This window comes from Ambystoma mexicanum, chromosome 3q (genome assembly GCF_040938575.1).
Source record: "Ambystoma mexicanum isolate Mex_15411 chromosome 3q, UKY_AmexF1_1, whole genome shotgun sequence".
In the NCBI taxonomy this organism is placed as follows: Eukaryota; Metazoa; Chordata; class Amphibia; order Caudata; family Ambystomatidae; genus Ambystoma; species Ambystoma mexicanum.
The window spans coordinates 716,391,753-716,680,110 of record NC_090926.1 but is presented as its reverse complement, the minus strand read 5'-3'; the positions used below and the strand labels follow the sequence as shown (position 1 = coordinate 716,680,110).

Below are 288,358 nucleotides of genomic sequence, written 5' to 3'. Positions count from 1 at the left end.
CTCTACAAAGCATGATTGATGCTGCCTGAGCATGTCCAGTGTGCCCAATACATATGCCAGTTTATCTCTGTAATGCACATTCTTTACTTCTGTGGTAATGAAAGAAGCATAATCCAATTCCAGGGGGCACCTGAGGCAGTAAAAGTCCTCCGCCACGGCCTGGTTTATTGGTGGGACCCAGAATAAACAACATGTACACAATACTAAAAATGTTTTAATAAAGATTATGAATAAATAAAATATTCATAAAAATGTTCTAAATGAACATGACCCAACATTCAACACATGGTGAACACAAAATAAACAACAATTAACCACACAAAAATGTAACCATAATGAACAGATTTGTACAACGTAAAATGACATAATACACTTAATACAAAATTTGAGTATGTAACTCAAATAGCATAAAATCCCGACATGTTTCAGTTCTTCAAAGCTGTCATTGCATGAACTTTCTTCAGGGGAGAAAAGCACACAATTTCTTGATTATCACCATGTAATCCAGGGCCACATGTATGTTTCCATTTTCCAATCACGGATCACTCCTAAAACAACAAACGAAGGGGGCTGTCACTAAAACACCACTAATCAATTACTCGTATAGTCAGTACATGCTCCAGAAGTAGCTTTGCAATACTATCCCGTAACCCATATTAGTGGAGTACAAGAAACAGGGTCCAGGGGTTGAGATACAACCCTGCCCAATCCAAAAATCAAACAAAATACCTCTTATTGGTTGTGTGTGTAGCTGATGTCTTCAATACATCCGTAACTAGCTTCAAACTTCCTCAGTAAAGTTTGTGCTTATTCCATGTAAGCTTTTAATTAGCTCAGAGACTCACATAGATCTGCAAACAAACACAGAAGAGCACAACAGGTTGACTGTGGGGATGTGTAACCGAAAAGACGGTAAAAAGACCATCACCAACACCACTAATAGTGCTCAGCTGCGCTCTAACAACACCACTAGCCGATAGTACCACAAAGGGGGGGCTAAATTAGTTACTCCTATAGTCCACCCACAGTGTAGGGAGTGTGGCTGACAACAGAAAATGATACATAAACCACTCACCAAACACTTGTGATTAATTGTAACTCTGCCATCACCAATATTTACCCATAAATGCCAATGGGGTACCTCATTCGATACTCCTAGCGTGAAACCATGTCCGTCACGGTACGGTATACGTAACACGTTCCAACTTCCGCGGTGTTGGAAGGACTGGAAATGAAACACATGTCCGTTTTAGAGTCTCATATATCAGGGTCGGCTGCAACTCCAGGCGTGTCACCACCTCGCGTGATGAATAAAAATACTCTGCTTCAACAGCACAAAATCTCCTCTTCACTTACCTATACACTGCTGATCAGTCACACTATCAACGCGTGCGAGGCCGTAGCACGTCTAACACCCACATCGCATATCAACTCTGCGTCTCGCGTTTAAACTGAAAATGAAGGAGGACGGCTGTGGGCTAATAAGCATAGAAAGAGGACTGCGAGCAAACGCACAGGGATGGATATCCCCTTGAAAAACCACAGAGTTTTTAATAAAATGCCTACGAATCCAAGGCATCTAAATACACCAAATGCACAATTCCAGCAACTAAATTACTCAAATTCAATAAACTCGAGTAAGGCAAGTAACAAGATAGACATAGAAGGCAGACCAACCCTATTACAAGCTCCCTTCAGATGTGGAAGGAATGAAAGCCGCACCCAAAAAGGGTTTACAAACAATTGAGGCAGGTCCTGGATTGTATGTAGGCAGACATGTAAAGGAATATATATTTAATAGGTGACATCTAGAGTAGTAATGAACCACTAGTGTCCACAGATGCTGTTGATTTTTGCCATATAGATACCTATTGTTTATAACAATATACACCTTTTCAACAATATGAATCCCAATTCCCATGGATCATAACATCAACATACTACAGAAGGAAAACTTTGAAGGCGTGGATCTGCTCCCACTGTGCTTCACATGTCCATTCTCAAAACAGCCACAGAGAACCTTTTATTCTTTTAGAATGGTGAACATCAATATCCCAATGTACAAATTTAAACGTGTGTATATTGCCACTCTTTTTCTTCATTTAAACCAAGGATGTGGCTCTGACATTTAAAGATCATTCTTTGCTCAAATAGCACAAGTTTACGATCAGTATCTATCTTGGCATTACCCCGCACCTTTTTAAGAATGACCCATCTAAAATATTCATGGGAATGTTTCAAACCGCAAGGGCATGTGATTAAGTAAACCACATTTTCGGTGTTACAATTTGTCATATAATTTAAAACCCATGTGGTAGTCGTGTTAAGTATGATTTGTTTAATCTCCTTGGTGGAGGCACACATCACAATTGTCCACAGGGAAAATGACCCTTGGCAGCTGGAAGGCCCCATAGAGTGGTTTGTCTGGATTCTGCTGTACGTTTGATGGATATATCATTTCTGATTAGCATCTCTCTGATGTTTTGACTTTCTTTTTAAAGCAACAAAAGGCGGTGGAACGAATTTGTCATTATACACTTTTTTCCATGTCTTGCCAATGATGTCCTTGATTTTATAGGACAGATTTGAGAAGGTGTTTACAAATACAATCCGATTTTCCTTGTCATCTCTTCTCTTTTTTCCCCATTAGAGCATCACGATTATTATTGAAAGTTCTTTTGGCATAGTGTTTGACAAGTTTAGTTGGATAACCTTTGCTATGCAGTTTTTTAGACAGAATATTAGCGCTGTCACTGTAGTCTTGTTGTAGACTACTATTTCTCCTAAGTCTAAGAAACTGCCCAAAAGGCAAATTGGTTTTTAAGTGGTTGGCGTGATGACTTGAAAAATATAGGAGAGAGTTCTTATCTGTTTTCTTATGATAAGGTTTCACTTTCAGAGTACCCAAATGATGAAAAATAGTAATATCTAAGAAATTGATCTCCTGTGAATTGATCTCCTTAGTGAATTTGAGAAACAAATTCGGAACATTCAACCACTCCACAAACAAATCCGCCTCTTCTGCAGAGCCTTCCCACCGTATAAAAATATCATCTATATATCTTAGCCACTGTAATAGATGTTTCTTGAATGGGTTGGTGTCTAAATAGATGACAGACTTCTCAAATACTCTACATACAAGTTGGCAAGATTAGGGGCCATGGCAGCACCCATAGTGGTACGTTCTATTTGTTCGAAAAAAGCCCCCTGAAATTGAAAAAAGTTTTTGGTCAAGGCAAATTCAGCACACCATAAAATGAAGGCACTACTAACTGGATGTCCATCTTCTCTGTCCCTTAGGATATCCTCAATTACTGCAAGGGTAGCTCTTTGGGGAATAACCGTGTACAATGATTGTATGTCCAGGCAGATCAATAACGACTTGCCTTGAGTGAATGGTAAATTCTCGATTTTGTTGATGGCGTCGGTTGTATCCCTCAAATAACTCTTCATTTTGAGGACAAATGGTCTCAAATAAAAATCCACAAACTATATGTGTTATATGGACTATAAGTATAGGGAGGTCTAAAACCATTTGTCTGCTTTGTGTATAGATCAGCTAATTTGAAAAACCTGGAAATGAGTTGATGTACTCTTTCTCCTTTGTATATAAATATATTAGGTCCACCTCTGACCATGTGAGAGAGGAAGTATTTTTAGAGGTCATTAGCCTTTAGTAAGTTTACTATTACTTACTTATTGGTCGGACCCAACATTGCAGAAATAAATAAATTAATCGTGTCCACGGACCCGACAAACATTGAACAAATAAATAAGTCGGGCAGGGGAGCTGATTTATGAATTTCCCGGGGGGTGCCCAAATATAGGAAGTGACATCACTGCATTTGCACGTAGTCGCCGACTTGGTGCGAGGGGGGACGGAGGTGCAGAACAGTGGAAACATTGGCTAGCATGTACTGCATATACTAAAGTCAAGTAAGAAGGAGGTTTAAGCCTTCCAGTTGCATTCCAGTAGGCCAATACTGCCCCTACTGCCCCCCTCTATAATCATCCAGTTTGTAGTAGCCCTCAAAAGGCAGAGCAACACAACTAGGATGGGAGAACGAAATGCCATCCCATCCTGTGAGTGTGTCAAACCTCAGAGCAAAGACTGTGTGTGTGCCTCCTACCTTGGAGCACAATCTGACTAATTTGGTGCAAATCTCGCAAGTGGGTGCATGGGAATCCCATGTGGGCTGCATACCCCGGATCACTTACTCACTTCTTCAGTGTGAAACTCTGGCCAAGGCAGTACTGTCCCAATGGTGAGAAGTGTCACATTTTCACATTAACTATGCTTAAGCACTTTGGGATATTGAATAGTGCTGCTACATTCTGAGTAATTCCATCCCTTTAAATATATTAGCTCTTGTATAACCACAACAGTGTTGATTTATTCTGATGATGATGAAGATGTTAGACTTGCTCAATAGTTCTGGTTCTGTAACATTAAATGTACTTCAGATCTTCAGAGTCTCGGGAGGATAGCTCAGGGGCAAAGTGCTCACCTTGTAAGCAAGACAACATGGAGCAACACAGGTTCGATCCCTCTGGGTATATTATGCGCATTATAAAAAACAATAAAAATAAATAAATCTGCGGAGAAGTGCTAGGGCCTTGTCAATAAGAGTGTAGCAGCTCACCTGAGAAGTGCGGATGTTGTCCCATCAAAAGTATAGCAGCCCCACCAAGAAGAACTAGCATTGCCTCAACAAAAGCATAGTATTACAATTATTGAAGCCCTGTTTAGCAAGCTAACTGAGGAGTTGTCAGCAATGCCCCATTTAAAATATGGCAGCTCTAGTAGAAAATAGATTACACAGCCCTGCTGAGAAGTGCTGTTACTGTCTCTTTAAAAATACAGAAGCTCATTAGCTCTGCACCATTAGGCCCTGCAAGTAATGTCCCATTGAATGCTATTACACTGTTCAAGGTCAACAGTATGGCAAGGTCCATACTGGGTTCTATGTGATAATTCTGCATTTTGAAGAACAAATACAAAAAAGACAGATTTATTTCGGCCGATTTGTGTGGTCAAAAGGCCGAATTATCACATTCTACTGCCCACCCACCCCGCTAAACCCCCCAAGAAGGTGATCCCACCTCCTCCCACACTCCCACCCACTCCCACGCTGTTACCTTCCTTAGAATTCAGGGGAGTTACCTCCCTCAACGCCTCTGTTCCCCGCCCATAGCATAGCATTCACCCTCACCATGTACACACTCAGAAACATGCAAACAGTCTCATTTGCCCTCTCCCTGCCACCTCCCCCCGCAGATGCAATGCAAGAGGGGTACACAGATGTACAAATACATCCAACACAAAAAGATTTTTAGAAATTGAGGGACAGACTTGCTTTGCATCTGTGCCTCAATTTCTAAAAATCGTTTTGGGGTGGGTGTACCTCTACATCTGTGCACCCCTCTTGCAAAGAGGGGTGCACAGATGTACAAATACACCCATCCCAAAACGATTTTTAGAAATTGAGGGACAGACTTGCTTTGCATCTGTGCCTCCATTTCTTAAAATCGTTTTGGGTTGGGTGTACCTCTACATCTGTGCAACCCTCTTGCCAAGAGGGGTGCACAGATGTACAAATACATCCAACCCAAAACGATTTTTAGAAATTGAGGGACAGACTTGGTTTGCATCTGTGTCTCCATTTCTAAAAATCGTTTTGGGTTGGGTGTACTTATACATCCGTGCACCCCTCTTGCTAAGAGGGGTGCACAGATGTACAGATACACCCAACCCAAAACGATTTTTAGAAATTGGGGGACAGATGCATACCCAAACCAAAACGATTTTTAGAAATTGAGGGTCAGATGGAAAACAAGAGCATCTTGCTTTGCATCCATCCCTCAATTTTTAAACATCGTTTTTTTACCCGACTTTAACCCGGGCCGCCAGAGAGAGACACCGTATGGATGGAACAAAGGGCCATCCATACTGCGTCTCTTCTCTCCGGCCTGGTGAGTTCGGGGTGGGGGAGCTCCGGCGTACACGGCGCCACTGAAACCGGGCCGTGGCCTGTAACTGCCTCTGGTGCCGAGGGCACCAGAGCCAGTTACAGGCCACGGCCCCGTTTATTGTTTTCTGTACAGCCTCGCGGCCACATGAAATGGCTTGGAGGGCCGCATTGCGGCACGCGGGCTCTATGTTGGACAACCTTGATGTAAAGGATGAGGGAAACCACCCCACTAACCCCAAACCCATTATACCATTTAAGGTGAGCGGAGGACACCCCTGCAACCCCCCTCCCCTTAAATGGTATAATGGGGTACACCTTATATTCACAGGCGATATATTTGCCACAATTTTATCACAGCATGCCACAGGATCCAGTGTTCCAGACCCCCAATAAAACGCACATTGTGGTGTTGGGAAAGCCTGCTGGTGTGTGACAACTAGATTACTATCCCCCTGGGCTTGGGGGATAACTTCGATCTCCACAAATAGTAAAGAAGCTGTGCCAACCGACTGATAAAAATCGGACAATTGGGGTACGCTGAATCGTAGATTTAAGTATTGGTCTGAGTACCGAATAGTTGGACAAGTATTCGTCCGCAGCCGAATAGTTGCCTGTTAAAGAAATAAAGTTATATAGAAAAGAAAAACACTTTGTTATTTAAAGACACTTTAAAATATGTATAACCATTCTTTATTGCATTTTGTTTCTTTTTTGTCTACAGAAGATGTTTGTGTACACCATAAAGGAATAGATTATCAGAAAATAAACTAATAATTTGTATTTTTGTGCATATGTGTCGATTGTTGGGCAGGGCCCAAATAAGTAAGACTATCCCAGAAATATAGTATGCATGCATGCAATCACAGTGAGGGGAGACTGAGATGTCTCTACTTGTACTGTCAAATGTTCCTCTTAGTCCTCTCCATCTGTAGCTTTCTGAATCCACCAATGCACTGAAACACAAAAGGAGTGATTGCATCTATTAGCCCCCTGCTAACTGCTGAAGTGATAGTGAATACGAACCTTTGAGATGCTAAAGCCCTGATTTCTACCTGTGGTACTGAGTGGTGATGAGGCATTTAAAAAGAAAAAGAAATTATTTTTCTTTATGTTTCACGAGGGGTATGTGTGCGTTGTTTTGGGGTATGGTTAAAGATGCCAGATAAAAATATATAGTGAATGCTGAATCATCCATGGTTCTAGGCTGACCCGCTAAGCAAGTGACAGTACTGAGTTTCAGTTCTATAATTGGCTTGTTCATGTTTATTTTACTTCTTTGTTTCACTTGTTCATCACTTTGGTTCAAGGTTCCTAAACTGTAAACTTCTATCTCCTTGTCTTCATACACAAATATTCCTTTTTTTTAACTCTCTAGTTTTGGAAGAAATATTTTTGCCTTCACAGACTGGGGCATTTTGGTTACAATAATATAGCCACGTTCTTTAGTAACATTTGTAACTTTTACACAATTCAAAGGGGTTCATTTTGGCAATATGAGAAAGCTGGAGGGCAGGAATTGTAACCTATGTTTCAATATTACCAGAACTCTTCCAACTGAGCCATCTTTCCTGCTTTATCACCTTGGCCTTCAGGCTGAATATGGTTCTTTGTTGCAGGCACACTACCTCCTGAGCTATTTCACTCGGGCGTTGGAACTTACTGTGATCTCTGTAACAGCACTTAATTATATTATTTGGATTGGTGGGAATTGGTGGGATTGCAATCTGTAACCTTCAGATTTCTCACACAGTTCATCAGCAAATCAATGAGCGACTAAAGAGAATGATATTTTCCAATAGGGACTTCATAAACTATTGTTATAGTTCAATGGTTTTCAACTGCAAAACGAATTGGAGACCAGAGATGAATTTAAATATTGAGAGTGCTTACTTCTCTCCAGAAAACAATCAGAGAAAAGGCAGTCTGCCCAGCACTTGAGGGGTAGGGACTTTGTAATTTCACTCTCCTGCTCTGCCTGTACTCAATGAAAAAAGTGGCAGCAGCATGTGTTTAATGATACATTTAAAGGATAAATATGACACACCTTAATGATTCGAGGCATGCATTCCTTAATGTATTTTGTAGGAGAAACTATTCGGCGTCCAGCCGGACTATGGAATCCTCTTTGGGTCTAATGCGGGAAGTGGAAGATGATTTCCAGCTTAGAAAGCACCTTGAACGTTACCTCTTTTCTTACTAACCTTTTTTTCAAATTACCTTAATTGACAGTTCAATATGTTGGCTTTCTTAGCAACAGGAAGATTGCCTCAGTGGCATTGGATACTGTTCACAAATCGTGGTAAAATAACAGTTGTAGACCCAGAGAAATGTAAGTGAATGACCCGTGCCAGAGCCCATGATGGCATTACACTATGTTAGCCTTGGTGAAACCTTCAAGGAAATGTCTCACCGGCTCCCCATCACCACTATGGAACCAAGGTGACAATCGGACCTTTGCTTTTGGATACCCAACTTCAGTCATACCACAAAGGATGCCAACCTACCTCTACCCCAATTCACAAGTTGGATTCACCCAAAATTTCCCACTGTATATTGCGCTAAGTCACTACTGGGGCCCTATGAAATAGAGTTGAAGAATCTATAAATGGTCTCTTACGTCTTACTTCAGGGTTTGCCTACCCTATCCACTAACCACTCAAATTCCACCCTCATACTCGACACATGCAAACCAACTATGCCACTCACATGCACATGAACCTGCACTGGTTACCTGGCCACCCTCTTTTCTCGGGCCCAGGTCCCCTCCACCGCCAGTCGGACACCTGCACTGCCTTCCTGGCAACCACCTGCACTCGTGACTGTCTCTGTATCCCCGGAGTCCCACTACCAGCACTTGACACCAGATGTCTGCACTTCCCCTTGCACTTGCCACCAGCTGGTCGTACTTTACTTATTGTTATTATTCTTTATCTCATGTACTGCACTTCCCCCACCACCTCTCCCTCGCACTTTCCCCCTTCCCCGTTCACATGCACTTGCGCGATCTGAATGACACCTGGCCTAGTAGGATCGCTATCTGTCTTCCCTCTGTTCCCCCTCCCTTGCCTTGAAAAACTTGTGTATAGGCAAGTTATAAATGCCATATCATATCATAACAAATCATACAGATTCTGAATACCATTCTCACAGGACAGCAAACAGAATACTTCAGCCCTACAACCAACTTACATACCACAGGCATGGACCAATCTATCCTACCACTTCAGGCACACAAGCTTTCCTCGCTGGACCCATATGCCTCGATGCTCTTGACATAAAACACCTAGAAAACCACACGCATGCAGAGCTCGGGGTACTTCCACTCAGAGTACTACTGGTCCGCACTTCCCCTCTCTTCCAGACTGACCACACCCACCCACTTTCTTACAGAGCCGCCGGAGCACCCAGAGGAGACTATGCAAATGGCAGCAGTGCACAGTAACAGCAAAATATATTATGGCAATGTAGAACTTCGGAGCATGGCTGCTGGTACGATGCCAAGTCGGGTCTCTGTGCGAGTAACCTCCAATGAACCTGACGTGTCAGAGACATTCTCAGTCCCCGGTTCTGCTACATAGCATTCTGTGATTTATCATTGCCTACACTGTTTGGGGAAGACATTTCTAAAGCACGATTGGTTGAGCAGAATAATGGAGTACTTTGTATTTGAATTAAACAAGGGTTTAGGATACTTTGTATTTTAAGTCTCTTTTATGGCTATTATTTTAGTAACTGCTGAACCCATATGCATGCATAATTATTTGCCGACCCCATACCCTCACCCGGAATAATTTGGCTTCACACATTGTTGTCAAGTGTTGGCAATAAAAGGCCGTAGGTTTTTATTGTACAGATATTGTTATGGAGATAACAATAATCACATATCATCTTAGTAACATACTTTTGGGCACTGGGTCTTGGGGTTACCCCCTCTGGCCCGTGCCCGCCTTCTCATGTCCCACAACTTGTTGTGGGCACCGTACAGTGCCTTGTACTTCTTTTCCTTCGTTTTTCTCCCTTATTTGTAGGGTGGGAGGGTTTTGTAGTAAAGAAGCAAATGTTTGGAAGGCACTGAGTAAACAGTGCACCTCATGTGTGTTTGGGTCCCCGTTCAGGGTCCACAAAGAGTTTGTGTTTTCTCAGAGCATGCCGCTCTGTATTTATAAGACCCAGGGGAGCCCTGGGTCTTTGATATGTATAGTAGTGGGGGCTGTTGTGTTCCAGCCCCCCGTCCGGATAGCCGACTGTCTGGCCCCCTGGGGGGGACATGTCTTTGAACCTGATCCCTGCCTGACTGTTGGTTTCCTTAGGTGCTTAGCACCTTGCTGTATGGAGGAAGGGTGAGCTGATTGTTCACACCTCACCCTTCCTCAGTTTTGTGTTGCACAGACTCAGACTGCATGTCTCTATGGCTTGGGGGAAGGAGAGGAGCAGAGAGGGGAGAGGTTGGGCTGCCCCTCTCCAGGCGTGCTTATGGTAACAGCAGTTACACTGCCTCGCTTTGGGCAGCCCTGCAGCATTGCTCAGTACGATTAGTTATTCTATAGTTTTGCTGTTGCATGATTGTGCTATTTTCTGAATGACTAAAGTGTATATTTTAATAATAACCTTCTAGGGCCCTATGCAGCTATTGAGACAGCCCCTATGTGCTATGCTCTAATCTGAACCTGCAAAAACACCCGCCACGGCCTGAATCTTCAGCCTTGCTACCAAAGGTCAACCAGGTGTTTGTTCAAATACCTTGCTTCACATTAGGGACATCAGAGAGATTAAGTAGGCCCACCTTTGTGGTTCTTCAGGTCCCTGTACTTAGAGACCAATGTTCTGGGAGGGCTTAAGCCCTCCGAAATAGAGGAAGGGGAAGGCAAAGGGCAGCACTCTACTGTGGTACTCCACCAATGGCATTGATGAGCAAGGGGGTACAAGAAGAGCCTGTTTAATTTAGCAGTGTTTAAGTTTAAACATTCAAGTTAAGCTAAAGATTCAATGTAAGCAGGCAACAGCAGTAAACATATCATGGCAGATGAGAGACGCCTACCATGCTAATATCGATGTACTCCCCCATGATGACGCCAACGGCTTAACTGTTCTGCTCAGCTTTTAGTGGCTCATGGAGTTGCTCTTTGTAAAGTGTAATGTCCTCTGAATTGGGGTGAAAGGTGTATCTAATGGGGAAAAGGAAAGCGTGATAGATGTTCAGTCTCCTGCCCTCAGAGGAAGTGGAGGTCAAAAGTGCAGTCGGTTAATACACCGACTGCAGATATCTATGTGTAACATGTAGGCAACAGGCCCAGTTCCTGGTGTTAAACTGATACAGGTTGGCCTGATAAGCGGTGACCGGTAGTAGCCTCACATCAACTCAAGATTGTGCCCTGTTTGATTCGGAGCATAAGTCTCTTATGAACATTGACCCTTGGGTAGGCTTCAGATTTTTACCAACATTTTTCACAACAGTAGGGAGTAGAGAGACAGCTTATGAATGCGGAGCGGAGTGTAACCAAGCCCAAAGGGAACAAGCAAAGGCAAAATTGATGGGAGGCACGCAGGCCCTTGTAGAGGCATTGTATTTTGTTTCAATCATGGACCCAATCGTGAATTGTTTTCAAAACTGTCTTCCAGCCCCCAAAAATGTTGAGGCTGGTGCCACCCCTGCAGATTATCCTTTCCTCCATGCACATAGTCCCTGCTAATAAATACCCACAAACATCAGGGTTACAGGAGCTTTCACTTCTGTATCATTATTTAACATCTTACCCAGGCTGGAAGTAATACAAATGTGTTAGAATCTGTCTCTTGGTTTGACACCTTATATAGAACGAGTTGGTGGTCTGAGTCCGGTTCCGAAAGTATGGGGACCTGATTATACAACAAGCACCATCCAAGCCCAACTGGCACACACTGACACACTTGTCCTAGCTGAGATGCTCACATTCATGGTCTATAGTTACCTACTTGCTGCTTGGCACTGACCTGAGGAAGAACGGCAACTTGCAGGACTCTGAACTAGGGCTGGGTGAGCCCCGGTGGACTCTGGCCTGAACCCTCCTCTTGGGGCCAGAAACGAACCCCATCAGGTGCCCGCCCAATCCCCTTCTAAAAAAATAAAATACGCCCCCCTGGTCTGCTGACAGCACTTACAGGAGCTTGTCTGCCTAATGTCCGGTCGTGGCTGCCTGATTTACGGCACCTCCCCAGCTACTCATTGATTCATACATGCCACCCCTCCCTTCTAAAATAACCGTAGCCCCAATGCATTCCTATGGGAAAATGCATGTCTCCCGATTTCCCTGGGGAAATCTCCCTCCCAGGTGCATCGCAATGTTGGCATGCATGTTGATTGGCTGGGGCAGGACAGGAAGTCAGGCGGCCGGGACCGTAAGTCAGGCAGACTCGTTCCTTTTAATTGCTGTTGGTACACCAGGGTCAAATCTTTTTTAGTTTGGGCTATTAGGTGGCATTTATGTAACGGAATCACCTCATGTCACTGATCATTAATACAGAGAAAAGAACAACTGAAGAACGAACCGGAATGCAGGATTTAACAAGAGTTTCCTAAGAAGCGCCCTCACATGGAAAAAGTTAAATTCTTGCCTAATACATTCTGGAAAGGCATGCAACTGCTTCGGGACCCGCGACAGAAAAGCTACCTTGTCTGCGACGAACACAGCGTGTTTTAGGAATACTACGAAGGTTTCTGGTGGCAGATATTCATGTTGGTGGGGGGATATGATGGTGAATAAGCCAAAGGTTACCTGCATTTAGTAACCAGAGGCATTTGTGCATAAGACACATTTCTCTAAACAGAACTCGATTTTTACACAGCGCCAATGGGGAGATGTTCTGCCTTCTGAAATTAAGTCCCATTCACTGAGGAACAGTTTCAGTCTGATAGTAGCGTTTGTTGATAGAAGCAGCAGGAAGACCCATGAGAACAAGCCCCAGGGAGCCTGGTTTGTGTGGCTTGCTATGCAGTGTTTCATCCAGCAAATGACTGTTCCAGTTGCCACATATTTTGACAGTCTTATTGGGGCATGTCCCCAGCAATCTTGGACACTGGTTAAGGCTGATCCTTCTCTTCCTCACATATGTACTGGCTTGTGCTGCTTATGATAAGGTACACAGAGGTGCCGGCTGAAGCTTCTTCTTTTCCCTGGGTGTCCGGGCATGCACTATCTGTGCTGGAGGCACAAAGAGGTGCTGGAAAGGGGCCATAGGGGTATGGAGGCAAATAGATTAGCTTCTATTTTTTGTATTAGTACCCGGCGAGAGTCAAGCAGAATGCAACACGCATTCTGATTGGCTCTCGCCGGGTCCTTACCCAGCCGAGAATCCTTCGATTCTCGGCCGGGATTCCAGCGGCCTTGCCCTCGGCAGCCCCTTAGCCAATGAGGAGGCTCGAAGCAGGGCCATCCCCGCTCCGAGCCTCCCAACAGCTGAGAGGCTACCTTCGTCCCCTGCCGGGGACTCAGGTAAGCTTTTTTATTTCTTTTTCTTCCTAGCCTCCCTTCCTCCTCCCCGCCCTCCCCACCCCACTTACCTGCTTGCTCCTGCGTCCCTCGTGGGGGACGATAGCAGCCTCCAGCAGTGGGGAGAATCCGTGCCTCCACACGGCTGGAAACTTCCATCGTCCCCCGCCAGCGACGAAGGTACGTTTTTTTCCCCTCCCTCCCAAAACCCACTTACCTTCTGCTTCTTTTTCTTTTTCGGGAGCGAACGCGCAGGGAACACTTTTGTTACAAGCGCATCCGCTCCCGATGGCCGCAATGGAAAGGGAAAACGGACTCCTTTTTCCCTTTGCATGGTGGCCATTTTCTTTGTCGTTTCGGGACAGAAAAAAATGCTTTTAGTGTCTCGGTCACGCACATAATGCGGGCCAGGGTACTAATAGCAATATGACCCTCACGGCGGGGGAATTGCCCTGCCGCTCGGGTCATATTGCTTAAATATTTTATGAAGATCCATTGAATGGTGCCATTATTATGAGCATCTGAAAACATTATTTTTCTATTGGGTGTCCAGCTTACCCATAACTACACTATAATAAGCCAAATGGCAACTTAGAGATCATTCCTTAAAGGTAAATTGGATTATTGATATAGTTTGAGTTTAATACAAAAGGGGAAGTATCATTCTTTTATGTTACATTTACAACTACAATCCCACTGTACCTGTTAACAACGATCCATAAATCATTCATAGTTCCCCTTGTAGGCTGTATTATGCATACAGCAGCCTCCATTATAGAGCCATCATGCAGGATTTTTGATTCTTTACACTCACTCCATTTAAAACGTGTATAATTCAAAAAGTGAAGCTAAAACATGTAACTCAACATTTCACAATTTGACAGGCAGAATTAAAAATGTACAGACCCCAATGACTGTATACTGCAAAGGCATTGATTCCAGAGAATGAAGCCAGAACATCATGAAGACAGCTGGTGTCAGTAGTCCTTGGAGCTGAAGTTTCAGAGCCAAGATCAAGGAAATCAAGGAAAGGGGAAAGCAAAGAGAATAGTAAACCGGTACGAGTAGGGTCTAAAGTAATATATTCCATAGTCCATGTCAGGACTATGGAACTCATCTGAGGGTCACAGCATCCTGTGTTTCCCAGAAGCGGCAATAAATGCGTAGAGAAGGAACGTCAATCCGTCATACCTCAAGTCAGGGGTTGCATGCCTACTCCATTGATGTCATCCCCATCCAACCAAGGCCACATTGCCCTGCATTGGGCCAATGCCAGTTACATGGAGAGTGACCAATCACAAGGAATACTATGATGGATCTAATTTGACGTACTCTAGAGTCTGTCAAATGTATATCATATAACAACCAACAGGGACATACCAATCTACACAAAATTCAGTAGTTACACAGACTTAGTACACTCATAACTCATATGCTGGACGAGAACAAACGATACCAAAGCGAGACATTGAATAGAAAAGGGACAGAACACACCTCCATCTGTCCCTACACCCCCACCCATAATCCTAGGAGACGGTGGTGCTCTGCTTATCTATGACAGGATAGAATAAGGAGGGAGATGGTCTTTGTTGTCAATGAGGTCACAGAGAGTTGTTAACATGCCCTGGTCCACACAGCAAGAGGTCACACATTGCTAAAATTCAGGGTGTCGTAATCTATAACCACCTTGGACTTAGAGAGGGGCCATAGGACAAACAGAAACATTTTTAAAAAGTGGAAACCCCACGTGTGTGAATGTCTCAGGGCTGGTATTCAACAATTCTATCCGCCCAGGATCATACAACACTATTTATTAAAAGTCATGTGACACCCAACGTGTATTAGACCGAAGGCACAATCTCTCATGACGACATAAAAGGAGGAGAGATCCCTTTCTCTCCAACAAAGACAGTCTCATTTATATTGCTTAAGCACTGGTTCCCCAGACTGTTTGCGTCGACTGCTTTCAATGGCACTATCAACATAATGGCCATCTTCATCAGGACAATCTTCTAGACTGCTAGTGTTATTGTATCAATAGGGGCAAGTCCAATCATATTAACTCAATAACAGGGTACCTGCGTGCTGCCATCTTCGTTACAATGAACATGGCTTAGTGCTTTAGCTGCACAGTGGGCAACTGTTGCCAGGACCTGTGTGCACGTGGGGTACCAAATTTCGTTGCAGAGTCCGATTGGAAACAGCCTGCTACAGCAGCATTCTGAGTGCTGAATATTGTGTAGATTGGTCTGTCCCTGTTAGTTGTTATATGAGTGACCAATCACAGTCAGTCTCTATGAAAGTATAAACACTGCCAAAAACAGAAAGGGATCCCTCTGAATATGAAATATAGTGCAAAATAACTGTGTCCACGTTGGGTCAACTTATTCTATGTTCCTACGCTTTTATACTATCAAAGGTGTCCGCAGGAACAAAGAGTGTTAACTTGAATGCAGCATTAATAAAGATAAATATGGCAACAAAATGTTTGCAAAACGATTTTACCATCATCAACATTTTGCTTTATTTTGACTGTTATTCATAAAAGCACATACAACACACATCAGTAATTCATAAAAAGAACATTCACCAATATTTACACATAAGCATGAGTTGCACATAAGAAGATACAACAAACCCATTTAATTAAGTCAAACAATTATTACAAGGAATCTGTAAAATATATGATTCTTTTACACCAGGTGTAACAGACAAATTGAATATGCCCATTTTCACCGGGCAGGGTTTTAGATATCTTTTCTGATTGTCAAGATAGGCAGGGCATTGGAATAGAACATGTTGGGTGGTTTCCACGCTGTTCCCATATGTGTAACAATGGTCAGAATTCTCTGAGTGCCATTCTTTCAGTAGACTTTCAGTGGGTAAAATACCTAGTCTTAATTTCTTTAAAAAGGATCTGGTAAAGTGGCTCTGTGCAAGGTCCAAATATTCCTCATAACAAGGAGTTTTTTTATTGTTAAGTAACTTAGAATAAGATAACTGTTTGGGCAGTTATTAAGTAATTTTTCTTGATACCAAGCAACACATGTCTCCTTCACTAATCTGCTTGTGCCCTTGTTGATGGCGACTGGGTTATCTCATAACATTGGCTCTCCAAACAATATTATTAGATAAAGTGAACCAGACTTCATTGGTTCTATGTCATTTCATCAACACCCATTTTTATGACGGGTGTTTTTACGATGAACTTTTGCCGTAAAGAACAAATCGACATTTGTTTAAAATTATTTTTTGGGGGTTCTGTCCTGTACCTAATTTATATTATTCCCGAACCTCCAACCCTTTATATGCCCGTTCTCACCCCCAAACACATTTCGAAAAAGTTTTATCGTCAAAAACACGTCGTAAAAACATCTGTCGTAAAAACTGGTGTCGATGAAAGGATGTTGTACCAGTCAATTGCCCGAGAATGTCCTTAGACCAGAAACCAACATATTTCTTTTACACTCTCTTCAAAATGACCTTCAACCAAAATCAATCAAATGATGTCGAAAAAGACAACAAAAGAGAGCCAGTGGTTCCCAGACATCTGACATCTGTTATTTCGTGAGATGCTAGTCATGTTATCCAGTACAGTGTATGTCACCAAATATATCAGAAATAGTGTAGTCTAGTGGAATCATCAAGCCCTAGGCATAAAAAATGCCACCCTGAAGTAATCAGGCTATTGTGGCCTTTGCAATACTTGTGCCATAATACAAGCAATTGCTCTAGTGTTCATGTCGTGCCAGATTTTGGAAACAGTGATGTTATCTGGCTCTAGTCTTGTCACAGTTGCTATCTGCATTGTTAGTGGATTTCTAACAGCAACACCTCTATTGTTTGATGCTAGATTCTGTGCACTGCTAGCCCTTTGCATCTGTATTTGTATTTGCTTCTAGCTTTTGTTCCTGATATTCCTTGTTTTTTTTCTTATGTCAGATTTGTTGTTGTTCATATTTGTATTCATGATTGTTTTATATTTGAAAGGTTGATTAATTTCAACCAACCAAATAAAAAAAAATAAAAAATGGATGGCACCATTGGTAAGTAAGATTACCAGGTCATTTCTCTATTGATAACTGTGTACTTATAATGTCTAAACACCTTTGAGTTTAGTTAAGTCATCATGTCTTTGGCACTAGTGATGCTGACACCATCCATATTATCAATCGGGTTGCAGCTAATTTGTTCTATGAAAACATTGTTATCACTGAAAAGATGTTCTATTTTGGTTCTTTCTGAATTAATTGTTGGTCATTGTTAACCTCTACAGAAAAGTATATGTGACTCATGTAATCTGAAATACCTGATACATACTGTTATTTCAAAGCCAGCATAAAGAATGTTATCCAATATCTTGCATACATTATGGAATAATACATCCAGAATCAGTGATGTGGTCTGACACTGCACTCAGTGATGGCATGGTTTTGGGTGATTTGATCGAATATATTTGGTTGAAGGAGAATTCATTTAAATGTTGTTTTGTTGAAAGGTTGATTTTGTCACATATATATGCGGGCGGGGGGAGTCCTCCTAGCCCCCCAACCATCCTACAATAATTATTTACCTAAACCCACCCCCCACAAATATATGCAGCAAAATTTGTCAAAGAAAGAAGCTGCCGATTCCTAATGCCATATGAGACAACATTGTGCTCAGAATGATAGAGACAAGATCTATGTCATATGTATAGACAAACCATTTTATGAGCCAGGTGACAGTTAAATTGAACCTATACAAAAATGATTAGGAAACTATGTATAGTGACTTTATTTGTACAAGTCCTAGAATGTGTTAGCCTCACAACTAATTCCAAGAAATATAAATTCTTGAGACTCGATGTGAGTCGTTCATATTTCATAATAGAGACTGTATGTCAAAGTCTTAATTCTGAGAAACAATTACAGGGTCAACAACTAATTCTGATCTACTCCAAAAACCACTCTGGGATTGAATGCACACCGTACGCAGCTTTGATGATTGCGATAATCTTGAATGACAGATATATTATTGAACTACAGAAGAGTGTACTAACATACACATGATAATGTCACGTGATACCCTACGCTTCGTGCTCATGCACGCAGGGGTCATGTGAACACAATAACTTCAGGTAATCGTGGGACGGAAGGCTGCTTGTTGTTGCCTCGACCGCCCAAGTTTTGCTGCTTGAATCTTCCTTTTAACTGACGATTTATTCCACTGCAGAGTAAGCGATCCGGTAAACGCACATAATTAGTCTAACTTTTATTAAGAATAACAACTAAATACGTTTCAGACAGATGGAGTGACCCACAATATCCTAAAATTATAGGTTAGAAATTTGGCTTTTTTCATATGAGTGCCCTTGATCAGCACCTGGCAGCATTGTGAAATCATTGTAAGTGCAAAAAAATTCTTTAAAAAAAAATCTACCATTACCTATTCTAACGTTCACGCTATGAGCAATTAGGAGGATTTTAAAATCCATGCATTATATTTTATGTCCTCAGAGAAATGACTGGTGAGTCATGACCACTGATGCTTGATCAAACATAGAAGTCTGCCCAATTATTAGAATCAACATATCAAGGAAGTTAAAGTTGGTGTCTTTACTCCAGTTAACCTATCAATGCTAAGACTACCCCCACATGATTATGTGGTCTTTTGACAACATGAATTAAAACCAACCAACATAAGAATTGTATTCTATACATTTTCAGAATATTACAGAGTCTACCGACCCTGAAGAAGAGTTTATAACTTGAAACGTGTAGTGCCAGCCTCCCCTCAACAACACCCTTCACCAGATTTACATTAGGGTTGACTAGAGACAAGAGCAGTAGAATGGACTCGTATGAATTGAATTAACTCCCTGTGCAAATGTTTCATTGATAGACATGATGAAATGTCAATATTTGTTTACTCTCTACGACCAATATATTTTGAATTACTGCTGAAACTGGTCCTTTGTACAAAAATTGTGTTTAAAGTTTTAATTAAGTGGTTATCTAAATTAATGTACAATTTGGATGTCAATACGAATGCCATTTGTTTATAAAAAAGTAAATCGAGAGTATTTAAGATTTAAGAAATATGCTTTTGAAAATATTGTTCAATGTGTCTTGAACTATTAATTGAGAGATTGTTTCTCCTTTATGAGTGCACTGTTATTCGTCTGATTGACTTCACACGACACCACATTTGTTCTTGCCTTATGAGACCCCGCCATTGGTTATGTGATATGATATTCAACATGAGTGAGGTTATCTTAATCCAAACATCAGTGATACTATGACTACATGTTTCTGTGAGGCCAGTTTCACCAACGTCATCAGACACTTATAGTGGTGCCTTCTGATGCTAAGCATCTCTTCTTAACCCAGTGCTGTCACCCGATACCCAGCATCATTAACACAATTCGACACCCTGCGCTGGTGATGTCGTCTGATATTAGTGAAATAATATGACGAGGGTTGTGAGATTGGCAGTTGGACTATATGCCATGGGGAGGTTTGTGGAGGTCCAAACAGGGTCCTCTTAAGCACTCGGATGCTCCAGCATATGCAACTCTTAATCTAATATCAAACAAGGTGTTTACAAAAACACCTACTCACCACTTGAATGGTAGTGAAGGTGAATGAACAGGCTTTTCTCTGTAGAAGATGGATGTTCTAGCTCAGGTTACAGCAAAGCACACATGTTGAATGTGATTAGATGTATAGTCTTAGCAGTTTACTATACAAATTGTATAAATTGCTATAATAATTTATTCATAGCAAAATATCACACACTATACCTTTGAAAAACTATAGCTAAACAAAAGGGATACAAATAGAAAATACTGTGGTATAAAAATACAAATATATGCAAAAGAATGCCTAAAATAACAGTGATGGTAAATGTAATTGTAAGTGAATTTAAATGTAAGTGGAAGGAGTATAGTGATTTAGGAAGACTATGACACTATATCCTGTACTAGACCTATGTTACTTAGAGAGACTCAATTTTGAAGTATATACTTGCAGTTAAAATGGAACGATCAAACCTGGCAGCTGAAGCTGTGTATGTTCATACCTTTGCATTCTGCTGACTTAGGAAAGGTATTTAGACATATGCTTAAACTGCCAAAAATATAAGCATGTCTCACAAACAGAAGATGCCCCAAACAAATGCAGAAGAGTGTGAGTCTCAATTGTACTAAGGGTACACATCTATCTTGGTTAACGTGTCAATACTGGAGAAGTGACTTTGAGTGTCTTGGCTTGATTGATCCCTCATAGAGGACCAATGCACTATTTGGAAAGAATAAAAATCTCCTTAGTGAGGTCGTAGAATCTTCATATTTTTGCATGAATTCAATGCATTGAGAATGTTATAAATTCTGCTGAAAAGGGGGTAGGATAAAATGGTTTTTGATTATTGGGTGATTGTGTGTGGTTCGTACCTGTGTTCACTCTGCAGTGTTGCAATAAAGATTTACCAAGGCAACTTCCCATGAGCCCAGTGTCTGTCTTCCTCTACACTCCTGCATCCTACGCTTGTGAACAGCTTCTGCTGAACACTCTGGACAGGTATACAATTTTAATAGGTTTGTAGCAAAGCTGAAGGCTATGGACCTGATGCATGTAACGTTTTCTAATGCAACTGCACCATTATAAAATGCTTCTGTGAATCAGGCGTTAAGTTCTTTATGGCAATCCAGGTTCATGTGTAAATATGTCCATTGGTCTCATACCAATCTGTTGTCCTCACAGACCAGGGTCTAAAGGTTTGGCAGCAACAGTCGGTGGAAAAGCCAAGCATTCTCCTTTACCTTTTAGGGCCCTTGACATACTTTAGGTGATTCAGCAATGTCTCACTCAAAGGACCAGAGAACATGCCACCAAAACAATTACCTCTCAAGGCCGGTCTGCAAGTTTGTAAGAGTCACCTAAGGGCACAAACACATCTCGGTTGAAATTACTTGTGTGGCAGCTTCTCAGTCAGTGGTACAGCGGTGGTGCACAAGATCGTCTTCTAGGCACCAGAATATGACCTGCTGGATGGTGGCCCTATAACAGGGCTTTCTACACCACACACACCGCGCACCAAATGTGGATGTATCATTCCCTGAACAACAGCTTTCTTTGTTAAAACAGGTATTTTTCATTATGTTAATAACCAAATATAATGCAAACACAACACAGTGTTCTGCTTTTTATTCAAGGTTGCGGGAACAATAAAGTGCAACTGCAAATATGCCAATATTGCTTTCATATGCCATGTATAGTCACCATGCCACATTGGGGATCATTCCGAGTATGGAGGTAGCCATGCCGCTCTTAGCGGCAATGCTACCCCCATACCGGGTACCGGGTCCAATGGGGAAATACCGGGCCATTCCGACCTTGGAGGGCCCAGTATTTCCCCATTCAGGTAACCCAGACCCTGTGCATCCCCATTCCCATTCGAGCCCCCATAGGGCTCAATGGAAATGGGGAGCATGCTAAACACGGGCCCGTTAGTGACAGGCCCATTGTTAGCATGCTGGACCGCTCGTGGGACCCGCTAAGGACGCCTGGTTTTACCAGGCCTCCTTAGCGGTTCCTGCGAGCGGACCTCGTAATGAAGTGGTAGGGGTTTACAGGGCCAGCAGCTCTACCGGCCCCGTTAACCCCCTACCGCCAGGGTTGTAATGACCTCCATTGTCTCTACTTCATCTTAATCATATACATATATTTGCAGGCTGTTATATCTGTGTGTTTTGTTTTAAAAGCAACATGAATTCTGCTCAAAAGCAACGTTCTAGGGCAATATCTTTCTCTGCAAGCTGGTTGAAATTGTGTCTTCTCTACACAGGTACACTGTAGGATTCTGATTACCGTGGCCAAAGCTGCTTACTACTCCACCACCATTGAGGATGCCTCTAACAGGAACAAAGCCCTCTTTGAAGTAGTAAAGCATTGTACCAAACCCTCACCGGAGCCCAAGGGAATAGCAACTCAGAAAAATAAAATCTGACAGACCATCGCATCAACATCCCACAGCATTAGCACCCCCTACATCCCAGCACGCACACTGCCCTCTGGACCAAATTCTTTCCTCTTTTTTCCTTGTATCTCCTAAAAACGATTGCATCCCTCAAACCTACTGACGATATAATTTTAGCCTCCATCATTAAATAATTGACGGACCTGGCGCTCAATGGGCTCCTCGGCATCATCAATGCCTCCCTCACAGAACGATCATTCCTAGGCACCTTCAAGGCTGGTCTCATACAACCTCTTTTGAAAAAACTAACCATAGATCCAGACGACCTGGCCAACTACAGGCCCATTAAAAGCCCCCCATTTATTGGCAGAATCTTGGAAAAAGTAGTTGCCACACAACTACTTGCCAGAATCGTACAACTCCAACCCTCAGTCAGGGTACTGCCCAAAGTGTAGCATCTAGACAGCCACCATCCAGCGGGTGGATTATGCTCTCCAAATCATAAATGAGGGTGACTCATGCCTCCTCATCCGCCTTGACCTCTCGGGTGCATTCAACACTGTTGAACACTGCATGCTTCTCTCCCTCCTTGCTGACAGGATGGGATTCTCTGGCACTAAATTGGTTAGCCCCCTACTTCTTAGGAAGACAGCAGGCTGTCCAGAGGAATTAATTGCATTCTAACTGACTCCAGGTTTCCTGCAGAGTCCCCCATGGCTCCATCCTCTCATCAATCATTTTGAACTGTAACATAGAGCCTCTGGGTACTCTCCTCAAAGTTCCCAATATAGCCATCGACCAGTATGCAGACGATACTCAGTTGTACATGAGACTAAATAGCGCACTGGACACCATTCGTCTCTGGGATTACCTAGTCATCATCCAGTCCTGGATGTTGACTGCCTATTTCAAACTAAACCCATCCAAGGCTAAATGAGTCCCAATCGGCCTGCCCACATAGAAAAACATATCCAACGATGGCTCAATGATATGCGCCTCAAAGGATTTGATCCACAATTCCCAGACTCACCAAAATCCTTAAGCTTCACCATTGACAACATACTGTCCTTCCACAAACACATTGCCAAGAAGGCCCAAATAGACTGGCTCAGAATCTCTACCCTTTGAAAAATCAAACCCTTCATCCTGCTGCAGGGCTTCCAGACCATAGTTCAGGCCCTTGTGGTGTTGCACATTGATGGGGGAAATGCTCTCCTGACAGGGCTCCCAGCTGCTCTCTTGGCTCCCCTAAAAGCTAAAAGGAGCCCACCACTCTGAAGCACATCTTACTATGAAAGAACAGACATTTCACTGAATTACCCCCATCCTACGCAAACTACATTGGCTTCCACTCCAAGCCAGGATACTGTTCAAGGTTGCTTGTATCATCTACAAAGCAGTCATGAGTAGCACACCACCGTACCTGGCGGCTAAGCTCCACATTTCTGGAGGCACACACTCCTCACCACAACAAATCGACCAACCGCCTTGAATCACAATTCATCCGCAAAAAGAAGAGGACCTGCAAACAATCCTTATCTTGTGATGCACTCACCCTCTGGAACTGGTATCAGCTCGAAATGCCCCCACAATTCTCCACTTTTGCAAATCTCTCAAAACATGGTTCTTTCAACAGCACCTGACCAAGGACTAATTCCAATGTACATACATACCAACGCAAATACCTCATGCTACTGCTCTACTGTTAAAAGATGCCAGCAACATTTTCAGCTTCCCACACTCTGCACAGTGCTCTGCTGCTTTTGAGCTAGGTCTGTGCTTGCCCCGCTGGCCAGGGAGGGCCAGTTTGATTTATTGCACTGTGCCAATGCCATGTGTAGATCAAAATGTACCATTTGCAAACATGGCACTAATGTGCTACTTTGGACGAATGTCATAAAAATTCACACATTTCCATACGCAAATGTGAAGAACAGTTATTTTTTAACACGTTTTGCTGGCTGCATGAAACCTTTGACTTTACGTCCAATCCGAACATTGAGCTGTTTTGAGTTTTTATTTAGGATTTGTTTACACAACTCAGCAGCTGGCACAAGCTATGTGTGTTTTACCATGGTTTAAAAAGTACTGCACAAGTGGTCTTGAGCTGCGCGACAGATTGTGCCCTGATGAAGGACTACTGTAGTCTGAAATGCATTGACCTTTTCATTGGCATCTGTCTAAGCACAACTGAATTAAATGCACCACTTTTTCATCCTTGAAGCATATGAGTTTAATCTATTAAATGTATTGTAGCCTCCTTGTGCATATAATCAGCAGCAACTGTTCACCAGAATAAGTAGTTAGGGTGTGGAGCCCTCCCCGCATGCTACCCACACTCTCGGCAGCGCCCTGCTGCTCTCAAGCTAGGTCCGTGCTTTAAACAATAAAAGAAAAATTAAAAAATACAGGTAAAAACAAACATTGACTAGGTGAACTCCAGGTCGCTGACAGATGAGTTCATATAACACTTGAATATTTAGTAGAAGATAATTTAATGGGCAACCTTCAGAAGGAGGTCACCTGAACGCATAGAAAACAATGATAAATCTCACCTAGCTAAGCATTGCCATTCCCAATGAAAACATGACAAGAGAAAGGAAATCAGCTGGCCCTCGTAGCGTAAGATTTAAACTATGGCCAGTCCATATTAAAAGCACAACATGACAGGAAATGACAAGCAGGAGATTCTAATTCATCAGCCTCCCCGGAATGTGGAAGAGGATGTTTTTTAGCCGAAGCACTATATTCATCTGCCAATTCCAATTTCTCCTATCTACACTCCATACAATAGGTTTTAGATCTGCCATGTGGCACTTTTATGTCCCTCTGAGCCAAAGCTTTGTTCCAGCTTCATAATTACATCAGTGATTGAATTTAATACCAAGCATTAGGGATGCAGCCTGACTTCAAGGTTAGGGGAGGTCATCTGCTACTCCGCATCAGTTTTGTGATCTGATGTTCAGAATCAGTGAGGTTGGATGAAACCCTCTATCAGTGATATCCTCTGACACCCAGCATCAGTGGTGGTATATGACGACAGTGACAATATCTGATATCCAGCATCAGTGATGCCATCTGAAATCATCGTTCAGTGATGTTATTGACATCATTGATGTCCAATTATTCCCTGATTAACACCTCTTGCACCAGTATGATTATTATTAATATAAGGGTATTTATTGAGTGCAGACCTAGCATCTGGAAGCAACAGAAAACTTTACAATCATAGGGGGAGGATCACAGTGAGGGTAGCAGAGAAAAAAAGGGCAGGGAGCTAACATGGAAGGGTGGACAATGGGCTGAATGCTGGTTAGACAGTGGAAGACAGTGGGGAACAGATCACTGAGTTTCAGGTAGGGTGGGTAGTGCAGGGTGTGTGGATATAGGTTTTAAGGAGGAGCCATTACTTGAAGATGTTGATGGGGAGGAGATGCCAGGGTCTTGTAGAGTAGACAGAGAAGGCCTGTCTTCTGGTTCTTTTCTTCCTGCACTGTTGTAATTCAAGTCTGCACGTTTCCTTTCTTCTGCTGGATCGCAAGCCTCCAGAGATGCTGAGTGTCTGAGTGATGTAGCATGGGGACTTCAGGATGACAGCATTGTCGTTGATGTAACAGGATTTGAAGATGACACAGGCTAGCAGTTGAAGCCAGTGCAGTTCAATGAGGGTTGGGTGATGTGGTCAAATTTCCAGAGTCCTTTAATAAGTCTTGCTGCAGCATGCAGGACACATTTCAGGGGTGCCAAGGTAGTCGCAAGAAGGTATTCCAAAAGGGCATTGCCACCATCCAGGTTGTAGAGGACCATGGCTTGGACAGTGGATCTGAAGTTGTTTTCTGGGATGAAGGTCTTGATTTTCCTCAGGATAGAAAAGTGGTACCAGGCTGTTTGTGTCTTCCTTGCTATGTGCTATTTAAACGTGAGCTGTCTGTCAATGTTGAACCCAAGGGACTTGTCACTGCGGGCCATCTGGGGTGAAAATCCGTCAAGGTTCATAGCAGTGAGCCAGATCTGGTGACAAGGTGTTCAGTGTTGTTGGTCAGCAGCAGGAATTCAGTCTTGGTGGGGTTGAGCTTCAGGTAAGCACTGGACATCCAGGACTGGATTAATGTGAGGCTGGCCTTGAGCCTGTGGATGTCTTTGATGGAGGATTTATTGAGATAGATCTGCATAACATCTGCATAACATCTGCATATTGGTGAGTGTGGATGTTGTGTGGAGAGAGGAGGGTTCCGAGCGGTTCCATGTAAACACACGCAACGAATGAGAGTGAAATCTTTGGAGCGCTGGTCTTATTGACATCAGGCACCCAAAAGAAATGAGGCCAGCAGGTTAGTGGTTTTAGCTATGACTTACTGGTGTTTCTCTGCTACTTCTTTATGCGTTGGGGCCGCAAACCTGATATCCCCTTTCGGACCACAATGTTACACTAGGAAGAGCACCATAGCTAGTTTTTGAAAGTTAGAAATTAAATACCACTTGACCACAAAAGGGATGGTTATCAAACACTGACTGCTTACTTAATACACTCAGTAAATTTTGCGACCAAACAGACTAATTTGCTTGGAGCCTGGGTAGGAAAATATGGCTTAAGAAATTGACATACTTCCATTGCTGATGACAATTTGAATGTCTTTATGACAGACATTCACTATTGCCTGCCTATAGAGACTACACTTCTTCCATCAATTCCATCAAATAACCTGTTTGGTTTCACCTGGAGAGCCTGATCTTATTGTATAATCGATGAATGGATTAAGTAATCTGGTGACATGACATTTATTTTTGTGGCTAGCTACTAAAATCGGCCCTCATCTATGAATATTTACCATAAGGACATTCTGTACAGTCAGGCTCATTTAAAAGGTCCTCCCACACCGTCTGATTCATGTGGGTGAAAGACCCATCATATATCACAGTTTATGTTTCCTGTGCTGCAAGGAAGGAAGCTCCTGCTGTAAGGCGTGGTATTTATAAATGGGCAGAGGAAGCTGTTGAGCGGTGGTGCAAGGCTGGGACTGGGCTAAGCCCAAATGCACAGCATTGTGTGCTATTTTTGCACAAGGAATTAATGGTATTGCTTTTGCTTGTAGGAGGATTGTTATTTGATTTTTGAAAAATGAAGAAGATAAAAACATTCTGATGAAAATTCTGTGAATGTTGATTATATATGAAGCTAATAAAAGGGAAGATAATGTCACACAATGTTTTGCTCTATGTCCTGTAAAACAATGGTGTTTAGACAGAAGAATACTATGAATATTTGTCATGTATGAAGTTAATGCATTCGTTTCAGGAAGTGCATACATAACCGAAATGCCATAAGGTGCTCAATACGGCATGTAATAGTTATCAAGTTTGATGGTTTTATAGCCCCTTAGGAAGGTCAGAAATTGGTAGTTTTGGGACCGAAACGTGTAGGGCGTATTACAAAGTTGTGATCAGGGGATTTTAGAAATAGACACTAAAGTGAATGTCTAGGAACAATTTATAGTGACAGCACATATTGTTTATTAGCACCTGGGGCAGAGAGCAAACAAATCAGGTTGCTCGGATCACGGCTGAATCCCACATCTCAGAACATGTTCCGGCAAACCTGGCGGCTACTTCTGCACCCCGCCATTTTCCACCTCACCGTCCCCTCCCTTCAGGTCTCGGGTCCCTTCCCACCTCCCAGCCCCACTTCCCTGATTCCTTCAGTGGCAGCGGCGTCACTGCTGCTGCTCCATGACCCTGCCGGCTGCCATGGAAATGGAAGAGTTGGAAATGGAAGAGGGGCTCTGCATGGATCCCAACCTTCCAGCTCAACAGCAGCCATCTTAAGTAAGTATTTTGTTTGAATATGAGGCGTCCCATTCATTCAAACAAAATACATTGCTGTTATCACCTCACGTTTTCAGATTTAAAACCCTGGGTGATAATAGCAATAACACCCAAACCGGTAGTCTGGGTTGGGTGGTAACGATGCTGGGGCCCACCAGATCAGATTTTATTGTCATAATATAGGTTGGTCATATGAAACACAAAGCAATTTGAAATTTTACACATATAATAAAGCTACAATGTTGGCGGTGTGGTAAAAATGTTACGGTAATTCTGCCATTTTTCCTGCACGGCTAAACTATAATTTTGGTGTATTTACCGCTGATGGTATTACCGGGCAATGAATCTGCTGAATTCTGGAGGCTAAGTGCAGGATTTACCACCAGATTATTGCTGGAGGTAAATCTTCCACTTTTCCTCAAGAAATCAGTGAATTTACACCACAGTAATTCCACCACGCTAAATCCACCAAAAACCTGCATGGACTCCAGAAATAGGGAATTGCCATCACTTGCAATCCACGGGGCTACTTCAAAGCCCTCGCTTCACTTGGACTTCTAACTATGACACCAGGGGCATTACCCGACTGGCAATGTAGCCCCCTCCTCGGGTTATATTGCCCAAGAAAAACAAGTTAATGTCTGACGTTTGGGAAGGCCCAGCGTTCTCTTTGCACACCCTCTCCCATAGGAGCCTCTCCTGCTGGCCACTGCGGCTGGCATATAAAGACAGGTTTATGGGAGCTGCACTAAGAGAATCCTGTTAACGAGATTACTGACCACAGACTAATTCTGCGTGTGCTGAGGGACAGTATCCACGGTGAGTAATCCAGGTGACCTCGGAGACCAGGTCAGGCTCGGATTAGTAGGAAGAGGAATTCTGCCAGTGACAAATTCAAACAAAGGCCAATGGAAGTGTTTTGTTGTGTTTTGCTTGCAATGGAAGACATCAGCAGCGATTAGAAATGTATGAATACTGTGGTCCCCTGTTGTGAAATCACTGCAGTGTTTCCGAACACAGTGACATCACTGCATTTGTCTGCCGCCCACTGGCCTCCTCAGGACTGAGGGAAGTAGAGCAGGCCACTAACTGATTAAAAAGCCTGCACCCGTGCTCGGCAGCAGGAATCTGAAGTGATAGACAACTGCTAATATTAAGTCTGCAATTAGTTTTATTTACTACATTCCTAACATCAGGTGTGCGAATGACATCCATTAGCCACTTTAAAGGTGGACTATGGGCCTCATTACAGGTGGGGCATTAATCCGGCGCAATTTCCGCCGAGCGGAAATAGAGTTACCACCATGTCATGCAGCGGCATTAGTGCTGCATCACAACCTGGCATGAACATGCCCCCACTCTGCCAGTAACGCTATTACCACCTGGCAGAAACAGCACTGAAATAAGAGTTACCGCCCAAGTAACCGTGCAAATTGTGCTCCCACCGGTGATAGTGAGGCTAATAGCGCCACTGGAAATTGCGTTACCGCCGTAAAGGGAAGCATTGCGGTGGGCATTTTGAAAAATACAATCTATCCAAAATATCCACTTCCTGCAGTCATTTAGACCTGGAAACTAGCCAGAATGTTACAGTAGAGGACCAGAGGCAGCGTGCCAGAAAATAATTTGAGAAATCCCACGTTCAGGTAGGTAGGAGGGGGGCTGGTGGCCCCATATGGCAGTAGGCATCTTAAGACCACAGGACAGCGCAGTACAGCCATCTGGCATGCCGCCAGCCAGAAGGTGACTGCTGTGGAGAGTAAACCCTGTGATGGAGAGGACTGCCGGAAGTGGTGGAATGACCTGACGGTCAGGGTGCGTGGACTGCTGTACCAACACCGCTTGGATTCCTTGGTGACGGGAGGAGGCACCGTGGTACCACTGGTCCTCACCGCCTGGGAGGAAAAGTGCAGCACGGTCCTGGATATGGATGGAATAGAGGGAATAGGAAGTGTGGAAGCAGGTTCCAGCAGGCAGGAGTTGAGTCAACCTTACCCCCGCCAGCACAAGTGCATGCACAAATGACAGCCTAGCATAAGATACCCCAGTGGACAAGGACACATGTCAACATACCAAGAATCTGGGCATGCCAACAGGGGGAAGTGACGGGGTGGCACATCAGCCACCCTCCACAGTATCCATGGGGCAGGGCACCAAGGGAACCCTGAGTGTTACAGCAGTGGGAATGGGTGGTAAGTGACCTATCCAAGCAGTCACACCAGCATGTTGCGGGCCCAGTTGGCCTGCCCCATGTTGGCATGGCAGACAAGCCACATGGAAGTACACGTCCCCCTACACCAACATTGGCTCAGATAGCCAATCACTGTACACTACAGAGCAACCCTGCTGGCTGCATAGTGGTGCCCCGTAGAGCAATGCCAGTGCCATAGAGTTAGCCATCACACCCACTCCCACAAGGTGAGTGGCACCCAGAGAGGGGATGTGGGGGCATGAAGCACCACAGTCATGCAAGCCATGCATAAGCCGCCCCAGCACGGATACCCTGCCCTCTCCACACACAGGCCATATACCAACTGGCCATGTGTCACACACTCCTTGCTGCAGCCATCCCCTCAATGCTGTGCCCACATGCAATGTCCCTTGACCAACCATGCCTATCAGCCTGAATAAGTGGGGTCCCACTCTGTACCATAGCAAATGTGTCTTGCATGCCAGCACACATGGTAGAACCATACCTGACAATATTTCCTGTGTCCCCTACAACACCCACACATTGCCAGAGGCATCAGAGGAGCATGAGGGGGCATGCCCATCTGGGAGTAGCGGATCCAGGCCCTCAAGGTCAGCCACCATCACCACCACCCCACAAAGGCACAGACCGGCTATGCTGAGGCGGATGTCCTGCTGTGAGACACCACAACCCAGCAGTGCCAGGCCCATGTAAACACCACAGCCCACCAGAACCGCCTCTCGCAGCTGACACTGAGGCCACACCTCCAGGCAGGTCGACTGTGGAGACAGAGGGGGACATCAGTCCAGTGTCACCACCCATAGAAGGGCCACAAAAACGTGCAAGTCCAGACACCTGAGGCAGACATTGACACGCCATTCCATGGCAGCCTTGCCCAGAGTGTACAGATCCACTTCCATCCGTCTCACGCCACCAAGCAACACTGTGGTGCAGAGGCTGGAGGAGATGGAGAGGCGACAGAGGGAGATGGAGGCAATTGGGTACACTGATTCAGAACACCTGCAGGTGATTCGTGAATGCCTGCAAGGGGCTAGCCGCAGGATTGCGCGAGCCATCTCAAGGAAGCTTACCGGCACCCTTGTTACCAGACCGCCAAACTACGAGCTTGCTTGCCGGGGCCATCACGCCCGGCAGGTCTGATGTGCCGGGTGCAGCTGCCCCAGTAGGCAGACTTTTCACAGAAGCACCTGTACCGTTAACAACAGTGCCAGTGCTGCCATCTCCCCACTCCCATAGAGTCCTATGGAGTCTATGGGAATGGGGAGTTACAAAATCCAGCACTTGACTTCCCGCGCCGTCGGGTCTTGTAACGTCCCGGTGGCACCGGGAAGTCAGGTGCGGGATTTGGTGTTACAGGGTTGGTGGCACCCTGTCTGAAGCACCAGCGGGTTACCATCAACCTCATAATGAGGCCTTATATATTTTTGATGATTCTTCTCTGCGTACCGATCACATTGCAAAAATTCCCTAAAGTACCTGCAACTTAAATGACAAAACAAATAACTCTTCCTTACCACAATGCATCCCTCCTGGGACCTCATCCAGTGCCCTCGTCTTATTTAGCTAGACATGTTTCTAACTATAAAAAAACAGATGCATAATAAAAGTTCTGTGCATTTTCACATCAGTTGCTTAACATGTGCTAATACTTGAGATTTATCACACTAAGGTTTTATACACATATCTTTCAACCAATCGTTGCGGAGCCCCGTTCTGGGCCCAGCTCTGTGTTTGTACCAGTGGAAACATCTGAGGAGTTCTCATCTCTAAGTTTTCAACTCAAATAAACATTTTTAGAAAAATATTACAAATTGTCACAACCTACTCTCCCCCCACATATATTGCAAACTAACTTAAAACGCCCTGCCACATAAAATATACAGTACGTATGGGAAATTTGAAATTAACCCATAATATGTATGCAGGATGCAGAACAATATTGAGAAGACAAAGCACAAGCAAGGGGTGGCAAAAAAATAAACATGGTCATCTCCAAAACATTGCTGTAATATGAGTAATATCCCAAAAATGAATAGCATGAAATTAACCCAAGAATGTTTTAAAGGTATTCAGAAAAGGGGTCAGTATACACGTGTGCATAACTTTTTCTAAAGAGGCTAGTCTACTCGAGTCTTCTTACAAGTTATCAAGGGCTTCCTATGTGATTTGCTGACATAACCAGTCTTTTCCTTAGCAACTACCCAGGAATTATGTGTGAATTTTTGCATCTCAAGTGGGACACAAAGCAAAGATTCATTATAGTGTAAAATAACGTGACCATAGGCAAGTCCTTCACTTGGTGCATAGAATTCCAACTTAACTCAGCGAAGACGTCCTTCCAAAAATCACAAACCCTATCCTGTTCCCCAATCTCACTTCCTTTCCACACATCCAACAGAGATCTTGAATTATTAAGGCCCCATTTCTTCAAATGGAGAGAGCTTTAAAATTTTGATTTATTTGAAGAATGAGGATGTCAATTTTGAACATAAATTACTTACAATAACACATTTGCAGATAGCAGAGGCATTCCCATGAAGGGTGCCTGTACAAAATCAAAGGTAGCGTAGCATGGGTTTTATAAAAGTGTGGCATATACCAGGGACAAACAAACAGAACAAATATATATAATAAAACAGGTGACTTACAAGGGTAACATAAACCTAAGGGGACAAGTACTTGAAACTAAAAAAGAAGTACTATTTAATGATTCATAATTATCCAAAATGACATTTTTAAGCATCGCTGGAGGCAGCGGTGGGGTCAGATAAGAAGGATGGGGGAGGCCGCAGAGGAGCTCCCTCTTTAGCAACTAAGTGAAGATTAAGCCGAGGCTTTGAAGACATCCACAGTTGTGCTGGCTTTGATTGTTATGGGCAGTGGGGTCCAGTGGAATGGCATAGTAGGGAGAAAGAGTGACAGTGAGAGGAGGCACATGGTGCGGGTATGGGAAGGTGTGGTTGCATGCAGAGGAGGATTGGAGGGAATAAGATGGTGAGTAAACTGAGGTACAATCAGACAGGTACTGAGGAGCAAGGCCATTGATGACCTTGTAGACTAGGAGCAGAATCTTGAAAAGAGAGCGGTTGTGCATGGAGCGCCAACCAGCATGTTGTCAGTAGATAGAAGTGGGGGATGATCTGAGAAGTTTGTAGAGAGTGTGGGTAGAAAAGTTAGGGACATTATTTAGAGGTAGAAAGGAGTAGAGTGGAAGGCCAAGGAGAAGTCTTGGGTAGTAGTCAAGTTTTTGCATAGGGCAGTGGAGAACCATCCAGTGACGAATTGCAGTGAAACAGTTCATAATCCATTCTGAGATGACTCTGTTGAAGGAGGGAAATGAGAAAAATACTTGAATATCATCAGTAAAAAGGTGATAGTGACAGGTAAAGGATGAGACAAGTCTTCTTAGGGCAGACGTATGGAGGATTTAGAGTAGAGGTCCAAGGACTGCATATTGGGGGACGCTGACAGAGAGAGTGTTGAGGTCAGAGGGTTGCTAGTTCGATGACATTTTAAAGGATTGATCCTGGTAGACGGTGATCCAGAGAAAAGCAGATTTGAGAAGCCCAAGGTTCTGGAGAGTGAGAAGGCAGGAGTGATCGACAGTGTCAAAAGTGGCAGAAAGGTCTAAAAGTATCAGTATAGAAGAGAGTGTTGAGCATTAGAGAGAAAGTTGGAGACGTGCATGAGTGCAGTCTCAGAAGGAGTGTTTACTACGGAAGACAGATTTAAGTGCATTTCCACAGACATTATCCTCAATACTTAAGGGCCTCATTATAAGTATGGTGGAGTGGGAAACAAATTGGTGGTACTCTGAGTATGGCCCTGCAGTGGAGGATTTACCTCCAATATCATCCTCCAACTTTGCCACAAAATCGCTGGAATTACTGCTACTGTAATTCTAACAAAAAAGCCCAATGGACTCTATAAAAAGGGGATCTACACCACCACCACCACTTGCAATCCGGCAGTAATTCAGCCGGACCAAGCAGCAGTAACGGTAATTCAGTTGGGAAGTATTCCAGCAGATTATGCGAGTGCTTCTTCGATAGGAGCAAGACAGTAGCAGATTTTAATGAGGGAGGGAAGGGTCCAGCGGGAGAGAGAGCTGTAAGAGTTCAGAGTGATAAAGGAAAGTGATTGAGGCTAGGTCTTTGACCATTTGAGGCATTTGATGAGCAAAAGGTTCAATAGGAGCACATTATGGGTTTGCACTGTGAATGATGGGAGGTAATTAAATAGTAGAGGTAGGAGGGTAAGTAGTCGAGAATAGAAGAGGTAGGGGGAGAGGTGGTGGACTGAAGGAGAATTATGGAGGGAGAGAGGGAGGGGCTGTGAGTGTGTCACACATTGTAGAGATTGTAGGGGAAAAGAACTGAGCAAAGCATTAGCAGAAAGGCAGGAGGTTATGCATATTGGCTTAGCTTGGGAGGTGTGAGTGAGGATTGGAGGGTAGATAGACATTTTCAGGCTGGTTGTGAAGGGAAGAGATTAGGATAGGATTTGGCAGTGTCCAGCACAGAAGTTAGTGCAGCAAGGGAATTTTTGTAGGCTAGGAGTAAGGTAGTTGTCTGTAATTTGCACCAGTGTCAAAGGTGCCAGTGCATGCATATTTTGAAAGTCTAAAGTTCAGAGGTTAACAAAGATTGAGGACGGATATGGGAAGGTGTAAATGGGTGAGCAGGATAATGCTGGTCAAATGGTGTCATGAGTACAAAGTGAAAGAGAAAGCAGAGTAAATGGTAGAGCATGAATAGAGGACAGAGAAAGGAGAGATGTCCTCACATCATCCTGGTAAGGGGCAAGAAAGTCATGTGATGTGATTCCTATCACCCCTATATTCAGATCCCTTCCTGCACCCCCATGGGAATGTCATAGACCCCACCCCCAGCAGGAGCTGTGGTAGGAGTTGAGACTGGGATGATCATATAGCTGTCACTGTGCATCAATAAAGAGACAAGACACTAACCCCGGCAGTATGTGTCTAACTTATTTCATCTGCCGAGGAGAGGTTTACTAATGTCACATTATTTCGTATCCATTCAAGCATGGATGGCAGCAAATGGGCACTGCCTCAATGGGGAAAAAACTGAGATTCTCCTAGTCAGGTAAGCTCAATTTCCTCCGCCTCTGCATTCACAACCGAACTAATAAATGCCATTAAACCGTATCTGTCTAAACAGAACTGCCTATCAATAGCTAGAGCCACTATTGGGGCTACACTAGACTATTGTAATGTCCTACTAGCTGGCACCTCACTCAAAAATTTGAATTGACTCCCAAGTCATTCTACACAATGCTCTCAGAGCAGCATTAAACCTCCCCAAAAGAGACCACATTTCACATGCCAGGCGCACAGCGTACTGGCTCCCGGTCAAAGAACGGATTACATTTAAGACGCTTACCCTGACCCACAAATACCTGGCGCTTACAGCCCCTCCCTACATATCAGAGAAAATTGTCAGAGCCACCTCCTTGCGTCCCAACAGAGCTTGTCACGCCAACCATTTGCTTATCCCCTCATTAAGAGCGTCAAAGCGGGTGGCATTGGCTTCCCCCACATCACCCCAAATCTATGGAATGACTTATCTAACTCACTCAGGGTAGAGTCCTCTCACTTGTCATTTCGGGAAATGCTAAAAACCATGCTATTCAATAAAACTACCCCCATCCCCACACTGACATGTTCCCAGTACTCACCCTTCAGACCCTCCCATCTCTTCCTCCTCTTAACAGCAGCACTCATAGTGTACACTGCCAACAGGACACCACTTCTCTGACTATCCTACTCCCTCTTCACCTTACTAACCTACCCCGCCTTCTCATTTGCAGATCCGCCTGAGCGCCTGGGGACCAATTCCGTTGGTGACAGTGCGCAGTACAAATACCTTTAACATTTAACATATAATAACAACTACCTGTTACCCTACTTGTCACACCATCTATTCTATTCTTAAGGGACCCTTCATGGTTTTAGTTTGTTTAGTCTTTTACCCGAGACTCTTAGGGTGGTAGGGCTGTCTCAGCTGGCATTGTTTCTCACATGGAGGGTACTGGTAAGGGGCGGGGACAGGAAGCAGTACTTGCATACACATCTGAGTAGGGGTAGTAGTTGTTACTTGCATATTCAGCAGCCCCATTAACCTCCCCTCTCTGGTCCAATCATGGACCACTCCTCACTTCACTGCTACTTATCTCATTATAGCTATCCTTTGGGAGCCATATTTCTTGACCACTCCTCAGGCTGCCTCCTTGTGCTGTGTATTCTTCTGGATAAAACAGCAGTCTCCATATCCTTCAGAGTATACCCTTTATTCTGAGTAGTTTAGGCGGTTAACAGGACATTTGAAACTTGTCCCAGGGGGTCCAATAAGATTTGCTATTGGGTACATATAGGGGTATTCATCTGTTTCTAAGTATCTACCATTTTGATCACGCACATTTACTATTATTGTCATTTCCAGTGCTTTTTGCTGGCCATTTTACATTGGCTGCATGCTAACCTCAGGACACAGAAAGCTGTTGGAACAAATAACCATGTGGGCACCCATTAAAACATGTAGTCAAAGCAGTCTTTGTTTGCAGTAACCTCTACCTCTGTCACCATTTTGTTGTGCAGCTCCTGTACAGTCATTATGGCCTCTGTAAGGGACCCATTCTGTTCATCCTTTGCAGGTGGGCATGTGCAGCAGGATGAGCCAATCTTGGCACAAACACCAGCCTCCATGGCTGTGATACGATCAAGGCAGAAACAAGGACACAGGCTATCCCTCCCTTTTCCATGCTTTTAATGATCTTAAACTATGCTCTTTTCTATGGTTGAAAAGATCCACTGCACCTCCACCAGAAATCTGTTAAAAAACGATTTAATAAGTCATTATTTTTTATTAAAAAAACTGTTCATATCCCAACAGACAAAACGGGTGCCGTTCCTTTGCCATTTTACATGGGCACCCCAGAAGATGTTTAAAACATATCACACTGTGGGGTTAGTATATAAAAGTTATATTGTTTTCTTATTTTATACCACAACAAAACAGTATGTTTCTGGTGAACTCACAACTTGAAAAACCGACCAGAGGTTTCACCTTTCATATACTATAGAAGGTTATTCAGATCACAGTATCTGGATGGTAAAACTCGCTCTAGTTGTTAGTCGATTTTACATCTTGTACATGGAGCTCTAGTGGTCAATTAATAAACAATGGGGGCTTTGTACCGAGTATATAATAAAGATAAGGGATGCCTGGCGCTATGGCTATGGTCCTCCAGGTGGGTATATAGTGAAAAAAGGGGGGTGGACCAACTAAACCAAAGATGAGAAGGTACTGTTTATCGGCTCATAGTAAAACATCATATTTATTTTACAAATGCGAGAAACAGTTTCACAGATAATTTCATTAATAAACTCGGCTCAATACACAAAAATCATCCCTCCGAATTCTATTCAATCATAACTCACACATACATATCTCATACTCGCATACGTTTTGACAATAAGGTAAAATGATGTTACCATCTCAAATTATAATCAAATAAATGTCACTTTAACAATCTAACATTAAACGGTGTGACCCTCTGTACATCTCCAGGGTAGGAAAACTATCATTGACACATGTTTCGGTTGGCTTCAAGGGTAGGGTCTCCTTGCCCAGTTATTTTGATCAACCTTCCTCAGGACGGACGCGGATCTCAGAGGCGGGCCACAGCCGCAAGTTACAAAAAAAAGCCACAAAAAACTCTTAGAGACACCCGCACTGCTCAGTAGAAATCAGATAGCCGAATCAACAGTGGGTGAACAAGACAACAGTGAACAAATATTACAGAAAAAGAAAAAGATCACCCGCACTGAACAACATGGAAAGTTCATGCTGGAGTATCTTAAGGCCGGCATTATCCCGGAAGGTTTCCAGGTCAGGAATATAACTTGTATTTTCACTGATAACCCAAAATTCCAGAAAAAATCTCAGCAGTGTTGGTAATCGCTGCTCTCGTGATTGGATTATATTAATAATTGAGACTGCTGAGGAAGAAACAAAAAAACCAGGGGAAGAACTTGCCACCCTTGAAAAAGAGTTTCTGGACAATAGAAATATACACAATGCCAAAAAAATACTTGCGAATCTAGAAACAGAAATCAAGGCCCCAGGGACGACCACGGCAACGGGCGTCCCAACAACAAGGGGTCGGAACCAGGAAATGGTACTCTAACCAATGAATTCTGACACCCTACCGATATTCAATTTATCCACCTATATCTTAAGCTCTGTTGAGATAGATCTCCTCTCCAAAGGACTGTACTATGTCCCCGTCACCAAAGCAGACCCTTTCAACATAGAGCTAGAACTTCATTGGTTCTTCAGAAATATCAGGTTGAAACATTTCTTTGAAATATACCTGCCAAGTCAAAACCAGGCCAACAAGGGAGGCAGCATATGAAACCTGGGAGAGATCAACATCACAGGTTTAAAGATGAAATCAAATTTCAACCCCTCACCACATGTATGCCCCCCAGAAATTATCACTTTCGAGAACATAGAAACAAAACGAGGACTCACGAGCATGAAAAAGAAGAACTATCATATGGATAACCTTAACAGAGGGGAAAGGGTCTGCCTTAAAAATCTCAGCGGGATGGATGCCCTGACCATCAAACTGGCTGATAAAGGTGGCAGTATTGTCGTGATGGATACACCGAAATATGACACGGAAAGTCTCAGACTCCCGAGCGATATTAAATCATACAAGAAGTTAGAACGCGTCCCAACTGAAAGATTACAAGACGAAATCAAAAGCCTCATGCTCATGCATTACAAGAAGAATGGATATGTCCAGATGAAGCACGATTCCTCAACAAACAACACCCCAAAAAGGCAGCATTTTACATACTACCTAAAGTGCACAAGAGTCTCGAAAATCCACCTGGCAGACCCATTGTGTCCGCAATAGATTCCTTATTGGAGCCCCTATCTATCTATAGTGAGTCTTCCTCAAACCGTTTGTTCTAGCCATGCCATCCTACATTAAAGACACAACAGACATGATCAAGATCCTACAGGGTCTCAATGTAGAAGAGGGAGACCTGCTAGTAACCATGGATGCTGAGTCTCTATTCACGTCAATTCCTCAAATGCAATGTCTGGAAGCCTTAGCAGCAGTGCTGGATACGCGCAGGAGACCCAACAAACCACCAACAGGATTCATGTTGGAATGTTCCAGGATTGTCATGACGGAGAACTTTTTCCTTTTCAAAAACCAAATCTACAAACAACAAAAAGGTGTGAGCATGGGGGCGACTTTCGCCCCCCCAGGTAGCCAACTTATACATGGCCAACTTTGAATCTAAGCACATAGCTGAAGTCCTACAGAACCAGACACACGGACAGCTTAAAATGTGGCGACGCTACATTGATGACGTGTTTATCATTTTAAGAGGGGATAATATGTCCTTACTTACCTTTCACAAGTGGCTTAATACCTGTGATGTCAACATTACATTTACCATCGAATGGAGACGAGAAAAGATCAGCTTCCTTGACCTTATGATCAAGAAAAAAGGCTGCAACTTAGCCACCTCCCTATATCGCAAAACCACAGATAAAAACACTCTACTTCACTATTCTAGTTTCCATCCCGAGGGCCTTAAATACAATTTACTGTATGGACAATTGCTGTGGGTCCGACGGAATTGTACGGACATAGAAGACTACAACATACATGCTAACCAACTGAAAGAACGGTTAGGCAAACGGAGCTACCCGAAACAACTGATGAAGAACAACCATAAGAGAGCTGCAAACACCAATAGGGAAATAAGTCTACAAAACAAAGAAAAGAAGCCCAATGAGAGACTGGTTTGTGTCACCACATACAATCCAGTCAGCAACGAGATTAAGAAGATCATCAACCGCAACTGGGGCCTTGTGAAAAACCCGGGGTCTTTGTCCAAACAACCCATGTTTGCGTTCAAACGCAACTGCAATTTACGACAACAACTGATACACACATACCGAGAAAAACCCAAGGAACAAACTATCCTAAACCAATTGGGGCTTCCACCCATCATTGGAAATCACAAGTGCGGGAATTGTAGTGCATGTCCCCTTACTGAAACAAAATATACATTCCAATATGGGGCGAAGACATGGACAATGAAAAACTACACCAATTGCCGCACCATGAATGCCATTTACGTCATCTCGTGCCCATGCCACCTATTATATGTGGGCAAAACTACAAGAGAGGTCAAGGTGAGAATAGGAGAACACTGCTCATGTATAAGGAATCACACACCGGACAAACCTCTGGTCGACCACTTCAGTAAAAACAACAACAAAGACACTGACATGAAATGGTTTGTATACAAACCATCAAAACACAAACAAGAGGCAGTGACATGGCAACTGCTCTCCGCCGCCTAGAGAAACGGTGGATTTATTACTTGGACACAGTACTTCACTTACTAAACATTTCAGTGGAATGGAATGCACTGAACACCAAATAACTCTACCTCTGTCCGCCATCTGATTGAGATATACTTCGGCACCCACATGTATCTGCCGAAAACTACATCTCCCAGCATGCCATCATTACTTGGCAATTTCTATATGGCAGCTTTTCACTACAAGTTGCCGTCCCTGTACAAATCGGAAACTACGTTTCCCATAATTCCGTGTCCCCAATGGGACCGGATAGCAGATGGGACAAGCAGTTTGCACTATTTGCATCCTGGTATGGTACGCGCATCGGGCTATTTACAGCACACCTGACATGGATCACAGATGCAGATTTCAGTCGCATCCTTTCCTAAGCCCATGCTAACTCTGTGAAATCAAAAACTACGTTTCCCACAATTCTGTGTCCTCACGTGACACGTTTCTGGCAACCAATCCGGTCACCTCACGGGGTAAGCAGTGGTTACCGTCTTCAGCCTGGCAACGGTACACGCAGAAGATTTCTCCGAGCCCGTAGACGCAGATCTCAGATGCGGACCACAGCCGCAAGTTCACAAATGTCAAGACTCATTCCATGAGGTAAGATTGACAATCAGTTCGACCTGACCGCAACAGCCTCTAATGAGGCTCCAAGACCAGCGACCGTGGCGTTGTAGGACCGCTATTGACTCTGTCCTCCCCTGTTTTCACAGCTATACAGCCACGCAGTGCCAGAATTATAGAGACTCACGCCTGCCAAAGCCGCTACCATCCGGGCCCATGAGCAGACATAAGAAGTAAGCTATGGACTCTTGTTTTTACTCATTGCTACTTTCCCTATGATCGATGACTAGGGTGAGTGACAGGCGTATTTTATTTTTGTTTCTTCCTATGCAGGCGCTCACTTTAGCTGGACAACGGGCGTTTGCTGCCATTTAGTAACCTGGCGCCCGACACGAACAGTGCCGAGCCGGACAAATGGTCCAACATCTAGGACCCCCCACTATAGGAGTGAGTACCATTATTTGGGGCTACTCAGCCTCTTCTTCCCTCTGATTGATAATTAAGCGAAGATGACAACACTGTTTGACAAGACTAATATAGTCCATTTCATTTTTCCTACAACTGAGGCTCTCCCGATTCACCCCCCTTTTTGTTTATGAAGAGGCAACATGCAATTGACGTTCGCACTCCGTTCTGAGGAAGGTTCATCAAAATAACTGGGCAAGGGGTCCTACCCTTGTTTGAGAACCCAACCGAAACATGTGTCGACGATAGTTTTCCTACCTCTGGAGATGTACACGGTGTCACATCGTTTAATATTAGAGTGTTAAAGTGACATTTATTTGATTACAATTTGAGATGGTAACCTCATTTTACCTTATTGTCAAAACATATGTGAGTATGAGATATGTATGTGGGAGTTATGATTGAATACAATTCGGAGGGATGATTTTTGTGCATTGAGCCTAGCTTATTAATTTCTGTGAAAATGTTTCCTGCGTTTGTAAAATAAATATGATGTTTTACTATGAGCCGATAAACAGTACCTTGTCATCTTTGATCTAGTTGGTCCACCCCCCCCCCTTTTTTCGCTTTTACCTAGTGTCAGATGGTTTGATTTTTTTCCTAATGATTGCTAGGGTTTGTTCGACAGGTGCCTATACCTACTGAGGTATATTTGCAGAAATAAAACAATCATATTGTTTTTTCGACAGTGCACTGTCCTTGGTAAGAAAATAAAAAATTAAGAAAAGCAGAACAACTACTCCCTTTTCTACATATATCCACACTGGTTTGGAAAAAGAAGGTAATTATTACCTCCAACCTACGTTATGATGACACATAGGTAGGGGCTATTAGAATAATAGAATAACGTATGGTTCTGGAAACTATGTTTTCAAGGAGTGAGAAATTGGTGCTGGCAGGATTGACAAGAAAGCATAGCTCAATGTTAACCTCTTCATTATTTCCATGTGTTTAGGGTGATTTTTTTTATATGTTTTCTTTCAGTTTCAGTTTCTTTTCACTAAAAGAAACATATAAAGAAAAGCACCCTAAACACGTGCAAATAATAAAGAGGTTAACATTGAGGTATGCTTTATTGTCAATCCTGCCAGCACCAATTTCTCACTCCTGAAAAAATATAAAGAAAATCACCCTAAAGGCGTGGAAATAATAAAGTGGTTAACATTGAGCTATGCTTTATTGTTTGTACTTGGATATGAAACAAGTACCCTAGAAAGGTGATTTGGTGTTTTTTATGTCTCTCACAGTTCTCTTTGTTTTTCTGGTGGAAACTGATAGACAACCACCCCTAATACAAGAAATTGTACGTCCATATTAAAGGCCCTGTTTGCGATCTGATGATAATGTCTAGGGAAATCATATCTCATATTAGGGGCCCAAACACAATGTGTCGCCCTACAGTCTGACTAAATAGGTAAACTAGTCAGTTGCCCAATTTTGTTGATTTGGTCATTCCGTGAATGTGCCATCTCTCTGTACAAGATACAAAATCAAGTAACATCTAGAGCGAGTTTTACCATCTAGTTACTGTGATCTGAATAACCCTCTTTTGTACAAGAAAGGTGTAACATGTGGTTGTTTTTTTAGATTGTGAGTACACCAGAAACATATTGTTTTGTTGTGGTACAAAAATAAGAACACGTCACTTTTGTATACTAACCCCACAGTGTGATGAGTTTCTAATATGTTCTGATGCGTCCATGAACATTGGCAAAGGGACGGCCCCCATTTTGCATGTTGTGATATGAACTGTTTTTTATAAAAATCAATGAATTATTAAACAGTTTTTTAGCAGATTTCTGGTGGAGGTGCAGTGGATTTAGTCACCCATACCACAAAGCATAGTTTAAGGTCATTAAAAACGTAGAAAAATGAGGGGTAGCCTGTGTTCATATTTCTGTCTTAGACTATATTGTCTCTTCCCCTTATAATACAGGTCCCCAACATCAAACAAGGTGGGAAGAACCCATGGTATATTCTATGTGATCAGATCAAGGACATACCTATTTTGGAGAGTCATTAATCTAAAGGCTCTCAATTCTTCCTTAATTGCATTAAGCCCTTTCACTTTGGAATGTATTGCTTGCAACAGTTCCCATCTCGTTATTTGTAATCACCTGGCATTAGTTTGTGCTTGTAAGCCAGGGGCAAGGTATGAAGTAAAGAACATCTCAGTTTTGCTGAACAATTGTGTTCCTCTGGTATGTCATTGTAGGCCTCAAATGATTTTGATGAAAAGTAATTCTCCCTTTGGGTACGCTGTAGGGTAAGAGACCTTTTATTTCTCTTGTGTGCAATAATCAGGGGGAAATCACCAATCTGTACATCACTCTGTGGTACCACCAGAGCCAGTGCACTTATTAATACTATAGAGAATAGGCCTCGCCAATTTGGAGGGTGCTGCATGTAGGCCTTTGAACCACAAGCCCAATAGTGGTCCATTAATACAGCAGGGCCCACCTTCATTCCTCATATGTCAAACATGCATCGGCAACCTCCATTTGCACATACTTTTGTTGTACCATTGTTTGTAAAGCACAGGGTTGCACTTCTTAGTGGTATTATGGGTACCGGTCCGGCTTCATGTTTTACCCAGGTTATTGTTTGGAATCTTTAGCCCACTCTTGGATGCAAACCGTATTTGCATTCTCCACAACTTCCTTTGGTTGCACTATGAGCGCTTGTGCTTTGCAGTCCATCTTTCCATGAACCCATCCTCGGTAGGTGAATACTTCTCCCACTATATGCAACTGGGCCCTGTTCCAGCAGTCAGATATTAATTTCCCTTCGGTATCATTGCATTTCAGTAGTTTATGGTCTTCTATTCTCACTCTTTCCCTATCTGTACCTGAAAGTACATATTTAATTACCTTATGTTTTGTTGTAGCGCTGATTATCAGGAATGCTTGCTTTACGAAACTGTCCTCATGCGGTACCACCATATAGTGGCCTATCTGCCCTGAAAATGTCCCCTTGTTGTGCATACAAATAGATGTGTCAAGCAATGGGTTCTATGTGCCTGTACGTCTGTTGCTATGAACACTCCAGAGGCAGCACTCTTGGCATACGGAATGAGAGAACAAACAAAGCAGCTCTCATTGTACTTCTCCCTTCCTACCTTTCTCATTTTGTTGTACCACATATTATTAGTGATGCAGAGGGAGTCATCAAAATACTGAATCATGTGGTTTGGATCATTTTGCACAGCTCTTTTTGATCTTTTACTTTGTGTGCTTCCTTCAAGGGACATTTCTGGTATAATTTCAACTGTTGTCACTTTAAGACCTGTGCTTGTGTTATCATTGCTAAATACTCTTCTTGCCATAGCATTGTTATAAAATGCCTTGATCGCCATATACTTAAAAGAACACCAAAATCATAATAGCAAAATAATCTACCTTCTGTAGATAGCTAAGCCTATATGCCCATCTGTGCAACAAGAGAATATATTTGATATTGTTTATAAAATGCATGTTTCTTCTATTTTATATATAGGATCAAGAGGACATTCCTTTCCAGTACAATATATGTTTTCAAGTTAAGCAACAACACTGTTAAACAGATCTTCAATGGTCCCAAAAAATTATTAGTGTTCAGGAAAAATGAACAAATCAGGAAAAACTAAATGTCTATGGGGAAAATGTAATGTCCTTTTCTTCTTCTTGCTGCCTATTCGCTATGGTCGTCGCTCTCATCTGAGGTCGTTCCATGTCTGCTTCTTCTGGTGGTTCTGGGTCTTGTGACGGGGGGTCTCATTGCAGTATTTTTTATATCACTTAAATGGAGCCATTCCCGCCTCCCCCTTAATTTTACTGCTGAAGGGGTAGCTATCTCGACCATGTATGGTCCTTCAAATCTGGTAGTGTGTAATTTCTTAGTGAAGTTTCGACAAAGTACTACATCCCCAGTGTATAGTGGAAGGGGCTGTAACAAACTAACTGGTTCAACATTTTCATTTGTTCCTTAAGTGAGTCCTGACTGAGCCACCCTTCCTTGTCTGCACCTGTTTGTTGATACATTTCAAAGATGTAGTCACAGTCATCAACTAATCATGCATTTCATCATCAAGTAAGGTTTCTGGATTTTAAGAATCTGCTTGAGCACTTGTGGGAGGAGCAAGTGGGACATGCATTGTACTTCCTGTCACCAGCTCATGAGCAGTCAGGTGGCAAAAAGAACTTAAATATGGAGGAAGCCCGGTATACAGTTGACTGAAATAGGTTCGCAACGTATACTCTGTCTGAATCCGGGAGGACAAAGATCTGTATTTAGAGCGAAGACAGAGCTATAGTGTAGATGCCACATATATACAGGGCTCCCAGAGTCGGGAGATCACACAGGGACCAGTCGTTTAAAAAAAATGATAAACATCAGATTTAATAGGGTTAGGATCTAAAAAGTGATTAAATAATATGGTCCACAATACATACAATTCATAAACTGAGTAACAAAAAAACAAACAGTCGTTACGTGACAAGCTAGAATTTAGCTAATTAACAATGTATCAAACCATAGACACATTCAACATCAGTAGGTACGTTTTCCAAATAGTAAACCGTACCCTCCAGTGATTAGGTTTAGTATGACAACAAATTAGTAACTCTGGTAACAATACAGAGTATTAGCTCGACATGTTTCAGTTCCTACAGTTATTCTGGAACATTCATCAGGAGGTATATAGTTAACCACGTAACCAAGACAAAATTCAATAGACAACTAATAACATTCGCAGTATTCGTAGCATCTGTAGAGTAAAAGACAAAAAAAAACCGCAAAACATAAGCTTAAAGTTAGCCATTATTGTTGCATGTCCAAAATCCATGAACTAGGGTATCAACACAGAGGGAAATAAATACCTCCATTGATGCCTTGTGGGTGCTCTCTACTCGAAAAGTAGTAGGCGGTATGGGACCAAGGGTCGTTCCTACCTAAAGTAAAAAACATACGTATGAGCGCTAAATAGTAGCCCACTCAAACAAGCAGGATAAGTGCTTAGGCTTAGCAGCTATTGAGATTAATGTGGAATACAAACCATCTAGAAATAGAAATCTAGACCAAGAAAGCCCAGTGTTGAGAAACAAAATGACGTGTCCACAGTATGTCCCGTAGGTAGTTCCGAGCTGAAGTGCATTAGGAAAATCCAGCCAGGAAAGTTTAAAAGTAGCGTGAATATATGTCTAGTGCAAACCTAGTACCAACATACCCCAGTGTGAAGGGATTTAAAAACTCGAGTGGCAAGGATACCATGGTATGCCGCTAAACGGAACCACGCGAGTCATCCATAGACGGCGGCCACCCGACAGGGAACAGATGTACATCGAGCCATACCTTCGAATTGAAAGTAACTGCACCGGGCGTGGCTAAATCCAGCGAGTGGCTCCGGAGAAAAGTCCTGCAACCAGCGATAAATGCTGTGCGGTCCGTACAGCAAGCACTGTGTGTTAAGGAAGCAGCAATGTAACTAGACAGGACGACCGATGCTAGGAAGGTAGTAACGGAGATACAACAGTCCTACAACTATGTCAGGTCAGAAAGAAAGCGTGCAAACCAAAAAGGTTCTACACGGCCGCCATCTTGGAATAGGAAAAGCCAGTCACAGAACGGATAATGAACTACTGGGAGCGGAAAAGATAAATACTAGAATCAGCTACTGGAGACAGCACACAAGCTGTGATAATTAGTTCAGAACTGCTCAGGGAAGGTAGGGACCGTATAGAGCGTATAAAATAACTGATAAAAATAAAAATAAAACGTATGTAAATATAATCGTAAGAAAAAGAAATAAACTAGCCTGTGAAGAAATAAAAGTGGATACGGGTAGACAGTCGGCCTAACAGGTGTAGAATGCATGGTTAGGGGTGCAGCAAGTATTACAGACACCAATACCACTCTTTTAAACTATGAGGTACCTAGTATACAGAGTACAGCTAGAAGGTGACAGGTCTAGAAAATGCGGGCAGTTAGATATTGTACCATTCGACAGAGTCATTAAGACCCCTGGTATCACTCTGCAAAGTATATATCATTTTTTGCTCCATATTAAACAATTTTTTCTCACGGGTGGCATAATTAGATCCTTTGAGTGATAACAATATTGTCCATTTGAAATCTTCATAGTGGTGTTTCAGAAGATTGAAATGTTTCACCATGGGGGCATTTTCAGTTCTGTTCTTGAGGCAGCTCCGGTGTTCCATAATCCGAACTTTGGCCTTACGAGTTGTTTTCCCCACATAGTGCAGTCCACATTTACAAGTGATCAAGTAAACCACAAATTCGGTGTTACAATTAGTCAGGTTTTTCTGTGTCCAGAGTTTTGTCTAGCCCAACATCAACACCCCTAACCATGCATTCTACACCTGTTAGGCCGACTGTCTACCCGTATCCACTTTTATTTCTTCACAGGCTAGTTTATTTCTTTTTCTTACGATTATATTTACATACGTTTTATTTTTATTTTTATCAGTTATTTTATACGCTCTATACGGTCCCTACCTTACCTGAGCAGTTCTGAACTAATTATCACAGCTTGTGTGCTGTCTCCAGTAGCTGATTCTAGTATTTATCTTTTCCGCTCCCAGTAGTTCATTATCCGTTCTGTGACTGGCTTTTGCTATTCCAAGATGGCGGCCGTGTAGAACCTTTTTGGTTTGCACGCTTTCTTTCTGACCTGACATAGTTGTAGGACTGTTGTATCTCCGTTACTACCTTCCTAGCATCGGTCGTCCTGTCTAGTTACATTGCTGCTTCCTTAACACACAGTGCTTGCTGTACGGACCGCACAGCATTTATCGCTGGTTGCAGGACTTTTCTCCAGAGCCACTCGCTGGATTTAGCCACGCCCGGTGCAGTTACTTTCAATTCGAAGGTATGGCTCGATGTACATCTGTTCCCTGTCGGGTGGCCGCCGTCTATGGATGACTCGCGTGGTTCCGTTTAGCGGCATACCATGGTATCCTTGCCACTCGAGTTTTTAAATCCCTTCACACTGGGGTATGTTGGTACTAGGTTTGCACTAGACATATATTCACGCTACTTTTAAACTTTCCTGGCTGGATTTTCCTAATGCACTTCAGCTCGGAACTACCTACGGGACATACTGTGGACACGTCATTTTGTTTCTCAACACTGGGCTTTCTTGGTCTAGATTTCTATTTCTAGATGGTTTGTATTCCACATTAATCTCAATAGCTGCTAAGCCTAAGCACTTATCCTGCTTGTTTGAGTGGGCTACTATTTAGCGCTCATACGTATGTTTTTTACTTTAGGTAGGAACGACCCTTGGTCCCATACCGCCTACTACTTTTCGAGTAGAGAGCACCCACAAGGCATCAATGGAGGTATTTATTTCCCTCTGTGTTGATACCCTAGTTCATGGATTTTGGACATGCAACAATAATGGCTAACTTTAAGCTTATGTTTTGCGGGTTTTTTTTGTCTTTTACTCTACAGATGCTACGAATACTGCGAATGTTATTAGTTGTCTATTGAATTTTGTCTTGGTTACGTGGTTAACTATATACCTCCTGATGAATGTTCCAGAATAACTGTAGGAACTGAAACATGTCGAGCTAATACTCTGTATTGTTACCAGAGTTACTAATTTGTTGTCATACTAAACCTAATCACTGGAGGGTACGGTTTACTATTTGGAAAACGTACCTACTGATGTTGAATGTGTCTATGGTTTGATACATTGTTAATTAGCTAAATTCTAGCTTGTCACGTAACGACTGTTTGTTTTTTTGTTACTCAGTTTATGAATTGTATGTATTGTGGACCATATTATTTAATCACTTTTTAGATCCTAACCCTATTAAATCTGATGTTTATCATTTTTTAAAAACGACTGGTCCCTGTGTGATCTCCCGACTCTGGGAGCCCTGTATATATGTGGCATCTACACTATAGCTCTGTCTTCACTCTAAATACAGATCTTTGTCCTCCCGGATTCAGACAGAGTATACGTTGCAAACCTATTTCAGTCAACTGTATACCGGGCTTCCTCCATATTTAAGTTGTTCATAGTGGCTGATTAGTCACAGGAAACTCCCTTGAAGTGGGGTGGAGAACGTGCCCTTGCTTAGCACCTTTTTGAGAATCTTTCTTCTTACCTTTTTCTACTATTTTTACTACAAATAAGTTTCTTAATCTGATACTTTTATCTACCAACATCATGGCAGATGACAGGACACTAGCCTACAGCGATGATTATGCTGCAGCCCTTATGAAAGCTATTTCTATCCTGAACCACGAAGATACGATGGATATGTTAAAAGACAAAGATGAATGGAATGAACTTATACAGTTAAAGAAAAGACTCACGAGGACAGAACATCATGGAGCAATTATGCTTGAATACCTCAAGAATAAAGCATTACCACAAGGATTGATAGTCCAGAACGAACCTAGATTGTTTCTTGATAACGAGAAATTTAGAGTACAATGGAGCTATATAGCTAATCGCTGTGGTCGTGATTGGCTGATTTTGATCATAGATACAGCCAAAGAAACATCTACCAAAATCGAAATCGAACTTCTGAAAATTGAAGAAAATATAAAGAAACTATTACCTCTGGACAATTACAAGAAACGCCTTGAAGAAATTGAGAAAGAGATGAAGGAATTTAAAAGCATGAATACCAACGAAAGAATCCAACGCCTGAAAAAAGATCTGGCCCGATTCTCGCATGAGAGAGCTTTTCCTTATGTTAAAGAAGATCACATCAATAAATCTCTACAAACTAACGGTCCCACTAGACACAATAGACGAGTCAGGTTTCGTAACACCTCATACAGCACTAGTCATGATAGTAGTGATCCTGACGATGCAGGCGAAGGAACGTCATCTGGGAATAGAACTCCCAACCGAAGAGGAAGAGGTCAACCATCACGACGACAAAACAACGGAGGAAGAAGAGGTAATCAGGGCCGTTTTTTATACCAGGCCCCAAACAGAAGCAGCTGGGACGACCCAAAACAAACCAGAAGCGGGAATCGCTTTTGATTAATCTATCTGACTATACACTTACTGATACAGAACAACAAGTGCTTAATAAAGGTCTGGGCTACGTGATGACTAAACTACATGATCCCTTTGAATTTCTAATTGATTTCAAAAAATTAATGAGGAAAATCCATCTGAAAGAATTCTTCTCCTCAGACACCACTAGTACTTCAGAAGGACCTACGAACTATACGGGACTCCGGAAACCCTCCACCTTCTACCCTCCATCACAGAGCTTCTCTCCTGAATCGCTGGTTTTTGAAAAGAAAGTGATCGCGGAAATAAAAGCCCTGGAAAGTAAACCTTCGAAACCCTTCCACAATCTCTCTAACTTGGAACTTCAAGCACTTGACTCCCTTTAAAAAAACTCTCAAATTGTCATCAAGAAAGCGGATAAAGGTGGAGGCATTGTGGTTCTTAACCGCACTGATTATATTACGGAATGCGAAAGACAACTGAGTGATAATTACTATTATCGTCCCCTTACTCTGGACCCAACACCTGAACTCATAGCACTTGTCGCAGACAAAGTGTCCAAAGCTAAAGACCGAGAGTGGATCTCGAAACAAGAGGCCGATTTTCTCATCAATAAAAAACCTAGCATCCCCACGTTCTACACCTTACCTAAGGTGCACAAAACTTTGGTCAATCCTCCAGGACGACCTATTGTGGCAGGGATTAACTCTGTTCTCGAACCTCTCTCCACTTTTGCAGACCATTATTTGAAGGGATTTGTGCAAAATATGTTATCCTATTTAAAAGACTCTCGAGATGTTATTAATAGTCACGAAAATCTGGCCTTCGATACCAATACCCAGTTGTTGCTTGGTTTGGATATCGTATCTCTCTACACCAATATCCCCCAGCAAGCATCCTTAGATGCGATTGAAGAAATACTTCTGGGCCGTGTTGATAAGGATCCGGTTCCCACGTCTTTTATCCTTTGGTGTGTTGAACTGGCATTGAAACGCAACTACTTTGAGTTCAACGGTAGGATTTTTCAACAAATTGAAGGGACCGCCATGGGCGCCACCATGGCTCCGAGTGTCGCTAACTTGTATGCAGAGACTTTTGAGAAAAGTAACATCTATAGCAATCTCAATCCCTTTAGTAATAACATCGTGAAATGGAGTCGGTATATTGATGACATCTTGGTCATATGGAGAGGTACTTTGACTGAAGCTAGCAACTTTTTTAACTGGCTGAATAACCTAAATCCCCACCTCCAGTTTACTATGACGTCTAGCAACGAGTTCACCAATTTTCTTGACTTAACCATTTTTGCCACTAATGGAGTCCTGAAAATTAAGCCCTATCATAAACCCACCGATAAAAATTCCCTTCTGGACTACTCCAGCCATCACATTAAACACCTTCGTGACAACCTCCCCTTTGGCCAGTTTCTACGCCTGAAAAGGAATAGTTCTACTAAAGAAACATATGAGGCCGAGGCCAATACCCTTGCGAAAAAACTGAGAGAGAGAGGCTACCCTAAGAAATTGGTGGAAAAATCAGCCAAAAGGGCTTTCAACAATAATCGAGAGGCATTATTAGAACCCAAACCAGTCAAACCTAAAGATGATCGTATTGTATGTGTGAGTACCTTTTCTAACCAGAGCTTTGACATTACCAACATCATTAAGAAGAATTGGAAAATCTTTTAATCCTCCTCTCCTACTATGGATATGCCAATTTTTGCTTATAAAAGAAGCACCACGATAGGCAACAAAGTTAGCAATAGCAAACTAAAATCTATTTCAACTCAGGAACCCAGATTGACCACCCTATGGGGCCTACCCGAACCCACCGGTCATTACCCTTGTGGTTCATGTGGGGTTTGCAAATTGACCTCCATAACTAAAAATGTTGATGTTGGGCTCTCAAAACTCTGGACACAGAAAAACCTGACTAATTGTAACACCGAATTTGTGGTTTACTTGATCACTTGTAAATGTGGACTGCACTATGTGGGGAAAACAACTCGTAAGGCCAAAGTTCGGATTATGGAACACCGGAGCTGCCTCAAGAACAGAACTGAAAATGCCCCCATGGTGAAACATTTCAATCTTCTGAAACACCACTATGAAGATTTCAAATGGACAATATTGTTATCACTCAAAGGATCTAATTATGCCACCCGTGAGAATTTTTTTTTAATATGGAGCAAAAAATGATATATACTTTGCAGAGTGATACCAGGGGTCTTAATGACTCTGTCGAATGGTACAATATCTAACTGCCCGCATTTTCTAGACCTGTCACCTTCTAGCTGTGTACTCTGTATACTAGGTACCTCATAGTTTAAAAGAGTGGTATTGGTGTCTGTAATACTTGCTGCACCCCTAACCATGCATTCTACACCTGTTAGGCCGACTGTCTACCCGTATCCACTTTTATTTCTTCACAGGCTAGTTTATTTCTTTTTCTTACGATTATATTTACATACGTTTTATTTTTATTTTTATCAGTTATTTTATACGCTCTATACGGTCCCTACCTTACCTGAGCAGTTCTGAACTAATTATCACAGCTTGTGTGCTGTCTCCAGTAGCTGATTCTAGTATTTATCTTTTCCGCTCCCAGTAGTTCATTATCCGTTCTGTGACTGGCTTTTGCTATTCCAAGATGGCGGCCGTGTAGAACCTTTTTGGTTTGCACGCTTTCTTTCTGACCTGACATAGTTGTAGGACTGTTGTATCTCCGTTACTACCTTCCTAGCATCGGTCGTCCTGTCTAGTTACATTGCTGCTTCCTTAACACACAGTGCTTGCTGTACGGACCGCACAGCATTTATCGCTGGTTGCAGGACTTTTCTCCGGAGCCACTCGCTGGATTTAGCCACGCCCGGTGCAGTTACTTTCAATTCGAAGGTATGGCTCGATGTACATCTGTTCCCTGTCGGGTGGCCGCCGTCTATGGATGACTCGCGTGGTTCCGTTTAGCGGCATACCATGGTATCCTTGCCACTCGAGTTTTTAAATCCCTTCACACTGGGGTATGTTGGTACTAGGTTTGCACTAGACATATATTCACGCTACTTTTAAACTTTCCTGGCTGGATTTTCCTAATGCACTTCAGCTCGGAACTACCTACGGGACATACTGTGGACACGTCATTTTGTTTCTCAACACTGGGCTTTCTTGGTCTAGATTCCTATTTCTAGATGGTTTGTATTCCACATTAATCTCAATAGCTGCTAAGCCTAAGCACTTATCCTGCTTGTTTGAGTGGGCTACTATTTAGCGCTCATACGTATGTTTTTTACTTTAGGTAGGAACGACCCTTGGTCCCATACCGCCTACTACTTTTCGAGTAGAGAGCACCCACAAGGCATCAATGGAGGTATTTATTTCCCTCTGTGTTGATACCCTAGTTCATGGATTTTGGACATGCAACAATAATGGCTAACTTTAAGCTTATGTTTTGCGTTTTTTTTTGTCTTTTACTCTACAGATGCTACGAATACTGCGAATGTTATTAGTTGTCTATTGAATTTTGTCTTGGTTACGTGGTTAACTATATACCTCCTGATGAATGTTCCAGAATAACTGTAGGAACTGAAACATGTCGAGCTAATACTCTGTATTGTTACCAGAGTTACTAATTTGTTGTCATACTAAACCTAATCACTGGAGGGTACGGTTTACTATTTGGAAAACGTACCTACTGATGTTGAATGTGTCTATGGTTTGATACATTGTTAATTAGCTAAATTCTAGCTTGTCACGTAACGACTGTTTGTTTTTTTGTTACTCAGTTTATGAATTGTATGTATTGTGGACCATATTATTTAATCACTTTTTAGATCCTAACCCTATTAAATCTGATGTTTATCATTTTTTAAAAACGACTGGTCCCTGTGTGATCTCCCGACTCTGGGAGCCCTGTATATATGTGGCATCTACACTATAGCTCTGTCTTCGCTCTAAATAAAGGTGGCAAAAAGAGCCAGGATAAGGCATTGCAACCAATTTGTATTTAAAGTCTCTTTCAGTTTGGCAATGTTTCCTTCAAAAGGCCATTTAGGCACTTGCAAAGTCTGTTTGCTTGGTGAAAGATAGGCAGATGAGAATGTGTGTCTTATTCCCAATAGAGATGTAATGTTCATAAAGATTTTGGTTATAATGGGGTCTGTTATCAGAACGGAGCATTTTGCACACTCCCCATTTAGGGAATAGTTCTTGATCGAGGAATTTTGCAGCCGACATGGCATCTGGATGTGTGCATATGGAATGTCCAATATCTCAGGGAAATATGCTGCCCTTTTATCTTCTGCATCTGCTGCTTCACTTCCACAGAAAATCATGTCTACACCTCTTGTATGCGCTGCACACTTTACTATTGCTACTGCGAAAGAGACATACAAGCACTTCTATCAGTATTTCTAACAATGGTGCATGCTGTGCTGGCATGCCATCTGCACATTGGTAGTCCCTCCTTTTCTAACATGACAGACCTGAGTGCACAGTTGTCGTCACATAGGCAGACTCGGATTACACCATTACCGCCTCATCCAGATGAACCTCAAGCGCTAAAATTATGGAGACCAATTCTGCCACTTGTGCTGAAAAATGTGCTGGCAATCTTGCACTTTTTACCCCTTCAAACTCTCAATGTTCTTTCACTTTTACTATACTTTCCCACTATGCCTCTGTCCAGAGCTTTGATTGATTGTTGAACCATCAACAAAGAGAAGTATGCCCCTCTTAGGGTGTTTTCTTTTATTTACATGGGTCACAACATCATAATAATTAGTATAGGTAGTGCAATCAGGTACATTATATCCTTCCTGCACTGCTTCTGCTACAAATGTTGCAGGATTTACTATGCAACACCTAGAAATTTTGATTGATGGATTAGATATTACCACATCAAAGCCAGACGCTCTATGTGTTGTCAGTGTGCTTTTTTTTGTTGAGAATGGCAAAAAGGGCATGTTCGACGTATATTACTGAACAGCCCATCATTATGGTGGATGATTTCTCAATTACGCAAGCTGCTGCAGCCAATGCATACTGCCATGGAAAATGACCTCTCATTACTGGGTCTAAGAACCTGCTATAAAATGCCAATGTTTTGTCCCCCATCAAAGTTTTTGTGCGAGAACAGCCGCCATCACAACTTCTTTGAATGCAAGAAAAGGAAACATTTCTCATGATAATTTGGGATCCCTAACACAGGAGCTGTGCTTATTGCTTTTTTCACTTCATTAAAGGCATGTGTAATTTCGCCTGACCACACAAGGTCGCTTTTGTCTTTCTGTGCTTCCCTGAGTCCTTCTAAGAGAGGTCGAACATATGTGCTGTAATCCAAGACCCATACACAAAGATTATTGCAGAGTCCCAAGAACTGATGTAACTCTTTTATTGTATTTGGCTGGCCAGTTCTGGCAATAGCTTCTGCCCTTTCAGGTGTCACATTTGTTCCTTCTTTTAATATTATACTTATTCCTTGTCTATAATAAGCGTTCCTGCTAAGCCTTGGTTGTCCAGGTACAGTATTGGCAAAAACAAAAAGCGACAATTGCGAATGAATTGTTTTATATGAAGAATTCGTGTTATTCTGGTACAAAATAAAAAAACAGATGTTTTTACTAGAAATGAAAGATTCTATAGTACTGGTTTGAATATCTAGAGATAGGGAGCGTGACATAATAGCCTTGGCAATTGTCGATTTTTGTTTTTGCCAATACTTATTTCTGACAATATTGAAGTTTCTCCTTGTCCACTTTGTACTGTTTGTAAGCTAGTTCTGTCAGTAGTGTCACTGAGTCCTTTCTGAACTCATCCTCTGTGGCACTGCACACCAATAAGTCATCCACATACTGTATCACTGTGCTGCCTGTACATTTCCCATGTCCATGTGTAGCACCCTATTGAAGACACAAGGGGATTCACAGAACCCCTGTGGGAGGCGTGTATGCTGTAATCTGATTCACGATATGTCACCACGGTCAAATACTGTGAATCGTTGTGCAGGAGAATAGAGAAAGAGACTTGTTCAAGTCAATCACTATAAAACATTGGGCCTTAGGTGATATGTTACATAATATTGTGGCTGGATTTGGCACCAATGGGAATTCTGCCTCAACAATATTGTTTGAAGGGCATACATCATGTATAAATCTCTACAATTTTCCTGTCACTTTTTTACGGGGTACACTGCAATTTTGTATGGTGATTCTGAAGGCACTAATATTACCTGTTGCATCAGTGCAACAATAGTTTCATATATACTCTGGTCAGCTTCTTTGGACATGGGATACATTTTTACTATTGGCAAAATAGTAACTGTTTTCAGTTTTACCTTAACCGCTCCTACTCCTTTTAATAGGCCAACACCATATGGACTGCTTGTCCACAATGTACTTGCCACCTGTGCCAAATCTCCCTGATAAAATGATGGTACTCTTCTCACCAATAATATTGTTTGGGGAACCTATTTGTGACCGATAAGTTATAGAGATGTTAAACATCACCATGCCATATGAATAATCATCTTCAAACAGGTCATCCATCATCAGTCAGGTCAGTGAGTCTGTGTGTCGGGTCAAATACTATTACTGTGCACGAAGTTACTCCATCATCAACTCCACATAAAATCACTCTGTCCTCTCTCACTATTGCTGCTTCTAATGCATTCGCGATAATTGGCCCTTCTGCCACATCTGTGGGTACCTCTGTAAACAATTTGTGTTTTCTGGCCATAAAATGCCCTCACCACTTCTTGCGTATTCACATAGTGAATACCTGGCATTGAACATATTATTATTTAGAATCTGATTATTAGTGATATTCAGTCTATTTACACAAATCCACAAATAACATCTGAACACCACCGAAGCATGCACAGTAACGATCAGCATTAAAGGCAACAAACAAACAAAATGTAACAGTAAACAAAAAAGAAAACCAACGTAAAAGAACTAAGGCAACCCATAGTATCTTCCATCTATCTGTAAGGCAGGGGCCGGTGTACACTTCTGGTGTGCCCACTCCCCGGGAGACCCCAACACAGGTAAAAGCAACTCAATCATTTCAGACCAATGTCTCAATACAAATGTCCCTCCTTAGTCCGAGCCCAGTGGGTCAAATATCCAAAATAAATAGTACCATGCAGGGGTTAATCAGGGTTTGTCTTCAGATGAGCTAAACATTGCAAGGATGAGTGCATTCCACACCTCAATATGTACAGTAGGTTCCCGCTTACCATCTCTCAGGGATCTATACCCAACAGAAGTCTGCTGCACTCCATAACTTAAAGTCATTGCACTATAAGCAGTATCACAGTCCTCCCTTTTGCTTCCATGACATTGCAATTCGCCTTTTTGCAAAAACACACACTAGGTCCATAAATTTAAATGCAGGTCTATATTTGTCCAGCCTAGGGTAAGCACCCAGCAAACATTCTGCTGTATCCCATTGGTATCGAGTGACCACAGACTTCATGCACGCTGTCACTATCTGATGCCAAAAGTGTGGCACCTGGACGCACTGTGAGAACATTTGTACTGTCTGCGCCATCAGTGCCACACCATGGGCAAACAGAGAGCGCCTTGGGATCCGATCTAGCCACTCAGATGGGTTTTATATATGTTCTATGGAGTAAGTTGAGCTGGAGTAGGCAAAACCTTGCATTTCGGAAGGCCCTTTTGACAAAACATAGTACATTATCCCACTGTGTATCATCCAGCTTCCGACCCAGATCAGTTTCCCACTGTGCTCACAGTGTCTCGTTCCTCACACTGATTGCACTCAATAAACATCCATACAACCGGGAGACCAGCTGGCAGCCATCCTCCAACTCATACAGCATTGTCAGAAACATGGTAGGATCTGGTTCTCCCAGCCAGCCCGCCCACTTTTGCTTTGCAACCGTTACTTGCTTCAAGTACCATAAAAAACAGCCCTTGGGGAGCCCCTTTGTTCTTATCAGACCATCAAGAAACTGGAAGACCCCATCTCCGTACATCTATCCCCATGTAGTGAGCCCTGCCTCATCTCACCGATCTCCCCCACACGAGGCGTCCAAGACTGACCAGCAACGTCGATCGACTGATACAGCAGCCCGTAACTCACAAAGCCTTCTTAAGCACTGCAGAATGCAGCACATCTTCCAACAGTTTATGGTCCATCGTAGGCTCATAAGAAAGCCAGCCTGAATATTGAAGTTGCAAAGCCATGTAAGAGAGCTTCAGTCGCGGCTGTTGCACCTCTCCATCTTTATATGCCATACAAAGTGTATTCAAAGCAATCTTCGGTCTGCCATGACCCCAAAGGAATCCCCTAAGCATTGTGTCAAAGTGTTGAAGGAAACCAGTGGCAACGTAGCAGTGTACATTCGCAAAGGAATAAAGTAGTTGTGGTAGTACTATCCTTTTAACCAATGCTCTCCGGCCCAGAAGTGATAAAGGCAGTCTACCCAAAAACATCATAGAGGTTCTAATCCCATCCCCCATCTTGACTGTATTCCTAGTGTGCATGCTTTCTGGCTTGTGCATAATGTGTATGCCCAAATACGTGTGCACTTCCCATTTCAGCCCCAGATCTGGAAGGTCTAGGGTGTCTCATTGTTGCAATCCTGCCAAGGGGAAGAAGCACAACGGTCAGCCTGGCGAAGTTGTCTAGGACCTCCAGGCTAATGCGAAGATTGTGCTCTAGTTCACATAAGTACAGGAGGACATTGTCCACATACAGAGAGATAAGATGTCTAAATCCCTCCACCTCAATTCCAGCCATAGAGAATTCCTGACAAAGAAACGCTGCCAATGGTTCTAGTGCCAGTATGTAGAGCATAGATGACAGCGGGCATCCCTGTTGGGTACCTCTCTGTATGTTCCATGACCCGACACCTGCCTCCCGGTTCTTATCCTTGTCACTGGCTTTGTGTACAATAGCATACCCTCCAGATGAACCCTTCATCAATCCTGAATGCCTGCAATGCAGCACACATCCATTCCCAGTAAACTGGGTCAAATGCTTTAATTGCATCTAAGGATGCTACCACATCAGTGCATCCCAGGAATTAGTCTGGGCTAGTATGTTTTGTAGGTGGCAGACGTTCATGGAGGTGCCATCAGGGCAAAAATCCCATCTGGGCCTCATGGATTAGGGTGCTGATAACTGTCTGAAGCCGCACTGCAAGCAGGGCTGTTAGTATTTGGAAGTCCTGGTTTAACATTGCCTGGAGTCGATTTGATTTGCAAAGCTCTGCTGGCTACCCAGGTTTTAGTATAGGTACTAGCAATGATTGCGCATGCTTGGCATGAACAGACACCCCCCCGTATGCTTCCTCATACACCCTGAGCAAGACAGGGGTGAGCATGGAACCAAATGCCTTGTAGAACTCAGCAGGGAGTCCATCCCCCTGGCATCTTGCCAGTTGACAGTGACGCAATCACCCCACCTATCTCCTCCTCTGTTAAAGACAGCTCAAGAGCAGCAGCTTGCTCCGCAGTTAGCCGCAACAGACTGATCTGGAGAGCGTGGAGCACAGCCCCACTGGGTCGGACTTGCACAATCACGCAAGCAACCTCCCCGATTTGTCCCCCTCCTCGTGCATGCATGCCGTGAACACTGAGTTATCGGATCTGCAAAGCCTCTCCCACATTTCCTACCTTGAGCATTGTAGAGGCTTCTGTACATTGAGTCAGTGAACCTGTCCGATTCGGTCCTCCAGAGACCCAAAGTGATCCTGCAACTCCCTCCTGATGCATCCACACCACCGATCACCTCACCTCTAATGACCACCTTCAGGGTTTACCACACTGTCCTCCAGCTATCTATGCTGCCCACATTAGTCACCAAGAAATTTACGAGAAAGTCCTCCAAACGGCTCCTAAATATATCATCGAGCAACAGCTCCGCTATCATTCGCCACGTCAGGACCAGCGATCTGGGTCCCCACCAATCCCAGCAAACCACAAGCAGGCATTGATCGAGATGGAGTGCCCCATATATTCTGCACTGGGGAATTCTGCCATGTGTTCAGTCCCGACATGCATGTAATCAATTCCAATATAAAGTTTATGAGTACCCCTGTCTATCCATGTGCAGTTCCCTCCAAATATCCACCAGCGAGAGATCAGCCAATATAGCATTAAGGGCCACCGATGCTGGTGACGATTTGTTCTGTGCAGAGTTCGACCTATCAAGAGCAGGGTCCCTAGTACAGTCAAAGTTCCCACCCCAGAGAAACCAAGCTTCCAGCTGATGAGCCAATTTACTGCCCGAGGGGCGAAAATAAGCAGACACTGCATGGTTAAGGCAATTCGAGTTCACTATATATACCTCTTGGTGTTCCACATATCCATGTACTATAACACATCTGCCCTCTGTTTCGCCTCCACATCGAGAAGCCGAAAGGGGACAGCAACATCTTTCCACATCAATACCACTCTAGCAAACTGTGAGTATGTGGTCCCATATCCCATCCATCCCCATCTGGCCACAACTTTCTCCTGTTCTGTAGGAAGTAGGTGCGTCTCCTGGAGTAAGGCAATCGATATTTCTTTCCTACGCAATTAGGGACCGCATCCGGTTCCTGTGAAGGTAAGAGCCCATCCCCCTGACGTTCCAGGTCAATTTTCTAATTGATGCCATCCAGGTAGTATGTGACCCTACCCACAATCTGCATCAAACACTCAGGACTACGTGTCTGCCATAGCCTCCTACCAGCAGCCTTCTCCCCACTGCTAAGTCTCTCACACATAAAAGTGCCACCATCCAGTATTCTAGATGCCAACAACCAAACTCAACAGTAACAACCAAACTTTTCAAAAGGGTGACAAAAAGTTCCCATCCATGGGGCAAAAAAAGAGCTAAACAGCATCAAGCTGTTCGGGCATACCCGCTCCCACAAGATGATTCTGCCCCATCGGGGTATCGGGCAAAAAGGCACCGGGAATCAGTGGCAACTGTATCAAATCAGATACTCCGGGTAGCATGAATTCCACTCCCTGGGCAGCAGCGCCACCCCCTCACCCCCGCTAACTGCGTCTGTTCGTACAGCAGTGATGTTGCAAGTACAGTTTGCATCTTACAAACTACTTCATGATTCACAACCCCCTAAACTCAGAAGCTATTCCATCTTCTGTCCGCTCCGTCCTCTGAGGCTCTGTCTGTCATGCCATTATGATCCATCCATGTGTTGGCAGACTCAGGAGTCTCAAAGAAGAATGCATTCCTTCCCTTCTGAAGCACTTTAACTATGGCAGGGTAAACAAGCATTTACTTGAGGCCCAGCGTACAGAGTATCTCTCTTGTTGGAACAAAGATGTTTCTCCTCTTCTGGATTAGTGGTGTATAAACCGGGCATATGGTGATCATCTAGTTGCCTCGCTGTATGATGCCCCTTTCCCTGGAAAACTGCAGTATCACCTCCCATTCCCTGAAGTTAAGGACCCTGGTAATTATGGGATTTGGGTTAGCTCCCGGCTGTGGTCTTTTCTGCACTGAGCGATGCGCCCTCTTGATCGTGAAGCTCTGGGATAATCTTCCTGGAACAACCTCCTGTAGCAACATTTTCTTGATGTAGGAGGTGGGGTCTGGGCACTCAGCTCACTCGACCGGTCCAGTACGCAAATGTTATTGCTTCGCAAACTCCCTTCCACGTCCTCAGCATGTAACTCCAGGGTCGCCTGCAGGGCTCTCACTCTGGCCTCCAGATCAATTGTCGTCATCAAAATTCTCTTGCAACAGTGAGTCTGTGGCTGTAACCCTCTCTGCTAGGGACTGGATGTCCTGTCTCAGTAGGTGCACATCCACTTTGACTTCCACAATCTTACCCTGCAAGGAGGACTGTGAAGCCGCAATTGCCACCAGGATCCTATCCTCATGGGACTCTTCTGGAGCTAGTGACACGTTAGGCTGTTCTATCTCTCTTAGTGATATTGGGTCACGTGTTTACCCATTGGCCGCAAAATAATCCATTATGGTGCCTTTGTTATCCCATTTCTGTTTAGTTGCTGGCATGTCAGTAGTGTGCAGGGTGTGCACAAAGTACTTCGAAGTGCGTTGCAGAGCCGCTAGCTGAAGTTGTTGAGGCGGTACCTGTTGGCGGATGATGAGAAAGTGTGGCAGCCACAAAACACTGTAGCCACTCAGGACGTCCATTACTCTCCCAGACAAGAGAGCAGCAGAGTCAGAAGTACAGAGCAGACTTGAGGATTGCCAGGAGGGGTGACAACCCCAGCTTTCTCCCTTAAAGTCCTCTAGTTACCCCTTCAACTCCAATTGTGGGTTGCGTGGTAGGGGCAATGTCATGGACCCACTGACAAAGCAATGCAGGGCGTGAGCCAGTCTAGTCAACACTCTCGTGGGAAAGGTATAGTGTGCCGCCTGTTTCCACCAAGCCCTGCTCAATGGTATTCAGGACCTATCACATCACACAGTTCCTCTCTTCATGTAGTCCAATGAACATCCAAAGTTAGTAATAGTGGGTGCCTCCAGCAGATCCAATGCAGACCCCCAAAGCTGTGATAGCGAGCCATATAGCACCCCCACAATCAAGAGTGCTGAGCAGGGGGGGCTACTACTCTTTAACATCGAGCACTGCTCCTATTGGTGCTATGCTACTGTAGCAGGGTGCCAAGGTGGTCTCCAGCCAGCTAATGTCCGATGCACCAATGAACTAGCACTGGAAGAGGTGGACACACTATGTGTGTTACTGCGTGTTGTTGACCAGGTCAGTGGGGACCCTTTGGCCTTTGCCTCTTTGACTTAAATGCTGCCTAAGCGGCCTCGGTTGCACAGGTGTTCTTATTGCACCTTGCTGCTCCATCTCTTCATCTTACCGTGTACAGCAGCTATTCAGCCATATTCCTGAGCTGCATGTTAATACCATTCTGGACTCCTAACACCAGTCACCCTTTCCGTGTGGTAACAGGCCCCTCATTGAAAAAAACATTTTTTTTATTTTTTGGTTCCATCCCAGCCCCCTTCCCCTATTTATTTTAGACTTTTCTCTACCTCCCCCGCCCCTTATATACCATTACCCACCCCCATATATTTTTCAATACGTTTTTTTGAAATAAAATCATCAGAAAAATAACATAAAAAAGGACTGGAGATGATTGAAGGTTATACTGTTCAAGCAATAGTTCACCGCTGCACCTCCCTTCCTGCAGCACCTCCTATGTTAACCCTGCCCACCTTCTTACTTCTCCTGTGCTCCGTTCACCACACTGGGCCCCTTACCTTCTCTGGGCACCCAGTGGACACAGCATCAGCAGCTCTCTCAGCGAGGGCCAGCAAGGTCCCCCTGCCAGCACACACAGCTCGTCTCGACTCTGGTGCAGGCAGAGGCTTCTCCAGTAGCTCGTAGGTGTCTGCTCCTCCCCCGGTTCTCACATTAAGCTGCCATTTTGAATTTGGCGGATGCAGGCAGGCTCTGCTCTGCTATGCCTCCAGGGGGACTCTGGCAGCCTTCAAAGGGTGGTCAGAAGTCATGGCTTCGTTGCCGCTAACATTAAGAACAAAACCGCACAAAGTAGATGTAAATCGCTGGCTGCTGTAAGGATCAAAGCAAGGATCAGTGCAGTAGCTCACGCCAGGCATCTCCTCATGGCATGGACTCTGGCCACGCCGCCGGGGTTCAACATATCATCCCTTCTTCAGTAAATGAAATGGTCATGTTTAGTTTGCTCATCAAGCCTCTCCCCAATATGTCAGTTGATATTTTTCAAGAATACAATAATGGCATAGCCATCTCATGTTCTTCTATCATTATGGAAGGTTAATTTTTAAAGGAGCCATTGTCATGGCCCCAGAGCATCCTTGTGTGCGCATTGATATTCATGACATCAGAACTTTCTCCTCTCTAACACAATATCTAGTCACCCCAAGATGAAATACTAAGAAGGAACATTTCTTGTTGCCTATGGTCACCCTGTCCCTCCGTTCTTCTTGTGGCTTTGGGGTAATCGATAGAATTGGGCACATCAAGTCCCTCTGTGGGCTTTCCTATTATGGATGCATGTTCAGTCTTGTCCCGTGAAATGATTCCCTCTGACTACTGTCACACCCCCTACACTGGGTGTCGGCAGTGCCTGTGGCAATATGTTTGCAGCCCACTGGGCTATTCCATTCTGTGGTATTTGTGGTGATACTTGTGTTTGCTCTATCTGAGGTTGTGTCGCTTGCTGTGGTGGTTGCATTTGCGGCTGTACTGCTTGCTGTGTCTGCTGTATTTTCTAAGCCTGTGTCTGAGCTGGCAAATACTGTGCATAATCCTCAGCATTTTAGTCTTGTTGTGTAGCGCTGTATGGTGGTGGATATGCTGGCCCCCTTCTTGAGCCAAGTTGCTGCCAGTTTGGTTGCCTTCCTCCCCTACCTCTGCAAACATGTGCAATGTGTGCCACCTTTCCACATGCCCAACACTGTGCCCCAAACCCCCCAAATCATGGTTGTCCTCCATTAAACCCTTCTGGCTGCGGTGCTTGGAATCCAAACCCTGTTCCTCTTGGTGTAAACCCTATCCCCTTCAGGGGAATAATTGGATTTGCCTCTTGCCATAAAATTATTGTTCCACCCTCGCTGTGTTTGCTGTGGTTCCTGCGCACACTTGTCTTCCACAGTACTCATTAGCACTGGTCCTTCCACAGGCAATTTTGCCAATTCTTTCTGTACTAACTTCGCTTCCTCAATCTTTCTTTCCTCAACTTTCTTTCTGTCCTTCTCTTGTTTCAAACGACAATGATGAACAATTGTATTTTGGGCCATGGTTTGCCTCAATCCCCACACATTTCTTTAATTACCTAGTTACTTCTTCCGGGAGCCCCTGGCTCAATGTCATTGTCGATCTCCCTAAGGATCAAGGTTGTTCTACCATCTTGGTAGTGGTAGATTTACTTACCAAAGAAAGCCATTTTATTGCAATTAAAGGAGAAGTTACTGCACATAAATTAGCACAACATTTTTCACAAGATATAGTAAGATTGCATGGATTACCTAGTCAAGTGATTTCTGACAGGGGGGCTCAATTCATTTCAAAATTTTGGAAGTCTTTTTGTAAGAACCTAGGAGTGGAACTACATCTAACCTCTGGATATCATCCAGAGAGTAATGGTCAGGTAGAAAGAGTAAATCAAGAATTAGAAAAGTATTTGAGATGTTATCTACAGGCTGGAGACAGTTGGGTAGACCTAATTTGGGTAGCAGAATTTGCATACAATAATTCTACAAAAGATTCTACATCTATGTCACCCTTTTTCTGCAGTCGTGGTTTTCATCCCCGTTTCCTTAGAGATCAGGTTGAGAAAGATGTCAGTAGTCCAGCAGTTGAGATTAGATTACAGGCAATGAGGGAGAATTTGATCAGAGCGGTTAAAGCTCTTCAACTTAGTAAAGCTCGCTATAAGCGATTCGCAGATTCCAAGCGCAAATCTGGTCCAGAATTTAAGGTTGGGGAAAAGGTCTGGTTATCTACTAAGAATCTTAAAATCAAGAGCAGAACTAAATTTTGTCCAAGATTTGTAGGACCTTTTGAGATAGAAACGGTAATAAATCCTGTGGCAGTAAAACTAAAACTTTCTGAAAACTTAAAAGTACACCTAACATTTCACATTAGTCAGTTAAAACCATTTCTTGAGGCTACTAGATTAGGAACTCCTCCTAGTTCAATTTTAGTTGAAGATAAAACCGAAGAATTTGAGGTCAGAGCCATTTTGGATTCTAGGAACAGTCGTGGGGAAACTCCAGTATTTGATTGATTGGAAAGGATTTGGTCCTGAGGAACATTCTTGGGAGTCTGCTAATGATGTCCATGCTCCAATTTTAGTTGCCAAATTTCATAGAAAGTTTCCTCTCAAACCTGGTCCTGGAGGGAGGGCTTGGAGAGGGGGTACTGTCAGGTCTCTTAATCAATCTAGGAGGTCAGTTAGATAATTTCTACTTTACTGTATGTTTATTGTTTGAGTTGTTTACATTTTCCTTTGGAATTGGTTTGGGCCTTAACTGCTGTCTTCAGAGTAATGATGAAACCCCAATCCAAGATGGAGGTTTAGAAAAGGAGTTCTGATTGGTTAACTGAATGAGGGCAAAAACAGGAGTTCTGATTGGGTAGTGAACTGGGCTAGGTTTGATTCTCAACATTCTAAACTGCCTTTCATCAATTTAGTCTACTGAACAGGTCATGTTTTATTTCTCTCTCATCTTTTTGGTCCTTGTGAGAAATATCTGAGAAAAGTATTGAAGAAAAGAGAGGAATTTACATCTGAGTAAAGTCTCAATCAACTCCTTCTGAAAAAGTCAAGAGAAGATAAATCTAAGAGTCAAGTTTATTACAGAAACCTAAGCTAAGTATACTTCACGAAATTTCATTTTTTAATATCTAGTTTTTTGGACTATATTTTTCAGTTTAATGGAGACAAGTTTCCAGTTGCTTTAAAATAGGAAAAAAAGGTTCGTGTTTGTTTTATAACGTGTCTGTGTGCATAAACTTAGTTTCAGTTCAACTCGCGAGCACGCGCGATTTAAAGCAAATAAACTTCAAGGTAAACGACACGTTTCTATTTGAAATGGTTTCGTGTTATGTCTGTTAAATTAAAAGCACATTCGCGTGCAACTCAAAAGTAAATAAAACTATATTGTGAGCAGCTCATCCTTACAACGTTGGAATTGCGTGTCAGTTAAAACAAAAGTTACTGCAGAGTTTAAATGATGCACGCGCACGTGTTTTCAAGTTTGTGAACTATGGTTAACTGCACGGCAGAATTAAGAGTACATGTGCGCGCATGCAACTTTAAATTACAAAAGGCGTTCACTTACCTTATAGTCACATTGGGAAGCCTGAGGAGGTGAGCAACAACGTCTGCGTCGAGCACCAAATCTTTCTGGATCCCGGAAGTTCCCGCGTAGTACGTGTAATCTTCACATTGACTGAAAAAGAGGAAAGACCACTTTGAACATTTATCTGAAGGTAACGAAGACGTTTTTACTACGTTTCTTCCCGGATAAGTCAAGGTAAGAGAGTTTAAGATATTCTATTAAAATTCGAACTTTCTGATTACAATATATGGAACTCTTTCTCTACGCTATGGACTTCATCAACATGAAAAAAGGCTAAAGAGCAGAGTTTATTCAAGCGCATTTCGCATCTAATGTTTGTTTCATTTCTAAAGTGAAAACTACAATCTTTAAGGAACCATATGGTTAAAGTTTTATTTACTGAAAGAAAATAGTCTGATATAATTTTCTACATAGAATTGGCAAGAGATACAAGGAAGTGTTTTAGGAAAGAAAAAATGGAACTGAATTTATTCCACTTTGTTTTGAGTGTGCACACATAGGCCATATTCTTTGAGTCTCAATTTTATTTGTTTAAAGAAAAGAAGATAATTTTTGGTTGACTTTCAAGAGTTCTTCAGTTACTTTCAAAATAAACTGTCAAGTGTCAATACAAAGAAACTTAATATTGGGAGACTCAACTTTCTGGAATTCAGTACTTACTCATCTAAAAGAGTATTGTCAAGTTGATGTTGGTTATGAGTTACAGTGGCACTATCACTCTTTTGAGTTAAAGACTAAATATTTAAAAGGCATTTACATCCTCTTAGCACTTCGCAGAGGATTTTCAGGTGAGATATGTGATGTTCTGGAAAATGACATAAGAATGTGAAGATAATTTTTGTGAAGAGAATTAAAATTGTAATTAACCTTTTTTACACAGAGACCTGAAGAAGAAGAAAGATCCAGTGTCTCATTTATTATTTTATCCACTTTTTCCCTTTCCCCCTGAGAGGTCTAGAATTCAATTGTATGTTCTCAGTTGAGCACTGGACACCTTTGTGGGATTGGTGGGCTCAGCAGCTCCTGCGTTGGACTAAAGAAAAATTTGCTTCATGACACTCAAAATGTGATAAAAAAGTGTTGATTCCCTTGTCTCTAGGGGCCATTTCTCTTGCGTGTCTTGTATATAAGCAGCAGGATCCTCATCCGGTCCCATTTTTCATGTTATTATCACTCTCTTGTCTGATGTCTTTGGAAACGGTATTCTGAGTGCCCTCCAAACATCTGCTCATTAACTGTTAAAAGGTTCCCCATCATGCCTGGTGTTCTGTGCTGTCACCCCAGGATACCTTGCCCTCTTCCAAATGTCTTCTTATTGTTCACTCAAAATGACAACAAACAAGCTTTTCATGTCTTCTACCGCTAAAGTTACACCTGCAGTGTCTCTTTCCAATTCATTAGTCAATTTTCCTGCCCCCGCTGTGAGTGATGGTAGTTTATATATCAGGTTATTTTTACCTGTCTACAGCCAGGGTATATACTGTATTAATCTTCTCCCTTTCTGCAATAAGCGGAATCATGTCAGTCCAATTCTGTGCATTGGGGCATCCACACTCTTTGTCTTTGCAGTCTCTGCTACCATTCGAACCTTTTTTGACCTGGTAAATCTCTTAATCTATTTATGTATGTGTGCTTCTTTCTGGGTTCCTTGAGTAATTTTTTGGACCAAAGGAAACCTAATGGGCTCTAACTCTTCCTCCCTTAAATCTATCAGATTGCCTGTAGGAGGGGCTTGTGCAGCTTCTTCCTTTCCACTCTTATTGTCACCATCCCATGCTGACTGTCTATCTTCTTCCTCCTCTTCATCATCCTCCTCTGCTGTCTCAAAATCCACCCTCTGCAGGGGCTCCCACACACCATCTCTTCACATAAGCCCCTTCCCATTCCTTGAAGTGGCATCCCTGACTCTCTCTTCTGCTTGTGCTGTCTCGTCTGCTACTGCGTGTGCTGTCATTTTTCCTTATCTTAACCTCCCCCCTTTCTCTGTCTGTCAGCATATGTCTGCTGATTATGTCATCCAATTCTTGTTGGTATCTCTCCCTCTCTACTTCTTCCTCTCACTTTCTCTTTCCCTCTCTTCTTCCCATTTCCTTTTGTTTTCTCTCTCTGCTTCTTGTTTTCTTTCCCTTTCTTTTTCTTCTTCAATCCTTTCTCCTGCTCTACCTCCTGTCTGTTACTATCATCCAATCCCTTCTCGTTTTAATTATCTATACCCTTTCTATCAAGATTGAGTATTATTTTCCCTCCTTTCCACTTGTCTTACACAATTGCCGTCCCATCCCCTTCGCCCTGCATGGCTCTTGCTCCTTGACCTTCTTCCTCTGCTTCTGTTAATTTAGCTTGCAAACTATAATGCATGTCATATTCTACTTGCTGGTACAATGGTCTTTGTTCACTCCCTCCCCCCTCATGCTGTCTTCATCATTGTATGCTGGGGAAAACGATTTGGGGTTGGTATACCCTGAGGCAGCTTTTAATGGATATAGTCCCTGTATGGTCGGGGTGGGACACTGGTCAAAAGAGGAGGAGGAGGTGGAAGGCCGCGGACTGCATGCACCCTTTGTCATGCTGGTTAAGCATCCATTCTTTCTTACTTGGTTCCGCCACCTCTTTTTCAAACATTTTCCACAGTTACGCAAATACTTACTCTGCTCTGTAATTGTTTCCCCCTTATGTGTGACATGTAGATACATGCACATGTGTTGCAGCACCTCTTTCGAATGAGTAACATCTTGAGACCATGGCATAAACATTTTGCTGGCCGTATCTTTGACAAACTGAATGTGGTATGTAAGTATCTTATTTTTGTATCTGGGAAGGGACTTACACAAATGAACAATGTGAGTGTCATCCAGCATGATAACAATCTAAAACACAACTTAGCAATAGTCAATAAATCCTGCATCAACACTCGCTCACCTTTGCCTCTCTTTTTTCCTACCCCCTCGTAAATGTTCTTCTACGACATTACCACGCCCCACATCTCTCTCTGAGACAACATGGCCCAAAATTCTCCTCCAAAGCAGCACCACAAAACACTGCCCACACTTGAAACTACTTCTACTTGTTAACAACACACATTCACCTTCTAATGACACAACAAAGCACCTCTATTTCCTTCTGCTACGTCACAAAAAAACAAAATGGCACCAACAATTATTAATATTGATAAATATACAGCTGTCTTCCTATCTATATGCAGAGGATCATTCTCTTATTTCTCTGCCCCCAAAAAGAAGCTTGTCTCTTTCTGATTAAATCTTCACTACATTACTACATTGGTCACTAATTTGCTGGCATCATTCATAATGGGCGGTATGGCTTGAGAAACTCTGATTTGTTGGTACCTTGCTCACCAACTTTGGACACTTTGACAGGTGTCAAAATATAATTGAGACACATGGTAGGAAAAGAGAATTCCTTGGTCTGCACATTTTCCAATTAAAAGTAATTATTCATCATTCACAAGCCATGCACCTTATCTATTCCTTTGTATTTGGCCTTGTGTGATATCTCATGTCTGTGTGGATGTTAGCTACTTCAGCAGGTGTCTTTGCGTGGCGTATAGTGATAGCTGGTGTTCTCCATGTCTTGATCATATGTTAGGGTACCATAATGGAAAATGATTTTCGTCCTACTTATTGGTTTTTTAGCCGGTGTCCGGTCAAATGTTCGAATGCATTTGATCGAATGACAAAATGATCGAGTCAATTTGACCTTAAACAAAAAGGTCAATTTTTTTTTTTTTAAAGTATATATTTATTTTTGCTCTAGTATAGGTAAAAAAAAGGTGTTTTAACACCAAAAACAGGGGTTTGGGGGGGAGGGGCCCCAAAAAAATAAATAAATAAATTGAACCCTTTTTTCGGTCAAATTGACTCGGGCATATTGTCATTCGATCACATGCATTCGAGCATTTGACCTATAACCTTTTTAGCCCAGTCTAATGTGCTTGTTGTACTCTTTATGTCCTCTTGGAACACCTTTCACCTATTCTCGTTGGAGTCCCTTGGCATATTATTATTATTGTGCACCTGGACATCAATGTCGGTTGTTTCTTTAGTAGAAATCTGAGTTATCCTGGGATTCTACTGCTTCTCACTCTAGGAACTAATATTTAATCTCTGAGTTCTGCACATTCACTACTCCCTTTTGTGTCTCTGACCTTGGTGTTTGCAGCAAACTACTATTCTGGTCAGCTTTGGAGCTTTGGAAATAGATGTGTTTTTTGTAGATTTCGCATCTTTCCGAGGCCTTGCTTCTTTAAGGCCTGCCACAGCCTCAGTGTTCTGAAAATGACTGCACCTTGGGTCATTCTACACTATATTGTGCCATGCATATTTTGCATGTTAATGTTCTTTGGAGCGACATATATTTGTGTGCATGTTCTTCATGTCTATGTACAAGTATTGTTCATATCTGCATGCAGGTCCTTCATGTCTCCGAGCAAGTATTCTTTGTGTCTATGTGCTCTTCATGTCTAAGTGCACTTGTGTCTGCTATGTGTACTTTGTGTGTATGCGTGTAGCCATCTAGCCATTCTCTATATGTCAAAATGTATTTATTTATTATAATTTATTTAAATAAATGAATAACTAAAAGAAATAAATAATAAATAACTATAAATACATTAATTAATTGAATATGTGCACTTGTGTCTGCTACCTGTACTTTGTGTGTATGCGTGTAGCGATCTAGTCCTTCTCTATCTATGTTTATAGTAACAACTACCTGTTACTCTACTTGTCACACCATCTATTCTATTCTTAATGGCACCTTCATGATTTTAGTTTATTTCCTCTTTTACTCCGAGACTCTTGGGGCAATAGGGCTGTCTCAGCTAGTATTGTTTTTCACCTGGACGGTGCTCACGGGGGCGGGGACAGGAAGCGTTGCTTGCAAACTCATCTGAGTAGGGGCAGTAGGTGTTACCTGCATATTCAACTGCCCCATTACACATCTATATCATTCTCAATGTGATATCAATTAAGGGTAAACACCTTCGATACACACTATCTGAAATAGGCAGGTAGATGAAAGCTAGCAGAGTCTAGAGCCTGCAGTGGTTTACAGAATCCAAGAAAAAATGCCAAAAAATATCACAACCCATCAATAAAAATCATTATGGTCTTTTTTGATAAAATGCATACAAAATGAGGAAAAATGCTCAATGTCAGTTTGTAATGACCATGGTGTCAGCATGCAGCCAATTAGAATTAAGGATGTGAGCTGTCTTGCTTTGGGTGGAAAAGTAAAAAAAAATATTCCCCATACAGGTCAATCAAAAGCAAAAGTCCTGCTCAAAAGTCAATAGACAGAGTCCTCTGCGGACTCAAAAAGTCTCAGAAAAGCCAGAAATTCTATTTAGTGACTTTAAAAACCAGCGAGGGAAAAAGAGGGACTTGACCCCTACCCTGCTCTAGTGCTGCTCCCTCTCCAGACTTATGTCTGCCTCTTTGTCTTCTTGCCAGCTCCTGGTCTGTGCACAGGAATATTTCCTTCATCTTATATTCTTTGGGCACTCCCTGTTGACGCCTCCTGTTAGCATATCTATCCGTCAGCAACTTGAAGTTGGGCAGCAGCCTGAAGTTGGGAAGCAGCTTAAAGTTGGATAAAGTTCATTATCAATGTTCATCATCTTTCCTGCAAGAATTCAAAAGTGTGTTTATGCTAAGAACAAGGCCAATGCACCTTTCACTCACTTTAAAAAGCTGCTGACAGCATACGGCTCCACAGGAAGTTCTGTAGTCTTTTCGTAATGTTGTAAATTCTTTCATATTGCTATCTCAGTCTTTGTTTACTATTTATCGGAAACACTTGGAACTCATCCCAGAAAGCTTGGAGAGCAGTCAAATGGTTATTTACACTAAGCGCAGCACACTGTATATTTTAGAACACTACCAGACCTCTAGACATGGCCTTTGGCTATAGACCATGGGCAGGGCCGCTCTACATTTTAAAATACTTGAACCCATCGCTCAAAGAAGGACATCAATCACAAACTGATTTTTACCTGTTTTTACAGTGGTATTGTTATGTAGAAAAGATTTCAGGATTTCAGAACTCACAATGTTTTTAGGAAATGCGCAGTGAGATTAAATTATTTGTCAAGGATCACACACTTTGGTTAAGCAGCGTCCCATGAGCCCCTTGTTTTATGTCCGGTCTCTTGGTGACTGCTGTGATACATCACACAACCCCAACTAACCGCATTTAAGCAGCATGGAAAAGGGAAAAAAATGACCGGCTACAAGAATAACATATGCTCTGGTACATTTGCCCTCATAGCAAAAATGAAAAGCTGGCACCCATTAATATATGCACAGTAGGTGAACATATATCTTAAAGTGAAATATGCAAATGTAGTTCAATTGGCCTTCTCCTTAGAAGAAAGTGTCATGATGCCTACCCTTGGGGACCCAGACTAAGTCCAGCAACCCGGAAGCAGGCATCAAGTTATCCCAAGCAAGCCAAACAACCCCTGCTAGGGGCTATTTGGGTGCAGTCCTGGCGTCTATGGCGCCAGGCTCATATGGAGAGTCATCCTGGCGCCATAGGCTCATAGATTAAGACTTACTTGATGCAGACCATGCTTCAAATTTACCTGATGCAGACCATGCTGCAAGAGCTCCAAGCCAAAAGAGGCTTGGAAGGGACTACTTTACCTAGGGACTATTTTTTTACTCGGGTAGGGCTGGGGAGGAATACTTACCTGGGACTACTTTGGAGGCTGTTTAAACCACGCCCGAAGAGCAGCACATGCTTCGCGTTATTCTGCATCCAGCAGCGTAACGCTCATCGTGCCTGCAAGTCTGCTCCAGTCTTCTGCCACGCCCGCCTCGAGTCTGGAGCTCCTAGAAAAATGGAGAAAGAAGGAGAAAAGGTTAGAACAAGAGCAATACCTTTTATCCTTACCTGAATTCCCGATCCATCGTGCCTTTGAGCTGGAAGAAAGAAGTTATTTTATGCGCGTCGCCTCGCCTGCTGCAGCGCCGCGCTGAATTCACCGGCCTTCGCAGCATCTTCACATTCCACTGCATCCTTCAGCATGTTCCCGCCGCAATCCGGCACCTAAGGGGAAGACAAGAACAGCAAGGTGAGCCAAGGGAATACACAGAGGCAATATTAGTTACCCCCCCATAGACTTACCTGATTTTACCACCGGGGGTACTATTCCTCTTCACGGGTCGGCGAAGCTTCTACTGCATCCTCGCCGAACCCCGGCCCCTAAGGGGAAACAAAAGGACAGCAAGGTGAAACAAAGGGACAAACAAGGGGAAACCTCCTCACCACCATAGACATACCTGATTTTACCGCCGGAGGCATTATTCCCCGAAACTTCATACTTTCTCTCACCACCTGAATAAGGGAGAAAGCAACAGGTAACATATTGACATTATTTTATCGAACTGTGTTGGAAAATACAAATCCTTACCTGAATATTACCGGTTGCCACTAGGAACTCTTCGCTAGGGTCAAGCTGCAACCTGCAAGGAATCGGAGAAGAGTGAAAGTCAGACATTTGAACTGGTACAAACTACATACTTACGGCGTCTTGCCAGGAATCTCAGAGTCAATATTGTTCTGGAACTTACCAATTCCTTTGAATGTGAAGCAACTGGTTATCTACGCGCCCCTGCGCTCAATGCAGGATGGAGAGCTCATCTTTCCAAACCATCAGAAGAATAATCCTACGGGCCAAGCAAATGAAGCTAGGTGGGCCAGTCCAGTCCGTCATCTCGGCACTACGCGTCACATTGGTGGAGACCGCAGCTGTCCAGCTCAGATCGACACCCCGGTGGGAGCCAGGTGAGTGTAACAGAAAGCGAAGCCTACCCACAAATTCCCACCCGGGCATTATGGATATCTCAGAAACTGACCAATTGGCCTAATTACTAGGGGAACTGAGGGCTGAAGTGCATTCCGCCCGTCAAGAAACCAATGCTCTTAGGAGAGAACTGATTTTGTCAAAGGAGCAAACTGATGACCTTGCTAGGCAACTACTGCAAAGCCAGGCTGGACAAGCACTCCTACCAGGTCCCGGGGGAAATCCAGCTCCTGTGTCATCGAGTAACCCTGTGCAAATAAACCTACCATGAAATATTCCATGAGCTCCGCCTGAACGCTTTGTCGGAGATCCCAAAAGGTTCGCCGTGTTTATGAACCAATGCCGCTTGCACTTTTTATGCAGACCTGGAGCCTTCCCAAACAATCAAGCCAAGGTAGCCTTTGTATTGTCATATATCAGCGGCAGTTCAGCTGATTGGTCAATTCCACTAGTTACTCAGGATGACCCAATTCTTCGGGATTTTCAGGGCTTTCAAATGAGCATGGAAAGACTATTTGCCCGGCACTCCCAAGGACAGGCCCTGGATAACGAACTTTTGTCCCTACAACAGGGTAACCAGGACCTTCTATCCTACATCGCGACCTTTAATAGGTTGATAGTGGAAACTGGATGGCCTGAGGTAAAACGAATCACGTTATTTCATCGAGGGCTTCGAGGAGAACTCAAGGATGTCTTGGCTCAAGACGTGAAGCCACCTCAAGACTGCGCTGAATATATAGACTTAGTGGTCCAGTTAGATCACAGACTTCAGAACAGAAAGGCTGATCGAGCCAAGTTTGAGAATTGGGTGTTGGTCAAAACCCACGCTAACCCCAAAGGAGCAGATGTTTCAGAACCCATGCAAATCGGAGGGGCTAAAGGACCCGTAACCCAGAAGGAAAGAGAAAGAAGACGTCAAATGCAATTGTGTCTATATTGTGGAACTTCTGGGCATTTTCTATGGGATTGCCCTGTAAAACCACCCAAGAAGGTGGTAGGAGCTTCTGATAAAAGCCATATGGAGTCAGACTTGGGAAACGACCACGCACGACAAGCATAGAGGTCCGCTTGCCGAGCTTGAAGAAGGATACTCAGACCTTGCATTTCATCATACCAATGGTCCTCGTAGATCCAAGGCAGCCATCGCGTATGCACGCAGTAAGGGCATACATTGATAGCGGGGCCAAAGGAAACTATGTGGACTACGAATTGGCTTCCAGGATGAATCTACCTCTCTGCCAAAAAACCACCTCAGATGTCATCACCACAGTCGATGGAACTGAAATTGCCTCTGGGCCTCTAACTCATTCCACCGCAGAGATGACACTATTGGGTCAGAATGGGCATCGAGAGACTATTGTGTTTGATCTAATCAAAGCCCCACAGTTCCAAATAATACTGGGGATACCTTGGTTGGAAACACATAATCCTTGTATTGATTGGCGAGAGAAGAGAATAACCTTCCCGGATTGTGCACAAACCTGTTATCCAAAGAAAAATCTGAACGCAGGCCTGGCCACAGTAACCACAGCAGTCGTGCAACTACCTCCAGAATACCAAGAATTCCAGGATGTCTTCCAAAAAGAACAGGCAAACACCTTACCACCTCACAGGTCGTACGATTGTCAAATCGATCTCATACCCGGTGCACAACCCCCTTGTAGCAGGATCTATGCCCTTACGGAACCTGAGAACCTTCACCTACGACAATACTTAGACCAGGACCTTGCTAATGGCTTCATTCTCCCACAAACAAGTCCCCTGCATCTTCAGCTTTGTTCTTTGTGCCCAAAAAGGAAGGTGACCTCAGAACATGCATAGACTACCGCGCATTGAACCAGATAACTGTTAAGAACTGATACCCATTGCCTCTGATCCCTGAACTACTAGACCAAGTGAAGGACGCTTGCATATACACTAAGTTAGATCTCCGGGGGGCATACCATCTGGTACGTGTAAAAGAGGGCGATGAATGGAAGACTGCTTTTCGCATTAAGTATGGGTTATTCGAATACCAGGTGATGCCTTTCGGGTTGTGCAATGCACCAGCAGCCTTCCAATTCTTCATGAACGATGTCCTTCGTGAACTCATTGACGTTTGTGTTGTCGTATATATCGATGATATTCTAGTATACTCCTCTTCAGAATCGGACCATGTGAAGCACGTCCAAGCAGTCCTTGAGAAATTGCGCCAGCACAAAATATATGCAAAACTGGAAAAATGTGTTTTTCATGCCACAGAAGTTGAATTCCTTGGGTTTATCCTGACCCCTAGAGGAGTCCGAATGGACTCACGAAAGGTGGACGCAATCCTTAAGTGGCAATCACCAAGTTCAGTTAAAGGGGTACAAAGCATGCTCGGCTTTGCCAATTTCTACCGCAGATTCATCCCAGATTTTTCACATGTTATACATCGCATCAGAGCACAATTGCTAAAAACTAAACGCTTTATGTGGACTGAAGAAGCAGAAAATGCCTTCCAAGAGCTGAAAGCGAAATTCACGTCTGCACCTGTATTAAAGCACCCGCGCCCTGAACTTCCATACATAGTGGAAACTGATGCATCCAGTCTAGCCATGGGAGCTGTGCTTTCTCAAAAGGACCCTGAAACTGGCCACCTTCACCCAGTAGCATTTTGGTCTTTGGTCCAGAAAGTTCTCGGCACCCGAGTTAAACTATGCGGTTACCGACAAGGAGTTATTAGCCATTAAATCCGCCTTCAAGGCTTGGTGGCACTATCTTCTCGGTGCCAGGCATACCATTACTGTGATCACCGATCACCGGAACTTACAGTATTTAAAGACAGCCAAGGCCCAATCGTCATGCCAACTCCGATGGGCATTGTTCTTTGCCGAGTTCGATTTCGTGATAACCTATCGACCAGGTTGTAAGAATGGTAAAGCAGACGCCTTATCCCGAATAGGGATGGGAGAGGCAGAAGTGAACCCAGAACCAGTACCTATAATTTCCGAACAAAGGATTCTTGGCATGACTACTCTACAGACACTACAGGACATTCAGGTAAAGATCCAGCAACTCTTGATCATACAGCTCTGCAGGACTGGGTAAAGAAAGGCCCGGACTACTCTGTCACCAATGACCTGCCGTAATACCAAGGGCAGCTATTTCTGCCACACAAGGAACTACAAGAGCTAGTCATTTCCCGTTATCATGATACCCTAATGGAGGGGCACCCAGGTATTGCAAAAACTGAAGCTAAAATTAAGAGACAATTCTGGTGGCTCACCTGCCGAAAGGAAATTAAATCATTTGTGATGTCTTGTGGAATTTGCGCCCAAAACAAAAGTCAAAAGAAAAAACCAGCTGGACTCTTACAACCTTTAGACATTCCGCCTACACCATGGCACACCTTATCGTTAGACTTTATTACTGATCTACCCCCATGTAATGGATTTAGCACCATTCTAGTTATTGTGGATCTTTTTTCCAAGATGGCCCACTTTATTCCTTTAAAGGGATTACCTTCAGCTTCAATCCTGGCCAAGGAGTTCCTCGAAAACATTGTTCGCATACACGGATTTCCGACCATATTGGTCTCTGACCGGGGCAGTCAATTAATTTCACATTTTTGGAAAAAATGTTGTCAATTGGCGCAAATCGATGTTAGGCTATCGACCAGTCACCACCCCCAAACCGATGGTCAAACGGAGGGGACCAACCAGACTCTCGAACAATACCTGCGTTGTATGTTACATTAGACTGAGAGTAATTGGAAAGACATTCTTTGGATCGCTGAATATGCATACAATAATTCAGTACATTCTGGAACTGGACAAAGCCCCTTTTATACCTTATATGGGCACCATCCTCGAACCTCAGATCTTGACTCACCCCAACACTTAGAAATGCCCGCAGTGGACCATCTGCACGCTACGATTATACAAGCCTTTAAGGAAGCAACTGCACATTTAAAACAGGCGAAAGAAAAATACAAGAAAGATGCTGATCGGCATAGAAGTGATACTCCACAATACCAGATAGGGGACCAAGTAAGGTTAGCCACAAAACACATACCTCTAAAGGGAACACAGACCTTTAACCCCAGATATTTGGGACCTTACTCTATTAAGGCCATTATCAACCCGGTGGCTGTCAAGTTGGACTTACCTGCTAATATGCAAATTCACCCCGTCTTTCATGTGTCACTTTTGAAGCCAGTGCAACCAGGGACAAGACTAACCAAGCCACCAGACCCCATCCTTGTACACGGGGAACCCGAATTTGAAGTTAAGAACATCCTGGACTCCAAGCTGGTGAAGTTGAAGCTTTTTTATTTAATCGACTAGAAAGGTTACGGACCACAGGAAAGGTCATGGGAACCTAGTGACCACGTTCATGCACCCCGATTGGTGAAAAAATTCCACCGAAATTTGCCAGACAAACCAAAACCACAGGGAAGAACGACTTTAGGAGGGGCCTTGGGGGGGAGTACTGTCATGATGCCTACCTCCAGCAACCCCGGAAGCAGGCATCAAGTTATTCCAAGCAAGCCCAACAACCCCTGCTAGGGGCTATTTGGGTGCAGTCCTGGCGTCTATGGCGCCAGGCTCATATAGAGAGTCAGTCCTGGTGCCATAGGCGCCAGGCTCATAGATTAAGACTTACCTGATGCAGACCATGCTGCAAATTTACCTGATGCAGACCATGCTGCAAGAGCTCCAAGTCAAAAGAGGCTTGGAAGGGACTACTTTACCTAGGGGCTATTTTTTTACTCGGGTGGGGCTGGGGAGGAATACTTACCTGGGACTACTTTGGAGGCTATTTAAACCACGCCCGAAGAGCAGCACAAGCTTCGCGTTATTCTGCATCCAGCAGCGTAACGCTCACCGTGCCTGCAAGTCTGCATCCAGTCTTCTGCCACGCCCGGCTCGAGTCTGGAGCTCCTAGAAAAAGGGAGAAAGAAGGAGAAAAGGTTAGAACAAGATCAATACCTTTGATCCTTACCTGAATTCCCGATCCATCGCGCCTTCGAGCTGGAAGAAAGAAGTTATTTTATGCGCGTCGCCTCGCCTGCTGCAGCGCTGCGCTGAACTCACCGGCCTTCGCAGCATCTTCACATTCCACTGCATCCTTCTGCATGTTCCCGCCGCACTACGACACCTAAGGGGAAGACAAGAACAGCAAGGTGAGCCAAGGGAATACACAGAGGCAATATTAGTTACCCCCATAGACTTACCTGATTTTACCACCAGGGGTACTATTCCTCTTCACGGGTAGGCGCAGCTTCCACTGCATCCTCACCGAACCCCGGTCCCTAAGGGGAAACAAAAGGACAGCAAGGTGAAACAAAGGGACAAACAAGGGGAAACTTCCTCACCACCATAGACTTACCTGATTTTACCGCCGGAGGCATTATTCCCTGAGACTTCATACTTTCTCTCAGCGCCTGAATAAGGGAGAAAGCAACAGGTTACATATTGACAATATTTTATCGAAGTGTGTTGGATAATACAAATCCTTACCTGAATATTACCGGTTGCCACGAGGAACTCTTCGCTAGGGTCAAGCTGCAACCTGCAAGGAATCGGACAAGAGTGAAAGTCAGACATTTGAACTGTTAGGAACTTAATACTTACGGCGTCTTGCCGGGAATCTCAGAGTCAATATTGTTCTGGAACTCACCAATTCCTTCAAGCCAGTGAAGCAACTGGTTATCTACGCGCCTCTGCGCTCAATGCAGGATGGAGAGCTCATCTTTCCAAACCATCAGAAGAATATTCCTGAGGGCCAAGCAAACGAAGCTAGGTGGGCCAGTCCAGTCCGTCATCTCGGCACTATGCGTCACATTGGTGGAGACTGCAGCTGTCCAGCTCAGATCGACGCCCCTGTGGGAGCCAGGTGAGCGTAACAGAAAGTGCAAAAGACAAAATTGCACTGGACTTTAAAAAAAACTAATGAACATCTGAAAAGTAAACTGAGGGAGGAAATGTTCCAATAAATATGATGGCAAATTATAAAAGCTGCTCCCCTTTTAAGCCCAGCATTTTGTTGGGAAATATTCCCTGCTCTTGTGGGTAAGCATCTGTACTGGGAATATGACAACCTGAGTAGAATCCTGGTAGCCAAGTACTTGAGAAAGCTTGCCAACCTCAAAAAAATGTAAGGGTTGCTGTCCACCCACATGTGTCCTTTACATGTGCCCTGAAAAGCAGACACAATCAAGGGCAATGGACTGCACCCGTGTCCAGCATATCAAGCTCTCTTGTCACCTCGTGGGCAAATACTCTTGACTTACTTGCCTTCTCATCATTTCCCCTCCTCACTTCCATGTCTGGCGTTCAACAATACTCTGCTTCATAAACATAACTTGAAAAGTACATTACCTCTGGGTATTAAGCGCGTTATAAATAACCAATCATATCATATCATATCATATCATATCATACCATAGTTTCACTGAAATATATAAATCTTACAGAACTATGTTAGGCACAAAGTGTACAATTGTGGCATTGTTACCCCCAGCTTGACTGGGAGACTACAAATACTAGAATGCACCTAATCAAAAGGCAATAAAAAAATTGTCTCTTCTTCTCTGAGTCCAATACTTTCAAGGACTGACAATATTTAAAACTAAGTAAAAACACAGAATGCAGAACTGTGGACTGTCTCTTATCCATGCAGTAACCAGGACCGGCCCTGCTTAGCTTCAAAGTGAGGAAGGTGCTGGCCCCCCTCAGGTAATGTTGGTCTAAGTGGTCTTGGAACTTGGGGTCATTTTTTAAGCAACATGGCCAGAGGGGTCTGGTCCCTTTCTTGCTTCGAAGATAAGCATTGTCCATCCCGTTCACTGCATGGATGGGAGAACTGGATGGCTATTGTGCCACTGATCATGGCCAGTGATTTGTTCACCCTCAATGAGACTGTAGCTGTAAAAATGTCTATATTTTTGGTTTTAAAAGTATTTTTCTATAGCCGAGGGCATAGAACTACAGATACACTTGGCTAGCTGTAGTCATATAATAGCCATGAATATCGGCAGAATGGGTGAATAAAAAAATACTTTCATGACCCCCAGGTCCTCACCAAGTGTTCCCCTCTGCTGTGCTTGCTCACCACACAGCCATGATGGCCTCCTCACCTCCCCTGCCCTCCCGTATTCCGCCCCGACGCACGCTCTTTCTGTGATGCAGTATGCTTTCGAATGTCAGCTATTGGTGGCTATTCTGTCCATAGCCGAGGCTTTTTCCCTGTATTTCTTTTCTGATAACCTCAGCTATAGCCGCAGCGATCTATTGCATCGAGCAAAAATAAAGATGGCAGCTGATTCATTTCTAAAATCCCCCAGTTTTGGCAATTTACCCGAGATATAGCTAACTATTTTGAAGAAGGGGCATCACCTTCTCCATCAAATATTAAAAAAACATCTTCACTGTATAAACCCAAGCCACAAAAAGGCCTGAAGTCAATGTTTCATGCCCAAGTTGTTTTGGCCTTGGTCCAAATCCATTCAGCGGTTTTGGCTGTGTGGTCCGGCAAATGGTGACCTTTTTTGTCTATGGGAAAAGGAATGCGAAGTAGGCCGCAACTTTTATTTTGTTTGTTTTCTTAATAACTTTTTGAATTTTTAGCATATCTTTACTAAACTTTGCAGTCTTGAGCTTCCTATGGAGTCCGACGCACCTTAACTATAGGGCGGCGACCGCCACCTGATTATATATCTATATATCTATATTCAATGAAAAACTTTGTTAAGGGGACATTATGGTTAAGTTGCACTAATAAAAACCTTTGAAATTCACTGAAAAAACTTTGTTAAAGGGACGTTATGGTTATGTTGGACTAATAAAAACCTATGAAATTCACTGAAAAAACATTGTTAAAGGGACGTTATGGTTTCAAGTTAAATTGAAAAACCCCAGAAATTAACTCGCGCCACCACCGTGCACTGCTAAGATTAACACGCAGGACATCAAAGATAACATCAGAAATATGATTGATGACATCACTGATCATCCAGCGGTTTGGGCTGTAGGCGTGAGGAAAGTTTTATCCCCATTCAGTCTATGGGAAAATAAATAAATTTTGGGATCCCCCTATAACTTTGAACCCCCCCCCCACCTCCCCCTCTCCCCCGGACCAAACCTCACTTTTTTTGCAAAGTTTGGTGTGGATTCATCCAGGGGGAGCGAAGTTATAAGCTGCCCAAAAAGTGCTCTTCCTATGCGATTAGCAACTTAACCATAACTACACGGCCACTACTGTGGGCCGTGTAATATCTATATATTTTCGCTGTGTTGCTGTTGATGTCACCCATAATGCTATGTCTCGCCCAATAATACCATTATGTATGTCATTGTGAATCCATTCTCTTATAATATGTATGTGCACATAAGCTTGGTAACGGGCCGTGTCCCCTGTACATGTTCCCCCAATATGTTACGTTTGGACCTACAAGGTGTCCATGGCCTTCAGCTGTGGCCACTATGCATGTCTTTCAGGCCCACTAGCTAGGGCCATGCCCACTGTATATTTTAAAACACTACCGTGCCACTAGCAATGGCCTTCAGGCCTGGTCAGCGAGCATGGCCTTTGGCCATGCCCACTATATATTTTAAAACACTACCGGGCCACTAGCCATTGCCTTCAGTCATGGCCAGTGGCCATGGTCTTAGCCATATCCACTGTACATATTCCCCTAATATGTTTCTTTTGGACCCATGAGGTGGCCATGGTCTTTGGTCTTTTGACCATGCCCACTGTATACACTACCTTTCTTTCTCACTCACTAGTCATGGCCTTCGACCATGACCATTGGCCCCGGTCTTCGGCCATGACCCCTTCACATATTGACCCTGTAGCTTTCTTCCAGTCCCACTATCCATGGCCTTTGGCCATGACCTTCATGTATAGACACTTCACCTATTGCTCCAATAGTGTTCCTCCTGCCGCACAATATTTTTGGACCCCCCCCTCTAATGTTTCCCCATCTTGACAGAAACCCACCAAATTTTGCAGTTACAGATTCAGATTTAGAATACAATTCCAAAATGTCATGCAGTTTCATTGAGTGGCGCAAAAGTTATAAGCCATCCAAAAACTGCTTTTCACCAACCCTGTAATGCAGAAATAAGCATAGATGCCCCCGAGCATCTGAAGTGTTCATGAAAATCAGTGGACTGCACCCAAACATCCGGACTGTTTGCGGACTTCGCAGTGAAAAGCGCACTTTTTTTGGCTTCTTACGGCCATATCCCATCCCATCCTCATCACCCCTCTCCTCCCCAGAGATTATTTGATAAGTTTGAGAAGTGCAATGTTGTTTATTTGAATATGTTTTTACTGCGATGTTCGTGGACACCGGCGGCTGTATGCAAATCCAACATGGTGGGCGTTTCCAAAAATCTGACGCACTTCATACTTTTCACCATCCAATCAGTGGGCCCCTCTGATGAACAGGGAAGTGGTACATCCCCCCAGATACCACTAAACTGAATTAATGTTACTGCCACTTGATCCAGCGGTATTACTGCTGGGTTACAAGTGGCAGCATCAGTGCAAATCCCCATTTCTTTTGAGTCCATAGGTATAGTCATGGCTTTTACCAATGACCCACCTACTAGTGTAGTACCATACTTATACCATTGACCCACCTCCTAATGTAGTCCCATATTCTTACAGGTGTGAGCTTTTGCCTTGTTCTGACCCACCTAAATGTGTAGTCCATTGCTTTTATAATTGATCCACCTATATGTGTAGCCCCATGCTTTTACCTTTGAGCCACTTCAATGTGTAATCCTGTACTTTTACCTTTGACCCACCCAAACGTGTAGTCCCATACTTTTACCTTTGACCCACCCAAAAAGTGAAACCCCAGTCAGGCACATACCTCCGTGCACTTTCTGGCACAGCTCTACTCATAACTACGCATCCTTACATTTCTGGTACCATTCACCTGAGCCATATCATAACAAAACATCTCAACATTGGTATGCTTCCCACAGTACACCATCTCCACTAACCGAATACCCTTCCTAATCCTACATCATTGACATTACCCAAATATCCTTACGGTCACCACATATGTTCAACATTCCTTCCCACAGGATAACATTTTCCTAGAGGTCCATCCTGCATTCTGCAGCTCTAATCCTGCAAATTCTCAAGAAACATTGTAAGTGCCAAACAGTCACCTAAAGGTCCTTTTGCTGAATTGCAGAAGTGTTCCTGCAAACCCTAAGGTGTTAGCTACTAACTTCAAACACGTTAACATTCCACAACCATTGCATCCAACTCTGCCAAATCCATTTGACAACCCAAAAAAAACATACTATTATCAAATATCACATGTCCTCTCCAAATCCTATAACTCGTATAAGTCCTACAAGGGCATGCTGCACATGCAGCTCAAAACCTGAATTTCCTCCAGAAGTAAGTTACAGTACCACACTCCGTGTTTACACTTGCTCCCCAGATCAATATACTGAACCCATATTTTCCTGACGGTACTGGCATCTCCTTTCTTTAACGTAACTCACCAAGGCACTGCAGTTACCTTTAAGTAACATTGCAGTCACTGATATACCACTGCAGCCTTCCTCCGCTGCTCCACACCAACTGCATTTCCTCCAGTGACATTGGTGCTTCGACCTTCAATCCTGTGGGCCTCATTACACGGAAGGCGGTAACCATGGCGCTATTAGTGCCATGGTTGGCGCCGGTATTTTACCGAGTCCTCCATGGTGAATGGAGGAATTACCACCCTATTCCAAGGTGTGTGGGGGCGGTAATTCCCCATTCACCATGGCACTTCCCCATTCCCATTTTTGCCCCCATAGGGCTCAATGGGAATGGGGGAGGCGGTAATTACGGTACCGCAAATTGCGGTACCGTAATTATCTTCAGAGTCCCTTTGCGGGTCCCATACTTAACGGCTGGTAAAACCAGCCGTTAAGGTAGGGACCCACAAAGGGACCTCGTAGTAAGGCGGTAAGGGATTACTGCCATCCATGTAATGAGGCCCTGTGTCTCTTGTTCCCCACGGCGGAACGGTAGCTCTGATCTCTTTGATTTCCCCTGACGCTCGCTTATCACCCTGGCAGCCATTGTATGCCGGGACATGCTGACAAGTCCTTTCCTCGGTTATCGACACGTATGGTTTCATGAGCAGGGATGATTTTAATCTTATGTATTATGGTGTGAAATGTTATTGCAAATTATTTGAGATTTTAGAGGAAATGACAGAATGAAACGTGAAGTATGTGAAGCAGGGGTGTTGCTGGGTCTGGAAAAGATCCGGGGCTACACTAATGTCAGGACTGTTGAGACTCAGGGCTAGCTAGCAATTTGGTTGTAGCTCCTGAGCTTCTAACCGGGGCTACAACCAAAAGACCCGGGGCTATAGCCCCCTCAACCCCCCCACCAACGCCTCTGATGTGAAGTAACGTGTTACTAAGCGTTTGATGTGGATTTTATGATTTAATTGAAACTGTTGTGATGATTGTGATTTGATATGTGTAAAAATTGTATAAAATCATTATTTGATTATATGAACAATACAAAATAAAAAAATAAAAAGGAATCCACAACTGATGGTTAAAACCTCATCAGTCTCCGATAGTCTCATTGGAGATGTAACTCCAGGTATTCCAATGGCTTTTCGCTGGACAGCAACCCCCTCCGAGAGAATGGTGAGCCTTGCCGGGGGGCCACTCTAAATTCTCCTGCTTTCCAGACCATCATTTACAGGCTCTTCACTCCCCTCTCCCCAAGCTTTATATAGCATTTTCTACTATTATCAAAAAATTGGAGCTATTGACGTAAACAGCAGCAAATCAACAATTCAGACAACGAAAACAAAGAAAAGGAAAAGGATCACCAGTTCCAGCATTGGCAACTTAATACATCACAGTAATTACAGTAAGTTGACCTGTCGAAAAATCTGCAGCCTGTGGGGCAGATGCTTGCGGGCACTTAGGAACTGAATTATGGGGAGCCAGACCTCATAGCAGCCTTGGTATGTAAGTATGCCAGTTATTTTGTCCATGGCCACCAGAGTTCATACCCCCACCCACCACTGCGCTATTATCGGGCCTCCAGGTGACTGGTGTCAGTTTGCAATCCATCAGAAGTTGAGTGGCCACCTTTGCTTTCTGACCTCCTAGTAGATAGCCACCATCCTCATCTGAATCTCCCAATATGGTCATCCTAGGGTCCCTAGAGAGTGAGGCTCCTTTGAGGCCCCTTATATGAGAAAGAATCTCATTCTAGTAAATCTGTGAAAGATTACAAGACTGCCATAGATGCCCTAACACGCTTTTTTCCCCACACCCTCTCCAGCATGTGGCAGGAATATTGCGATTCATTTTGCCTACTCTGTACCATCGAAACAAGCACTATTTCACTCCTGTGCACCGAGATGCCCTGTGAGTTCTTTCCCATATGTGAGCCCAAGACGTATCCTAAATGTCGACCCCCAAATCTGCCTCTCATTTTCTCAAGTAAGGTAAGCTGTTGGAGACATCAACCGGGTCTAGCAGTCGGTATCAGCTGGTAGTGCGGTTATTGGCGAGTCCCTCAGCGAGTGTCAATTCAAACCCTCTAGGCTCTCTTGTCCCCCTGCTTCTGACTTCGTTATTTGTGATCCTGTGGTGATGCTGGACGTAACTAAACCTTTCCCTTTCGTCTAGGGTAAATTTGGCCTTACAGGCCTCGAAGGTGAGAGATACCCAACCTTCATATAAGTGTCCCAATCTGAGCGTCCCGTGAATGACCGGTCCGCCATTCCTGGGCAGAACTTTTTCAACACTGGTGTTTGTGGCCCCACCCCCAGAGGGATCTTCAGCATCTGTCTCCCCATATCCCAGTACGAAAAAAGAAGCGGTGCTTAAATGTTTGCCCTTGTCCTCATGATCCTTAGTAATCAGAAATGGCATACTGTATAAAGGGACGGGTGAACCTCCTGTTCCAACTCCACCCATTTTTTCCCCTTCACCACTAATATCTTTTGAGAGAGGGAGCTCCAACGCCCCCCTGACAAGTGGACCGCAGAAGCACCTTCCTGCTCACTCGGGGCCTCTTACCCCCCAAATGAAGGTCAGCCTGCAATTTAGTGACAGAGTTTTGACTGGGAGGCTGTGAAACGTATACAATACCTTGGGAATAAGGGACATGTTGACCGCTCCTATTCTCCCTAGCCAAGAGATTTGTTGATGCTCCGACCTTTTAAGATCTTCCTCACATTCTTTAAAAAGGCCTGGGAAGTTTGCTTTGTGTTATGCCTCAACAGTTGGTGTTTAGTAGACCCCCAAATATCTTAGTTTGTCTGAGAGCCACTTTAAGTGGAGGGAAGGGGGTATACCCTGCAGAGATTCCTCTGTCCTCCCAATTTTCATCCCCACCAGTGTCTCATAGTTAATGGAGAATCCAGAGTAGGTGCCAAACCTCTCAATTACCACTGTAGCTCGAGGGATGGACCTCTAGGCGTTGGTTACAAGCAGGATTACATCATCTGTCCAATCTTATGTTGTCAGCTCTTCGTGATGAAGCCTGAGATAAGGTGATCCTCCCTTATTAGTTAGGCAGGGGCTCCATTGCCAAAGCAAACAATAGGGGAGACAAGGGGCAGCCCTGTCTGGTTTGTCGCCTGATTTGGTCATCCGTTGCAGATTCGGTTTACCCTAATCCATGTGGAGGGGGCATAAAAGTTAGTGAACACCAAGTTATAGAAGTTTGGAACAAATCCATAGGCTTTTTTTTTTTAAACCAACTTTATTTTTGGATCGAAGGCATACAAGTGAATACGACATAACACTTTCAATCAGTTATTGAGTAAGTTCTGTAACTTTCTTGTGTTCGTACCATTCAGTTCCCTGAAATTTCCTTTGCCTTCAAGGGTTTTCACATTTTTACCCCTCTCCCCTTCCCCCAACCCCCCTCTGCTTTCCCCTCCCTCCCTCCCTCAGCTTTAACCACTACTTTGCGTTACAGAGTTCAATGGATATAAGTTCTTTCCCTGATGGTTGAGTCCCAGATTCTTTACGTCTGGTAGGCCTCAGATGACATGTGTGTTCCGGAGAAGGTGAGGTTTGAAGAATTGGGCTTCTCTATCCCGTACCAGTTCATGGAAAGGGTTCCAGAGAGACAGGAATTTTAGATATTTTCCAGTACTAAGTGCACATATCTTCTCCATGGCCGTTACTCCCCAAACCTTGATCCACCACCATTCTGGGGTCGGACCCGCTTCGATTTACAAGTTTTGTGCAAGGGTCATTCTTGCCACTGATAACAGGTGAGTGATGAGGGTAGCTGTCGCTACTGACATTGCGTATTTTCCTTCTATGGGGACTCCTAAGAGAATTGTTTTCGGGGACATCGGCAATTCAACTCCAGAAATGTCTTTTATGTGGCTTAATATTTCCTTCCAGTAAGCCACAGATTTAGGACCTGTCCACCACATGTGGAATAGGTCTCCCCTCTCACTGCAGTTCCTCCAGCAGTTTGGTGAGTATGACTTTGTGATTTTATGAATGTGGTTCGGGGACATATACCATCTAAGGCATAGTTGTAAGCTGATTCCTTAATCGTAGTGCATCTGGAGGTGCTGTGTGCACGTGTCCATATTTGGTTCCATTCCTCCTCCGTTAGCGACTCTTGCATGTCTCTTTCCCAGTTCACTTTGTATTGGAGTCTGTCAGTTGATTGATCGTTGAAGAGCAGTCTGTAGAGTCTGGTGACCCCCTTTGCTGTGTGGCCCTCCTGCAGGGTGAGTTCTATGCCTGACAGAGTTCTTGTGCCCGCCCTCTTGACCGTTGGGTGGGTTATCCAGTACCTTATTTGTGCGTATCTATAGCGCTTATTTTCTACTATGTTGAATTTCTGCTGACAGTCTGTGAAGAGTAATGGAGTACCGTCTTTGTACATGTCTTTCAAGTACAGGGTCTCGGCACCCAACCATCCCGCCCAATACTTTGGTTGTGAAATCTGGGTTGTGCATCAACGGCATGTATGGGCCCAATCCGTGTGGGATGCGTTTCCTTTTCCGGGCTTTGTCCCAGCTTTGGAGCGATCATTTCGTCATTTCCAAAAGCGCACCCTCGCTCTCTCGATTTTCTTCTTTCAGGCTCAGCAGGGTTATTAGGGGAGTTGACAAGGCTGATTGTTCAATTCTACACCATTCCTTGTGATTCTCAGGTGTTGCCCACCTGAACATTGGCGCTATCTGTGCTGCTAAGATATAGCTGTCCATTTCTGGAACTCCCAGGCCGCCCAAGTGCGGGGGGGGGGCGCATTAGGAATCGTTTCTGAATCCTGGGTTTCTTACCTTCCCATATATATTTAAATATTGCGTTTTGCAATTTTCGGATTTTAGCCGGCGGTATAGGCACCGGTATTGAACCTATTACATAGAGAAGACAAGGGAGGATAGTCATTTTGACAGCTGTGAATCAGGCGTACCATGACAGCTCCTGAGATTCTCATCTGAGCATGTCTTCCTTCAACTGTTTCCACAGCGCGGCAATGTTTGCCTGATATAGTTTATGTGGTTCTCTAGTAAGGTGGATCCCTAAGTATTGCAGAGTTTCCCCCACCCAGCTAATTGGGAATGTCCTCTACAGCATCTCAAACACTTCCCTCCTTGCCGTAATGTTCATAGCTTTTGATGTGGAGAAGTTTATGGAGAATTCCGAGACCTGCATGAATTCCTCCAGCTGGGCCATTGCTCTGGGCATCATATTTTCTGGGTCTCCCATGAAGAGCATGATGTCGGCAGCGTACAGCGCTAATTTGTGTGTCTCCTGACTGATCGTCACTCCCTTGATGCTAACATCTTGTCGGAACTGCATTGCGCATGGTTCCATCACCATCGTGAAGATCAGGGGGAGAGTGGACACCCCTGTTGCGTGCCTCTTCTAATCTTCACAAACTCTGTACTTTGTCCGTTGATCCTGAAACTTGTGGATGGATGTTGGTAATTGGCAAGCACCATCTTGGTGAATTCTGGGCCACAGCCGAAGTGCTCCAAGATCAGTTTCAGATAGCACCAGTCCATGCTATTAAATGCCCAGGTGGCATCCAGGGCAGCCATTGCAAACGTCTGTTATGTTTGTCAGCCCGCGTCTATGACGTCTACTGTCCTCCTTACATTATCCTGTGTGTGCTTGTCGGTGATGAACCCCGCTTGGTCATCATGTTTTATGTTCGGTAGGATTTTCATCAGACGAGTAGCTAGGATATTCGCATAGATTTTAGCGTCAGTGTTCAGCAACGCTATAGGACGATAGCTCACACAGTTGTGGGGATCTTTTCCTGGCTTCAAGGGCAGTATAGTTATAGACCTCGCTATATCGAGCGTGACCGTCCCCTCTTCTCTGATTGAATTATATAGCCGTGTCAACGGGCCGAGTAATTGAGTGCAGAACGTCTTGTAATAACCATTGCCAAGGCCATCTGGGCCTGGTGTCTTATTTGCTGGTAGTGCTGAAATGGCATTGCTGACCTCTTGTGCCGAGAACGGGCTCCTAAGACTGATTCTGTCTTGTTCCGCGATCTGGGGCAGCGGGAGCTTGCTGATGTAGGAGATTTGCCGTACCGGGTCAAGGTTCTCGCTACTTAGGAGTTCCTCATGAAAACGCTTCATTATTTCTTTTTTGTCAAGCTCCGCCGTGTGGGGTTTTCCGTGGACATCGTTCAGTTGTGCTATATAGTTCCGGGTTTTACGTTTTCTCAATTTCACCGCAAGGAACCGATTCGCCTTGCCCCATGGATATAATAGGATTGTTTTACTTGTATCAGTGACGGGGCAATCCGGTCCGCCGTATGGTTCTCCATTTGGGCTCTGATTTTCCGAAGCGCTCTCAGGGATTTTCTTGAACAGTGGGCTTTTTGTTGGGCTTCGGCAGCTTTCACCTCCTTTTCCAGCTGGTTTGTCACCAATGCTCTTTCCCTGTAGTATGCCGCTGCCTGTAAAATAAATTCTCCCCTGATCACTGCATTTGCCGCATCCCATATTACCCCCCAGCCTGTTTCCCAATTGTCATTTTCCTTAAAGTAGTTGTTGATGGTGGCCTCCATATGAGCTCTTACAAATCCATAGGCTTTTAATACCCACCTAAGTATGACCATGCCAGGCTGTCAAATGCCTTATTTGCATCTAAAGACAGTACCACCACAGCCTGGTTTGTGCGAATCCCCATGTCAATTTGGTTCAGTGCGCGCCTAACATTATAGAAAGTAGATCTGCCCGGAAAGAAACCCATTTGATCTCCATTGATAAGGTTTGGCAAGATCTCTGTGAGCCTATTAGATTGATTAGATTGATTAATTGATTGATTTGTTTAGTTATATAGCGTTTCTGCCTAAGCGCTGTACATAGAACAGATTTACAAACATCATCCCAACCAATGTTGGTACTCATTTATCAACCTCGGAAGGATGACAGTTTGAGTTGGCCTTGCCAGGAGTTTAACCTGTGACCTGCAGATCACATGTAGATCATACCAGTGAGTGCTCAACCCTCTGAGCTATCTTACTGGCTATTAGCCACCTTTGCATCACTGTTGGGCCTGTAATGGTTGCATTCAACAGGGTCTTTCTCCGGCTTTAGGATAAGTGAAGTCCTGCATTCCCCCATTGTGTCTGAGACCCACCCACTAACCCCAAATGAGTTGAACACCTTCACCAGAGGGCTATTAGTTTAGATTGGAAAGTTTTGTAAAACACATCGGGGAATAAATTCCATCCTTTCCGAGAGGGCGGCCTTCTCATGAGCCTACTCCTCCACTAACGTCTCCAGCTCCTCAGGCCTACCCACAGTGCCTGTGACTCTGGATTGAAGGTTCACGACCATGCCGGCCAGCTTGTCTATGCTCTCCTGTATCTCTCGCTTCAGTTTGAGCATTAGCTCCATCAGCATGTCCTTGATATCCACTCTTTGTCCCCGGAAAAACCATAGGACCCCCCCTCTGATGAAGAGGGGGATATTTGGGCATGGACATGGGCACTGACCTTTTATGGAGACTTCTTAGCAGACACATCTTGTGATGCCAACATCTGCTTGATGTTCTGTGAGGAGGGTACCTTAGTCTTCCGAGCACCTGATGCTGTTGCCCTCCAACAGGACCCCTAGGAAGGTGTTGTTTTTTTGTTCCCTTTGCCCTTTAACTCGTGCGAGGTGGGATGTGTTTGTTGTACAATGAAGAGCTGCAGGGTATGTGCTCCTTCGTGCAAGAAGACAATGTCGCTCTTCCGGGTGGAAAGGGGGCTCCACCTTGACCCCCCCTGCAACCTCTGCACCCAACCACTTGGGTTGGATTCAGAGGCAAATGTGATGACAAAATACAGGCCCCCAGCTTGCCCCACGACAGATCAGGTGCAGCCTTCCACAACAGAAGCCCTCAGTGCATTATGCCTCTCACTGCTCACAAGGCCGCATCCCATGCCTGTCAAACATACTTCACATCATAGTCATCTTCATATACTACTGCCCAACAGCATGCATTTAGGTCACTGTCATTGGCTTTCACATTCAGCAAATTGGGCGGTTGTAAGGATTCCTTTCAGCCAATATGATTGCCCAAAACAGTGGATTGATTTATATCTATTCGGAGATATGTTCACTTCGCACGTTGGGGGGGGGTGTTCCATCTGCACTGGGATTTCCCCAGCTGCCACGTTGTGGTGCGTGTGAGCTCACAGCCAGCTGTGAAACACTCCCTTCCACCGGGGTCTCAAGTCAGAGCCTGCCACAAGCTCAATATCCCAGCAGGGAGCAGGGGGCTGCCATCTTGGCCGTGTGGGAAGCAGAGGATTTTGGCAATGATCATGGTCTCCAGGCTGCATTCGTACTACGGGTTGGCTCACAGGGGTCAAGGAATAAATCAGGGACATGCTCTCCCCCCACTCAGAGATCCAGTGGGGAAAGAATCCTTATTTTGGGGCCTCATATAGTCTTGGCCCGCAGGAGTTTGCGGCTTAAACATCCACACCCTTGGTCGCTCGGCCATGCACCTGGCTCTTTACTTCTTATGCGCTCTGCATTTCTGTGTGCCATTTCGGCCAGATAGAAATGCCTTTCCTTCTCCGTTCATGACCTCACTGGTGTCGCTTCGTCATGACCTGCCCTGTTGTCACTGTGCTTCCAAAGCTCCCTGCATCTTATCTTAGGCTCCCTGTAGTCTATGCAACTCATACACTCTGTGAGTGCAGACCTTACGCTGAAAAAAACAGCAACCCTTTCTTCAGTGCACTCTGGCCACAGGGAGCTATTAATCCAATAGGATCTCAAAGCTATTTGCTTCTCTCCAAGCTTATCTTCCCCTGAAGCCTATTTGCTAGGCACCCACCCTAGGTGATGGGTACAATGGCTCTTCTCTGCACCCCCACAGCATCTGCTGATCCAGTTCCTACACACCAGAGTCCTTATTGAAGACCGACTCGTCACCAGTGTTACAAAGGATACTTTGGGATGCTTTTGGTAAGTTACTTCATAAATTCCTTTATGGCTTTTACATCAAGTATCCTTAAGTAGCTTAAGAGGAACCCACTAGCTCCAATCCCTCAGGCCTGCATCTTCCAACTGCCTGGGTTGAAACATCAGCATTCCAGCATTTACTCATTCATACATCAACACTCTCATCTCATAACATTCTCTCTAACCTCATGCATTCCATTTACCCACCAAAGCACTTCACAAAAATAACATAATTCCCCTTCATAGAATCTTACATCACTGCTTCAGGTAATGATTCATACAAAACGGGACATTCATTTTAACAACCAAATGTTGTATGGGCAATTTAGCTAATATTCTATTAAGTTTTATTCCGAACCAGGGAAGAGTACTTACACAAAGGGTGACGGGAAACATAAGCGACAACAAAAGTTTGCTACCTATTTTTTCCAGCCACCCTAGGCCCTTCCCCGGGTACTCTCATCTCCACTGTGGTGAGGCAACAGGGAGTATCTCCTTATTGCTATCTTCCATCTTTTGTGTCTGCCAGGAAACTAGACAAGACAATAAATCCCTTTCCTATTCACTATGCCACAGGAATTCTTGTTTATTTTTCAAACTTTTTTTGCCACAAAATGTGCATACGCCATCTCCAATGAAATACAAAATAAATAAATACAAATTTGTACACCTCAGCCAGAGCCCTGATATGCAAATAGAAATTAGTTCCTTCTCAAAGGTACATAAATGGACAATAATGGCCCCATCCCCTGCCAAGGCACTCCATTCACTAAGGCCAATCTAGGTTCAGCCTGTGGGTTATTACTGAACATGTATGTGCCCCAACATGAGGGTTATACCTAAAATATAGCTATCGCCCCCATGTCAGGGGGTATACACGCCTAGTAACTAATGACATCCTGACCCTAGACAAGCCCAAGTTAAGCAGGGTACAACTGACAGCCTTCCCTGATCTCAATTACCATGCCGACACTTTCTGCACGGTCTCACCTGCTAACCGGCTATATACATAGCCTCCAAAATAACACCTTTCTCGAAAACCCTAAGCACATTGATTCTCTCTTCAATAACTGCACAGAATGACCTAAGGGCATGCCACATTGATCATCATGCATTATCTGGCATAATTACTTCAGTGCCAACATGTTTAAACTTTGACCTATGCTATTCGAACACTGCACCCGTGTTATGGCCTGTAGCCAGGACTGGGCAGAGTAAACCTATTTGCATACATAACAAGTAACCATTATGTGAACAGCATATATGTATTTCCAATTGAACTAACAGTGAACTTTTAATGAGCACAATTTGCCACAGGAACACTTCTCATCACCCTATAAATGAAACAACAGTCAAACATAAAACATTTGAACAACTCTACTCCCTTCAATACCCATTCAGGTAACTATATGATGACTGGACACGTTTTATTTCAAACTTAATTTTATAACATTACAATGCTTACCTTTAAAATGCCAAAAATGTTACCTTTGGTGAAATCTTTCAGTGAAATCTTTGAAATGTTGATTGTAGGTGAAAAGAGAAGCAGACAATCAACATCCAAGAGTTGTAGATCTAAATTCATGATAAGATACATACAACACAATGTTAAATATCCAACACACCTGACACATTAACATACACATGCACATTTCTGTTTCTTCATACTGAATCACTCAACAAATATTTACAACTCATACCCGTACACTCTTCATACTCATCACAGTACTCCCTTACATCTCAAAATCAGAAAACAACAATCTCACACATTGTAAATAGTTGGCCTCAGACATCTAAATCACTCCACAATTTACAAAACTGACTCTGTTTATTAGACGCACATTACAAATCGAGAACCAAAGCGCAAATTCCCCACTCGAATTGAGAAGTCACATGAAATGCTACAAATTAACAATACTGAAGCGAGAGATACAGGAGAGCATAGACAAGCTGGTCGGCATGGTCGTGAACCTTCAATCCAGAGTCACAGGCACTGAGGGTAGGCCTGAGGAGCTGGAGACGTTAGTGGAGGAGTAGGCTCATGAGAAGGCCGCCCTCTCGGAAAGGATGGAATTTATTCCCCGATGTGTTTTACAAAACTTTCCAATCTAAACTAATACCCCTAATACTAATATTAAAAAAAAGTTGGATAGAGATGAATGCAACAATTCTCTAATGAACTGTTCTTGCGAGCGTATCTTGAACTACAGATATCACCAAGAAAATAAAAAAAAACATGATTACCTCACATTTACTTTATTTTGTATGAAGGAAACTGTAGGTAATTGCACTCATTTTCACAAAATCTGTAATGTACCTGAAGAAACATGCACTATTTTACTTAACATCTCAAATCAAACCGGCACTTGACACCACATTAAAATTCGAAGATTTCAAAATCATCATCATCATAAAAAAGGTACACAAAACATTTACTTAAATAAATTATTTAATTTATTCCAATTTAAATATATTATACAGATTAGACAATATTGACTATTTTCATTAGTCACTCATCTCTGCCGACAGAACTCCCTGAGAAACGGTGCAAAATAGTGTGATTTTTGGTATTCGCTCAAAGTGTACTTTTACAAACACTAACACCACACATCAATCTCTGCCATGCTTCTCACACTTTCCCTTAAACCAAATAAAAAATAACATCCTAATACAACTTTTAGCCTTGATTACACTAATACAAGATTTGAAAACCGCATGAAGGAACACGCTGAATCAAGAACCAAGCCTGCAGACCACGTAAAACACATCTAAAATAAAACACGAGTACAATATAAACATAGAGCATCTTTCATCAATATGTACTCTTTTTAATGAGTACTGTTATCTGTGCTCCCCTCTTGCTCATCTCAGTTATTTCATATTTCTCAATCTCAATAGACAAACTAGGTAAAAACTGAACAATATATAATAATCGTGCACATACCTAAAGTACCTGGATTATTCCTATTAGCACTTCAGGCTACGATCCTGCAGTGCATGTAACAATACATTACTTTGAATGAGTTGTGCAAACACACAACCCATTAATTGAACCAAATAAACACCCAAGATGACCACCATTTAAATTGAAACCAGGACACCAGACAGAGCATTTCCATGGCACCCCAGAAAGAAAAAAACAGAGCAGATGTACAACCACCCATCATTGGTAATTAGAGTCACCATTAAAATGATGAGTAGGTGCAAGCATCCATCACTTTTAATTTAAAAGCATTTTTTTGCATATTTATGAATTAACCAAATATGCTATTAGGTGTTGAAGAATGAAATATATTGTGCAACTGAAAGTCCTTTGCTAGATGACACTTGCTTGTACCTTTTCGTATGCAGTCCATGAGCCCCACACATTTCCTACAGCTTCAAGTGACTATACACCTAATAAGATAGCATCACTATTGCCTACTATACTGCTAACATGTAGCTATACTGTCACTCCAAAGTGTGAACATTCAGCCAATAGTGCTAGATAATATGTTACGAGGTTGTATAGACAAAGAACAGCCTTTGAACAGAACAGCCAAAGACCCTCTGTGGATTGAGAGATTGTATTTCAACAGCAGCTAGAGAGCTACCTGTTTTCTACATTAGCCATACTGTCGCTTGCTGCTGTTTTTTGGGCTGACAAACTGAAGGGGGGCAGCTGGTAGGCTTTACCAGGGGGTATGGACGGGTTCTCCCACTGCGAGAAATGTTTTGAACAAACCCTTTCAATATCACACATATTTCAGCACGATTTTGCCAAAATAACCAGCAAGTACATATGTTTCTTAGTGATCTAAATGGCTACCGAATACTATACTGCTAATAAACTGCCACGCAATCGGCAGGCAGGCAGGATACAAATACCCAATATAGCATAACATAACATAACATAACTAAAGAATGAAAAGCTTTTCCATAGCTTTTTAAACAATGACATTTGTGGATTATTCCATTACTGTGTGAGTTGCATTTAGTAGAAATGTAGTATAGACAGAACATACTGTTGTAAAAATGAAAGACGCATTTCCAATTGCAACATAGATAAGTCAATTGTTGTTAATACATTTAAATTCAGATACACAGTACAAAACAAATATTGTTCTTTGCAACAACTGTGAATTGTACACAGATACTGCAAAAGTTCACACACTGAGTGAAGCGATGGAGCCATACTCATCCCCCAATTTAAAACAATAATTTTTTCAGCACATGTTGCAGCAAGAATAGGAAACAAGCCGCATGGATTCCAATAAGGTATAAACATAACATCTCACAACAGTCTCCTAACCTGCTGAGTTGCCTTTGCAACATTCTGCTATAGGATACCTCGCTATTGCCACACCCGGCCAACAGTTTTGTCCTGCTCAACCCCTCCAATCAAGGCTTTGTTTTGAGGGTTACATATATAAGGTTCCCTTTTCATTTTGTACTGAGCAGCACTTGATAAACATGGTCATTATCTGCGTGGATATATTTCTTTTGTCAAGATAATCCTTATCTGTAGCTTCTGAATTAAAAGCATATTGCTAATTTGGACAATTTGACCAAATATACACACAATAAAAATAAAAACAATTGCGAAACATCTGCAAAAACAGTAGTTAGTTTCAATTTGCAAACCACAATCACCATATTTTTGCAATGCCTTCCAGTCATATAGTGTTTCCAAACCAAAGTTTCAAAAATACCTAACAATATTTCTACCAATTACATCTGGGAAGATATGTGTTAAAGATCCTGACTTCCATACGGCTCTCAAATCCCGTCTTCACCCCTTAATCAAAGTGGGTGCTCCCGGGCAAACTCCTTTGATCACACTATGCCTTATCTGCTAAAATTAGAAGGCTCTACAGGGTGTTCAGCTCACACTGCTGCTTTAAAAAGGCCTCACTCCTGATATTGCCACATAGGTACATGTCAATAGTAACAATTCATACTCAAGACTCATTCTGTGATATCGCTGATGTCACTATTTAAGCAAATTAGGGGGGCCCACACATCTTTTTCCACCCAGGGCCCGGCAAATCCTAGGGCCGGCCTGTGTAAAGTATTTCATTGTTGGCACCTGCTGCATTTGTATGCATACATTTTTCGGCAATTGAAATCGTGATAGGGTGATGTTAGTACTTTCATGTAAAGGCCAGGGAGTGATTAACAGGGCATGGGGGACAGGAGATAACAGCTCATTCTCACACAGCGAGTTAACAGCATGTAACATTTAAGCTGCACTGCATAGTATCTTTAGAATATGTAAAGAAGTTAAATTCACCCACAAGTACGTTTGTCCCACCACCCGCAGTCTCTAAAGTTAGCTCCTCCAAGCTGCGCACCTGTGCTATTGAGAAAAAGAAGTAGCACACTCCGGGGACACCAACCTAGCTGCGCTCGGAAGGTGGCTGCTGAGTATAGGGGTCGGTGGGGAGAGCGATGTTCCAGTGGGTGTGGGTGAGTAAAGTGTAAAAAACAGACTGTGGGGTAAATAAAAGAGGGGAATTAGTAAGTGGGAGAAGGGAAATTAGAAGGGAAAGGAAGGAGTGCGCAGAAAGATGGCAAAAAAAGAAATGAATAAAAACAAAAAGAATGTACCTCCTCCTCCTCGACTTCTCGGGCCGTGCTGCCACTGGGCTGGCATTGTATCTGTACCACGTGGGCCGGCAAGCTACAAGCGAGCTGCCTGCCTGCTGCCCTGCACCTCATGTGATCGCACAGTAGCAAAGGTTGCAAGGACTAGGAGCCGCTTCCAGCGGGGTCTGTCCCTTAACCCTCCCCTCTAGACCTAACCACCAATTTTGTTTTTTTAAAATTATTATTTATATATTTTTTTGCGTGTTTAGCTTACAAAAAACCTTACACAACATTTAGAAAAAACATCATATAAAATACATAACCCTTACAATCCATAATACATAATACATCACATTAGCTTGTCCCATTAAATTCATCACAGAGTACAATTATATAAATGGAATCAAGTTTACAAATTTCATTAGAAGAAAAAAAGCTCCAACATCTAGGATTAGCATTAAATGACCAGATTCATTTTTTCCAATTCTTTAATTCTACCTTGCAGGAGCACATTCAAGGCCACAATTAGGGATATATTTAGCCCCCACATACATCTTCTCCAGAAAAGAGTCACTGACAGCTCTGAATCTTTCTCAAACCTATCTTTGAAGATCAAAATATGCATAGGCTCAAAATAAGAACAAGTAAGCCTTCAGTGCTTAAGTGTCTCTTGGTAGTCGATATTGCCACAAAAATGACACCGAAGGTCAGGGGAACCAGGCCCGGTGCATCTTTATTACCCCAGTGCCTTGTCCTCTCAAGAGTCAGATTGAGCCTAAAACGCATGTAGCTAGTTCTTCCCCTATCACACGGGAGCCTCTGCAGGTATAGGGGCAAACATTCCCTAGCGTGGCCACAATTTGAATATTCTTTATAGGTGTAGAATTGTGAATGTTAGCTTGCGTCACATCTAGATAGAATTGTGAATGTTTGCTTGCGCCACACTCTGCAGAAATCTTTACCTTAGCATGCGTCAAATCTAGAAAGAATTGTGAATGTTAGCTTGCGTCACATCTAGATAGAGTTGTGAATGTTAGCATGTGCCACGCTTGATGCAATAGTGAATGTTACCAACTAACCAATCCACTAACAATTTCTTCCGTCTGCATACACCTCTCAAACTCTAACCAACCACAACCACAAGCCTTGAACGCAGTGAACCGTACAAACTTCACCACACTGCAACAATAAAACAAAGTCCTCATAGAATTGCACAACAGAACACGACGACTACCGACCGTAAAACACCCCAAGCCCAGCCAACGGACGCACCGGGCTGAGGCTGCCAACAGCACATCACTGCTTTCTTGCACTTTTCCCGCTCATTCCCACTAACTCAACCTCCGGTGGTGACAGTGCACGCTACAAATATCCTTTAACATTAACATAGGTATAGTAAGAGTTGACACAGTCGACTGTTTCCACCCAATCTGCCCTGAAGAGGAATCTCTTCACCAGTCCTGGAAGTTGTAGAAGATCTTCTGTAGTTAAACCAAGGGAAAGTAATATTAGGTTAATTCTAGCACAAAACTTTCCCATGGATATAACTGATTCTGATCTAGCAACCTCTCTTAAAGTTTTGTATAAAGTATTTATCGGAGGGTCACTTATTTTCCTAAACAGGGAAAGTTGTTTGCAAAGGTACCTTGCTTTGAGGGATATAAGGCAGAGCTCATGGCGGATAACTGCATTGGGCATTGCCATAAACAAGCCCATTCAAAATTGGTGTGCCACCAACAAACTCTGTTTAAATGCCAACAAGACTGAGATCCTCCTCATTGGTACACCATCTCCATCCTTTCCCCCTCACTTTCTGGCCGGCCTCCCTTGGCCCTCCTCCTGCCCCTACCTGTGAAGCTAAGATCCTCGGGGTCATCTTTGACTCCACACTTTCCTTCTCCCCACACATCTCTGATGTCTCTAAAAGGTCAAACTTCTTACTGCACCTCCTTAGAGGTACTCTTCCTTTCCTCAACTTCCCTCAGAAGCTCACTGTCTCCTAAGCGCTGATTCGCTCTAGGTTGGACTACTGTAACAGCCTCTTTCTAAATCTACCTGCTTCCACTCTCCGCCCTTTACAACTAATCCAGAACAGGACTACGAGACTTGTCCTTGGCCTCAAGCCCTGGGATCATATCTCTACAGCTCTGAAATCCCTTAATTGGCTCCCAGTGGATGCAAGGATTACATTTAAAAAACTTTGCATTGTCCACAAGGCTTTCAACTATCCCTCCGTAAATACCTCCCCTCTCGAGCCCTTCACTCATCTTCCTCTAACTCCCTCAGGGTCAGTCGTTTTTCAAAGAAACGTGCTGGAGGTAGATCTCTTTCTTTCAGCTGGGGCCTCCCTCTGGAACAGCCTCCCTGCCACCTCGAAACTTATCTATGGTTCTGGATGCTCCTCAAGTCCTTCCTCTTTGCTTCTGCCTTTTCCCCGCTTCTCCCCTGCTGATCTGCCTTCTCCCTCGGCACTGTGCACCTGGCCACCCTCTGTCCTTCTGGCCAAGGTACCTGCTCACCCTACGACCCTCTTGCACTGGGGCCAGTACCTGTATCCATACAGTTCCCTACCCACATTTCTTCTGCATTTATCATATACACCCTATCTGACTATACCTAGCACCTTCAGCTCTCACAGGCTGCACTACCACCGCTAACACCCTATTTAATTATTTATTTACTTAATATTTATTTTGTTCTCTCCTATGCTCTGCACTTCCCCCTTTTTCCCTTCCCCATGCACTCCCTTCGCCTGGTTGCACTCTGAAACACCTGTGCATGGACGCAATATAAATAAAATATCATATGTCATATCATCTCATTCCACAACCCAGAATGGTTTTAGGAATCAGACTCATATCTTGGGTACAAATATCAAGGCCATAAAGCAAGATGGGTTCACATTTGGCAAGATAGTATCGCCTTATCGGAATCAGAGAAAATCTGCATACTTCACTTTCAGAAATTTCATTTGGATTTAAGTTTGCATGCCTTCTCGTCAAGGCTCTGTTTGCATAGGTTCACACTAGCCCTATTTGTAAGATTATACCCCAAATATGTAATGGCCTGGACCTGGTCCATTAGTTCATCACCCATGATCCACTTGTAAGTCTGAATCTTTCCTTTTTTAGAGAAGACCAGAATCTGAGATTTGGATGTGTTAGGCAAAAGATTGTTAGCAACTGTGTAGAGATAAAAAAAGATGCATTTTCCTCCTAAAACCACATGGGGTGCGATCCAAGAGAATAAAGTAATCTGCAAAGGCCACCCACTCGACCGCCTTCCTTCCCAACCTGACCGGTGCAATGGAAGGACCCTCCACATCGCACATGTACAGTTGAAGAGAATTGGTGCCAGTGAACAGCCCTGCTTGACCCCCACATATGTTGCAATTTCCCTGGACAAAGAACCCTCCTTGGTTGATGAACCCTAATGGTTGTGTTCGTGTGAAGTAATGCAAGGAGCTGAACAATCTTACGCAGGATCTTCATAGCTAGCATCTTGGACCACAAGCTCTATCTTATTACTCCATTGAATGCATTTGAGAGGTCCAGTGATGCTATAAACACATCACTTATATTGGACTGATGTACCGAATCTCTTAAATGTGCCAGGACTGTTGCGTTTAGGTTGGTTCCCAGAGCTTACCCGAAAACAACTTTGAATTTGCTAAGATGCGAAATGTGCCTGACCACTTTTTTGAGGTCTCTTAAGAGCAGGATGGCAAAGACCTTACTAGCCGCATCAATGAGCGCTATGGGTCTATAATTACTTTGGTTTAAGACATCACCAATTTTATATGTGGGCACAATGATGGATTGAACCCAGGATTCTGGGACAGTGTGGGTCTCAAAGATGTAGTCAAATAATGGTTTCAAAAGGTTGGCCCACAACTCAGGGGCAGGCTTGATAACAAAAGGCGGAAAGTCAGCTGGGCCAGGGGCTATGGATGGCTTAAGTTTGTGTATGACTGTTACGCTCACCTGATATCCCTGGGGGCATCTGGAAGGCTCTGAGATCTGGAACCCTGGATGCGTAGTTGCCCAGTGCTGAATAATGAATCTTAGTTATTTGTAAGGTGAGCTATCCGTCCTGCGTTACTTGTGCAGGGGCGCTTGACGTTTGTTGGCGAGCTACCCAAGTTGCTTCACTTGTGCAGTACGCCTTCCTTGGGCCCAGGCCTGCTTTGACCCCGAATCTGCTGGTAGGCAGGTAGGTTTGTTAATTGTAAGTCTTTGTTCTGTTTATGGTGGGAATTAGTTAATGTCTTTATCTGCTTCTTTTCAGGTGCGAAGGTCTTGATGCTGGCGTGCTGGATGGAGAGGCATGTTTTCTAGGTAAGAGAAAGCGCGAAGCGCAGCGCCTTTATTGTCTTTTAAAGCTAACTTGTGTTTTCTTCTTCTCTTCCTCACAGGTCGCTGTGGTGCTGCGAGTGGATGAGAGCGCGATTAAAAACAGGCCCCCGGAATCCGTTAAGGTAAGTACAGCTCTGTGCGGTTGTTTAATATTAAAGCAAACCTGAATATGTCTCTTTTCCTTTGCAGATGTTGCTGTGGTGCTCTGGATGGGAGTGTGGCGTAGCGCGATGGAATTCAGGTAAGACTGATGGAATTCGTTGTTTTGGAAGCGCACTAATATTGTTTTTCCCTTTGTCATTATTGCAGGTCGCAATGTTCGAACAGCAGCTCTGGTAGCGGTTCGCCAGAAGTCCTTAAACTAGTACTCACAGGTGAGTGATGTTTCTTCTTCTTTCGGTTTTCACAGATTGCAGCCCAGTTGAGATGCTGAGTTCTGGATGGTGTTTTCTCAGGTAACACAGAATAATCTTGTTCTTGTTCTTGCAGGATTACAGGAAGATGCTGAAGACCAGGAGCTGGACACGGTGAGCGTCACGCTGCGGGTTGCAGAATAACACAAAGCATGTTCTGCAGTCAGGGTGTGGTTTACATAGCCCAGGTAAAGTAGTACTAGGGAAAGTAGTTCCAGGCCTGCCACACCTAAGACACTAGACAGCATGGCTTGGTTCTTAGAACTAGACTGTGTGGGTGCTTCCATGTTGGATTTAAAGGCCCATGTACATAAATGGGTCCTAGTTTGAACAGCCCTTCCTTCCTACATATGAGCCTGGTGCCAAAGGTGCCAGGACTGGCTCCAGAAGCCCTTTTGCAGTGGTTTTAAGGCCCTCAGGGTTCTGGTGGGAGCATGTTTTTGGCACAACTTGTGCCCCCTCACAGTGGTCATGACAATGACCCATATGATGTCCTTGTGGTCCCAAGTACAACCTCCAGAAACAGGAGATCCCAAATCCGTACCTGGTCCTGTAACACATTTCGGGGGCAGGGCAAATTTGTTCGTGTAATAGGAGATCCAAGCCAGAGCTTGGATTGGACAGTCCAAACTGCCCTTGGAAGGGACTAAAATCCTATTCACAGTGGCCCAGAATTTGCTAGACATGCCCTTACAGAAACTTTCCATCATAGACTGATGAGAATTCAGATAATGATCCATCCTAAGTGATTTAACCAAGTTTTTGTGTCTCAGTATTATCTTTTTCATTATAACCAAAAACTCCCTTAACGATAGGGACTGTTTTTTAAGAGCCACCAGATCCCTTCCTTTGTTGATTTTAGAATAATAAATTCTAGAGTCCCATCTAAGGCTCTCAGATTTATTGATGATGTTACCTCCCACTTTACTCATTTTATAGGCACAGGTGAGCATAATGTTGTTATACAAATTCCCCCGTCGTACATGAGAGCTATCCCCCAAATCAGGTTGAGCAGCTTTTATTAAGTGTTCTGTAAGGAGGGTATTAAATCTACTAATGGTGTTAGTACTCCAATTAACCAATCACCCTTGTTTTACCACTGAAAGACCCATAAATTCAGGTTTTACTTGGATACCCGAGAGGTCCAAAGTCAGAGTGAAGGATAAAGGGATATGATCTGCCAGGTGAGTGACTATATGAACCAAGTTCCCACAGGCTTGTTTCCATCCATTAGCCACGTAGAAGAAATCAATCCTTGAGCTGTAAGAGCCCCTCTTCCACGTATACTTGGGTAATTCCGAGTTGCATGGGTGGTCCAACATCCCCAGATCCCAACCCTCCAGAAAAGTAGCCCACTGCATCCCCCTGCTATGATTGGGGTGGAGAATCTTTGGGATAGCCCCCCTATCATTCCACTCAGCACCTTCGGCACATAGAGAATTAAAATCTCCTCCCATAACAATGCGTTTCCCTAGACCCTTCTCACACCATTCCCCAGAATCTCATTGAGGGTCTCATTCACTTTCTCAAATGGCACTTTCAAGGGATTCCAATAAAGATTCAACAGCAACATAGGCTCTAGCACTTTCTCTATATCCAATGCAATGCCCAAGAGCCAATCCTTACTACAGACCACTCTACCGTTGAACCTCAAATTACAGTCTATGGCTATAGTCAGACCACCACTAGGACGTCCCGCCGTTCCCTTCAAGGCAGGATGTGAGAACGTATGGAAACACCCTATGGTCAAGTAATCGACCATCATGGCTTCTTGGAATAAGTAAATACATGGAAGGCTATTGGTCGAGTACATAAGTAAGAATGTATTCAAATTAATACTCCCACACGTATTCCATGAGAAAACCTCTATGTTAGTCATATCATGCACATCCCGAACCCTGTCTTGGGGTTTCTAGTGTTTTGAGGGCCGGCTGTAGCCAAGACCAGTCTTGTCCATTGTTTAACAGACTAGAAATCAAAGACAGAACTGGTGCGGAATGTATAGGCTGATTTGAAACAGAATCTACCTTTTGCCCCACTGGTATAATCGCAGGTTCTTTGTATGCAAGGAAGATGTCAGCCTCCTTGGCACTAGAGAGTGTCAGCAGGTTAAATCCCAATGACTCAAGGTTTTTTTCTTGTGCTATAACCATATCGGCCACCATCTCTGAATGGAAATTACATACCATTCAGAGGTTATTATGAGCTGGCAGGGATATGGCATCAATATCGTCAGTGGTTATAGATCGAAGTAGGGGAATTTTCTTAAAGATATTTAACAGATTGCACTATTAAGATTGGCCACTTGGTCTGCCTTATTGTTATTTATCCAACCAATGATTTTACCTGTATTAATCTCAACGACAGGTTGTTCAGGAAAAACAGCCCCTTATTCCTGTTGAGGACTACATCCTCAGGCTTAGCTGTAGGTATCCCTAGAGTATTATCACCCAGTGTGGTCATAAGGCCTGTGGGCACTACACCCTTAGTCATGTTATTAGAGACCCGCCCACTATCGTTGTTAACCGTGGACTGTGCCCCAATTATCGGTAAGCCTGTCAGTGGTATTTCACATGCTGCTGGAACTAAGGACTGTGGACCCAACTTGGGGGAAACCCCCAATTGCTGCGAGCCAGTAGAAATTCTGGCCTGCTTTGTGCTATTTTTCCAAAGGCCGTCATCTTAGTTTGTTTTGTTTTTGGGCGGTCTTGCACTGCTCTAAGTTGGTTTTCGTCCCTATCGTCTAAAGTTTGCATCTCTATGTCGTTTACTATTTCCCTCCCAACCTGAGACCCCCCTTACACCCTTCCCCAGAGTGGGCCATGACTGCACTAGAAGCGTTATTAACAGTACTAGGCTGTTTAAATTGATCTTCTTGAGCTGGTATATTTCTAATTGCTCTAAGATTGGAATTCCTCACCTTAATTTTAGTACCTGGCATATTTTTAGTTTTCTTAAGCATCCTCTCCTCTTTTTTCCTCCTACGAATGGGCGATTGAGGAACTTCGTTGATGTCGTAGTTAGATACATTAAGGGGTCCCTCCCCTGATTGGGTGATTCGGTAATTTCTACTGATTTTATAAAGATGTTTGGATTTTTCTTTACACTAAGGGGCCGATTCATGGAACAAACGTGCGCCGAAAATCTATGCGCAAGCAGGCGCAAGGAGGCGCAAGCAGGCGCAAGCGGAAAAAAAGAGGCGCACGCGCACGCGTGCGATACATGGAAGTCCCTGCGCGTGTCTTCCTCGGGATGTGCGCCAAACCCGTGCATGGCGCACACGTCACTGCAACATCCCGAAAGACGTGCGCGACGCGCACAGTGAAAGCGCACAACCTCTGCGCATACACTAGAAAGTGGGCGGAACACGGGGCGTAACGCGCGGAATGGGGAACAACTTGCGAAAACAAGGGCGTAACTGGGGATGTACTGCAGGGAAGCAGAGGGAACGCCCACACGCACCCAAACCACACGTATTCATGGAACCGAATAGGGCAAAGCCACGCACAGCGAAAGACACGCACAAGCCGATACACGTCCGCCACACGAAGGCAGGCGGTAGCGTCCCTGCGCATTACAAAAGTGGCAACATACAGCAATTGTGCGAGCGGGGCACGTGTATTTCGGGGTTGCGCGGGAAGTTACACACGCGATTGAGCGGGATACGTGCATTTCAGGGGTTCGCGTGAACTTTCTCATGCGATCGGGCCTGGGGGAGCGGGCTACGTGTATTTCAGGGGTTCGCGTGAACTTTCTCACGCGATCGGGCCTGGGGGAGCGGGCTACGTGTATTTCAGGGGTTCGCGTGAACTTTCTCACGCGATCGGGCCTGGGGGAGCGGGCTACGTGTATTTCAGGGGTTCGCGTGAACTTTCTCACGCGATCGGGCCTGGGGGAGCGGGCTACGTGTATTTCAGGGGTTCGCGTGAACTTTCTCACGCGATCGGGCCTGGGGGAGCGGGCTACGTGTATTTCAGGGATGCGCGTGAACTTCTTCACGCGATCGGGCCTGTGGGAGCGGGCTACGTGTATTTCAGGGGTTCGCGTGAACTTTCTCACGCGATCGGGCCTGGGGGAGCGGGCTACGTGTATTTCAGGGGTGCGCGTGAACTTCTTCACGCGATCGGGCCTGGGGGAGCGGGCTACGTGTATTTCAGGGGTTCGCGTGAACTTACCCACGCGATCGGGCCTGGGGGAGCGGGCTACGTGTATTTCAGGGGTGCGCGTGAAGTTTCTCACGCGATCGGGCCTGGGGGAGCGGGCTACGCTTATTTCTGGGGAGCGCGGGAAGTGACACACGCGATTGAGCGGGGTACGTGTATTTCGGGGGTGCGCGGGAAGTTACACACGCAATTCCATCAGGGTACGTGTATTACAGGTGTGCGCATATCAACAGGGTACGTGTATTACAGGGGTGCGCGGGGAGCAGCACACTTGAATTGCACGTGTGGGTCCTCCCAGGTGTACCCTCTACACCCTCCACGGCCCCTGCAGGTGGCTCACACCACAGGGGCCTACCCAGCACATGTCATGCAGGCACCCCACCCACCATGCCCATGCCCACCAGCCAACCCACATGTCAACTTGCACTACTCCCCCCCACTGCATGTGACCCTGCACCCCCAGCCACCAGGGGCAGCCTCCACCAGGTCCTCACAATCCCCAACACACATGCACGTCAGCGTGTAATACGAGGAAAGGGCCATGCGCGTAAGCGCGCATACGAGGAAAGCCCATGCGCGTAAGCGCGCATGGAAACTGCACGTCCGCGTGTAATACGAGGAAAGAGCCTATGCGCGTAAGTGACGTGACGCGCGCGTGCGTTTCCCTCAGCACGGGTTAAAGGTGAGCGGGCCCAGCAGTTCGCTGTACGTGCCTTTCGTGGAGACCGACGTGTGTTGCTGCTTCCTGTTGTTTCGCGCGCCATCACAACTTCACAGCTCTCAAGGACGTATCTCTTCTTTTGGCGGGGGTATTGGCTACGCGTGTTTTTCTGCATCGCGCTAGTCAGACGGTGAGTCACACACGCTCTTTTTCCCACTGCGGGTGCCCCTGTGTATCGCACCCATTTTTGATGTCATAGTAGCCTGCGTGTCCCACGCGTACGCGTTATTCGTGTTACTGGGTGCCACCGCGTACTGCGGGAGGTCCAATCCACGCACGTAGGCTGCAGGGTTGCGTGCACGGTTTTACTGCAGTTTTGGGGTGCCTGAGCGTTGCGTGACCCGTCACCACATCACCAGAGTCACATACAGCCTTGCAGGTGCAGGGGGGCTGTTAACATCTTGCTTCCCACCCCCTTCACCCCAATTGCCCAGGTCAATTGTGGTGTACACCTCCCATTGGCACCACTCCATCTGTGCCAGCACTACTACATCTGTGCCATGGTTGGGAGGCCACCAAAGGTGAGGGGCGCCTCAGCTGGGCGTACTCCTCGTGGCGGGCGTGGTCGGGGACGTGGCCGTGGTGACCAGGGAGTAGGGGGACTCCAGGGTGTCCAGGGCAGCCACAGAGGGGGAAGAGGCAGGGGTGCGCCACTTGAGCACAATGTTGTGCCATGTGTCGGTGCAGCCATGCCACCACCTCCTGTGGTTCCGGGGGATGCAGCTCCTGCATCTGGCACTGGCACCCATATGACCCGGCAGTCCGTTCCATCGACTGCCACGGGCCCAAGGGTGGTGGTAGCTGCAGGTGCAGCTGTGGACACCGCCACCCAGGCTCAGGGTCTGCCAGCGCAGGCTGCGTTGGCACTTGAAGAGCCCTTGGTAGATCTCCAACAGGCCAGGGGGGAAACCATAGGGGCACGCTGGGCTGCTCAGACCAAGACACGTGTCCCTGGGGCAGTCATGTCATCTGCTGCCCCGAACAGCCGGGTGTTGGCAAGTGCAGGGGCAGATGCACCCAACAGCACCCCGGTTGTGAGCCTGCCAACCAGGACCATTGCGGCCAAGCACCCTGCCACAGCTGATGTTGCTGCGCAGGGTCCATTAGTGGGCACCCAGCTGCCACTGACACAAGTCAGGCCTCTGGTCATCCCTCCACCTGCCACTCCCTTGGCTCAATCCACCGAACCCACTGGCCATGCTGGTCAGGGCGGCATTAGCCAGCCAGGGTCTGCGCCACAGTCCAAGAGGAGGAAGGTTGCACCTGCAGCACAGGCTGCGACCCCACACACAGCCACGACCTCCTGCACGTCGAGGAAGAAGCCTTTCTGTAAGCAGGAACTGGACTTCCTCGTGGACTACGTGCGGGGCCACAGCCGTGACATGCTAGTGGGTGCCAATAGTCAGACCACGGCTGCCCAACGTGACACCCACTGGAAGCATGTTGCGGAACATGTCAGTTCATTCGGCCATGAGGTGCGCACGGCGCAGGAGTGCAAAAAGCGTTGGAATGACATCAAGCGCAGCACTAAGGCCAAGCGTGCCTCAAATTACAACTTGACTCTGGTGACTGGCGGTGGGCCTGCACCAGAGGAGGAAGAACTCACTCCGCATGAGGCTCTCGTTGCGGAGTTCATACCACCTGAATTGGTCGAAGGAGTGGGAGAGAAGCTGGACTTCGATGCCCAGTCCAGTGAGTGTTGATGCGTGTTTGTTGAGGACGTGTGTGGTTCACTTGTGGGATGTGTTGTGCATGATTGCTGCTACATGTGACGTGTACATGGTTCTGATGTGTAAGTAATGCAATGCTAACGTCATGCATGTCTCCTCTGCCTGCATGCGGGACTCCATGTAGGCATGCTCCCTTGCCCCTCCTCCGCCACTCTGCACCCCAGTTCCACCTTTGCACTGGTCTGATCCAATCTTGCCAATGTGTAGTTTCTTGTCCATGTGTCCTGTGTAGATGCTAACTTCCAGCGTAGAATCTGCCAGACATATGCCATGTCGTACAGCCTTAGTACTCGATGCAGGGTATCTCACTTGTACTGTGCATGGGTCAGATGTCCCGCAGGGACATGAGTGCCCATTCATGCTCCATGTGCATTGCACGCATGCCCCTATGTGTCCTTGACTGGATGATCACTGTAATATCAGTCCTTGGTTACATACATTGCCTGCCATCTCATCAGCCTTCCCATGTCAACTGTGCCTCAGTCCTGCGTTGCACACATGTTTAGGCTCTGACAATCTGTGTGGCTCACAGGCCTCAGCCTGTTCAATGGCCAATGACTCTGTCCAACTCTTGTTGTGTCTTCTTCACACGTGGGCGGCCTCCGGAGTTTCCATCATGTGTCCTGCCCACTGTCCCAGCATCATTTGCAGTGTTGTCATTTGAATCACATGAAGCTGTTGATGCCAGTCAACACTGCCTGTTAATACACAGGTGTATGGTCAGCCTTTTGATACCATGATAGGCATCCCTGCTTTGGTACTGGGGTGGAGGGGTGCTTGGCTTCTGGACATGGTACACATTGAATGCACAATGCACGTGATGTCTGATTTTGACATTGCACTGCCTTCACATTTCCTGGCACACACCATGTAGTGCTTGTACATGTAGGTAGTGAGTGGCGTACACATTTTCTGCACTGCATAGACCCACTTCCATGGAAACTGCCACCTTTCAACAGGTCTGATCACAGAAGCTATTCAAAGTAGACCCAGCATGCATGCCAGGTCATATGTTGTGTGTCACATGTCTGCCTGATGCCTTTGCTGTCGGTGTGTGTGTGTGTCGTGTGCTACTGACATGTGTATTGACCTTTTCCCCTCTATTTTTCAGGTGATGACGCAATGGAGGCAGAGGATGGTGTTGTCATGCCAGACACAGGGTTGGTAACGCCACATCAACCCGGCACTAGTGTGGGTCGTGGGGTGGTAGGCCACGAAAACCCCCAAGTGCTGCAGTCCATCTTGTCTCTGGCTGCCTATGAGTCCAGCCTTGATGACGACTCTGACGTCCATGTTGAGTTGGATGACCATCAAGTCCATGTGTCAGGGGTGAGTGATTCTGATGTGGACACTCCTCTGTCTGCGACACCTGCACTGAGGGATCAGACAGTCTTGGTTCCTCCACCCGTGGTGGATCGGGACGCAGGGTCACCCTCCACACCAGTCACTGATGTGCCTGGGACATCACGTCGACGGGGGCATGTAGTCGTGCAGCCGCAGGCGGTGCCAACACAGCGAGGACCCCCGGTCCTTGGGTCCCGCAGGGGTCAAGCCCGGCAACGCGGTCGCCGCGCGCAACCGCTGTATACTGAGTGGGAGCAAGACATGACTGCCAATTCCGAACGGCAGGGGGCAGCAATGGAGAACATCGCTGAGAGCATGGAGCGTGTGGCCCGATCTGTGCTCCCCCCTGCTAGGCAGGTGCTTCTCCAGCAGCAGGCGGCACGGTCCACGGCCCGCTCGCTCAGGCTGGGCATGGCGGCCTCAGACAGGGCACGCCAGGCTGAAATGTCGTCTCTGCGTCAAGCAATTGCTGCTCACGCAGAGGCGCACATGGATGCCTTGAGGGAGGAGTATGCTTCCCTCAGATCCACTCTGGGTGTCCTTATGATGTCCCAGAGGCAGCGGGCAGAGGAGCGGTTTGCACAGCTTGAGTGTACCATCTCGGCTGAGCTACAGGCTTGCCGGGAGGTGCAGCGGTTGTCAAGCCAGGCCTTGCAGGAGGAACTCCGTGTTACACGTGCTACCTTGCAAGAGGAAGCACGTGTATCACGGGAGGTTCTGCATGCAGACCTACGTCACATCGCCACACAGAACCAGGCTCACCCGTCCGGCAGACTTGCTGCCGACGAGGGGCAAGCTGCGGCTAGGCGTGGCCAGGCTACTGTGCCACGTCCTCCTTTACAGGATGAGCCAGACTCGGACGACCATCTATCTCCCACATAGGTCGTGCTGTGCAGGCGTTGAGCCCATGGAGGTATTTTTTTTTGGCTCAGCATCATCGCATGTGGATGTTGAGCAGCACCCTGTACCTCCCCCCTCCTGGGTGCCTCCCCTCCCCCCCGGGTCGTATGTGGCCATTTTTGATTTTTCTTCTAGTTTAGTTAGTTAAGTTTCTGTTTGATAGTTAGTTTAAATAGGTAATGTAGGTTTTCCATAGTTAGTGTAATTAGTTAATAGTTGAGTTAGTTTAAAATTGCTAGTCTATTGTGCTTTCATGTGACGGTGCGGTGCTTTGTGGCTTTTGAAGGCATCCACTGTCTGTTCCAGCTGGGCCCTTCATGGTTGTCTTGTGTATGTGTTTGCTGCTTGGGTTCCTTGACTCACATATGCCACTCCTGCCTCCCTTATCCATGGGCTCGCAAGGATGGTTTGGTGTTACAGCATTTTACACAAGGGCATTGGACTGTCATATCTGTGGCATGTCTGGTGCTGTGTGACTTGTGTTGACACCCCTAGTGGGGATGATTTAGGTGTCATTGTCCACTGTTCAGCTTTTGCTAGATGGGGTGTATCATGATTAATGTGGACATTGATTGCTATGCATTGTGTAGTATGTTTCATTTCTTTCCTGTACATGTGCGTGTTGCTATTCATGCTGTAGATAGTGTTCCACACTTTGTAGGTGAAAGACGGACTGATGGTGTGATTTGTGATGTGACTCTCTGACATGGTCAAGTAATGAGATGCCTGATGAGACACACACAGATTACTTTGAAGCATTAATCATGTGTTACATGCCCTTTCTGCAGGGGGATGAGCCTCCAGAGCACCTTTGCCAGCAGACATGTCCCATTGGATGACGGAATTCTGGACCCGTTTGTTGGTGCCCACATGCACATGTGTGCAGGAGCAGAGGCACAGTGATTGCAGACCCACATCCTAGTACTGCTGACATGTTCCAAGGAACTCCAGGCAAGGTGAGCATCACAGGGGGGCCACGACACAGCAAAGCTTGCACCAGGCGAGTTGCACATGCAGGCTTAGTCACAGCACTGAGGGTGAGCTTAGACGAATATTGGTGTTGAAGCACACAATGCAGCTCAGATGTGTTTGTGGACTGATGGCTGCTGATAGTAGGGTTGTCTGGGACACATGCAGGGGCAGTGGCACATACCCTCCGGTACACCAAGGTCCATTGAGCCACTTGTATCAACCATGTAGCCTTCCGAGACATGGAAAGGGGCAGCTCACAGGGACATGCAGCAAGGGACATACTCGGGTGCAGTGCATGTCTTTTCCACGTACTTCATGATAAATGCACTGCCAACTTTGTTTCGGTCATGGTGGTACACAACTTGCTCTGTAGTCATGGCTTGCAATATGGGTCTGTCTGCTTACCCAGGGAACATTGCATGTTGTGTGAATTGTGACACATTGGTGTTCCATTTTCCATGCACCCAGCAGCGGCTGCCTTACTGCATTGACTGTGTATGACCCGTCACAGGGGTGATGTTATATATGGGTACGAAGCATCAACCACAGATTGTCTGTTTGTAGAGTAGTCTGTTGCTATGGGGCATGTTTGGTGTTGTGTTTTTGTGCAATTGGCACGTACAGGTTGTTGACTGTGTCTCTTTTTGCAGCATTGCAGTGCTCCTGTAACCGGACCTGAGAGTGCGCAGGCAGGAGGGCAGCACTCAAAACCAGAGCTAAGTGTCTTGTTGTTTTTCTTACAAACTGCTCTGCATAGGCTTGCTGGGGAGTGTACTGATGCATGGATGTATGTGTGGTTCTATTTGGTATGTTATTTTCTCCCTAATCACCCGTGATCCTATGCAATTTTGAAACCTGTACCCTCTACCCGGTGTTCCTGCTTCCCGTGCCTATCCAAGCAACGTTCCCTGACCCTCTTTCCCCACTGGGGTTGCGGATGCCTGTGTAAGCCCCGAACTTGCAGGCGCCAAAACCCTAGAGGGGGTGGTGGATTCGTACCACTCCTGAGCCTGGACTACAGAAGGCCATGACAATGATGTCCAAGTCTGTTTGGATTGTGTATGTGTTCATGCAGGTTGTACATTTTCGTGCATTCCCTAGTTTCATGTGTCATTCCACCTCCCCTCTCCTGCCGCTCATTCCAGTCATCCAGTGTGTCAACACCTGTCCCGACTGCATATCCCTGAACCTCCTTCCCCACCAGGGTCTCAGGGGCCTGTGTGAGTTTGACCTTGCAGGCACCCGGGACATGGTGGGGGTGGTTGTTTCGTGGCACTCCCGCGCCTGTACAGGGGACCTGTGACAGTACACATCCATTCATGGTGCATCATCCGATGTCATGTACCACACATGTCTCACATCCTGTTGTGACATTGTTTTGCTGTGCTACCTTGGTTGTTGCATTATTGTGGTAGTACTTGGCCTTTGTGAGGTACTGCTACGTCAAGTCATCTACTGGAGGGTGTTTGGGTTCGTTTTTATGCCTTGGATTTTGTGTTTCGGAAATGAGTGTGTATTCAGGGGGTTCAGGCATCTTTTTACACACAAGGTGGGAGATGACGACGAAGGGTAAAGGTGATCCTGTGGCCAGGTGGAATTGAGGTTTGGGGGCTCCATGACCCAGGTGCAGTTGTTCAGTGGGTCATGGTCATTTGTGAGGGAGGGGGGGTTGTTGTTGATTGTTGCCTTGCCCTGCAGTGTGATGGGAACTCTGACATAGTAATGGTGGTATCCCATGTACATGTTGTGTTCTGCTGATCAATGCCTGTTCATGTGTTGTGTTTTCCTTTCAGGTGCGAGGGGATAGTTGAGGTTTGACATGCTGGGGTGTACACATGGTGGATGTTCACATGTGATGTGTAGGGAACACTGATGGTCACTTGAGTGCACATGTGGAGTGCATGTCCTTGCAGAACCACACACTTGCACTCTGATGCACTACATGTACTCCCACCCTTGCATATACACATGTACACTGTTTGCCTTCTGGTGCCCACTGTGTCCCGGCAGCACATGTTCTGTGACCGATCATGGATCCAGTACATGCCTGATTTGATGTTTGACGTGGTCTGTCACTTAGATTTGATGCTCAGGGTGTGCATCACACACAATGGCTGTTCACTGTGCTGTGCGCTGAGCAGTGTGATGCAGGAGTAGGACACTGCACACATGAGCTGCAGTGTTGATTTTGCAATGCATGATGTGCATGTAGACAGGCATTCATTGTGATATTACGTCTACGACTGTTGTAATGCATTTTGAAATTACTTATTTTGGGTGGGAGGTTGTTGGTCTGTCATTTCATCTGATTCCGGGTCAGCCAGCAGTGTCCGATGCCACTGTGCATTTAGGACATGGCAATGTGTACCTTATCGTTACTGCATTGGTGTATGGGTATTGCGTGCCATGACATGTTGATGTTTGGGAGGGTTTGTGTGACATGACAGTGATGGCCATGGCCTGGTTTGCAGGTGTGTGTGATGCACACCTTGCATGTCCGTGTCATCCGCTTCTCAGAGCAACTAGCTGGGGGTAGATTTCTCTCCGCAGCAGGGCCCTCCCCCTGGAACAGACTTCCGGCCTGACTTGAACTTGAGGGGAATCATCTCCAGTTCTGGAAGCACCTCATGTCCTTCCTCTTTGCTTTTGCTTACTCTCTGTCTCTCCCTTGCAGAATTCTCCACTGGAACTGCACAGGAGCTGCAACTGGGCCACTCTCACCGACCTTGGTCCCTGGCCCAGCCACTCTCCACTTGCACTGCCTCCCTGGCAACCCCTGCACTGCAGTACTGTCTCTCTATCCCTACAGCCCTCCCTTCCCAGCACTTGACTGCACTCACCTTTGTAGTTGCCACCAGGTGACCTATGTATTATTTTTTCGGGTTACTTCCCCTGTACTGGACTCCCCCCCACCCTTCCCCTTGCACTTTTCCCATTCCCCCTACCCCTGCACTTGCACGATCCCAATGACACCTGGCCTAGTAGTACCATTCTCTGTGTTCCCTTGTTCCCCACTCACTGCCTCATTGCGCCTTGGAATACTTGTGTATGGCCCATATCATGTCATATGTCATATGTGTGCCTTTTGGTCACACAGGATAGCTTGTGTTTAAGTAGCTAGGGATGCAGACGATGTGGCACTTCCATGGCAACTATCTCAGGGTGGTAAGGTTGTGACAGTTGACTGTCTCTTTGTCATCATCGATTGTCACCTGGTATGTGCCAGGCCTGTGTGCACTCCGCAGGGGTGGGAGTTTAGGTGAAAAATGTGGCCACAAGCTGGGTCCGGGCTTCCTCGCCACGTGCCCTGTCCCCTCCCATGGGCAGCGCCTGTGGTTGGGGATGTGGGGGCACCACCATGTCCACCGGGACACCCTGCCGTGTTGCAACATTGTGCAGGACACATGCTGCCACAATGATCCTGCACACTACTGGTGGTGCATAGAGTAGTTGCCCGCCAGAGCGGTCAAGGGAGCGGAAACGTGACTTGAGCACTCCGAATGTGCGCTCCACTATGCCCCTGGTTGCAATATGGGCGGCGTTGTATCTTACCTGGGGTGGTGTGGTGGGGTTCCGGATTGGCGTCATCATGTGGTTGCTCAGAGGGTAGGCACTGTCCCCTGGGGAGATGATAATAGTTGAGATAATTAGGGTTTGGATATTTGTCTGTGTGTGACTTGCATGCATGTGCAAGGGCATTTGTACTGACCTAGGAGCCATGTGTCGCCATGCTGCCCAGCTTCCAGGGCCCGGCTCAGGGTGGACATTCTGTATATGAAACTGTCATGGGTGGAGCCAGGGTAGTTTGCATAGACAGAGGTGATGATTCCCTTTGCATCACATACCACCTGTACATTGATGGAATGCCAGTGCTTGCGGTTTCGGTAGATGTGCTCAATGGCCCTAGGTGGACGTAGGGCCACATGGGTGCAATCTATGGCACCGAGCACTTTGGGGAAGTGTGCCACCCTGAAAAAATCCAGGACAACGGCCTGCCTTTCTGCGGGTGTTCTGGGCATGTATATGTGCCTGCGGACTGAGGGGCGCGCTGTCATGATTGCCAGTACCTGGTGTAGGCAGCGTGACTGCGTGGCCTGTGAGCCCCCCCCCACTATGGCAGTGGTCCGCTGAAATGACCCAGTGGCCAGAAAATGCAGGACATTGCACCTTCTCCAAGGGGCTCAATGCTTGGGAGCAAAGGGTGGGGGATGTGAGGTCATCTTCCCACTCCCTGACCAGGTCTAGGATGATATGGGGTGGAAACCTATACCTGCCATAGACCTGGTCATCAGGCATCCCAAAAAGGCTTGTCCGTGTTGCGAAAATGCGTGCCCTGGCTATTCTCCTCCTCCTGCGGTGTCCCACGATCAGTGCAGCGACAAATGGGGCATTCATCGTAGCTGTATATACGCGTTTGTTGTTTGCGCGCACTTTTATGCTGTGCGCGGGGACGCTTCCGCCTGCCTTCGTGTGGCAGACGCGTTGACGCCTGTGCACGTCTTTTGCCGTGCGCGTGTTTCCCGTGTTCGGATACGGTCCGAGTGTCATCGCGTGTGATTGGAGGGGAGTGTGCGTACACGCAAGTGGCCTGGGTACGTGTGTTCCGGGGTGCCGGGAACTTTCACACGCGATTGGTGGAAATCCTCGTGTGTTCTGTCATCACGTGCAATGAGGGTAACACCTGCGTGCGTCACGTCACTTACGCGCATAGGCCCTTTCCTCGTATTACACGCGGACGTGCAGTTTCCACTACGTGCATGGCCCTTTCCTCGTATTACACGCTGACGTGCATGTGTGTTGGGGATTGTGAGGACCTGGTGGAGGCTGGCCATGGTGACTGGGGGGGGTGGGGGTGGTGGGAGACATGGGTGGGGGCCTGGTGGAGGCTGCCCCTGGTGACTGGGGGGGTGGGGGTGGTGGGAGACATGGGTGGGGGCCTGGTGGTGGGTGCCCCTGCACTGCTGGGGGGTGGGGGTGGTGGGGGACATGAGTTGGACATGGGTGGGGGCCTGCTGGCAGGTGCCCCACAGTGCTGGGGGGTGGGGGTGGTGGGGGACATGAGTTGGACATGGGTGGGGGCCTGCTGGCAGGTGCCCCACAGTGCTGGGGGGTGGGGGTGGTGGGGGACATGAGTTGGACATGGGTGGGGGCCTGCTGGCAGGTGGCCCACAGTGCTGGGGGGTGGGGGTGGTGGGGGACATGAGTTGGTGTTCATTAGTTCAAGGAGACATGTGCCTTTGCTGGGGGGCATGCCCATGTTGGGTGGGCTGCCTGCGGGACATGACCAGGGATGCAGGGTAGTCCCCTGTGGTGTGGGCTGCCTGCAGGGGCCGTGGAGGGTGTACAGGGAACACCTGGGAGGACCCACACTGTCAAATCACATGTAGGACTCCCCGGCACCCCTGAAATACACGTACCCTGCTGAAATCGCGTGTAAAACTTCCCGCGCACCCCTGAAATACACGCGCCCAGGCTATTCGCGTGTGGAACTTCCCGCGCACCCCTGAAAAACACGCGCCCAGGCTATTCGCGTGTGGAACTTCCCGCGCACCCCTGAAATACACGCGCCCAGGCTATTCGCGTGTGGAACTTCCCGCGCACCCCTGAAATACACGCGCCCAGGCTATTCGCGTGTGGAACTTCCCGCGCACCCCTGAAATACACGCGCCCAGGCTATTCGCGTGTGGAACTTCCCGCGCACCCCTGAAATACACGCGCCCAGGCTATTCGCGTGTGGAACTTCCCGCGCACCCCTGAAATACACGCGCCCAGGCTATTCGCGTGTGGAACTTCCCGCGCACCCCTGAAATACACGCGCCCAGGCTATTCGCGTGTGGAACTTCCCGCGCACCCCTGAAATACACGCGCCCAGGCTATTCGCGTGTGGAAATTCCCGCGCACCCCTGAAATACACGCGCCCAGGCTATTCGCGTGTGGAACTTCCCGCGCACCCCTGAAATACACGCGCCCAGGCTATTCGCGTGTGGAACTTCTCACGCACCCCTGGAATACACGTAGCCCGCTCCCCCAGGCCCGATCGCGTGTGAGACTTCACGTGAACCCCTGTAATACACGTAGCCCGCTTGCCGTGCTGGTACAGGGTTAGCGCAGCCCTTTGCGCTGGATTGGGGATTTTGATGGCTTTTCCCTGCGCGGAAGGCGTTCTTGGGGGCGTAAATGGCGCTGCTGCAAGGTCGCTGCGCCACTGTGCGCCACGGCTGGTTTTGGTGGCTGGAATCCATGAATACGCTGTGCGCGGAAATGTGTTTCGGCGCACGCGGCTGGCGCAGACTACCGCACGCGCACACTGTGCGCCAGCCGCGTGCGCCACTTGTGCGCCGAATTCTATGAATTGGCCCCTCAGTCTCTTTTTTCAGCGGTGTCTGGTGTACTTCACCTGAACCTTCACTACTAATGCTCATAATCACCCCTCTCTTGGGTGGTTCTGAGGGTTGTTCATGTGTAGCCTCTTCCTCCATTTGTACCATCACATCCAACAGAGAGGATGGACTATCTGGAGCATTTTACCTTCCACCTTCCTGGAAGTTCTCCGTAATATTACGACAGGGACCTATAGTTTGTTCAACTCTTTTCCCCCTGTAAGAGGGAGATGGCCGTTCCCCTGAGATCATAAATTCTAATAGTGTAATGAGTTTGGCATCCATAGTGGCCATCCTGATGTTTTGTTCAACCCTCAATCTATCATCCTCTTCCACATTTAGGTCGTTCTTCGTTTTACCCTCTTCAAGACCCTCCAAAAAGGCCAATCGTACAGTTGATTTGTTAAAGGCCGATTGTAGTCCAGCCAAGACAACTCCCAAGGTTTCCTGTGTCTCACCCAGGGTTTTGAGAGCCAAATTCAAGCTAATATGTAAGTTAGAAGGAGGTGAAAAGTAAAATCGCCACCTCCCCGATTAGGAATAGGTTGTTGCTCCGTTCTATCCTGAATTGGGGGTAGGCTTTCGTGTGCCTTGGGCTCATTATCTGGAGCCCTATCCACACCCTCGATCCAGTCTTCTGGTCTCTCCCAAAACTCTGTTTGTGTGCCACCAAATGCCAAAAAAGATAGCACTAGCCAAAGTGCCAAATAATCCTGCATGCCAAAGATATAATGCAGGAAATAAATATGGTTGCCTCTCTTGTTTAGATAAATATATCATAAAGTATAAAACTCTTTAAAACTCTGCTATGTATCAAGAATATAAATGAATGAAGTACCGTAAAATCCCATATAAAAGACAGACAAAATGCAAAATTTCAAATATGAATAAACATACACAATACAAAATACAAAATCATCTATTCCATAAAAACACCCTACGAAGCAGCACAATGAATGGAATCATGTCCAAACAGGGAGAGGAAAACCTTGCAGCCCCCTTGTAGGGATCTTTAAAATATTAATACAATGCAGAAGGTGTTGTAGGACACAGAACACAATACACAACAAAGTATAAATATCTTGCCGTCCTGGGACCGCCCGATGGCTTGGGGAGCTGCCTCAGTCCGTCCCTCCCCCGCACTGGACGGCAAGTGACTTAGATCTTCTTACAGTGGATCAGTCAAAATAGTCTCAATTCCGGGGTAGGCAAGGCCTCCTGGAGGCACGCGGCGTGAGCGTAAGAATGACGTTAGGCTTCACAATTTCCGCGTAAAAGATGCTGCATATAATTCCAAAGCAGTATTTATTTGCCAGGTCATTAAGTCCTGACTTTGTTTAAGCCGAACAACCAACCGCTCATAGAGTGTCAACTCCGCAGTCCCGATCGGTTGAAATAGATACAGGGATTATGTTTCAGATTTACTTTCAATCACCTTCTTATACGATTTTTCAGTGTAGTTCCAATCTTACTGATTCAAATATATACAGCGGTTTATATGCCAAGCATCAATAAGCACGATGTAGCAAGTACAGCTTTCACCATAATGTTCTGGTATTTCTTCAGCTCAGCAGATTAATTCTTGAGAATGCATAGGTTTGTGACTTGGATGAGGGCAAGGTTGCAGGATCAAAGGTGCTGATCTCCAACAGTCTCCTGCAGCACCCCGAGCCGTATTAAGCAAGTGACGGTATAATAGTTCGCCTTACTGCCTACTCTCTTGGATCCTCCCCGGCACCGGGATGACATGCCAAGGGTTATCAGGTGGTGAACAGTCAGGGGTGTAGCTCTGTCCCTGCACCCACAGCACAAACAGCAAAAACAGTAGAACAGATGCGCCGCCCTTTTCTCCTCATTCAGGCTTCTCGCCGCAAGGGTTGAGGGCGCATATTTTATCCTCTACTTCCTGGTGTGTGTGTCTTTGCACCGGGAACCTCTTAAAGGTACAGTATTAAAATAGCACCTGCAGCATGCACGGATGAACACAACACCAGGACCCAAGACTCTGACTCTAAAACAGCGAACAGCAAAAACAGTAAAACAAATGTGCTGCCCTTTTCTCCTCAGTCAGGCTTCTCCCTAACCACCAATGGGAGGCCTGGTTGGGAGGGCTTACCTTCAAATTTACACGTCAGCGCAGCGTGGGCAGGGCCATGGCCACACCAACAGGCCGTAGTGACAGAGACGCACGGCGGCCTGCTGGTGGTCAAGGCGGATCAACTGTCAAGGTGACACTCCGGGGCTGGACAGAGAGATAGTATGGATCCCCAAACAAAGGGCCATTCATACTGCATCTTCTCTCTGGCCCGGAGGGGGCTCAGCTCCACATTCTGTCTGCCGGCAGGTACCCAGGCACCAGAGCACCCATGTACTCGGCACCCCTGAATGTAAACAAAACAAGATACTATTTGGCATACAACCTGTTTATTAGTGTTATCTGTGATCATCACTTAGACTAAACACACAATAACAAATATACTTTATACCTTTATACATATGTTGATTGGCAATAAAATGTGAACTAAAGAGGGTTCTATACATTGCCAGAAGGTACAAATGCTATTTTCCTACATGAATAGTACAGTACGTTATTCCATCTACAACAGGGGGCAGTTTAATGTTATTTTTAAAATACTGTATATTTTCTCTTAATGAATACTTTTATTCGTAAGTAACAGTAAATGAGCGAAACAGAAAGCCTCTGAGCAAGCCCATACCCGCACCATTAACTCAATACACTGTGTAGTTGCCAGTAATGATATGCCCGAGACCCTTCAATTGATTCCAGACATTGGCAAAGACAACAGATTTAGCTTTTGTGTAGAGACGGTATAGACATTTGCCAGGCACTGTCATAATGGTACTACCTGGCCATAAGCTGCAACAGATGGAACATGGTGTGATTATTTAGGCTTATGCGTGTCTTGCATATGCCTACCTAATACCTGTTGACTGTTGACTTTGTCGATGTTTGTTTGGACTTGGCTTCAGTGCATGAAACATATATAGATCAAATGGTTGAGAGCACATTTGTTTAAGATATTTTTATTGAACCTGTATCACTTTTATGGTTGCAATTAGGCCATTAACTTTTAACTCTCAGCAGACTATTTAGAAACAGTGGCGTGTCCTGGGAGTTGCCTGGGGTGGCATGTGCTACCCCTGGGATCTGATTGGCCCCCTCAGGTGCCACCCCATTATCCTAAACTATGATCATTATGTGTGTGTGCACTCGTACTTCATACCACCACTGCATAAGCCAGTGCCCCAGTTGGGCCACCCCAGTCAAAACAATCTAGACATGTTACTGCTTAGAAATAACACTGACAGGCAAAAGTTTGATGTTATTGCTTGATAGAGATAGCTTAAAGGAGCTCCTAGAAGGATGTGTGTTTGGACAGGGAGGTAGGAGCTGGTAGCGAGTGTGAATGGCCATAGGGGTCAAAATGGCCATCGGCAGTCAATGCGCTGATAAATAACTAAACCCCACCTTCAAATTGTGTGTCCCGCACTACAAGTTTGCACTTCCTAACTTTACTCCAGTGTAATACATTTGACTTATTAACACCACCTAATAGCCAAAACTAATAAAAATGGACTGAAGTAAAACTATTGTACAAGCAAAGCTGTGTTAAGGTGTTCGCCCCCCGTCTGCGTCTGGGCTGTTCTGATCAGTTGCTATCCTCAGGCCCTTGGCTATGGTCCACCCCTTGTCTGGTCCTTGACTCCCTGGTCAGTCACTGTCAGAAACAGACTGAAGCAAAAGGCTTCTATTTTCTGTGTGCTGTTGCTGTATAAAGTGCACATTGATTTGAGAAAGATATGGTAACAATAGCCATTTTAAAATCTCTACCATAGCCGTTTCTACCTCCCACATTAAATGAAAATACATCACGGCACACAACATGCGCACCGGAAGAACACAGGTTACACAATGGCATATACACAATCTAAATGCACATATATACACTAAATTTCCTTGAGCACCAAATTACTTCATCACAGATACACCAACATAACTCCCAACACTCCTTCAGCACCAATCGGACAGCCCGACAACAACATGAACGAGTACCTTATCAACCTGTAGTACACATTACTCCTCCAGATAGCTCACAAAATATCAAAAACGTACACCATATACAGCCACATTTTCAGATCTGAACACTTTAACATTGTAACAAGCAATCATGCCATGGTCCCCCGCTACTGCACTAGTCTCCTACCCCACTGCTTACAGATCCTGAAGCTCCTAGAAAGTGAGAAAATGACAACAGGTGTGCTATAAAAGATGCAATAAAATAGCATAACATGATATAGCAAAGAGTTTCATCTACTTCCTTTATACCCCTCATATCCTTCCTTCAACCAAATCAACCATTAAACAATCCTAAAATCAACTTTCACAAGCTTTGTACAAACATGAACTTCGAGAAACGCACAGAGGAATACACTAAATCGGGAATCAAAACTTTATATCATGTGAAAACCTTCTCCAATTAAAACAAAGCACAATATAAACATGACATGAATTCAATAGTGTCTTGGCGATACACTGTTTTTTAACATTAAAACACGCTTTTTAAAATGTATTGTTTATTGTTTTTTATTGGTTTGATACAAACATTTTAAAAAAAAGCAAGAATATACACAAATAAACACACCTTTTAAACACTATTCTATCAGTCAGTATTCAATTACATTAACTCTAATATCATTTTACTAGGCCCCTGCATTTTAACACACATGACATTTGGGACTGCATTGTTCTGTTTCGTTTACAATTTTTGAAATTTTTCTTCCTGACTTTCCAGACGGGCAAGCATTGCTTCAAGAAAAAATGTTAAAGCTATGGTAAATTTCAGTTTCATCAAACATTATCTGCCACCAGGCCTCCGCACTTAGGGGTTGGTCTTTCCTTCATAAATTTGCCAAGATGAAGTGTTCTCTCTTTGCGGAGGGCTGAACAAAATAACATTAGATGTTTCAAAGTTTCTTCAAAAGAGTTATAAAATCTGCATAGCTCAAGATGTTTTGGCTTCTGGCCATATACTTGTCCTTCCCTTAGTTGTATACAAGTTTAACCAAAACTTCATATATAGTCAGGAAATAGTTTCCAGGAGCTGTGAATTTCGTTTACACTTTTTTCGCAAGGAACGTCTTTCATGACGGCATGTGTAAGTCTTTGGTGACAAGTCATGCACCAATCTCTTCTCCATAACGTTTTCTTCACGTGGTTGGGGATGTTATGCATGATGTCAATACTACTGTTTAATTCCAATAATATATCTTTGCAGCGATTCACCCACAAGGCCAACACACAGTTTTTATTGTTTGTTCCAGGATATTCTAGGATCTTATACTGTGGTAAAATGTCTTTCATAGTCATTTTTCGGTACAAGGAGAGCGTGTTCCAACATACCTTTGCATTAATGGAAATTAAACTAAGTTCATAACGAATGCACGCTGTCAGGATGCCCCTGGGTAGACCTAATACCCTGGACCAAAAATTGTTTTCAAGCGTATTCCATAGGTCAAAAGGGCAACCTAGAGCACACACCACTCCAAATATTAAGGCCAGCACTGATTTTTGTTTAATAAAAGACAAGACAGGAAGCAGAGAATATTTCCCATATTTTCTGTTTATCAAGCCGCCTGACTGGCCAATTGTTGGCATTTGGATTTAATGCCTTCAACCCAAGTTTTATCATTTATGTTGGAATTCATTTGCATCCCGGCTAGCGTGTGTGCATTGTAATTTTTAATTGAGTTTTATCTATATGCCAGCAAAACGTTGTCAGGTGCGTTCTTTTGAATCCTCGTGAGTCTTCAAGAACCAGTATTTCTGACTTAGATGTATTGATGCTCAGACCATTCACTTTGAAAAACATAGCTAGGGCATTGAGTTTTCTCTGTAATCCAATGGGTGTTGAATCGCTTTTATATGGGTTCAAATAGGAAACAAAAGTTTCAAAAACAAAATACCCCCAAACCATACCTCCCAGCACATTTTGAGATAATTAACAAATCAAACCATGCATTTTTATTTTCGAATAAAAGTGCACAGTTCCCGTCCTAAATTAACTTAAAAAACACCTTTATCTTCACTAGCACTTACCGTGACAACATCTCAACACTGTATAATTGTATAGTTTGTACTCCTTATTTTTCCCTTTCGCGCTGATCCGAGCTATATCAAAAACAATCTCGGCAAAGCAAATCATGTGATACGCAATCAGAACAAAACACACTTTAAATAAGATTTGGTTATCAACAGTCTCAGTAACACACCTTTTAATCATCTAATTTACTAAATAAAACCTTTTCAAAGTAATTTAGCAGTGTTCCAAGGCCATACCAATGGCAGTAGCCACTATATAAATACAACATAACATAACCCATTAAACACTAAAAGCATCCTAATTCACGTGTCTCACACATTATAAATTAATTTAGGATGCAATCCCTGGTTTATTTTATATAAAAAAAAACAAATTGCTTCCTAAATAAACTTAAAATATTTCTCCTCCTTAAACTAGCAATCACAGTGATTGCCACATCTCAATGAATAATAGTTTTGAAGTATTTACTCTTTTTTTGCCGTTTGTGCTGATTCTAGAACTCATAAAAATGCTGGGAAAGAAAAAAACAACACTATCCCCAAGCCCATAACCTTCACAAATGATTTTTTCATACCCTACTGACATCCTCCCTGGCCTCAATACTGCCCTACTTACGTCCCTTATGCCATTTTAGGGCATTTTAAAAAATCGATTTGAGAACTGCATTCTTGAATCACGTAATGGTTGGATTTTCAGAAATTAAAATCCTTGTAACCAGCAATGCATCATGGGAGATAGGTTCCATGTGTTAATATCCTCGCAATAATATCAGCATACAAAAATATCGCCTTATTTTTGCAGCAATATTAAGCTATGGAAACTGCGTGGGGCACCCCCGCAACCTCCATATTTTTTAAAAGGGAGCAGGAGACACCCCCGCAACACCATGTCCCATTTAGCCCATACATTATCCCCAGCAATAATATCGCCTATGGCCTTACCCCACAATCACATATATGGCGATATTAATAGTGGGGATAATATTACCTGATAGCGGGAGATATAATGAACCTTTGGGTACAAGGGCACCACTGCTCTACACCAAATTACAAAAAACAACTGGGCAGATGTATACCAAACCAACAAAGGATTTCCTTGAAGGGTTTTGTGCCCAACTTGTTTCTTACTTGGCGCAAATCCGCCCAGTGGTTTGGGCTGTGTGCTTGATCAAATATTTGACATTTTTCCTATGGTAAAATGAAAAGAAAAGTGAAAAACACACAATTATTTGACCCTTTATATCTTTTGCACCGTGACACTGATTTGCATGAAACTCTCCAGTTCCAGGGGGCATGGGCCCCAGATTCGGAATGCCAAATGTTGCCCTAATCCATCCTATGGCTCAAATGTTATCAGCCGTTGAATTTTCACATTTCCTATGGATGATAGGTTTCAGTTAAGTATATTATATAGCTCTTCATGCTGAATTTCTTCCACTTCTTTCCACTGCCAAATTAGAGAGCTGTTTGGATGCAACACGAAAGTGCAATTTGGGTGAATAAATGGTAATGATAGAAACGGGGTGGGGTTGTTCGCTCTCTTGTTGGGCCTTCTGGGATCCCGCACAAAGTCACATTTCTGGGATCCTGCACTAAGTCAAAGAGGTCACATTTTGTGAATTTCATAAAGATACTCATAAAGGAGACTAGGATTACATGTTTGTAACTCTGATTTATGCCAGTGTTATGTAGAACCCCGTGCCCTTGACCTTTGTGGAAAGTCTTTTGCACTCTCAAGAGTAACTGCTGTATTGATCATTGATGTTTCACAGAGCTGGTTTGTTAAAACATGAGCAGCATTTTCTACTTTGGTGGTGCTGCGGATGAATGCAGTGTGTAGGAGCCTGCATTTATGACATGATATACTGATGACAATTTGTGGAAAGAAGCATCACTCTATTTGTGACACATATCAACATCAAAATCGTGGATCGGTTTCTGTTTCTCTCATTAAAAAAAGAGGGACGTAAAATTGACTTATGCAGTCTTAGCAAAATGAAAGACATAAACACACATTATGTTGAGTTTATGCACCTTTTTGTGGTAATTTGTGTGCAGACTACTACCCTAGCTAGAACTGCGTTTAATCTTTGAGGTAGATAAAATGAGTAACATTGAAATTGTCAGTAGCATCTTTGTTGTGCAGGGCTAAGATTTTTCATCAAGTGCTTTTGAGAAAAAGAAAATAGTTTATTGTTCAACTTTCAGCCATAACCTCCTTTAATACGTTGTAGAGAAGGCATTGCGAGTGCGCCTGTTGCTCCTTTGTGTTACATGGGGCATGCACCGATCTGAAAGCAGCTCTTCGATTTTCTTCTATGAAAGTGTAGGTGATTCTCACACCTATCAGTGCACTAAGAAGTACCAACCTTCTTTGGCTCTGCATGCATGCTTGCTTCTTTTACCTGTTTAAGTGTATTGCATGAACAATAAATAGGAAATGTTACCATAGATAGGGTAACCGCATCCCCTGCACACTATCACAAGTCAATGAATAGCCAAATTCTAAGTAAAAAGATCTCTAGAGTATTCTGAATCTATTACTCTGCTTAGAAAACATATTATTGAAACATAGTATTTCAATGTGAATTCATAAACTGGGTAGATATTACTATATACAAAATGATACGTTTATTATTGTGACCCAACAAGTTTCGAGAACTTATCTCTTCATCAGGGGTCTTGATAAGGTATTATCTCTACAAATAATCAAAGAAAAAATAATCTAATACAGATGGTAATATTCCCATATAAATTCAAAAGACAAGTAACTTCTAGTCAGTGTTTATCCAACATAATTCATGAGTAATCAACATTTGCTCAAAATCAATATCTTTCACAACAAACTTCAATCAGTGATTAAAATAAAGTCTCAATCGCGGAGATGTACATGTACACAAACATCTACCTCAATGTTTCCATGGTCCTAATGGCATCAGTGTTCCAGAGGGAGTCTCTCAAGGCTCTAAGTGATGCATATGTGTGGCATGCCGTCCCTAGTTTCCTAAAAACAACAATACAATCAGGTGTCCTGTCCTATGTTATTGCTATATCAAAGATAAGTGTAATCACTCAAATAATACGTGCTTAAACAACAATGAGACCAGGGTTACCATTCAATCTTCAGTACTCCAATACCATAGGATGGGTAGGGGTGGCTGCGCTGGACGTGGTGTGTGTCTAAACTCTGGTAAGGGAAAAGGTCTGTCTGAAAACTGAAATATCACCATTATACTGTGCCATCAGAAAAACAGCACAGAAACTCACACTATTGTATAAGTGGGATTGTTTACAGTTCCCTAATCTGTCCACTCACCTCCTCAGAGATGTGTTGGGTTTCAGGTTGTAGGTGTAGAATTATTAATTTTAACGAAGCCCTAATGTTCTTTCACATATAGAGCCAAAAGGTAAATTGTTAATTTTAATTTGTCATGCCCCAATTTGATATACTGTAGAGTATTTCAATTCAACAACACATTTAATTCACAATTTATCAAAAAGGGTTCATGAATGTATCATAGTTTACCCTTTGAGTGTGTCAAAAGATCCCAGAAACAGAAGTTCCTGATTTCCTTCTAAGTCTGCGGCCATCTGACAAGAAAAAGAGACAAAATGGCTGCTTAATATAGCAGCATACCTTTTTGCATGATGATGTCATGCTGTAATAACGGCAATGATGTCCTTCATGTAAACAAATCGGGCCGCTATGACTAAATCGCAGATACCTGTTTCCATGTTATCAAAAAGCAATACTGTGTTAAATGTAAGTGAGTACTTAATGTAAAGCAACAGAAGGGGGTCGCTATTGAAACCCATGGTAGATCTGGATAAGCAAATACAGGATGATGCATGTATGGACTCATAATCCTACTTAATCGAACAATCCACTCTAAACTGATTTAACTAGGGCAATATGTCAGTCCCGTTATATCATTTGTGAGCCAAAGAAACATTTCTTCTTTATAGAATGGAGAGTCTATCCATGAAGAATAACCCCATAGGTCATAGATTTAAGCAATCACAGTCTAAAATGACTAAGCTTGATCAAATGATTCATTTAGGCACTCATATTATCTAGACCAATCTAGTCATATAGTCTCATCCCTCTGAAAGGTGTACAGTCTGATGTTCAACACGATCAGAATACAATAATGAATTTTCTTTCAAACAATATAGTTGTAGGGCGGAGGGGTGTGTAGGGCAGAGGAGTGTGTGGGGCGGAGGAGTGTATGAGTGAGTGAATGAGTGGGGGGAGCGGATGAGTTGAATGCGTGAAAAGCATGAGTGAATTGAGTGGATGAGTACATTGAACGGACGAGTGCATAGAATGGAGAAGTGACGAGAGCTGATGAGTGCGGCAACAGATGAGTGCAAGGGAGCGGGTGTGTGCGGGGAGCTGGCGAGTGCGGGGAGCTGGTGAGTGCGGGAACGGATGGGTGCGGGGAGCGGGTGAGTGCCGGGAACGCGTGAGTGCGGGAGTGCATGCATGGGGCAGGCAGGAGCGTGCGGGGCGGTCTGAAGTGCATGAGTGCATCGAGCAGACCGGAGTGTAGCACAGACGGGGACGCATGGAATGAATACAAGTACATAGAAAAGACTGGAGCGCATAGAACTGCATAGACGTACATAGTATGGTTCGGAATGCAGGGAACGTTTGAAAGTGCATGTAACACACCAAAATCACACCCCACGCTTACTCTCTTCTTTACACCACCACTCAACTAGAACACAGTGATACTATGACACCATTCGGTATAACTGTTCTCATACTAACATCTCCCGCTCACTCCCCATCATTCTAAGTAAACACTGCTGGTTACACAACCCCCAGCCAGGCGTTCCCCTGAGGCCTAACGCAGCCACGGTCGGTCTGGATAAATCCTGCCAGAACAAACACATACCCCTGATCTCAACCATCACACCTACCGCTAAGAAGCAGCTTTTTCACGAATACCACACCAGCTGCACACATACCTGGGGCGCACACGCGCCGTTGACTCTCCCTATTCTCTCTACTGACCTGAACTTTGGTTCCCAAGGGCGTTCAACCTACTAGCGCCTTCAGACCATACCAATGGTATATAAGGCGCTTTATAAATGCAAAATAACATAACATAACATAACATATCTGCCTCCTTAGAGTGTACAATCTAGTAGTATGTTCAAGTTAAGTTATTACTAACATTACAGAAGGTAACATGAAAGCACTGGCACTAGTTACTATTTGATATTCTCCACAAACTGTGAAGTGTGGTTGTATTTCCGTAGTTAGTGACAACCGATAGATTCTAAATCTGTCCTGTCTGTTGTATGGGTGTTCTAAAGGTATTGTCTCAGGCAAACCTACTAGCTGCATAGTGAAGTAACTCATCAAACTGGTGTCCCATTTTGACCCAAAAAACTGGCCCACACTAGCATTTTGTATTATTGGTTTGGGCATTGCCCTATTGCACTATAGGCCTGTCCGAGCCTGGTGGCTCATCCATAATGGGCGAGGGGGTTTCGACCCAGTGGCCCCTCACCCATTATGGGGGAGCCGAGGAGCCAGCCCAGTGGAACACTGAGCACTCCCTATGCTGCTTTTTCCAGTTGAGGGAATGCTCCTAGGCTGGCTGAACTGTCAAAGGGAAACACTGTTTCCCTTTGACAGTTCAGTTCCCAAGCTGCACAAACTCACTGAGCCATGCAAGGCTGGGGGTGTTTTGCCTCACAAGCCTTGCATAGCTCATTGGAAATTCTGGCTGGGGAACTGCATGTCTGTATGTGCAAGGGAGAGCCCCTGTGCCTCCTCACACATACGGACAGAGGAGCCTGGAGTGGAGCATTTCAGCACTCACATACATGCATCTGCACGCATGTGCACGAACCAGGAAGATCTTGCTTCCCGATACCGGCTCATGATGGAGGAGCTGGTGCACTGGGGAGCAAACTTCAGGATGAGGGCAGAAGGGTAGTTTATGTTAATTTATTTTGCATTTAAATATGTGTATGGATGTGTGTATTCTTGTGCTATGAGTGAGTGTATGATGATGAGTGCTCGTGTGAATGATAAAGTGCTTGCTGTGTGAATACTGTGTGAATGTGAGTGTGTTTGTGTTGGTCCGTGGAGCTGATTTTGGTCAGTGGGGAGGAGGAGGGTTGCACAACAAAGACATTCTAAAAATTCCTTTGTTGCACAATCCCCCAACCCACCTGCCAAAATCAGCTCTCCTTCTGAGGCGCTGTGGAGCCCAGGGGACAGGGATGACATTTTTTTACCATAGATGTCCAGTCAAAAATGCCATGCTTTCCCCTTGGGACACCCAGTGCATTGCATACATACATAATCATGTTGATTGCGTTAGGAACTGTGGGGCCCAGGAGACAGGAATGGTATCTTTTTACTGGACATCTATCATAGAAATCCAGTAAAAAAATACCATACCTTCCCCTTGGACCCAACAGCGCCAATTTCAAACTGTTTGTACTTTTACCCAATTTTTCTTTAAACGTATGCTCTAAAATGCATCATTTTAACCCATTATTTTAAATAAATTCATGGGGGCAAACCCCCCTTGATTGGTTCAGGCTCCCTCATTACGCTTGGTCACTATGACATATCGGGGGGGAAATATTTATGCCCCGCCACTTAAAAAAATTCACCAGCCGCTACAGGCCCTGGGACTGTGCTGGGAGCAGGGTGGTCGAGCCCCTGGACTGTGGTGGGAGCAGGATGTGTGGGGGCCATGGGATAGTGGTGGGAGCAGGGTGGAGAGAGCTCAGGGTCTGTGGTGGGGTGGGGAGATCCCAGTGACTGGATAACAGTGGGATGAAGGAGCCCAGAGTCTGTGATGGGAGCAGGTGAAGACGCACAATAGTTCTTTGCCATTTGCACTTACTGTCCATTTGACATTTTTGGGGTGCCCGGCCTGCCCATAGTTTACTTGAGGGATAGGGGGGGCAGGCCTAAAATGTATGAAGACCACTGCTCTACAGTATATCCAAGTGGGACATGACACATTTAAATTTGCAATGTACTTTTTGGCTCTGTAGGTGAAAGAACATTAGGGCTTCGTTAAAATCACTAATTCTACACCTACAACCTGAAACCCAACACATCTCTGAGGAGGTGAGTGGACAGATTAGGGAACTGTAAACAATCCCACTTATACAATACTGTGAGTGTCAGTGCCATTTTTTGATGGCACAGTATAATGTGATATTTCATTTTTCAGACAGACCTTTTCCTTTACCAGAGTTTAGACACACACCACGTCCAGTGCAGTCACCCCTACCCATCCTATGGTACCAACGGGCTAGATGAGTACTGAAGTTTGATGGGCAACCTTGGTCTCATTGTTGTTTAAACACTTATTATTTGAGTGATTACACTTACCGTTGATATAGCAATAGCATAGGACAGTACACCTGATTGTATTGTTGTTTTTAGGCAACCAGGGACAGCATGCCACACATATGCATCACTTAGAGCCTTGAGCGACTCCCCCTGGACCACTGATGCCATTAGGACCATGGAAACATTGAGGTAGATGTTTGTTCATATGTACAACTCCACAATTGATACTTTATTTTAATCACTGATTGAAGATTGTTGTGAAATATATTGATTTTGAGCAAATGATGTTAATTACTCATGAACTAAATTGGATTAACAAGGATTAGAAGTCTTTTGACTTTATATTGTTAATATTATCATTTGTATAAAATAATGTTTTCTTTGATTATTTTTAGAAATAACACAATATCAAGACCCCTGATGAAGAGATGAGTTCTCAAAACACGTTGGATCACAATAATAAATGTATCCTTTTGTAAATACTATGTCTACCCAGATGTATGAACTCACATTGAAATACTATATGTTTGCATGATATGTTTCACTAAGCAGAGTAATAGATCCAGAATACTCTAGAGATCTTTTTCTAAGAATGTGGCTATTCACTGGCCTGTGATAGTGTGTCGGGGCGATGGGAGTTCCCTATCTATGGGAACTTTTCCTATTTATTGTTTCCATACTGTCCCATGGTCAGGACTGGTTTCTCTTCCCCGCACCTTGAATCTATCTAAATGTAAAAGTACTTCATTTAAAATTTCTTTCTGAAAATTCAAACAATAAGGTGTCCATTGTGTAAACATTTTGGATAAGTGTATTCAGTGTACACCCTTATGGTATGTATGGTATGGTAATGTTTATTTCTAAATCACCTATACACAAGGCAAGTGTTTCAAGCCGCTCAAGGATGGAGGGACCAATGGGAAAAACAACAGTCATTCAGAACCCTTGAATTTCTGAACGATACAAGTCTGCACAGGCTGAGAAAGTGCATATAATACAATTGACAGTGTAGATAACAGCAAATAGGTCTGACGAGGATTCTGCAGTTTTTCTAAGTGCATAGAGGCGCCACCATGCAAAGAGGGGAGACAAGGAAGATAGATAGACAATGTACAAGGCCTAGTACTTTCAGATCGTGCAAGTGCACAGATGGTACAGGAGAGGACAGGACAAGTGCAGGGGGCGTGGGGCCAAGTGCGCCCAGTTAGTCAGAAACTGGGGTAAGTGCTGAGAGATGCCACTCTCATGGGTCATTGACCTAGTGCAGAAGCGATGAGGCAAATACAGGCACGGAAGCAGTGCTAGAGGACTGGCCAGGGACCTGTGAGACTCTGAGGTGCACCCGGAGGTCAGTCCGCAAGCTATGTGTAAATGGGGGTAGAGAGAGATAGAGCAGAGGGAGAGGTTAGCAGGGTAGAGGGAGAGAGAAGGAGGAGGAAAAGAGGAATATCTGAATGAGTTTCCAGAACTTAAGGAGATCAGGCTCAAGGCAGAGGGTGGCAGGGAGGGTATTCCAGAGGGAGGCCCCTGCTGAGGATACAGATCTCCCTCCAAATCTCTGCTTGGAGAACTGGCTCACACGCAGATGGTTGGAGGTAGATGAGCAGAGGGCTCAGGTATGACAATATTTAGGTAGGCATTGTTGCAGATAGGAAGGTCCCTGGCCCCAGAAAGCCTTATGGACAATGCAGAGGTCTTGAACTTGATCCTTGGAGTGACGGAAGCCAGTGGAGGGATTTCAGCGATGGAGAGATGCAGTCCCTGGGCTTGAGGCCAAGGATGATATTCACGGTTCTGTTCTGCACGAGTTGCAGAGGGCACAAAGCCAAGGCAGGGAGGTTGAGAACGAGGCTGTTGCAGTAGTCCAGCCATGAGAGAACCAGGGCTCTGGAGACAGTGAGCCGCTGGGGGAAGCTGAGAAAAGGAAGAGTACCTCTGAGGAGGTGCAGCTGGTAGTTGGACTATTTAGAGATGTCTGAAATTAGAGTCTAGAAGGAGAGAGTGGAGTCGAAGATGCCTCATAGGTGGTTGCGGGTGCAGGGCCAAGAGAGGCCAGCCAGAGTATGGCCTGCAGCCTTCACTGTCTAAAGCATGGTGTAGGCCTAGTGCTGGAACAGCCCTCATCCCTAAATTGGGGAAATCCTTGACTCAGAGGACTGCCCACACGAAGCAGAGCAAGAGATCAACGGTTCATTGCTAAGTATGTGGCAGGCTCTGATTTGCTGAAGTCTTGGTTATTCAGCAAAGCGGTGATTGGAGGATATTGAAACCCAATGTCTGTGAGCTGGAGAGGTTTGTGTGTGTGTGTTCATGCTATCTTGTCTAGTGAAGCATGCATTGTTCCACATCATATGGAGCCGCATTTCCTCAGCGCCTTTATCACTTATTCTTAGGCATTAATGATTACAAATGTTAAAACGAAAACTACATTTTAGAGTTTGTATGCCTTGAAGGCTTGTCATTTAATTGAAGTTTAAACCAAACATATCTCTGTTTGGTCTCTTTGCATGATGGATTCAGCATCCCACTTTAAAGGAGTAGGTCACTCAAACATTTTATTGTTTAAAAAGATTGGCCATAATGAAAAATGTATGAACTTGGAGAACCCAAGTTCATTAATATAGGATTGCGGCAGCCAGAGTAAATGCAAATAGGTGTGGGGCAGCACTCCCCTGCAGCATAGGGACAAGCCCCCCGCTGCAGCCTGCCAGCATTCTCTGCTCTCCAGAAGGGGGCTTTTGCTTGATTAGTGCAGCGAGAACAGAGCTTAACATTAACACAGGAGGCTGCTTAAATGTACAAAATGGATGCCTCCTAGTGAATAAAAATCCTGACTTTGAGGCTGATTTTGAAAATGTCTTACCTGCACAAGATAACCTGACATCTCTCGGCATTGAACTACTTGTCTTCACATCACAGAATTCATTTACACAAACACCTTCTGAATAAAATGTCAAAGTGTGCATGCATTACACAGTTTCACCCGTATGTGGAGCATCAATTTACTGTGGAGAATAGGAAGAATGAGACGCTTTGGAATGTTTATGGCCTCTTCCCAGTGAGCTGTGGCTTGTCAGCAAAAGGGGTCATTCCAAGCACATTCCAATTTACACGTGTCTGCCCCATCCAAATAATACAAGATAAGACATCAAAGAAACAGGCTTGGGGAATTACCTGGGGGCCTGTGAAGCCCAGCTATGGCTTTCACCATAGCTCGGCTTTGTTACTTCAAAGCCCTCATTAGTGCAAATCTGCATTATACAAAAAGAAAAAAAACACTTTTGTTAGAATTTCAAGGAGGCAGACCTCTGAGTTTTGCTCATCAAAAGAGCACCCTTTTACTCGCTTTTGGGGACGAGGCTGCAGAGGTCAGGGCGAGGGATGCATCTCCTTGCATAGGAAGAGCAACAACTGTTTTTAATTCAAAGGTTGCCTCGTGGTCCTTTGCTTGCGGCTGGTTTGTGGGGATATGAGTGGAACGTGGTTCCACCCTGGCCTAATAGCTATGGACAGGACAATGCCAGTGGGTTAGGGCAAGACACATCAGGACACTAACTTGCAGAACAGTTCATCCAATTGTAATGATGTTAATCAGGATCCTCCTTGAGTATTCCTAGCTAGAGAGAATGCCTGCCCCTCAACCTCAGAGACGTTCCATTCACAAGCACCTTAAACTCCATTCCCAATGACTGGAATTCAACCACAGAGATTCTATATTTCATCTAGAAAAATAAATTGCACTTGTAAGTCAAGATGTTTATGACACATATTTATTATTAATTAGGAGGTTGGGATTTCTTCATTTTGAGGAATTTGTATAAAGCCCTTCTGCCTTAAGAGGCACCTGCTTAAGCAGGGATGCAGAGGAACTCTCAGACCGCTGATTGGTGGTTTTTTAATCACTGTTGCTTATTTGTGACTGGGCAGCATTTTGCTTGGTGTCTCTCACAAATGATGCAAATTGTGTTCCGCCCACATCAAAACATTTATGAGACCATGGTTCCAAGCCTATAGACGTTGAGGGGTGTTGCTAGGTCTGGAAATTATCTGGGGACTAAGCTAATGTTGTGACTGGCGGGACTCTGGGCTAGCTAGCCTTTTGGTTGTAGCCCCTGAGCTTCTATCCGGGGTTGAAAGGTAAGACGCTGCCTAGCCCCACTAACCACAATCACCAACTAAACACTACCTCCCAAGTTATGGCCTTCTCCTGCAATCTGCAGGAATATGGGATGGTGACCTAGAGGCACTCAAGCAAGTCATGTTACAAAATTGCATATGGCGCTGCAGCTAAGTTTAGTGATACAAGTCTGAAATTGTATGGAAAAAGTTCACAATGCTTCCCCAAGGTTCACAAGAGGCCTGTGGCAACAGCCGATCAGCAATCCATCAACTGCTGCATTTAATCCAAATTCTCATCATCCATGCACAAAGCCCTATAGACAACATAAACCCGACAAACCAGTAACACAAAAAAAAACACCTGCCTTCCGCTAGCTCACGAAACATGACATTCTATTGCAAAAAGCCCTACCTAGTACCATTCAGACAACTTCTAAAGACCCATCTGTTCCAGCACCCATGCACTTGCCAGCATAAACCATGTTTAGCTAACCCTTCCTACCCTCAAGTTTCAGCCCCACATATGAACATTATCAGGAAGCCCTTTGTATGGAAATGTGTTCTGAAACTAGGGCTCCACATTTCAACAGGGATGAAAGTTGATCCTATTCTGAGCAAGAGCTAAATGCTGTTTCTGTACAATATGCATTCTGATCATGGACTGTGTTGCAGTGGGGAATATACTAATACATATTAATTACTAATGATTACTAATCTTTATCCTTCTAATTTCTAACATGCTTTTCCTATATTCTGGGCAAATCAGTTCATGGCTCTTATATGCAAGTTTCTAAGCAATTTGTTAAATTGAATGTGCACTGTTTGAGTGTGCTATGCAGGGTTAATTCGAAATGCAAGCAAATAAATGTGGAAAATGATCGTTTGCAGGTGATCTCTAAGAAGGCTCTTTGTTCACTATGTGGAACAGGAAGAACAGAGCACGTTATAAATGTTACTTTCGCATCTGTGCTACCGCTCTAAGCAGGTTGGCTGGTCACATGCACCAGAACCTCCTGGAGGTGATTGATAAAAAGAGAGGTGATTTAGAATGACACATGATGTCAGAGAAAGGGGCAGGAATTTCTACAATTTGTGAGGTAGGACCTACATTCTGGGTCGGTCTCAGAAAAAGGCTTAAAAGGCTAGTTAGAGAAGGGTTGGGGCTTTTTCTCTTAGGGAGGATAGCTCAGGGGCAACGTGCTTGCCTTGGAAGCAAGACAACATGGAGCAACAGAGGTTCGATATCCAGGTCCGCACTTAGAAACCTCTGGGTATTACGCACGTTATTAATAACCTATCATCTTATCTCATCTCACTCTCTGGCTTCAGGATCCTGACGGCCAGCTGTCTCAGAATAGTTATGTTGACCCTTGGAAAAGTGTGCAGGCAGACGCTGACAGAGGATGTTGTGTGCCTTTTCCAAGATAAGAAGGGAGTGTCCGGCAGCTAGACAAGAGCCGTTGGCAGTTTGGAACACACACAAAATTAGAGATTATTTTTGGTAAATTCAGTTAATTGAGAAGCGAGCTAATGAATGAGTGCTTAGTATTAGATCTTGTAGGGTGGCGAATATCATTATAAACTTGTCAAATGTGGATAATTCATTTTTAGGTGCTCTACAGTGGAATCTTTAATTAGGTTTTTTATTCATGCAACAAAATTCAAATGTAATAGAAGTTTAGTTTCTGTCGAGATTGGTTACAAGCTCAAGGTCAGTTTCACAAGGGCTGTGGCATGTTACCAAAATACATTGCTTTGAAGCTCACTCTGTGCAAGGCTCATTTTTATCACAAAGAGGAACACTTTGAAATCTATTTTAGCAAGACTCTTTCATTGAAGAGAAAAATAACTGTAAGCCAATTGCAATTGAAATGTTTATTTTCAGTTCCTGAATCACTGATGTAAGGGCCATGTGAACATTTTGCATTGTATAGTAAGTCTGTGTATCTTGCATTTTTTTTACTTCTGATAAACAATAACAATTAAAAAGTTGAATCATCTCAGAATATTTATTACTTGTTTTGATCTGTGATGGTAAATCAGGGCAGTGAGGATAAGTCAACAAACAAGCTGGTTATTGTACACTGGATTTCAGAAGGCTATATGTGTGTGTGAATGTGACTATTTTGTGACATAATAAATGCATTCTGAAATACTGCCAAAAGGGCATATTGTTGTATTGTAAATACAATACTGCAAGGGGATAAAAGCATTATGTAGAGTGTTCTAAGTCCAGTCTTTGCTTACCATTAGTGACCCCGGTATAAAAACAATTATCAGGCGGTACTCTAAAGTCAGGCTCACTACTATACCAAGAAATACCAAAAATACCACCAACCAAAAATACATCCAAAAATACCTCTAACATCTTGGTGCGTCGGCCGGAAATCAAACCCTGGTCAACTCTTTGGAAGGAAGCTATGCTCACCACTATACCACAATTGGAATCGTTAAAATCGCTAAACCTTTTTCCATCCAGGTCCCCCAAGTGAACCTATCTGTCTGTGTCAGGCCTAAGCTACTCACAGTAATATTATCTTTGTTTAGATTCAGTATAATCACATGTATGCTTTTATGTTTTAGTAAGAATTGAATATCTGGATCAACGGGAAACATATTTTTCTGAAATAAAATCAATATTCTCTACTTTCTCTTCCCACAAATCACAATCCACATGAAAAACGCAATCCGCCCACTGAAACTACTGTATTTTTAGGGACAGATGTAGAATATGCTATGCTGCAAATGCCTGTCAATAAAAGAACCATGATTAAGGTGAGTAATTGAGTACTCACTAACCACATGTGCTTAATCAATCTAGCAATGGCCAACTCCTCAATCTTTGTGTTACTTATAGATTCCTCACATCCTTCAAAGACCCCATGTTCTGCCCTCAAGCTGCAAATAGCACCCACTTCATCAGGAGTAAATGGCTATCCTGGACATATATAATTCTGCTGTTTGAATTGTACACAGTTATCTAATTTTGCGATCAGATACAAATCAGTTTGAAATGCTACCATCTCCGGAGTCACAATATTGACATATTTGTCATCTTGCCAAAAGCCTACATTATGTACCAGCTTAGTTTGATAAATCAATTCTGGAGTGACAAATGGAATGCACAGTAAAAAACCTATTTCCATTCTTTCCATATTAATGTATAGTGGTATTACACTAACCATCTCAAATGCATTTTTATCTTGCATTATCTCCCCCGATCTTTGTGTAATCCGTGCCATCATGTGACAAATTATGTCAGATGTCACTAAATACAGAGGTATATGGCCTTGAATCAACTGAGACACCGCGTTTTAAATTTCTCATAAATATTTTGTCTGAATGTTTTCTAATGGATTTGCCACATTTAAAATGTCCTGCAGCAGTTTATCATGTTTAACAATGATACTGGTACCATGCTCTAATATTATGCTCATTAGGAGCCAAAATAATTTGATTCACATAACGGATCACTACACTCTGTTCACCCCTGAGTCCATCTAAAGTTTGTTGCAATTCTTTCAAATCATAACTCAATTCATTTGCCTTGTTACCCAATGTGTTTACAGGTACAGCATAGGTTGTTGTGCACATCACAGCACCAATTATAGTCATCACAATTGTCGCAACCAAAAGACCAGCCATCCTTTTTTCCCTCCTTTTCTTGATGCTAGATGAACTCATGAAAGTCTTTTATAACTGCAACATTATTTCCTTGGTTGCCCTCCGACCTTCTTTTTTATGGGATCGCACCCATTGTTCCACTTGCTCTGATTTTATTTCTGATCCATTAAGAAATCTTTCAATCGCCAAGTCGGGACACAGGCTAGTATACATACTCTGGTACAACAACCTTCTATTCCCTAATATAAAACCTGGTGCTTCTTCTACTGCAATTCCTGAGACCAGTCCCAGTTCTATCAGAATGTGTTATTCCACAAAAATGACACATGTATTGTTCATAACTACTAACACCAAAAAGACCAAACAATGTGCTCTTTTGTTCTGCCATACAGGAAACGCAGCCAATTTCCTCTGCAATCAGTCTTTCCATCTGGGGTCATCATCTTCATCCCATTTTCCGGTCCAGGGGTTTTTCCAGGGGACTCTCCTTGAATCCTGTGCGTCCAGGGGTCAGGCACACTCCATTCTTAGAGCGCTGGTGGGATACTAAGTTAATATCTAAGGCAAAGAGAAAAATACAAATTAAGAATCAAGTACATCAATACATTCACTTCTCCCTTTTCATTTGGATATCTGAAGTCAAAAATGAATTATGCACATAAATGTACATTATACAGAAAATACAATATAATGTAGGACAACTCTTTAGGACCATCTGGAAATAACATAAAGAACACAAGAATATAACACAACACTCTTCCTGGCATATGTTTCAAACACAACCAATCTCAACACATGAACTAATCAAAAATAATACCAATTAACATGCTACAAACTTTGCTTTGTTTCATCACTCCTTTTCTCACATACCATTATACAACATATACAGTTACCTTCCTGATATATATCTCCTTTTACCTCCAACTTGACATATATACATTTTTTTAAATGTATACCTGCTTACCTTCTATTGTCAATCTGCTTAATATGCAAACACTTATTGTCAGAATACAATCACATGTTTCACTCCCTGCTAGTCTTAATTTGTCTAGCCCTTTCACCTCATTCTTCCGGTAAAACGGCTTAATCTGATTAACATGGACAAATTGTTCCACTTCTAATTCTCCCTCCTTTTTAGCAATTCTGTAGACCACAGGTGAACCCTTATCTGGTCCATACCATGATGCAAGAAACTTGGACTTTTTATGTTTACCTGTTCCAAAATTAAATGTGTACACCTGGTTGCCTACCTCATATTCTCTCACAGATGTCTTCCTATCATACTATGACTTTGCACTGTCAACAGCCTTTTCCAAATTTTGTTGCACAAATGCAAAAGCATATTGCAAGTGCTTTCTCAATTCTTCCACATATTCATGGATTGTGGATGCATTTACAAGGACTTGTTCATTTGTTCTGTAAAGCAGGTGTTGTGGCAAACCCATTTCCCTACCTGTGAGGATTTCATACGGGCTGATATTAGTTGCTCTAGATCAAGGTTTTCTAACATACGGCCCACGGGCAACAATGCGGCCCTCCGAGCCGTTTCATGTGGCCCGCGAGGCTGAACAAACAAAGAAAGGAAATACAAACAAACAAGCCGGCATGGGTTGTGATTTCCATTGGCTGAGACACAGCCAATGGAAATACTGTTGCCATGCAAGGTACGTCATATTAAAAAAAAAAAACCTTACATGGTCACAGTATTTCCATTGGCTGTTTTTCAGCCAATGGAAATCACATCGGTAATGTTTATGGGCGGAGTGAAGGTAAGGTATACTGTGCCGGCACCACCTTCACACTTCTTTTCTAGCCAGCAGCCCAGCCCAGCCCAGAATCACGCTGGTGACCAAGCGAGTCCTGGTAAGTTTTTGTTCTGTGTTTTTTTTTGTACTTTTGTACGCCACGGTCCAGTTTATTTATTTATTTGTTCAATGTTTGTCGGGTCCGTGGACCCAATTAATTTATTTATTTCCGCAATGTTGGTAGGGCCCAAGATTGCAGAAATAAATTAATTAATCAGATCCACGGACCCGACAAGCATTGAATGAATAAATAAATAATGCGGGCTGTGCATGTTCCAGAAGATACCCAGGCCAACACAGGCTGCTTGTAGGCTTCTGTGCAGTTGGTTGGGCCCAACATTGTGGAAATAAATTAATTAATCGGGTCCACGGACCCTACAAACATTGAATAAATAAATAAATAATGCGGCCCGTGCGTGGCGGCCCAAACATCACCTGTTTGGCTACATGCCCAAATAGTCCCACCATATGCAAAATGCACTTATTTACTGGACTCAGAATTCCTGGGGGATTACTTCTTCCAGAATGCTCTCTAACCCACTTTGTGGAGTCTTAAAGAATTTCATGTCCTAAAATACCCTTTGCCTCACAGAGCACACATATCCCATAGTGCAGCTACCTGCCCAAGGATGACCTTCTTCAGAAAGCTCTCTGCATCATTCAGTGCTGTAACCACAAAGGGACTACATGCTGTAGGGATGGACACACACAGAAATATGACCCAAAGTGCAGGACCCCACATGACACTTCACTCTGTCTTACTCAGTAAAAACCACCCAACATGTCATAAAAATGCACTTGACACATTGTGCAGTCTCAAACAGGCCTACACATCCTCGAAAACACAATATTTCACTCAGATAGCCTCACTTTGGACTTCATGTTCCAGAATGCATGGTGCTACACCAAGTACCAGGATGAAATCACAGAGGACAGAGGCTCGCCAGGTAGGACTACATATATACAAACAAAAATAAATGTGGCAAAATGACAAAGATATTGTAGCAATACAAAAATATACTGTGTATATAATGTATCCAAAGAATTCATTTAAAAAATGTCTTTATTAGATATCTGTCTGCCAGTTTCAGCATGATCGTTTCCAGTTAAGACGCCACCTTCTTGGGAGCAATCAAATATAATGTGTTTGGGCCTAGTCAGGCCTCATCAGTGAGGTGGAGCTGTGCCTCTCTAAGCACAGTGAGCAAGGGCTCCATGTCTGGACTAGCCAGGGTACCTTAGGGTGAAGCCTTAAATCCCCAAACATATATGAATTGGGATAAATATTCACTCTTGTAGTTGCAGTGTTGCACTTAGTATCACATGTGTTTTGTTCGTTGGGACAATCTTGAGCCAACATGTCCATTTCAACCTGACATATTTCCATGTGGTAGCATTTTATTTATTTAATTGTTTTTTTATAAGCTAAATGTAATACCTGAGTTCGGTTTCTAAGTGTGGATCTGGGATTTAAACCTCTGTTGCTCTGCGTGGTCTGGCTTCCAAGACCAGCAGGTTGCCCCTGTGCTATCCGCCGTTTTCCATTGCTCCGTTATCGTGATGTGGGACACCTTGATGGAACATGCATTATGGCACCATCATGCACCTTCTGGGTATCATCAAGGATAGTGATCAAATCATGCAATGTTCACATACCGAATCAGTGGGTGTAGTTGGTAATTTCCATAATATGGCTGTCTTGAGTGATTGGTTCATGGACTGCACAAAGGTGGACCTTGTACCAACCAGGTTGAGAGAGCAGGCCCTCAGAAACAGACACATGCAGCACCTCAGGCAGATGACAGGTGTACAGAAGCCTACAAGCAGCCTGTGTTGGCCTGGGTATCTTCTGGAACTTGTTTTTGTTTCATTTTGCTGTGCAGTGTTTCCTTTTTGATGAAATGCATTATTTATGGAATGGGAGACTGCTGGAAGGGGGCACCAGAGGCAGTTACAGGCCTGGTGCATTTTTTAGGAGAATGTAGGTCAATAAATGAGTACCAACACAGATTGGGTGATATTGTATGCATATTTGTTCTATAAAAAAGAGCTTTAGTGTAAATGCTATACAATAACATATTATCATTTGCCCTTGGACGTCTGCTTCCACTCATAGTAAGTTGGCAATATGGATCTATACACAAAGATATTAATGATACATATGGTGATCCATTCTTGTAGGAAATGTGTTCAATGTTTGTCGGGTCCGTGGACCCGAGTAATTTTATTTCTGGGCCGTGGCGGAGGACTGTTACTGCCTATGGTGCCCCCTGGACCAGTCACCTATGGTAGCAGACATATAGGCTGAAATGGATCTAGTTGCAGCTCACTAATTGTGCCCCCTGCTCCTCATGAGCCACCATAGTTGGTCAATCTAGTGGTGTCATCAGGAATCAAATTTAGATGGGGCAAAGAGAGGGCCAAAGGCAAAAGTAGGGGACATGGGCTTTGGTCATGGTCATATATACTTTGTGAAAGAAGCATTGTGAAAGAAATTGCGCCTCCTCACTTATATAATGACATCATGTGTAATGGTTAATAGCCGTGCCTTTAATTTGCAGTACTACAAAGCTGGAAGACTCTGGCAACTAGCACGACGTAACAAATAAAACATGTTGTTGTTCTCCTCAACAGGCATAACTTGTTGGCCACCTCCAACTCTATCAGCTTGCTGCAGCAAAGACTTTTCCGGTTTACCTGATACTATCGCTGACCTCCCACTCTGTCCTCCACCAGGTAAGAGCACTATCCTCTGAGTTTATCTGCGTTAGAACAAAGCTGACAGAGCAATTACTCATTTTTCAGTGGCACTTTAGTGTTTTATCTCCCTCTGGCTGCCTGCCACGTGACAATAAGAGCATTCCTTTGCATTAATTCATATTTAAGTAGCATCACAAGGGTGCCACAGCCTGTGTCTGCACCCATCCCCACTGACTTGTATATCACATGCCAAACACTGCTTCTCTACAGGCATTGTTATAGATTTGTGGGACAATAATATGAGTGAGGCTTTTTTAATCATGCCATAGAGTGTGGCCCAATGTTATGCGTACATTAAAACCACAACATGATTACTTAGTAATACAAGTAAGTTTGAATTCTTTTTATTGTAATGGGCCTGTGACAACGTAGCTTTCATATGACTAAAACCTACCCAACTCTCAATAGATGGCGAATCAAAAGAAAAAAAAGATTGATGCTGAATGTTGTGTTTTCAAGGATAGTTGGGCCAAGGATTTCTTTGTGTGTGAACAAAAGGGGAACACCTTGTGTCTGATTTGCCAGGAAAAAGTAGCTGTCTACAAGGAATACAATGTCACGCAGCAGTATACTACAAAACATGCCACTGAATTTGACAACCTGATTGGCCAGATTAGGATTGATCAGGCGGACTCGCTGAAGCAGGCCCTGATCGGGCAACAGTGGTTCTTCAAAGCTGGCAAACAGAACTCTGAGGCAGCAACCAAGATAAGTTACTTGATATTCGAGGCCATAGCGAGGAGAGGGAAACCATTGTCCGATGGAGAATTTGTCAAAGATTGCTTGGGAATATTGACATCTGTGGCATTCCCTGACAAACAAGCAATGGTGGAGAAAATCAGTCTCTCACATCAGACAATTGCTAGACGAGTAGATGACCTATCATCAAACATTGCAGACTCACTGATGAAAAGATTAGGTGCCTGTCAGTTTTACAGCCTGGGGGTGGATGAAAGTACAGATGTGAGTGATACCGCCCAACTGGCGATCTTTGTACGAGGAGTGACCAAAGAATTCCAAATTGTTGAGGAGCTACTTGACCTATGTTCAATGAAAGGCAAAACAATAGGACAAGACATTTTTAATGAAGGGAAATGTGTCTTGTTGAAATTCAATCTGCCAGAGGACAAACTCTGTGGTCTGACAACTGATGGGGCCCCTGCAATGATCAGCAAACACAATGGATTTGTCAGTTTAATGGTAAAGTCACTTCTCAGAAAGTCATCACGCATCACTGCATCATTTACCAGGAACAACTGTGTGCAAAGGCCTTGGAGATGACGCATGTGATGAAAAAGGTTGTTTCTACAGTGACTTTCATAAGGGCAAAAGGGCTTAACCATAGACAGTTCCAAGCATTTCTTGCGGAGATGGGAGCAGACCATGATGATGTGATCTACTTTTGCCAAGTTCGTTGGCTTAGCAGGGCAGCCACACTATCCAGATTCTGGTCACTGCTTAATGAAATTAAAACATTCATGACGAACAAAGGGAAAGATGTCAGCTTCTTGGATGATGCGAGCTGGTTGAATGACTTGGCATTCCTTGTTGACATAACAAAATATCTTTTGGACCTGAATATAAAACTGCAAGGGAAGGAACAGTTTGTGAACAGGCTGTATGAGCACATCCAATCATTTGTTCATAAGCTGGAATTGTTTCAGGAACAGCTGAATGAAAAAAATGCTACTCATTTCACAGTACTGATGACTAGCTCTGCTCACAGCATCAACCATGACAAGCATTCGGCAATTTAAAAACCGATTTTCAGATTTCAGGGAGCACAGTGATGAGCTGAAGATGTTTGCAGATCCGTTTGGTATTAATGTCACCAATGCTCCTGACATGTTTCAAATGGCATTAATTGACATACAAAGTAATGGTGACCTGAAGAGAGCCTTTTCTGAACATACCCTGCATACATTTTATAGTAAATACATTACATGAGACTCTTTCCCAAACATGGGACTCTTTCCCAAATCTGTCTAATTATGCACTTCGGTTCATTGCACTTTTTGGCAGCACGTACTGCTGTGAACAGCTTTTCTCAAGATTGAAGAGAATAAAAACAAAATCAAGATTACTTTTGACAGATGGGCACTTATCTGGAATACTCCGAATTGCCACATCAAGTGTGCCAGCGGATATTGAGCATTTGTGCAAGCAAAAACAAAGCCAAGTGTCACATTGAAAATCTGTGCAGTGTTAGTAGAATTATTGGACTTCTTCGTAACTGTGCTGAATGCTTTACAAGTTGCAACTTTACAAGTTACTAATCATGCAATAAAAAAAGTCCTTCATACTTTTAGATTGGGCTCGTATCGCGTTGCTTCAATTGGGTTCACCTTTGGGTGATCAATTTTCAACATTTTATCTTTTGAATGGGATTATGCTTCTTTCATTACCACAGAAGTAATGAACGTTTATTACAGAGATAAGCTGCCATATGTATTGGGCACACTGCACATGCTCAGGCAGCATCAATCATGCTTTGTACAGGACAATGCTGTCCTAAATTGGGAACAACTAGCATAGACATGTTGCTACAGAGGCATATTTTGGGCACAACCAGCATGCCAATGTGTTACATCAGTGACAGTGCTGTCTTACACTGTGGACACATTGATCATTAAAATGTGTGTGTTCTACAATGTTCTTGTCTGCTGTTGGTGACATGGAATGTACATGTTCCCCTTTAGAACTGATTGTAAACTTATGGCTTTTTGGACACTTTTCCTGCTGTAAAATGCACCATTTCATCCCCATATTTGGAAAACAATCTTGGGGGGGACCCCCCAAACCCTCACTAGATTGTTATAGCTCCCTCGCTATGCTCGGTCGCCCCCACCGTTTCAGAAAAATATCACACACTGGTGGAAGAAATCACAACAAACTAACCTTTGATCACTGTCCCTGACACATCTTTGGGACTGCATGGCTATCACTGCCTGTGATGCAATTGTGTCAAAGGTCACACACCATCGATTTTGAATATACTGCTTTGGGTGAGGGTGTTGACTTTTGGCTCACCGGCCCACCGGCCCTCCGGGTGACAAAAAGTTCATGCTTCGGCCCCACATTCAAAAAGGTTGGACAAGCCTGCTCTAGATGGCGTCGACCTGATAGCCATTAAAACCAAAGGGAGTTGCAGATCCCAGCTAAATCCTGCTTCATCCACAAACTGCTTCAACATGTCAATTATTGATCTGTTGCACCATTCCACTCCCCCTGAAAAGGAGGGCCGGTAAGAAATGTGTAGCATCCTCTTCACGGCCAAGATTTGCCACATTTATGTCATTACTGCACTAGTGAAATGACTTCCATGGTCTAATTCTGTTCTTTGAGGTAAGCCAAATCTTGAAAAAATATGATTCACCAGAAAGGTGGCCGCGGTTTGCGCACTGCGGTCTGGAGCTGGAATGCACTCTACCCATTTAGACATTAAACAAGTGACAGTTGAGTTTCCCCTTGCTGATCTTCGCACAGGTCTTATAAAAAACGATTTGCAAATCGGAACATGGGAATGTCAACTCTCTTTTCATCAAAGGTGCTCTGTGAGCCGCTGACGCAGGCTGAAATTGTACACACCAAGCATCCCCTTGTATATGATTCTGAATTCTGGGACATGTGTGGCCAATAGGCATAATCTTTTAAAATGTCCAAAGTTTTATGGGAACCTCTGTGGCCTGCAGTTACGGCATCATGGGCATGATGCAACATCAATCCCTGAAATGACAGAGGCACCACCCATTGCATTTGACCTAATACAGATTCCCTAATCATCAGTCCATCCTGTAATCTAATTCTCTTTTTGTTTTTTAACAACACCCTCAATTCCTCTTTCCCTTCACAATCTTCCTCAGTCAAAGGATTTAGCTCTGCATTTAACAAATGGTTGTAAAATGGACCTTAAATAATATCCTCTTTTTGTGCCTTAATCAAGTCTTGATTTGGAGTATGAAAACTCCATTGTGACACGGGCTGTTGTACTGTTTCAGAGTTTTGGGTCATGTTATCGCATCCACCTGCATTTCACCAAGCAGGTGTTCAAAAGAAAATAACTCCCACATTACAGCTCCAATTTTGGCTAATTGGTCTACCTTGTCATTTCCTTTCTTATCCTCACCTGGTGTTTTCAAATTACTGTGCATTTTCCTCCAATGGATGATCAGGGCATGTTCTGAAACAAGTGTGTCTATAGCTTGAATCATCAAGCGATGTTTAAGTGGGTTCTTGTTATACTTGAGCATACCTCTCACCTTACAGGCAGATAAATATGCCAAAAAACAATTTCTTGCATAATCAGAGTCAGTGGGCCTCCACACCGGGTTCCAGCTCCGGGTTCCTTCAATGAGGAATTACCGGGCCATTCCAACCTTGGAGGACCCGGTCATTACTCATTGAAAAAACCCATCCCCATTCCCATTTGAGCCCCTGTAGGGCTCAATGGGAATGGGGAGGGAGCTAATAATGGGTGTGTTAATAATGGGCCCGTTATTAGCCCCATGGTCCCCTTTTGGGACTTGCAAAGGACGTCTGGTCTGACCAGACGTTCTGAGCGGGTCCCGCAAGGGAACCTCATAATAGGGCGGAATGGGTTTACCGGCACCATTAGCGGTGCCGGTAAACCCATTCCGCCAACCTCGTAATGAGGCCAAGTTACTAAAACAATTTATTTAAGTCTATTTTCTACTGCTGTAGATATCACCTTCTAAATGGCTGCTGATTCTGTAACTTGTCTGCTTTTGGGGCCTATCCTCATGCTTACTCTTGGAATGCCATCGCATTTAAACCATACATTTCCTATTCCTGCCGTCAGTTCTTTTTCGGCATAATTTTCTACATGGTAAGCACATCCATCTACATACACAATTGGTAAATCATTACATGTTTCTTCGTTGAAAGCCTTGTGTGGGGATTGTTCAAATTCATTTAAACTCACCTTTAACTCTGTGTCTTCAGGCAGCTGCACAATCATGCAAATCTGCTAGCCCTTGAGTAACTGGGGTCTTTTTATTTTGTCATTATCTCACTTCTAATGGGAATCCCTGCAGTGTTAATGTCCATTAAGTGATTCTTGACTGGGCCAAATTCCCTGACTTGATTCTTTTACTTTGCAAAAATTGAAGAGGCTGGTGATTTGTTTCAACAATCACCCGCTCCCCTTGAATTATGGGATAGAAATGTTGTAATGCCCAGACAGTGGTCAAAAGCATTTTTAGACATTCCCTGAATTTGTCTCTTTCTGTGACAATGCCTTGCTAGCATATGCAATGGTTTTGTAATTTGTATCGTGTTGTTGATGTAACACTGCTGACATACATTGATCTGTGAATTCTATTTCTATAAAGAAATCCTGTTTTTTCATTGGATATGTCAAACATGGCGCTTTCATTATGCATCCTTTTAACATGGCCACTTTTTCACTTTTTTCCTTCTCCCATTTCCAGGGTACACCCTGATTCAGTAATCTCGTCAAAGGCGGTGTAATCTCTGCATGATTTTCAAAAAAACTTTCTGTTGTAACTTGTCATTCCTAATAGACTTTTTAAACTTTTCAAATTAGTGGGATCTTTTAGTTTCTGAATCGCTTCCACCTTTTTCTTTTATGGGTTTAACCCATGTTCTGTCACTTCATGGCCTGGGAAGTTTACTCTTTTTCTACACCACTGTTCTTTCTGTAGAGATACTTTTGCCCCAGCCTTCTGTAGCTGGTTGAGTACATGTCTAATTTCATTGAAATGACTTTTCAAGTCTTCATTTTTGATTAGCACATCATCCACATAAACTCTTGTTCCTCTTTCAGCTGCACTCGGGAGTGCCTTGCTCAGGAATATCACAAACTCACTCCCACTACTGACATGCCCCAAAGGGATCTGGGGCCATGCATATTGTGATTTGTCAAATGAAAACGCAAAAAGAATGGTGTATATCTTCAGCAAGTGCTACATACCAGTATCTAGCTGTAAGATCCAATGTGGTAAATAGTTTTGACCCATGCACATGTGCAAGGCCCTGATCAATAAATGGAACTGGCCATCGTAAAACAGATACCCCTCTTGTTCAATTTTTATAAGTCTGCAGATAAACGCCATTGGCCATTTTGCTTTAGCACACATACTATGGAAGTATTTGATGTACTATGAATAGGCCTAATGATGGCTCTAGATTCAACATGTTTGAGTATCTCATCCAGTGACTCCAGACATGCCAGGGACAATCTATATTGTTGCACAAATAACAGCTCCCTGCCGTGTTCTTGTGGTAGTGTGGCAACAAGCAAATCGGTCAGTCGACAGTCATAGGAATCTTTGGCAAAAACCTGTTTGAACTTCATAAATATTTTCCTCAACCGGTCTTTTTCTTTTTCATTTGTGCAAGCATCTGCAGCTTGAATCTGCTCCTCTACCATTTTTGAAGGTTCTTGAAAATCCTCCCAATGAGGAACCTCTGTACTTTCCTCTAACTGTGTCTGATATTTGGAATATTAACCTCCACTTCAATATGCTGCTTTTCTCTTTTAGATTCACCTAATTCAAATAGGATACACTCATCCTTATGACAGCATATCACTTCACTTGGCTCATAAGGGTACACCGACTGAACTTTAAAGATTCCCTTTGGCTTTGAATCCAATGATTCTGGTAATTCACCCTATGCAGTCACATAGCTTTCAGGGATATTCCCGATCACTGGGTTACCAAAATCCCCATTGTAGGAAGATTGCTGTACTACCACTCCTAATAATGTATTTTCTTCCAAAGGAATGTCTTGACACCTTTATTGTCCAACAAGATTTGAATGGGTCCGTCCTCAATATCTACCAATGGTGTATATTTGCATTCTAATACTTGTTGTTTTATGGACTAATTTAGGCACAAAAATGCCTAAGGATCTTTCATCTGTTGTCCCTTGCTGTATTTTAATGCCATTGTAAATTGCCTGGTATACACAGGAATGGTAATATCCTTTTTTACTTGAAGTTCAATTGCATATGGCATCATTTGAGCACAATGGCAACCTTTCTCTTGTCTTCAAATTCAGGTGCAGCTCCACCCATTCTGGACCAGACCTTTTGATTTAGAAGGTCTAACACCATCCACATCCTGTGCATGATGTCATTTCCCAAATAGAATTTGTTTTGTGTTCCGCTCACAACCCAAACAGTATGATGAATGATTTTAGAGCCAATTGTTATCTTTAGCATGCATCTTCCCACAATTCTTTGTCCCAATTCTGGGTCATCTAGACCAAAAATGTGTACATTTTTTACTTTAAACTTTGGAATCTCTTCTCTGTCAAGTATTTGCCTGAGTACCTTTTCATTAATGATACTCCTTTCATGCTCAAGCGCCAAAGTGGCTTCAATAATTTCAGAATGCCCATTCACATGGATAGAGATCCATGGCTCCCCTTCTCCCATGTATATTTCTGAAATTGTTGAACTGCGTTTTTCCTGATCAGGCTCTGGAGTAATATTTGGTTTGGATTTTTCTTCATTTAGATAAAAATGCAATGGGCCTCATCATAGGTTTGCCAGTCCGGTAAACTCACCAGCATCCTTGTTTCGAGACTGGCAAATTACAGGTCTGCCTGCCGGGGCCGCTGTGCCTGACAGGTCTGACCCTGCCGGGTGCAGTGGTCATGTTAGGCAGACATTTCACGGGGGCACCGGAACCATTAGCAATAAATGTGGAAAATGATTGTTTGCAGGTGATCTAGAAGGCTCTTTGTTCACTTTGTGGAACAGGAAGAACAGAGCACATCGTAAATGTTACTTTCGCATCCATGCTACCGCTCTAAGCAGGTTGGCTGGTCACATGTACCAGGACTTCTTGGAGGGTGATTGGGTAAAAAGGGAGGTGATTTTGATGACACATGATGTCAGAGAAAGGGTCAGTTTATGTAGGTAGGACTTATACTCTGGGTAGGTTCTGAAAAAGGCTTAAAGAGGCTTGTCAGAGAAGGGTTGAGGCTTTTTTCCCTCTCTGTCTCTCTGGCTTCGGGTTCCTGGCTGGCAGCTGTCTCAGAAGAGTTTTGCTGACCCTAATAGAAGTGTGCAGGCAGGCGCTGACAGAGGATCATGTGTGCCTTTTCCAAGCTAAGAAGGGATTATCCAACAGCTAGACGGGGGCCGTTGGCAGTTCGAGACACACACACGATTAAAGATTAATTTTGGTAAATTCAGTTAATTGAGGAACGAGCTAATGAGTGAATGCTTAGTATTAGATAGTGTAGGGTGGCGAATATCATTAAAAACCCGTCAAATGTGGCTAATTCATTTTTCTTTTTTTTAAAGACTTTAAGTTTATTACAAACCTTTAGTCTATAGACACACACAATTAAAACAATCAATGTCCATAGCTTATCGTACCAGTCAGTCAACAGTTTACTTCTTGTGGATTTCAAAAACTTCTGTCAGAAATTTCACCACACAGAATATATCTGAATTGTCTTCTCCACAAAGAAGGAAACACCAAAAGTCCCCAGCCTCTTCCAAAAAAGTATTGGCAACTAATATTGAGTTTTTAGATCATTCAATCCAGTGCAGAAGATGGGATATGTTTGAGTGTCTTACAATTCCCCCTTTCAGCACAAAATTGACATTTTACGTTTGTACTGTTTGTAGACAGACATTGGGCCTCATAATAGGTTTGCCAGTCCAGTAACAACGGTACCGGTAAGCTTGCCAGTACTGTTGTTACTGGACCAGAAAACTACAAGTTCTCCTCGCGAGTGCCTTCCCGTCCGCCAGGCCTGACCTGGCGAGCGAACCGGCACCCGTGAGCAGAGCATGTCTGATGCACCAGCACCATTCTGGATGGTGCCGGTGCATCCGACCTCCCCATTCCCCTTGAGCCCTATGTGGCTCAAGGGGAATGGGGAGAATTTGTTTCTGGCCCCCGTGAATGGGCAATTACCGGAACCGGCGGAGCCGTAGTGACCCAGTAATTGCCCATTCACAGGTGCCAGAAATATTCACAAGTTTGGTGCAGCCTGCCGGTTTTACCGACAAGGCTACCGCCAAACCTGTAATGAGGTCCAAAATCTGTTTAGTCAGGAAGAGGTTCAGTCTAAAACACATGAACTATGCTTCTAAAATGGCAATTGGGAAATGTATTCAGATATTTTGGTAAGGAGTCCAGTGGTTTGCTTTCCCATTTCAGCGCTGTGGGCAGTTTATAGTTGTTCTTGTCTGCTTGGGTCTTGATCCAGTCCATTTGGCAAATGTTCTATTTTGTCTTTTTTCGGGTTGTCAATGAGATCTTCCTGAGTGGTTGATAGGAATTTCAGATCCGCATTACAGCTCTCTTTCCATTGAATCAATAAAGGATAGTTTCCCCTTTGTATGGCTCCATTCATGATCCAAAAAGGTTTGGCAGGATTAGGTAGAATACACTTCCGTAAACATGCCAAGGTTTACCAAACCGTACGTGCCTGAAGAGAAATCAGACTCAACTCAAACTTGCTAATCGCAGAAGAGGCAGGGTTAGATAGTCTTAGTTACTTCCTCCAGAAAGATCCCTCCAAAGTCAACCATAGCTCCCAAACCTCCGCTACATAGGTCAGTATGGGGGTCACCTTTCTATTACAGAAAGCGCTTATTGGCTTTAAAGAACATTTTCCAAACTTTTTTTGTATCATCGCTTGGTTTACTAGGATTCTCATTTTAATTTTAAGCGCCACTTGACGTGGCAAATCAATCCTGCTGTTGTTGATCAATGTCCCCAGGTAGGTCACCTCACTTGTTTTCTTTAGCGGAATGCCATTCATAGGCCAGTTGATTCATTTTTAGTAAACGTGCATCACCGTGTTTCTGTTTTATTATTCATGTGACAAAATTCAAATGTCATAGAAGTTTAGTTCCTGCCAAGATTGGTTACAAGCTCAACGTCAGTTTCCACAGGGCTCCGGCTAGTTATCAAAATACACTGTTCTGAAGCTCATTGTGGACAAGGTTAATTTTATCGCAAAGAACAACACTTTGAAATCTATCATAGCAAGGCTCTTTCATTGCAGAGAAAAATAACTGCAAGCAAATTGCGCTTAGAATTGTTTATTTTCAATTCCTGAATCACTTATGTGTGGACCATGTGAACATTTTGCATTGTATATTAAATCTGTGTATCTTGCATATTTTTGTTTTATCCTCTGATGAATAACAACAATTAAAAGGTTGAATCATCTCGGAATATTTATTAGGTGTTTTGATTTGTGATGGGAACATGGGGCAGTGGGGATAACCAATAGTGAGCTTGCCTGTGGTGATTCACTTTGCCACATGTGATAAGACATGTGATAAGACAACAACCAAACTAGTTATTGTATGCTGGGTTTCAGAAGGGCTATATGTGTGTGTGAATGTGTGTGCATTCTGAAATACTGCCAAAAGGGCATATTGTTTTATTGTAAATAAAATACTGCAAAGGTATAAGATCATTATCTAGAGTGTACTAAGTCCAGTCTTTGCGTATCATTAGTGACACCGGTTTGAAAACAATTATCAGGCAGTACTCTAAAGTCAGGCTCACCACTATACCACAAAATACTCAAAATACCACTAACCAAAAATACAGCCAAAAATACCTCGAACCCCTTGCCCTGGAAATCAGAGTGGTGCTGGGTGGATACTATAGCCAGTAAAGAGCATATATTCCTGTGACCACAGAGAAAAGAAAAACATTGCCTTACACTATTTCCACGTAAACTGTCATACTTCATAAATGGAGAGGATGTCTATCTATTTGCAGAGGTGACATGTAACCTGTAAGGAAGCACATGCATGTGCACCAGGATAAACAGCACGTACGTGCAGGTGAAGGCTGAGTAGGGACAACGCTGATGGTAACATGAGCTACGAGCTGAGATTTGAGGTTGCAAAGTAAGTTATGTTGTGCAGCAGAATATGAGCTGTTAATGTTTGTTCTGCGCATGTGTGAAGGAGCCTTTTGTGTCCATTGGGCACATGCAGTGCCATGGACAGCCCCTTAAGCTGTATTGCATCAAAGTAAACTAACGTGTGTCTAGTCACTGGCACCACACATGCCATTATGAAGAGCATGCTTGATGACATGCTTGATGCCATCCTGCTCAACCGTCTCTGTGATAACCTGGGTATCACTGGTCAGGCTCTGGCGTGGCTGACCTCTTTCCTCTCCAATCGACCCTCCCAGGTCCAACTGGGGTCCTTCCTCTCTGACATCTTTTTCTCCACCTGTGTTGTCCCCCAGGGATCAAATCTATCCCCCTGGCTGTTCAACCAGTACCTGGCACTCCTTGCCCACCGCATCGCCGCTCTCTGCCCCAACTTTCAGTGCTATGCGGACGATACCCAGCTCATTTTCAGGCTATCCTCGGCCTCCTCCTCTCCTTCCCTCATCTCTGACTGTCTGCTATCCAGGAATGGTGTGCCGCCAATGACCTCTGCCTTAATTCCAGTAAGACTGAGATTCTACTCATCGGCACACCCACTCCCTCCTTCCCTGCAGCTCTCTGGCCGGCCTCTCTTGGCCCTCTTCCTGCTCCTACCTGCAAGGCAAAAAACCTCAGGGTTATCTTCGACTCCACACTCCTCTTCTCTCCTCATATATCTGACGTCTCTAAGAAGTCACACTACCAGCTGCACCTCCTCAGAGGTATTCTTCCCTTCCTCTCCTTCCCCCAGAAGCTCACTGTCTCACGAGCCCTGGTTCTCTCAAAGCTGGACTACTGTAACAGCCTCTATCTTAATCTGCCTGCCTCCACTCTCCGCCCTCTGCAACTCATCCAGAACAGAACTGCGAGACTTGTCCTTGGCCTCAAGCCCAGGGACCATATCTCTCCAGGACTGAAGTCTCTACACTGGCTCCCAGTGGCTGCGAGGATAAAGTTCAAAACCCTCTGCATTGTCCACAAGGCCTTCTGGGGCCTGGGGCCTAAATACATTCAACTCTCTCTTCCTAAATATCTTCCTTCCCGAGACCTTCGCTCATCCGTCTCCAACTCCCTCAGGGTCAGCCGCTTCTCGAAGCAACGAGCTGGGGGTAGATCTCTCTCCACGGCAGGGGCCTCCCTCTGGAACAGCCTTCCTGCCTCCCTGAAACTTGAGGAGAACCATCTCTGGTTCCGGAAGCACCTCAAAACCTTCCTCTTTGCGTCTGCTTTCTCTCTCCCTCTCCCCTGCTAATTCTTCGCTGAATCTGCACCCAATATGCAACTGGGCCACTCTCGCCGACCTCGGTCCTGGGCCCAGCCACTCTCCACTTGCACTGCCTCCCTGGCAACCCCTGCACTGCGGGACTGCCTCTGTATCCCTACAGCCCCCGTTCCCAGCACTTGTCTGCACTTACCTTGCACTTGCCACCAGCTGGCCCTTTATTTATTTTATTCTACTTACCTTGTACTGCACTTCCCCCCTCCCCTCCCCTTGCACTTTCTCCCTTCCCCCTACCCCTGCACTTGCACGATCTGAATGACACCTGGCCTAGTAGGATCGTTGTCTGTCTTCCCCTTGTTCCCCCCTCCCTGCCTCGTCGCGCCTTGAAAAACTTGAAACACTTGTGTATAGGCGCGTTACAAATGCCATATCAAATATCAAAATGACATACTGCTCGTATTTATTAAGAGCTTAGATTTAGTAAACCAGTCCACACTGTGGAATGTTTGTTACGCTCAGCTAGTTCTGGCTTCATGTCAAAGCACTGCAGGACTTTATCCTGTTGTTACTTCTGGATTTTGTTGTAGCTTGCTGGAACCCTGAAACTGTTTTAGTGGCTATTAAAAGTTAGTAGCAATTCAGTAGCTCTACTGTTTGATGGATGACACATGCAAAACTTGGGCAAACCAGTTAGCCTTTCTAACATTCTCATGCACATTTATTTTGGAGTATTGTGCAGTGTTTGGTCCAGATGTAATGTATTCAGAATGCTAAGAAAGGGTGGACAATTGGTTGAGGTGTTGGTTACAGGGAACATGCCGCGGCTGCAGTGTGGTTGTCATAAAGTCTTTTTAAAATCTCTTCCCTAATGTTGACTAGGGTGGGTTATGAATGGCTGGGTTGTCTGAAGCCTGACTGTTGGTCATGGACGATTGAGTGGACTTCACTATATTGCTGTTTTTGGCTCATGACCACCTTCCAAGATTCCAGCATCAAAGGCCAGTTTGGATATTGGAAGGAAGTTAACTAGGATATTTTGAGCTGCCATAGATTTGTGAGGAGGGGATTACCAGGGCCTTCTTGATTGGATAAGGAAATATCCCTGCTGAAAAGGGAGGCATTGCACAAGGTGCTATGTGACAGCTCTGTGGTTTCCATGTGCTTCTTCATGAAGGTCACTGAGCATGGGTCTGGCAGGGAGTCCGGCCATTATTGTACTTCAGTAAAGCCCCACCAACTCTTATTACCTACTATAACATCGCCCACATATTTTAATCAGGTGTAATTAGTTTCCACACTACTGCTCTTTCTCAATTCTAGGTGTTTCTCCCATTACTGCTGTGTCTACAATTTAGGTGTATCTCCCATTACTGCTGTGTCTCAAATGTAGGTGTTTCGCCCATTACTGCTGTGTCTCTAATATAGGGGTTTCTCCCATGAAAGGGGAAGCGATATGGATTGCATTTAGTCAGAACAGCAGGGGTAGGAAAGGTGCAGCCACTAACTAATTGTACAAAAAACTCACCCTTCTGCATACACCTCTCAAACGCTGAACTAAACACGCACGTACTTCACAACAGCACAACAATGAAACAAACCTCACATAATCTTGCCCAACACCACATGGCGGCCACCAACTGAAAAACACACCTACGCTCAGTGACCGGTGTATCCGAGCACAAGCTGCCAACAGCACATCACAGCTCTCTCGCTCTTTTTCCCGCTCAATCCTACTAACATACCTGCCATCCCCCTTGCATTACAGATCTGCCAGAGTGTCAAGAGACCATGCAACTGGCAACAGTGTGCGGTTTAAGAACCTTTAACGTAACATAACATAACATAACATAACATTACACATCCTGATAGGTTAGTGCAGTCAGAATTGTGCATGTGGATCAGTGCTAGACATAATCATAAGGGCTTATACATAGAGATGACAAATACTTTGTAACTTCAGGGCTTAAGTAAGAAAGGTGATCTTTAAAAGGAAAGGAAAACAATTAAAGAATGAGAAATGTAATTGAGCAAAAGATAAAGTTCATATGCACTACAAATGTAACCCCCTCCAAGGGAAGAATGAAAAAAAAGAAAAGCGAAGCGAATGCTTCCCTGGTGTGTGATGCCACGCAGGGGACCCTTCCAAAAAAGTAAAAATAATCTTGCCTGTGCTGCGGGTGGAGTGCTGCTAGTTACAGTGGAGGCCCAATCCTCACATCTGAGGTGCCTTAACCAACCTAACATTAATTACCTGGCGGATCCAGCTTGCAGACTCGGAGGGTCTCCATGCCTGCTTTCACCGCTGTGGCCTGACACCGCTTGTTCACTGCCGCGGGCTTGGGCTAACCTAATTGACACTTCCCGTGGGGACGGGGCGCCCAACGTCACTGCCTCCAGCCCAGCTGAAAGGGGCCCCTAGGGGACCCTCGTGCTATGGAAACAAGGCAATAACCATACACGAAAAGATGCGCCATACACAAGGTTCAAATTCCCAATGCTAGGATTTATTGCAAGCAAAAATAGTATCAATTGGCTAATTCTGATCTCCCGCCCCGCGACGTGAGTTTCCTAGACCTCGAGGGACGCAAGAGAGCGAATTACGTACATCAGTTACATATATACAAAATGCATATCATACAATCAGCAATGTCATGTTTAACACCCCTCTTTATTAAGTTCCTTTGAACTCGCGATGACGATGGACATATCCGACGAGTATGACGATTATGACACTTTCGATGTCTATTCTAGTAACAATGTGCAATTAGAAAGTGCTGAGGCATCTTTTAGTTGTTGAACAGAACACGGTGGTTCTGTTCTTGGAAGCAAGCTGCACACGGGGGAAGAGCCACATTCCGAGCTTCGCTATCTATGAGGTACTATTCGTGTCCTGGGAGCCGACACGTTCTAAAGGGTTTTGCGAAGGGGGGCCGTAGGAAGAGCATAATTCAAGCCTTTAGCTGTTTTATTCTAACATATTCTACAATCGTACGAGACTGGCTGGCAGCTGTGGAGTGATTAAATGCCCTGCAGCTCTCTCCCAAGGCTGCAGAGAGGGAGCGTGGGCATTCCTCTCTGGGCTACTCATGAGGAGTTTCAACAAACTCTTCAGTCCCGCGACCTTGTCCTTTCATATTCAGACAACAATGTTAACAGTTTGAGCAGAGTAAGCAGAATATGCAAGCTGCAAAGCAGTTTTAGACAGAAAGCAATGAGCAGTGGTTAACAAGCAAAATGATGATTCTTGCTACGTTTAAGATGGCCGCTTGTTGGTCAAGCATAGCAGTTTATATTTCTATAATTCGGTGCATAAGACGGTTGGCCTATGGCCATCAAGTTACGTCTGTCACTCAAATGAAGGGTATTCATTTTTCCAGATTGACAATCCCCCCTTTTGGCCGTATGCCAAACGTCTTATACATTCATTGTATCCTCCTCCAATGAGGATAAGTCTGGGGTATCTATGTCTGAACCATCTTCATCATTAATGTCTATAGCCATGAATTGTTTTACTGTTTTTATTTCCTCAGTGTCTCTGTTATTTCGGCCATCCATTTGTTTTCCTCTCGACACCATGTGCATACATCCCTTAGTACATCCATCAGTTATTTCAGTGCAAACTATTGGTAAGCATTGTATGCAACAGCAGCATGTTATGAATATCCCAAGTACCATCATTAGTATCGAAATTAACTTCCATCCCCAAGACCGCAATAATCCCCAAAACCAGGATCCTATCCCCCAACCCCCTTCTTCAGTAGAGAGTGTGGAACTTATGACATGTAATTTCCGGATCGCTTTAAATATCGTAGGGGAGTAATCATCTATATACACACAGCATGCAGTTTTTACGAGTTTGCAAACCCCCCCACGATCAACTAATATTATATCGAGAGCCATCCTGTTTTGAAGTGCCATTAGTCTTATTCCTTTTTCTTCTAACGTCATATTCAATAAAATATCCATTGTTGAATCTATTGTTTTTTTGTAATATTCCAGACAGTTTTCTTATATTGTAAGAATTTTCTATTTGGGACAAGAATGATATAAATGATTTGGCTATATCCATTGCTATCATTCCATCCTCGCTACTCCTTTGAGTTCTACATTTTGTTCGTCTGGCTACTTCTGCTGTCTTCAAGAGGAACACTCCTGGAAACAGTAGACCTACGTAGCATGTACCTCCCCAGTTCCTAGGTAACCATGGATATGCTTTTTCTCCAAATATAAAGTAAACAGGGTCCCCTACATACACGGGTTCTATTTCGTGTTTTAAAACCACTGTGTTCAGGCAGTTGCTAAATGTTTCTTCTTTATAGGAACCCTTTTTCTATAGACATAGGGGAGCGGTTTTGGGGCTGTGATCCACTGTATAGGCAGGGGACACAGCATCTTTATTCCATTCATCCCTCATTCGAAATGTCATTACTGATGTTTTTTCTGCTGGCGTGGTTGGTCTATTTTGCCTATGTAATCTATCTAGTCTTGTTATATTTCGTGTATTCTTCCTCATGGGTTCTAGTGCAAACACGCAAGCTTTTTGGAATATGGAACAACCCACAGGTCTCATGATCACTTCCTCAAATTCATTCATATTGGTCTCATCTAGCTGACCCGTATTACTCTTGTTCCATTTCCCAAAGAACATTGCATTTAATGTTACTTCACATGAATAAATCAATGGCAACGGTTGTGCATACCAGCCTATCCCTTTTCCACCGTGCTGTGGTAAATGGGCGCAAACCCAGCAATCTTTTTTCTTTAAAACCGCATGGGTCATGTTCATGATGAGCAACAATGTATTGTTGCCGTATCCTTCTCTATGTCTCTCTTCCATTGGGGGCAAAGTATCAGTGATTACATGAACCGGGCTTTCAGTAGCTGCTTTTGGCAAAAGTGTTTCTAATGGGTGCACATACTCCAGGAACCATAGTGTAATAGCTGTTATTGTTGGTACTACCATACTTAAGAAACACAGGACCAAAGTCCAAATCAGTACCTTATTCTTTTTACCATGCTTTTTCCCTAAATTTACAGTCTCTAAATCTATCATCTTTTCAGCAGGGGTGCAGGAGGAGGCTGAAACCGGTCTTGACTTGTTCTTCATCGTCCTTCTTCTTGCTGGCAAAGTTCGTCGCAAATGTCTCTCGTTCTTGATGCCAGAAAAGTTCAACGAAAAAATGTCACAGTTCAATTCTGCCAGCCTTTTCACAGCCTAGATCACTTATCCACTCCGAGCAAGATTAGTTGTTCTTTCTCCCACTGCTCAGGCGATTTCTGAACAGCTCTTTATTGATAAAGTACTATGTGCATCCAGCTTGTCCTGCTCTGGCTTAGGACACATGTACTCTATCAGCCTTAGTACTTATGTGCGTCCAGCTTGTCCTGCTCTAGCACCTGACACATGTACTTTTATAAGCGCACCGAGGAGCAGTGAGTCTTGAATTGTCCGACTTGCACAATTCTCACACTTCTCTCCTCTACGCCCTTGGCTCCTACTCCGTCCGTGAGTGGAACCAAAGGCAAAAGAAAAGCACCAAAGATCTGTGGATCACTTTGCCTGTCGAGGCCGCAAATTATACCGATTCACTCCTGGTATTGTATGATCCATGAATAGTGCCGTTGTATTCCCAGTATCAGGCTCAGTGTCAGCCTGTGGCACAATGATGGGTAGCGATGAGCGCCGTGGCAATGATGTAGTTTCTTTCTTTGGCTTTGGTGCATTTGCAGAATCTGGTGGGCGCCAAGGGGTACACGCGTTGTTTCTCCTCGTGTTTGCAATGCAGGGTTTGTGTCGCTCGGCAGTGATGTTGTTTCTGCTGAGCAACGTTGGGGCACTTTTCGCCCTCTCCCCTTACTGGCAGCCTCCTCAGGCTCTGTTTCGAGTTTCACTTCTCGCTTGCGCTTTGTTTCAACTTTCACTTCTCGCTCAAGCTGATGCTGTGGCAATGGACTGGCAACAGTTTCTTTCGTTTCCGAGACCGTTTCCTTTCTCTGGTCGTCGGAAGTTGTCAGCAGTCCTGGGAATCTTTTTGCATGTGTTGCATGGATCCATGCCTTCCGTCCGTCTACTCGGATGGCCGTTTGCGTCGCCAAAAGTACTTGGTAGGGGCCGCGCCACCTGGGTGCTAATGCTGTCTTCCGTTCAAAGTTCTTTATTAAGACCCAACTTCCAGGCTCCAGCGAGTGCCCCGGTCCGGTATATCGCACTGGTAACGCCTCCTGCACCTGCTGATGAATCAAACGCAACTTCTGTATTAAAAGTCCACAGTACGTGCTTAACATAGGATGCTCGACCTCACATAATCTTTTGGGCTGCGGTGTGCACCATACATTTGCTGGTCTCCCCATTATAATCTCATAGAGGAAGAGCCCAGTCTTAGCCTGCACAGACGTGCGCATGCACAACAGCGCTAGGGGTAATGCATCCACCCAACTCAACTTGCTCCCAGTGCAGATTTTTGCTATTCTTGACTTCAAGATTCGGTTATGTCTCTCCACAAGCCCGGCAGAACTGGGATGCCTGGAACTGTGGAATCTCTTCTCTATCTGCAGACCTGCACAGATCTGTAGCACTACTGCATCCACAAAGTGGGGGCCGTTGTCTGACCACAGGACACGGGGCAACCCAATCCGGGAGAAATACTCCTTTAACATTACTTTTGCCGTTGACATGGCAGTACAGTCTTTTAAAGGATATGCCTCCACCCACTTGCTGAATGCACAAATCACCACTAACACATATTTGTAGTTCTGGCACCTTTCAATTTCTATGAAATCAAAATGGACCACCTCAAATGGCATAGAGGGTGGGCCGAAACTACCTGCTGGAGTCACGGTTCCCTTCCCTACATTGTGTTGCAGGCACGTAATACAATTCTGCACTAGTCTTTCTGCATTCTTTTTTATGTGCTCATTTTTCCATACTGTGGATAAATGCTGTACCATCTTCTTTGCGCAAATGTGGGTAGAGCTATGCGCCATTATAACCATTGCAGTCACGTAACAATTTGGCAACATCCAGTTCTTTGTTTCCTTGTCCACCCAACATCCTTCCAAATCTAACTCAGCAGAGCCCTCAGCCCACCCCTGAATCTCTTCGGTCGTGGCCTCATCCTGCATTTCTTTGACTGTGACAACTCCATTCTCTATCATACAAGGTACTACCTCAGTCTGTACTGTCATCATTTTATTTCCCAAATCTATGGCTGTTTGCTTCGCAATCCTGTCTGCAAATGCGTTTCCCTCTCCCACTTTACATGTTACTTTCTTATGCGCCTCGCACTTCACTATAGCTAGGCGCTTTGGAAATGTGAGTGCAGACAACAATCGCACAATCAAAGGGCCATGCTGAATCCTGGCCCCATGTGATGTCAAGAAACCCCTCTCAGCCCAAAGTCGGCCAAAGTTATGAACCACGCCAAAGGCATTGCAAGCGATATTCAATCAACACTACAGCTAAGTCAATGCCTACTCTGGGAATCTGAGGAAAACCCTTATTGATGTATTTTTAGATCCAGTTCAGTACTCTGGATGACAACCCTTGTATAACACCCCCCTCTTAGAATCCCCCTGACCCCACTGAGCCAAGAAGTAGGTGTGTTTTGCAAATTAAAAGGTTTATTTGAAAATGTAAACAATATATATATATATATCACACTTCTATAAATAAATTGATAATGGATATTACACTTGTGAATATGAGCAGTAGTCAGCAAGAGGTAACTATGAATAGGAACAGAAGAATAAGGTGGGAAAGAATGCTTTATATGGTTCAAGGAACCGCAAGGTGGAATAAAATGCAGTACAGAAATAACTTGTTATGATTTTAGCAAAAGGTAATATGATCACTTTTCTTTTGACAATTCACTCCCCCCTATGCAATACCAGAAATGGAAGGAGAGCACACAGTCTTCAAGAATCCCAACAAATCATTCTTTATAATGCAATACACAGTTCCAGTTTCCCAGCAAGCTTAGGGAAAACAGGGATGAGTTTTAAACACAGGCGAATTACTTTAATGTGGTCTGCAAGGAAGTGAAAAGGTGCTAAAATTGCTTTTAATTCCCTCTAGAGGTTCAGGGTAGGTGATGGCTACTTTATATTAGCTCAGGCTCTCTTTAACAATACTCTATGAATGATTAGCAGATTACAAACGAATTTTAGCAGAGAGAAGCAAAAAAGCTGCCGATTTCTACCGATGAAGAAATCGGGCCAAATCGCAAATCGCCATTAATTTCGTTCCTAGCCCAAACGGTTCAAGAGATACGGATGATTTAATAAAGGTAGATTTTCGGATTTAAAGTAAAACTCAAAATGACAGGTGACAGCTTGCAGCTTCAGAATTGACAGGTGATAGTTGTGCAGCTTTACAAATGACAGATGACACGATTTCTAGGAGGCTGTTCTAATTAGGTTAAAATAGTTTGAATTAGATTATTTTAACTAAGAGATTGGTTCTACACAGTTCTGCTAGGTACTCACAATATAAATTTGAACTAGGCCTCGTCACGGATCTGGTCAACACGTCTGGCTGCAGTTCTGACTGCTCGGCCGGTCAATCAGGCACCGGTTCTGCTCACAGCGATCCGGATCTCTGGTTCTGCTCACAGTGGTCTGGGTCAGCTCTGCTCTGCTCTGCTGGTCTAGCCTCTCTGGATTCTGGATGTAACACTGCTTTCTGGGTACTGGCAAAAGTTCTTGGCACAGAATTCAAACAGCTCGCCCGGCTGTGGAATAGTTTGCAGATGATTTTAAGGATGCTGAGGCCTGCTGAGAAGAGTTCTCAGTTTCTTGGTTTAGGCCCTTGCTTTAAGTTCTGAAGTAAAGTTCTGGTCTTTGGAGATTGATGGATGTGAAGTCTGGAGTCTCCCGCCAGAGCGTCCCGCAGAAAATGGAATTGAATGTCTCTACCTGTCCCAGCAGTCTCTTTTTATGTGTTTTGAAAATGGGTGTGTGCCTGGGCCTAGCTAAGCCTGCCCCTCTCTACTTGTCATTGGCCCAATTCTCCCCTCTCCCATGATTGGGGGAAGGAAATGGATTGTCATCATGATGAGGTCTGTTTATGAGTCAGAGGATCCTCCCCTGGTCAATTTGCACACAAATCTATTTCTGACCCAAATACATATTTATCTATGTACCATGTTTCTAATATTATAGGTCCAGTTAACATATTTTCTGTAGCACCAAACCATCCGATCCCTGTCTTTGTACGATGTTGTGTCCACTGATGACAGAATTCTCCCCTTTTCATCCAGATAACGACCTCTAAACCTTTCCAGATTTTACACAAATGTGCACCAGGGATATGGGTTATAGATGATAAAGTGTCAGATTTTTAACATGCATACATTTGGAGTAACAACCTTTTTTCCGCTACTATCCCCAGGAACATACCACAGGGTCCTAACACCTCTTAAAATGTGCACAGAAAAATCACAAGAATAATGATATTACTTATATAATTCTGACAAGTCTGCACTATGAGTTATCTATCTTTTTAAAATTATGCTCTGGTAAAAAAGGGGTGTGGCTTCCCATATCACATGGTGGAATAACTGGTTTATCCATTTCCCCCAAGCTCAGCTGCTAGCAGAGGCACTGCCCCTCCCAGTTCTCCCAAGAGGAAGCCACTTTACAGCCCCCCCAATATAACATTTGCCTAAGTCCAGGACAAGGCTTTGTTCAACCTCCTGCAGTCTGCAGGTCCCCTCCCTTAATTCAATCAGGGAGGTGTGAGCTCCTTTTGGCAGGGGCAGCAGGATGCAGCCAGGCCTGGGAAGAGTGGCTGAGCAGGTTTCTCCTGTCGGGGGTGGTTGTCAGGCAGAATTCAGCTAAATGTCACTTTAGTTCCCAGTTTAAATCAAATTTACACTTTTTACATATACATTAAATAATTACTTCCTTCAAGTCATTTCAGAATATAGTTTTACATTGTATCCACCTCTTAGCAAGTCTTTCCTTGGCTTGGTTTTGTTTCATTTGTTCAGTTTTACACAAAAGTCTGGTGGTTTTAAAACGCCGGCTTTCTGATAGTGGTGAGTACCGGTATTGCAACCATTTTTGGGATTAAGAAAATGAATTCCCCACAGTTCTGAGTTGCTTTTTGGCAATCAGCATTACCATTCCCAATGGTTTCAGGCTACTGTGTGTGTAGCCCAATGGTGGTTTTAGGCAGTGCCCTCCTGTGCTCACAACATAGTCAAAAATGGGTGGCAGCCTATTCTTCATGTTTTCCCTGTGCACTCTCTGGGGAGTTCTAGCCATCATGATGTTTTCCATGCCAGTACTGCACAGTTTTATGGTAGGGCTTGGATGCATGGGTAAAAACATCCCACAGCGTACTGGCTGTCAGTATAAATATTCACGTTCAAATTCTCAGAGAGTTCACAGGCTCGGGTCAGTGCTATTATTTCTGCGGCTTGCGCCGAATTGTAGGGGATTCTTCTGCTTTCCACAACACTCTCTAAGGTAGTAATTGCATATGCGGCCGTTGATGTTCCATCAGGTAATTTAAAACAAGAGCCATCACAAAATAACTCCCCATCTGGCTCTTTCTGTGGGATATCGCTTAAGTCAATTCTTCCCTTTGTTTCTTCTTCAGTGACCATTAAACAATCATGGGGTGGTGATTCGTTGTCACCAATTTCTGCTATGGGCAGTGGCATTAATTCTGCAGGATTCAATGCGCAACACCTCATAATTTGGATGTGGGGTGCAAACAAGACGAGCTCATATCTTGTCAGTCTAGCTGAGGTGAGGTGTTGCGTCTGTGTCCTATTTAATAGAACGTCTATAGCATGTGGCACCATCAGAATTAAAGTGTGCCCCAATACAATTCCTTCCGTTTGTTTCACTGACGCAGCAGCCGGCCCTTTCTTGGTTGCCCTGCTCCCGAAGGGGTGGGGGGAGGAGGCAGGGGTCAGCAATCTGCAGCGTGTTGGGCTTTCAATAAAGAAGGACTTTGTGCAAATTTAAAAACGAGTGCAGCAGATGTGCGTGGCGGCATCCGATTATGCATTGTTTCCAGGCAGGGAACAGAGGAAAAGGGAGAGGAGTGGGGCAAGGAGGTGGGGGGGGCACATGCCAGCTAAGTAGGGGTTTCTGGAGGTGAGCATCAGTTTATCGGAGAGGGTGTGTGGGTGCAAAGGTTGGGGAAAGTTTTGCGGGAGTTCTAAGCAAGTCATGAAGGGCTGGGGGAACAGGATTAGGAGGCGGGTGAGGAGGAAGACATTAAGGTAGGGCGGGGGAGGGCCGTCGGGGGGTATTACCAGAAAACCAATAGGTGGTGTGGCTGTCATAGGGAAGGTTGTAGAAGATTGTTGCAGGGCCCTCACGCTTGCCACATGACGAGGTGAGCAGGCTTTGGGGACTTGAGAGGGCAATAGCGGCACAGAGTCAATACGGAGAGACTCACAGAGGTTAAGTGGTCATCGCAATTTCAATTGTACGGTAGTAGCCCCGGTGGGCTGTTCACAGGGCGCGAGCTAGGGCAGGATTTCAGTACGCACATCACAGGATGAACTTGGCAGGTGAGGGCAAGGGAGGAAGTGATGAGAGATGACTGCATGGACGGGGGTGCACGTGGGCCCCTGGTGCAGTTGTGAAATATGGGGTAATGACGCAAGGTGCTGGAAGGGCAGTCTATGTGGCTTGGACTGAATGGATGGGGGCGCAGGTTTGGCCCCTGGTGCAGTGGCGGGGGAGAAATGAGGAGATGGACCTGCATGGACGGGGGTGCATGTGGGCCCCTGGTGCAGTGAGGGAAACATGGTGCAATAGTAGTAAGGTGATAGAGGGTAGGGGGCAAGTGGGAGCAGGCGGGTAATAGGATAGCGGAGGCAGGAGGTCTAAGTGGGGGTAGGTGCATTAGTTGGAAGAAGAGGGGTCAAAAGCACAAATTAAAGGTGGGCCAGGAAGGGAAGGGCCAGGGGGTGTTTCTGTAGTGGGAGTAAGGAGTTGGCCAGGTGAGGATGGGTTGTATTTGGGGAGGTGGGGGAAAAAAAGAAGGGTGGTTGAAGGGATGGGGGTTGGCAGAGCTGGCAGCACATGTATTAGGGGTCAGGAGAACGGTTTGGAGGAAGTGAGGAAGTGAGCAGAGGTGGGGTATGTTGCCTGAAGGATGTTTCGCGGGAGAAATTTGGAAGGTAGTTGGAGGTGGGACTAGCAGAAAAAGGGAACGGGGGCGCTTGGACAAGGGAAGAGCGGGGGTTATAAATTGAGATTTCCTGGATTTGTGGCAGATGGGAAATGAGGGCAGGAACAGGGGGGGTTGGCAGTGGCGAAGAGAGTCTCATTCTATTTTCTTTTGCAGATGGGGGCATAGAGGAGAGGTGAGTTACCACAGACATGGAATTGCGGCCAGCTAATTGATATTGGGCAGGGAATGTGGGGAAGAGTTTGTATTGTTTGTATACAACTGAGGACGCAGTCATATCTGTGTTTATTGAGATAAGGGGCTTAGGTGGGTCTATTTGCTGCCCATGTTAGCGGGAGGCAGGGAGCGGCATGGTTTTTTTTGTAGGCTTTAATAGTACACGCGGGGGTATTGCTTAGTATATTAATGAGGAGTAGCTTTGCTACTTGAAATAACAGTGGATGGTTCGGGAGATGGGGCACTAGGTAAGGTGGTAGGACAAAGCTGCCATTGAGGAGGGTTTTGTAAGGGGTTGGTTATTGAAGGGGCAGTGGGTAGGTCTATGAAGAAGTTTAACGGGTAGTTGGGGATGTTGTTAGGGCCACAAGTGCTGGTGCTCAGGGACACAGCTTTTGTTGATTTTCATTTCAAGAGGAGGGAGTGCATCTATCGGTTTATGGGAATACTAGTGAGTAAAGGCGGGACGTGGGCGGTCCTGGACATAATACACATTTTGAAGTAGAGGTAATTTTAGGTTAGGTGGGGCAGAAAGAACACTTCAGGGGAGGGTTTTTCTGTTGCTGGGGGCGTGGCCCCTTTAAATGAGGGGGGAGTGAAGCACAATGGGGGGAATAGCGCAAGAAATCATGGGGGTGGTGTTGTTTGCACAAACGGGCTACCCCGGCGGAACAGGTATGGAAGATGGAGGGGCATGGCCCCAGGGAGAAAGCGGGAAGCCTTGTGAAGCGAGTCTGGGTGTTTTGTGCAGTAAGCCCAAAGAGGTGACCTGGGGGAACGCGAAGCGCTTCCCCCTGGGGTTATTTAGCGCGTCCCCTGGGGTACTTAAGGGGGCTGGTAAAGGTTCGAGCAGGCGACTGTTAGGATGAGCGTTTGTCCCCGCCCTCCCATCCTCTTTTTTTTAGGGCCTGCAAGGATGAACATTTTGGGGCCAAGGGGGTTTTATTAAGCAGTTTTTGTTTTGTTTTCCCCCAATAGCATTTTTCGGGAGTGTTATGACTAAAATTTTAAAGGGCTGGAGGTTTTTTTTTGGCAGTTTTCATGTGACAGGCTGGGGCATTAGTTGGGGAAACTTTATGATGTAAAGCTTCTCTCGTTGCTGATGTGGCAGGTCAGTCTGGCTGCAAGTCATGGGAAGGAGGAGTTTGGTGTAGAGGAGAGTTGTAAGGGTATGAAGTTGGGTGCCGGGGGCTTGGACCCTTTAGATGAGGGGGGAGTGAAGCACAATGGGGTAATAGCGCATGAAATGATGGGAGTGGTGCTGTTTGCACAAACGGGCTACCCTGGAGGAACAGGTATGGAAGATGGAGGGGCATGGCCCTGGGGAGAAAGCGGGAAGCCTGGAGAAGATGGTAAGGAGACGGTAGGGAGCAAGGGATAGGTAGGGAGGAAGTTGAACTGATTTAATTATTTAATTGTTGGGGGAATTGAAAGTATTTAATTTTTAAATTTGTTTGGCAAGTTGTTAAAACAGTTGTGTTAGTCTGTAAGGCCAGTGTGCCAGGTAAACCGTTATTTGTGAGCTTTGGCCTGTCACATTAACGCGGCCTTTTCCACTACAAGCGAGTCTGGGTGTTTGGTGCAGTAAGCCCAAATAGGCAGTGTAGTCAAGCAGGGAGTATTTTCTGACCCTTCCTGTTTTCTCACTTCCACCACATTCATAAGGAAGCCCAATGTTTCCTTCTACAAACACTGCTTAACGCGCCAATTTACACTGAAAAACAATGGTACAATTAGGGATATGTTTTACTGCAGCTTCTGAGTTTCCTACTCTACAGTACCACCCCGACCAGTGTAACTTGGCCTTAGGGCATCCTGGCTAATTTTGCCTATGTTTCCTTTTAGTAGTGTGGGCCACATTTTAATAAACGTTTTTGGCTGCCTGACACCCCTTATTGCGACCGATGTGGACCCTTGACTGAGCAACGCCATGGCCTCCAGGAAAAAAGGGTCTTTGCATTGCATTGCACCTCAGGATTGTCCTTCAGGTTCGACATGCATCCCCAGTACTGGGCCCTGTCCACGCCGCAGCTAGTCCACAAAGCAGCGTTTCCGTTCTTTCCAACGGTCAGCAAGGGAAGGCAACACAAAGAAAATCATAAACCTAGCCATGGCCATCGATTTCAAGGCTAATTTCCACTTAATTGCATATTTCCTTGCTCTGTTATGCTTTGAGTCAAGCACGTTTCACAGGAAAATGACAATTTCCAACATTAATCTTCTATTTCTGAGAGTCCTCCAACGGCGCCTCACCTCTCGCCTGGAGCCCGGTATTTACATAATAGCCTGACCCCAGGGTCGGTGTTCATTACCAAATACACGCGGAGGCCCTGCGGCTGCGGGCGTTCTGTGCCTGCCAGGAAAGGCGCCTTTCCAGAGGCACTCCATGAAGAGGCAGACTCGTGTGCAGGGGGCCAAGGGGCACGGGTGCGTTGCACTCAGCCTTGCCTTGCCCAGTTCTGGGCACCGGGGCATGGCCTGTAACTAAGCCCTTCATTAACATGAGTGCTGCGATAGGCTTGCTGGACCGCTCCCCACGACCACATTAGACGCGTGTAATTTCTCAAGTGCGGCCCTGTCAATGCTGGCAGAGCGGATGGGAACTCTACTAATTGCTTATGAAAGAAGCCAGATTGAGAGGGGTCGATATGGAGAATTTGCTCAGATCTGCGTAGCAGGAATCGCATGGAGAGTACCGTCACACACGCTCACGCATGCCTGCATGCACGCAGACACACACAGCAGGTACAGAACAGGGGAGGACGGCCACGGAAGCGTCCTTCATTCACTCAGGCAGTGCCCCCCAGGTCTGCCCGTGCCATATGCGAGATCCGTGTGCCCCCGCCCCGCCCACTAGAAATGCAGACCAGCAGGGGGCTCACCGCCGAACAACAGAACGGAGCCCCCTGCTGTTCTGCATGTTCTCGTAAGTCTGTTTAAGGGCGCCTTTCCTCCAGCTCGGTGTCATGCAAACAGCGCCTAGTGAAAAGGAGTCGCGCTGTGATTGTTTAGTAGGCGCTGTTGAGTTTATATGACACTGAGCTGGAGGCAAGGTGGCCCCCTTGTGCGGACGCACCCACCTAGCGTACCTTGAGCCGGTGCTGCGCTCAGGTAACAGGCGCAGTACAGGCAGAAGTTGGTCATGCTTACCCTCACATGTACAGTGTTGGTGCGACACAGGTAGCAGCCCTGCAAGCTTTAGTAACACACTCACAAGTACATATATCAATCGTAGCAGGTATGGATGTTTTACTCTCAATCACCGCCCCACAGAATAAGTGCTCATTTTTATTTCATAATTGATATAAAGGGTTAGACTGTGAAGGAACCAAGGCACAGTGAGTCAAAGAAATGAGCCAACATCACCAACTGTGTAAGTGTGGAGGTTGGGACTTGAACTCTTAGGGCCAGAATCTCATTAATGAGCGGAAATGAAAGAAGCGCAGCGGATGCACTTCTTAATTTGAGCTCATTGCTGAAATGCGGGGGTCCCCTTATTCTCACAGGTGACCTGCGCATTTCCGGAAGGGCTCCTCAGTAGCGCAGTGGTGCGTGTCGAGCTCCCTGCACACATTTGTGTCGGGATCGTGCCCCCGGCACTAATGTATGGTAGGCTGCGGCCTCCCAGCAACGAGCGCATTTCCCACAGACGGGCGTTTTCAAGGCCTGCCTCTGTTTAATGCCTGTTAAAAAATAAAAAAATCCCATCCCTTTTTGGGGAATAGAAAAGCCAGTGTGACAGCCATGTTTTAAACCGTGACTGTCACACTTAAAGAAAAATCATGACAGAGCCACAAAAGACGCAGCCCTGATTTGCACATCGACCTCATTTTTGGCGCATTTAAATGTGCATCCCGTTTGAGAATTTCCGGATGTGCTTTTAAATGTGTGCAGAAATGCCCCCTTATATGTACAAAGGCACAAAGAGTGAAAAAAGGGCATCTGGGATGCGCTCATTCTGATGCCCTTTGTGAATTGGGCCGCTCCTTTGTTTGGGCGCAAGTGAGACAATGCGCCAGCACATCTCCTCACTTGTGCCTCAAAAAGGTTTTGAGACTCTGGCCCTAAATGTTTGCCTCTCATCCATATCTCCCTATATGCTCTAGTCATTTACAATCTTGGTTCATAAGTCTGTGGAGGCATTTGAGGCATGCTGGCACTGCATGCACGTGGACACACCACATGCAATATCATAGCACTATTCGTAAGGCCAAGTGTTCCTTCTATCAGCAGAAAGTTGCAGTAGCCGTAGCTCAACACAAGGACATTTTTTCCCTAATGAATACACTTGCATCTTTTCCCAATTCTGTATCCAGGGAAGTTCCATCCCAAGCTTTTGGTGATTCTCTTTCATCTTTTTTTGTACAGATAATAATTGATATCTGGGCAAGTATATCTATCACTGACCATTTAGTTGATGCGTCTATTTTGTAAAGCCTCACTCATTCTTATTCTTCCACCCGTGTATTTTCTGTAGAAGACCTCTTACAGGCAACATCCAAACTTAAGTTAACATCTCCGGCGCACCCTATTCCTCTAGATATCTGGAAAGAAATCATGGCATCCCTTGGATCCCTCAGGTGGCAAATGTTTCTTGCACCACTGGGTTGATTCCTATGGAGTTGAAGCAGTCATTAGTTGCCCCGCTTCTAAAGAAAAAGTCTTTGGACCCTTCTATGGCAGCACATTTTGTCAACCCATCTCTCTTGTTTCTTTTCAGATGAAGCTCCTTGAGTCTCCTATTTCTCCTCGGCTCAGCCAGTTCCTAGTGGAATCATTTTTGTTTGCGTTCCTTCCTATCAGGTTTTTGACCGAGTCGAGGAACTGAGAGTGTTGTCGTCTCAGCCATGGACAATCTAGTGAGGTTCTCTGACCAATGTGGAGTGGGGGCACTGGTTTTATTAGATCTCTTGCCTTGCCCTTGCTGGCATTTGGGGCTAGGTATTAGCATGGTTCTCTTCCTTCTTGTCTGACAGGACGCAAATAGTTTCTCTTCCTCTTTTCTGCTCAGCATCTGCTCCTCCATCTTGCAGTGTTCTGCAGCGCTCAGCCCTTACCCCTATTATTTTTAACATATATGCACCCCACGGCTTTAGGTGTTATTCATATGCAGATGATACAGATTTTAGTTCAGCTGAATCTTCTGCATTCAGACACGTCATCTCAGTTTAGAAGCTGCCTTGAGGCCGTAGGATGATGGATGAGTTCCAACTGGTTGAAATATAATGGGGACAAGACAGAGGCACTTGTGGCTGGCCCTCTGTCTATGGCTGCCCTTTGGACCCCCTCTTTTTGGCCTCTTTCATTGGGACCTTTTCCTTCTCCTATGGTGGTTGTCAAAGACTTCAAAGTCTTGGGAGTGAAGTTGTCTTCTCTCTCTCTCTCGGAAGGGTCAGGTTGGCACTGTCTGTCAGCAGGGAGGGCACTGACAGCTGAAGATACTTCGGAAAGTTTGTCCGTTCCTCCCGAGACACCTTCATGCATCAGTGGTTGCTTCCTTGATTATGAGCCGTTTGGACTACTGCAATTCGCTGCATTCGCGCTGCATTCGGCGCAGCCTCTTTATTTTATCATCCGCCTTCAGTGATTGCAGAATCTTGCAGCTCAGGTGCCTACTGGGTCTCCTTACGGTGCGCATATCACACTCATTCTGCACCACCTTCACTGGCTCCGGGTGGTAAAACACATTGGCCCTCATTACAACACCGGCGGTAACCAATGGCGCTAGTAGCACCATGGTTGCTGACGGTATTGTAACAAGTCCGCCAATGCTAAATGGGGAAATACCGCCCCATTCCAAGGTTGGCGGGGCGGTAATTCCCCATTTACCATAGGCCCTTTCCCATTCCCATTTTTGCCCCATATGGCTCAATGGGACTGGGGAAGGCGGTAATTACGGTACCGCAAATTGCGGTACCGTAATTACCTCGGAAGTCCCTTTGCGGGTCCCTGCTTTAACGGCCGGTCCAGACCAGCCGTTAAGGTCGGGAGCCGCAAAGGGACCTCATAATCAGGAATTAAGGGTTTAACAGTGCCGACACCTTTTACGGCGCCGTTAAAACCGTAACGCCAGGGTTGTAATGACCCCATTGTATTTAAGTCTCTCTGCCTTGTTCATCGTGCCATTCATGGAGTGGGAGCTGAGTAGCTTCGGGTTAAGTTCCAGCACTATGTCCATACCCAGACTCTCCGTTCCTTGGATAGCTAGCTACTGGTGTTTCCATGTTATAAATTGGCTAGAACTGGTGGATGGGCTTTTCAGTAGCCGCAGCCAAGCTGTGGAACACTTTGCCACCAGACATTGAATCATCTTTTGTTCAGACATGCCCTGACAACTTTTTTGTTTTGACTCTTACTGGCATGACCTAAAATCGGATTGTACCTACAGCGCCAAGCTGCCTCTGGCAAAGTGTGCTTTATAAATCCTATAACATAACATGTGTGAGACCAGAAGAGGATGAGATGACTGACCGCACGTTCTGATGTGCGTGGCAGCTCTGCACTTGCAGTGATTGTGCCCGGATCTTCTCAGCAAACAGAACTCAGGCAGAATCCATGTGCTTACAACGGGGGTGGGGGTGGAGAGGTCGTAATACCATTGCCTTTGCAAGATCGGCTGCTACCTTTTCAGATGTAATATTTTATCATGTAAAGTGATCTTGTGCAGCGCACTTCTGGCATTGGTGCAGCCTCATGGCGCACGGTTCTGGAAATAAAATGGGCAGGGCCAGGAAGGTTAGGGGAGCATGGTGCAAATCCTGAGCTCTGGGTGCACGCAGGCCAGAAGTACTGAAGTCCTGTGCACAGTTTATCGTGGTGACACTTTGGCGAATGTCTTATCCTGGGGGCACACACCAAGTCCTCTAAACTACATGTACTGCGCTCAGTGGAGGAGCCACTGGACTGGGAGGCAGAAGGGGTTGTCATAGTCCTAAAGGTGTAGTGGCTTGTGTACTGAGCTCCAGTTGGCCCCAATGTAGTACTATTTATAAGGCTGCATGGTATATGGGGGTCTGTGTATGTATTTTAGAGGTGAAAGTAGATTGAAAAATGAGTAGGTTATATGGGAGTGGAAAAGGTATTAAGGAGGGCTCTTGAGGAGTCCTGTTTGGAGTTCAAAGACTAGACCAACCGGGCACAAGTCTGCCATCTTGCCGGAGGCATAGGACCTCTAATGTTGGTACTTGTTTGTATGGCATATTCAGGGGAGGAATTGGGCCAGAACTCCATGGAGTTGCATTCCGGCAAAATGTGCCTCGCCAGAGCAATACCGTAGAAGTGACCGAATTGAATGTTTTCGAGGAAGAAGTGACTGAATCGTTTTTTTAAATTTTTTTACAGAAAAAAAACGTTTTCAATCAAATATATATGGGGTGGAGTAAGGGATATTAATAAATGTAAGGGGAAGGAGAGGGACAGCTGCGGTCTCCCCCTCAATAAAAATAAATAAAACATTCGGTCAGTTCACTTTTTCGAAAACATGGATTCGGTCAAACCACCTACATCCTTGCCAGAGCAGACTTTTTGGTTTTGTTTACAGTCTGGTCTGCCATGCACAAGTGCACATGTTCGTGATTACTCTGATTTGACCACCTGTATGTAGCGATGGACCCACAAACCCGGACGCAGAAACCAGTGTTCATGCCGTGAATTCCTTGTGTGTCTCCACTGTGTGTAGAACTGGATCATTATGGCCGCGATGAGCCTAATCGTGGATGTGGGTAGATGCTTTCCCGCAGCTAAATCCTTTCCTACATCCCCATCTATTGGAGCTCTCGGTTTTCAGACCCTCCTAGTGGAAATTTGTTTTTCTTTCCAGAGTTCCGGGGGCAATTAATCTTTCCTTATCACGTGTCCAGGAAAACGCAAAAAAGGAGCTTTATGCTGCCCCAATGCCAAGGCGAACAATGCTGCATCTATCCTTTTTAGCCAGGAGCCGCGTGGTGCATTGTTTGTGCTTCCGCCCTTCTCATCCCAGGGGACAGAGGAGACTATGAAGCTCTTCAAGGGACCTTCCCAGGGCGCAACGCTCCACCATGCGTCACGTCCGCGCACGCTGCACGCCTTTCCGTTCGGAGCTGCCGTGCATTGTTTCCGCATTTTGTATCATATGGCGCATCCATGCCTGATTTTGGGAGTGATGGACGTCTTGAAAAAAATACAAATCAGAAGAAACGTCATTGCTGAAATGATTCGCGAAAGCGCCTTTTCTGGGGCGAAACCAATCTCAAATTCATATCATTCACAAACAGGCACATCTGTAATTACGTAAATACATGTTTACGTCAAGTTACTTATAGGGAGCATCATCAATGTATTTCGCCTATTCCCTTTCCAATCCCGCACAGCAATAACAGAGGGCAATGCATCAGCAAATCACAGTAAATACTCAAGGATCCCACGACGTGGTTAGATGGAGCAGCTGTGATTTAGTTACACAGTCAGCAGCTGATACATTAGACCAAGGGCTGAATGTATGAACTCTAAGCCAATAATTTGAGATTCACAAAGGACATAGAGGAAAATCAAAAGGGATTCCTGGCGACATGATCGCAATCGTGATATTACTGCATCATGAAATGGTATTGTAGCGGAGCATTCAGGTGACCCATGCCTTCTGTTCAGACCCCAAGCAGTTAATCTCAAAACGGTAAGGTAAATGCAAATTCTGCAAAGAAACCCTGAAAAGCACCCCTGACCTTGCACCAACTCAAAGCAGGATCAATCTGCCAAGAATACAAGACCCCACACACACAGTTCTCATCCCTCTTCAAAATTGCAGCAATCAATTCTGTGGTGAGAAAGAAAGGGCTCTGATTACAGAGAATGCATAACAGAGCATGCTTTTTCAGCGAAAACAGTAACAGTGAAAACATATGGATTTTGTTTTGGGGGGGTCCCCTGCCCAAACCCCCCGTTTCTCCATGTGATTAAACAAACCCCATTCCCACCCGTTTTAGCCCACCCCACATCTTTTTAAAGTTTTTTTTTACTCTGTTTTTGGTTCTGTTATAGCATTCTCTGTATTTATATTCTCTATTATCAGTGGATACCAAAGAAACAGGCAGATCTAAATAAAGCCAGGCAAAGGTTGTGCTATTTGATGAGAGATCGAAGTGAAAGAGACATTTGGGAGATATTGGTACACAGGTGTGATTAGGGAACCTGAGCCAATAATTGACCATGCCACAGAGTGTAGGCGGTCAGAGCCCAAACATGTGCAGGTGTCATGTGCCACATGCAACACTGAAGGTTGATAGCAGGAACATTATGAATGACATTTCAAACAATAGCTACTACTCTGGGCAACCCTCTGTCATGTCCCGCACGGACACAGTTAATCTCTAGCGAGCACTCACTCGTTACGTCGTGCCTCACCCAATTAAAGTGCGTGCAAGTCGCGCATGCGCAGAGGGATTTGCCATGCACAACAGTTGCTGGCATGAGAAAATAAAGTTACGTCGCTCCACATTCTGGCTGCGCATATTCTTTGCAGTCTCATACACTCGGCGCCAGGACAATGGCATAGAGGATGGGATAAGATACAAGAAGCCTCATTCAATCCACGTTTCACACATTCCCTCAGGATTGATACATTTTGACTGACAGTAAGGCTGAATGAAATACGAACCAGGCACTTGTCTCCAACGAAACAAGATTGCACAAGCAGAACTTTAAAATGTCAGACAATGAACATAATGAAGAGGACCCATCTACTACAGCTGTTTTTTTTCCATCCCATTCCATTCGACATGAATGACCAGCAGTCACTAGGTCCACACCGGGAGCTATGGCTTAGGCAATCTGGTGGCTCACTGTGACTTCCACAAATTAACAAATGATGCGGTAATTAGACCCCAAATCATTGGAGGATGTTTGTCTTCGGCAGTTCGAAAGAAATTACTCTGAGAACTATTTCCTCTTGTCACAATACTGCTGATGGCCAGAACAGAAGCCAGAGCAGACACACAAACGTCCTGAATTGGGACCAGCAAAGTATTGGTGAAGGAGCAGGTATATAAGGTCATGCAAGGGGGCAAGAACATATGCCCTAGCTATAGCTTCCTGAAGTGGTAGGCATCATCAGGGCGATGTTATCAATGTGGCCTGCCGTTTCCTCATGAAGAAGGAGTAAGATGGCATACCCTGAGACAGAAATGCAGCAACTGTGGCAGAGAAAATCACATAGCTGCTGTCTGCAACTCATTACCTGTTAATTCACAGGGAAACAACTTCCCACCGGCCATACAAGATTCTCATACACATGGCTCTGCACCAGCGAGAAGAGACATAAATGCAAGGCGAGATCTTGTAAGCCACGCTCACCAAGTGACAGGGAGATCTTCCTCACCCCCATCCTTTCATAGGAAGAGATGAGAATGATTATGCATACATGATGACGCAGCTAGCGACACCACCTGCTAGTGACATTGACATATTTTTAGGAGAACACCAAGCCAAATGTGTCATTGACACGGGATCAGTGCTAAACATCATGTGCATGTCAGAATTTCACAAGGTGGTTCACCTACCATGACTGATGCTGTCGGAACTGAAGGTATTTCAATGTGCTGCGAAAGGCCCAGTGATGCATCACAGAAAATTCTCTACGACATTCTGCTACAAAAGAAAACAGGCAATAGCAAAATCCCTGTTCTCCAAGGAGAAGTACCAGGGAGCAATCTACTAGGTTGTCCCACTGCGAATGAGATGAACATTGCAGCTGTGATTTATGCCATGCAACACAAAATTCCAAATACAGAGAGATTTCCATCATTATTCAAAGGTATTGGTCACCTCAAGGGAGCACCAGTAGCACTCCACCTTGATGAGGCCATAACACCAGTGGCACAACACCCTTAGAGAATACCGATCCAACTCTAACCACAGGTTGAAAAGGAGATACAATGTCTTCTATCTGAGGACATCATTGAACCAGCTAGTTACCCCACACCGTAGGTCTCTCACATTGCAGCAGTGCCCAAAAAGGGAGCACTCGATAAGATACGCATATGCATTGACATGAGACAACCCAACAAAGCAATTGAATGTGAAAGGCACCTTGAAATGCACCTAGATGACTTGATCCGCCTGCTCACTGGTACAAAGGTATTCTCAAAACTCGATTTGAATAAGGGTTACCATCAAATCAAAGTGGATGTGCATTCCAGATACATCATCACTTTTGCCATCCACATTGGACTTTTTTGGTATAAAATACTTTATTTTGGCAAATCATTGGCAGCAGAGATTTTCTAAGAAAGCCTCTGAAGAGTAATTGACATGCGAGGAACTGTTTCAATTACAGCAATGATATTCTAATATTTGGTGCCACAATCGAACAACATGACCAGGCATTGACACAAGTGTGAACCGCACTGATGGAAGCAGTGTTAACTCTCAATCCTTAAAAATGTTCATTTCATAAGTCGCATCTCAATTTCTTCAGACATGCTTTCTCGCAGAAAGGGATGAGTCCTGATCCAGGAAAGGGGGCAGCCATCTGAGAGATCTTGTCTGCCAAACTCAAGTCACTCACTGTAATGTTATCATTTTGTATGTTAAACTTGATCATATGTGCTTCCTTATGCTGCAGGAGATACTTCATATTAGGATCCATAGGAAATGTGTTTCTTTGGAGTAACTATGTTTTCTATTCTTCCTTCCCATAAATCACCATCTACATGGATCAGTGTTAGTCCTCCAACTGTTACCACGGCGTCCTGGGGTACCGTCATAAAGAACACACTGTACTGCAATGGCCTTATTACAAAAGAACTTTGACTCAGGTATGTGACCATGTAATTCTCTACATATATACTAACCAGCCCCCTCTGCTTGATTAATTTGGCATGCACTAACACCTGAGGTTTTGTATTACTGATTGACACCTCACATCCTTCAGTAACTGCTTGATCTACCTGTAGCCCACATAAAGAATGTGTTGCATCAGGTAAGAATGGTTTTCCTGGGCATATATAATTGTGTTCCTTGGACTTTTTTCAAGTATGTAATTTTGGAATTAGATACTTCTTCCATGTTTGAAATGCCACCATTCCAGGAGTCACAATGTGTATGTATTTATCATTCTGCCATAAGCCTACATTATGTACAATTCTGATTTAGCATATCAATTCTAAGGTAGTATATGAAATGCTTAGTAAAAATTCAACCGCCATATGCTCTACATCTATTTATAAGGGAATTGCACTTCCCATTTTAAATGCGTTTTTTTCCTGTATTGGTTCTATTTCCTGCCATGTTATCTGTGACATAATTTGCTGGGTCATGTCATATGACACAAAATACAAAGGAATGTGACCTTGTATCAACTCAGACACTCCGTCTTGACATCCTGCAAAAATGTGGTTAATAACACTTCCAATGGGTTTATAAAATTCATCATATCCTGCAATAGCACATTCTGTCTGACCAGTGCATTTATATTACGCTCTAACAGCATTGATTGCTCTTTTAGGCTTGCAATAGCTAGATTCCCATACTGCACCAATTCCTTCTGCTCCAATTTAACTGTGTCCGATCTTTGTTGTAAAATCCTTAAATCTTGGCCTAACTCTCATGCCTTTTCATTTAGCGTGTTCACTGATACTGCATTTGCCGTCGACACAGTTGTCCCATCAATAGCCCCAATTATTGTGACTACGATTCCCGCTATCAGAAATTCTGCCATTAAAAGTTCCCTTCTTCTCTTGGCATTTTTATTTATGAATGTTTTGTCCAATTGAACCAATACCTCTTTTACCACTCTTTTAACGCTTTCCCTACCTATCTGAACTCATTATCCCACTTGAATAGATTTAACGTCTGTAAAATGTACAATTGTTTTAAAAATAATGCTTGGGTCCACGCTAACATTGATGGAATATGCACCTATTCCATAAAATTAATCTGGGGGAATCCTCCATTACAATGCCTGATGCTGGCACCGGCTTGCGCATAACTTATCCAACTGTTGGTGTGGCCTGTGTCCGTATTACTGTCCACATTATAAATTAAACATTTCAAAAAAATGCAAGCAAGTCAGTCTTTATTCCTCTTTCTCCTGCTGTGTAACATGGACTGCAGCCTGGTCACCTGGTCTTCGCCTCTATATCCACCAGCCTTTCGCCACCTCCTTTCTTGTCCCGGGGACTACTCCTTTCTCCAGGCTCCATAGTGCACAGCACACAACCCTTTGAAGGAAAATTAGTTATTCATTTCTAGAACAGAAGAAAAAGACAGACATGTTAATGATCGAGTACTAACAATTGTATTCAATTTATTTTATCTCAACATTTCATTCATTCCTCCATGCACACTAAGCACTCCTATTTACCTGGTACATTGAATCCTTTTTGCTGAAATCCATGTCCATCCCATTGTGAACTATCGTGAACCACATTACTCCCCTAGATCGTGATGCATCTCTATTCCTGATGTATTCAGTACCCTTTTAACCCTTAATTGTTCCACTGGGCTGCTCCAACCATTTTATTTCATGTTTTTTGGGTAATTTGATTAATGTGAACAGATTGTTCCACGGCCAGATTGACTTCCTTCCTTAGTATTCTATATATCACAGGCAATATTTTGTCCACAATTTTGAAAGGGCCACACCAGGAAGCCAGGAACTTAGAATTCTTATTTTTTCCTTTCACAAAATAAGACTGATATACTTGGTCACCTATCTCATATTCTCTAATGGTTGATTTTCTGTAATAGTACGACTTTGCACCATTGGCTCTTATTTCTATATTTCTTTGTGCAAATGCAAATGCTTCCTTAACTCTTCCACATATTCATAAATTGTGGATGCATTTACCAAGACTTGCTCATTGGTCCTACATAACAAGTGTTGGGGAAGTACCGTTTTCCTGCATGCAATTAACTTGTGCGGGCTATTTGTGGACTTTGATGGTGTCACTCTAATAGCTGTGAGTGCTAAAGGGAGTCCTAAATCCTAACTAGACCCTGCTTACATCGTTCCACTGCCCCACTAGAAAATTGCCAATATGAAATATGTAACTTCTTCTTCACCTCTAAGATTTGTCACATCTTGGTCATTACGGCACTGCTAAAATGACTTCCACAGTCTGACTCTATTCTGTGGGGAAAGCCAAACCCATGAAAATTTGTGATTCATCAATAAGGTTGCCGTGGTCTGTGCACTGCAATCAGGAGCAGGTATACATTCCAACCATTTTGACATTAAACATGTAACAGTCAGCATATACTTCTGGGACCTTTCCACGTGTTCACTGATTGGATATCATAATTTTGTACCCACACATTTCCGATTCCTGCCACTAACTCTTTTTCAGGGTCACATGGTATGCACAACCATCCACATATGCGGTTGGGAAATTTTGACACCTTTAATCAAATGCTTTGTGTGGGGTGAATGTACACATTCCACCAACTCAGTTTCCAATTCTGTACTGTCTGTGGTTCTAACAAATGCACATCATGTAATTCTGCAAGCCCATGGGCCACTGGACTCTTTTTATTGTGCCCTCTATGGGGAACCCTTCTAATAAAAATGCCCATGATGTAATTCTTGATTGGGCTAAATTTCCTGATCTGATCCTTTTACTTTGTAGAAATTATAGAGGTTGATGTGCAGTGTCAACGATTACTCGCTGCCCTTGGATAATCGGGCAGAAAGTTGTAATGCCCAAACGGTTGTTGTAGTGCTTTTTCACATTCATTATATTTGGTTTCTACTTGTGACAAAGCTTTGCTGGCATATGCAATGGTTTTGTTATTCAAATCGTGCTTCTTATACAAAGCCGCTGACATGCATATGTCTGTGAACGCTATCTCTATAACGATATTTTGGTTCTTCTTTGGATAAGCCAAACATGGTGCCCTTGCCAAATGATCTTTTAATTTAGCTACCCTGCCATGCTGTTACTGCAACCATTTCCAGGGCACACCTTGTTTCAGTAGCTTAGTTAGCGGATGTGTGATTTCTGCATAGTCTTCAATACATTTTCTATTGTAACTTGTCAACCCCAATAAACCTTTCAAACCCTACAACTGTGGGATCCTGCAACTTTTGAATAGCTTCTATCTTTTTCTTCTGCAGGTTCTACCCCTGGTCTGTGATTTCATTTCCCAAGTATTTTACCCTTTTAATGCACAACACAATTTACTTGATGTATAAGCGCCCTACAAAAGCACAATAAATATATAAATAACCTTCTGGTAATGTGGCTACATGCAGATCAGTGTACCCACAATCATCGGCATCTCTGGGGAATACATCCTTGAATTCTGAAAATATTTTCCTCATTTGGTCCCTTTCTAAGTCACTTGTACATGCATCTGCAGCTTGAATTTGTTATGATATGATATTTTATTCATTTTGCGCCCACAAACAAGTGTTTCAGGGAGAAACGAGGCAAGGGAGGGGTACACGGGAGGACAAAACAATGATGTTACTAGTCCCAGTGACATTGAGAATGCGCAAGTGCAGTGGAGAGGAAATGGGGAAAGTGCCAGGGGCATGGGAGGAGTGTAAAGTGCTGAACACATGATCAAAACAACAACAGATAGTGCAGACAGCAGGTGGCAAGTGCAAGGATCAAGTGCAGACAACGGGTGTCTGATAATTGCAGGTAAGGGGGACTGTAGGGTTGCAGATACAGATCCAAGTGCGAGGGTTGCCAGGAGGCAGTGAGCGTATGCAGCTGGATGGGAAGGAAGCTGGCCACGAATTCAGAGGGCAGGCAGGTGCCCAGTACAAAGAACAGACAGAGATCAGCAGGGGAGAGGAAGAGAGAAGGCAGGAGCAAAGAGGAAGGCCTTCAGGTGCTTCCAGAACCAAAGATGGTTCTCCTTGAGTTTCAGAGAGGCAGAGAGGCTGTTCCAGAGGGAGGCCCCAGCCAAAGAAAGAGATCTACCACCAACTCGTTGCTTGGAGAAGTGACTGACCCCGAGGGAGTTGGAGGTGGAGGAGTGAAGCTTGAGTAGGAAGGTATTTCAGAAGGGAGAAATGAAGATATTACAGACTCAGCCCGAGAAGGCCTAGTGGACAATGCAGAGGGTCTTGAACTTAATCCTTGCAGCCACTGGGACCCAATTAAGGGATTTCAGGGCTGGAGAGATACGATCCCTAGGATTGAGGTCATGGACAATTCTTACAGTCCTTTTCTGGATGAGTTGCAGAGGGTGGAGAGTAGTGGCAGGCAGATTTAAAAAGAGGCTGTTGCAGTAGCCCAGCCTAGAGAGGATCAGGGATCTAGAGGCAGTGAACTTCTGGGGGAAGGTGAGGAAAGGAAGAATACTCTTGATGAGGTGCAGTTGGTAGTTAGACTTCTTAGAGACGTCAGAGATGTGTGAAGAAAAGGAAAGCGTGGAGTCAAAGATGAACCAGAGGCTCCTAGCCACACAGGTGGGAGCAGGAAGAGGGCCTAAGAGAAGCCAGCCAGAGAGTGACAGGAGAGGAAGATGCAGGAGTGCCGATGAGCAGGATCTCTGTCTTACTGGCATTTTAGAAAACTCTGTCAAATACTCCAGAAGAGGATTTTCTGTGTTTTCCTCTAATTGTGTGGCAGTATCTTTTTGGACAGATCCCACTCTGAGGTATCTTGGCCTTTCTACATCCATCTCAATTCACTGTCTCATTGCCATCCAACCAAAATATAATGCAATCATCCCGGTGATGACAAATCACATTTCTTGGTTCATAAGGATATACTGACTGTATTCTGATGACCCCTTTGGGTTTGGAGCCTAAACACTCAGGCAGTTCATTTCATAAAAAGTGACATACCTGTCAAACCAGATATTACATTATGCCTCTTATTACAAACGATTTGTATGTACATTGGCCTATGGCAAGTTGCTTGAAAATTGCACGCAAATAACTCTCTGCGGCAAGGTCTTGACCTTAGAAATTGATGTAAGCCGCCATCTCGAATCAAGCCTACATTTTAGGTTAGAAACCGCCATTTTGGGGTTTTATACAAAGTCACACTGTAATCTAAAATGGCCGTTTCGTGTGTCCTTGTTCTTGCCTTAACCTCTCCAACCTTTGTAGGGAAGTTAATGTCCAACCTGCCTTCAGGCTACATGTTAGGGTCATGTAGGCCTTGTCCTTTGTTGACCTCGGAGCAGGGGATTACTTGAATTAGCAATGTTAAACTGCAAGTATACAAGAACAGTAATGCTATCCGAATATAATATACGAAACATTGTTTGGTCTGTATTAAAGCAATATATAAAGAGTGTAAATGTTAAATTGAAGAATAATGGAGTGTGTTAGTAAATGTATCGAAAAGTAAACCGCATGCACAAGATATGTAAATTAGGAAAGTGAACCTGGCGCGACCCTAGCCCAGTGCATGATTAACCTGTAAGGGGGCTGGACATCATTTTACAAATTGTATAAAAGCACCGATGTCCAGCTAGGAAATTCCCTCACTGCTCATATTGGACCTGCTGGTGGTCTCTGTGATGTATTGACGGCCAAATAGTTATTTGTGTACTTTGTTGAACACTGTTCAGTTTTGTAATAAAGATTCTGGGATTCTTTATAAACCCGTGTCGGTGTATTTTTCCTTTGCTCGGTGTAACAGCCGTAATATTGTATTTTTTATGATTTCACAGATGGCACCCGAATAGGGACCCTCAAGATTGACTTCGTCTCGTTGAAGGTTGGCTCGGCTATCGGACCGGGATCAGACAGTGTCAACAGAACCGGCCACTCTAAAACGAGAAGTGAATTCCTCGACAAAACTGCACAATCCGATCCCTGGACGGTGAGCTATAGCCCGAGACGACATCTTGACGAGGGTCCATATATTTGAGGTGGGTAAATTTGCCAAAAATCACCAGACACGTGGATCCTTTGCATTGTCCTTAGTAACCCGATCGGGCCTCCCAGTCCTTTGGTCAGGTGAATCGTGTCCCGATTCTTAAATTAACCCTGACAAATCTGAATTTGGAGCATTGTACTCGCGAGCACAATTATTTAACCAGGTAACACCAGAACTTTGATATGCCTGGGGAATTGTCTGCCTGCTTTAGGGCATTTTTCCGCAGTGACAGACAATCGTTGGAAGATAGCCGTCCCACACTACAGGAGGGGCCGCCGGCATGTACTATATACTGTAAGAAAGGCTTTGGTAGTATAGCATTTAATGACACTTGGCACAGACAAACCAGACATAATTCTAATCTTCCGTGGCCGACCAATGGTAGTTTTGAAATCCCTCGTACAGAATATTTAGAGTCTGTATTAGTAAAGAAGAAGGCTAAGTCTGCAGCATTTGACGCGTTGCATAGTTGGAAAATAGAAGCTTTGCAGCAACAAAAGAGTAGAGAGAAACATATGCGTCGACATATGACAAGTGTCGAAAAGGCACGGTTATATTATCAAAATAAGCAATTGGAGTCAGCTAGGAACACGGACAGGGCATTTCAATTAGGCATTCAGAAAATCTACTCTTCAAAAGGTTTTCATACGTCAGACGAATTGATTAATAAACTTTTGCATGAACGAAGGCCTGATGCCTCCGTGCCACCTCCATATGTCCCTCCTCCTGGCGCTTTGCCCCTTCCTGTTGTAGTTCCCCCTCCCATAGTTCCTCCGGTCCTCCCTGTTGTTCTTCCTGTTGTTCTTCCAGCCGTCGCCTCTTTGCCTGCCCCCTTGCCTTCACCTGTTGCTATTCAGAATGTGTCTACTCTTCCTCTTCCAAGTGATCCTGCATCGCTTGTAGTAGACCAGGGGGCAAGACCAAGGGTTGTGACTCGTAATACTGTATCGCCAGACAAAGGAATGAATTGACTGCTTGGGCTAAACATTGTACGGAGAAGGGTGAACAAGTTGATGTTTTTCCACACTCGAAAATTTAAAAGATATTCCTGAGAAAAATGTTTTTATCGAAGGACTAGGGCTCATTTAAGTATAATGTGGAATAGACTAGATGATGTAGATTTCCCACAAGGGTTACAGGATTTGAACGCCTTAGCATTGTCCAGAGATACTGCGGAGAAGCTATATGAGCATGTCGAGAGGATTTTTGAGTATAGGAAGGAGTTGGAAGAGTTGCAGAACGAGGAAAGTAGATGGTGATAGTTTAGGTATTATGTATTTACAGAAACGGTTTTCTCCTCGTCGAGAATTAAAAGGTGAGGAAGCACAAATTTGTACAAAGGACGCGATAAGATGGATTTCGGATATGTCGATAACTCCAGAAGAAGTATATGACACGTACAGTCAATATACATTAGAAATGAAAAAGAAAGTGATACAGGTGATGGTAGAGCACCTGCAGAATGAGTGTGTAAGAAGAAAGATTTGTTGTGCCGCAGAATTGTTGAGTGTTTATAAGAGAGCTTTTTCGATTGATACTTCTTTGACTGCCTTAGCGCTTGACTTGGCTCTTTTGCTTAGGAAGCGTTCGGAGTTGCCTACTTCTCATCTGCCTATGAGAGAGGTCCCTCCGACATTTGTCCCAAAAGTTGAGATTGCGGCCGATGCTGCACAAGGTATATTAGCCGGAGAAATTCCTGCAACATTACGTTTCACAGTTTGTTCACGTCCCGTTTTCAAGACAGGAAGTGAACACCGTAAAGCAATCTATTACTGATATATGAAAAAATCCGACCCGATTCTATAAAGAAATAGAGTCGGTCTTACAGTCGTCGGTATTCACATTAAGTGATATTGACCTATTATTTACCGTACTCCTGCCAGTCGATTTGTGGAAGCAGATTAGGACTATGGTTGACATACCTGGGTTGGGAGATACATGGGATAACATGACTAAGCTGGACAGAGAAAGACCAGCTGGCGAACAACCACCTCAAGTGATATTAACCTTGCCTGATAGAATTATTGTAAAATTGAAAACTATGGTCCCAGAAAAAAGAATCATATGGGACAAGCTTACGGCCTGTGTCCAAGGAAAGTCTGAGGGGGCTACCGATTTTTTCAATCGGTTCGAGCAGGTATTCTCGGATTTCAGTGGACAAGATTTGGGCACAGAGTCAGGGAAAAGGTTGTTTGTCGACAAATTTGTACGTGGATTGCTGCCTGACATCCAGTTACAGATTATGTCCTCCGAAAGCGCTTGGCAGGCGAAGTCCCAATCAGAAGTATTGCATATGGCTCAGTAGTATGAAAATCGTGTAAACATTGAAAAAGAGAAGCTTGAGAAAAAAAAGGGTGACTTGAAAACTAAAGTTTTATTGCAGCAGATTGTTAGAAACCCTAGAGGGGGTAATCAATTTAGAGGTCAGTACATCCAACAGGGAAGTGCGCCCTTGGCTCCGGTAACCATTAACCAGTGTGCCTACTGCCAGCAGGAAGGCCACTGGCGCGCACAATGCCCGACCTTACAGCAAAGGTCATTTGGGAACATGGGTAGACAATCCAGAGGTCGCCCAGGTGCAGGGGGCCCTGGCAGAGGTCAGTTTGCACCAGAATCACAGCAATCTCTTTCACAAGATAAGTAAGTTTCGAATGTGGATAATAGAAACATTTATGATCACCCTTCTGTCGCGTATCTCTCTGAAGAACTTCCTTTTGATAATATTTTGTTCCGCCAGCATTGCCCGAAGCAGGATTTGGAACCTACACCTATTCCCGTTCATCAGAAAGGCCCCTACGTTGAGATGGCGGTGGGAAATAGGAAGCATCTATTTTTAGTAGATACGGGAGCACAGAAATGTTCCATTGACCATTTACCGGTTCCAAATATTCCCCTGTCCGGGCAATCCAACGTTTCTGTAGGGTTTTCAGGCACACCTGTAGTTTGTCCGGTCTCTTTGCCGGTACCGATAACACTGGGTCCCTTTACGGAACAGTGTCCATTTTTACTTACCACAAACTGTGGGGAGAACTTGCTGGGGCTAAATTTGTTGAAAGCATTACACGCAGTAATTCATTGTTCTCCGGATGGGATTCCGCTAACAATTTCACCCCAGCAATCACTCGCCTCTCAGTTTTTGACTCGACCTTTACCGCCAGAATTTAGTAATGTTCCAGAATGCTTATGTGCAATCGATAATAATGATGTGGGCAATCTCCAAATTGAACCTGTTAAAATTATTTTGAAACATGGAGTAAAATTGCCTCGCATCCAGCAATATAAGATCTCAGTTGAAGGCGAACAGGCTTTGAAATGTATAGTTTCTGATTTTGTAAATCGTGGAGTAATTGAGGAGATTACGGGTAGCATATGTAACAGCCCCATTTTGCCAGTATACAAAAAAGGTGATAATGCGATTCCCTTTAGTTTTATAATTGATTTACGCGCTATTAACAAAATTGTGGCTCCTCAATTTCCTATTGTACCTGATGTTACAATGATATTAACCATGATTCCGGCTTCTGCCACTCACTTTAGCGTTGTTGATCTTAAAAACACGTTTTTCAGTATTCCTATACACAAGGACAGTAGGTATTTGTTTGTGTTTACCCTAGGTGGACGATCGTTTACATTCACTCATGCACCACAAGGGTACACTGAGAGTCCAAGTATTTATAGTAGGGCATTGAAAGAGCAGCTTGATACCCTCGAGTTGCCTACTTCTTGCACGTTACTACAGTACGTAGATAACCTTCTCTTGGCCGCTGATTCTGAGAGTGCCTGTAAAGAAGGCACCGTGTTGCTGCTTTGTCATCTAGCAAAACATGGCCACAAAGCTTCACTTAAGAAATTCCAATATTGTTGCCAGGAGGTCGCCTATTAAGGCTATCTCCTGTCAAAGGACGGTTGACACCTGAACGAATAAAGACAATTTCTGGTATGTCTGTCCCAAATACGCAAAAGGAAGTTAGAGCCTTGATAGGTATGGCTTCTTATTGTAGATTGTGGATCCCGAATATTTCGTTAACGATTAAACTAATGTTGGCTTTGACAAAGAAGGGCATTTCTTTGCCATTGCCATGGACTTTGGAACACCAGACAGCATTCGATTTGCTCAAATCCGCGCTGTGTTCGGCGCCGGTTTTAGGAACTCCGAATTATGATAAGGCCTTTGTATTGTTTGTGCATGAACGTGATGGATGTGCTTTGGCTGTGTTAACGCAGGAACATGGAGGGAAAAATAGGCCGTGCGGCTACTATTCCTCCGCCCTTGATCCTGTAGCATGCGCTTTGCCAAGATGTTTGCGCGCTGTTGCTGCGTCTGTAAAACAGAGTGAGGGAATGGTCCTGGGTCATGCGTTAACCCTAATGGTACCTCACTCTGTAGATATTCTATTGAATAGAACTCAAACGCAACACCTCACTTCTGCACGATTGACAAGATATGAACTGATCTTGTTTGCTCCCCACATTCAAATTCAGAGGTGTTGCGTATTAAATCCAGCTGAACTTTTACCTGTCTCACAAAATATTGTTGATGATGACGATACGTCACATGATTGCCTTTATATGACAGAACAAGAGACTAAAGGCAGAAACGATTTGAAAGACACACCTTTGAATAGCCCTCAAGGAGAGCTATTTTGTGATGGCTCTTGTTTTAAACTTCCAGACGGTACATCCACGGCTGCTTATGCTGTCACTACTTTAAGCACGGTTGTGGAAACCAAAAGAATTATGCATAACTCTGTGCAGGCCGCAGAAATTATAGCGTTAACTCGGGCTTGTGAGCTTTCTGAAGGGCGTACAGTGAATATATATACTGACAGTCAGTATGCCTTTGGGGTGGCCCACAATTTCGGTAGACTTTGGAAAGAACGAGGTTTCTGGACCTCGCACAGAACGAAAATTCAGCACGGCACTTTAATAGTGCGATTGCTTTCAGCACTTGCACTCCCTGTTCAGTTAGCTATCATAAAATGTTCATCACATCAGCACATCAGCACATCAAAAAATTACAGATGATGTAGGAAAAGGGAATGCCTTCGCCGATCAGCTAGCTAAACAGACTGCCACTGATTTCAGTTCAGAAATGTACGCTTGTAAAAGAAGTTGTAAATGTTTGCACTTTGGGAGAAACTATTGATGTTGTAAAAGATATTGAAGCAGTTGCTACTATAGAGGAAACTAAGAGATGGATCGATGACGATGGGTGTTGGGTAGACAATTTTGAAGGGAAATGGTTACTCCCTGACGCCTACATTACAATGATGGTTATTATGGCTCATGGTCGGACACATGTGTGTGCGAGGAAACTAACGAAAATGCTACACAGTGTATGGGCCAATGATAAGATTTTCAAAATTGCAGAGCATTTTTGTCCAGAACTGCATGGTTTGCTTGCAGCACAATGTAGGGAAAGGTACCTAGACTCCTAGAGGAAGTTTTGCTCCACCTTCTGTTCCGTTTTAGGTTATTCACTTTTATTTTATTGAAATGGAACGGTGTAACAATCTTAAATATGTATTGGTTGTTATTTGCGCATTTAGTAAGTGGGTTGAAGCCTACCCGGTTAAAGATGCAACGGCCATAACCACGGCAAAAACTCTGTTGAAAGAGTTTTTTCCTAGGTTCGGGCTGCCGAGAGTCATCTGGTCTGATAATGGGCCACACTTTATTGCCACTGTAGTCCTGCAAATTTGCAAAGGACTACAGATTGACAAACGGTTCCATTCAGCTAGACATTCCCAGAGTGCCGGATTAGTGGAAAGGCACAATGGCATTATAAAGAACAAACTCTCTAAGACGTGTGCTGGCACCAAGCTAAAATGGCCAGACGCCTTACCGATCGTGTTACTATCGATGAGAACGACCCCTCAAACTAAGACTGGGCTCTCTCCCTTTGAGGTGGTAATGGGGAGACCTGCTAATATTTGGGGTATGCCAAAAAGTCGCTCACTACGGTATATAGAAAATGTGCTTCTTTCAGACTACTGTAACCAGTTGACTAAAAATCTGTTTTCAATTTATCACCAGGTGCGAGAGGCATTACCTGTACACTACGAGGGCCCTGGTCACAGTCTACGACTGGGGGACTGGATCCTCACAAAGGTTTTTGAGAGGTCGTCTTGCCTTGCACCTCGGTGGAGGGGTCCCTACCAAGTCCTGCTAGTCACCCAGACAGACTTGCGGGTAGCGGGTCGAAAACACTGGATCCATGCGACGCACACCAAACAGATCCCACAGCCCGTACCATATGATACAGAAGACACAGAATCTCTTCTCACTGCTGTAACTCGCATGCCTGAAACAGCAACAACCAACAAGGGAGAATCGGAGACCGTTTCAGAATCCGCAGGGCCGGACAAGACAGCCACCTTGTCTCCACACTCCCCAACAGTGGAACTTCCGGATCAATCCTTTCTTGATCCCATTTCCGTCCGTTCACCACTTTCAGGAGGAAGTGATGACACTTTGTTCTCACCAGAAATGGCAAAATATAATTTGCGCCCAAGGAAATAAATGTACAGCATGGTCTGACTGTGCGACTGAAAAAATCATTTGAGGGCTTGTCTTTTTGGCCAGATTGTACAGAAAGATTCTGTCGGCTAAGGGTTGTGGGAAAGACATTAAGAAGACGCACGACTGGAGTCGCCAGCAAACGAACAATTGGTGTTTTTTCGATTGAAGACTACGATGCCTGCACCCGCTACCGCTCGTACTGAACTTTTAGATAAAAATCTGACTAGCAGAGACAATGATCAAGTATGTAAGGGGACCCCCAAAGTGTATTGTTGCCTTCTCGTACTAATTACTGGATTTGTAATGACTTTTGGGTTTGGGTTATGATATCTGGAAGAAGTATATCCGTTAGAGGACTTTTTACCTATTGAGAATGTGTCTGTGATTCCCACTCCTTCTGTGCAATTGCATACTTTGTTGCCTAGAGATTCTTTGCATAGACGGAATTATCAGAATAATACCCTTTTATTAATCATGAATGCCACTCATGCAATTTTTAATAAGACCAATTGCTGGATCTGTACACATGTACCGGAACATGGGGATGAAGGGCTTGGTTGGTATATTTACACTTTGCCACTGACAACTGGCTGTTACGCTTCTCTTAGAGCACTATTTTTTGGCCGATGGAATGACAGCATTTCAGGGAACTTTGATGGTACAAATTTAAATAGTTTTGAAAAGAATGTTTTGATGCCCCTGGGAGGCTCGCTTTTTGCAAATAGAAGCAAGCCAAACGTTGCTTCTGTTAGGCCCTCTGATAGATTGTCCCATCCTTTTCAGTCTTTAATCTCTTTCAAAATGGCTCCTATAGGCAATAAGGATGCCACGCCTCCATCTTATTCTGTTAATTACAGCCCCGATTCAGCATCCTTCTGCATACAGAGGAATGGAACAGGGTCAATGGGTAATTTTAGAAAGTGCGCCAACGTTGGGAATTTGACTAGTGAAAACAGACCTCTGTATGTAGGCGAACCTGTCTATTTTGTTTGCGGTAATGTGGCACTTCCGTGGTTGCCCAGGGATTGGCAAGGAACTTGTTATTTAGGGATTCTATTACCTGGGGTATTTATTGCCAGTACTACAGAAATTTCAAAGACTCGTCCACGACGAGGTGTAAAAGGGGATACTCCGGCGCAAACTTTAGGAGATATTATGAAATCTTTTGTACCATTTTTTGGGCAAATTACGAATTCAGAAGATATTAGGGGACTAGCGAGAGTATTGGAGAGAACCATCAATCGGACCACTGACATACTCTATAATATGACGCTAGAGCAGAGAGCGATAAGATTAGTGGCTCTTCAGAACCGGATGGCATTAGATGTCATCCTGCAGAGCGAAGAGGAGTATGTAAATTAGTGGGGTCCGCTTGCTGCGTTTACGTTCCAGACTCCTCTCCAACGATCTTGAGGGCGATCCAAAATCTACATGTCCTTAGTTCAGAAGTACATGTTCCTGAGGGAAATTGGGAACTTGGTACATGGTTTTGGGACCTCCTACGGTCATGGGGATGGACGTTGTTCTCGGCCCTACTGATTATCTTGGGAGGTTTTCTGTTTCTTTGTTGTTGTATACAGTGTCTCCCTGGTATATGCTCAGTATTAGGGGGATGTTGCGCGCAAGCAACAAGCGTATTGGGCAATAAAATATACGCCCCAAAGAAGCTCTCCAAAGAGTATGTGTTGAAGGAAACTCTGGTATCAGACCTAATGGCAATAGATATGTCCGACAATGATTCGGGGTGTCTGGATGATGACGCATGGAGTTACTTGCAATCAAATCAGAAATAGTATTAGCACTTGGCATAGGCCAAAAGGAGGGTTTGTCAAACCGGATATTAAATTATGCCTCTTATTACAAACGATTTGTATGTACATTGGCCTATGCCAAGTTGCTTGAAAATTGTACGCGAATTACTCTCTGCGGCAAGGTCTTGACCTTAGAAATTGATGTAAGCCGCCATCTTGAATCAAGCCTCCATTTTAGGTTAGAAACCGCCATTTTGGGGTTTTATACAAAGTCACACTGTAATCTAAAATGGCTGTTTCGTGTGTCCTTGTTCTTGCCTTAATCTCTCCAACCTTTGTAGGGAAGTTAATGTCCAACCTGCCTTCAGGCTACATGTTAGGGTCATGTAGACCTTGTCCTTTGTTGACCTCGGAGCAGGGGATTACTTGAATTAGCAATGTTAAATTACAAGTATACAAGAACAGTAATGCTATCTGAATATAATATGCAAAACATTGTTTGGTCTGTATTAAAGCAATATATAAAGAGTGTAAATGTTAAATTGAAGAATAATGGAGTGTGTTAGTAAATGTATCAAAGTAAACCGCATGCACGAGATATGTAAATTAGGAAAGTGAACCTGGTGCGACCCTAGCCCAGTGCATGATTAACCTGTAAGGGGGCTGGGCATCATTTTACAAATTGTATAAAAGCACCAATGTCCAGCTAGGAAATTCCCTCACTGCTCATATTGGACCTGCTGGTGGTCTCTGCGATGTATTGACGGCCAGATAGCTATTTGTGTACTTTGTTGAACACTGTTCAGTTTTGTAATACAGATTCTGGGAATCTTTATAAGCCCGTGTCAGTGTATTTTTCCTTTGCTCGGTGTAACAGCCGTAATATTGTATTTTTTATGATTTCACAGAACCATTCAAGAATATTTCCAATAATTGTGTTGAAATCTGTAGTATAGTATGTCTTTTGAATTGCCATCCCTAATGGAGTACCTTCCTTCAAAGGAATCTCCTGACATCCTTTGGTATCTACTACTATCTGTATGGGACCAACCCCAACTTCTACCAGTGATTTGTATTCACTTTCTATTCCTTGCTGTCTCATTGTCTCATTGTTTCATTGACACGAATGTGTCAGATTCCATAATCTTTTTTCCCGTTCTGGCTTGTTAGTGTAAACTGCTTTGGGAAAGCAGGAATGGTAACATCCTTTTCACCTGTAGTTCCTCTGCATATGGCATTATTTGTGCGTAACCAATATGCTTGTCTTTTCTTCTCAAATTCCTGCGGTGCTCCACCCAGTCTGGACCAAACCTTTTGATTCAATAAATGAAGAACCATGCTCTTCCTGTGCATGGTATCATTTCCCAGATAGAATCTGGCCTTAGTTTCACTACTCCACACATTGGGGCACATTACGGGTCTGGCGGTAACCGTGCCAGTGCTACCTGTGGGTTGCTGCCAAACCCGTAAATATTTATCGGCACCTGACTTCCCGATGCCACCGGTAGATTACAACTCTGGGACTCTATGGGAGTTGGGACCACGGAAGCACCGGCACGGTTGTTAACGGTGCCAGTGCTTCCGTGACGGGTCTTCCTACCATGGCTGCTGTGCCCAGCAGGGTCAGACCTGCTGGGAATGGCGGCTACAGCAGGCAGACATGTAATATGCCGGTCCAGAAACAACGGTGCCAGTAATCTTACCAGCACCGTTGTTTCTGGACCGGCATACTTGTAATTAGCCCCATTGTGATTGATGCTTTTGGATCCTATCTAAAGTTTTAACATGCACCTCCCCACAATTCTGTGTCCCAGATCAGACTGGTCTAGTCTTTGTTGATTTTGTACGGTAAAATGTGGTATTTCTTTTCTGTCAAGCATTTGTTTAAACACCTTCTCGTTGATAAAAAATCTTTCTTGTTCTCAGGCCAGTACTGCTTCAATCATCGCTGGATACCCATACAAGTGCACTGGTATATATGCATGACCTTCATTCATGTTGTGGATCCCAGCAATTGCTGGAATATATTTTTTCGGATCTGACACAGAGGCATCACAGGAATTTGTGTATTTCTCATTTGAATAGAATCCTGCGTTTGCCAGTTCTTCCTTGGATCTAAATTAATCTCCAATGATTGTTTTGCCTTTTTGTCTTGCATGTCATGCTGGTCTTTGAGAATGACAGTAATATGAGGGACACAGCCATTTTGAAGATAGATCTCAACCGCTCTTTCTGATTTGGCAATGGTGTGGCATTCTTTTGCATTATTGGACTGACTTGCCACTTTTGGAGGCTTCAGCTGCATTTTGGCCAATGACCACTGAACACGGTTTACTCCATCAATTAGCAACGACAGATGCTTCAGACAATATACGCCTAATAGGAATGGCATCTCATTAATCGTCCTTGCCACTACTTCTTGTCTCAACTGTTTCCTACCTTAATGTTAACCTCGGTAGCACCATCCACAGGTATTTCCTCACCATTGAAATTATACTTAGGACCATCTATCCGTCTTAACCTCAAAATGTTTTGTTGTTGCTTTCCCTCATCTATGCTATCCAGCAGTTTCCTTGACATCACAGTAGCCTGTGCTCCTGTGTCCACCATTCCAACACATTGCATTTTTTTCTACTGTGATAGGGGCATAATATCAATCCTCACATTCTTCTAGTATATATAAATAATGTGAATTCTTACTGATCTCCCGACAGGTTTTCCTTAAGTCCACTCTTGACCTCTTGCTAAACAAAGGCGCATGTGGAATGATAGCCTAAACCCCTTTTTGACTATTTCATTTCCCACATTCCTGTCTTCTTTGTTTATTTTTCTATCATGTGGGTTCTTCTGAAGCTTTCCTATCGACTGGCCTCTCTGTGTAATGGTTCCGCTTAAATTCACACCCAATTCCTTACCGTTTTTTTCCACCTTGTTTTCAGAATCATCACTCACCTTCTCTATTCTACATGAGTTCCATACATGTTCAGGAGTTCCTTCTTCATACTGTAACACGGGATCCTTTTGGGTTTGGAACTTACCTTGTACTTTACCTGTTAACTGTACCTCATTGAACAGCTGTGGCACAACGTATTCCTCAAGTAACCCACCTGTATGTATACTTTGATGAGCCTTTACATCTGTGGAAATATGAACAATATTATATTTATTAGGAAATGGAGCCCTATCACCTTTTATTTTATTCACCAGTCATTCCATTAATTCATGTTTCATTTATTTCTTATGTGATCTGTACTCTCATTTATGCTTTTTGAATTGGTTCATCCAAGGCACCTGTTTCAGCACACTCTCCTTCGCCAACCGTGCTCTGAGTATCCCATCCCGCATCCATAACACTGGTGAATTTGTTTACTTGTATTCTCCTCATCCTCTCCATTTGCAATATACTTCCATTTGTTTTCTTTCCCGCACAACACTCAAGCTGGTAAAGCTTGTATTTTACCTTTGCCTTTCACTGTCCTCACACACCTGAATGGAGTCAATAGTTTGGTTTTGGCCTAGGTTAAACCACGCCACTTTCTTGTGTGCATTTCTATTTCCAGTGTCGTTGCATACCTTATTCTCAAAATCTAAGTTACTGTGCATCCTTGTATGTTTATCTAATAGTGTGTCATGTTGTACCTATTGTCCAGTTTGTGGTGTTTACCTCGTTCTGATTTGTCATTTGTAGGTGATTTCTTTGGCTTGCACACAATCTCCCCACTTGTTCGGCAAGCACCCTCACTTGTGTTTCCAGGTTCTGAAATCTTTCTTGATCCCTGAAGTCATCTCCCTGTGCCCTAAGCCTATATTGATCAGATTCAAATTTCCCTGGGCTTTTCTGGTTACCATGGTTACCGTCAGGTGACAGAAATTGGTTAGTGTTTTCCCTGAATTTCTGTGACGAGGAGGGGGGAGAACATGGCGCTGTTCTCTGTCCATAACCCCCTTATACTATTATTCGAGCATGGGAGTGTGTGCTATATGTCACATTATGTCTTTCACTAGGCTGATATTGTTCCTTTTATTGTATCCCAGGTTCACTTAACCTATCTACCTATCTTGGTTCCATTTGATTACTGTTCCCATATGTCATTGTCGTAGGATGAATTCTACTTTGAGCTCCCAATGCCTGGTACAGTCCATGAGGTGATTGACTTGGCGTGATATTTGATTCTGCTACACTGTACTGAAAGCCTACCCAGGGAGATTTTCCCCAAAAATGTGGCCTTGTGTAAGTAGATGTGTCCCTAGGGTTGGTAGACTGAAACACTGGCACTGGTGATATTACATTCCCTGCCTGGGCCCCCCTTGTAATGGCAATTCCATCTGATGTTGTACATGTCATTTCTTGACTTTCGGGTCTCCAATGCCATACCCCAAGACCCCTCCGACTTAATTTCTGCAACTTTAGGGCCAACTAACGCCTCTCTTCCTTTGTTTTCCTGTGTTCTTTACCTCTGTTCTCTGTGTGAATGATGACTTTCCATATCTTCATAGACTGATCTAATATAATATCCAATTAATACTCTTTTCACTGGAGAATTCACTTCGCTAATTGGTCTACAATCAGCTGATGAAGACCATAACAACATTATTTTTAAATCAGTCTAATCAACATCACAGCTGACATCAAAGCATAAAAATGCCCTTCTTAGTGTTTGTAGAAATTACCTAGGGGACTCGTCTGGGTCTGCTGACAATGCATAAGCCGCTGTCATGACCCCTGCCCCTGGCCCTAACAGGCAAGCCATTGGGACTATGTTACGACCCTCCATTATGGCCTTAAAGGCCTTGCCATCTCATCCAAGACTCTCCTGGAGTCAGTCCTGGCGCCCTTGGCGCCAGGCTCATATATAAAGTGAGGAAAACTTGAGAACTGGGCTTGGCAATGGACTTTTGCACAACATGGATGCTCCCGCATAGCTCAGTTCAATGAACTGGGCTATGCGGTCTAGTGTTTTAGGTGTGGTCAGGCCTAGGGATACCTGGGATACTTCGGGGCTATATAAGCCACGCCCGGACAGAGAAACACGCTTTGTGTTACTCTGCGCTCTGCAGTGTGACGCTCACAACTTTCTGCTCGGATCTTCGCCTGCATTCTGAGCCGCGTACCTGCAAGAACAAGAACACCATCAGTATAACACTTACCTGTGAGTGAATCCTGCTCGCCATCCACCGCTCTTTTGGTCCAGAGAACGCAGCATCTCGGCGAGGTCTCCTCAATCTTCGAAAACGCTGCAACCTGAGAAGAAGAGAATGAAACAGCATTTGTAAGCGTTTATATTCCAATTCCGAAAATATCTAATCAATCGCACGCTCACCTGGGTTCGAATCGCTCTTGGTCAACATCCACTCCAGGCCATAGCAACGACCTGCAAAAGAGAGGAAACACAGATTAACACACAAAAGTTCAAGAGGGCGCCGCGTGCTACGCATTACTCACCACTCACTATCTTCCCAGCCAGCATCCATTCTGGGACATTGCAGCGGCCTGCAAGAAAGAGAAAAAGACAGGTCAGCACAAGAAAAGGAACATAGCACTGTGCATCGTGCTTTCACTTACCATCTCGTGTTAAGCCCCAAGCAGCACAACACCACTAGTGCTCTTCCTGCACCTAGAGGAAGAAGGCGAGACATTAACAGGGGCAATTGGAAAGAAAAGGACAAACTGCAAAACCCAGCAAACTTACCTGGACGAACTGGAGTCACAGCAGGTCTGGACTCTGAGGGCCCGCATCAGGGAAGCAACTAGGTTGCGGTGCGCCAACAACAGCAACGCACCCATGCACTGAGAGGCGGGACGGAGAGCGCACCATACAAGAAAGCAAGGTGAGGAGAGAACTAAGGGGGAAGTTAGGTCAACAAGGGAGGTGGGATCTAAGCAAGAAGAGGCAGTAAGATTAAACCTGAAATTCCCATGTTTCAGGCCGGATCCTCGGCTGAACAAGAGTCCAAGGGAGTGGTTCGAGATCAGAAGTGGTCCAGCCAGGTTGAGTGGTGTCCCCGTGGATATCAGGTGAGCGTTACAGCCGCCTCCTTTCTTCCTGCATTGATCTGCAGGGTGACAAATATATCCCCACTTCTTCTTGGTACCACTCCCATCATACAATATGCTGATTTGTTAAACTAAGCAAAAAAACTAGCATGCTTAGGGTCGGCTGTCCATTGGAATAATGAAATGTACTTCTCTTTTGGGACATTTAGAGTTTGGTACATTTGTATGTCCTGATCAAAATGTTCCCTAATTGAGGTATCCGAATCATTTATAATTTCTTTAAGTGACTTCACCACTTTAACTGGGTCTGTGTGCCCCACCTTTCCTTGACAATAGCTGTGAGATCTTTGTTCCATTTCACAATCCCCTACTTGTGCGCACCTCACATTTAGCCGTGCATCATTTTCCTTTCTGTTCTTTTCTGTTTTACACATCTCTCCCTCCCTCGTGATTTGCAAGCCCTCACTCTGAACTGGAGAAACTCTCCATCTATCTCTGCCGGCACATTATTTTTCTGCTGACCCTGGAAGCATCCATTTCTTGGCCGCTGTGCTGCTGTTGGCTCAACTCCAAGGTCTAGAAGTGACATGGACTCACTCATTGTCATATTTTTGCAACTCATTGTAACACAAATGTAAAATGTGTCCCTTTAAATCTTTGTTTTGTGATTTTAATTCTCTCATATTGTTTTTAAAGCTTTTGTTTTGTCCTGAATGGTGTCAATTTTCGATTGCTCCCGTTTCAGTTTCACGATCAATGCATTTATTTCTGTGACTTGCTCCTCATAATCAGAAACCACATTTAGATTCTTTTCGCTCTCTGTCATCAAATTAGTAATTTCATCTTCTAAGCACTGTATATCGTGTGACAATTGTTTTTTTTCTTTACGTAATGATTCCATTTCAACTATGACCTCAGCTCTATCAATCCAAATCTGACCTATGTCCCCTTTCAAGTGGTCAATGCATTCTGAATACCCCTGTATTTGTTTTTTTTAATGTGTAAATCATTCTACAATGTATCACATTGCTGCAGACCCATTTGTAAATGTGACAATTCTTCTATTAAGTCCTTAAACCTGGTTTTCATTTGTAAACACTGCCACCCCTCCTAGCCTGTGGTATTTTATAGTTGACTCAATTAGTCACGTACTTCTGTCAATTCATTTCGATACATCATAAGCATTTGTAATCATGACTTTGAAATGTCCAATATCATGTTCAGAATGAAACATACATTTGCACGCAACTGAATAATGCTTTCTTTCTGTTACTTTTTATCATCACTGTCAAATAGTTTATCAAATAGTTTAACCAGACTTGGGTGCAAGAAAAAATATCTGGGGATTCTTTTACAATCTCTGAAATGAAACGTTTCCACCATAAATTCATAGTATCCGATGACCATGTTCCAAAACCAAAGAACTGAGATTCAGCATAGCCTTGCAGATCTGCCATGCTAACCACAGACATATATCACCCTGTCTGCGTAACTCACAATGCCTAAAAGCCACTATATTACACCTTTATCTTTAGAGTTCACTTCAAAAACATCACACTACTGAAAACAATGCCACATCTGGTTGATGCATTTGCTAAAGAATCCCAGCATCTCCACAAAATAGGTAGGAAGAATTAGACTGTCCCTTTGGACATTTAGCTATGCACCATCAGAGGTCATACTGTGTTCACCTTTATATGCAAATAAAGGCTACTACAACAATTCATAATTATGCTCATTATATGCAATCTCAGTAGCTTAAAACAAACACTTTGGTTACATAAATCTGTTTTGCACAAATATCAATTCACATGAAAACAGTTATTTTAATGCACAACTGCAAAACAATATTCACTTTGTTATGTCATTAAACCATATACGACTTGTTAGATTTCAGCGTCCTTTGATTACTACCATATATATTTGAATCTTTGTGTTTCGATTTCCTGTAACCCTACCTTACTCATTTATCATTGGATGGCTCGTTAAAACCTAACCTTCTTCAATAAAGTGACAAACTCGACATTTTTTAATCTAACTTACTTCATGAACCTTTTGGTACTGTAAAGGTTAAGAGAGTGTTGCTTTGTGTTCAATCTACCATCTTGCCAATTATCCCGCAGAGGGATTCTATTAATTTATTTATTCATTTATTTCTGGTACACACCATCCAAATGATTTCTTGTCTTTCTGTCTTTTAGATGGGTCATCTTGCCATTGTGCCTGTTCTGCCACCACGCTCCCAGTCGACAATCTTCTTTCCTGACACTAAATAGGACTTCTCAGAGACTTCTCAGAGCAATGCCCCAAAGCTGAACCTCGAATCCTCCCCGGCCTCAAACTTCGATGAACTCCCTGCACAGCTATCAGCGAGCACCAACTCCAGCCACACCATTCTGTCAACAGGCCTTTTTAACTATATTCTCAAATCATGTTTGGAAACGGTCTTATTTGCAGTTGAAGAATTACAACTTCTCTACTCATTTCTATCAAAGACTCCACATTAAAGTATCATAATTCAGGATCATCTTTTTTCTGTTGGTAAATATTCCAAACGTGGTTAAATTGGCCTTGCCCTGCAAAATTCACTTCACAGTCATTGCCTCTAAGGAGAGCAATTAAACAAAACAATTAAATCACACCCAATTTCATTACTTTTTGAAAGATCAATCTTTTGTATTCTAACTTCAACATAATCAGTTTTTCTGCTCCATAAATGCATTTGGTACATAAAGAAAAGGGCACACAATAGTGGCGTCTCACACTTAATCACTACAAGGTCATGAATGTACAGAAAAGGAGAACATGTTGCAAAGAAAAAGAAAAAGTGAGATAACGCACCCAAATCAAGTACCAGCAAACCACAACTAGCACCTTCCGTGACAAAATAAGACAAGTTTAATTCAATATAAATAACACACCATCTCAAAATCCTGATGGTATATCCGCCCTTGTACCCACCGAGCAAAAGAAACCGGCAAGTTAGCTACTATGTCTAGTAGGCATGGAGAAAAAATACATGAATAAAGGTTTGATGCAGGTCTAACACTCAATGCAAGTGACATGGATTATAACCTGAATACTCCCTACAACCAAAACCATAAAACCCAATACCTGGCACCCCCAACCTAGATGATGCCACAAAAATAATCAAGTGGTCTTCTTCCCTTACCCAAGCAACGAGCAATGAGAATCACTGCTTTTACTGCAAGCAACCGCAGACATATTTCAATCTCAGCCTGCTTCTTTTGGGAGCAAGTGGGCAAGCCTGATTTGCGTATATTCCTTCCCCTTCTGCAATGGCATGCCAGGCTGCAAAATGATGGCCTGAAGGGTTGTCCAGAGCAATGTCATGATTTATTCAAAGCCTTCCAGCCAGCAATCCCCTGTGTTGCTAAAGTCATGTTGTGCAGAGTACACCTGCTGCTCTCAGACTACAGCGGCCATAGCTGGTGTAGCAGAATCCAGCATCAAGCGCTATGCACCAACCATTCCCAATTCATTAGGGCATTGCTCACACATGTTGCTTCATACATCTGTTTCCCTGACAGTCGAGTCGAATTGCTGCCTGTAAAGGAGGATTTATATGGCATGGCACATTTCCCAAATGTAGTTGGAGTTGTTGATTGGGTTCCTCCTGCTGTGCCCCCACTCGCAACCAAACACACATACCAGTACAGGAAAGACATCACTCACTGAATGTTTAACTGCAAACATCATCTTCACTGATAAAGTAGTACAATAACCAGTGAACCCACATGATGCCTACATGCTCCCCACAGTGGTATAAAAAGGGTCTTTCCAGTGGTGACCTAGATGTTGGCTGACTCCTAGATAAGTGACTGGTCTATTGGTCAGGACTATTATGGAACAGACATCGCAGCATCTTCTGAGCCCTTTACAGGTGAGATGGCATATGTCATGCGCGGTAGACCCCAAATTGGACAGCCCCATTTCAACACAGCACTGCACAGGACAAGGTTATGGTGAAGTGCACTACCGACATTCTGAAAACGTGGTTCATGTGCTTTAATAAATCTGAGGCCGTTTACAATAGAAATCTGTAACATGCCACACAATGGGCCTCACTCTGTGTATGGCGGGCCTCATTCTGTGTATGGCGGTATGTAAATAATGGTGCCGGTAGCAACGTACCGGCACACTTTCCAGCCCGCCATGCTACTACGATGCCTATAGGGGCCACGGATCTGCTGGCCTGCCTGAGCTGCTTGGTTTTCAGACCCCTCCCGGGATGGTTGTCACAGAAGCACTGGCACTGTTAGCAATGGTGCTGGACCTTTCGTGACCCCATTTCCATGGAGTGCTTGGAAATGGGAAGTAACCATTACCTATGCCCTTGTGATATCCCGGTGGCATCGGGATATAAGGTGGTGGTACAGCTGTTACAGGGTTGCCAGGAACCCGGCGCCTACTGGTGGGCTTTCCGGCAATCCTGTAACGAGGGCCAATAATTGCCTTATGTAAATTTGCATAAACTTCCCTTTCAGAGAGAACTACATGTAGAGGGTGAAGATGAAGACTCAGATGAGACTGAAACCGCCACCCTGACTACCCCTGATCCTGGATCTTGTTATGGGAGCATGCAACAGAGACGCAGAACATGTGACACAGACACACTGCTTTTTACTGCTAACCCTCACTATCAGGCAGCAGTATCCATGTCTCATGTATAGGGGTGGTGCCTGTAGTCAGGTCAGCCAAGCCCCTGTTCATGTCAGCATGGCACTTGACCCTAGTTGATTTAAGATTACAATGCACCCGCTTAGCACATGCCCATGCTCTGATGTACCATTGTAGGGCACCCACTTCTCACCTGCCCTTGCTCTGACATTAGATTATAGTGCACCCGCTAGCACCTGCCCATGCTCGAATGTAAAATTGCAGTGCACCCGCTTCACACCAGCCCAGGCACTGATGTAAGATTACAGTGCACCCACTTAGCACCTGGCCATACTCTGATGTAAGGTTGAAGTGCACCTGCTTTGCACCTGCCCACGCTCTGATGTAAGATTGCAGTGCACCCGATTGGCACCTGCCCATGCTCTGACATAATATTACAGTGTACCCGATTGGCACCTGCCCATGTTCTGACGTAATATTACAGTGCACTCACTTTGCACCTGCCCATACTCTGACATAGGATTACAATGCATCCGCTTAGCACCTGCTCATGCTCTGATGTAATATTGCAGTGCACCTGCTTAGCACCGTCCCATGCTCCGGAATGAGATTGCAGTGCTCCTGCTTAGCACCTGCCCATGCTCTGATGTAAGATTACAGTGCACGACGTAGCACCTGACCATGCTCTGATGTAAGATTATAGTGCACCCGCTAGCACCTGCCCATGCTCTGACGTACAATTGCAGTGCACCAGCTTCACACCAGCCCAGGCACTGATTTAAGATTACATTTCCCCCTCTTAGCACCTGGCCATACTCTGACATAAGATTGAAGTGCATCTGCTTAGCACCTACCCATGCTCTGACATAAGATTACAATGCATCCGCTTAGCACCAGCCCATGCTCTGATGTACGATTGCAGTGCACCTGCTAGCACCTGCACATGCTCTGACATAAGTTTACAGTGCACCCAGTTTGCACACCAACATGCTCTGACGTAAGATTGCAGTGCACCTGCTTAGCACCTACCCATGCTCTGATGTAAGATTACAGTGCACCGACGTAGCACCTGACCATGCTCTGATGTAAGATTATAGTGCACCCGCTAGCACCTGCCCATGCTCTGACGTACAATTGCAGTGCACCCGCTTCACACCAGCCCAGGCACTGATGTAAGATAACAGTGCACCTGCTTAGCACCTGGCCATACTCTGATGTAAGATTGCAGTGCACCTGCTTAGCACCTACCCATGCTCTGACATAAGATTACAGTGCACCTGATTGCCACCTACCCATGCTCTGACGTAAGATTACAGTGCATTCGCTTTGCACCTGCCCATGCTCTGATGTAAGATTACTGTGTACGCGCTTAGCACTTGCCCATGCTCTGACATAAGATTTCAGTGCATACACTTAGCACCTGCCCATGCTCTGATATAATATTGCAGTGCACCTGCTAGCACCAGCCCATGCTCTGACATAAGATTTCAGTGCATCCACTTAGCACCTGCCCATGCTCTGATGTAATATTGCAGTGCACCCGCTTAACACCTGCCCATGAGATGACGTAAGATTGCAGTGCACCCACTTAACACCTGCCCATGCTCTAACATAAGATTACAGTGCAACTGCTAGCACCTGCACATGCTCTGACATACGATTACAGTGCACAATATTGGCACCTGCCCATGCTCTGACGTAAGATCACAGTGCACTTGCTTTGCACCTGCCCATGCTCTGATGTAAGATTCCAGTGTACCTGCTTAGCACCTACCCATGCTCTGACGTAATATTTCAGTGCATACACTTAGCACCTGCCCATGCTCTGATGTAATATTGCAGTGCACCTGCTTAGCACCTGCACATGCTCTGACGTAAGATTTCAGTACATACACTTAGCACCTGCCCATGCTCTCATGGAATATTGCAGTGCACCCGCTTAGCAGTTGCCCATGCTCTGGCATAAGATTGCAGTGCACCCGCTAGCACCTGCACATGCTCTGACAGAAGTTTACAGTGCACCCAGTTTGCACATGCTCTGACGTAAGATTGCAGTGCACCTGTTTAGCACCTACCCATGCTCTGATGTAAGATTACAGTGCACCGACGTAGCACCTGACCATGCTCTGATGTAAGATTATAGCGCACCCGCTAGCACCTGCCCATGCTCTGACGTACAATTGCAGTGCACCCGCTTCACACCAGCCCAGGCACTGATCTAAGATTACATTTACCCCCTCTTAGCACCTGGCCATACTCTGATGTAAGATTGCAGTGTACCTGCTTAGCACCTACCCATGCTCTGATGTAAGATTGCAGTGCACCCGATTGGCACCTGCCCATGCTCTGACGTAAGATTACAGTGAACTCGCTTTGCACCAGCCCATGCTCTGATGTAAGATTGCAGTGTACCTGTTTAGCACCTGCCCATGCTCTGACATAAGATTTCAGTGAATATACTTAGCACCTGCCTATGCTCTGATGTAATGTTACAGTGCACCTGCTTAGCACCTGCTCATGCTCTGATGTAAGATTGCAGTGCACCTGCTTAGCACCTACCCATGCTCTGATATACGATTGCAGTGCACCTGATTGTCACCTGCCCATGTTCTGACATAAGATTACAGTGCACCCGATTGGCACCTGCCCATGCTCTGAAGTAAGATTACAGTGCACTCGTTTTGCACCTGCTCATGCTCTGAATTAAGATTACAGTGCATCTGCTTAGCACCTGCCCACGCTCTGACATAAGATTACAGTGCACTCGTTTTACACCTGCTCATGCTCTGAATTAAGATTACAGTGCATCTGTTTAGCACCTGCCCACGCTCTGACATAAGATTACAGTGCACCCGCTTAGCACTTGCCCATGCTCTGACATAATATTGCAGTGCACCCACTTAGCACCTGCACATGCTCTGACATAAAATTACAGTGCACCCACTTAGCAACTGCGCATGTACTGACGTGAGATTAAAGGTGCACCCGATTATACCTGTCCATGCTCTGGCATAGGATTGCAGTGCACCCACTTTCGACTGCTTGAACCTTCACTTCTGCTTTACCAAAGAGTTTTTCCTTGTCCCTTAATAGCTTTTCCAGCATTAGCACCCGGGTCAGGGTTGTTGACTAACCAGATTACTCAGAACACAGGCAGAAACCCTTGATAATGTCTAGAGTTGGGGGGAGCCAGACAATTTATGGTAAGGCTGTGTCAGGGCCGAGACTGGGGGTCTCGTCTGGCTCTTAGGACCAAGCACAAGCCGAGCCTAGGAAATGGCCACATGAAACCTGGTTGGGGGGCAAGAGAAGGGGGTGGGGTAAGAAAATGAGCTAAAGGGGTAGGGAAGGCAACACAAAGGGCTAAAGGGACAAGAAAAAAGGGATATGATATGAAATGGCATTTATAACGCACCTATACACAAGTGTTTCAACGCGGGAAGAGGCAGGGAGGAGGGAAAAAGGAAAGACAGACAGCGATCTTACTAGGCCAGGTGTCATTCAGATCGTGCAAGTGCATAGGAAGAGGGGAAGGGAAAGTGCGAGGGGCAAGGGAGAGGGGAAAGTGCAGAACATGAGGTAATAGAATAATAAGATAAATAATAAAGGGCCAGCTGGTGGCAAGTGCAAGGTAAGTGCAGACAAGTGCTGGGGGGGGCTTTAGGGATACAGAGACAGTTCTGCAGTGCAGGGGTTGCCAGGGAGGCAGAGCAGGGAGCAAGTGGCAGGGCCAGAGACCGAGATCAGTGAGAGTGGCCCAGTGCATATTCAGTGCAGTTTCAATCAGGAATTTAGCAGGGGAGAGGGGGAGAGAAAGCAGAAGCAAAGAGGAAGGTTTTGAGGTGCTTCCGGAACCGGAGATGGTTCTCCTCAAGTTTCAGGGAGGCAGGAAGGCTGTTCCAGAGGGAGGCCCCTGCCACGGAGAGAGATATAAAGGGACAAGAAAAAAGGATAAAATTGCCTGAGGCAAGAAAAGGGGCTAGAGAGGGCAAGAATAGGGGCTGTGGAAAGTATAGCAGCTAAAAGGGACTTGGGCAAGAAAAGGGGCTAAACGTGTCTAGGGGCAACAAAAGGGGCTTAAGGGACTGAAGGATCAACAAAAGGGGCTTAAGGGACTCGAGGATAAAAAAGGGGAAAAGTGGGCCTGGGGCAGTTAAAGGGGCAGAGGGGCAACAAAAGGGGCTAAATGGGATTGGGGTCACTCTCTGTTTGGAAAATTATCTGACTCGCAGAGTATTAGAGGTAGGTGAGCAGAGGGCTCCAGAAGGAAGGTATTTAGGAAGAGAGTGTTGGATATAGAGTGTATCACAGCCCCAGAAAGCCTTGTGATGATGCAGAGGGCCTTGAACTTGATCCTCGCGGCCACAGGGAGCCAGTGGGGAGATTTATTTTAGAGCTAGAGAGATGTGGCCCTTGGGCTTGAGGCCAAGGGTAAGTCTTGCAGTCCTATTCTGGATTAGTTGAAGAGGGCGAAGTGGAGAGTTAGGAAGATTGAGGAAGAGGCTGTTGCTATAGTCCAGCCCAGAGAGAACCAGAGCTCTGGAGATAGTGAACTTCTGGGGGAAGGTGAGAAAAGGTTGGATAACTCTGAGGAGGTGCAGCTTTCAGTTGGGCTTCTTGGCAAGGCCTGGGCGTTATGTGTGGAGAGAAGGATAGAGTGGAGTCAAAGATGACACCAACGTTTTTTGCCTCACAGGAGGTTGAGGTGATGGAGCCCAAGGAGGGCAGCCAGAGGGAGAGGGGGGAAAAGCAGGTGCAGGGGTCCCAAAGAGAAGAATTTCTGTCTTACTGGCAATAAGGCAGAGGTCGTTAGAGGTGCACCATCCCTGAATAACTGGTAGACAGTCAGGAATGAGCAAGGAGGGAGAGGAACTGAGGGTAGCCAGAAAGAGAGACGAGTGTCTTCTACATAACACTGAAGGTTAGAGGAGAAAGTAGAGATCAGGTGGGCCGGGGGGGTAGGAGCAGATAGACCTTAAAGAGCCAGGGTGATAGGATAGAGCCCTGGGAACACCGCATGTGGAAAGGGAGGTGGTGGAGAGAAAGGACCCAAGTTGGACGGTTCAAGAGGAAGGAGGTCAGCCACGCCAGAGCCCGACCAGTGATGCCAAGGTTCACACTGAGACGATTGATCAGGGTGGCGTGACTGACCATGTCGAAGGCAGAGGAGAGGTAAAGGAGGATGAGGACAGAGTGAGAGCTGGAGTCATGGTTGGAGAGCAAATCTTCACAGGAGTTCAGGAGAGCAGTTTCCATACCTCCGGCTCATCTGAAGTCAGACTGATGGCCATGGAGATTACCAGCAGATACAGTGTGGAGGTTCAGCTGAGAGATGGCCAGTTTCTCAAGGAGTTTGTCTGGGAAAGGAGTGATAGAGATTGGATGCTAGGATCAGCAGAGGGCTTTTTAAGTAGGGGGTGCACAAGGGGGTGCTTGATAAGAGAGGGGAAAGATCTAGTGGCAAAGGAATGATTGCAGAAATCAGGCAGTTGTCCTTGATGATTCTGGAAGTGCAGGGGAGCACCTGTTTGGATGAAACTTTCATAACCCAGACGTGCCTAGAAATATCATCAGTTGTTAGAGGAGAGAGAGAGGAGAGAAGGAGAAGAGAGGGAAGGGTGGCCAGAGGGGGCCTGAGAGAGGTAGAGGGAGAGAGATGAGGGAAGAACATAGCGTGGATAGGATGTCCTGAGTTTTAGTGGTGAAATGAGAGGCCAGGGCCGTACAGAGGGCCAGGAAAGGAACAAAAATGTTTTGCTGTGCTGCTAGAGGGTGCAGAGATGCGGGCTTGAATGTGGACCCTCTTCTTGGAGAAGATGGAGAGTCTTTATTGCCTTTGGAGCAGCCAGCAGGCCAGTTTGTCAGAGAATGTGCCCAAAGCCCTCCACTTCTCCTTGGCTGCACTGTGGGTGCTCGGTGTGGGCGAGCACCCGGTGGGGCTCGTCAACTGCCCCTGCTTTGGGCAGGCACTGGCTTGAGGGGGGGGTCAGGCCAGAGCCCTAGGTGGGGCTAGGGCCGGCCCGAGCCCCACTAGGCTCGCTCAGCTGTAATAATGTACCACATTCCGAGCACGCTCCTGCTAGCCCACATTCGCCGCGCCTGTCCACACCTTTTTCACTCCCTACAAACAACTCATCCTCCCAGCCTTCCACCAGACACCCCACACGTCAGCCCGTACACCCAATAATGCTATGCCCAAACGTACTGACCTTATCGCCCCAGACGTGCCTCACACATGGCTGCTAGTCAGCCATGAAAATAAAGAAAGGGCTCCCCCCAGACCGCCTTCAAAAATTTTAATGGCCGCTGTCCTCTTTTGTAGCTTGTTTTGACACACAAAATAGCTTACACTGATTATGGAACCCTTTTTGCTCAAAATATGCCTGGCTATTTGCTAATGTGCAAATTCTGATGTTTGTGGTTGTGAGCGCTAAACAGCCGGTGACTGCCCTTAGCACATGGCCTTCAATGCGCTCAGGCCTATAGGCCATTATTGGTCAGTACAACCCACAGAGCCCTGCATTACTGCCTGAAATTTGTCAGCTTCTCTTACCTGAATCCTTTGGGATCGTTTCCTCATGCGTGGGGGATGCACCGCCCTGCTGACTTACCCCTACTAATGGAAGTGTCAATTCTGTGGAACTCCTACGCAAATGCTCTCTGGTCGACCTATAGCAGCTCTGTGTTGCACTCCAGTGCCCCCTCCCCCCTTCTTCCCCAACCCCCCTGCAGTGATTGCCTGTCTTCACGGTTTCTATGATGTCATCATCACACGCCCCTCAACTGTCCTATAGTTGCGACTTTCGCAATTCACTAAACACAGATTCGCTTTTTCACCATCGCGACTATACTGGGCTGCGAAACTCAGCGGTTTCTTTCATAGTCAGCCGCCTGGTCTGTGCGTAGCTCGCTATTTCTTTGATTTTTGGACTGCCTAATTTACGCATTTGCAGGACACAACATTGCCTGCTTTCTATATATGCCCATTACTCATGCCAAATCAATTTTGTTTAAATCACTTGCAGTTTGTGTTTAAACACTAAATAAATGAACCGTGAACGCGTGTGTTTGTATTTCTGAATCTTTTAAAGTAAGTTCGGTTCAATTAATCAGACCTGAGTGCAAAAAAGGAACCCTCCATGGAGAAGGTGCACAGTCGTCATCATACCTAATTGCATTGTTAAAATACAGATGCATATAACTGCCTTGCACCACACATTATCACTTCAGATCAGATGAAGGCATAACAAAGGTATACACAAATAGGATTGCTGCGCGATACAGCAAACAGCTACAATGTTCAACAATGGATTCATTTTACAATACAACTCAATGGAAACTACTTTCTGATATTCTACGCACATATTATTTTAGTCGTTGTATAAACACGTTTTGCCTTTCTGAAATATATGCACATTTAATTGTGACTTTAATGAAAATAACATCATTTAAATCAAATATCAATGAAGTGTAAGTATGTGTTGTGTAAATCAGGTTGCATGGGGCGGGAGTAATGCTTCCCTAGGCATGATTAACATCACTGTAGGGGAAGAAGGAAGGGGTGGGGGGAAAAAGAAGGATTTGGAAGGAGTGGAAGTATTTGGAAGAAAATGCGGTGGTCGATTGAGTTTAGCTAGGTTACATGGACAGTGCTTAATAGTGTACTGGAGCTACCTCAAGGGCCAATCCTCAGGAAGATAGCTCAGGGACAACGCGCTCGCCTTTGAAGCAAGACGACGCGGAGCAGCACAGGTTCGATCCCTGGGTCCATGCAGAGACACCTCTGGGTATTAAGCGTGTTATAAATAACCAATTACAATAGTGGAAGAGTTAGGGTGTTACCTCCACATACCCAGCAGCATCCAAGAATCTCATTTGGCCCCACCTCCAAAATTCCCCCATTTTGCATACTTTTGTGGATGTGGAATACTCTTCCCAGCACCCATGTTGGCTCTACGGCTGGAATTTCTAAAGCGCGGAAGACAAAGAAGCGATGCACACAGGAGCAGCAGAGCACAGCATCAGCATCAGCATCCATGTTACATGATTGGCCCATGCTGGCCCTGCCATACTTGTTTTAGCGGTATTAGGCATATTCTCTTGTGTTGGATTACTTCCGTTTTGCTTGGTTAGCGGGCAGATGATTCATTATTTGCTTATGGATCACAAGAAATCAAGCTGGTTAGTTTTTCCTGCACCAGGCACTTGGAGGTTTAAGAGGTCTTGTTGCCTGTCATCATAGTCTACAGGTGGGGTGAAGGTGTGGTTTTCGCGTTTGCTTCTAAACGTTTTAGGCCTCTTGTGGGGGTGAATGCTTGTAGGGCATAGTTTGTTTTCTAGATTTAATTAGAAATTTTGCAGAGCTGGCATCTCTATTGTCACCACTCAGGTTTGTAAAGGGGAGAACCGAATGAAGTAGCATTTGTGCTGCTACACGTATTGCCCCCACTGTTCTAGGCAGGGAACCTCGGCCTTAGTATTGAGTGAGGTGCAGTGAGATAGCTACTAAGGATATTCTGAGGATTTGAAGAGTTTTGCTCCTCATCACCACTGGATTAGGAAAGTATCATCATAGAGTTCAGAGATATTCAGAGTCTAGTTGCTGTGGGCCTCATCTGGTGGCCATCTTGATGATCCAGTCCAGTTTCAGATGACATACAGCACTCGTCACACTCTCCTGGTCATGGTTTTTCAAGCCAAATAATAGTTTGGCTGCTCTGTGTTTGACTAGCTGAATTTGATAAGGTAGTTAGGACTTAAGAAGGGGAGTGTATATTCTGTTAAATCCTTTCAATTCAGCGGCTAGTATAGTTCCATTGTTGTCTATATTGAGCGCCATTTTGTAAATATTATGTTTTGTTTTCTTGGCTATTATTCTTTCTCTCACTTTGATTCAGGTGTTTGAGTGATCTTGGGAAAAGGTATTTAAGATCACTTTTTATTGATCTGGTCTACTTATATAGGATACAATGGGCCTCATCAGGGGTTGTGCAGAGCGGCAAAAATGTGGCGGTAACGGTATTACTGCTGCATTACCGCTCCGCCGAATCTAGAGTTTGAGCTGGAGGAAAATCTTCAGCTTTCTGCCCATTTTCGACGCTAATAGCGCTAAAAATCCCCATAGAGTCCTATGGACTCTCACAAAATTGGGAATTCCTACCTCACCACTACTCATGATCCAGCGCAAATTGTGCTGGACCGAGTAGCGGTAATGCTAATAGCGTTGGTGGTATCCTGGCGCAATTATTGCTGGGACACCGCCAAGGCACTTATGAGGCCTATAGTCTGTGTTCGGTACTCCTGTTGGGTTTTTTGGTACTGGTAGGTGTCTGCAATTGGAGTCTCATGATATTGTATTGATTCTCTTTTAAAATTCTGTTAAGAAGTTTTGGTTGTTATGGTGAGGGGCTACATTATTTCAAAGAAGTTTCAATTTAGACAAAGAATGTGTGATTTGAGAATTAATTTTCTTATGTTGGTAGACGCAGGGCCCCTCCAGAAGTCTGGCACATAGTTGAATTTCTGTTTTATTTGCACGCAGAGGTCCTGCTCCTTGCTTCGCAATTCTCCTGACCCCAAGCACGATCATCACTAGCTCCATGCCAGTGTCTAGACCCTCTCCATTTGCAATTCAGTGGCCACACTGAACAGGGCTGACACTGCCTCCACACCTTCTCAGTCTATTTGTTCCAGCCGGCTTCGCTGGGTGTGCTCTACCCATCTTTCCTTTTCCCTGCCAGCCTAGCCTGCCCGGGATACTGGTAGTGAATCCAAACAGCAAAACAGCATCCTTATTCCTCAGCGTCCTGGGTTAGAGGCACCTTTCTTCATACTCTCTGGATCGTCTCCTTACAATTCAACAGGGTCTCTCCTAGGGTCCCCTGCAGCCCACTATGCTTTGCAGGGTGCCCTGGGTGATGCAACACAACTTTTTGGGTCAGTGGGACCTTGCTTTCTGCACCCCGTGGCGCAGCTTACTCAATCTCTTTTTTTCAACTGCGTTTCAACATGTGCAAGTCCGTTTTCTGGTCCACTGAAATACCAACTCATCGCCTGTGTTATAAAGATACTCTGGACGCTTACGGTTACTTCATGAGTTCCTTTATTGCAGATGCATCAAATGTCCTTAAGTTGCTTAAGAGGAACCACTGGCTCCCAGCACCCAGGCTACAGGTCTTCAACTGCCTGATTTGTACTGCCAGCATATCAGCATTCTCTCACTCATACACTCTCACCTTGTAACATTCTCTCTCACATCATGCATTCCAGTCTAGCTTGCATGCATCCTGTGAGGCATTCGACCATCCAGATGGGAAGAGTGTGCTCGCCTGGGCTTTTTTTGTTTGTTTAAAAGAATGAATGATGAGAGATCAACCTCTGAAAAACTATTTGGGGCCATTCCCGCAGATATTCTCCATGCTCGCTGCATAGCAGAAAAATAATCATGCACTCTGGGAGGACACAGCTTACCAGCGCCGCCTGCCCTGTCATGTGTAGCTGACAACTGACACCAGCAGGTACACCAAAAGCCTTTGGCTGTGGGTAACCTGATTTGAATTTCAAGGCTCCATAGATTTGCATCTCCATTGTCAAAGCTTGCTGGTGGTGGCACATACTGAAGAATGTTAATTAGCAGGCCTAAGGGAAGGCCTTGGTGCAGGAAGTGACAATGGAGGACCAGATGCCAACACCTCATTGTAATGCAATGTGTCAACTTGGTACTAACACCCCTCCTTGGTATGAAAGGGCAGTGAATGTCCTGTTTGGAACCACTGCTTTCAGAGCAGGGAAGTACGTGAATTGTAGGAGATGAAAGTCTGCCTGCAACCCTCTACTTCAAAGGAGGCCCATGTTGTGATCAAGCGCTGCATAGGGCTCAGTTAATTAGGGTGAAACTTTGATGTACAATAGACAGGAAGACGGGTGGAACTTAGAAGTATATGTTGTCATCCTTTCCCTGTCTGTTGCCAAGCGGTCTGATTATGACCTGAAGCATCACTGAAGATTGTTGGTGGATACCCAGGATTGGCTCACTTAGGTTACTGGGCCCGTTTGGCTTTAAAAGGGGGCTGAGACCCCACTGATATGATCATCTTCAGACTTTGCAAGGCGTAAGAAGAAGGACTAATTTGGACACAAGCTGAAGGTACAGTCTACCTTACATTTTCCACCAGTGAAGGAAGGCCAGGAGTTCCAAGAGGGAAGTAACATCCCTACCCTAAACATCTCCCAGGGAACAGAGGGAGATACCAAACTCAGAGGACCTGTCCAGCAGCTCCAGAACCGATACCCAGCTAGAACACAGCATGCCCTGCTACGTTCATACAGCAAGCTTCCTAGGTGGGAAGTGCCAGAGAGTCTCTTGACAAAAGACAAGGCTTTTGCCTGCTATCACCCTCCGAAGCTTTGGCCCATCCACCTTGAAAGGACACGAGCCATGTGAAGAAGCTAGGAGGAGTGCCGCACAAGCATAATCCAATGTCATGTTTTTAAGGCCAATTTCGAGACAGTCATTCCAGATCTGCACCAGCACAGAGACAATGATTCTTGGCCCCGGGCCACTGCACCGGACAGCCTGCAGACATCCGTCCAGCCTCGCTGGCCGAACTGCATGCCACCTTGTACCCGCAGCTGTCTCCCACCCATAACTCTGTCTCACGGGCAGCAAAGTGCCCTGGAACAGCCTCAATGCTGTTGAGCACCAATAACATCTTCAGCACCAGGTACATTGTGGTTATGTCCCCCTGATCCTTCTCTGATGGCCCCTAGAGACAGTTACGACCCTTTGTCCCTTTGGTGTTGAAACCAAATAACCTTGAACAATAAGACTGATTACTTTACCAACTACCCTCCTGTCAGTATCCAGAGTGCATCCCTTTCCTTCGTGAAACTGTCTGTCCTCTGTGTTCCTCTACAGTGTGGGTTGTAATTGTAGTGTGCTAGAACTGTCTGTTGTTGTAATAATAAAGTAGATATTGTTATCCAATCTTGACAGGACAGTCCTTTTTATCATTGGGTAATATGTGTATTTTCCCTGTGTTGCAAACAACCAATGATCCACAACATTGCGGAGATAAGCCTGCCGTTCCGTCCACGTTACCAAAATCGGATAAGGAGGTCTTATAATTCACTTGTATTCCAATCTGTTCGGATCCATTCTGGTGTACTAGAGGTGTGGGGTTGATTTGTGGTTTAGAAACCGATATTCATCCCTGGAACATTGGTGCCGCGGAAGTTAATTCGTCACATTGGTGACAAGCGGTCGGATCAGTTGGATCCTTGCGCACAGCTTAGTCACCCAATGATAAAAGTACAGTTGCAGGCAACATTTAGTCACTGCTAGATAATTGTAATAGTCATGGAGCTTGACATGGAGACTATAAAAGGCATGACCAAGGATGTCCTTCATATCTTATGTCAAGAGAGGGGACTTCCCCACGCACTAAGGCTAATAAACCTGAGTTGCTGACAAGCCTCCAAGCTTGGGTAGAAGCGAGGGCGGTTGGAGAGTAGAACCCAGGGGATGGGCTAGGCCCCATCTACCCGAATGGACAAGATTTTCCAGAGGGGGTAAATGACGAGGACGACCACATGAGCAGTGTTTCTCGCCAATCATCCTGCCGGTGGGCAAGTCTGGTTTCTCAACACTCCAGAGTGTCAGTGAGGACAGGGGCAAGTGCGGCATCCCGCAGGTCCCAGGCCTCAGAACAGTCTCTAAGGGACCCAGTAATTGTTCAGGCTGTTAATGAGGTAGCGGTTAGAAAGCTCCTGCTTGAGAAGAGGAGAGAAGTGCAAGAGGAACAGAAACAGCGGGATGAGGTCTCCATTGAGCGGGACAGGGCCGCCCTAGAGCTGCACAATCTGGTGCTTGAAGAGAAGAAAGTGGCCAACAGATCCACCTCTAGCGAAAGCAGCACTAGTGGCTCAAACCAGAGTGCCTGGGACAATCCCGACAGCACATCCCCAAAGACTTAGTACAGGCTTATGAAGTGGGGAAGAATATTTTCGACTGGGTTGAAGCGCTCGAGCTGTCATTCCAGCTGCAGGAGGTGGATGAGGTACTGTGGGGTGAAGCCCTGATGAGTGGCTTACCGACACCAGGGACTGATGCAATTCTTCATGAGAGCATGAAGGCAGACCTCCTCAGGAAGTTCTGCAAAACCCCAGAACAGTATCTAAAGAGCTACAGAGAGCTTGGAAAAAAAAGTGGGCAGACATTTGAACCGTTCACACACTTGTCGTTCAAATATCTGAGTGGGTGGGTGACTGGTAACAAAGTTGACACATTTAAAGGGATGTACAATTTGATTGCTTTTGAGTATGTGTTGAAAATTTGTGAGGTTAGCCTACACCAGCATCTAGTGGACAAGACTATCACAGATCCTAGGGGGCTTGCAAAGGCTGCTGACAGGTTTACGAGTACTCAAGTCCAGAAAAAGGCCCAGGCGAGCACACCCAAACCAGAAGAGAAATCGGCGGACAAAAAAGCAAACAAAGATGGGAAGGACAAAGGTTCAACCCAATCCTTTTCAAAATCAGGTCCCAAAAGAGCGAAGGGGAACCCCCAAACTCTAGTTTATCCGTGCACACTGAAAAGAAGAGCACAGGCACTCCTAACACTGGGACACCCTCGTTCTCACCACCCAAAGGTTGTTTCGCTTGTAAGGAGCTGGGCCAATAGAAAGCGGATCCTGCTTGCAAGAGCTTACCCACGCAAGTCATAGGGCCTCATTCTGAGATTGGAGGTAGCCATGGCGCTATTTGCGTCATGGCTGCCTCCAATACCGGGTCCGGCACCGGTCTTGTTCAATGGGGACTTACCAGTGCATTCCGACCCTGGAGGGACCGGTAAGTCCCCATTGAACAAACCCGTCCCCATACTCATTTGAGCCCCCATCGGGCTCAATGGGAATGGGGAGGGTGCTAATAATGGGCTTGTGACTAGCAAGCCAATTATGAGTGCCCTGGTCTCTTAGTGGGACCTATAAGGGACGTGTGGTCAGACCACACGTTCCTTACAGATCCCGCTAAGGGACCTCGGAATTGGGCGGTAAGGGATTACCGGCACCGGTCTCCTTACCGGTGCTGGTAATCCCTTACCGCCCAACTCATAATGACCCCCATAGTGAATGTTGGACTCACAGAGGAGGATTTCCCACTAGGTCAGGGAGTGCCTGAATGTGCATTGGTTACACTGAGTGGGAACGGTACCGGATCTCCATCAGAGATCCCAGTTCCCAATAATACTCAACTCTATCTAGAGCATGTGTACATCAATGGACACAAAACTCCTGCAGTCCGAGACACCATGGCCAGCGTCACCTTTGTCAACCAGAAGTGGGTACAGACAGGCCAGTATATTGATGGACCTGAGTTGTGCGTAAATGGATTTGACGGGAAGAGTAAGTTCCCCTTGGCGATAGTAGAGTTCAGCTGGTGAGGTGTAATGACCCAGTGCTGTGTAGCGGTAAAAGGCTCCATCCCTGTCCGATGTATGTTGGGTAATGATCTTCATGATCACAAAATAGTCGTAGTGGCTACATGATCAAGGGCCAAAGAGAACGTCAAATTGAATGCTCTGAAAGCCTTCAGGCCTGGAGTGCTTCTAGAGGGCTTGTTGGATGGACCGGCATGGCCGGTAGACCCTAGTCCCGTTCCATAGACTACTGAGTCACCTACTCTTGCGGAAGAGGGGCTAGCAGCCACAGAGGTCCCTCCTTTGCTAGCAGGGGACCCTGTGACTTCAGAGTTGCCTGGCGCAGTACAGAAACCTGAGGTGGAGGACCAGGTGGCCGCAGATCTGAAGGGTCTGCCCAAGCTGGATGAGTTCGCATCAGCTGGGGGCCGAGATCAGACTGACTTCTACACAGCCCAGAAAGAGTGTCCCACTCTGGCGTGTCTGTGGAGGCAGGCAGAGGAGCAGTCTAAGAGTGAGGCCCCTGGACTGTTCAAAGTGTACTGGAAGGATGGACTCCTGTACAGTGAGCCAAAAGATTCTGAGAGTGAGCACACCCGCAGTTTGCTGGATGCCCAATGACCCAATGTTCCCTTTGTATTTGGCTCACCAAATTCCTTTAGTGGGTCACTTGGGAGTGACTAAGACATTGGACCAGTTGTCTGCGCACTTTTACTAGCTGCATTTCAGCGTAAAAGTTAAGGAATGTGCCCGGTCCTGCCCGACTTGTCAAGCTTCTGGCAAGTCAGATGGTGCCACAAAGGTGCCCTTCATTCCTCTACCCGTGGTTGGGTGGCCTTTCGAGAGAATAGGCATGGGTATTGTAGGTCCTTTGAATCCTCAAATCAGCTCAGGGAACCGATATATCTTTGTGGTGGTGGGCCACGCCACGAGATACCCTGAGGCTGTCCCTCCGAGGAGCATTAAAGCCCCCGTGGTTGCAAATGCTCTGATCGGGATATTCTCCCATGTCGGATTCCCTGAGGAAGTCGTTTCTGACAGGGGATCAAACTTCATATCAGCATATATAAAGGCTCTGTGGGAAGAGTGTGGTGTCACCTACTTGTTCTCTACCTCCATTCATCCACAAACCAATGGACCTGTTGAGCGGTTCAACAAGACCCTCAAAGGCATGATAGATGGCTTAGAAGAGCACCTGAGGAGAAAATGGGATATTCTTCTGCCATGCCTTCTGTTCTCCTACAGGGAGGTGCCACAGAATGAAGTGGAATTTAGTCCCTTTGGGCTTCTGTTTGGACACCCCGTATGAGGTCCTCTCAGTCTAGTGAAGGAGGAATGGGAAAGAAAACCCTCATCCCCATCACAAGATGTGGCGGACTATGTACTCGGCCTTCGGTCTAGAATGGCAAAGTTCATGGAACAGTCAACAAAGAATCTAAAGGCCAGTCAGAAGCTGGTGAATCACTGGCATGACCAAAAGGCCACAGTGACAGTCTATTCTCCAGGCCAGTGGGTGTGGAGTGTGGAGCATTTCAAACCCAGTGCCCTTCAGGACAAGTGAACTGGGCATTGCTTTGTGCTGGAAAAGGTCAGTGAGGTGAATTATCTCATCGATGTGAAAGGTCCTAAACAGATGTGCAGGGTCTTTCACGTCAAACAGCTAAAACCACATTGTAGTCAGGATGACTTGGTCATGGCATTAGTGACTGACAGAGAGACAGATGAGGAGACCTATCTCCGCTCAGACCTTCTGCACACTGAAGCCACAGATGGGTCGGTTGAAGGTGTCAACCTTGCAACAGACCTATCAGAACAACAACTGATAGACTGTCGCCGTTCACTGGGAGAGTTTGCCGGTCTGTTTTCACTGACTCCCGGTCACGCAGATTGGTGCAGCCATGATGTGGACACACGAGCCAGTAAACCGGTGAAGAGTAGAATTCAATGGATGTTTGATAAGGTCAAGGACACCATCAAGGAGGATGTTTCCAAGATGTTGTCCCTAGGAGTGATAGAGCCATCCCACAGCCCCTGGGCTAGCCCAGTAGTACTGGTCCCTAAAAAGACCAGTAGTGGGAAAACTGAAGTTCGATTTTGTGTGGAGTACAAGGGGCACAATTCTGTCATGAAGACAGATGCTCACCCATTCCTTGAGCAGATGAGCTCATTGACAAGCTTGGAGCTGCCGAGTACTTGAGTACCTTTGACCAACAGCAGGGTATTGGCAGGTCGGCTTGACAGATGGAGCAAAAGAGCGGTCGGCATATTCAACCACGTAAGGGCATTATCAGTTCACTGTGATGCCCTTCGGATTGAAGAATGCCCCTGCCACTTTTCAGAGGATGGTTAACAAGGTTTTGTCCAGGCTGGAAAACTCCAGCGTCGCCTATCTAGACAACATTGCTGTGTTCAGCCAGACCTGGGAGGATCATGTATCCCATCTGAAACAAGTGCTTCAGGCGCTGCAGAATGCATGCCTGACTATCAACCCCACGTAGTGCCAGATAGCGCAGGGTACCGTGACTTAACTAGGCCACCTGGTCGGTGGAGGTAAGAAACAACCTCTTGAAGCAAAGGTACAGGCTATGAAGGAGTGGGACATCCCCACCACACAGACGCAGGTGAGAGCCTTTCTAGGTGTCACCGGGTACTACCAGTCATTCATCTGGGGGTATTGCCATGCCCCTGAATGATGTAACGTCAAAAAGATATCAAAGAAGGTAACTTGGACCCCCGTCTGTCAAACCTCCTATCAGGATTTAAAGTTTGGATTGTGCAGGGCCCCAGTTCTGAAAGTGCCAGACTATGGTCAGGAATTCATTATCCAGATAGATGCCTGTGATTTTGGGACGGGATCAGTGTTAGCGTAGCTGAACTCTGAAGGGGTAGAGCAACCTGTCGCCTACATTAGCAGGTGGTGGACAAAAAGGGAAAGGAACTGGGCTGTCATAGGAAAAGAGGCGTATGTGGTCATATGGGCTGTAAAGAAGCTGAAACCCTATATCTTTGGGTCTCACTTTTTTACGATCTAGACGGACCACAGGCCACTGCAAGGGTTAATGGCCATGCAAGGGGAGACATTAAGCTTTAGCAGTGAGACTTATCCGTGAAGGGATTAGATATGGACATCTAGCCCAAGCCAGGCTCCCAGCATGGCAATGCAGATGGCCTCAGCCGGTACTTTTTCCTTGATGATGAACCAGAGCCTCAATAGGGTGGTGGTTAACATGTTAAGGTTGGGGGGCTTGTGAAGGATTTGACCATCCACACTGTTTTTTTTGTTTGTTTAAAAGAATGAATGATGGGAGATCAACCTCCGAAAATATTTGCAGCCATTCCTGCACATATTTTCCACGCTCACTGCACAGCAGAAAAATAGTCATGTACTCTGGGAGGACACAGCTTACCAGCGCTGCCCTCCCCTGTCATGTGTAGCTGACACCTGACATCCATGGGTTCATCAAAAGCCTTTGGCTGTGGGCAGCCTGATTATAATTTCAAGGCCCCATGGATTTGCACCTCCATTGTCAAACCTTGCTGGTGGTGGTGAATACTGAAGAATGTCAATTAGGAGGCCTCAGGGAAGGCCTGGGTGCAGGAAGTGACAATGGAGACCAGAGACCAACACCTCTTTGTAATGCAATGTGTACTAACACCCCTCGTTGGTATGAAAGGGCAGTAAACACCCTGTCTGGAACCACTCCTTTCAGAGAAGGGAAGTATGGGAATTGTAGGAGACGAAAGTCTGCCTGCAACCCCCTACTTCAAAGGAGCCCCATGTTGTGATCAAGCACTGCGTAGCGCTTAGTTAATTAGGGAGACACTTTGATGTACAGGTGACAGGAAGATGGGTGGGACTTACAAGTGTATGTTGTCATTCTTCCCCTGTCTGTTGCCAAACGCTCTGATTCTGACCTGAAGCATCACTGAAGGTTGTTGGTGGAGACCAAGGATGGGTTCACTTAAGTTAGGCATGGCCTACACCAATCCCTGGGCCCCATTTGGCTTTAAAAGAGGGCTGATCCCCTCACTGATCAGATTGTCTGAAGACTTTGCAAGGTGTAAGAAGGACTCATTTGGACCCGAGCTGAAGGTACAATCTACCATACATCTTCTGCCAAAGAAAGAAGGCCAAGAGTTGCAAGAGGGAAGCAAAATGCCTCCCCTAAACATCTCCCAGGGAACAGAGGGAGATACCGGACTCAGAGGACCCGTCCAGCAGATCCAGAACCGGTACCCATTCAGCACACAGCGTGCCCTGCTACGTTCTGACTGCATGCTTCTGAGGTGGGAAGTGCCAGACAGTCTCTGGACAAAGGACAAGGCCGTTGCCTGCTAATACCCTCCTGAGCTTTGGCCCATCAGCCTTGAAAGGACACAAGCCCTGCGAAGAAGCTAGGAGGAGTGCCACGCAGGCATCATCCAGTGTCTATCTTTTTATAGACAATTTCGAGACAGTCGAGACCCCGAACCGCATCCGGCTGCACCGCTGACTGTTGTCATGCCGCAGTGACCAGAGCCATCCGAGACGCCTCGACCAGTATTCCAGATCCACCAACCAGCACAGAGACAATGATTCTTGGCCCGGAGCCGCTGCGTTGGACAGCCTGCAGACGTCTGTCCAGCCTCGCTTGCAAAACTGCCTGCCACCTGGTACCTGCAGCTGTGTACCGCCACTAACTCTGTCTCACAGGCTGTGAAGCGCCCTGGAAGCACCTGGATGCTGTCAAGCACCAAGTACTTTGTGGTGCAGCCCCCCTGGTTCTTCTCTGAAGGCCGCTAGAGACAGTTACGACCCTTTGCCCCTTTGATGTTGAAACCAAATAACCTTGAACAATAAGACTGATTACTTTACAAAATACCCTCCTGTCAGTATCCATAGTGCATCTCTTTCCTTCATGAAACTGTCTGTCCTCTGTGTTTCTTTACAGTGTGGGTTGTTATTGTAGTGTGCTAGAACTGTCTGTTGTAGTAATAACAAAGTAGATATTTTTATACAACCTTGACTGTACAGTCACTTTTATCATTGGGTAAAAATTGTATTTTCCCTGTGTTGCAACTAACCAACGATCCACGACCTTGCGGAGATAAGTCTGCCGTTCCATCCACGTTACTAAAATTGGACAAGGAGGTTTTATAATTCACTTGTATTCCAATCTGTTCAGATCCCTTCTGGTGTACTAGAGGTGTGGGGTTGATTGATGATTTAGAAACCGATATTCATCCCTGGACCACCGGTGCCCCAGAAGTTGATTCGTCACACATCCATCCAGCAAAGCACAGTTCTAAACGATGTTTTGACTTCGAGAGAGTGGGCCTCATTCCGAGTTTGGAGGTAATCATGGTGCTATTAGCGCCATGACTACCTCCAATACCGGTACCGAGTCCACCCGCGGGACTTACCGGTCTATTCTGACCTTTGCGGGACCGGTAAATCCCCATTGAAAAAGACATTACCCATTCCCATTTGAGCCCCCATAGGGCTCAATGGGAAGTGGGAAGGTGCTAATAACGGTACCGCAAATTGCGGTACCGTTATTAGCTCTAAAATCCCTTAACGGGTCCCAGCTCTAAAATCCCTTAACCAGGCGTTAAGGAAGGGACCCGCTAAAATAACTCAGAATAGGGCGCAAAGGGATTACCGGCACCGGTGTCCTTACCGGTGCCCGGTATCCCTTTGTGCCAAACTCGGAATGAGGCCCAGTATATGTCTGGTTTCTACAAGAACCTTTTATTGTTTCCCATTTCAACACCAAGTGTTGGTTCCTTAACAGCAGCAGTGCACCTCGCTCATGCACAAAGTGTTTGAACTACTTTACTTCCAGGTAAGAATAATGGGCCTCTTCCAATCTTTGCCTTCCAAGGTGGATCCTGACACCTACTGAGGCGACTCTTGTCTGTCCTCCCAGTGACTTGTTGACCAACACACTGAGGTACACACATGCTTGGCTTTGCAACATACTTGTATTTATTTGCTTATTTTGGATCCTAGTGATTGAAAGCTAAAAATGCTTCACCTTAAAGCACCTTACAAAATGCATGGCGATGGCTGGGCAGTCCCATCGCTGGGCGATTAATTACACAGTTATTGTATGGTAGTTAATGCAGTGGTGGTGAGGAAGGTGCTGGAAACAGTAAATGGGTGCAGCACAATGAAGCCAACAAGGACTTAACAGAAACAACTTCTTGAGCGATGAGAAAACTCTCCATCTTGCAATGTTTCTTTTTGACAGCACAAGCTAGGCTTGTATTAGATCTTAGAACTTTGAGTGTTTACAGATGCACTAGTTGAACCCAGCATGTCCTATGCCCAACAAACGCTCTTGCTCTGTCTCTCGCGTGCACTCTCTCTCTGCACTCTCATTCCCCTTTCTCTCTTCCCCCTGCCGCATTCTTTGTGGGTGAGAGCTGCCTAGTCAGGTGCACAATTTCTAGTAACCTGCCTCATTGCTGAATCAGTGCAACCAGAGGGAAAAACAGGCATTTTGAGAGTGTGTCTGTGTTATTTTGTATAAGCAACTATTAAACAATAACATCATTTAATAATTGTACTAATATTATAAACTGTCACTTTGGAAAATGTTGCAATGTTTAGTTCTAATGATCACTTCCAGTCCATATCATAGTTATAATAAGAATGTCACACATGTCCTACTGAGCTAAGCATATTATCAAAGCCTGGAATAACCATACCAGCAACTATGTTCTGCGATAAAATAATCAATACAAGATGTGCAGTCTAGTACAATCCTATTGTAGCCTTTCGAAAAATTGTAGTGAGAAAGAGGAAGGTGACACATAATCCGATAGTGGTGACACATCCGATAGGAGAGACCTTCATTGACTGGCAGTGAAGGATAGCATTGCCTTGACATCAAACACTATAGTACATCGCTGCCTTTTTGGAACAGCTGCGACCTACCTGAAGTCACTTGTCTCTCACAAAGCAGATCTTTGCGCTAGGGAATTCTGGAACATGTTAATTGCTTACATTTCAGACGTTCTAATGGTTTGGGCAAATCCTTCCCTGTAAGAGCCGCAAAGTTATCGAACGCCCTCCCACTGGCGATTAGACTTGTAGAAAACAGCCTGGCCTTTCGCAGGGCTTTGAAGACCTTACTGTTCAAGTAATATCATGGTTACAGCAGAGTTTGGTCCATCATGAGTCCATTTGTCCCGTTTATCTTTGTTGTTTGTCTTCTGTCTGATTGTTGCACCCTGATGCCTGTGGGCTTCGGCGCACTATAAGTAAGTAAGTAAGGAAATAAATAAATAAATAAATAAATAAGTAAATACATAAATAACCTTAATGATGGTTTGCTACTTGTTAATATTCATTATTGTTTCTGAAACAGACAATAAAATGATTCCACACAAAAAAAGCTTTTTTACTCAGTCTGTTTCTTTTTTTAAGACTTTACTTTGTTATTAGAGATGGAAGGGAGACAGCAAGTAAACGAAATGTGCAAGACAGTACGGTATACATAAATCAATTGGGTGTTACACTCAGTGAAACATATGTTACAAATCCTCACAACAGACAGCCAGGCCTACAACTATAACAATGCAATTTGCTTACATAACATTGGTTTGTATCCCCCATGGTAGGAGTCCTTGATTACATAACATTGGTTTGTATCCCCCATGGTAGGAGTCCTTGATTACATAACATTGGTTTGTATCCCCCATGGTAGGAGTCCTTGATTACATAACATTGGTTTGTATCCCCCATGGTAGGAGTCTTGTGTGTAGTTGATGAAGGGAAGCCAGGTGGTGACGTAATTTGAATATCTCCCCTCATCTAGTGCAGTAATTCTTTCAGCCGCCAAAATGTCCCAGAGTCTGCCCCACCATATCACTGTACTGGGCCATTGGGTGACTTCCAATTGCAGGCCAGGGAGATCTTGTTTGCCAATAGGAGGTAAGAAATAATTTTAGAAGTGTTGCCTGTTAGGATGTCAACTCCATCTTTGCTCTCCCCAAGCAAAATAACCAGGGGGTCCAGAGGAAGCGTTACCTTAAGCATAACCTTGATGTATGAGAGGACCTCTTTCGAAAACATCTGGGCCTTAGGGCAGAACCACCACATATGGAAATAGAAAAAATGTCTGGGCTTCACCTCCAATAGGTTTCAGGGATTGAAGGCATGAAGTGGTGCAGCTTGTCAGGGAGAAATACAACATACAGCAGAGCTTGAGCTGGCATTCCTTGTCTGTAGTACACTTGGCCCCTCTGAGATTCCGTTCCCATATCCTGAGCCAACATTCCTCTGCAATCTGGGCGCCCAGGTCCTGCTCCCAATTTTCTATATACCCATGTATCCAGTAAGTGATAGAGCCCTGAGATTCCACGTCTAGAGCTGCCCGAAAAAATTTGATTTCAAGGGCATTGAGATCCTTAGTGACTCTCTGTTTCTTCGTGGGGTGGCTCGCCCAATGGCATAGCTGCGCATACCTGAATCGTTCCCCTTCCGGTAGTGAGAATGCAAAATGTACATTACATTCTTCGAAGGTGAGCAGATATCCTTCCCAAAATAGCTGCCTTAGTTCACGTAAAACACCCACCGTCCAAGTGGAGAATGCCTTGTGTTGCATGCCAGGGGAACGTTCTGGGTTACCAAATATGGGTGATAGTGGACCCAGTCACAGAGGGGTGCCCCACATCCTAGTAGCAGTATTCCAGCGTCTAAGCGTGTGTGCTGTCGTTTATAGGAGTGGGTGACCTATAGACACAAGGGTCGGATTGGTAAACGGGAGTTGCCTCAATGGGAGCTAGGACTGGGATTTGTTTCCTATGAACCCAGACCGGAGAGTCCCCACTTCGCCCCCATGAAAAGATGTGAGAAAGTTGTGAGGATAGATAATAAGGGTAAACATCTGGAACCCCTAGGCCCCCCCCCAGACCCTCCCGTTGGAACAGGACCCTTTTAGCTATTCTAGGTTTGCAATGTTGCCAGATGAATCCCAGTATTTTCCCCTGAGGGGCATGCAACTGGTGAGTGGAACCTATATTGGGAGCATTGAAATGTGGTATAGAAGCCTTGGGATGACGGTCATTTCATTGCTGCTTAAGGTCGACTACTACCTGGGCGAAAAGAAGGGGGAAATGTATACTATAGAGTATTTTAATTGTGCTCTGAATTTTAATCTCCAGGTATTCTAACCACTCCCTTTTCCATTTTATGGGGCAAATCTCCTAAGCCTATTGAGTTCCTCAGGTGATGTTGCTAGGGCCAGCCCTTGGGATTTTGAATAATTGACCATGAATCCGAAGACCACACCAAAGGCCGCTAGTTCTCCCATCAGGGCCGTGGCCGAGGTGGGTACATCCATTACCATAAACAAGACATTGTCGGGATAGCGAGAAATTATATGTTCCTGACATTGGCACGCAATGCCCTTTATGTCAGGATTATGATCGGTCCAGATCACCAGCGGCTCCATGGAGAGAGCGAATAGGAGGGGGGATAGGTGGCAACCCTGGCCTGTCCCTCTGGAAACTGTAAGAACGGTAGTCGCATTTCTGTTAAGCAGTACTCGGGTGGCGGGCGAGGAATAAATGGCTAGGAGAGACTGTTGAAATCTAGGTCCTAGGTCCAAGGCAATGAACCCAGTTGCAAGGGCTGATGAGTTCACTACATCAACGAGGTCCAGGGCCTTCCTGATGTTGTCATGGGTACACCGTTGGGCGATAAAGCTGGTCTGATCTCTATGGATCAGCTTAGGAAGGACCTTCATCAGACGAGAGATCAGGACCTTCGCATAGATTTTAGCATCGTTATTGATGAGAGAGATTGCCCGATATGAAGTTAACTGGTCGGGGTCTTTGTTGGGTTTCAAAACTGTAATAGTGGTGGTTTCTAACATGGTGGGCATAATAGACCCTGAATCAGGGAGCGTGTTAAAGAGCTGGGTCAGATATGGAGCTAGAATCTCACAGTAGCTTTTCTAGAACTCCTCAGTGAACCTGTTTGGCTTCGGGGTAGCATTTGTGAGTGACTTGATAGCTGTGACCACCTCTGCTACCTGTATCGGCTGCTCAAGCAGTGTTTTCTACTCCAGCTGGAGGAGTGGGAAAGTGACTGGCCCTAAGTAATCTTCTACGGTGGCCCTGTCCAGACGGGCGGCTATGGCTGATGCTGTGAAGTATTCATGGACCCAGGCAAGTTTATCGTGATCTGCCAGCAGCATCAAACCGTCTCTTTCCCTTAAGGCCCGAATATTATTTAGAGTTTTGTGCTTTGCCAGCTTATGAATCAGGATCTTATTACCTTTGTTGCCCTTGGTGTAACAGTATTGCTTAACTTTCAGGAGGACCTGTGATGTTCCTTCCGCAAGATGAGCTTTGAGCTTGGCCTTGGCCACTTTTAGGTGTCGCCATGCCTTAAGCGCGCCTGTGAGTTTGTGCGCGGTCTCTCAGGCTTTGACTTCTCCTCTTCTAATTGTTCCCTCAAATGTATTTTCCCTTTAGTGTAGGAAGCGGTTAGGCTCATAATAACCCCCCTGACAACTACCTGCATCGCGTCCCAGACCATCTGGAGGGCCACCACTCCAGTGAGATTGATCTCAGAGTAAGTCGGAATTGCAGGATTGAGCTTTTGTCGGGTGACCAGATCTTTGGGGATTGGGTTACACAGCCTCCAGGGCTAACGGGTTGGGGTAGGGAGGCCCTGGACTGCCAGAGACAGCGACACTGGAGCGTGATCTGAGTGGGACGCAATATGTATAGCAGAGTCTGGGATACTGGGCACCAAAGACGAGGAAGCAAGGAGCGCATCTATCCGTGAATAGCCTTTATGTACGTGTGAAAAATGTGTGAAGTCCCTACGGGCAAGGTTCCTAAATCTCCATATATCGATCAGGTTTAAAGTGTGAAAGATCATCATGAGAGCCTGTGAATTCCTAAAATCCCCACTAAAGGCAGGCAGCATCTTATCTATGTTAGGGTCGGGAGCTAGGTTTAAGTCCCCACCAATTAGAAAGGAACTCTCTGCCTAGGTCTGAAGTTTAGGCGCTGGTCGCGAAGGAAACAGTCCTGTTTGTCATTGGGGGCATAGACTGAGACAACGCTGAAGGCCTTCCCCATAAATAAGTTATTGGCACCTATAAACCTCCCATTAGGATCTCTCAGAACCCCGGGCTCCACAAAGGGAGAAGACTTGTCAAACAAGACCGCCACGCCCTGTTTCTTTGCTACACTGGAGGCCGAGATAGTGGAGCCAAAGCGATGATGAGAGAGCCTGCCCTCATCATCCCTCCCGAGGTGGGTCTCCTGTAGAAAGGTGACTGCAGGGGAAAAACGAACAACTTAGTGATCACTGATTTGCACTTCACCAGTGAAGTCAAGCCCTGGACATGCCAAGGGATAATGGGCAGCGTACAATCCCGAGTTGAATTATCTGGGCTCAACATTACTGTCAAGAAAAAGCCTAAACAGCATGAAAATCACAAGCCTGTCTTGTTATCAGAGCAGCATAAGAAGATGCTGCCAGCTCCCCACCAAGACGTTTACAACCCACACAAAAAAAAAACTCCCCAACCCATCCCACAGCCAGGAATACATCCATGTGAATCTCCACAAAAAACTGAAACCAGGTTGTAAAGTGACCCAACTGTAGCCACATGGTAACCTGCAACGAAGAGTGCGAAGTATGTGTCGGTAAACGCCTACGCCTGGTAAACCAGCAAGAGAAACAGGTAGAACTGGGCATTGATCAGCGGTTCATAGTTCAAGCTCCATAGATACAGTTGTGTGTTTGATAAGGTGTATGTGCCATTCAATTCCACGTGACTCCCTTCTAATTGAAGACATCAGTTTGTATAGCTGCATTACAAGAGGTACATTTGCCTTATTATGCACCCTGTGCTGCTGTTATCCTATAGTTAGATACATCTCTTTTGCAAATGGAATGTAGGAATCAATTGCTTGCATGTATTCCCTTTTTTAAGGGAAAACAATGGTTGACTTGGGCCACTGAGCCATGTTTCAAGTAAGGAGCAATTTCTTTTTTGCTAGACTGCCCAACATGCTGGTTATGTCATGACAATGTCATAACATATACCATTTTCTGTTCTTTCTCTGATAACTGAACATATTTGAATTGCTTTGACTAATTCCATGAGGCCTTAGAATGCATTGTATGTTTGATATGAATGTTGCGTTATATCTGTGTTCTAATGACATTGTTTAATTAGGATTTGTTTGCATGAGTTAATGTCCCAACAATGTTGTTTTTAATGTTACTTTTGTTTTATGTTATAATTACAGGAATACTATTTTACTCACAATACTTTTGTTAGTGTTAGCCTGATGTTTTGAGAATGATCCAAGCTCATTTAGTTAATTTAATATATCAACGGAATGGGTTTTTCAATTGTGGTTACGTAGAGACACAGATGAACTGCTGATCGGTGTGTATAGAGCTTTTTTAATTTATATAAATCATGGATGGGTTTTCTGATTAGTGGAATTTGTTAAGGAAGATTACAGTGGTGCTGGACAAAATCTTTCAATGTATGTAGGTCCTCAATCTTTTAGGAATCGTGTTGGTTTGATATTACACTGAGAAGTGTGGACTGCTTTTTGCAGGCATTAAAAACCAACCCGCAAAGGGACCAGGGAGCAAATTACGGTACCGCAAATTGCGGTACCGTAATTAGCGCCTTCCCCATTCCCATAGTGCCCTATGGGGCAAAAATGGGAATGGGGAAGGGCAATGGTGGAAGGGGGAATTACCGCCCCACCAACTTTGGAATAGGGCGGTAATTCCCCTTTCCACCAAGGCGGTGCCAGTATTTTACCGGCATGAACCATGGCGCTAATTGCGCCATGGTTCACCGCCATCCGTGTAATGAGGCCCTATGTCTTAAAAAAATGAAATGATCAAATCATGTTAAATGTTAAATGTTAAAGGTATTTGTACTGCACACCGTCACCAACGGAATTGGTCCCCAGGCGCTCTGGCAGATCTGTAAATGGTAAGGTTGGGTGGGGTGGGTTAGTAAGGTGAAGCGAGAGTAGGATAGTGAGAGGAGTGGTGTTCTGTTGGCAGCTTCAACTTGGTATACACCAGATGCTGAGCTTTGGTGCGGGTATTGCATCGGTGACAGGCCGCGTGTGCTGTTGGTCCGGCTTATGTCTTCTTGCAGTGTTGTGAAGTGCATGCGGCTTGTTGTGCGAGAGATGGTTGTGTGAGTTTTATGAGTGAAATAAGTATGCAGAGTTTGAGCTTATATTGGTTAGTGGGTTACCTGACCTTTGGCATGTTGGCATTTGCAGTTCTGTCCCAGTGTGGCACCAGTTGACCCCCCCAATCTGGATGCGGCGTGGGCCAATGTTTAGAATTCTATCTGGGTGTGGGCAAGCCCGCATTCACAGTCCCATCCAGATGCAGCGCAAGCTAGTGTCTGGAAATCTGTCCAGGTGAGGGCATGCTATCATTCGCAACCCTATCTGGATGCTACGCAGGCTGGTGTTCACAATTCCAAGTGTGGCACACACCAACATTCAAGTTTCATCTAGGCGCGGGCTTGCTGTCCTTCAATCAATCTCATCTAGATGCGACGCAGGCTAATGTCCACAATTCTTGGTGTGGCCTGTGCTAGTCTTCAGGATTTGCATAGGTGCGGGCATGCTAACGTTCAAAGTCCTATCTAGATGCGACACAGACTAATATTCACAAATCTATCTAGGTGTGGGCATGTTGGCATTCAGGTTTCACCTAGGTGCGGGCATGCCAGCATTCATGGTCCTATCTAGATGTGGTGCAGGCTAATATTCTCAATTCTATTTAAATGTAGACATGCTGATATTCATAATTCTATCTATGGGTGGGCATGCTAGCATTCAAAGTCCCCTCTAGATGCGACGCAGGCCAATGTCCACAATTTCATCAAGTGTGGCCATGCTAATATTCTCAATTCTATCTAAATGCGTCTGCCGGTCTGGATATGGTGCATCCGGTACGTGCGAGTGGGTGAGTCACTTGAGGGCTTTAGTGTGGGTCTAAGTATGTGATCAGTCTCTGGAGTCTTCCTTTTGTGGCTATTTTCCATGATATCTTATTCTCTGTTGAGTGGTTAGTTCTTTGGTTTGAGTGTTTGTCCAGATTGGGAGTGGCCGGGATTGGAGTTATTTTCATCGTTGTTGTAATGTCTGCACATTCTGGTGCGTCTCCGTTGTGGTTACCCTGTGAAGAGCCATGATTTGAGGAGTTTCCTGAATGCTAGGTGGTTTGTTGTGTTCCGTACATTCTTAGGTAGGTCATTCCAGGTTTTGGGTGCCTGGTGGGAAAAAGAGGATCCTCCGAGTTTTTTCCTGTTGTAGGGTTTTGGTTCCAGGCGTAGGTCGGTGCTTGATCTTAGTGTTCTTGTCGGTTGATGTAGGCGTAGTTTGTCGCTTAGGAATTCTGCGCCTTGTTTCTGTATTGCTCTGTGCGTGATGCACATGGACTTGAACTTTATTCGCTGTTTTAGTGGTAGCCAGTGTAGTATTTTTAGCGCGGGTGTGATGTGTTCTCTTCGGGGTAGCTTGAGGAGGAGTCTGGCTGCTGCATTTTGTATGCGTTGCAGTTTTCTTAGAAGTCGTTCGGGCATGCCCAGGTATAGGCTGTTGGCATAGTCTACTCTGGACATTATCAGAGCGATGATGGTGTTTTGTTGGCGAACAACAGGAACGGTAGGATCCTTTTTGCCACTCGCAGGAGGAAGGAACATTTCTTGATTACCGAGTTTACTTGTGGTTTTAGAGTGAGATTGTTATCCATCAGGACCCCTAGGTTTTTTACAGTTGATGATGGTTCTGGTGTGGTCCCAAGCTCTCTTGGCCAGGGGATGTAGTTTATGTCTCCTCCCTTTTTTGATACGATCATTATCTCTGTTTTGCCTGGGTTGATTTTGAGATGGTTGAGGTTCATCCAGTTGAATATGTCACGAAGGCAATTCTCTAGTGTGGTGTTTTCTTCTCGGGTATCTTGTATGTTGAAGATTATTTGAGTATCGTCGGCGTAGTGTAGCATGTTAGGCCGTGTTTTTTGATGAGTTTGATTAGTAGGTACATGTAGATGTTGAATAGCAGCGGGGAGAAGGAAGAACCTTGTGGTACTCCGCACGTGGAGTCTCTGGGTTTGGATTTAAAAGGTTTCATCCATACTGTTTCTGTTCTGTTTGTTAGGAAGGATTTGATCCATAGTAGGGCAGTGTCTGTTATCCCTAGTCTTTCTAATCTCTTTATGAGGATGGTGTGGTTGACAGTGTCGAAAGCTGCAGACAGATCAAGGAGAATCAGGGCGGTACTGTTTTCCGAGTCTGCGTTTGTTTTAGGTCGTCCCATATTGAGAGGAGAGCTGATTCTGTTCCTTTCATAGGTCTGAAACCAACCTGTGCCTGGTCTAGTAGGCGATGCTCTTCTATGAATTCTTGGGTTGTTTGGTAGACGTACGTTTCTAGCAGTTTGGCTATGTACGGTATGTTGGAGATGGGTCTATAGTTAGATAAGTCCTCTACGTTTCCTGTTGTGTCTTTGAGTAACGGCTTGATGTAGGCTGATTTGAAGGCCTGTGGTACTTTACCTGTTGAGATTGAGAGGTTGAGGAGGTTCCTGTGGTATTCCATGGGGGTCCCTTGTTTGAGAATTGTTTTGTATATGTCTGGGGGGCAGGGGTCTTCAGGAGAGCTTGATTTTTTGCTTTGGTTTACCAGTTTGACGAAAGCCTCAACTGATATTTCTGGGAAGTTTCGTAGCTTGTTTGCGTGTTCCTCATCGGTGTCAGTGGGATTGCACTGTGATCACTTGGTCTGTTTGAATGGTGTGTTGGATGGAGGTTATTTTTTTTTTGAAGTGGTCTCCAAGGTCCTTGCAGAGTTTCATCGATGAAATTGGCATGTTGTTGCAACCCGGTGGGTTTTTTATTTAGTTTATGATTTTGAATAGTTCTTTCTGAGCGTTTGGTGCTCTGAAGACTCGGTTGTCATAATGTTTCCTCTTTGCTTTTTGTATTTCCTTTTTATATGAGCGGATCTGTTGTAGGAATTTAAATTTGTTTGCAGAGGTGTTGTTGGTCCTCCATTCAGATTCTAGTTTTCATTTTTTTCTTTTCATGGCGTTGAGTAGTGGGGTGAACCACTTTGCTGTGGTTTTCTTACGTGATGGGGTGAAGGGCTTTTCTTTGGCGATGTCATCTAGGGTTGTTGCGATCCAGGTATGAAGTAGGGCAACTTTTTTGTCTAGATCTGCTTCTTCCATGGTTGATGCTTGTGGTTTGCTGAGTTCTAGGAGTTCGGTTAAGTTGGAGTTTTTTATGGTTCTCCAATTTCTTTTAATCATGATGGGTCATTTTTCTTGTTGCTTTTTTGTTGGAGCTGCCGTTGTGATTATGAATGGAATGATGAGGTGGTCGCTCCAGAGTATTTGAATTGGGGGTGCTGTGGTGATGAGATCCTTGTTGGCGAAGATTGCGTCAAGTGTGTGCCCTGCTGAGTGGGTTGCTCCTTTGACTAGTTGTTGTAGGTTCATGGCTGCTAGTTGGGCGGTTAAGGATTTTTGTGTGGTTGTGGTTTCTTCGTCGAACCAGATGTTGAAATCTCCGAGGATGATCAGATGATTGTACTTGATGGCTAGGGTGGTGATTGCTTCTGTGAAAGCGTCTATGAAAGTCGCATCATAGGTTGGTGGTCTGTATATCAGAATGAATTTCAGGTTAGTTTTGGGGTTTACTGAAAGTCATAGTATTAAGGATTCGCATTTCTCGATGTTTAGAGGATCTTCCATTTTGATGGCCAGTTGTTCCTTGTGGATGATCGCTAGTCCCCCCCATTTCTGTTTGTTTGGATGCATTTGAAGTCTTCAGGCCGGCAGTTGTTGAGGGTGATCTTGTAGTTGTCATCTGGCCATTTTTCGGTTATTAATAGGATGTCTATGCCTCCTTCTGATAGGAGGTCGTATATTTCAGTTGAGTGTTTGGACATTGACCTTGCGTTTATTAGGTTACAGTGGATTTTCTGGGTGAGATTTTGTTCTGAGGTTATTTTTTGTTCAAGTTTGTGATTGTCTGTTCGTGGTGTTTCCGCGTTGAGGTCAGTGGGATGAAGAACGGCGACGGTTGCTTCGTCATTGAAGCAGTCCAGTAAGTTGGTAACAGGGCTGATTATTTTTGGTGTTTCTGCTGTAATGCTATTCAGATGGAGATCAGTAGTGTTTTCTTCATTGAGTCCGATTGTTGGGTGGGAGGTAGCATTGCTGGTTGTCGGTGCTTCATCGTATTGCGCGGGGTGTAGTGGAAATCGATGTTGTCCCTCTGTTCTTGTGATGTAAGGTGTGATGGGGTCGGAGCCCACCCACTCTCTTGTTGAGTGCTCCCATCGTTTTTCCACGTGTTTCAGGAAATTCTTTGCATGTTTTGAGGTTTCCGTGCTGGGGTGTTGGTGTACCGTGGTTGTTGCGAGGTAAGATGTGAGGTATAAGGATTTTTCTCTTGTAGATTTTGTTCCGGTTTGGCTCTGTTGGGCGTGTTTCCTCCTAGTGGAGCTGCTTCTTGTGGGTTCTGTTGGCGTTGTGTGTTTGCGTCTCTTGTTGCACGGTCTTCTTCTCTTTCTCGGCGTCCTTTTCTGGGTCGGGCCATTTTCCAGTTTAAATGCAGGCGTAGTAAGGTAGTTGGTCCTCTATACTATGTTGTGCAGTCGCAGTGCCCTCGGTTTTTCCTTCTCTGGATATGCTGGGGTGTTCTGTGGTTCAGTGTTGCTTTTCTGTCGGTGGGTAGAGTGTGTTTCCTAAGGGTGCACTGTCAGGGGGGTTAGCGTGTTAATTGTCTGCTGGAATGGGACTTAATTGAGTTAGGTTGTGGTGGGTAAGCACAGTTAGATTATTTGTGAGACTTGTATAGTGGGAGGGAGTCCTATTAGTGACATTTAAATGTCAAGCAATGCAGTTTGGAGACAGAGCCCCTGCTAGATTTGAGAAACCTGTACAGTGGGAGAGAGGCCTATCAGTGCAATCTAGGTATCATACAAAGCAATTTGGAGATAGTGCCCCTGCTAAATTTGAGAGACCTGTATAGTGGGAGAGAGGCCTATCAATGCAGTCTAGAACATCACACAATGCAATTTGGGGACAGAACCACAACTAAACTTGAGAGACCTGTATAGTGGGAGAGAGGCCTATCAATGCAATCTAGAACATCATACAATGAAATTTGGGGACAGAACCCCAGCTAAATTTGAGAGACCTGCACAGTGGGAGAGAGGCCTATCAGTGCAATCTAGGTATCATACAAAGCAATTTGGAGATAGTGCCCCTGCTAAATTTGAGAGACCTGTATAGTGGGAGAGAGGCCTATCAATGCAGTCTAGAACATCAACAATGCAATTTGGGGACAGAACCACAACTAAACTTGAGAGACCTGTATAGTGGGAGAACGGCCTATCAATGCAATCTAGAACATCATACAATGCAATTTCGGGACAGAACCCCAGCTAAATTTGAGAGACCTGTACAGTGGGAGAGAGGCCTATCAATGCAATCTAGACATCATAAAATCCGGTTTGGGGACAGAACCCCAGCTAAATTTGAGAGACCGGTATAGTGGGAGAGAGGCCTATCAATGCAATCTAGAACATCATACAATGCAATTTGGGGACAGAACCCCAGCTAAATTTGAGAGACCTGTACAGTGGGAGAGAGGCCTATCAATGCAATCTAGACATCATAAAATGCGTTTTGGGGAATGAACCCCAGCTAAATTTGAGAGACCTGTATAGTGGGAGAGAGGCCTATCAATGCAGTCTAGAACATCACACAATGCAATTTGGGGACAGAACCCCAGCTAAAGTTGAGAGAACTGTATAGTGGGAGAGAGGCCTATCAATGCAATCAAGACATCATAAAATGCAACTTGGGGACAGAACCCCATCTAAATTTGAGAGACCTGTATACTGGGAGAGAGGCCTATCAATGCAATCTAGAACATCATACAATGCAATTTGGGGACAGAACCCCAGCTAAATTTGAGAGACCTGTACAGTGGGAGAGAGGCCTATCAATGCAATCTAGACATCATAAAATGTGGTTTGGGGACAGAACCCCAGCTAAATTTGAGAGACCTGTATAGTGGGAGAGAGACCTATCAATGCAATCTAGACATCATAAAATGCAACTTGGGGACAGAACCCCATCTAAATTTGAGAGACCTGTATAGTGGGAGAGATGCCTATTAATGCAGTCTAGAACATCATACAATGCAATTTGGGGAGAGAACCCCAGCTAAATTTGGGAGACCTGTATAGTGGGAGAGAGGCCTATCAATGCAATCTAGAACACCATACAATGCAAGTTGGGGACAGAACCCCAGCTAAATTTGAGAGACCTGTATAGTGGGAGAGAGGCCTATCAATGCAATCTAGGCATCATAAAATGCAATTTGGGGACAGAGCCCCAGCTAAATTTGAGAGACCTGTATAGTTGGAGAGAGGCCTATCAATGCAATCTAGAACATCATTCAATGCAATTTGGGAACAGAACCCCAGCTAAATTTGAGAGACCTCTGTAGTGGGAGAGAGGCCTGTCAATGCAATCTAAACGTCATACAATGCAGTCATCTTCTTTACTTTTGGTTCGTTAATTGGCTCGGAGTCTGGGGCAGAGTAGGTGCTCTACTCCTGACCCAGGTCACTCCTACCTTACTGGTCCTTGTAGATGATGGTTGACGGCCGGCCACTGATTCCACTGCAGACCCCGGTTGACACTTCTTGGAGCTGCCTCTGTTGGAGCTGCCCTTGGGGCCCTTAGCCGCAGGGCTGCACGGGCAGGAGGGCTGCCCTGGGAGAGTCGGTTATGACCTAGATGGGGTACCAATCAGGGGGCTGGGCGGGCTGAGAGGCGGGTTTAGGAGAGGGAAACACTGGAGGGAGGCGAGCTGGGATGTATATGTATATGGGGATGCACCAGGAGCGAGGGGCTAGATTAGGGGCCTCACCTGAGTGCAGCCGGGAGCAAAAGTGGCGCGCAGGGGCGGCTCGCCGCGGGACTAGGTGTGTCGGGCAGCCGTCAGGGTCTATGGGCGGGATGGGAGGCGGGAGGGGAGGAGAGGCAGGAAGAGGGTGCGGGGTGGGAGTGGGTGTGCGAGGGGCCTCAGGGCTTCTAAATACACAAAAAAGGCACCGGCAGACAGTAGCAGCAGGCACCGGCAGGACTCACCGTGCTCAGGTGGAAATGGAGCCGGAGGGTCCCGCTCTGCCGCTACACCAACAGTAGCAGGCCTCTGGCCAATGGGAGCAGGGTCGGTGGGACGGGAGGCGGGAGGGAAGGAGAGGCAGGAAGAGGGCGCGGGGTGGGAGCGGGCATGCGAGGGGCCTCTGGGCTTCTAAATACACAAAAAAGGCACCGGCAGACAGCAGCAGCAGGCAGGGGCAGGACTCACCGTGCTCAGGTGGAAATGGAGCCGGTGGGTCCCGCTCTGCCGCTACACCAAGAGTAGCAGGCCTCTGGCCAATGGGAGCAGGGGGGGGCGGGACGGGAGGAGGGCGGGAAGGAGAGGCAGGGAGAGGGTGTGGGGTGGGAGCGGGCATGCAAGGGGCCTCGGGGCTTCTAAATACACAAAAAAGGCCCCGGCAGACAGCAGCAGCACGCAGGGGCAGGACTCACCGTGCTCAGGTGGAAATGGAGCCGGTGGGTCCCGCTCTGCCGCTACAACAACAATAGCAGACCTCTGGCCAATGGGATCGGGGGGGGCGGGACGGGAGACAGGAAGGAAGGAGAGGCAGGAAGCGGGCACAGGGTGGGAGCGGGCGTGCGAGGGGCCTCGGGGCTTCTAAAAATCCTCGAGTGCTCCTCTTCCTTGAAGACATTCTGTAATCCGAATCCAGGGCAGCTGCTGAACAGTTTGGATCCAACAGGCGTCGTGTTTCCTTTGTCCTGGGCCATGACCACACGGGATAGGCCTCAAAGATCTTCCGGAATCCTCCAAGAAGTGAAAACTCAATGGAAATTCGCCCTTGAGGGGCGTAGAAATATTCCTAAACGGGTCCCCGTTGGTCAGAAGTAGAATCGGTGGAGCTTGAGGCTTGATTGACCGAAGATATAAGAATAAACTCTTTGAAAAAACGCAAAATGCAGTAAAAGCTCGAGAGCTATAGCACGAGGCCTCCCAACACTTAACGTGCGGTAAAAATCTGAAGATGGCTGCCAGAGGAGGGGCTTAGGTAGAGGGCAGTCATTGGCTGGGGCAGTATGACCCAGAGACCAACGATTGGTTATTAGTAGAAAGACAGTTCAGAAACGAAACTGAAAGTGATTCTTTTCTTTACCGAGGATTCCCAGCCTGACGACGGGGAATATTCATGAGCATGTGAATCCATGCCAGACCCCATGCTGGAGAACCCACATTTCCTCCCACCTGCCTGCCCCCGAGGCAGTCGTTAGGCAGAACAATGCCCACATTTTTGGGAGGTGGGCTGATCTGCGCTTTTGCTGTACTTGCGATACTCCCTGCTGCGCTGGTAGGACTGGTAATTTCTCTTGTAGTCCGGGGAATAGTGTCCGGATCTGTGGTAATTCTTGTTATCCCTTGAGGACGAGAATCTAGAATTAGCAGAGGCTGCTCAAAAAGACTGAAAGGACCACCTGCCCTGCAGGGTAGTAAGAGATCTAGCAGTGTCTGAGTCTGCTTTCATGGTTTAGAGGGCCTCATCAATCTTATCACCAAACAGACGTTCTCCTTCAAACGGCATGCCGACCATCTTGTGCTGTACTTCTTGCCAGAAATCGGTGCAACATAGCCATCCTTGCCTTCGGAGGACACCCCCCCATTACCCCCCCATTGCCAATCTGTTTAAACCCTGTTTTAGTGAGATCTACAGCAAGATTAATCCTGTGGTGTGATGCTACCTCCCCTTCAGCCACCAGCGCCATGGCTTCCTTCCTCTGTTGCTCCGGTAAGTGTTCTAATATAGGAGTCAACCGATGCCAAATTTCTCGATCGTATCAAGCAACTATAGCGGGGGCATTTTCTGCTTTGCCAGTTGTTGCTCCAATGCCAAGCACCTTCTTACCAAAGGCATACATTTTCCTGCCTTCATTGTCTGGGGGAGTGGTGCATTTCTGCTGCATACGAGCCTTGCGACTCGCTGCCGCTGACACCACAGACTCTGGAGTGGGCTGTGAGACAAGACATTTTGGTGTTGTTTCAGGTGACTTAAACTTGGTATCCAGTTTCCCTTTAATTGCCAGCTCTGTGAATGGACGTTTAAGAGCGCGAAGACCCTCCTCCCAAACGTGATCCAGGATGGGTATGGAAAACACTGCTTTCTTACAGTCCTTTTCTTCTTCTGGAATTAAGCCAAATTCCTGGCACGCTCTAGAAACCATGGAATGAAAAGCCCCAATGTCATCTGGTGGCAAGGGTTGAGCAGGACTACCCTGCATGTCTTGGTCCTGGTCATCCTTATCCCACTTGTCAGCTCTGTGAGGAGACAAAGAGCTGGTGAAGCTTTTGTCCCGTGGACCAGTGTCCTGGTCTGTGTCTACTAATTCTCCCTCTTCTTGCTCGTGTACACGTGGACTATGTCCTTGTGGAAGTGGAGGTCTAGGAGGGGATTGAGCTCATAGACGTTCGTCATCTTAAAATATAAACAAATTATACCTCTTCACTATTCTCTATGAAATCCAAAGTCAATGATTACTATGAATGACCAATGCTGGTCAATGTAATTGTCAACGCTGCATTTAACTTGAACATATACTTTTGTGAAAGCACGCATGTCACAATATGTACATTTGGTTTACCCTAAACGCACATTCACCATGGGTTAAAAAGTCAATGAGGGTTCAGGAGAAAGCTTCCCTTTTATAGAAAACAACATTAACTGTCTCATCATGAGTTTGGCGGTAACCCTTAAATGCAGCGTTAAAGCTATTACTGCAGAATTTAAGGGTCCGCCAAATCATGAGCTACTCTGAGCTGGGGGCAAATCCGCTGTGATTTTGCCAATTTCCGGTGCTATTACTGCTGGCAGTAATAGCACAGAACATTCCCCATTGGGCCCAATGTGGAATTCCTGAATGGGCCAAATGGGGAATGTAAACTTGCTATTCTGCCAAACCCGTGATCCAGCGCTAATAGCGTTGGGGGTGTTTGGTGGTAATGCTAATAGCCCCGGTGGTAATATGGCCCAACTTGTGATGAGGCCCTTAACACCCCTTGCTCTACAGTGCTCTACTTTTCATTTATTCAAAATAAATCCCTCCTTTTTTCAATGGCTATGTCAGTGTTTCAAACAACACTTTAGATAACTCAGTTTAAAGATAGTTTAGTTAAACATCCCTGTGTGTAAATCTGTTGCAAAAAGAAACATTTCTGTTTAACGTGTATGTGTGCTTGATTCCCTTTAGTGCCAAGAACGAGCATGCTCGTCCTTTTTGCATAGACTTGCATAATAAATCCCTCCTTTTTTCAATGGCTATGTCAGTGTTTCAAACAACACTTTAGATAACTCAGTTTAAAGATAGTTTAGTTAAACATCCCTGTGTGTAAATCTGTTGCAAAAAGAAACATTTCTCTTTAACGTGTATGTGTGCTTGATTCCCTTTAGTGCCAAGGACGAGCATGCTCGTCCTTTTTGCATAGACTTGCATAATAGCCTGGCACTTAAGGGGTTGGTGTTTCTGTTGCATTAATGTGTAGGAATTGCACATTTGTCATTCTTCAATCAGCAATTTAAAGTGGGAAAATGGGTGTAAATTAAAAACTGTTTCCCCTTTTTCTTGAGTGGTTCAGAATCATTAACAGGACTCTGTCCGGTAATATAACCACGGACTGACTTCAATGAGATTATTTTCCAAGGCACTTGCATAGTGACACATTATTTGGTTCCCAATCTGGACACATGGCCATTGCACAGAAAGGGAGTCACATATCTCCAAATGCAGAGATCATTTGAATCTATTTTTATCAAATCCAAATAACTTTCACTTCTGAATTATTTACTAATTGCCCAGGATGTACAGTACATTAATATCCCTCTCTGCACTTTCATAAATAAGATGGGCTAGGATTTAATCTATTCTACTTTAAAGTCTACCTCCCCTCAAATTATATTTCCCCTTAGCATTATACTTATATAGGAAATTATTTTGGCTGTCTCACAGACAGTTGGACACCCTCTCAATGACTGGTTCAATTCTCCCTTACTAGTAACAGGCGGTCATCATTCAGCAAGATGGGCCAGCTTCTCTCCACAGCCTGTTTTATCTCCATATTCATTGTGCCTGTCTGCTTCCTTTTCCACTTAGGAAGGCCTTGTGTTGAACTCCATATAAGCCTCTCTCACAGTGGTCTGCCAGTACTCCAAAAAGCAATTCTATTCTCCCTTCTGTTGTTGTCAATTCTTCTTTTTTCTCTCCTTTCTTCCAATCAGTCTGACAGTCAATTCCCCTGTAATCTTGGGGTTGGACCTTAATAGATTAGAAACCACTCCGTATAGAGGTGTGACATTTCTCTGTTGATATTTGTCAATCTATGTGGTTGGACAGTCTACCAAAAGTGACATCACATTTAACCATCCCCTATATTAAGGAAGAGAGCAGTCTAATGGGAGTAACATTCTAACTCAGTGTTCCTCTCACTTGATGTGATGTAATCTGGGATATTTTGCATAAAACAATTGCTATTTTCTAAAACATTATGTTCCACACATGTGATTAGGTTTCTAATTTCTTTGCCAGATTGCTGTCACTCAGGTGAATCAAATTATATCAGTCTCACCTCTGAGGCATGACATGTGATGTGCATATGAATGATTTTTGCTTTTTATCTTCTGATACTTTCACACAAATATTCTATTCCCACCTGAGAATATCGGGCTGGCTAGCTTGGATGCTAGGATATATGAATCACTGATATGAAACCTTTCTGCACACAAAAAAAGGAAAACCGTATAATTTGAATAATTAAAAGAATATATACACTCAGATCAGATAGAGTTTTTATTCTAAACAATTTTGAAAAAGTAAGTTGCTATGGCACTCCTATCAAAAGATATTCAGAAAAATATGATCCCATATGTAAAATGTAAAGATGCACTTATTTTGCTTATTCAACACAATGTTACATAGCATTCTCCTTGCGTTGCCTTGCCACTGGCCATATGATGTCAATCCTTTTAGGCTGAGAGCTGGCCACGTATGACCCCTGAGAAACCTGGTTCTCATGGCACTATTGGGCAGTGTCAAAGAAGGAGGTAAGTCCGCTGTTATTTTGAAAACAGGGGCCTGAATGGCAAAAGGAACTACACAAAGAGAGGAGATAGCCCCTGTATTATTTCAAACCCAAATTACTGAAAAATTATTTTACAAAGTAATAAACCATCAAACGCTGTGATTTGTAAACCTAAAATATTTTAATCAAAGTGGATTCAAGAACTCACGAAGATTACCAAGCACACATACATTGCAAAAAGTGGCAGGATGTAAACATGAACAAAAGAATAATAAATGTTGGTTGTCTGGACCCCTGAAGCAAAATCACCTAGTATTTTATTTATTAATCTGGTGAGAAATGTTCACATCACAGCACATTCATACCACCAAACCCTCCTACACATTAATTCATACAGCTGACCCCATACCAGTCAAAATCTCACCAAACTACAACTATTACAAAATAAGGCTCTTAGAGCAGCCCTAGGAATAAAAAAAAAACAATCACATTGCTCAATACAGGAGAGAGTGTCACTGCCTCCCCATCCAAGCCAGGATCCTGCATAAAACACTTACCACCACTCACAAATGTATCAAACAAAACGCCCCTTCTTACCTGAGTGCCTGCCTTATGCCTAATACACCTGCTAAGCTCCTCAAATCCAACATTGATACTTTATTATGTGTCCCGCCCTTCAAGAGCTCAAGAACCAGAGATTCTTGCTTCACTCATAAAAACCTGGTTATTTAATACATTTTAACCACCCTGTTAGGCCAGCAACCTGTTCTTGTTGTGCATAGTGTAACCAAATATGATCAAATGTGACTATCCCAGTAACTATTTTCTATTATGTGTACATAATGCAACCAAATGTGACCAATTGTAACTACCTTATTATGTGTGTATATATGTATCCTCATATGATGTAAATCTGCATTATGTTCTGCTTCCCTTCAACCAGCAAGTCCTTTGTTCTGTAACCTACGCCGTGATACCTCAGGGTTTGTGCGTATTAACAAATATAATAAATAAAATTAATAAATTAATAAATAAATGCTAGCATATGTTACCACAATGTACACCCAGAAAACCAATGAAGAAATGAAGACAAACAAAACTACACAGCTCAATTGGGGGCTGAAGTTGCCTGTCAGCTCCCCATCTGTTTCTACAGAATATATCAGGTGCTGTCAATGTTGAACACTGTGCCCCATTACTCAGTAAAACGGGGCGAATCAGATGCTTTTATACCAACGTCACTGTTGTTTCTTAACAAGAGACTAAGACAGTTGTTAGAGGGTAATTTTAAGAAAGTCAACAACTTGTGCCGACTCGAATTTCGCCCATGGCTGTGGCAAATGAACTGTAGGTTACAAAGGCCTTCTTCAGGGCAAAAAGATGGCAACAGATTGGGTGGTCAAAAGACGCAGTCACAGGATCTGATACAAAGGTATGGAAGGTAAAGTCTGGGGGGCTTCCCTTGCTGCTGGAACAGGATTCTATGTTGTCCCAGTAAGAGGTGATGTGATATGATATGATACAGCATTTATAACGCGCCTATACACAAGTGTTTCAAGTCCTCTGGGGTGGACTTCATTGGTGAAGGGAAGGGAGGGCAGACTCAAGTGCACCTCTCAGTGCAGCAATGCTGTTGCATTCTCTAAGGAGGTCTGGGCCAGGAGGGTACAGGACACAAACATCTGAAAGTGGCCTAGTCTCACTTAAACTGTTGGCGGGCCAATCTTTGAATGCAGGAACCATCTCCTGACAATATGTGGATGTCAGAGCTTACTGCGTTATGGTGCCCGGGTAAATGGCACTATTATCATAAGGTTCTTTGAAATGAGCTGTTCAGAGCTCAAATGTTGACCATGTCCTTTGTCTCTTAAAGGATTAGACCAACTGGCTGTCACAAATACCATACTCCGCTTCTGTATAAGCGTGAATGGCATTCTTAATGGGAGGCCTGTGAGATGAAAGTTCCTGATAATTTGGGTCAGTCCACTGCGAGCCGAGGTTTCAGGATATATTTCTGCATTTCTTGGATAGACCAAGTGACAAATGAGAAATGTTAATAGGAATCATTATTTTTATTACCAAGGTCTACATCTCAGAACAGAGCATTTGATCCTTTGCTTTAAGACTCTGTCATAACGTTTATAGCCAAGCCCCAAGGCCTTGGTTTCACTTCTTTTAGGAAAATGTCTCCTCAGCACTGTTTTTTTGGGTCAGAGAAAATGCCATTTTGCTTTTTACCCAATGTGGCTGGTTTCATGTATAAATGTAACATATGAAATCACTTTCTTTTGCACTTCGGGGCTCATTTCGAGTATGGTGGTGCTGAGAAAAGTGTTGGTAACGGAATTGCTGCCAGTTTTCCCACTCCTTCATACTATGAGAAGAGTCCGCAAAATATGCAGAATGACTGCAGTGGTAATTCCTCAGAAATTCCCAATGGAGTGATATGGACTCCAAATTAATGAGGACTAACCCCATCACCACTAACACCACCACCACTACTTGGAATCCGGCTGTTAATTTGCTGGATCAAGTGGTGGTAACAGTAATTCCGTTACCGCCGGAATACTGTCCAACTCGTAATGAGACCCTTTATGTTTTGTTTCTTTAAACAGGGGCATTATACATTTCTTTTGCAATTAGGCTTCTATTGATAACTATTTGCAACTGAAGTCTCTTTAGGTTTCATGTATAAAGGTGAGTCTCAGTCCTGTAAAGAAGAAAGCAGAAATAATGTAGGCCACAATTTGATTTTCACTTTTCTATAAAATGTTGTGCTTTTTCATCCCTGATTGACTGTTCTCGACTTTATACAGATTGCTGAGTCATTTTAGGACTTGTCTTTTTCTGTCAATAAACACGCTATTGTTGTAGCTGGTCTGCTGACATCACATTTCCTTGCATGTGATTCTTTCAAATGCTTTGTGCAGAATGCAGTTAATATATTTATCTTTTTAATGTTGAATTTTAATTTCTACTTTTCTTTTGTATAGATTTCTTTACACACCTTACACTCCATTTTAAGCTCTTTCTCTCAGCTGTTCCCCTCCATCACAACCACACCCATATTAATCCACCTTGTTTAGCGCCGGCCAGCACACAATGCCAACTTTCACCCTGAATGGCCTCACTTTCCCACTAACAACCTCAGCTCCCCTGCACCAACATTTACCTTGGTGAGTTTAACCCAGGTAGTTCTCATCCAGACAACAACCCCATGCTGAACACTATCTTTAAACGATTCACCCCCTATTACCTGGTCCAACACATCACCTTTCCCACCCACATAGGTGGGAACACCTTGAACTGAAGCAAAAATCACATATCTGTGCAAAATCGAATCTGTGTATCATGGTCTGACCACTTCACTCTACCTTTTACACTAACACCATCTGCCCATAACCAAACAAATCCAATACATTACAGACACAGCCTTAGCAATACTCATATTATCCCCTCCTCACCTCACGCACACAATGCCTTACTCCCTAACAATTCCAAACACCATCAAACACTCAACAAAATAGACCTCTGTAAAAAACATAGAGGGGCTGATTCATAGAATTTGTGCGCCGAAAAACGAGGATGTGTGCGCCATTCTCTCCGCAAATCCCCATTTGTTAAACAGGGATTTGCGGGCAGAATGGGGCACAAATCCCCGTTTTTGTTTGGCACACAAATTCCATGAATCAGCCAGAAAGACCTCACCACCACAAATAATGGTTCACAAATTGCCTCCTCTCCATCAAACAGGAAGAAAGATGCTAGGAACTCAAACACTGCCAATGCAAATATAAGAAGGCCATACGCAATGTCAAAGCTATCCACTACCTTCTAAAACGCTAATCTACTCTCAATCACACACAGAAACATTATAACATCATCAAGTCAACTCTCCAAAACACCATCCAATACTTCAACCCCCCCCCTTCACCTAAGTATGCAACTCCCTCATGGAATATTTTAACTCTAAAATACACTACATCAGGCAAAACCTCCCCATGATGTCCCACTCCAACCTCCTACTGGCCCACCTTCCAACACATGGGGCACATTTCCCCCCCCCCCATCAACCACAAGACCATCATCACGCTCACAGCCAAACCAAAATCAGCATACTTCCAGGACCACACATTCTCACTTCAAGCAGCATCAATCTGCATTGCCACATTTCTCACACATGGACGAGTACACCTGCAGTCAAAACAGGACAAATCTCCCCTTCTCAAGAAACCATCCCTCAACCTCACACCCGTTGTGCCATCACATTGCTATCCTGCCGTACCTCAGCAGACTCACTGAACTCTTTGTCCCAAACCAACGTAAAGAACCGATTACCACAAAAAACGTCCTCAACTACTTCCAATCAGGCTTTTGACCCGGCCAGAACACAGAGATCACAACACTTCACATCCTTGATGACATCCACTACATCATTGACACATGACTCACAGCTCTCCTTATACTACTCGACATCTCTGCAGCCTTCTACACCATTGGCGGCACCATTCGTTTAATCATTCTAACCCACAGGATGAAACTCTCAGGCACTGTTTAAAACTTGGTCACCACCTTCCTCACTGACAGGACACCCTTTTTCCCCATGCCTCCCTATCAATCCGATCCCACACCAGTCCAGTACTGGGTTCCATAAAGACCCTCCTTATCCCCCTTCCTTTTCAATCTAAATGTTGAATTCCTCTGACAGACCCTTAGTAACTATAACATACATTTTCAACAATGTGCAGACTACACACACAAATATACTCCTAATTGTCCCCCTCACAACCCTACAACTTCAAAAAGATGTCTCTACGCCATCAGCATCCAAATCAAGCCCTCCAAAACACAATACCCACTCATCTCCGGGACTAAGTAAATGGTATCCTCACTGACTCCCCAACATTATCCTTGCCCCCCTGCAAGCTATATAGAATGCAACAGCAAGACTCACTGTACACCTACTCAAACACTCACACACCAAGCTCCACTGGCTCCCTATACAATATACAAAGCCATTAATCTCAAAACCCATCCTACCTCGGAGGCTGCACTGGTGACGCTGGAGCAGAACGCTTGGTTCCAAGATGGTGGTCGCAGGGAGTGATGGAGCTTGGAGCTGCAACTAAGAGAGTGATCTGAACCCCCTCCTCAGGAACGGTGGTAAACTGGGAGGTGTGGAGCTGAAGCCGGAGTGAAGTTGGGAAGATTCTACCATCCCCGGAGACAGAGAGATGGCTTTGCTGGAGCCGGGTGCCTGACTCCCGGCCCCTGGGGGTGAGAAAAAAGGGACACCACAGTACAGTGTGAGTTTCACGCTTACCCTGAGGATCAACAGCAAACCAGGACCTTAGGTCTGAAGCCAACACTGACACTGGGATGAGAGGACGTTGCGTGGACAGTGGGAGCACCGTGCTACTTCGGTGACATTGTGGAGAGCGTAGGGAGCTGCAGTGGCCCTCAAGTGAGGCACAAGGCGGTAGTGAAAAAAGGAAGGAGGTGGTGAGCTATGCAGCACCCGGACCTGGAAAGGAGACAAAGCCACTGCCTAAAGTCGGAGGCCTGGCCCAGCTCAGCACTGCAAGATCCACTTCCGGCACAGAGAGCACAGTTGCAGATTGGCTTTGGTTGCCTCTTGGATAAGGATCCTGGATCTATCTTTGTTCCTCCCTGGTTGTCCCCATTGCAAACAAGTGCACTGCTAATCAATCATTGGTTTCCTGCAGCGTTTGCTTTGGCTTCTCTACTCGTGCTTTTCAAGTAAGGCCTGTATAACTTTTTCATCTCTCACTATATCTGCTGCAATCCCCATCATATTCCCCCTCCTGCTTTCATGTGAGCTTTTGCATTTCTTCCTATTGATGCATTCAGTCAGCTCCAGAATTGCTATGGTTGCACTGCTTTTGAGCTCGCAGCACCATATTGTTTAACACCAAGGAAGGGGTTACTCACCTTGCCTTGCTTGGGACTCATCTTTCCCCTCATGCACTAGTTTGTGCTTTTGCATTTTTTCTGCTGATGCTTTCAGTGCGCTCCACAAATGTCACAGCGACACCTCACCCTGATCTTCAGATCTAAACAATATTTCTTAATGTACTGTGTGCAGTTGGGCATCAACGACAAAGATCTGTCTCCTCAGTATGGACTTTCCGGTGAAGAACTTCCATCCACCTCTAGGCTTCTTTGACTTTAAAAACCTTGGTCTTCACCCATTACATCTCTGTGCCTGTCCTGCTGGAAGGAGGGTTTGATTGGCTGTGTGGCCCTGAAGAGTCTGAATAGGAGTTCCGTTGGCCCCTGTCTATTGGATTCTGCCTGCTGGTAGGACCCCTGGTAAACTCTTCATGCATTGTGCAGTTCCTCTGTCTGTTTTCTCCTCCCCTCCCTCCATGCTGCTTTCCATCTCCCCTATCTACTCTAACCAATACTCTATCACCTATCCTACCTCTCTCTCGAAGTCCGGAAGGAAAACTTTTAGGAAAGCTCTCCTGGTCTCTAATCCAGGCCTGTCCATCACTGACTCCTACGTCAATGCTTCCTGCAGGAAGACTATCACTGACTGTAACGCTCACCTGATTCTCGCAGAGGCGCCGGTCTTGACTGGGCGACTACCGTATCTTCAAAGGTGATGTGTAGCACCCGGTTGGCTCTTTGGGCTGGACCTCTGTGCACTGTATGCCTGACGTGTAGAGTAAGATGTCTGCAGATAGAAAATATGGGGTTAATGAACTGGGGTTATTGGGGTGTCCCTATCTCTTTCCTCTTCTCCTCTCCTGTAGACCCCCAAAGGTTAACGCTCTCACCTTAGGTAAGTGAATGCCGAGCTCTCCATCTGCCTCGGGGCAGGGTGCTGTAACCAGTTTCTTCACTGGATAGGTAGCGCAGGCCTCTTGACTTCAGAGGACTGCTGTCTGTCGTTTACTGCACGAACGGTAAGTTTCGAGTCATTCAAATGTCTTTAAAGTCTTTAGTAATGATGTCTCTTGTTTTGCAGGGTTCCGGCGATGGCGGATGATGGGCTGAAGTGAGTTGAAGATGGAGCCCGTGTGATGAATAGAAGCGCCTGGAAGCACGTAAGTAAGCGCTTGTTGCCTGCTTCACTATGCGCTCTAACTGTCTTTTTATTTTGCAGGTACGAGTTCGGAGCGGCTGCAGGGTGCCGGAATACCCACTGGATTAGATGTGGAAAGGAGTAATGGCACGTGAGTATTAAAGTTCCCCAATGTCTTTAAACGCACCTTGTTTTGTCTTTCAGATGCGGGATGCAGCGCCGAAGGCGTCCGGAGCGTGCGAAGAGTTGGTAAACTTTTGTCTTTCAGATGCCGGAATGCAGTGTGAAGACCTCCGGAGTGCACGAAGAGTAGGTAAGCCTTTGCCTTTCAGATGCCGGAATGCTAACCTGTTCTTTCTTGTCTTTATAGGTGTTGCTGAAGACTGGATTCAGGATGGTAAGCCTTTGCCTTTCAGATGCCGGAATGCTAACCTGTTCTTTCTTGTCTTTATAGGTGTTGCTGAAGACTGGATTCAGGATGGTAAGCCTTTTTCCTTAGGCCCAGGACCGGATGCAGAAGACACGATGAGCGTTCTGCTGCAGAGGTTGCAGAATAACGCAAAGCAAGATTCATCCACCGGGTGTGGTTTAAATAGCCTCCTGTAGTGCTTAGGTGTCTCCTTCCACAGCCACGCCTAAGTAAGAAAAGAGTTCCTGGTAAGAAAAGAGTTCCTGCCTTCCAGAAGAGTTCCAGTGTTCTGAATCTAGGGAGTGGCTCCAGCCCCACCCAACAGGAAAAGTAGTTCCAAACAGAAGAGGATCAGAGGCTCAACTGGCAGGCAAGTAAGCAGCATGGTCTGCTGAAGGTAAGTCCACCCAAGCATTATGAGCCCGGCGCTTCCAGCGCTGGGACTGGGCATATTTATGAGCCTGGTGCCACTGGCGCCAGGACTGGGTCCAAAAGGTCCCAATTGGGACTGGTTGGCACTCGGAACCTGGGTTATGGATCTGCTTCCAAGGGAGTTGGGAAAACCCTGACCTTTTGGAAGCAGAGATCATGACAGTACCCCCCCTCAAGGCCCCTCCCAAACCGGGCTTCTCCGGGGGTTTTGGCTTGTCAGGAAATGTTCGGTGAAATCTTTTGATTAGGCGAGGAGCGTGGACATATTCAGCAGGTTCCCAGGATCTCTCTTGGGGGCCGTAGCCTTTCCAGTCAATTAGGTAGAATAGTTTAGATTTGGAGATCTTGGAGTCCAGAATGCTTTTGACTTCAAACTCGAGTTCTCCATCCACTAGGATAGGTTTTGGAGATTTGGTTAGTCGGGTTTGAGGTTGCATGGGTTTTAATAGAGAGACGTGGAAGACCGGATGTATCTTCATGTGCGGGGGCAAGTCCAACTTGACCGCTACTGGGTTTACTATGGTAGTGATGGAATAGGGACCAAGGTATCTTGGGTTGAATGTGCGTGGCCCTTTTAGAGATAGATATTTGGTGGATAACCAGACTTGATCCCCTACTTGATAGTGAGGGGCTTCCTTCCGATGTTGATCTGCTCCTTTCTTGTATTGTTCTTTAGCCCTTTGAAGGTGAGAAACAGCTTCCTTAAAGGCTTGGGTGATTGTAGAATGCAGGTAGTCTACTGCTGGTGTTTCAAGATCTTGGAGGGGATCCAACTCCGAGGTTCGGGGGTGACTGCCGTACAAAAGAAAAAACGGGGTTTTCCCAGTTCCCGAATGGACAGAGTTATTGTAGGCATACTCGGCTATCCAAAGGATATCTTTCCAAGTTTTTTCAGTTTGTTGCAGCATGCAGCGTAAATACTGTTCCAGAGTTTGATTGGTCCTCTCGGTTTGTCCGTCGGTCTGAGGGTGGTGACTGGTCGATAGTCTCACATCAATTTGAGCCGACCGACAGCAACTTCGCCAAAAATGAGAAATAAATTGACTACCTCGATCCGAAATTAGAACCGAAGGAAAACCGTGCAGTCGGACGATGTTTTCGAGAAATTCTCGGGCCAGAGTTGCTGCTGTTGGCAAGCCTTTGAGCGGAATGAAATGCGCCATCTTGGAGAATAAGTCCACGATTACTAGAATCGTATTGTATCCGGAGCATGGAGGTAGATCGGTGATGAAGTCCATAGAAAGCGTATGCCAAGGGCGAGGTGGGATGTCAATAGGGCGTAAGAGGCCTGCTGGTCTTTCCTTTTGACTCTTGTTTTGGGCGCATACTCCACAGGACATTATAAAGTCTCTGATATCTTTTTTCCAAGACGGCCACCAGAAGTAGCGCTTGATCTTTTCTGAGGTCTTGGCTATACCGGGATGACCTTCCATTAAAGAGTCGTGAAAACAAGAGATTACTTTTTTCTGTAAATCTGTGCTGGGTAGGTATAATCGTTCTTGGAAATACAATAAGTTGTCCTTTACTGCAAAGTCCTTTCCCTGCAGATGCCAATTCTGTATGTCTGCTGGATTTACAAGTTGCCTGGCTTTATCCTTAACTTCCTCTATGGATTCTGTGGCGATTACACCCAGAATTCTTTGTTCGGGAATGATTGGTACAGGTTTAGGGTTGACCAAGTGTTCTTCCACTCCCATCCGAGAAAGGGCATCGGCTTTACCGTTCTTTGTACCAGGTCGATAGGTAATTATGAAGTCAAACTCGGCAAAGAATAATGCCCAACGGAGTTGTCTAGAGGATTGGGCTTTTGCGGTCTTCAAATATTGCAGGTTTCGGTGATCCGTAATCACAGTAACGGTGTGTCGGGCCCCCAGCAGATAATGCCGCCAAGCCTTAAAGGCAGACTTGATAGCCAGAAGTTCCTTGTCAGTAATCGTGTAATTGATTTCAGGAGGCGAGAATTTGCGGGACCAAAATGCCACGGGATGCAACTGATTGGTTACCGGGTCCTTTTGTGATAGAACTGCCCCCATGGCAAGGCTTGAAGCATCAGTTTCCACGATGTAGGGGAGTTCGGGGCGAGGGTGTTTTAAGATTGGTGCAGAGATAAATTTAGTCTTCAAATCCTGGAAAGCTTGTTCCGCCTCGGTAGACCATTCAAAACGTTTGTTTTTCTTTAACAAGGCAGTGATGGGCTGGACTATTCGAGAGAATTCGGGGATAAACCTGCGGTAAAAGTTAGCGAAGCCTAACATGCTTTGCACACCTTTTACGGAGGATGGTGATGGCCATTTGAGAACTGCATCGACCTTCTTTGAATCCATACGCACTCCGCCAGGTGATAATATGAATCCCAAGAATTCAACTTCAGTCACGTTGAAAACACATTTTTCCAACTTAGCGAAAAGTTTGTGTTGACGCAATCTTTCGAGGACCATTTTCACGTGTTTCCGATGTTCAGATTCCGATGAAGAATAAACGAGGATGTCGTCAATGTAAACAACAACACATACATCTATGAGCTCTCTGAGGACATCGTTCATAAAATATTGAAAGGCGGCCGGGGCATTGCAAAGTCCGAAGGGCATGACCTGATATTCAAATAGCCCATACTTGGTGCGGAAGGCCGTCTTCCATTCATCGCCCTCTTTTACTCGTACCAAGTGGTAAGCTCCTCTAAGATCCAGCTTTGTATATATGCATGCTTTTCTGACTTGGTCCAGGAGTTCAGGGATCAAAGGTAACGGATATCTATTCTTAACGGTGATCTGGTTCAGGGAGCGATAATCGATACAAGTTCTAAGGTCTCCTTCCTTTTTCGGAACGAAGAACAAAGCTGAAGAAGCAGGGGACTTGGAAGGACGAATAAACCCATTTGCCAGGTATTGATCCAGGTATTGTCGAAGGTGAAGGTTCTCAGGCTCGGTGAGGGCATAAATTCTACTACAAGGAGGAGTAGATCCAGGTATCAGGTCTATCTGGCAGTCATAAGACCTATGAGGAGGTAGAGAGTTAGCCTGATCCTTCCGGAAAACATCTTGGTATTCTAGGTATTCGGGAGGTAACTGGGGAGTCTCTGAAGAAGTTGCGGCCAGTGCAACACCAGGTGGAGGGTGACAAGTAGAGACACATTCTGGAAACTGGACCGTTCTTGCTCGCCAATCGATCAGAGGATTGTGTTTCTCTAACCAAGGTATTCCTAGAATAATCTGAAACTGAGGGGCCTTGATCACATCGAACACGATCTTCTCATGGTGTCCATCTTGACTTACTAGCGTCACCTCTTGAGTGGTATGCGTTACTGGCCCGGAGGCTATCTCCGTACCATCCACCGTAGTAATGACGTCCTTTACAGCCTTGGGACAAAGAGTTAGATTCATCCTCAAAACCATTTCATGATCCACATAATTGCCGATGGCACCGCTGTCGACGTAAGCTTCAATTACATGTAATCGATCCGGATTATCAGGGCTAATGAGGACCATAGGTATCACGAAATGCGAGGTCACGGAACTGGTTTTCACGCTCGGCAAGAGGACCTCTATTCTTGTCGGGCGAGGTCGTTTCCCTGCTCAGAGTTTGTAACTTTGGTAACTGCAGCTCCTACTGCCTTCTTGGCAGGTTTCACCGGACAGTCTCGAAGAAAGTGCCCTGAGTTTCCGCAATATAGGCATAATTGCAACTGTTTCCTCCTTTCCCGCTCCCTTTGTGTTAGAGGACCTTTCAGACCCCCTATTTGCATGGGTTCCCCGGAGTCTACTCCTTTGGAAGGAGTTGGCGGTTTGGAAAATACTCGAGCATCAAACTTGGAACGATCGGCCTTCCTGTTCTGCAGCCTGTGATCTATTTGAACGACCAAGTCTATATAATCTGAACAGTCTTGTGGGGGATTCACTACTTGGGCTAAAACGTCTTTGAGCTCTCCACGTAGACCTCTATAAAACAGCGTAATCCTTTTGTCCTCAGGCCATTGAGTTTCCACTATTAGTCTATTGAAAGATGCAATATAAGCCAAAAGGTCTTGATTACCCTGTCGCAACGAAAGAAGCTCATTGTCCAAGGCCTCCCCCTGTGAATGTCTTGCGAACAGTTTTTCCATACTAAGCTGAAAGGCTTGAAAATCATGGAGAACCGGATCATCTTGATTAACTAGAGGGATCGACCAGTCTGCCGCATTGCCGCTAAGGTACGAAAGTACAAAAGCTACTTTTGCTTGATCAGTTGGAAAGGCTGCTGGCCGGCATAAGAAGTGCAACCGGCACTGATTGATAAATACTGCAAACCTCTTTGGGTCACCAGAAAATCGTTCGGGTGGAGCCAGAGGTACATTCCCAGGTAGGTTGATCTGCACTGGATTCATAGAGGATGTTGAAGGAAGATTTGCCCCTGATGCGGGTAACGGGGTCTGTCCGGCTTGTGACTGTAGCACTTGTCTAGCAAGATTGTCTGTTCTCTCCTTGGAAATAATTAGTTCCCTTCTTAGAGCATTCATTTCCTGACGAGCTGCATGCACTTCTGCCCTTAGTTCCCCAAGTAACCGGGCTAGGGGGTCAGTATCCGAGGTTTCCATAGCGCCTGGGCGAGAGTTTTGCGGTAGGCTTTGCGTTCTGTAACGCTCACCTGATTCTCGCAGAGGCGCCGGTCTTGACTGGGCGACTACCGTATCTTCAAAGGTGATGTGTAGCACCCGGTTGGCTCTTTGGGCTGGACCTCTGTGCACTGTATGCCTGACGTGTAGAGTAAGATGTCTGCAGATAGAAAATATGGGGTTAATGAACTGGGGTTATTGGGGTGTCCCTATCTCTTTCCTCTTCTCCTCTCCTGTAGACCCCCAAAGGTTAACGCTCTCACCTTAGGTAAGTGAATGCCGAGCTCTCCATCTGCCTCGGGGCAGGGTGCTGTAACCAGTTTCTTCACTGGATAGGTAGCGCAGGCCTCTTGACTTCAGAGGACTGCTGTCCGTCGTTTACTGCACGAACGGTAAGTTTCGAGTCATTCAAATGTCTATAAAGTCTTTAGTAATGATGTCTCTTGTTTTGCAGGGTTCCGGCGATGGCGGATGACGGGCTGAAGTGAGTTGAAGATGGAGCCCGTGTGATGAATAGAAGCGCCTGGAAGCACGTAAGTAAGCGCTTGTTGCCTGCTTCACTATGCGCTCTAACTGTCTTTTTATTTTGCAGGTACGAGTTCGGAGCGGCTGCAGGGTGCCGGAATACCCACTGGATTAGATGTGGAAAGGAGTAATGGCACGTGAGTATTAAAGTTCCCCAATGTCTTTAAACGCACCTTGTTTTGTCTTTCAGATGCGGGATGCAGCTCCGAAGGCCTCCGGAGCGTGCGAAGAGTTGGTAAACTTTTGTCTTTCAGATGCCGGAATGCAGTGTGAAGACCTCCGGAGTGCACGAAGAGTAGGTAAGCCTTTGCCTTTCAGATGCCGGAATGCTAACCTGTTCTTTCTTGTCTTTATAGGTGTTGCTGAAGACTGGATTCAGGATGGTAAGCCTTTGCCTTTCAGATGCCGGAATGCTAACCTGTTCTTTCTTGTCTTTATAGGTGTTGCTGAAGACTGGATTCAGGATGGTAAGCCTTTTTCCTTAGGCCCAGGACCGGATGCAGAAGACACGATGAGCGTTCTGCTGCAGAGGTTGCAGAATAACGCAAAGCAAGATTCATCCACCGGGTGTGGTTTAAATAGCCTCCTGTAGTGCTTAGGTGTCTCCTTCCACAGCCACGCCTAAGTAAGAAAAGAGTTCCTGGTAAGAAAAGAGTTCCTGCCTTCCAGAAGAGTTCCAGTGTTCTGAATCTAGGGAGTGGCTCCAGCCCCACCCAACAGGAAAAGTAGTTCCAAACAGAAGAGGATCAGAGGCTCAACTGGCAGGCAAGTAAGCAGCATGGTCTGCTGAAGGTAAGTCCACCCAAGCATTATGAGCCCGGCGCTTCCAGCGCTGGGACTGGGCATATTTATGAGCCTGGTGCCACTGGCGCCAGGACTGGGTCCAAAAGGTCCCAATTGGGACTGGTTGGCACTCGGAACCTGGGTTATGGATCTGCTTCCAAGGGAGTTGGGAAAACCCTGACCTTTTGGAAGCAGAGATCATGACACTGACATCCTCTTTGTTACCCCCTCTCCAGGTCTATGGATTCCCCATATGGTTTCAATCCTCTCCCCTTTCTCTTCTTCACCCATTACTGGAAGAAGCAGATGGGAAGTACTCTTGGCACACTTCCCTTCTCTAGATGCATCATTAATGTCTATCAGAATGGCACTTTCATGACTCAGTGACTCAGGGCTCTCAAACCAATCTCCTCCTTCTGGATTGGTGTCTTCCGTCTCTCATTAACTTCCCTCCTTCTCCAGCCACCACTCCTTCCGCCTTTCCACTGGCATCTTTGACACCACTAACGTGTGTAACATAGCCATGTACTCCTCCTCGGAAATCTTTCAAAGGTGGCAAGCAGCTTCACTTAGCTACCCTTAATGCTCACTCTGCTGTCAAACATTCCTTTGATAACTGTCTCCTTCTTGAAGACCTTGACCTCAATGTACTCGCCCTAGCTGAGATGTGGTTCAATGCAGCTATGTCACTGCCTTTGACACTCTTCTTCCTGATGGTTATAAGATCCTCCCCAAACCTAAGCCCAACCGTTCTGGAGGCGGAGTGGCCCTGATCATCCCTGAATGGGTCCCTTCTACTATCATACCCCCTCAATCTGACACTTCCTTCTAACACCTAATTTGCAGGCTTGGTGCCTCTCCTACCTTCTCCCTCAATTTTGCCACAATCTACAGACCCAATGGCCCAATCTCCCTTTTCCTTTCAAAATGGGCTGACGTCACCTCTTCTCACCTGTTGTCTAACTCCAAGATTCTCCTCCTCTTTGACTTCAACATCCATCTTGACTCTCCTGAAGTGGCCACTGTACTCTTCCGTGACCTCTGTGATTCTCTTTCCCACACCATTCTTCCCTCTTGTCCGACCAACTCTGCTGGACACTCCTTGGATGCTCTCATTTCATCAGACATCCCTATCTCTAACCCTTCTCTACACCTCTCTCCTGGTCTGACCATGCTCCCTTTTCCTCTCACCTGGAGCTCCTGGGCTCCCTGGCTAAGCTGCTGCCTGCACTGCCAGTCTCCTTCTCTGCCATCCGACCGATGAAGCGAGTGTCATTCACTGCTTTTTCTGCCACTTTCATCCTCCCTCCTACCCCTGCTATTGATTATCCCACTGACATAGCCCTTGCTAACCTTCTCCTCTACATCTCCAATACCCATGACACCCTTGCCCCTGTCGTGACGATCTGCATGAAGCCTGCCTCCAAAGGCAACAGTTGGTATGATTCCGACCTAGCCTAACTGAAACGAAAGTGCAACGTTTCTGAACGGAAATGGCAGACTTCACACACATCCACTGACAAATTGGCCTGTCGCCTTCTCCAAAGGCAATAACACCTCTCCATCACCTCCAAGAAGAGGGCCCATATCCAAGCCCACATCACTAGGGCCAGCAACAACATGTCTGAATTGTTCAAAATCTGTAAGGAACTTGCCAATCCTACTGCTGTCCCTATTTTTCCTCTTCCTTCTCAGGCTGTCTGTTCTGCAATGGCCTCCCACTTCATAACCAAAATTCAGGACATCCGACCCCTCCCTACTTCCTCACCTACTCTTAGTCCGCCTTGATCCCCTCTACCCTCCCACACACTATCCTCCTTCTTGCCCATAGCACCGGATGAGGTATCTAAAGTTGTCAGCTCGATGAAAGTCTCCTCCAAACAGGTGCTCTCCTCCTCCCCCATAACTGTCACGACAATATCTCCTCTCTTCCTCCTGCCTTGGCTGACTTCTGTAACCATTCCTTTGCCACTGGCTCCTTCCCACTACCCCTCAAGCACTCCCTTGTGCACCATCTCCTAGAAAAGCTGTCTGGTGACCCTACCTGCACCGCTAACTATCGCCCCATCTCCACTTCCCCCTTCTTGGCTAGACTTTTGGAGAAGTTGGTCATCTCCCAATTGATCCTCCACACCAACAGGGTAATTCATAGAATTTTGCACAAAAGTGGTGCAAGCGGCTGGTGCACAGTGTCCCTGTGCAATACACTGCGCCAGCCGCGTGCGATAAAATCCATTTAATCGCACAGCGTATTCATGGATTCCAGCCTCCAAAACCAGCCGTGGCGCAGAGTGGTGCAGCGACCCTGCAGCAGTGCCAGTTACGCCCCAAAGAACGCCCTCGCGCAAGGAAAAGCCTTCAAAATTCCCAATTCATCGCACAGGGCTGCGCTAACCCTGGACCAGTTCACAGGGCTGCCAAACAGCAAACGCCAAGCGGGGAACATGTATTTCAGTGGTTCGCGGGAAGTTTCACACACGATTGTCCTGGGTACGTGTACATCAGGGGTGCGCGTGAGGTAATACATGCGATTCCATCAGGGCACGTGTATTCCAGGGGTGCGCAGGAAGTATCACACGCAAAATCAGCAGGGTACGTGTATTTCAGGGGTGCGCGGGAAGTATCACACGCAATTCCATCAGGGTACGTGCATTCAGGGGTGCGCGGGAAGTATCACATGCGATTCCATCAGGGCACGTGTATTTCAGGGGTGCGTGGGAAGTATCACACGCGATTCCATCAGGGTACGTGTATTTCAGGGGTGCGCGGGAAGTCTCACACGCGATTCCATCAGGGCACGTGTATTCCAGGGGTGCGCGGGAAGTATCACACGCAAAATCAGCAGGGTACGTGTATTTCAGGGGTGCGCGGGAAGTATCACACGCGATTCCATCAGGGTACGTGTATTTCAGGGGTGCGCGGGAAGTATCACAAGCGATTCCATCAGGGTACGTGTATTTCAGGGGTGCGCGGGAAGTATCACATGTGATTCCATCAGGGCATGTGTATTTCAGGGGGGCGCGGGGAGCACTACACGTGAATTGGCCGTGTGGTTCCTCCCAGGTGTTCCCTCTACACCCTCCACGGCCCCTGCAGGGACCACCCTGCACCCCTGCCCATGTCCCGCAGGCAGCCCATCCACCATGGCCATGCCCCCCAGCCAAGCCACATGTCACCTTGCACTACTGATCAACAACGCATGTCTCCCAGCACCCTCACCCCCCAGCACTGTGGGGCACCTGCCAGCAGGCCCCCACACATGTCCAACTCATGTCCCCCTGCACCCCCGCCCCCCAGCACTGTGGGGCACCCTCCACCAGGCCCACACTCATGTCTCCCAGCACCCCCACCCCCCAGCATCCAGGGGCACCCTCCACCAGGCCCCCACTCCTTCCTACCGCCCCCCCCACCCCACAGCAGTGCGATTCGCCTGTGTACGTGTATATCAGGGTTGCACGTGTAGTCTGACACGCGATATCAGCAAGGTACGTGTATTACGGGGTTCGCGGGAAGTTCCACACGCGATTGCCCTGGGAACATGTATTTCGGGGTGCGCATGAAGTTCCACATGCGATTTCAGCAGGGTACGTGTATTCCAAGGTGCAAGTGAAATTCCACACGCAAATCCAGCAGCCTACGAGGATTCCGGGGGTGCCGGGCAGTCCTAAATGTGAATCGGCCGTGTGTGTCCTCCCAGCTGTTCACTCGACACCCTCCACGGCCCCTGCAGGCGGCCCACACCACTGGGGATTACCCTGCACATGTCCCGCAGGCAGCCCATCCACCATACCCATGCCCCCCAGCCAACCCACATGTCACCTTGCATTACTGCCTACCAACGCATGTCCCCCTGCACCCCCACCCCCCAGCACTGTGGTGCACCCACCACCAGGCCCCACTCATGTCCAACTCATGTCTCCCAGCACCCCAACCCCCCAGCACTGTGGTGCACCCTCCACCAGGCCCCCACTCATGTCTCCCAGCACCCCCACCCCCCACCAGTCAGGGGCACCCTCCCCCAGGCCCCCACTCAAGTCTCCCAGCACCCCCACCCCCAGCACTGTGGGCCACCCTCCCCCAGGCCCCCACTCATGTCTCCCTGCACCCCCACCCCCCAGCACTGTGGGCCACCCTCCCCCAGGCCCCCACTCATGTATCCCTGCACCCCCACCCCCCAACATCCAGGGGCACCCTCCACCAGGCCCCCACTCATGTCTCCCTGCACCCCCACCCCCCACCAGCCAGGGGCACCCTCCATCAGGCCCCCACTCATGTCTCCCAGCACCCCCACCCCCCAGCACTGTGGTGCACCCTCCACCAGGCCCCCACTCATGTCTCCCTGCACCCCCAACCCCCTGCATCCAGGGGCACCCTCCACATGGCCCCCACTCATGTCCCCCTGCACCCCCACCCCCCTGCATCCAGGGGCACCCTCCACCAGGCCCCCACTCATGTCTCCCAGCACCCCCACCCCCCAGCAGTCAGGGCCACCCTCCACCAGGCCCCCACTCATGTCTCCCAGCACCCCCACCCCCCAGCACTGTGGGCCACCCTCCCCCAGGCCCCCACTCATGTCTCCCTGCACCCCCACCCCCCAGCACTGTGGGCCACCCTCCCCCAGGCCCCCACTCATGTCTCCCTGCACCCCCACCCCCAGCATCCAGGGGCACCCTCCACCAGGCCCCAACTCATGTCTCCCTGCACCCTCACCCCCCACCAGTCAGGGGCACCCTCCACCAGGCCCCCACTCATGTCTCCCAGCACCCCCACCCCCAGTACTAAGGTGCACCCTCCACCAGGCCCCCACTCATGTCTCCCTGCACCCCCACCCCCACCCCCCTGCATCCAGGGGCACCCTCCACCAGGCCCCCACTCATGTCTCCCAGCACCCCCACCCCCCGCCAGTCAGGGCCACCCTCCACCGGGCCCCCACTCATGTCCCCCTGCACCCCCACCCCCCTGCATCCAGGGGCACCCTCCACCAGGCCCGCCCCCAATCATGTCTCCCAGCACCCCCACCCCCCACCAGTCAGGGTCACCCTCCCCCAGGCCCCCACTCATGTCTCCCAGCACCCCCACCCCCCAGCACTGTGGGCCACCCTCCCCCAGGCCCCCACTCATGTCTCCCTGCACCCCCACACCCCAGCACTGTGGGCCACACTCCCCCAGGCCCCCACTCATGTCTCCCTGCACCCCCACCCCCCAGCATCCAGGGGCACCCTCCACCAGACCCCCACTCATGTCTTCCTGCACCCCCCCACCCCCCAATCAGGGGCACCCTCCACCAGGCCCCCACTCATGTCTCCAAGCACCCCCACCCCCCCAGCACTGTGGTGCACCCTCCACCAGGCCCCCACTCATGTCTCCCTGCACCTCCACCCCCCTGCATCCAGGGGCACCCTCTACCAGGCCCCCACTCATGTCCCCCTGCACCCCCACCCCCCTGCATCCAGGGGCACCCTCCACCAGGCCCCCAACCATGTCTCCCAGCACCCCCACCCCCCACCAGTCAGGGCCACCCTCCACAAGGCCCCCACTCATGTCTCCCAGCACCCCCACCCCCCAGCACTGTGGGCCACCCTCCCCCAGGCCCCCACTCATGTCTCCCTGCACCCCCACCCCCCCAGCACTGTGGGCCACCCTCCCCCAGGCCCCCACTCATGTCTCCCAGCACCCCCACCCCACACCAGTCAGGGCCACCCTCCACCAGGCCCCCACTCATGTCCCCCTGCACCCCCGCCCCCCAGCACTGTGGTGCACCCTCCACCAGGCCCCCACTCATGTCTCCCTGCACCCCCACCACCCTGCATCCAGGGGCACCCTCCACCAGGCCCCCACTCATGTCCCCCTGCATCCCCACCCCCCTGCATCCAGGGGCACCCTCCACCAGGCCCCCACTCATGTCTCCCAGCACCCCCACCCCCACCCCCACCCCCCACCAGTCAGGGGCACCCCCCACCAGGCCCCCACTCATGTCTCCCTGCACCCCCACCCCCCAGCACTGTGGGCCACCCTCCCCCAGGCCCCCACTCATGTCTCCCTGCCCCCCCGCCCCCAGCATCCAGGGGCACCCTCCACCAGGCCCCCACTCATGTCTCCCTGCACCCCCACCCCCCACCAGTCAGGGGCACCCTCCACCAGGCCCCCACTCATGTCTCCCAGCACCCCCACCCCCCAGCACTGTGTTGCACCCTCCACCAGGCCCGCACTCATGTCTCCCTGCACCCCCACCCCCACCCCCCTGCATCCAGGGGCACCCTCCACCAGGCCCCCACTCATGTCCCCCTGCACCCCCCCTGCATCCAGGGGCACCCTTCACCAGGCCCCCACTCATGTCTCCCAGCACCCCCACCCCCCACCAGTCAGGACCACCCTCCACCAGGCCCCCACTCATGTCTCCCAGCACCCCCACCCCCCAGCACTGTGGGCCACCCTCCCCCAGGTCCCCACTCATGTCTCCCTGCACTCCCGCCCCCATCACTGGGGGCCACCCTCCCCCAGGCCCCCACTCATGTCTCCCTGCACCCCCACCCCCCAGCACTGTGGGCCACCCTCCCCCAGGCCCCCACTCATGTCTCCCAGCACCCCCACCCCCACCAGTCAGGGCCACCCTCCACCAGGCCCCCACTCATGTCCCCCTGCACCCCCACCCCCCAGCACTGTGGTGCACCCTCCACCAGGCCCCACTCATGTCTCCCTGAACCCCCACCCCCCTGCATCCAGGGGCACCCTCCACCAGGCCCCCACTCATGTCCCCCTGCACCCCCACCCCCCTGCACCCAGGGGCACCCTCCACCAGGCCCCCACTCATGTATCCCAGCACCCCCAACCCCCGCCAGTCAGGGCCACCCTCCACCAGGCCCCCACTCATGTCCCCCTGCACCCCCACCCCCAGCACTGTGGTGCACCCTCCACCAGGCCCCCACTCATGTCCCCCAGCCAACATGTCATCACAATCTAGATCCCTGGCCCTTATGGTCAGCCTCCAATTGCCAAAAACCCACCCGAGTATTGCATCCACCCACTTAGAAATGGCAATTACATGATAGAACCCCAATGGCAAGTTTGTAAATGAGCACATGTCCCTCACATACACACAATGGGTGTCAGTGAATGTCAAAACCCATATCGTGATATGCATGAAACCAATGAGATGATACTACACATTGAAGTTTGAAGAAAAAATATATATTAAAAGCAACATAAATTGAATCAAAAATAAACAAACAAAAATGGGAATTAAAAAAAAAAAGCAGCATGTCTGTGAAATAATGTAAAACCACAAATCATAATCCAAAGGAAAGATGTCCAAAGTCACAGTTCACAAAAGTAAATCCAATGGAAAATTAAAATCGAAAACCATTGCTCCATGGATAAATCATAAAAAAAAAAAGAAAATCCAACAGTCAACTATATACAGATAAACAATCCAGGGTCCATGATCCCAACAGAAGAAATGAAACCTATCTAATAACACTACCTAATAAAAAAAACTATATACAAAAATGTGGCCCATTGTCCAAAAGGTCCAAAAAAATGCAAAACCAAAGGAAACCTAACACTAACTACAGAACTATTTACAAGGGCAGCGGGCTAGTCCGACGGCTCACTTCGGGATGTTCTGGGCCAGGGCATCATAAAACCCCTGCTCAATGTTCCGGAGGCGGTCCTCCTCCATGGCCCCGAGGGTCCGCAGGGCCGTCGACATGTTCACCTCCAACTCCCTGCGGATTGCCTCGAGGCACTCAGCCCGCCTCAGGGCCCTGCGCATGGAGTTCTCGGCCCTGACCATCCTCTTCCGCCCGCTGCCGCTCCGCATCTATGGCGTGGCCCAACCGCTGCCACACGGAAGACAATTCCCGTTCTGGGTCCTCCTGCCCTCCGGCCGATGCCTGCCCCTCCGATGTCGAAGGCCCCATGCCATCATGGCTCCCACCTCGTTGCTGCTGCCGCTGTGCCTCTGCCCGTGCCCTGGCTCCTGCTGCCTGCACATCCTCGACCGGCTGGGGTGCAGTCGTTGATGTGGCCACCCCTGCTGGACGTCCGACTCCCGACTGTGGCAGGGATGCCTCCTCCACTAGCCTGGCCGCACCGTCAGAGGCAGCTCCACATGGCACCCAGGTGACTAATGGGTGGGAAGATGGCACGGAGGACGACTGGCGCATATGGGGTTCAGTTGAGGAGGGGGTCTGAGCAAGCCCCATCAAACGGAGGAATCCGGCCTGGGTGACCTGTCCCAGTAGGCCGACGCAGTCAACGAGCCATTCGAGATGACGTGCAGTCTCCTCATGAAAAGACTGCAGGTCGCCTCGCATGGCCCGTTGACGCAACGCCACACCAGTCAGGACAGGCTCAACCCGGACCCGGATAGCCACGTCCGCAGGCAGAGGAAGGCCAGTTGTTGTGAGCTCATCCCCTGCCTGAAAACGGGTCTGGACGTAGGCATCCCTGCTGGTGCAAGATGATGCAGTGACAGGATCAGGGACAGGATTGCACACAGGCACCTCCGCAGCGGCCTGTGCTGCCTCCTGTCCCTGGTCCTGCACTGCACCACTAGCACCAGGGGAATCCCCACCTCCAGACCCCGTCTCTGTTGCTTGCACAGCCTCCTCCTCCACCAAACCCCCCACCAACCTGGATGACTCCGTGCCATCTTCCCCCATTGGGCCCTGTGGCGTCCCAGCTGTCCCTTCTGCTGCTGAGGAGTTCAACTCCGACCTCCGTCTCTTGGACCACCCCCCGGCAGCTGTGGCCTGGGACTCCTCACTCCCCGATGAGATCACAACCAGGGAGGGGAGCCGGGCCTTGCGTCTCCGGCTGGCGGTGCGATCCCCGCTGCTGTGCTCCACAGCACCTTCTCCGCCCTCTTCATCAGTTGACGCTGCAGACAGGGATAAATAAAACACAGGCATCAGGGCACTGTACAATGGACACATACACACACGACAGTTGTACATGAGTGGCATTGGCAAACCTCAGACATGGCATCACAATCGCCAACACACATGTCATTTCAACTTGCACACATGAGCCATACCACAGCCATATCGCAACTGCCAGCACCATCCATACACGTACAACAGCATGAGCAGGCAAAGGTGAGCCAGACATCACATGCAACAAGGGGAGTGCACTACACATGCACACACACCACCACACTTGCATGCATGTGTACACCTCTGCCAACTGTCGCAGTGTTCAGATGGGCATCCATGTCACATCTGCCAATCAGGCTTCCACATCCCGCTGTCACATGCATCCATGTTGCATCACTGTTGCACCCCTGTCAAATACACACAAATGCACATGTACACAGTGCTGATACATGCAGCTGAAAACAAAATCCATGTGTGACCTCACAAACATGCCTACTTACATACACATTCATCCAAACATGTGTGCCCACACAACTGCATTTGGCATGCAAGCCTACACACACAAGCACCATCCATGTCTCACACATGACAGCCCTCGCATGTGTTAGCCTCACGGTCCTGTACACCCCCACCCATACTCGGCCCCATACAAACACATGTGCAACATGCACACTACTGGCACATCACCACACGCACAGCTTACAATCATGATGCATGTACACTTACCGCTCGACTCCAGACGGGTCTGCCTCTCAAGGACCTGGACGTGGAGCGCTGGGGATATGCGTTCCAGGACCCTCATCTGATCATCCAACAAGTGGCCCCGGCGCCCCTTAGCATCCGCCGCCTTCAAGAGGCGCCGGGCCTTGTTGAGGGTCCTGGACCTGAAGTCCTCCCAGCGCTTCTTGACATGTTGGAAGTCGCGGACTGCCACCCCCTCAGTGTTGATGGCAGTCATGATGTCCGTCCAGATCCCAGTCCGCCCTTCCTTGTCGGCGTGCAAACTTCCAAAGAGGGCATCATACTGCCCCAGGACTGGCTCCACCAGGACACCAACTTCGGTGGCAGTGAAGCTGGTGCCCCTTTGCTTCTCTGGCCGGGGGTTGTCAGTGGTGCCAGATGTTACAGTGCCCGACATGACAACCCCAGAGGCATGAGTGGGTGGGCAACTGGGTCGTGGGGCTGGGCTGTGGAGCGATGGAATGCCAGTCGGGAGTCTTCGGTTCCAGCAGGGGTGGTCACAGCAACAGCACCCCTGGCTGATGTGCAGGCAGCAAATGGCAGGGCACGTAGGCAGCAGGCAATCAGGCAGCAGCAGATGGCAGGTGGGAGCGTGCTTGGGGCTCTGGGGGGCAGTAATTCGGCCTTCTGGGCAGGAGCGTGGTCTTCCGTGTGCTTATGTGTGGCCAGCTTGATACGGAGTGATTTGGCACGTGAAAATCCAGCACGTCTGCGTGTAATTCGAGGAAAGGGCCTTAGCGCATAAGCGCGTCAGCACACGTACGCAAATTAATTGGCCCAAAGGCCAATAGGGCGTATGCACATCTGTGACATGCGTGCGCGGGCGTTTCCCTGTACACGGGTACATGTTACACGTCAGAGTGTCAGCGCGTGTAATTGGAGGATGGGGCCTTAGTGCGTACACGCGGAAGTGACGCTGGACGTATAGGCATGTTTAAAAGGTACGTGTAGAACGCCATTTCCTTGTACGTGCTTTTCGTGGAGAGCGAGTGGGTGAAATCTGTACCTGTTACCTCTGACAGCTTCTTCTCTTCTTGTCTTTTTCCTGGGCCTGTTTCCTCAAACAGCGTTCACTTCTCCTGTTGTCCTGTCTCCTCAGATAGCGTACAATTCTTCCTTTGGTGGGGGTGTTGCCAACGCGCACACGCGCGTATTTTACACGCGATTTTTCCTGGTAGACGGTGAGTCGCGCATGTATTTGACATCTGTGCTTGCCCCGTGTGTTGCCTACCCTTTCAGAGGTCAGTCTAAGCTGAGTGTGACACGCATACGTTCATTTTTGTGTTTCTGGGTGCCACAGCGTAGTGCATGTTTTTTTTTCCACGCACGTGGTCTAGGCGGGGTTGCATGCACATTATCTCCCTTTTTCGGGGTGCCTGTGCGTTGCGTGACCCGTCATCTTCCCCCAGGGGTCACATACAGCCTTGCTAGAGCACTAGGGTACGAATTCCATCTAGTACCCTACCCCTTTGACCCTCAATTGCCCAGGACAATAGTTTCTGCAACTCCCATATGCACAACTACATCAGTGCCATGGTTGGGAGGCGAGCACGCGGTAAGGGTGGTAAAGGTGGGCGAGCCACAAGAGGTGGCTGTGGTGGATACGGTAGGGGACATGGCCAGGACTTGCAGGGTGCCCCTAGCCCCCCATGTGTGGGTGACCAGTCAGGGACACCCATACCCCGCCCCTGGTTGAGGGTAACGTGGCTGACACCATCCCTGCTCAGCCCTTGTTGGACCAGCCCATTGTGGCACCAGACCTGGCACTTGGTGACTCCATGGCTGACTTCCAGGTCAGCAGGTCTAGGCCACGTGTGGTGGTGCACGTTGGTGTCACCAGCCCACGTGGATCAGGGGCAGCTATGTCATCTGCTGCCCCGAGTAGGCAGGGTGGGGAGGCTGCAGGGGCAGCTGCGGCTCCATCCACCCCAGCTCTGAGTGTCCCAGCCAGGACAGTGTCGGTACTAGTCCATCCTGCTGACGTTCCCCCTGACTACATCACTCTTCAGCTAATGCCTGCACCAAGTCCCATGGTGAGTGTTCATTCCCACACTCCTAGTCCACAGTCCACCGGGGCTCCTGCCCCTAGTGTCCAGAGCGGCGTAGGACACTCAGTATCACCACCACCTTCCAAGCGGAAGAGGAAGAGTGCTCGTCCAGGACAGGCTGATGCCCCAGACATGACTACACAGTCCGGCCCACCAAGGAAGCCCAGCTTCAATCAGGTCGAACTTGATGCACTTGTGGAGTATGTGTCCGCACATGACAGCGAAATGGTGATTACTGCAGGATGCAAGACCACACCTGCACAACGTCAGGCACACTGGCAGACCATTGCGGAACCCATAAGTGCCCTTGGATTCGTGAGGCGCACAGCTAATGATTGCTACAAGCGCTGGAATGACTTTAAGCGCAGGGCAAAGAAAAAGCTGGCCTCAAGTCATGCCGCAACTCTAGTGACTGGAGGTGGGTCTCCGGCAGAGGACATAGAACTCACTCCACATGAGTATGTTGCTGGGACCTACATCACGGAGGAACAGATCCAAGGCGTGGGAGACATGCCAGATTACGAGGCATTGTCCGGTGAGTGCACATGCATGTGTGTGTCATCCATGTGCATGGTGTGTGTGTGAGTGCTTCTGATTGAGTGCCAGGTGAGGGGGTGTGTGCCTGAGTGGTTTGGGTCACCCATGTGCTTCATCCAATACATTCTGTGCACCAGCATTTGGGTGTTGCAGTATCCCTTCTGGCAACAATAGACATTCAGCCCAACCTCACGCCAGTTGCCCTTGAATTGTCATCTTGCCACAAAATAGTTGCATGTTATTCTGTGTTCATTCAGGCTGATTGTCTGCATTCCACCACTTTCACTAGGCATTTCTCAGTCCTATTGTCACATGTGTGACAATGCTAGGGTACATGCCATCTGTGTGATGGCATGTGTCATGTATGTGTATTGGACATGCCAATCACAGGCCAATGTGTGATGGCACTGCTAGGCAGCATGCAGCAAATGTGTTGGTCTTCCATCTTGGTGTCATCAATGTGTGCCATTTGCCTCTGCTTCATACGCAGTGACAGTGCATGCATGGGAGGGTTATAGTCATGTGGTACATGTGTCAATGAAGTACTGTTTCTGTTGCTTCTCAGCCCTAATTGTGTTCCATGTTGCTAATGCCTGTTCCCATTTCTTTTCTTTCATGTCTTTGCAGGGGATGACGCACTTGATACTGCTGGGGTTGTGGAGATGGTGCAGACCCAGGAGGGGTCTCAGGCCCGACCGGGCACCAGTGAGGGATGTGGTGTGGTGGTGGGTGAGAACCCACACTTGCTGCAGGCCGTCATCTCAAGGGGTGTCTCTGGGTGCACCTCCCCCGAGCTCTATTCAGGTGTCGATTGGATGATGAGACCTATGTTGCGTCGCAGGTAAGTGTTTCTGGGAGGGATTCTGTACTGTCCAACCCACCTGCACCAGGGGTAGAACCCTCAATGGGGATGTCAGTGTTGGTAGGTCCCCCTTTGGTGGTTACGGATGCAGGGTCACACTCCGCTACATCTGATCCTGTTCCTGGGCCAGCAGATCAGAGGGGGAATGCAGTCCTGCAGCCTCAGGCAGTGCCGGCACAGCAAGGCGCAGTTCGCCTTGCCCCAGACAGGTGTGGTGCCCGCCGACGCGGTGGCCGTATGCCACCTGGCAATACCGCATGGGAGCAATCCATATACGGTATGGCAAACCAACAGGCAGCAGCAACTGAGATGATGGCTTAGGCCATGGATAGGGTGGCCACTTCCATTGTCCCCCAAGAAAGGCTAATTGAACAACTACAGCAGGCAACAGCCTCCATTAGCCAGTCACACAGGGAGGACATGTTGGCGTCCAACAGGGACAGGCGGGCGGCACTGGAGACTCTGCGGGAAGCCTTTTCCATTGAGTCCCAGGGCCACAGGGAAGCCCTGAGGGTGGAACTCCGTCAGCTCAGGGCAACTCTGGTTGAGCTTGAGGCTTCAGCTAAAACGAGGACAGAACAGCAGCTGGAGCGGCTCACACGTACGCTCTCAGCTGAGATGCAGGCAACTAGGGCGGAGGTCCAGGCATCCCGTGAGTTGTTGCATGGGGTCCTCCGCACAATTATCCTCCAGAACCAGACCTTCCACACCCGCATGCTTGTTGCCATGGAGGACCAGACTAGGGCTTTGCGTGGGATGCCTCCCATAGTGCCACCACCTCCTGATGCAGCTGCAGAGGGTGAGGAGAGCGACAGCAGCGATTCTCCCACAATAGGGTAGCCGTGCAGGCCATGAGCCCAAGGTGGGTTTTGGTGTGCACCCTGTCCTCGGTCCTCCTGGGTGGCATCCCCCACCCCCGTGCCCACTAGTGGCCATTTATGACATATTTTTTTTTTTTTTTTTTTAATTTTTTTTTTTGCTTTTATGGACAGTGTGTTGCCTTGTGTGGCTCCTGTGGGCATACGCTGTATTGTTGCTGGGCACATGCAGGCTTGTCCTGAATTTGGGTCAGTTGCTTGGGTTTGTGTGACACACACCCCTCCTGCTTCCCGTTTCCATGGGCTTGCAAAGGGTGTGCCCAAGTGACATTGGCCCTCATTACGACCTTGGCGGAGAACCATGGTGCTATTAGCACCATGGTCCATGGCGCTAAGTTGCCAACTCCGCCATGGTGGTTGGCGGACTTACCGCCCCATTCCGACCTTGGCGGGGCGGTAAGTCCCCAATCCCCATTTACCCTTCCCCACTCCCATTTTTGCCCCATAGGGCATAATGGGAGTGGGGAAGGCGTTAATTACGCCACCGTAAATTACGGTGGCGTAATTAACATCAAGGTCCCTTAGCGCCATGGATTTTAACGCCTGCAAAAAGCAGGCGTTAAAATCACCATGGCGCTACGGGAACTCGTACTCAGGCGTTAAGGGTCGGCGAAGTTTACGCCGGCGTAAACCCCTTACCGCCTGGGTCGTAATGAGGGCCATTGACTTACACAGTGACGTTGGACTCCCATTTGATGTGTGGGCAGTCTGTAGTCAATACTGTGTATACATTCCTAGTGCATATTGTTGTTGTATTGTACACTGCATGGTGTATTGATATGTGGCTCTGCATCCATCTCATCCTCCTAATTTGCAGGTCCATTTCTCATGTCTTCACAAGGCGGTCTACTTTGGGACTGGAGTCCATGTTGTAAGCAGTGCACCTACACTCTTGCATGACGCTAACACTGTATACTTGGAAGTGTTCGAAGTGCTGCCATTATCAGCTAGTGAGGCTACCAATTCTTTAAGTCTCTACTGTCATGTTTATGGTAGGTTGGAGGTTGTGTAGGTGATTGGTATTCTTGTTAAGTATTTGGTAATGTGTGTTGTTGGTCCTGCATTACTGTGAGCATTTCATGTGTGGCCAGTTTCCATTAGGGACACTGTAGTTGGTGACACTTGGGGCATGTTGTGGGTATTAATTTGTTTGCTCTCACATTGCATGACATGCCATGGTGTGTTGTGTGGACGTGCCAGGGAGGGGTTGGGTGACATGCCACTGTTCTCATGTTGTCTTTTCCAAGTGGGTATTCATTTTTGCTGCATGGAAGTGTGTCTTTTGATGACACTGCATTGGTGGTGTTTGTGTAGGTAGGGATGCACACATTGTGACACTTCCAGATGAACAATCTCAGGCTGCTATGGTTCTGACAGTTGACTGTCCCTTTGTTCATCACAATTGTCAGATTGAGTCATCATTGATTGTCAGATGGTATGTGCCAGGGCTGTGTGCACTCCACAGGGGTGTGCTTTCTATGTGAGGTAATTAGCCACCAGCTGCGCACGGGCTACCTCACCCCGTGCCCTTTCCCCTCCCATGCGCAGCAGGCGTGCATATGGTTTGGGATGTGGGGGCACCACCATGTCCACAGCCAGGCCCCGGCGTGTTGCAACATTGTGCAGGACACATGCTGCCACTATGATCCTGCACACTACTGGGGGAGCGTATAACAGCTGCCCGCCAGAACGGTGAAGGGAGCGAAAGCGTGAGTTGAGCTCTCCGAATGTGCGCTCCACTATGCCCCGGGTTGCAATATGGGCTGTGTTGTATCTTACCTCGGGAGGCGTGATGGGGTTCCGAATTGGCGTCATTATGTGTGTGCTCAGAGGGTAGGCACTGTCCCCTGGGGAGGTGGTGATGGGGATCGTTAGCGGGGTACTGGCATTACTCTGTATCTGTCATGCATGCGTGTACTGTGGCATTTCTACTCACCAAGCAGCCATGCATCACCATGCCGCCCAGCTTCCATGTCCCGGTTTAGGGTTGACATCCTGTAAATGAAGCTGTCGTGGGTGGACCCTGGATAGTTGGCATATACTGAGGTGATGATTCCCTTGGCATCACATAGTACCTGGACGTTGATGGAATGCCAGTGCTTGCGGTTTCTATAGATGTGCTCAGATGCCCTGGGGGGACGTAGAGCCACATGGGTGCAATCAATGGCACCTAGCACTTTGGGGAATTGTGCCACCCTGTAGAAATCCTGGCTGACAGCCTGCCTTTCTGCAGGTGTTCTGGGCAGGTATATGTGCCTGCGGACTGATGGGCGTGCAGTGATGATGGCCAACACCTGGTGTAGGCACTGTGACTGCGTGGCCTGTGACACCCCCCCCACTATGGCACTTGTCCGCTGAAATGATCCGGTAGCCAAGAAGTGCAGTACATTGAGGACCTTCTCCAGGGGGCTGAGTGCTTGGGAGCACAGGGTGTGTGATGTGAGGTCATCCTCTCACTCACTGACCAGGTCGAGTATTATGTGTGGTGGAAACCTGTACCTCCCATACACCTGGTCATCAGGCATACCAAATAGGCTGGTTCTGGGTGTGAAGATTCTGGCCCTGACTATCCTTCTCCTCCTCCTGCGGTATCCCACGGCCACTGCTGCTAGGAACGGTATATTCATCCTGGCGTCTGAGCTTGTTTGTTGTTTGCGCACTCTTTTATGCTGCGCGGGACGTGCGCCTGCTTCATGCTGGCGTACGTGTTTCAGGATTGGTCCTTTTATTTTTTGGCGCGTTGTAGGCGACCGTGTAAATCTTCCCGCCCACCCCAGGAATACACGTAACACGCTCTCCCAGGCCCAGTCGCGAGTAAATAATCCCGCCCACCCCTGGAATACACGTACCCCACTCTCACAGGCCCAGTCGTGTGTGGAACTTCACGTGCACACACCGAAATACACGTACCCTGCAAATTCGCGTGTGAAACTTCCCGCGCACCCCGAAATACACGTATCCTGCTGGTATCGCATATGGAAGTTCACGCGGACCCATGATACACGTACTCTGATGGAATCGCGTGTGAGACTACCCGCGCACCCCTGGAATACACGTACCCAGGCAAATCGCACGGCTGGGAGGTGGGGGTGCTGGGAGACATGAGTGGGGGGCTGGTGGAGGGTGCCCCTGGATGCAGGGGGGTGAGGGTGCAGGGGGACATGAGTGGGGGCCTGGTGGAGGGTGCCCCACAGTGCTGGGGGGTGGGGGTGCTGGGAGACATGAGTTGGACATGATTGGGGGCCTGGTGGAGGGTGCACCTGGATGCAGGCGGGTGGGGGTGCAGGGGGACAGGAGTGGGGGCCTGGTGGAGGGTGCCCTACAGTGCTGGGGGTGGGGGTGCAGGGAGACATGAGTGGGGGCCTGGTGGAGGGTGCCCCTGGATGCAGGGGGGTGGGGGTGCATGGGGACATGAGTGGGGGCCTGGTGGAGGGTGCCCCACAGTGCTGGGGGGTGGGGGTGCAGGGGGACATGAGTTGGACATGAGTGGGGGCCTGGTGGAGGGTGCCCCTGACTGGTGGGGGGTGGGGGTGCTGGGAGACATGAGTGGAGGCCTGGTGGAGGGTGCCCCTGACTGGTGGGGGGTAGGGGTGCTGGGAGACATGCGTTGGTGGGCAGTAGTGCAAGGTCACATGTGGGTTGGCTGGGGGGCATGGCCATGGTGGATGGGCTGCCTGGGGGACATGTGCAGGGGTGCAGGGTAGTCCCCTGTGGTGTGGGCCGCCTGCAGGGGCCGTGGAGGGTGTAGAGGGAAGAGCTGGGAGGACCCACATGGCCAATTCACGTGTGGGACTCCCCGGCACCCCCGAAATACACGTAGGCTGCTGGATTCGCGTGTGGAATTTGCCGCGCACCTGGAGCACACGTACCCTGCTGAAATTGCGTGTGGAACTTCACGCGCACACACCGAAATACACATACCCTGCAAATTCGCGTGTGAAACTTCCCGCGCACCCCGGAATAGACGTGCCCAGGCCAATTGCGTGTGGAACTTCCCGCGAATCCCGTAATACACGCACACGCTATTTTTCACACAGCGGGTGTCCGTGTTTGTCGGTACCCCTTTGCACCTCATTTGTCCTAGAGGGCCACTGTATGGATCATTCATCATTGCTGTATATGGGTGCTTTTTGTTAGGGCACATTTTGGCGCACATTTATTTCAGGTGCAGGGACGCTACCGCCTGCTTTCTTGTGGCGTACTTGTTTGGCCCTGTGCGCGACTTTGACCGTGCGCTGGTTTGCCCTATTCGATTCCATGAATACGAGTTGTAGGCGAGCGTGTGGGCGTTCCACGCACTTGCCACCTGTGCTTCCCCCGTGACGCCCATATTTTTGCGCGTTGTTCCCCATTCCGAGTGTTACGCCCTGTGTTCCGCCTACTTTTGTAATGTGCGCTGCGCTATGTGCGATTTCGCAGCGGCCGTGGCGCACACCGTTGGATGACCTGTGCGCCGGCATGCGCCGCGCACTTTTTCAGCGCACATCCAATATTTTTCTCACGCACGGACTTCCATGAATCGATGTGCGCTGGATTCCCTGCGATTTTCGCAGTTGCACTGCGATTTTCGCACTTTTGCTGCGAATCGCACGTTTTAGCACCTCTGCGCCAGAATTTTTGGCACACATTAATTTCATGAATCGACTAGCAAATCTTTTGGCTGCCTCGATGACCACCAGTCTGGCTTCAGAGCGTCCAGAGGCACGAAAACTGCTCTCCTGAACACCCGTGATGACCTGCTCTCAAATCTTGACTCTCCTTCCATTTTCATTCTCCTCGATCTTTCCTCTGCCTTTGACATGGTCAGTCATTCCATCCTCAATAACCGTCTCTGTGATACCCTTGGCATCATGGACCTGGCGCTGTGTTATGCCGATGACACACAACTCTCCTTCAAGCTTCCGTCCACTATCTCCCCTTCTTCTTCTCTCATTCCTGACTGCCTGACTGCAATTGAGGCATGGTGCATGGCCAACAATCTTTGTTTTTAATGCCAGTAAGACTGGGATCCTTCTTATTGGGACCTCTACTCCCTGTTTCCCTTCCACTCTCTCGCAGCCCTCTTTGGGCCCACTCCCCTCACCATCCTGTGAGGCCAAAAACCTTGGTGTCATCTTCGATTCCTCTCCCTCCTTCTCCCCTCACAGACCTTGTCAAGAAGGCCCAATATCAGCTTCACCTCCTCAGAGGCATTCTTCATCCCTCACCTCCCCCAGAAACTCAATGTCTCTAGAGCTCCGGGTCTCTCTAAGCTGGACCACTGCAACAGCCTCATCCCCAATCTGCTGCTTTCCTCCCTTTCCCCCCTTCAATTAATCAGGAATAGGGCTGCAAGACTTATCCCTGGCCTCGACACCAGAGGCTGCATCTCTCCAGCCCTAAAATCTCTCCACTGGCTCCCGGTGCCTTTGAGGATCAAATCCAAGACCCTCTGCATCATCCACAAGGCTTTCTATGCCCTGGTTCCCCGCTATATTCAACTCACTCTCCCTAAATACCTCCCTAATAGAGCCCTATGGTGCTCTCGCTCCAACTCTCTGCAAATTAGACATTAATCCAAGCAGAGAGTGGGTGGTAGATCTGTCTCTTCGGCAGGTGCCTCTCTCTGGAATTACATCCCTGCCCCTCCTTGACTTGAGCCAGACCTCTTTAAGTTCTGGAAACTTCTCAAGACCCTGCTTTTCTCTACCTCCTTCCCTTTCGACCTCCCTTGCTAACTTCACCATCTGCCGCTGCGACTGGTGGCCTGGTCCCTTGTGAGTCTTACAGGTTGTCAGGGCCTCTTAGTCCAGTTGTACCAGCACTCCCCCAATCCAGCATTGCCCTTCCAGGCCCCCTTCCCTGTCTAGCCTGGTGGGTTGGTCATCCCTCCTGAGTCTACCCCCCATCCTTGCACTTAGATTCTGGTCCACCCCTGGCATCCCCTGGCACTTACCCCCCCTGGGCTCGCATACGTAGTGCCTTGCCCCTCGCACTTGCCTTTCCCCTGCATTTTATGCATTTCCCTCCTCCCCCTCCACCCATCTTTTTTGCACTTCTTGTTACTGCACTTGCCCGATCCGAATATCAAAAGGCCTAGTAAGACCCCCTTATTGTTATTATTCCCCTGCCCCTACCCCTTTTTTTTGTCTTGTGGCACCTGGAAACAGCATTTTCTGTAAAGGCGCCTTGTAAATATTCAATAAATAAAATTGAAAAAATCTCCCACACAAAAAGCACATAAGTCAGCCAAACTATCCTAAGCATTTGGCACTGCAAACTAATATTCAGACAAAAACTATCATTCCTGCAGTGGGCTGCAATGCTGAACCACTCAAAATCCACATAGCACCCGCCATCATCACTTCCTAAAAAAGCATCAAAACCTACCTTTTTTGCTACACCTGTTCCTTCCCTGCTACCTCCCTTTCCATCCTGTCTATCGTAATCGTGATATACTGGGCCTCATTACGACTTTGGAGGCAGCCATGCCCTTAATAAGGGCATGGCTGCATCCAAAACCGTGTCCGGGTCCGGGTTCCCTGAATGGGGAAATACCAGGCCATTCCGAGTATGGAGGGCCCGGTATTTCCTCCTTCAGGGATCACGGGCCTGGTCCTTCCCCATTCCCATTCGAGCCTCCATAGGGCTCAATGGGAATGGGTGCGGGAGCTAACAACGGGCCGATTACGACCGGCTCATTGTTAGCTCCCTGGTCCCCTTGCGGGACCCGCTCTGGACGTCTGGTAAAACCAGACGTCCAGAGCGGGTCCCGCTCTGGAACCTTGTAATATTGCGGAATGGGTTTAACGGCGCCGGCACCATTAGCAGCGCCGTTAAACCCATTCCACAATAGTTGTAATGAGGCCCAGTTGAAAATGATGTAATTTCTTTTTCACCTCCTTCTTCTTGAACTTTGTAAGACATTCCGAGAACCTCTGGCAGCGGCCTCAGCTGAACAAAAATTCAAACAAAATAAATAAAATAAAATACATTGTTAGTATGTACATGTTTATTTGCGGGTTGATGTACAACTGATGTGACCTTTTGTCAGGGGTGGTGTGTCGGCAGCAACGCATTCATGAAGTGTGATGACATGATTTATACATTCTGAACCGACAAGGGTGTTCATAAGATAGACAGGAACATTACAGGCTGGAGCACATTTACTGAAAGGCTGCAATTATTTTTTCAGAAATAGGCAAACATGTGAGGCAAAGAGTGTTTTATTTCAGAGGTTTATGAGTATAGTGTGTTACGGTATTACCCAAATTGTTCGAACACAATTGTTCGAATTACCGAATTGACCGAAAGTCGAGGGTCCGAATTGACCTTTGCACAATTGACCGCACATATATATATATATATATATATATATATATATATATACAAATATATATATATATATTGGTTTGGTAATATATATATATATATGTATATTTATATATATAATGGGGGGTTGCGGGGGGTTTCCCCCTGCATATATGTAACCATTGACCTTCACAATTCGGTCAATTGTGCAAAGGTCAATTGTAATTCGAACAATTGTAGTTCGAACAATTCGTATACATCCGTGTGTTACATCTGAAAGTCAGTATATGTTCTTCAATGTCCCGCTGTCAATTAGGCATAGTGGTGCATCGTGCTTTGAAGCATGTTTTGCACAGGTTTTGATGTGGTGTGGTCATAGCTTTTAGAATATCTATATATCACATTAAATTGACATGAGAGGTAGGCTGTGTTGTGTTCTTATATTTGTATGTGCCATAACGTTCTCATGTCGCATGAACAAGGATACATTGATTTTTCTTGTATCAGATGCTGAGCGTGTCTTTATGTGTGAATTATATGCTCTATATTGACTTATAGAAAGTATGAATCATTCCGTGTTTTTTTGGGCGTTTGGATGTGAATGGTAGACGATGACAATTGTATTTATACATTTCCCAAATCTTAACATTGTATGGCATGGACATTGAGGAGCAACGGGAGGGAAGGAGGAGGTTAAGGAGAAAATCTTAAGGAGCTTCGAGAATTTCAGGAAGTCTTGCTCAAGATGAAGTAAGACGAAGAGGAAGGGGGAATCTGCTCCATAAGAGGGAGTCAGATGAGGAAAGTGATCGGCCTCCGGCCCTCTGTTTAGCGAAACACTTTACACACATAGAGACGGTGCCAGAGAACCGCAGAGGTCTAGAGGGATAGTATTTAGTAAGGGAAAGTTGCAGATAGTGTGGTCCCAGGCCCCAGACAGCCTTGTGGATGATGCAGAGGTATTTGAATTTAATCTGTGCCGCAACCAGGAGCCAGTGAAGAGTTTTTAGGGCAGGAGAGATGCAGTCCCTGGGCTTAAGGTCAAGGGTAAATCTTGCTGCCCTATTCTGGATTAGCTGGAGGGGTCGTAGAGTGGAAGAAGGTAGATTCAGGAGAAGCCTATTGTAGTAGTCACGCCTAGAGAGAACAAGGGCCAGTGTAGCATTGAGCCTCTGGGGGAAAGTGAGAAAGGGGAGAATTCCTTTGAGAATGAACAGTTGAAAGTGTGAAAGTGTGACCTCTTGACAATGTCCCCAGTGTGAGGGAGGACGGAGAGAGAGGAGTCGAAGATGACTCCAAGGTTTCTGGTTTCAGTAGAAGGAGCAGGGGAAGAGCCCAAAGAGGATGGCCAAAGTGAGGGGGGAAAGAGGGAGCAGGGGTTCCAATGGGAATAATCTCAGTCTTGCTGACATTGAGGCATAGACCGTTGGAAGTACAGCAAGACTGGATGGCAGATAGGCAGTCAGGGATGATGGAAGATGCAAGAGAATTAGCAGGAAGTTTGAAAAAGAGTTGTGTGTTGTCTGCATAGCACTGGAAGTTGGAGGAGAAGGAGGAAATGAGGAGTGCTAGCTGAGCAAAAGACGCGTTGAAGAGCTAGGGGGAGAGGTTTGAGCCCTGGAGGACGGTACAGATGGAGGCGGAAGTAGGCGAGGAGAAGATGTCAAAATGAGTTGTGATGAGCGTTCGGTTAGGAAGTAGGTGAGCCAGTCCAGTGCCTGCTCCGAGATACCAAGGGTATCATGGTGCCATTTTAGGAGGATAGTATGGTTAACCGTATCGAAGGCAGTTGAGAGATCAAGTAGGATGTGGACAGCAGGAGAGTATAGAAAATAACAACGGTTGGTATAGCTCCATATATTCTGTCATTCCATGTTGGAGGAAATAATATTGGCAAAATGAAAGGACCGGAACTGTTCAGCCATTTGATGAGGGACTTAATAGCCTTGATGCCAACATATCAATGGCATCATGTTGTATTTTCTACACTTGCAGCTCACAAAGGAGGAATATTTGCCACAACTTGCAATTAGAAAATTGATGAAGTGAGGCAAAACATGAATAAATGCATCTTTGACGGATGCAATGCTTGGAATGTCCATGCTTGAGCGCTTTAATATCAGACCTGGAAATAATGATAATGATAGAGCAGATGGACTTCCCATCACTGACACTGTAAACAAACGTTTAGCGGATAACATAATGGCAGTTGTATACGTTGTTAGTCTTCAGATTTAATGTTATAGACAATGGGCCTCATTACGACTCTGCCGGTCCGGAAAGAACGGTGGTGGTAAAACCGCTGCCACCGTTCTTTCCGGACCGGCTGATTAAGAGTCCTGCAGGTGGGAGGTGTCACTCCCGCCAGGTCTGACCTGGCGGGTTTAACACCACCTGCCTGCAGGCGGACATGGAAACACCGGCACCATTACAGCATGGTGCCGGTGTTTCCACTTCCCCATTCCCTGACTCCATGGGAATGGGGATTAACAGAATTCCGCCTCCGGAATTACCGGGTCACCGGGGTTGTAATGCCCCAGTGATTCCGGCAATCACGGAAGCGGAATGGTAATACGAGTCCGGCGGTAACCTGCCGGAATTTCTGGCACGGTTACTGCTGCCCTCATAATGAGGCCCAATGTCTGCAGCAAATCATATGCTTGAAAAAAGTTGATGAGTCTTGTTGATGTTTGTGTATTGTGTTGTGGTGTATGAAGTGGTACAAGACAGATCAGTGGATATGTGTGGGTTATTGAATAGAGTGCTGATGGTCACAATACATATGATGTTTTGTGCAGTGTAAATATTGGTTAGTGGGATGGCACATCTCGGGAGGATAGCTCAAGGGCAACTTGCTCGCCTTGGCAGCAAGACGACACGGAGCAACACAGGTTCAATCCCCGGGTCCGCGCTTAGAAACCTCTGGACATTAAGCGCTTTATAAATAACCTGTCATGTCATATCATATCACATGATGCCAATGTGTTAGAGGAAATCACAACATGATTTACAAGTGCATCAAGGAATACGCTCAATACGGGTTATTGGAGATTTATGAATCCACTCTCTATATGACTATGTACAGAGTGTCTATGGTGCAAATCTGGTGTTAGGTAGCATGGACATTGTTTTCAACATGTGTATGGGAACGCTGTGAGGTGAGGTCTGCTGGCTTAGTGGTGGCTTCCATCCATCAGTATCTGGATGAGAAATATCTTTATCTTAAAGTGTCACCCCCGCTGATGTCCATTAGTGAGGGGATTGTCTTACTTGCACTGAGTGTCCGATGGCGACTGTACTATTGAAATGGAATCCTCTGAAAACTGAGTTTCCTCTAATATCCTCTGTAAGGGACATGGAACGTATACAGGATCAGCTGTGAGAGAAGAAGGGAGTGTTAAGAGCGGAGTTAAAGTTAGTGAAGGCTTTTTCAGTGGATGGAACAGTGAATTTTGCAATGGAGGAGAGAAAATGGTGTAGGTCCGAGAGGTAGATAGGGAATTTAGATGGGGAAACTTGTGCTTGGTAATGGAAATGGTAGATGTAGAGAGTGGGGTGGAAGTAGGAGTGGAGATCGAGGCAAAGACGATGGAATGATCAGAGGGTGACAGAGCTATGGAGATATAAGAGACAGAGAGCTCGAGTTTAAAAGTGAACACTAAAACCAGGAAAAATTGTCTTTACTTTATAATATATGTTATAGTGAAATGATCTATTGCTAATAACGTTTGACTCGCTGGTGAGAGTTTGATACCATTTTCCAAACCAAGTCCATGACACGAGCGCCTCCAAACTGGCGACATTTTGTTAAAAAGCTCTAAGCTTATTTAGAAAACAAAAGCTGATTTTTCATGAATTTTCCAATAGCGCAAATAGTGCTTTCATTGAAAACACATAGCGCTAAAACTGGTGGATGGATTTTTACCGAATGAGAAACAAGTTGGGCAAATGCCACACATTCATTTATTTTGGTGTGCTATATATCGGCCAAGAGGTTTTTAAAAAATTGAATAAAGAAGGGGTCCCCCTACACCAAAAAAGCTTTACTCCCACATTTCATTGCAGTAATAGGGTAGGCGGGGGACATAGAAATGCGGAGAAGTGCACATGGAAGCTGGGCATGGGGAAGATATTGAAATTTATAAGCGTTTTCCCATGGTTATTATGAAGTGATAAATTATTCTGGGAAGGAGTATCAGCATCGATTACTGAGGAAATACAAGGTTGCATCCAGGTGACCATAGTCAAATATCACAGGTACTTCCGCGGGAAAACTACCTCAGAAATGAACGGAGGGGAGCAAAAGGGAGTCTGGCCAATGGTCAGTGGCCCATGTGCTTTTGGTCGTGTTGGTACAACAGTGACAGTGCAATTTGTTGTAAAGTAACTTCATACTCTTCTTAAGGTTACTTGAAAGTTCTTTATTATAAGTTACTTAAGCTGTTATAAGAGAAAGACCACCGGGTCCCATCACCCAGGCTCAACTGACAGCATTGGAACTCTGGAGCACAGCTCATAGTCAAACATTCCATGCACTCTCAGTGTTCCAAGCCATCTCATGGTTCTGCATCAAGTAACATCACAACACATCTCCCTTTCTATTGACAATGCAGAAACGAAATGTCCAACGCAATCAACATCATAACATATCTCTTCCATTTCCGATGACAACCTGTCAGAGAGATGTTTAACTTGCTCACACCCCTCCTAGACACAGACAACCTTATAAAGGAAAACGCTGTGCTGGAGGACCAACTGAACATTCCACTGTATGCATACCTCTCCTCACATGACACTACCAGGAAGGACCCATCCCAAGGTAAACTTTCATGGACATTTCACTAAGTAGAACTATGCTGATGAAATTTCATCTTTTAGAGATGATGTAACTCAAAACATCTGGGCGACACCAATGACCACATGGTATAGGTCACCCACACACATATGGAAGGATCCTCCCTACCCACGTGATACTAACAAAAACACTCGGAGTATCTACTCCATTACACTTTATCTCTCACCATACATTCGGAGTTTCTGCTTACCAATGTTTTGTGGCATTCTCCCCAAAATACTGGGAGTAACCACCTCCATACACTTTGGCCTACTCAAAACAGGGCGCTAACTCCTCACACTGTGGGACGCTATCCCTATTGACACTGGGACGCTATCCCTATTCACAGTGGGACGCTATCCCTTCACAATGGGACGCGCTCCCCTTCA

The 288,358-nt window shown here is 45.6% G+C and overlaps 1 long non-coding RNA gene across 1 annotated transcript; it reads left to right on the top strand.

Moving 5' to 3' along the window:
- Window positions 1-67,683: 67,683 nt before the first annotated feature.
- Window positions 67,684-207,269, top strand: LOC138582904 (uncharacterized). The gene is made up of 4 exons (XR_011305102.1): window positions 67,684-67,814; window positions 147,130-147,231; window positions 183,464-183,553; window positions 206,056-207,269. It is a non-coding gene; the product is annotated as an uncharacterized lncRNA (long non-coding RNA).
- Window positions 207,270-288,358: the final 81,089 nt, after the last annotated feature.